At 50.1% G+C, this 203,000-nt stretch overlaps 5 protein-coding genes and 1 non-coding gene across 13 annotated transcripts; 4 read left to right on the top strand and 2 right to left on the bottom strand.

Annotated features, from left to right (window-relative positions):
* Window positions 1–533: 533 nt before the first annotated feature.
* On the top strand, window positions 534–139,462 carry DLGAP4 (DLG associated protein 4). 5 transcript variants are annotated; one of them, XM_043884382.1, is made up of 12 exons: window positions 534–659; window positions 52,069–53,140; window positions 56,426–56,667; window positions 59,123–59,237; window positions 61,720–61,770; window positions 64,601–64,841; window positions 106,344–106,705; window positions 109,152–109,240; window positions 109,789–110,201; window positions 135,738–135,829; window positions 136,603–136,758; window positions 137,614–139,462. In XM_043884382.1, exons 2-12 carry the CDS (start codon window positions 52,142–52,144, stop codon window positions 137,830–137,832), a joined length of 2,979 nt encoding a protein of 992 aa, XP_043740317.1. In that variant the 5' UTR covers window positions 534–659; window positions 52,069–52,141; the 3' UTR covers window positions 137,833–139,462. The 5 variants fall into 5 exon arrangements, with proteins under 5 accessions (XP_043740317.1, XP_043740320.1, XP_043740316.1 ...); XM_043884385.1 differs by lacking the exons at window positions 534–659; window positions 109,152–109,240 and adding an exon at window positions 108,817–108,896; XM_043884381.1 differs by lacking the exons at window positions 534–659; window positions 61,720–61,770 and having other exon boundaries at window positions 52,071–53,140.
* Window positions 134,983–135,404, bottom strand: LOC122681868 (60S ribosomal protein L31-like). Its single transcript, XM_043884425.1, has one exon. The coding sequence runs from the start codon at window positions 135,384–135,386 to the stop codon at window positions 135,009–135,011; it is 378 nt and encodes a 125-aa protein (XP_043740360.1). The 5' UTR covers window positions 135,387–135,404; the 3' UTR covers window positions 134,983–135,008.
* A 10,811-nt stretch (window positions 139,463–150,273) lies between the features above and the next one.
* LOC122681112 (basic proline-rich protein-like) lies at window positions 150,274–151,214 on the top strand. The gene is made up of 2 exons (XM_043882828.1): window positions 150,274–150,361; window positions 150,598–151,214. Exons 1-2 carry the CDS (start codon window positions 150,358–150,360, stop codon window positions 151,212–151,214), a joined length of 621 nt encoding a protein of 206 aa, XP_043738763.1. The 5' UTR covers window positions 150,274–150,357.
* Window positions 151,033–159,169, top strand: MYL9 (myosin light chain 9). The gene is made up of 4 exons (XM_043884422.1): window positions 151,033–151,171; window positions 154,222–154,431; window positions 157,221–157,382; window positions 158,369–159,169. Exons 2-4 carry the CDS (start codon window positions 154,248–154,250, stop codon window positions 158,539–158,541), a joined length of 519 nt encoding a protein of 172 aa, XP_043740357.1. The 5' UTR covers window positions 151,033–151,171; window positions 154,222–154,247; the 3' UTR covers window positions 158,542–159,169.
* Window positions 159,170–162,112: 2,943 nt separating this feature from the next.
* On the bottom strand, window positions 162,113–162,185 carry TRNAG-UCC. Its single transcript has one exon. It is a non-coding gene; the product is annotated as a tRNA-Gly (tRNA).
* Window positions 162,186–179,238: 17,053 nt separating this feature from the next.
* On the top strand, window positions 179,239–198,602 carry TGIF2 (TGFB induced factor homeobox 2). 4 transcript variants are annotated; one of them, XM_043884413.1, is made up of 3 exons: window positions 179,239–179,495; window positions 183,230–183,455; window positions 195,806–198,602. In XM_043884413.1, exons 2-3 carry the CDS (start codon window positions 183,264–183,266, stop codon window positions 196,325–196,327), a joined length of 714 nt encoding a protein of 237 aa, XP_043740348.1. In that variant the 5' UTR covers window positions 179,239–179,495; window positions 183,230–183,263; the 3' UTR covers window positions 196,328–198,602. The 4 variants fall into 4 exon arrangements, with proteins under 4 accessions (XP_043740348.1, XP_043740349.1, XP_043740350.1 ...); XM_043884414.1 differs by having other exon boundaries at window positions 179,239–179,401; XM_043884415.1 differs by lacking the exon at window positions 179,239–179,495 and adding an exon at window positions 180,000–180,397.
* The last annotated feature ends 4,398 nt before the right edge of the window (window positions 198,603–203,000 follow it).

Consider the following 203,000-nt stretch of genomic DNA (forward strand, 5'->3'; position numbering starts at 1 on the left):
CATCATAAATATGCATGACATGCAACTCTGCCTCTGATAAACAATGTGGGGGCCCACGTGAGCGTGGATAGTGTTGTACAGACACTTGGGTTTCTATCCTGATGGCTCCGTGGCCTCTCCCTCCCCAGCATCCCCAGGGCCCACCCAGGGGTCTCGGGGTCCCGGGATTACCCCCTGGCCACCTCCTCATTGACGTTCCCCTTCATTCCTGCAGGAAGGCTTTCCTGGTGACTCAGACAGTAAAGAATCTGCCTGCAATGCAGGAGACCAGGGTTTGATCCTGGGTCGGGAAGATCCCCTGGAGAAGGGCATGGCTACACGCTCCAGTATTCTTGCCTGGGAAATCCCATGGGTAGAGGAGCCTGGTGGGCTACAGTCCATGGGGTCGCAAAGAGTTGGACACGACTGAGCAATTAACACTTTCCCTTTCATTCCTGCAGGCACCCGTGCCTCCCCCTCTGCCAGGTGCCCGGTGGCCAGAACCTGGTCACTCCACGTGCTGGAGGGCCCCGTCCCACGCTGCTTCCCGCCAGCGCCTCTGATCGAGTGCCCGGAGGATGTGTGTGCCAGCCCTCGGTCCAGTGCCTGCTCCTGAGGTGACACCGCCTGCTGCTTTACGACTGGCTCCCATTTTCCCTCTGCACGTAGCTCCCGGGTGGGTAAGTAACCATGGCTGCAACCTGGGCACTTGGAGTCAGGGCTGCTCACCCACCCACCCGTGCTTGGCACAGTTGGGAAATGTCCAGTCTTCCCACCTAGCAGCACCCACGTGCTGGTGAAGGGACCTCAGTGAGAGCTTCTGTATATCTGTGCTCAATTTATAGTGTGACCCCGTCTCATCTAGTCCTCCCAGCAACCCAGAAGTTGGGTGCAGTGATTGTGCCCATTTTTTACAAAGGAAATGGCCGTAGAGTGGAGAAACCACTTGCCCAAGGAGGCAGAGAAAGCCCAATGCTATCCATCTCCAAGGCCAGCTCTTTCCAAATCTGAGGGGCTGGGGGGTTGGTGACACGGGCTCAGGAAGGGAAGGGGAATAGCCAGCTGGGCTGGAAGTCCTGGAACCTCTGGGGCCCTTGGTGGGATGGGGGGCTGAGATGAGGTCCTCAGAGTTCCTGAATCTTGGGGAGCCCCATCATTCCTGTCCCTCCAGCCCATTCCACTGGCACCCTTGCTGTGCCCACAGTGCAGACCCCAACATGGACGAGGTGCCCAGCCCTGCAGCATCTCTGACATCCATCTGAGGATGCCTCTGTGCACCCACACCTGGTCCCATCACCCTTCCTGCAACAAGGACCCCGACAGGGTGACCCCACTGGTCGCAGGCCACAGCTCCAGGCACCCCTTTCCTGCATCTCACTCTCCTGCCGCATCCTGAGGCTGTGCAGGTGTGATGAGTTCACAGATGAGGAAACTGAGGCTCAAAGGCACTCAAGGGACTCGCCCAGGGTCACCCGCTACCACTCACCATGACACAGGGGTTGTTGGTTCACAATCGACTTCCTTGTCTGGTCTCAGCATCCCAAGGGTCGGGAACAATCGCTTCCTTCCCCACCGGACAGTCAGCAGCTGGGCCTGGCACAGAGTGGGTAGACAGTAAATCTTCATGTCTTCATGGGAGGAAGGAGAGACAGAGAGGAGGGAAGACCCTCTTACCTCCCTCCACTGAGACTCCAGCGGGACCCAAGAGCCCACTGATGTTTGGGCAGCCACTGGACCCTGCCGACCCCAGAGAGCTGGCAGTCCACTCAGACCTTCAGCAAGGAAGCCAGCCCCTCTGGTCCCCATTCTCTCATCTGCCAACAACTGACCAACCTTCTTAATGGAATGGTTATGAGAAGGCAAAAGACTCATAAATATGGATAATAGGCAAATATCATAGGCTAATAAAAACCTGGGAAGTTCGCTGTAGATAACGTTTGTAGAAGTGCTTCTTCAGGAACAAGAGCTGCACACTTGTGTGATGCCCACTTAGTACTAATGACCATGTGAAGGACCCTATTAATTTGCTAACCCCCAACCCAGCTCCGCCGATCTGGCCAGGCTGTTGTAGTGACCATAGACAGCTTTTGCATTTGGTTGAGAATCTGTCACAGGAAAAAATGTCCTAAGGCTGCCTGGTCTGAGAGCTGTGTCTGTGGGATTTAATCCTCTGCAGATACTCCTGGTGGTGCCCAGGGTCCTGCATGCCCTCCCCAGGGACTAAGCATGTGACAGGTGCAGCCTAAGTGGCAGCAGTTATTATTTCATGAGCAGTTATTATGTGCCAGGCGTTGTGCTGGGCTTCCCGGGTGGCTCAGTGGTAAAGAATCTGCCTGCCAGTGCAAGGAGACACAGGAGATGCAGGTTTGATCCCTGGGTCAGGAAGATCCCCTGGAGGAGGAAATGGCAGCCCACTCCAGTACTGCCTGGAGAATTCTATGGATGGAGGAGCCTGGTGAGCTACAGTCCATGGGGATCACAGAGTCAAACATGACTGAGTGTCTGAGCGCGCACATGGTGTTGTTGTGCTAATGCCTCATTGTCTTCATCATCTCAGTTAAGCTCCTGGTGACCCTGTGGGGGTTTGATGGGGAGACTGAGGCATGGACCTGGGGAAGAGGACTCATCTGGCAACATCCTAGTCCTTCCCTCAAATTACTGCCGCTCTGTGCCAACTTGCCCCCTCCCCCACTGGCCAGACCCAGCCAGGGGGGCAGGATCTTGGCCGCCAAGAACATAGCGTAGCTGGCAGCCCCTGGCATGTGTGGCCCAGTGACGGAGAACGGGATTCCTTGGCACGAGCTGGGAGCACAGCCGTCAGCACGGCGCTGAAAGATGGAGGCCTGGGTGGCAGCGAGGGAGGTGTTACTGCTGCTATTTTGCTAACAAGCTGGTTATTTAAAGAACAGCCAAAGCTAGAGTTGGGAAATGGATGGGGAGTCTCCGTGCCCAGGGCAGAGGCGGCCAGGGGCCCAGGAGCCTGGCTGGGTATGGATGGGGTAGCCATGCATTCTTTTTTCATTTGCTTATTATTATTAATAATGGTAACAGGATCATAAAAATCTAGAAAGGGATTAGATTTATGAAGAAAAGAGGATATAAAAATTAAGAGTGGGGCAGGAGGGGTTTCTTAGGGGCAAGCATTGTTCTAGTCATTGACCCAGGTGGTTTTGTGATCGTTTATTACGGTAAACATTTCTGTTTTGTGTGCTTTTCTCTGTGAATTAGATTTCACAATATAACGGGTAAAAAGCAATTACATCAATAATAGTTAATACTTCTTGAGCACTTATGAAAGCCTGGCTCTTTGCAAAGCATTTACCTTATTTCATGAAATTCTCACAGATTCTATGTGTCTACCCATTTTACAGAGGAGGAAAGTGAGGCTTTGAGAGGTATAGTGTTATTTATTATATAATCGAAGGGCACTCAGTTGGGAGAGATGGGATGAGACCCAGGACAGGTGGACTCAGCCCCATATCACTGTCCCATGTTTGAGACCGAGGGCCAGGAAGATCCCCCCAAAGAGCAGAGCTTCCTACATTTGTCTCTCAGACTTGCATTGACACCAGTATGTTCTTAAGGCTTAGGACACCAGATGGGTGTCTGTGTTGTAGGCAACACGGGATGTATCTGAGTCTGACAAGGGGTCAAAACAGTCCCCATGGACTGTAGCTCACCTAACCAATTAATAAGTGTTGACAGAGATTTCCCTGGTGGTCCAATGGTTAAGAATCCACCTTGCAATGGAGGGAACACAGGTTTGATCCCTGGCTGGAGAACTAAGATCCTACATGCCCACAGGGTGACTAAGCCCCGCACCTCAGTTGCTGAGCCCATGAGCTCTGGAGCCTGCGTGCTGTGACAGAAGATCCCACATGCCACAACTAAGCCCCAGTGCAGCCCAAAATAAAATAAAATTTTAAAAAATTGGCATTGACGGGTAATAATGGGTCTCCCTAGGAACAGACTAAGGGAGGAGTTTAGGGCTCACCCGGGAAACATTGAAGGTAAAAATAGGTCATTCAGGTGAGACAGGGTCAGATTCCACCTCTGAACTAACTGCACATGGTGCAGAACTGGCATTTCCTGAGGACCCACTGTGTGCTAGGCACATCCATCGTCTTCTTTCATCTTTAGAACAACCCCGAGAGATTAGTGGAATCGCCCCATTTTACAGATGAGGGGACTGAGGCTTCCAGAGAGGAGATGACTGGCCCAAGTCCACACCGCCAGTGAGGGATGGAGCTGCTCCATCAGCTCGGCCATCTCCAGGGCCCAGTGTCCTGTGGGTACAGCAAGCACCACTTGGGGCAGGGGTCCCAGCAGGGCAGGCACCTGACACCAAAGCTCCAAGCAGCCCATGAGCAGAGTCAAGTTCTAAGGCAGATCTGTGGGTCCCCAAACTGGTGCTGGGGATGTGGTCCAGAGGATGGCGTGGCAAAAGGTGTCTCCAAGGCCAGAAGCAGAGTCGCCTGCTCTACAGACAGGGCGCCAGCCCCAGCGAGATTTCTTTATTCCCGGGACATTTATTGAGTGCTGTGCTGTGTTGTGCTAAGTTGTTTCAGTCGTGTCCGACTCTTTGCGACCCTATGGACCTTAGCCCACCAGGTTTCTCTGTCCATGGGATTCTCCAGGCAAGAATACTGGAGTGAACTGCCATGCTCTCCTCCAGGCGATCTTCCTGACCTAGGGATCGATCCCGCATCTCTTATGTCTTCTGAATTGGCAGGCAGGTTCTTTACCACTAGCACCGCCTGGGAAGCCCTTATTGAGGGCTAGTCCCTGCTAGTCTGTGCCCCGTGCAGAGCGCTCAGCCTTGGGGAGGGACAGATATTATACAGACACCCAAACAAATTAACTGAATAAGCAGAGACTCCATCATTGCACTGAAGGAAATGAATGGTGACATTATAAAGATGAATGGGGTAGGGCGCCTGCATAATGGCATCAGAGGGGGGTTGTGGGGCCTCGGCAAACTATAACACATAGAAGTCTGGAACAATCCCATTGTTGGATCACTGGTGGCCGCTGCTCTTCCCACTGTGACCTCCAGAGGTGATACCTACCTCCTGTGTGCTCATCTGCCCATCACATCCTACCGGGACCCTCGGTGCCGGCTGGTCCCCGCATTCGCTTTTCCCCTCAGTTACTGGGAGTCAGACCCAGGTCGGGGATGAGGCGCAGGGAGGCACGCAGCTCAACGGGGTGCACATGGCTGGCTGGACCACATACCAGCACCGCCCTGGACCCCCGCACCCCAACTACATCATCACCGACTCACTCGGGTCTGCCAATAAGCACTCTCGCCAGAGATACTGTTTTTTTTTTTAAGTTTGTTTTTCACATTTACATCTCTTTTTAATATAATTTCATTTATTTATTTTTGGCTGCTCTGGGTCTTCATTGCTGTGTGGGCTCTCTAGTTGCGGTGAGCGGAGGCTACAGAGCACCGGCTCTAGGGAGGGCTTCAGTAGTTGTGGCACATGGGCTCAGTAGTTGTGGCTCATGGGCTGAGTTGCTCCAAGGCATGTGGAATCTCCCCGGACCAGGGATCAAACCCAAGTCCCCTGCATTTGGCTAATGGATTCTTATCCACTGTGCCAGCAGGGAAGTCTCTCGCCAGAGACACTCTTAATGGAGATGCCCTGGATTTGCTTTTTTGATAACCATTTATCCTGCCTGGGAAGACACTTCCAGACACTCAGAGAATCTGAAATCTCAAGCAGAGAAACTTAACACTGGTGAAGTCAAACTCTCAAAATCACGGAATCTTAGTCATAAATAATCCAGTAAGAGCAAGCATATGTATTTTGCAAGTAAGCTCACTGCACCTTTCCTGAAGACAGTGATAAATTAGAAACCACCCAATCATCTATCAGCAAGAGATAGTTAAATAAATTATGGTCCAGTCAGACAATAGTGTTCTCAGTGGCAGTGAAGACAATGTCATAGATCTATACTTGTTGACATGGAAACATGTCCACGGTGCATTGTTGAAGGAAAAATAGGAGGTTATAAAATGGTGTATGTTGTATGATCTCATTTTTGTTAAGAAATATCAATATATGCATGCTCCTGCCCAGAAGAACAACAATTTCACTGTTGATAGTAGTTTCCTCTGAATGGTAAAATAGAGACAAATTCTATTTTTATTTTTGCTTGTATCACTCAAGTACTCTTCAGGTACAAGTGATAGAAAACCCAACCCAAACTGGGTTTAAACAAAAATGGAATTTATTGATTGGTGAATGTGAAGTCCAGAGGCAAGTCCAACTTCAGGCTCAGCTGGTCTCAAGGGTTCAAACCTTGTCACTAGGACCCGATTCTTTTTTTTTACTGCTGGTTTATTTATTTATTTTAAATTTTATTTTATTTTTTTGGCCATGCCATGCGACTTGAGGGATCTTAGTTCCCTGACCAGAAAGCGAACCTGTGCCCCCTGCAGTGGAAGCATGGAGACTTAACCACTGGACCTGATTTTTAGTCACCATGTCTCAAGTCTGCTCCCTCTGAGTTGTTCCTATGTTCTTATAGGTCTTTCTTGAATGGGTGATAAGATGCCTGTCCAGAGGAGCATGCAAGACTTCTTCCGAGATAGCTCAGACACAAGTCCCAGAAGAGTCTTAGTGTTGATCAGCCTAGTTTGTGGATGTTCCCATTCCTCAGTCAAGTCCTCTGACTGGCATCCTGGGCTTATGCACCACCATCCCCCGGCTGGAGAGGGGATTGATACTAGAACTTTATCAGTGGAGTCTTGGAGGGATGTCATGGGAGGACGGAAATGTGAGCAAGTTCAGTCTGGCTGTTGCTGGGAGCACAGCCTTGAAGGGGTCAAGTCGAGGCTCGATGTGGGGAAGGAGAGAAGAGACCCAGTGGCCCCTTAGGGGGCCTTAGACATCTCTTGGTCTGAATTCCTCCCCACCCTGGGTCAGAATTCCTGTCCCTATGTATCCAGTCACTGCTTGCATACCCCCAGAGAAGGGGAGCTCACTCTGTTTCCTCTGAAGTGTGAAGGTGTTAGTCGGTCAGTCATGTCCAACTCTTTGTGACCCTATGGACTGTAGCCCACCAGGGTTCCTGGTCCATGGGATTCTCCAGACAAAAATACTGGAGTGGGTAGTCATGCCCATCTCCAAGGAATCTTCTCGACCCAGGGATCGAAGCCGGGTCTCCTGCATTAGCAGGAGGATTCTTTACCGTGCGAGGCACCAGGGAAGCCCCTGTTCCCTCTACCTCCAGTGAAACATCTCCCATACAGGATCAAGCCCACAGTTCTGCCATTGCCTGAGGCATACCCAGAACACTGCCCACCCACATGCGCTGAGGTCTATCTCCTGAATGACCTGCCGGGAGGGCTGCCAGGGACCATATTTTCAGACTCTAGTTAGTTCAGTCACTCAGTCATGTCCGACTCTTTGCAACCCCATGGACTAACTACAGCATGCCAGGCTTCCCTGTCCATCACCATCTCCCAGACCTTGCTCAAACTCATGTCCATTGAGTTGGTGTTGTCATCCAACCATCTCATCCTCTGTCATCCCCTTCTCCTCCTGCCTTCAATCTTTTCCAGCATCAGGGTCTTTTCCAAGAAGCCAGTTCTTCACATCAGGTGACCAAAGTATTGGACCATCAGCTTCAGTATCAGTCCTTCCAATGAGTATTCAGGACTGATTTCCTTTAGGATTGACTGGTTTGATCTCCTTGCAGTCCAAGGGACTCTCAAGAGTCTTCTCCAACATCACAGTTTAATTTTTCAGCACTCAGCTTTCTTTATGGTCCACCTCTCACATCCATACATGACTATTGGAAAAACCATAGCATTTTCAGGCTAGAGGGTTCTAAAGCCAAGGAGCCCTGAGCATCTTCACACTCTGCTGGCAGCTTGAATGGAGAGGGGCAGGCAGACAGTGTCACATCAATCCAATCGCAGAGGAGTGTTTAGGCCTCTGGACAAACATCTGCCTCAGCAGCTCTCCAAACCCCTCTTTGCATTTTACATACAAGAAACCGAGGCTGAGAGAGACCAAGCCACCTGTACAACAATACAGAGCAAGTTAGAGGCAAGTCTGGGACATGGACCCCGTCTCTTTCACCCCTGCCACCTCGATGGCCGTCCTTCCATCCTTCAGTGAGGCCCAGTTGCTTCATCTACTCGAACAGCTTTCTTTTTTTTGGAATTTCCAACCATCCCAGATCGTCCCGATACCCTTCTAAATTCAGAGGCAGCCAGCAAAGTCTTCATTAATCACACTTTTTTGTGTGTCTGTTTTTTGTTCAGCAGCATTTTTTGTTTCTGATACATCAGAGCTGTGACACGCATGAACCATATTTTATGGGTCATCTCTAATACTTCATTGTGCCCCACGGTCCCCATTTAATCATTTCTTCTCACGCTCAGACATTTGTTAGCACCTGCCATGTGCCAGGCGCTGTACTAGACACCAGGCTACACCAGTGTATTAGGGCAGCCCCTGCCCAGGGGGAACTCACAGTTCAGCTGGGGACAGCAATGCCTCCTTCACGGATGGCAGGTGACACATGGCAGATCAGAGGGAGCTGCCAGTCACTCGGGGGTGTCTGGGGTGAGAGCACTGATTTTGTCCCTCTGAGCAGAGTCTTGAAGGATGCATAGGGGTTCTTCAGGAGAAACAACTGAGAAGGTTGAACCAAGTGAAGGAACTGGACTCTGTGAAGACCTTGCCTCCTTCCTGCTAAGCTCTTAGGCCACCCGGGCGTGAGGGCTGGAGATGTCGTCCCAGGAAGGAAGGCTTCAGCTGTTGGGCCGGGGGGTTGCATTTGATCCTTGGAGTAGAAGGGAGCCAAGGGCAGGGCAGTTTGAGTGTTAGAAAAACTCGCACATGGGGCTAGTGACAGTGAGGTGACTGTGGGCGGGCAGGACCATGGCAATGGCTCAGAGGGGCGGTTAGCAGGGAGACTTAACAGGACTTGGGGACTTAGCAGGTGCTGCAGAATGGAGGGGGGATTCATTTCAGTCCTGGGAGGAGGGGACTGTGGGGCTTGGGGGCACGGTGGACCAGTGTGAAAGAGAATCCTGGCAAAGACTGGCTCAGTGTCAGTGAGATGGTCCCCAGGTGGAGCCAGTAGGGACCTCTTCCACTTTTGTGAGACTTAGAGCAACAACCCAGTGAGACCTCCGGGGTCCCCATGTCCCCGCTGAATGTCGGAGACAAGTCTCTGCCTCCCATGAAGCATAGCATCATTTTGCTTCTCTGTGAAATGGGCTGATGATAGTCTCTCCCCAGGAATTGGTGGGGGGGAGGGTCAGAGGAGGATTTGGGAGTGGGTGGGCTTTGCACAGTACCCGGCACACATTAAGTGCTAGTGACTGGGGGATACTCTGGTTGTCATGGTCAGGGGTGCAGAGGTGGTCAAGAGAACTCAGGCGTGTCACCTGCAGAAGGGGATCCAGAGACCTTGGGGGGCCTTGCCCCTTGCCTTTCTGTCTCTGTGAGGAAAGGCAGGGGTAGGGTCTGGCACTCAGACCCAGGGAAAAAGCTCCAAGGAAGGAGATTTCAGCTAAGGTTAGGAAATATTTTGGATACAAAGAATTCTCTGTTGATGGGCTAACTCAAATGATAGTGAGCTCCCTGCCATTGGGAGCATTCAAGCATCAGCTGCATCACAACTTGACCAAAAAGTCTGTAGAGTATTTGTAATTCTGCTGAGAATCTGAAGGTCCTTTCTAGCTCAGACAGTCTTTGAGTTCATGTTTTTTTCTTCTCTGAGCCTCGGTTTGCTCATCTGTAATATGGAGGGAAATAGCAGCCCTGCCTTAGAGTTGATTGCAAAGTTTAAGTGAAATCGTCCAAATAAAGTGCTTAACCCAGATTTGGCATAGAGCAAGTGCTCTGGGGGTGGTTTTCACCATTGTTGATGTTACGCTAAATTCCTGAGTGTGTCACTTCCATCCAAGGACCCCCACCTGCAGTGTGTGGGTCAGGTGGTCCTGCCCAACCACCTTTCAGGATCCACTTTCTGACCTTCTCATTGCCACTGTCTCTGTCTCCAGCTCCTCCCCTCCCCCCATCCCATCAGGGTTGGTAGGAATTCCAGACCCTTGTTGGGCCCCTTTTAGCTCCTGCTTGAGTGAGAGTTGGCAGGTTGGGGTGGCGGGCACCATCCGCCTCCCATATGCTTCCTGCTATTTAGAGGAAAACTCTCCTCGCGTTCCTCCAACCACACGGGCTGACATTTCCAGACAGACGCTGGAATCAGCTCTTCGGGGGATTGGCAGATAAATTTGGCCCTGGCTGTTGTGAAAATCTTTAGCCTTTCCGAGGAAGCAAAGCCCAGGCTCACCGACTTCGTCTACCCCACGACTCCTCCGGCCTGCTCCTCTGGGGCCAGAGCCCTGTGCTACAGCCTTGCAGATTAGGGTAAGTCTTACCAGCTGGGCTGTCCCCCCAGGAGAGCCCCTGGTCAGGAAGGGTGGCTTCCAGCTTTGTGTTCAGAGGCAGCAAGAGTTTTCAAGAGGAAGCCTCCTCCCTGTATGCCAAGACCAAGCTTAACCTCACAGAGAAGCAGGTTTCAGATTAGAGAGATCTGAACTCAAGACTACTTGTGTGTCTGTGACCTTGGGCAGATGTGGCTCCACTTCTCTGAACCTCTTTTTCTTCATCTGTAAAATGGGAATAATAGCATCTATCTGAGTAGAAGCCCTTAGGATGGTGTCAGGCTCATGCTAAAGTGCTCTACAAATACTAGTAGCTGTCATCATCATTATTTGATCTAGAACAATGCCTGACACATAGTAGGGGCTTAGTAAACATTGTTTTTTTTCTCTTCTCCTTTCTTACATCTGTAGCTACCTAGGGAATATTGGAGCATCTCAAAATGAGCTCAAACAGAGATAACCAGAGACAGACATGCAAGAAAAGGAACATAGGGAAGCTGCCACATCCAGGGTAGAGTGTTGGTGGCCAGACACTCCAGCACGTGCATGTGCATGCACACACACACACACACATACCCACTCTCTGTCCCAAAGTTTCATTCACACCCTGGAGTCTGGAATGCCCATCTGTTTGAATTCTGTTGGGGCTGAGTTATAAGCAACATCCTGAGGGCATGAGACACAGAACAGCTTGGTTTTGATGGATGGAGGGAGAGGAAGGCCTGGTTGGAGGCGGAGTTGAGGGGAGGCTCTGGGCCTCGGCAGCAATAGGAAGGTTCAGGAAGCCTGAGTAGTGCTGCTCGGCTGGAGTAGAACGTGGGAGGCGGGAAGGCGTGGGAAGCTAGCCTGAGCTTCATTCAGCACCTCCTGATTGAGCTCGAGTACTGGGCCTCGTGCCAGGCATGGGGAGACGGGTGGAAAAGATGGGCCTTCTTCCTGCCCTCAAGAAGCTCTGGTTCTGGTGGGGCCAGGGGGGAGGGTATAGATGGCAAACAGCAAATTAACAAGATTATGTGTGCTGAAACTGACCAAGCAGCTGAGAGAGGAGGGTGCGCGGGCTGGTGGTGGTGGGTACCTACTCGAGGCAGGTGGGCAGAGAGGGCCTCACTGTGACCTGAAGTTGGAGCTGACCTGGAAATACAGGGTATGGGGGCAGGAGGCAGAGGGAACAGTAAGAGCAAATGTTGAGGAGGAGCCAGATCCTAGGGGCCTTGAATGCTGGGTGCAGTCAGAACTGCTCTTGAGGATGGTCCTTCTGGTGGTAGGTGTAGGATTCTGGTGGGGAAGAGATGGGAACCAGGAAATGTGTCTGCAGAGACTGACTGACAGCCTGCTGTGTGCACTGCTGGAAGCAGTCAGCAAGGTCAGGATTTGAAGGGAGGATCCAAACCTGTGTTTAGCTGGCAGGTGAAGTCAGCTCAGAGAGGAGACATCGGGGAACTTAAAGTCAGACACCAGAGCAGTCAAAGGAGAGCCAAGTGCTGGGTGTGGGGTATCAGGCCGGGACTGATAGCACACAGGTGAGGGAGTGGGCATAGGCTGAAGCACTGACTCACACTAGACCGAGAGGCCAATCCAGGCCTGTTTACTTGCTGTGTGACTTTGGGAAAATCTCTTGACTTCTCTGAGCCTCACTTGTTATAATACTGAATCAATTGGAATTGAATGTGGCTGCATTTAACAGAAGAAATAAAGAAAGGAACAGTGGTGCAAACATCCAGGAGATTATTCTCATGTAACAAGGACCCTAGAAGCAGGCCAGGGCCAGTATAGCACTTCAAACAAGTGATCAAGGGCCCAAGCCTCTGCCATCCTTAGCATGTGTCTTTTGTTCTCATGGCTGCAAAGTGGCTGCTCCACCTCCAGATATTGTATCTGAATTCCAGGCAAAACAAAGGAAATAAAGACTGTATGCTTTCTGAGTCTACCCTTCTTATCAGGAAAACAATAGATTTCCTAGAAGACCTACTCCGTGGACTTTTGCCTACATCTCATTTATCAGTGTGGTCACCTGGCTAACCTTGCCTCAGGGGCAGCTGGTGGAGTGAATAAACACTAACTGGGCACTTCTGCCAGTTAGGCAAAAGGAAAAATGGCTAGCAAGATAGCTAGCAGCATCCACTTTAAAGTGCCCACCTCATAGGGCTGTTGGGAAGATATTAATGTGTATAAAATATTTAGTACCTGGGACTTCCTGGCAGTCCACTGGTTAGGAGCTTGCCTTCCATTGCAAGGGATGCGGGTTCAATCCCTGGTCAGACAGGTAAGATCCCACATGCCTCTTAGCCAAAAAACCAAAACGTAAAACAGAAGCAATACTGTAACAAATCCAACCGACTTTGAAAATGGTCCACATCAGAAAAGCTTTTGAATAAGTTTAATATTTAGCACCAAATAGAGAACCCTCTCAGTATATGATGTCTGTCCTTATTATACTGCACTACTGAATTCATTCACTCATTCATTGATTCAGCAAGCATATATTGTATTTTGGGCACATATACAGTCCTGGAGATGTGATAGGGGCAGTCCCTACCCTTTTAGTACCCAAAATGAATAGGGAAAATTAGCAAGGAAGCAGGCAGATTTATTCCAATCAGTGTCACAGGAGAACTGGAATGTCCATTTACTTATGACTTTTTTCCCATTCAAAAACTATTTATTTATTTATTATTTTTGGCTAGGCTGGGTCTTCATTGCCGCGCACGGGCTTTCTCTAGTTGCAGCAAGCCGGGGCTAGTCTCTAGTTGCGGTGCACGGGCTTCTCATTGCAGTGGCTTCTCTTGTTGTGGAGCACAAGTTCTAGGGAGCAACGGTTTCAGTAGTTGCAGCACGCAGGCTCAGAAGTTGCAGTTCCCAGGCTCTAGAGCACAGATTCAGTAGTTGTGGTGTGCGGGCTTAGTTGCTCCTTGGCCTGTGGCATCTTCCAGGACCAGGGATTGAACTCACATCCCCTGCATTAGCAGGAAGATTTTTAACCACTGGACCACCAGGGAACTCCTATCTGTTTTTTCTTACTGCTGTGCTCCCACCACCTACAGCAGTGCTTGGCATACATAAAGCATTCAATAAAGCTTTCTGAATGAAAGAATTTCAGGAGTATTCGTTAAGGGCTTACTGTGTGCACGGCTCCTTGGGCCATACAGAGAAAATGCATGACACATCACCTGTTTCCACAGAAAATTGCTACAGGCTTGAGGTGGATGCTGGGTACCTAGGAGTGAATAAGCGCATTGGAAGCTTGCCCCCATTGACCCTGCAGTCTAGAGGCAGGAGCAGAAGTCTGGAGGTGTCTGGGGTCCTGCGATCACATCTGTTCATGTGTCCTGGAGTAAGTCCTGCCGCTCGCTGGGCCTCAGGCTTCTCATCTGTATGACAGGTGTGAGGGGCCATATGTGGAAGCTCAGGGATGCTGGGTGTGTAAGCAGTACATAGGCAGGTGGGCTAGTGCCAGCTTGCCACATCAGGAGAGGGATGGGAGGGGACTGCATCTGAGACCCTTGAAATCTCCTGGGAGGGCAAGGGGTATGGGCTCTGCCTCCATCCTCACTTGCTCCACTATCTGGGACCAATAGCTTGACAACTGCCAAGTAGCTGGGCATGGAGATTCCAGCACTCTACGTGGGCAAGTAGCGAGTAGGCTGTGCTGGGCCCCTCAGGTGAGAAGTAAGTATGATTGTAGTTATCAGAGAGCTCCTGGAGATAGGGAAGCAGCCTGGAATTTGAGGGTGAAAATCTGATTCTGTCATTTGGTCGGTTGTGTGACCTTTGGCCTATTTCTTGACCTCTTTGAGCCTTGATTTCCTTGTTGACAAAATTGGTCTAATAATCCTTGCCTTCTCTGCCCCTGAGGACCTTGACCCAGCACCTGGCATGTAGTAGACACTCAGTACCAGTAGTGATCCTCATTACCATCGTTTTATTTTCCTTCTTGGGAAGAGGAATGGAAATTTACCAAGCCCCTGTTGTATGCCAGGCTCAGTGTTGGACACACCACCTCATTTTATCACAGCTCTGAGGAGATGGACTTCTTCCTGTTTATCAGAGGAGGACACTGGTATTCTTTTGTGGCCTCATCTTCCCCTCCTGCTGTCTTAGAAGGATATTTCTGGCATTTCTGGGATCCCTGGTGAACGGAGGCCCTGCAGGTCCTTGAAGAAGGGCCTGAGGCAGCTCATGATGCTTTCTCTGAGACTATGTAGGTGGCCTATGAAGTCAGACATGGAGGTGGGCAGGGCAGGAATCTAGCCCTCATCAAATGGGCAAAGAGCCAATAAAGATGGACTCAGGGATGAGTGATGTGGGGGGAGGGGGGAGGGGACGGGCATCTATTTCACTCAAAAGTGCTTTTCCTTTTTATCCAGTATCTTGAGAACAGGGCAGTGAGCCCAGTCCTTGAGATGAGGTGGCAATGGGCCTGGCCCTTGCTGCCACTCTTGGCTTGTGACACTCTGCCCAGTGGCCATCACTAACTTGTATCTGAAATGAGGCCAGGAGTGAGAAAAAGAGAAGGCTTGGGAGGTTCTCCTGGCCTAGGGAGATGGGTTTTCCCAGTCAAATACCCTTAGAAAGCCTTCTTGAGGTACCTCAGTCATTGGGTGAAAAACAGGAAAACAGGCCAATGGCAATAAATAACTACATATAGGGACTGGAAAAAAAAAAAGAAAGTAGCCTGTTCTGGGCCTTAAAAATAGAGAAACAAGTAACTAGCTGAGAAAAAAAAAAAAAAAAAGAGGCTTTCAATGCTACTATAGCATGGGCAGAGGGGGTTTTGTCACTGACCTTGGCGCTGGGCTGTCTAGGGTGTGCACGATGTGGTTGCCCTTCCTTGAGGTGGAGAGTGGGGTGTTGTCCATGGTGCTGAAGAGGGGGTTTAGCTCGGTCCCAGCAGCTGGGGACACTATCTGTGGTTCTGTCTTCAGAGACTCTCATGAATCATTTCCAGGACTGCTTTACTGGGAACCCAGTTGGGAGATCAGAGTCTTTGGCCTTGGCATTAAAAAATCCTAACAATATCTGAGGTGGGATTTGGGTTCATGTTATTGTTTACACTTTTTATGCTGTTTATTTCCAAACATCAAGCTACAGTAAAGGTACTAACATGTATCCCCTCCCCATTCTAGATGTGAGCTAACTGAAGCCTAGAGAATTTAAATGGACTGAGGACTCTGTCTCTCTCTAGCCTCTGTTTCCTCAGTTATAATAGGAAGCTTGCTGGTAGCACTCCACAGCCCAGTGGGTGGGGCCAGGCTTTGTAAACTGATATGTGGGGGGGTGACCTTGGTCTTACACACAGAGGAAGGCGTGAAAGGGTTGTTAAATATAAGCTCTTAGAATCTGGTGGGGTTTCCTGAATGGTATGTGTTATATATGAGCCAAATCTGAAAGAAGGACTGTATGGAAAAGGAGGGCATGGCAACCCACTCCAGTATTCTTGCCTGGAGAATCCCATGGACAGAGGAGCCTGGTGGGCTACAGTCCATAGGGTCACAAAGAGTTGGATACAACTGAAGTGATTTAGCATGCTTGCATGGAATCACTGCCTTACAGGGTGGGGTTTTTTGTCTTTGTTTTTTGAGAATCAGAAGGACAGTGGGTGGAACAGGCTGACAGTTTAGTTAGTAGAAATAAGACCCAGAGAAGGGAAAGAAGCCCCCTAAGGCAGCACAGCAAGTATTAGAATGTACTTACAGAGAAGGGCCTAGCCCTGCCACCCTGAGCTACCCAGCGGGAGTGGCAGCCAGGCTGGGATGACACCTGGCAGCCCCCGCTGATAGACCTTCCTTCAGGCAGGCAGACTTGGGCCTCTGAGCCAAGTGTCCCTGTGGGGGTCGGTGGCTGGGCCAGCTCTGGCTGTTCCTCCACCAACCACCCTAACAGCTCCATTCTTAATATGCCTCACAGGATTGCTGTCATGCCCAATTAGTCTGTCCACCGCCACCCCCTCTCCAGGGCCCTGTTGTGGTTGTCTGAGGCCCTGGACATGATCATAGCTGCTGTCCTTGGCATCTGTTTGGCTTTTGTGACAAGGTGTCCACCCTCTCTTATGACCACCTATCACCTTAGGGTACTAATGCCCGAGCCCAGGTAAGGAGAGATTATCTCCTGAACCCAGAGACTTAGCTGCACTGTCCCCCCACACCCTACCCTGGACCCAGGCACTAAAGCAAACGAAGAAGGAAAGACGGGTGGGGGTGACAGAGGAGGACAGTGGGAAAGGAAGGCAAGGAACTTAACATGCCAGCCACTCTCCTTGGTGACAGTGGTATCAGCTGATGCACTTTGGAAGACACAAGTTCAGCTCATCCACACCCTCCTGGAGAGCTCTCAACAGTCTGGGAAACCAGAAGGATGTAGGATCATGTCCATGTCACAGACCGCAAGAGATGACGTGACATGAGGTCTGCAGTGAGGACTTAGTCTAGGGTGGGCTCGGGGGTCATGGTAGGATGCTTTGCATGGCAGGGATTACAACCTGGGGCCTTGGCCTCATCTCCAGCACCTGTCAGCACAGAGCAAGCATATCACAGGAAGGGAGAGAGGGAGGGTTGAAGGAAGGGAGGAAGGGAGGAAGGAAGGAAAGGAGGAAGAGAGGAGAGGAGGAATAAAGGGAAGGAGGGAGAAAGGGAGGGAGAAAGGAAGGGAGGGAGGACATGCTGAAAGTCTTTCCAGGTGTTAGAGGGAGCTTTCACAAACCCAAGCTCACAGGTGTTATTTGAACGATTTTCTTATATAAATTATGTCATAATAAGTGAATTACCTTTGCATTTTGCTTTCTTCACTTCCCCTGTTTTTGACATCTATCCAAGTACAAGTGTATCTGTAGTTCATTCATTTCTTCTGCTGAGCAGGATTCCATTAGATGTTGATACCACATTTTGCCCATCCTCCCGCTGGTGGACATTTCGACATCTCCAGTTCTTCATCTTAAGCAGTATTGCCATGAACTTCCTTGTAGACATGTTTTCATGTTTCCCTGGAAGCAGGATTTTCTGTTTTAACGAACATTGCAAATTGCCCTCCAAGGTGGTTATGCTACTGTGTGCTCTATTAGCGATGTATCTTGAGTTCCCATTTCCTCAGCACTTCCCCATCAGTTGATTTATCCCTGTTCAATTTTGCCAGTCTGCTGGGAAAAAAAATCTTATCTTCGTTAGCATCACCTATCAGAGAGGCTGAGCTTCGTTATGTGTTTAATGGTCATCTCAGAATTTCCTCGTCTGTAAAATGCCTGTTTATATACTTTGCCCAGTTTTTTCTTTTTATCTTTTCTTATTCACTTGTTAAAGAGGTTTATGTATGTGGATCTTAGTCCTTTTTATGTTTGTTGCAAATATTTTCTCCCAGTGTTTTGCTTTTCTTTTACCTTTGTGTCTCTTTCATTTAGAAGTTTAAATTTTTGGTGAAATAAAGCATAATTTTTTTTCCTTTATTTGCTTTTATTTATAGTTTCCCCAACCTGAGGTCATAAAGATATGCTATGCACGTGTGCATGCTAAGTTGCTTCAGTCTTATCTGACTCTTTGAGACTCTGTGGACTGTAGCCCACCAGGCTTCTTTGTCCATGGGGTTCTCCAGGCAAGAGTACTGGAGTGGGTTTCCATGCCCTCCTCCAAGGGATCTTCCCAACCCAAGGATTGAACCCGCATGTCTTTCACCTCCTGCATTGGCAGGTGGGTTCTTTACCACTAGTGCCACCTGGGAAGCCCCAAACTATCTGTGTGTGTATTAGTCGCTCAGTTGTATCCAACTGTTTGTGACTCCATGGACTGTAGCCCACCATGTTCCTCTGTGCATGTGTTTTCCCAGTCAGGAATACTGGAGTGGGTTGCCATTCCCTTCTCCAGGGGATCTTCCCAACCCTGGGATCAAACCCAGGTCTCCTGCATTGCAAGCAGACTACCATCTGAGCTGCCAGGGAAGCTTAAAACTATCCATATAAACTTGAAATTAGGCTCCCTACCTCCTACCACATGCAAAGATAAAATTCCAGATGGATCAAAGGCTTAATTTGAAACATAAAGGAAAAACAAACCTTTAAAATTATTAGAAGGAGATATGGCATATCTTTGGGGTTTCCCAGGTGGCACTAGTGGTAAAGAACTGCCTGCCAGTGGAGGAGACGAAAGAGGCTCGGGTTTGATCCCTGTGTTGGGAAGATCCCCTGGAGGAGGGCGTGGCGACCCACTCCAGTATTCTTGCCTAGAGAATCCCATGGACAGAGAAACCTGGCAGGCTACAGTCCTTAGGGTCTCAAAGAGTCAGACACAACTGAAGCAACTTAGTCCCAGCAGCTTTAGAAATACTCCATCCTTTTCTTGCTAATTTGAAATATCATCTCTGTTTTCTGTTAAGGTGCCTGTGTATTTATGGATCTGTTTCTGGGAGTTCTGTTCTGTCGCATTGATCTCCTTGTCTTCCCCTTTGTCTATTTTAATTCCACACTAATTACTGTATCTCATTCTTTTTTCTGCAGGGACTTGGGGTAGAATTTGGCATTTGGAGTAGAACAGTTCTTTTCGGGGCTTGACTATCCAGCTAGTTATAGGTTCTTGAGGATCCCGCATCCAGTCCTTGGTGCTCAATGCCGGTAGAACCGTTCCCTTGTCCCCAGCCATTGTTACAATTGAAAATGCCCCAATCATTTCCAAATACACCCTAAGAGCACAGTTCCACCTGCTGTTGAGAACCACTGCAAATAACTGTTGAACGTGCTTTGATATCTGATAGGAGAAGCCCCTGCCCCTTCTCGATTCTTCTTTCTCATAATCTCTTTCCACTCTGCTTTGCTGCCAGGAATGGAATCCATAACATGCCACTTTGTCAGGCACCTCTGGAGTTTCAGTTGGACATGTTGGGTTAGAATTCCTGCTCTTCTACCCATTAGCTGTGTGACTCTGGGAAAGCCAGTTAACCTCTCTGTACCCCATTCATTAAAACGTCCTCTGAGGCAAGGACAGGGTCAAGAGAGATATAAAAGATTCGGAACAGTACAAGTCCTGGGCCTAATGAAATTGCCAAAAAAAGTAATAGCTGTTGACACTGTTCCTGTGATTATTCTTAATTAATAGTCACTGATTATTCCATCAGTGACTCTCATAATGGTCACTGTCCCATGTCCATCCATCAGGAGAGGCGCCCAGAGTTGAAAGGAGCAGCTGGGTGGGCTCTGGCCAGGGCTGAGACCACCATGGCCTCTCCTGCCTGGAAAATGGGATGGCAGGATTTGCTGCTGGGCTGGTTATGAGGATGACAAAGCAGAGTCAAGGCTGAATCCAAGGTTTGGGTCTGATCAGTTAGGAGGGTGGAGCTACCAGAAACTGGGATGGGGAGACTGGGAAGAACAGATTTGTAGGGTCAGGGTTGTAGGTTTGGACATGTTGAGTTAGAGATGCCAGTTAGATGTCCAAGATGCTGAGTGGACAACTGGATACATGAGTCCAGAGTTCATGGAAAGGGATCCAGGTGGAGATGTAAAAAGATCTTCCTAGATCTTTTTCTCTGCAATTGCATAGGTGTTTTATTGTCTTCCTTTCTCATGAATGGAACCATACTTTAATTTATCTGCAGCCAGCTTTTTTCATGTATCCTATGGTTTGGAGATTTCTTCTCAGGTCAGTACTTAGAAATGAGGCTTTCGCTTTTTCATGGCTACATAATATTCCACAGTGTGGGAGAAGGAAATGGCAACCCACTCCAGTATTCTTGCCTGGAGAATTCCATGGACAGAGGAGCCTGGCAGGCTACAGTCCATGGGGTCGCAAAGAGTCAAAAACGACTGAAGCAACTTAGCATGCACACAGTCACATATTTCTTCTTCCTCTGGATGTCTGTCCTGTCTCCTTCTGCCTGGAAGATTTTCCTTCCGTTGGGTACCAGTGGCCTTAAAAAAAAAAAAAGAAAAAAAAATATTCCACAGTGTGGCTGGATGGAAGTTATATTCCCAGTCTCCTACTGTTGGAGACTGGGTGTTTCTTGCCTTCTTCTCTCACTCACTGTTTCATGAGCAGTTTCACAGAGGTCTCCTTGTGCAGGAGATGGAATTGCTCTGGCTCACCTCGGAGCTAATGGCAGCTCCAGACTCACATGTTTAATATTTGGCCTCTACCCGAGGGTTTAAAGTTTCTTTGGAAAGTTTGAAAGCAAGTATTTATTGAATCAGGTCTTGAATAGGGCCTGAGTTCAAGCTGCAGGGACACCTGAGGACCCCTCCCACCTAGAGATTCCAGTGTTCTGTGGCTGGGGAAATAAGAAAGCACAGTGGTTAAGGAGACTGGTTTAGGAGTCAGACGGTTGAAGTTGCAGTTCTTGCCCTTTCTCACCATGGGTCCTCGGGCAGGTTATTTCCTGTCTTTATGCTTCTGCTTGTCCATTTGCAACAGAGAGATAACACAAATACCACCTGCCCCTTATGGGAATGGTGGAGATTGGAGGAGATAATAAATGCCAAGTCATAGGCTTCGCAAAAGCCTGTCATGGGCAAAACGCTCTTATACTCTGAACTAATATTTATCGTTTACAGCTAAGAGTCTAAGATATTATTTCCCAACTCATCCCTGTGTTCCTTTTCTTCCTCTCTCCTTTATCTTTTTTAAAATTTCCTTATAGAAGTAAGAAAATGAAATAAGAGATCAGAAGAAGAATCAATAGAGACAGAAATGAGATAATTCCAGGTTATACTTTGCTAAAGGGAGGCTATACATTTGCCTCTGACCTTCTTAATAGACAAAGAAAGAAGAGAAATACAAGGAATAGCATGACTCACACAGCACCCTTGAAAGAGAAGGAGGCAGTTAATTGCTCAGGTATGTGCAGAATGACCATGTCTGCAATGCCATTTGTACGAGTATTGTAACCATGGCAGCCACGACAGCTCTAGTCTCTGAAGGATCTGAGGGGCTGGGGACCATGGCTGTGGGACCCTGAAGGCCAGGATACCAAGGGGTGGGTGGTGGAAGGACTCTGAACTCTTGGGCTCCCAGTCTGGTGGGGGAGACAGCCAGGACCACACCCACCCTCCTGCATGGCAGAGTGGGCTCCAGGCTGAAATGGGGGTTCAAAAGTACACAAACTGAACCAAGGGGCAGTGAATTTCAGTGGGGAATGTCTTTTTTTTTTTTCTTTAACTTTTCTTTTTGTATTGGGCTATAGCCTATTAAAAAGGTTGTGATAGTTTCAGGTGAATAGCAAAGGGACTCAGCCAAGCATAATCATGTGTCCATTCTCCCTCAAATTCCCCTCCCATCCAGGCTGCCACATAACACCAAGCAGAGTTCCATGAGATAAACAGTAGGTCCCTGTTGGTTGTCCATTTTAAGTACAGCAGTGTGTACATGTCCAGCCCAAATGCCCTAACCATCCCTGCCCATGGGGGAGGTCTTCATGGAGGAAGTGGTCTTTGCTCTGGGGCCTCTGAGGCCAGCTCAGACTTTAACCCATGGGGATGAAGGTGGTGGAGGTGAGATCCCCACCGGGTCCTGCCTGGGGAAGGAGCACCCGTTCATTGCATCTCAGAGATAAAGAGAATATAGAGACCTGAGTTCAACTGCCTGCCCCATGAAGGGAAAACTGAGGCCTAGAGAAAGCAGGAATGAGCCTGAAGTCACACACAGAGGCAGGGACATTGTGGTCCTCAAAGCCAAACCGCCTGTCTCCTTGGCCAAGGCTAGTTCTCCCCCTCCCCACACCCGCACCCGCCATGGCGCCTTCTCTGGGTTCTGACTCGCCTTCTGCAGGGTCATTAACCACCTACTGCCTGTCACGTGGCGTCCCCTTATATTTAACTCCCACGTTGTCACTTACAGAGACCCAGAATAGCAGCCCTGAGGGAGGGGGGCATGCCTCCACTGCCCTCCCCTCTAGGCTAGCTGAATTTCTCATGGTCGCAGCTCCTTCCCTAAGACAGAGTGGAGTTCTGGATCCCGGGCCTCCGTGTCTTTGCAGAACTGGCTTGTCCCTCAGTCAGACTCAGATATGAGAGGTGAAGTACCACCTCCCCAAAGAAACGGGGACTTTCCTGGCAGTGCGGTGGTGAAGACTACACACTTCCAGTGAAGAGGGTGTGGGTTTGATCCCTGGTTGGACAACCAGGGTCCTACATGAGGCACGGTGCAGCCAAATAAAAGGAGTGAAGTACCCACCGGTGGCGGGGCGGGGCGGGGGGGGTCAGGTCCTAAATACACACCGATCCCCGATTTTGATCCCAGTCAGTCTCCTCACCCTGGCCCCACTCTGGGCCCTGACCTCACTCCAGACTGAGCTCATGGAGATCTGGGGCCCTTCCCCCCATCACTGCCAGAAACTCAGCTGAGGATTCTGCACCGCCCCCCCCCAATAAAGGCAGTGGTTCCTGATTCAGATTGTGCCCCCAGGGTTCTGTCTCAAAGACCTGCTCCCCATACCCTGGCCTTGGCCTCAGTGGCCTGGGCAGTGGTATCCATGGGTAACGGACAGGCCGTTCAGTCCTGTCTGCCCTGACCATGAACTCTGCATCTCCAAATGGGCTGCCAGCACAGCTGAAGCCCTTCCTCCCCTTCCTCCTAATTTGCCTCCTAGCTAATTCCCCATGCCGTGTGATCCATGTGAGGGCTGAGATATCTATAAAATCCGTGTCCTTCATGATCAAGCCAGCCCCAGGGACCAAGGCCAGAGCCTCTCTATTCATTCTCCCAAGCCCCCAAACTTCAAACCATCCAGCACAGAGGCCCTCATCACAGTCCAGCTGAAGCCGCAGCGCCTGCACTTCAGAGCTGCCCCCCTCTTGGGCCCTACCAGGCTCCGGACACTGTTCCCAGCAGCCGCCAGCCCTGCTGGAGCGGAAGGGGCGGGGCAAGGGAGGCGGGCCGCAGCTCCCCTTGGGACCCAGTGCACCTGCCAGTGACTCAATACCCCTCTCTCAGCGCCCAGCTCTTTGTCTTGCAAATGGAACATTGGCGCCCCGAGTCCGTGGGCTTGGAGTGGGGTTCAGTGAGGGGCAGAGTGCTCAGTGCAGGCCTGGCAGAGACGATCTGCCTGGTGTTAGACGTGTTCCCACCATGACCCGTGCCATGTGAGCAAGTGGACAGGCCCTACTGTCCCTTCCCACAGCCTGTCACAGGGCCTGAAGGTGAATTGTTTGGGTTGTCTAGAAATCTCAGTTAAAACACAGATCATCCCAGGAAGGAGGCAGCTTAGGGCTCTCCTTCTGATGAGTTACGGAGGCTCCTGACTTCCCATGGTGGGCTTCAGGACTTGGGTGATAGGAGGGAATGGCCTGGGGTCGTGCCGCTGACCGGCGTAACCCCACCTTCACCAGAGGTCTCAGAGGTCTTCCAGGACACCTCTTCCCAGGGCAGAAGCCCCTCCTCAAATTTCCACCAGCCTTCCTCTGGCTTCTGCTTGCATTCAGGTTCACCATCTCCTGGGCAGCTCCTTTCACCATTGGGATTTTTCTTAGATTGTGCCCAAATCTTTCTCCCCATAACTTCTGCTCTCATACCCAGATGCATCTGCTTGAAACACCCAGTCCTGTGTGCTGGGCTCTAAAGCTCCGCAAGAAAAAGCCTAACTTGACCCAGCTGTTGAGGAATTCATAATCCACCTTTAGAGTCAGAGGAACTCATATCCTAATCCCAGCTCCACGTGTTACTTGCTATGTGATCTTGGCAGGTCACTTAATCTGTGTCCTCATCTGTAAAAATGGGCTGCCGTGCAGGTTACAGGAAGCGATACATGCGAGGCTCTGAGGACAGGGGCTGCCATGCATTTGGAAAAAATGATAGATGGTTGGGTTGGAGGATACAGGCTGAGGGCAGCATGGCCCAGGCTGCAATAGACACCTGCCCAGGGAAGGGAAAATCGGCCCACAATTGGTCAGGAGAACAGCTCTTGAGAAGGTGGGGTAAAACTGGGATGTGATGGGCCAGGCTGACAAAGGGAAAGTCTTTCCTGGTAGCAGGCACTGCTGAATAGAGGCCTGGAGGCATGACACCCATGGGCTGTCGTGGTGGCCGAAGCCTGGGTATGCAGTGGCAGTTGCGGCTGGAGAAACTGCCTGAGTCGTGTCGCAGAGGACCCTTGTTACTGGGCCATGGAGTTTGGGCTGCAGCCTGTGGTCACTGTGGAGTCAATGAGGGGTAAGGAAGCGTGATCGGGGGCATGGCTTGAAGGAGCCTGGCTGCTGTGACCTTTCTGACAGGTGATGGTGGCCAGGTCCAGGGCTGAGACAGCAGTGATGGAAATAAACAGGTAGATTTGAGAGCTGGCTCAGAGAGGGAACCACCAGATTTGGCTACAGGAGAGGGGGTTTTTGAAGCATGAGAAGGGGAGCAGGGGCACCTCAGCATCCAGCTCATCTGGATGCCACTGGGATGGGGACACAGAAGGAACAAGTCTGCCAGGGGAGATCTGGAATTCAGTTCATGCATGTTGAGTCTCAGATGCCGGGTGGACATGTAAGGGCAGGCGGCCAGGAGGTGACGCATCTTCAGGGCTCCTGGTCATTCATTCACTCATTCATTTATGTGTTCATCCACTCAACGTATACTAAATAACCACCTCCTGTGATCAAGGACTGTATCAGACTCAGGATATTGAAATGGACAGGACCCAGCCCCAGCTCTCCAGGGATTCTCTAATAGTGGAAGAAACAGACAGTAAGCAAAATAAATGAACAAGTGCTCTTGAAAATAATAAACCTGGGTGACATGAGAGTGGGGGAGGGAGGCAGGGGAGGCCTCTCTAAGGAGGTGGCACTTGGGCTGAGCCCTGAATGAAGGAAGCGAGGAGCCACGTGAGGATCTGGGTCAGAGCACTCCTGGTGGAGGGAACCAGGTGGGAGGGGCTGGGGGGCAAGGACGGGCAGGAAGGAGTTTCGTGACCTCCCTGAAAAGAGCTGGGAACTCAGGAGCAGGGACTCCTCTGGTGGTCCAGGAGTTAGGACTTAGCCCTTCCACTGTGGGGGGTACAGTTTGAAGTGGCCAAAAAAAAAAAAACACACAAAAATCCTCAGGGACAACGGTGGGGTGGAACTTGGGAGCTGGGAGTCATCAGGGCAGAATGCCTGATTAAAATTCCGAGGGGGACCAGGTGCAAGATGGGAGAGGAGGTCTGAATGGGGAACACTGGCCTGGCCAAGAGCCTGAGGAGGCCTGGAAGTGAGAAGAGCTCGACTTAGCACCCTGATCCCCTAGGTAGGTCTCCCTTCACTGAACCTCCTCCTCTGTTAGATGCAGGCACTAACCCTTGTCCCCAGATAAGGGGGCTGCTGAGCTGTGAAGGGCTGTACATTTGAGGGGGGGCCCTGGTGACCCGGATGCCCAGGCCCTGTGGCTGAGCTGGGGAGGCAGGGCTGGTCTAGATTTCTATTCTTGTTCCTGCCCCCAGGTCTCCAGAGATGGAGACCCCAGAGAGCCCTTGGGGAGAAGGCCCAGCTTGGCTTGCCTGGTGGGACCAGTCTGGGTGGGCCAGCTGCTGCGAGCACTCACCGGGCTAAGCTGGTCCCATCCCCAGCCTCAGACAAGACTCCGGCCCCTTTAAAGAGCTGGGGAGCGAAGTGAGAGGGGGAAACCAGCACAGAAGAGAGAAGGAAACAGGAGATAGGCTCCATTTTGCCAAGAGCTACCATGTGCCTGCATCCTTCGGGGCTCTTTAAACGTGCCATCTTGAGTTTCAGCATGGTTGGAGTCTCCATTGTTCAGATAAGGAACCAACACTCAGAGGGGGAGGTGACCTGCCCAAAGTTGCACAGTGAATGGGTGCATGCCAACTCTGACCTGTCTCTCTGCCAGCTCTGGGCCCCGCACACACTCAGGGAAGGATGACTTTGGTGGTACGCACCTCTGTCCCCATGCCACGCTGGTCTCTCTGTTTCCCTAAACCTGTGATTCTTTCTCTAACCCCAGGACCTTTGCGCACACTGTCCTCTGCCTGAAACACACACACACACATACATACACACACCTTATCCTGTCAATTCCTACTCATCCTTCAGACCTCAGATTGAACCTCACTTTCTCCAGAAAGCTTTGTTACACTTTCCTCTCTTTTTAAATGCCCTCTGTGATCCACCTATTCCTTCTCTGCAGGTCTGGTCAGTGTTCAACCATCTCTCTAGTTATGTTTATGATCTGTCTCCCCTGAGAGACTCTAAGGGCAGGGACCAGGTTTCTCCTGGTTCCCATGAGGCCTAATGCAGAATAGAGCTCCAGAGTTCTGATGGGGCCTGCCCAGCACCCCAGCCCTGTGGGAAAGTGAGGCTGCAGGGGTACAGAGGAGCCCTGTCCCTGCTGCTCCCACTGGACACCTACCACCCTCCTCCTGAGACAGACACCAGGCCCCCATCTCCTCCCGGGTGTGACGTCAGTCATTAAGTGGCTTCTGAGATGAGCTGGGATTGCGTGGGTTCTGAGGTACGTGTGTATGCACATGGCCCTAGGTGCACACACACGTGTGCACATGGGCCTCTGTGAATAATTCCAATGGGGCTTCCGAACACCGTCTCCATGGAGAGGCCGCCCCCGCCACCCCAGCCCTGGGTGGCTTGCCTCTGCTGCCCTAGCTGGCTCCCCTCCTGGCTTCTCCATGACCCAGATTCGACCCGCCTCCCCTCCCACATCCGCAGGGGTCTCACTCCTGAATGCTCAGGGTTCAAGGACCTCTCCCCAGACACACCTCTCATTCAGGCCCAGCCATGCTCTTGGAAACCATGTGGAGAGTGGGCGCTGGCGTGCGATTGCCTGGGCTGGACCTTCTTCCTCCACACCTGTGAGTGGCCAGAAAATGATGCCGGCGCACCTGAGGGACCCAGTCATGGGACCCTCAGGATCTGTCCTCCTCTGCACATTCTGCATCGCTCCTCCTGCCCCTTCTGACCCCCTCACAGTAAGCCGCTCACCCAACACACACTCACACACTCTGACACCCACTGTCTTACACTCTCTCATTCGCAGCACCAGCTGCACACCCACTTAGGCACCTGCCGTTCCTCTACCCAGAATATCCTTTCCCGAAGTATCCACAGGCTCTCCCCTCACTGCTGCCCAAGCACTGCTTTTCCAGAAAGCCTGTCCTGACCACGCGTCACGCCCGTTCTTCTTCACCATCTCTGATTAGTTTCCAAGAAGCTATCGTTACCTGAGTTACAATATGTACATTTCTCTGTTATCTGCCCATCCATACCCCCACCTCCACCCTAGGATATAAGGTCTATGAGGACAAGAACTTGGTCTGTACTGCTGAACCCCAAAGTCTCAGTGGCCTAGCACTTAGTAGGTGCTCAGTCAGTATCTAATGAGCCGACTCATTAGAAAAGACCCGTGTGCTGGGAAAGATTGAAGGCAAGAGGAGAAGGGGACGACAGAGGACAAGATGGTTGGATGGCATCCCCGACTCAATGGACAAGTTTGAGCAAACTCTGGGATGTGGTGAAGGACAGGGAAGCCTGGCATGCTGCAGTTCATGGGGTCACAGGAGTCGGACACAACTGAGTGACTGAACAAAAGCCAGTATCAGTTAAAGGGACAAATGAGTGAACCTACAGCCCTTAGGCCAGAGCCTGGCCCCTGGTGATCGGGACCGTATCTCTCATAGATGATGCCATTCTTCACTCTGAGTGAGTGTTGGTCAGCTCCCTGCTGGGCACTTCCACACACCTTACTGCCTGTGACCCTCACAGTCAGTCCAGGGAGGGAGGCACAGATGTCATTATCCCCACTTTCTAGGGGAGGCAGTGAGGCTTCTCGAGTTGCCAGGGGTCCGAGGCTGGCCAGGCTGTTGGAGTGGGAGCCCAGGCCTGCACAGTGCCAGCTCCAAGCCAGCCCTTCCTTCCAACCCCAAGATCACCACCTGCACATACAGTGGTCTTGGGAGCCCTGTTGATATAGCATCCTGGCAGCAGGCACCATAGCCCACAGAGGAAGGTGGTGGTTCTGTGTCAAGGAGAAAGGTGGGCCCCGGAAATGGGAGCCCCAAATTCTGGTCTTAGGTTGACCTCCTCATCGCCAGGTGACCTTGGGTCAGCATCTGCCCCTTGGCATCTCGGAAGGTCACTCAGCCCACTTGAGACCTCCCTTGTGTTTAAGAGAATGACCAGGCAGTGTGGGGCCAGGGGCCTCCCAGCTGTAACCCCCTCCTCCAGCGCGTGCGTATACACACACACACACACACACACTCATTCACACACACCCCAGGACCCCACAAGGGATAGGAACTTCAGCTTGAAAAATATTGACATGGAAAGTGGAATAGTGATAAACTGAGACTGTTTCCCCCAGCATGCATTCACCTGACTCTGACTATAGTCCTCCGGCACCGAACCCCAGGCCAGCCTATGCTGGGAACCCAGCCATGCCCCCGGTTTGTGAGGGACACAGACGTGGAAGCTAGCAGGCACTCCCCCCTGCCACCTCCTTTGGGTTTATTCTGATGTTCTTTTCTCACTTCTTGAGTTGGATGCTTATCATATTATTTTGCAGTCTTATTTTTCCTTTTCTAGTGTTAAGAGCTTAAGCCAATGCATGTCTTTCTAGGTACTGCTTTAGCTGCATCCCACAAATTTGATATATTGTATTTTCATGATCACTCCACTCTGAATACTTTCTCATTTCCCTTTTGGCTTCTTTCTCAATGCATGAGTTATTTGGAAGTATGTATTTTTAAATTTTCAAACATACAGGTGATTTTAAGTTCTTTTGTTACTGCTTTGTGGGTTGTTTTTTTTTTTTTTAATGTATGTATGATACTGTTTCTTTGGTACTTGTTAAGGCTTGCAGAACTTCCCTGGCAGTCCAATGGTTAAGACTGCTTTTCCAATACAGTGGGCATGAGTTTGATCCCAGGTCAGGAAACTAAGATCCCATATGCCTAAGGCGGCGGGGGGGGGGGCGGGGAGGGAGACTTGCTTTATGGCCTAAAACATGGCTGAGTTTTGTAAGTGTTACATGTGTGTTTGAAAAGAATATGTGTTTTCTAATTATTGGGGTCAGAATTTTCTACATCTTCAGCATCAGTTCTGGTGTTTCAGAGAACTGAGGGTTGTGGGAACCAAAAGGAGACTCCTGACACAGCCTGTGTGTCTCAGTGAAAGCCTCCTAGAGGAGATGCTACTTAAAGATGTGTTACCCTGGTAGGCAAGACAGGAAGAGCATTCCATCTAGAGGGAACAGCATGGGCAAAAAAAATAGGAGGTAGGAATAACTTGCAGAAAAAAAAAGGAAAACACCGATAGAACTTTCTAGGAATCCAGGAGAGATAAGATGAATCTGGTTGAGGTGGCAGGGTCAGGGAGTGATGTTTATTCATCACAGGAGGGCATATTGATCTTAAGATGGTGTGATGAGTCCAGTTTCAACTAACATGGCCATGTAGAAGGGCATGTCAGGTAGCAGGAGCTCGGAGAGTAATAATACTAATTCCAGCTAACATCTATTGAGCTCTCACTACTTGCCCAGCACTATGCTAAGAGTTCTATGTAGATTCACTCATTTAATCCCCTCAACAGCTCAGTGAAATAGATACCATTATCATCTCCATTTTACAGATGAGAAAACAGAGACCAGAGAGGTTAAGTAAGTTGCCCCAGGTTACACAGCTCCAAGTGGTGGAGCCAGGACTTGAAGTCAGCCAGCTACACTCTGACCGTAGCTCCCACGCAATCTTAGCCACTACACTGCTGTTTCCCAGGTATGATGGGACTATAGGGGGATGACCTGTGGCCCACTGTCGCTGGTCTTGTATTACCTGAGATAGGATGGAGCTGAGAAGCACAGGCTGGACAAGATGAGGGTTTTACACTCAAAAAAACAGGGTTCTGGGGCTTCTGTGGTGGTCCAGTGGTTAAGACTCTGTGCTTCTAATGCAGGAGGCCCAAGTTCGATCTCTGGTCGGGGACTTTCCATGTGCAGCCAAAAATAAAAAAGTAATAATAAAAATAAATTCTAAAAATTAAACTCTTGTTATTATTAAAAACAAAACAAAGCAGGGTTCTATTGCTGACTACTTCCCAGCTCTGTAACTCTGGGCAAGTCACTTCTACCCAAAGATCCTTGGTTTCCTTATCTGTAGAATGGGCGTGCCTCACAGTGATGTGTAAGGATCAAATATGACCCCGTGTGCTTTTCAATCTTTAAAGTGCTCTGTGCATGTCTGTCATTGGACCAATTCAGGGAGAACTTAGGATGTCAGGCCAAGGAAGCAGAGCTGCCTTCTGTCAGCGGTGGAATGCCTTGGGTGGGCTTTGAGCTGGGGAAGGGCAGGAAATCCTGAGCCTGAAACTGAAAAAGACCACTCAGATCCTCCATCCAGCCTGTCGATTCAGTAAATATTTGTAAGAGTTGAATGAGTGTCTATGCTGAGCCAAGTTTCAGCTCGTGAGCAGATTCCAGTGGGTTACATAGAGTGCCAATTTGAGGATTCAGCAAGGAAGTGAACTTTTGATTAGCCATGTCTGCCTCAGATGCAGGAAACAGCAGTGGCGGCAAGCTATATATCTGCCATTCAGGCTCTAGTCCAGAGGCTCTCAAGGAAATGGCTCTGCCCTCCAGGGACCTTTCTTTGTTGTTGTTACCGCAGTAACTGGGCAGGCACTGCTAGCACTTACAGGGCGGAAAACTGGGAATGGTCAGCCCCTCATAATGAAGAATTGTTCCACCTGACTTTCAAATGTCCTACTAGTCATTCCGGGCTTCCCAGGTGGCACTAGTGGTAAAGAACCCACCTACCAGTGCAGGAGACTGGAGAGACACAGGTTTGATCCCTGGGTCAGGAAGGTCTCCTGGAGGAGGGCATGGCAACTCACTCCAGTGTTCTTGCCTGAAGAATCCCATGGACAGGGGAGCCTGGCAGACTACAGTCCATGGGGTTGCAAAGAGTCGGACACAGCTGAAGTGACTGAACATGCACGCATGCACTAGTCATTCTAGCAGGCTAAAAAAATGTTTCTAATTCACTGAGCCTGTCCCCTCACTCTATTTCATATACATGCATGAAGTATTTTCTGCACAGTTTTAACATACCCCAAATTTTCTAGGAAGGTAACTATTACTATCTACAAAGGAAATGATATACTTTGCCAGCTTGTTCAGAACTTTGCCAAGAGTTGGTCACCATTTGAGAAAAATTTCCCCATCTCTAGCTTTTGGTACATGTACTATTTGAGTAACTGATTCAGTAGCGCATTGCTCTCTGTCTGCATTCATCGCTGTCACTGATTATGTATGGGTGGGTGCCGGCATCCGATTCCTTCATTATGCCTTCTAGTGGAGTTGTGGCCCAGCATTTATGCTTCATAATATACTCTATTATAAATTACTTGCCTTTCACGTCTCCATTATATTTCAGTTAAGGCTTTGTGTTTTTTTTCTTTCTGGTCGCACCATGTGGCATGCGGGATCTTAGTTCTCTCAGTTCGCTGCGAGTGTGTGTGTGCGTGATGTTGATCAGTCGTGTCTGACTCTTTGCGACCCCCTGGATTGCAGCCCACCAGGCTCCTCTGCCCTCTGGGATTTCCCAGGAAAGAACACTGGAGTGAGTTGCCATTTCTCACTCGAGGGAATTTTCCCAACCCAGAGATCAAATCTATGCTCCCAACAGTGGAAGCACAAAGTCCTAACCGCTAGACCACCAGGGAAGTCCCTGTGTTTTGTTTAAATTATGTGTGTAGGTAGGCAATGTTGTCTATGAATTTCATTTCAGAGATGGTAGAGGGGGACATTACCAAATATTTGCTATAAAAATGGAAATTGGGCCTGAAAAAAAAAAAATGGAAATTGGGGTCTGGTTGGCTTGGATGACGCTGAGAACTACTGCTGGAGCCCAGCTGCATCCTTTCATGGGGAAACTGAGGTCCAGAGAGAGAAGAGGCTTGCCTGTGTTTATATGGCCTGTGGGAGGCAGAACTTGAAGCTCAGGCTTTAGGAAGATTTATCTCCCTTTAGAGTGGGGGGAACCCACTCCAGTGTTCTTGCCTGGAGAATCCCAGGGACAGGGGAGCCTGGTGGGCTGCTGTCCGTCTATGGGGTTGCACAGACTTGGGCATGACTAAAGCGACTTAGCAGCAGCAGCGTGGGGAGAACAGGGAGGCAGGAGATCAACACAGTGCCTGATGCAGAAGAATGGAAGTGAGAGGAGGGCTGGCTGGAGCAATGGAGATGAGACACAGGGTGGAGAGATGGCTTGGAGACCAGGCAGGTGTGTGTCACAGGGCACTGGGCGGGGCCGGGGCGGGGGTTGGGGGGGCATGCGCTTTTAGTTCTTTCTTGAGGAATTCCTCCCTTGGCTGGAAAAACCTGGCCATCTCTGTCTGGGAATGCCAGAGGAAATCAGGCCGCCCCACAGAGAAGCCAGACAGATCTCCTCCTGCCAGCCGCCCCCAGAGCAACTAGAGACCCAAACCGGGCCCAGCCAATCAGGCAGCCTGAGGCCAATCCAGCTCCCGCCCAATCCCGGGTGGCAGAGGCTTCTGTTCCCTGGGAAAATGATGCGTCTGTTCCGAGAAATCAAATATCCTACAATGAATCCAATTAGATTTCACAGGCACATGAAAACGCGATCCATCTCAAATGTCCTCTGCAAACCTCCAGCCACAAATAAATATTTCGTTTCGTTCCAAGTGGTCCCAGGCAGAATATCAAGCAGCATCTAGCCATCTCCCTGGTGGGTCCAGACAGTCCTGGCCATGAAGGTGGTTTGAATGGAGAGATGGAGCCCTCAGTCTGTGCCGTGTGCTGCAGCCTTAGCCCTCCGGTGACCTCGGACCCGCCGCTTTTCCTTCCTGGGAACTGCACGGCCTCACTTGCAAAACAGACTTGCAAAAGCTCCTCTCCTGCTTGTATCCTCCCCCACAGGGTGTTGACCAAGGTGCTGGGCACACGGGAAATTTGTCTTTGTCAGCAGACAAATGGTCAGTGAGTAGCTCCTGTGCCCAGCGTCATGGGTCATGGTAGGAAACACAGCTGTGAAGAAGACAGGCTGATCCTCACCCTTGCACAGTTCGTGATCAGGGAGGAAGAGGCAGAAATCATCATGGAAACCAACACCACTTTTGCAGGAGATAATTTTGCCAAGAATACAGTCAGGATGCTGTGTTGGAGGAAAACAGGGAGTACATACTGTAGACAGAAGGGTTGGGGCGGGTCTCCCAGAGGCCAAGATCTGAATTGGGAACAGGAGTCCCAACAGCGGGCTTGGCAAGTGCAAAGGCCCTGAGGTAGGGAACCCCTTGGTGAGTCTGAGGATCAGCAACACCACTGTGGCTGGAGCCAAGTGAGCAGTCGGGAGAGAGATGTGAGAAGACGCTGGACACAGTGCCAGGGCCGAGTAGGATGTCAGAGTCATGCTGCATCTCTGTTGAACAGATGAACTGTGAGGCTGTTCACTGCTATGACTGAGCAGGGCCAGGAAGACTCGCTTTACCCCAGTGGGAAGAGCACCGAGTCAGTGCATTTCGGGTCCAGGTTCCCTGTTGGGGCTGCACTGATGAGAACAGGCTAGCAGAAAGGAACTGCCCCTTACCCAAGATCTCTCTCGACCTAGGAAGTTAATTTGGGGTTCACGTCTCAGCTCCACCACTTACCTGCTGGGCAAGTTACTTCACTTCTTTGGGTTTAGTTTTCCTCTGAAAAATGAGGCATGATCTCACCTTGTCTGCAGGACTGTTAAATGGGCTAATGTCTGTGCCCCGTGAATGAAATAGCTGGTGTTATTATTGCTGTCGTCATCATTACATGAACTCATTTACTTCTCCTAGTTAGCCATGGTTAACCCGGAGTCCCTGAGGGACACCAAGATGGATTGTAAGATGTTCCACTGAGGGCGCCATCCTTGGACACTGGGTTACATCTTATGTGCAAAGGGGGAGTCTTAGGGGCATGTATGCTTCTGGTAGCTCAGTTGTTAAAGAATCCGCCTGCAATGCAGAAGACCCTGGTTCGATTCCTGTGTTGGAAAGATCCCCTGGAGGAGGGAGAGTCTACCCACTCCAGTATTCTGGCCTGAAGAATCCCCGTGGACAGAGGAGCCTGGCAGGCTACAGTTCTTGGGGTTGCAAAGAGTCGGACACTTTCTGAGCCACTTTCACTTTCAGGCTGCAACTGGCACATTCCTCCACTCCCCCCAAAATCCTTCATTGATCGGCTCCTATATCTTCCATCTCCTCTTCCAGTGCTCTGTTTCTGAAGGCTTCTCCAGAGAGACAGTGTATGAAGGGGCAGAGTGGAGTGAAGGATGCAGAGGAGATGATGGGACATTCCCCTATGCAGAGGGCATGCATAGATGATGCTCTGTGTGTGAGATGTTGGCCTCCCCATGAGACAGCTCTGCTGGTGAGAACTGGCCTAGCTCCTAGGAGATGTTTACAAAATGTTTGTTAAGTGAATAAATGAAAGAGATACAGAAATGAGTATACTGCCACCTAGCTTGTGGGGAGCCCCTGGTCCAGAGGGACCCTGACAGCTCATTCTGGAAGATGCAAGATGTTCCAGTAGCCTCACGCAAGAGCTCCTGGAGGGAGAGACAGCTGACCAGGCTGCAGGTGAGAGGGGTGGTGGGCAAGCAGATCAGGGAGCACCTCTGGAGGACTGACATGTGAGCCAGATCTGGGGGAGGAGGGCATTCAAGGCAGAGAGAACAGTACATGCAACAGCCTGGAGGGAGTGTGTCCTAGGAAGAGCAGATGGCGTGGGCTGGAGATATAGCTGCAGAAGTGGGCAGTGGCAAGACTACAAAGGGCCTTGGATGCCAGGGGAGCAGGGCAGCCAGGGAAGGGTCTTTGGTAAAGGGAGATGTGATTGGAGTCAGGAAGACACATAGAATCATTAAAAGCAAGGACTCTGGACTTAGATGGCCCAAGTTCAAGTCCAAGCCCTACTACCAACTGGCTCTGGGACCTTAAGCAGCTTCTCATCTGTAAAATGGAGGTGCTGAAAATAGTTAAGTGCCACATGGGATAGTTGGAGGTTAAAATGAGTTAGTATATGTGCTAAAAGTGCTTGAAACAGAGTCCAACCCATGGCTGTTTAAGTGTTAGTTATTCTAGGTATTGTATACACAAGTGAGACAGACAGAGGCCATTTCTGAAAGACTATGTGAGAAATTCCATGAGAGGGTGTAAGTTGGGGGGAACTTCCTGTTTGTTTGTTTTTTAACATATCCTGGGCATGTGCTATTTTCATAATGATGGTGGATAGGCCAGGAAGGTCAGATGGGACTGGGGAATGGTTGAACCAGAGTTGATGAGGGTCCAGTCATGCAGAGGATGCGGGGAATGGGGAAAGGGCTACATCAGGGTGTTAGATGCAGCCACCCTAGAACAGCCTGATGACCTGGTAAATGTGGAAGACAGGGAGAGGGTAGAGTGAGGGTACCCCAGAGTTGATACAGCTGTATTGGGGCATCTAGATCCAAATGGACATCAGGCCAGGGGCCTCCATGGAGAGGGTACCAGGAAACATGCCAGGCTGGTCCCTGAGAGAAGGGCCCAAGGTAAGAACAGCCCATGGGGCCCAAGGATGCTTCCTCGAAGGTTTGAGAAAAACAGCTGAAGCAAACAGTTGGTGTCCACAGGGAGTCTGGGTCCACCGGCCAAGGTCATGGAGGTCACTGTTGGGAGCTGAAGCCGCAGTGAGGCACTCACCCCTTGTCCTACCTGTCCAGCCCCTCATCTTGGCAAGGGATCAGGTGGAGGTGAAAGGTTCATGGCCGAAGTCATGTTGGATGAGTTGCCTCTGCTCTGCAGGACATAGACACCCTGTTTGTCTTGGTCTCAGAGCTGGAAGGGATGATGGAGCACCTATGTGGGGAGTGTAGCTCACAGATGGTTCTTGACCCTAGAACACCATCCCATCCCTGAGGGAGGAGGGGACAGGGCCGGGTCCCCTTCACCCAGGGCAGTCAGCTGGAGGACACTGGAATCTCAGCCTATGAGTCTTAAGAGACCTCAAAGGCTTCCTATTCCAGCCAGCCCCCATGTTGTGCAGATGGGGAAAAACGGAAGTCCGGAAGACAACAGGGACCAGCCTGAGCTCACATCAGGGGTTAGGGGCTCAGCCAGGGCCAGACGCAGGCTCTGTGCTTCAGCTTGCTAGAGGGGGTTTAGCAGTTGAGGGGGACAGTGGAAAGCCTTCAGAGGTCAGTAGTGCATGAGCACATGCTAAGTTGCTTCAGTCATGTCTGACTCTTTGCGACCCTGTGGACTGTAGCCTGCCAGGCTCCTCTGTCCATAGGATTCCCCAGGCAAGAATACTGGAGTGGGTTGCCACGCCCTTCTCTAGGCCATCTTCCCAACCCAGGGATCAAACCCTGGTCTCCTGCACTGCAGGTGATTCTTTACCATCTGAGTCATCAAGGAAGCCCCATTCATTTGTTTTCCAGGCTTTTATTATGCACCTGATGTATACCAGGCTCTGGGAGGTAGATCAGACTCAGGAGTGTCTTTACCCTCAAGGAGCTCACAAGATATAGGAGAGAAGAATCCAGATTTGCTGGAGGGGTGACTAAAGGACCACGTGCTCCCAAGGGTCAGAGAAATACTCCCAAAGGAGACAGTATTCAGGCTGGGCCATTGAGAAGAGCAGGAGTTTCCTGGGCAATCAGGGAGAGGGGGGCACTCCGGGCAGAGGAAACAGCAGATGCAGAGCCATGGACATCTGAAAGTATCGTGTTTGGGGTGCCCCAAAGGGCCTTTTGTGTGTGCCTTCTGGGTGGAAGACAGGGATTGGGGTGTGGACAGCCTATGAATAAGGCCATGGGCCTTGATTTTTAACTTGGTTGATGTTTTTCTGGAGATCCAGTGATAAGGATTGTAGGGAGATCTTTTGCAGGGTGATCCTAAGAAAGCCTCGTTGGGGTGAAGAATGGAAGAAAAGGCAGTCAGTAAAGGACTGCTGTCTAGGCAGGTACTGCTGTGGACAATGGCGGACCCTGGAAGGCTGAGTAGAACACACATCTCAGAGTTACCAGCACCGGAGGATTGAGGAGTCTGGGGGTTTTATTCCACCCTTACCCCATCCATCGTGGGTTGATGCTACTTCTGGGGGCATCCGCTCCGGGATATGTCTTGCTTGCCTTGTGTGTAGGCTGAGCTTGCTCCTGTAGACAGAGTCACAGTCTTTGGTAGGTGGAGGTAAGTGCCCAGCGGATACGTGCGGGGCTCTGACAGCATCTACGGCATGTCTCATCCTTCCATTATCTTCTGGGGAAAAGGGACCAGCAAAGTGCCTGTGCCAGGAAACCCCAGCTCTTGGGTACGACTTGCACAGCCCGGGCTCACCTTCCCATAGGCATACAGTGCTGAGGCTCTGTCCACTTACCCCTGGGTCAGGTCATGCCTGCTCAGAAGCCTTTGGACCACCCCTTGGAGCTGCAGTTTGTTATTTTTAATACTGTTTTGGGATAGATAATATACTCACAAGGATCAGAATTCTAAAGACTAAATGCAATGTGATATCCTGCATGGGATCCCGAAACAGACAAAGGACATTAATGGAAATGGTGAACTCCAGATAAAGCCTGGAATTTCATTACTAGTAATGTACCTATGTTAATTTCTTAGTTTTGACAAATGTACTATTGTTATGTAAAATGCTAACATTAGGGAAAACTGGGTGAGGGTTATACAGGAACTCTCTGAACTCTCTTTGCAACCTGGATAATCTAAAATTATTCCAAAACAAAAGACTTGATTTTTTTTTTTTAATTCTCAAAAAACATAGTAGGAAAGTCCCCCTCCTACATTTTCCTCCATCCGCTCTGTTCCTAGACTTTGGGGTACCCATCCACAGATAAGCAAATATGTCCCCTTTTCAGGCAATCAATCAGTACGCGTCTGTAGCACACGCCGTGGAGGCCCTGCCCCTAGCATCTCATCTCGCTGTCTGGTTCATGTCAACGGCTTCCTCCTGGGAACACCTGCAACTCTCCAGCTGAGGGATTTCTTTCAGCTTGCACAGAAAGGGTGGAAGTACTGGGATTTTGTGCCCCCAGGCAGCCCTCTGCTGAGGCTTTAGGAAGTGGGGAGTAAGCACCCTCGTTCCCTTGGCCCTTTCCTCAGAGCAGAGATTCTGAGACGTGCATTCCCCCTGCTCTGCAGGGTCCATGGGGGGCCTGCACTCAGTTGCTCCCCGAATAAGAATGAGTCCTCGATTTTCTTTCCTTGCTTCCCACCCCTCCACTGTGCTTCCTGGGATCACCTTCCAGATAGACCTAAATCCTTGGCTAGGATGTAAGCCAAGGATTTAGGCTTCTCTCCTTCTGAGAGAACCCAAGATAGACAGGCCCTTGCTGTTTCCACTTACTGATGCCTTTTAAAGAGCTTTTCATGACAGTACTTAGAACTGCCTCGTTCTTTTTCATAGCTACATAGCATTCCTTAGTGTGCTAGATCATAATTTGCTTCTTTAGTCTCCTAGTGGACATCTGAGTTGTCTTCAGGCTTTTGCTAGTGTTTTAAGGAGAACCCTGTGGGGAATTCCCTGGTGGTCCAATAGTGAGGGCTCTGTGCTTTCACAGCAGAGGGCTTGGGTTTGATCCCTGGTCGGGGAACAAGATCCCACAAACTGCATGGAGTGGCCAAAAAAAAAAGTAAGAACGCTGTGCACCCCCATTTCCTGTGCATAAGCCTGGGTTGCTGGGTCATTCCTGGGAGTGGAATTGCTGGTGGCAGTGGCCTTTGGGGCCCTGCTCTGTTTTGATGGCGGATGGTCTGTGGTCTAAGTCTAGGGCCCCTGGGGTTCAACAAGGCCCCCATGATCTGGCCCCAGGCATCTGCCTCCCCACCCCCACCGCAAGGACAACTTGCTGTTTCCAACACTGCCTCCATCTCTCTCCTCTTGACTATGTACAGCCTATGCTTTTCCCTTCTGTGAAATGCTCTTTTCTACACTTTCCTCTATTGAAATCTTTCTTGTCCTCAGAGGTCTGGCTGAAATACCACCTCTTCCAGGGAGCCTTCTGGTGCCCCAGTGAGTATTAATGCCTCCTTTCACTCCACCGCACACTCTGGCTTTGACGCTTCTCGGAATTTATTTTTATGTGTTGTCTAATTGCCATGTGTATTTCTGCCTCCTGCACTTGGCCACATGCTCTGTAAGGGCTGGAACTGTCTGAGTCACAGAGCAGGCTCCATAAATGTTGAAGGAATTGAATTAAATGTGCTGGCAATTGCTGCATTCTGGCCATTTTGTTCTGTTGTTTGCCAACACGACCTTCCAGGATGGTCCCTCAGCGGGGCCCAAAATGAATCAGGCTGAGGCAGGTGAACTCTGGGGCCCACATGCCCAAAGTCAGGCCTCGGGAAGCTGGAGAACAGGGCAGTGTGTCCCTTGGATGACCTTCCCCTAATAGACCTCTCCCAGGAGGGTCATGGTGAACAGGTGGTTCAAGGGTGTGTCCCCTGATCCCAGCTTGGGGCTCCTCGAGGTGATGGCATAGGGGACATTGTTATCTGAAAGCTGAGCGGTAGCTTAGGGAGGGGGCTGGAGGGACAGGCTCTAGAGCCAACCTACCTGGGTTGAAATCCCAGTTCCATCATGTCCTACCTATGTGACCTTAGACAGTCACTTCTTTCTGTGCCCTTTATAAGGTGGGACTAACAATAGGATGCTCTTCCAAGGGCTTACTTGAGGCTGTAACAAGACAATTCATATAAAGGGCTTGTGCATATGTAGGAAACACCTGATAAATAAGCTTCAGAAAGGTCTTGAAAGGCTTTGGGGGTTCCCATAACAAGCATGTACCAGAAACTTTTGTGGGTACTGTCAGGCATGCTCTTGCTGAAGCTCCACACATACCCTATAAGTGAAGTATCTTAATGTGTTAAATTGTGGTAGGATACACATAAAATTTACCATTTTAACCATTTCAAAGTGTGCAATTCAGTGGCATTAAGTCCATCTACTGTACTGTACATCCTTCACCACTATTTTCTTTTGTCTATACCAGTCTTTATTGCCACACACTGGTTTTCTCTCATTGCAGGGCTTGGGGACTTCTCTAGTTGGCAGTGCAAGGGTTTCTTGTTGCAGAACATGGGCTCTAGAACATTCAGGCTCAGTAGGTGCAACGTGTGGGTTCAGTTGCCCCACAGCATGTGGGATCTAAATTCACTGATCAGGAATCAAACCTGTGTCTCCTGCATTGAAAGGCAGACTCTTAACCACTGGACCACCAGGGAAGTCCCCCTTCACCACTGTCTATTTTTAAAACTCTTTTATCACCTCTAAGAAAAATCTTTTACCTATTTAATGGTCACTCCCTGCTCCTCCTAGCCCCTGGCAACCACTAATCTACTTTTTGTCTCTAGTAATTTACCCATAATAGATATTTCACATAAATGGAATCATACAATAGCTGGGCTTTTGTGTCTGGCTCCTTTAAATTAGTGTAATGTTTTCAGGGTTCATCCATGCTGAAATATGTATCAGTACTTTGTTCTCTTTATGGAGAAATAATATTCCACTGTAGCAAGTGAAGTATCTTATCCATGCTTCCCAGGCGAAGAAACTGAAGCTTGGAGAGGCCAGGTGACCTGCATAAGGTCACACCGCTGGGAAGAGGTAGCGCCAGATTCAAACCCAAGTCAGATGTGATTCAACTCTCTTAGCACCTCCTGGTGGACAAACGCTCTCGTAGCCAAATTAGTCCCATTTGGCACCTCACAAGGGCCCCACACTGTTGGGATAATCATCTCCATTTTCCAGATGAGAAAACCAAGGTGGGGAAAGAAAGATGACATGTCTGAGGCCACATGGTGAGTCCGCCAGAACTGAGAGTCCCGGGCCCCACCAACACAAGGAATGTTTCGACATGGCAGCCACGGGGGCTGTTGAGGTCCCTCTAGGCCCTTCTGGAGTGGGATGGGGAGAAGATGAGTTCTGCCTTTGCCCCCTTCTTAGTCCTACAGTCATCCCAGTGTGACCCGGGGAGCTGTCCGTGGTGCTGACGGGCACCCGCTCTGCAGCTGTGACCAATTGTCCCCTGCTGTCCATCCCAGAGTAGTTTTTTGGCTTTTGTTCATCAGCAAAAAAAAAAAAAAAAAAAAATCATTTCTGTTTACCACACCTCACTCAGACTGCTGACTGTATCCCTAGCAGCAGGGCGCTGGGGCACAGCACACCCAGAGTCAGGCGACCTGAGCCCCTTGAAGCGTCCACCTGCCATATGACCTTGGGTGAGTCCCAGCCTCTGCCCAAACCCAGTCAGCAAAGTGTATCATGAGGAGGGGGGACAAGATACGACAGATTCAGAGCTGAGCATTCCACAATTAGTGGGCTTCAGAGAAGGGTGAATTGTGGGCATTGCAAAGGGTGAGACCCCATTCTATCCCCCTTCAGTCCCACGTAGCCATCATAATCAACAACCACATGTGGTGATCCTGTCCCAGGCAGCACTCGCTGTCCCAGCTGCCTGTACTGGTGGAAATGGTCTCTATCTGCACTGTGTGTGTGATAGCCACTAGAAAAACATGGCCATTACACAGTGGAAATATAGCTAGTGAGACTGAGAAGCTGAATTTTCATTTTTATTTAATTCTTTTTAGGTTTAATTAAATGTCTAGAGCTGGTCTAGACAGTTGGGCTCTGGGGATACGTGGAAGGGAGAGGGCCACTCGGAAAGTGACCACAGGCCAGGACATACCCAGCCGTTGTTGGTTCTTGACCTCCAGGGTGCACTGGACTAGGAGTCAGAGGCCTGGGATCAAATCACAGCTGCCACCAACACACTGTGTGATCCAGGCCAAATCTCATTCCCTTTCTGAGCTTCTAAGTAGCTAAATGTGGGTGGTGTCCAGCCCTGTCTGCTTGTGGGTGGGTCCTGTTGATAAGGACAGTGATAGTGAGTACATATAGGGCACTCATCATGCCAGGTACTGTGCCCCACCATCTGACTATATTATTAATAACTTCATTTATCTTTCCCAACAACCATTTTAGGATGCCAGGCTCAGGCAGGCTCAGTAACCAGCTCAAGGTCACACAGCACCAGGATTCAAACTTGGGGAGGCTGCCTCCAGAGCCCACGCTCTCAACCTCCATACTGCACTGCCTGCAGAGAGAGGACTATCCTCAGTACTCCCTAGGGCATCTCATGGAGTGGCTGGGGAAAGGCAACAAGGCTTGAAGTGCCAAGTGGTGGCCCCTTGGTGAAGCCTGGAGGAGGAGGGGAAGGGGAAGTCATGATAAGCACCCTTTCATCTCCCCAACTTGGGATTTTCCTAGGTGAGGGTGGGCTGACCCTGATTCCCCTAGGATTGAGGGGGTCCTGGCTTGGGGATTTGGGGCAGAAACTCAGATCTCATTTAATCCATCTCAGCCGCAGACACCTCTTCTTTCGCCTGTGTCCCCATGTTTCTTGTTGCATGGGGTAAGCATATGATTCACCATTTAAACCACGACACTGATGAGAATAAATCAGGGAGACTAGCCATCAGGAATTCAGGATAACAGCTAGAATCTGAGTAAACTGCGATGCATGTCACCCTCTTCGTGCCTGAACATATATGAGACCCAGCTCTGTGCAGGGTCCTGCTTCAGGCATAGAGGAACTCTCAGGACTGCCTACGATTCCTTAGGGTGGTGGCTCCCATCACCGGGGAACCCAGAGGAGGCCATCCTCCCCCAGCTGTAAGGTCAGAGAGGACTTCCTGGTGGAGGAGGTATCTCTACGGAGCTTCAAGGATGTTAAATAGGGAAGGTTAGGAACAGCGTTTTTCAGAAAGGTTCTAGGGAATAGAAGCAGCCCAGCCTGTGTGGGACACAGGCGAGGAGAAGAAGCAGGAAAGGCTAGTGAGTTAAGCCAATAATCAACTCCCTTCTCGCCCACTGGGCAGCTCCAGCTCTTTCCAGCTACCCTCCCTCTGGGGCTCTGTCTGTCCAACTACCTCATTTAACAACTGCATACTGTACATCTACTATGTGATGACTCTGTCCTTAGTGCCGGGGATACGGTTGAAAATGAAATAGCATGGTCCCTGCCTCCTCCCCTCTCAGAGCCCACAGAGACTGGAGAGGCAGATATTAATCAAGTACACAGGGAATCAAGCAAGATAGCTGGAAACCGTGACGAGTGCTTTGAAGGAAATCAAGAAGAAGGTCAAGGGAGAGAAGGGTGGGATGGAGGAACTATCTTGGACACAGGGGTCAGGGAAGGCCTCTGCAGAGGTGACACTTGTGCAGAGATTCAAATCAACAGAAATAGCTGGTGTGTGAAGAGTTGGAAGGAAAAATGTCCAGTCAGAGGGAACAGCATGTGTAAAGGCCCTGTGGCAGGAAAGAGTTTGGGGTGCTGGAGAAACACTGAATGAGGGGGCCAAAGTGGCTGAGTCAGGATGAGGAAGATGGGTTGTTTTGGGGGTCATTGGTCTTTTGGGAGGGCTATGTCTGGTCTTAGTTGCAACACACAGGATCTTTCATTGTAGCACATGGACTCTCTAGGTGTGGTGCACAGGCTTAGTTGCCCCGTGGCTTATAGAATCTTTCCAGGCCAGGGTCAAACCCATGTCCCCTGCATTGGAAGGTGAATTTCTAACCACTGGACCATCAGGGAAGTCTGGGGATGGGGTTTTGCCCGAGGGTGAGGGGAGACCTTAAAGGGAACTGGATGAAGCATTTCTAATCTATTTGGGATTTTTGAAAGGATGACTCTGTTGTAATTCTGCCCCTGTAGTCCCTTTGTTCTGAGGCTCTAGGTTTATTTCCTTCTACCTTTTCTGTGTCTGCCACACAAAGTTGGGTGCCAGGTGGGGAGTGTGCCAGTAACCTCTGAAGCCCCTGCTGAGAACAGGCGATTTAAATGGGTTACAGTCTCAGAGAGGCCTGGTTAGCAGTCCTGTCCCCACAGAGCGCCTCAACTCCAAATCTGTGCCCCTTCTCAGAGGAGCTCAGCACCCACATCCCAGGCCCTGAGTCCAGAGTTCACCACCAGGATGGGAGGCACAGGAATTCGGCTTTGAGCAGAGGAGGGGACCTAAGTGGGGGACAGGGTCAGCCACATATCCTGAGCAGCCCCATTCAGGGGAACTTGCTGGAGCCATTGCCGGCTATTGTTGACCAAACAACCAGTTGATTGAATGTCATGCTTTCTAAATAGTTGCTATGGACACAGACTTAGGCTGGAGATAATCCTGACCTTGAAACCATCGGATAACAGATCCTTCATAGATGGGGAGGATCCTGGAGCCTCAGCCTGGAATGTGGGCTCAGGAGTTGGACTGATTTGCACCAGACTCCCACCCCTACCAGCTGTGGGGTCTAGAGTGTGTCACTTTAGCCATCTGAGTTCTTTGCAAACATGGACGTATTAATATTAGTCACCTATTTCTGTGTAAAAAAAATGATATCAAAACCTGGCAGTGGCTTTAAAAGCAACCAACATGTAGGGACTTCCCTGGTGTTCCAGTGGCTGAGACCCTGTGCTCCCAATACAGGGGAGGCAAGTTCAATCCTTCGTCAGGGAACTAGATCCCACATGCCACAACTAAGTGTTCCCATGCCACAACTAAAGGTCCCGAATGCTGCAACTAAGACCTGGTGCAGCCAAATAAATAAATATTAGAACAAACAAACAAAATGTATTATATCCCACTCAGTATCTGAGAGTCAGGAGCAGCCTCAGGGGATGGTTCTGGCCCACGGTCTCTCATGGGGTTGCAGTCTAGGTGTTCCCCAGGGCTGCAGCCATCTGAAGTCATAACTGGGCTGGAGGATCTGCAGCCGCTCACGTGACTGGTAAATGAGAGCTGGCTGTCGGCAGGCTGCCTTAGTTCCTCCCCACACGAAACTTTCCTTAGGGCTGCTTGAGTGTCCCCACAACATGGCAGCTGACCGCCCCCGGGGTCAGTGGTCCAAGAGAGCAAGAAAGAAGCTGCAATGTCTATTCTGACCTACCTCAGAGGTTATGCTCGGTCATTTCCACAATATCTTGTTGGTTACACCGTCAGACCTGTTCGGGTTGGGGTGGGTTGTACACAAGAACGTGAATAGCAGGAGGTGGGACCACTGGAGTGTATGTTGGAGGCTCCCTACCACAGTGGGCTCATTATGCCCACCAAGAAGAGCTGCACTGAGGATTAAATGAGCTCACAAATGGGCTATCCTACTACCCAGAAAGCATTCAAGAAAGGATTGCTTTGATGAGCTGGAGCTAAAAGCTCACCACCCTGTAGCTGCCTCACTTTCTTCATCACTTCTGAGCATCCCCCAAGATCTTTTGCCGCTCTTTCAGTTAGCAAAAGCTTGATGAGTCTCTGCTGAGTCCAGGTGCTGTGCTGGGTGCAAGTGACACGAGAGTGACAAAGACAGACCCTGTCCCTGATATCTCAGGCTCCATGGAACGTAAGTCTGGGTGATACAGAAGGAAGGGCTGGCAGGTAAGGGACGGTCTTGGATGGTAGTCAGGGCCGGCCTGTCTGTGGAGGCAGCCTGTGCGCTGAAATCTGGATGAAGTGAAGGAGGAGTCACGTGGTCAGAGGGGGACAGAGCATTTCAGGCACCGGTAAGGGCAAAAGCCCCAAGATGGGGCGGTTAATGGTTTGTGTCCAAGGAACAGAATGGAGGTCCAAGGGAGGAAGGGCAGGGAATGAGGCCAGGAAAGCAAGAAAAAGTAAGAAGAGTGAAAAGTGGACTTCCCTGGTGGTCTAGTGGTTAAGAAGCCGTCTTCCAATGCAGGGAATGCAGGTTTGATCCCTGGTCAGGGAACTAAGATTCCACATGCCCCGGGGCAAGTAGGCTCACATGCCACAACTAGAGAAGCCTGCATGCTGCAATGAACAGCCCACATGCCTCAACTAAGACCTGATGCAGCCAAATAAATAAATTTTTTTTTTTTAAAGAAGAGTAAAGAGATGATCTTTGAGTTTAAGGGCAATGGGAGTTTAAATCCTCTGGGTGAGATCTGATAGGGGCCTGGATATGGGTAGGGCGGTAGAGGCAGGGAGAAGTGGTGGGATTTTGAAGGATTTGCTGTTGAATGGGATTGGGGTTGGGGGGAGGTGGTAGGAAAAAGATGAGTCAAGGATGATTCCAAGGTTTCTGACCTGAGCAAGCAGGAGGATGGAGTTGTCATGAGCTGAATTGGAGAGGACTGTCAGAGGAATGGGTCAGGGTAGGTGGGAGATCAGACATTCGATTTTGGACCTCCAGGGCAAGATGTCAAGGAGGCGGTTAGAGATGTGAGTCTGGTGTCGGAGAGAGATTGGATGGAAGATGTAAATTTAGGAGTTGTCAGATATAGGTGGTGTTTAAAGCCACAAGTCCGGATGAGATCAGCAGGAGAGGGAGTGTAGAGAGAAGCAGGGAGCAGTTCCTCTAGCATTTAGAGGTCAGAGGAGGGGAAGCCAGCCAGAGATAGAGCAAGAGATGTGGGAGGAGAACAGGAGGGGTACCCAGAGATGAAGTCACAGTGTAACACAGCCTGCCTTCCTCTGCCTCCACCCCTATCCCAGGCCACACCGAGGCACTGGAGGCCCCATGGAGCCCATCCTTCCCCTTCCACACATCAGCCCTTCAGAGGCTGAACGCAGTGGCTGCATCCTCCATGGACTTCCATGAACATCCCCAGAATATCCAGCCATCATCCACACCATTTCCAGCCTTCCATCACTCAACTCACTCTCCCATGTCCCATTCTGCCTGTCTCTCTCTTAACAACAGGACTCAGCACTGAACAGAACTACCCTCTCCCTTCATTTAGACTCTTTCTCTGTTAATGTGACCATAGACAAAACCAGCGTTTCAGGTAGCACCGAATTCAAAGATGTAGATAGGAAATAGTAAGGAATCTGGGCTGCTTAAAGGGAGGGACTGTGAAAAGGGAGATGAGAAATGTTGGAAAAGAGGTTTAGGGTTAGATCATGAAGGGTCTTTTTAATTTTTTCCCCTATGGCCACATCACGTGGCATGTGGATCCTAGTCCCCCAACCAGGGATTGAACCCATGCCCCCTGCAATGGAAGTGCAGTGTCTTAACCACTGGACTGCCAGGGAAGTCCAGCAGGGGTCTTTCTTGATTGCTACACCAAGGAGTTTGGACTGAGGAGGGAAGAGGATCCAGAGAAAGTTCTAGATTAGGGAAATGGCTCAATCAGGTGAGTTTTGCTTCAGGAAGGGCCATGCTGGGCTCTGTTCTTGGCCTTGTCCCTCATTAGCTCTCCCATGCTCACTGGCCAACTCTGACTCTAGGGTGAGCTGGGATAGAGCAGGGAGGCCCCACTCTGTGCAGATGGGGGTGGCGGCTGCAAACACAGAGGCGCCACAGAGCAGGGAGGGCTCTCGGGGAGGCAGCAGTTCTGCTGGTTCCTCCATGTTTCCAGGAGGGCAATGAGGCTTATATTAATGAGAGGTAATTATGGGCACCCGGATGGGCCTAAGTATAGCTCAGAGACAAAGGCAGCCAGCTGCTTCCCCTGCAAGGCCGAGGCCTGCCTATTTTAAGACTTCCCCAAGGTGAGGCTCCTGCCACCCCTGGGTGCTGGGTGACTGAGAGGTTGGCACCCAGTGTTCCAAGAATCCTGACCAAGAGAGCTCAGGGCAGATCCATGTGGCCAGACCACCCTCAGCAAACCCTCTATCTAATGCCTAGAGGTGGAAACTGAGAGGTACCCATCCAAGGTCACAGCAAGTACAGAGCAGAGCCAGGATTTGAATCTGGGTGCAGTTGCCTGCATTTTCCACTAAGCTATGTGGCCTCCTACACTGGATGCCTTGGCCTGCCCCCAAGAAGCACAGTGAGGTGGGGACCAGAGCACTACGGATATTTATCAAGTGCCTAGAGGCTTTCTCTCTGACATCATAATTAATCTTCATCACAGTCTTGAAAAGTGAAGATCCTCATACCCATCTTATAGAAGAGGAGACTGAGGCTTAGGAGGAATAATTAGATCACCAAATGACCCACAGTAAAAAGAGAAAGTAGAACCCAGTTACACCCTGGCTTTGGGTCAGATTCCCCAGGAAAAAGACTGAAGTTTTCCTGGGAAGTCTCTTGGGAACACCTGTGGCAGCTGAGGGGCAGCGGATGGGGCGGTGTGAGGAGTTAGGTGGAGATGCAGTTACAACAAAGGCCTCAGCTAATCCCAGGGGAAGCTCTGGAGCTGGGATGGCCCATTTGTTTTGAATGGGGCAGGAAGGCCAGACCTTGGTTCTGTACACCCATCAGTGACTAGACACAGGCTGCTCCTGGGAAGAAGCATGACCTTGACTGAGGCATCGCCCTCTGGCGGAGAGCAAGTCCTAACAGGCACCCGGCCATGAAGTATCAACAGCCAGTGCCCTTGGCCACTGGAGATGGGTGTGCCTCAGTTCTGAGGTGGGACTGAGGCTGGAAAAGCTGGTAGAAACTAGAGCATGCTGGGCCTTCTAGTCCTCCACTCTTCACTGAGGCATCTCCTCACCCTCTACTCCTTAGCTGGCGATCTAGCCCCAACACAGTCCTCTTCCTTTGCAGACCCTCTAGGGCAGGAAGACCAGTGGGGTTATGAGTGAAGAGCCTTGGGTTCCAGGCTGGAGTGACCTTGCCATGAGGCCTTATGCTGTCCCTTTCCCGGGCTGACACTCTGTCTCACAGTTGCTTTAGCTCCAGCATGCCACGTGGCTGGAGCCTAGGGTTATCGGTCTGCAGAGACTAGCTCTCCTTAATGACCTTGAACACCCGGCCAAGAGCCATGGGGATGGGACTTCCCTGGTGGTCCAGCGGTTAAGAATCCACCTTGCAATACAGGGGATGTGGGTTCAATCCTTGGTCAGGGAACTAAGATCCCACATGCCGTGAGGCTACTGGGCCCCAACTAGAAGGTCCATGTGCCACAATGTAAGATCCCCTGTGACATAGTGAAGATCCTGTGCATTGCGACTAAGACCTGACGCAGCCAAGTCAGTAAATAAATAAATTTAACAACAACAACAAAAATCTTTTTTTAAAAAGTAAAAGAGCTTCGGGGAACCACTGAAGTGGAAGGACGCTACTGCTTTGGCAGGTTAGAAGTATCATTCCAGTTGCAGTTTGCAGCCTGGATTGCAGGGGTTAAGAGTAAATGTAAAGAGACCAGGGAGGAGGCTGGTATGATTTTCCAGGTGAGCGGTGGGAGTGACATAGACAGACAATACAGAGAGGGGGTGGCATCCGAAAATATAACTGAGGTGGAGTCCCTGGGGCTATCACAGTTGGGGTTCCTCAGAAGCATGACCAAGATAAGGATTCAGGTGCAAGTACTTTATTTGGGAATAGGTGGCACAGTGTGGGAGGGGGGAGGTAAAGTGGGGAAGGGAGGTAGCCAATGAAGAGGGCATTATCAAGCAAGTGACTGCCCAACCGGAGCTCACTCTCACTGAGGACTGTAGAGCCCACACCTCTGTTGTCCCACCCAAGGGGGAAAGAGTCAGGGTATTTATACACCAACCACCTAGAGTCAGTGGCTGAGAGCTGCAGCCAGAAGGCGCGGTGGAGAGGGGGTTGTTAATTCTCCCGCAGTTCCTGCCAGCCACATGTGAGCAGAGCGCACTCCAGCTGCTAGAGAAAGCCCCCGCTCCCTCCAGCAGGGATGCAGGCGCTGACAGTTGGAAGTCAGCCTGCTGGGCATCACAGTGATGAGGCCACAGGAGATACGGGTGGGGTACCCACAGCCACTGCCATAGCGACCAATTGGACATGAATTCAGTAACAGGCTCTTTTTGAAAGACACAGAAACTCAACTCAGACGTAAGCAAAAAGGCTCTTAACTCTCATATCTAAGATGTCAGGCAAGATCTTGACAAAGGACTGCAGGCTGACACTCAGATAGCAGCCTGAGGATGCCTCTTTCCCAAGAGTTCAGCCATAATCCCAGGGCTGACTCTCACTGGCTAACAAGGATCCTGTTTCTATCTCAGAGCCAATCAGTACTCGGGGATGCAGGACTCTGATTGGCCAGGCCTGGGTCATGTGTCTACCCCTGGGGTTCTGGCATAAGGCTGATTCCACCTAGACCACAGGAAGGGAGTCTGAATCATTTTCCAGGCACAGTGGGAACTGTTGTTAGGGGAAAGATAAGAAAGGTCAGGAGAGAAGTTCTTGGGGCTGAGAGGACGAGTACAGTGTGCACTTCTGGGGCAGGACTGCAGCTGTCTTCTATTCCTGGTGACCAGCCTGCTCCACCTCTGGTATTTTGAGGGAGTCAGGCCCCTGCCGAGCCAGCGAGCAAGTGGACTGTGTTTGCAAACTCTTCTGAGTTTTCAGTATCATTAGCCTTACTTGAGTGGGCACCGAGGACAGATTGCTACACACACAGTTCTCCAGCTGGAAAGCCAAGGAGTCACTTGGGATACAAGTGAGCCCAGGGACACTGTAGCCCTGAGGGGCTGTAAGGAAGATTGGCCAGGAGCAAGAGGGATCCGGGGGTGGTTTTGCGTTTGCCTGAAACTATCTTCAAGAAGAGGTTTGCCCAGAGGGAGCTGCTGCTGGCTGGAGTGGAGGAGGATACTTGACTGTCTGGGACACTGATGGGGTGGCTGAAGTCTGAGTTACTTACTTCACTTTGGCTAGAATTGCTTCTCCCAGCCTCAGTTTCCCCATCTGTAAAATGGGGATAATGGTCCTCCACCTCATGTGGCTGCTGTAATGAAGATAAACATGCTAATCAGCAGAGTTCCTCTCCAGGCTGGGGATAAAGGCTCTGACAAGTCGCCTGGTAGAAGCAGAGATGCTCCCTGGTGGGGGGCGGTGGGGGAGGGGCTCTTCAATCACAAGGACCTTCATTAAAGTGCTCTGAACTTCAGGCGTGGGCTCCCTTAGGCTTCTAGAGGCAAGGAGAGGCTCTGGCAGAGAACAGGGAGAATTCCAGCTGGTGGACTCTGCACAAGTCTCAGGCTTAGAAAGGCTTGAGGCACCATTGGTCATGAAAATGGCCAAGTCCAAGTGTGGCAGGCCTGCTTCCAGGGCCAGCACAGATCTTCTTATGGTGATCTACACTGTCAGTGGAACCAGCCCTAAGGATGAGAGGTGGCTATTTGGGGGGCATGTGGAGTGAGCGTGCATGTATGGGGCTCCTTGCAGTGAGGAACAGTCATGCGGCCTTGGAATCTGGAGGAGACCCTGGTGGCTCAGTGCTAAAGAATCTGCTTGCAATGCAGGAGACCTGGGTTCAATCCCTGGGCCAGGAAGACCCCATGGAGAAGGGAATGGCTACCCACTCCAGTATTCTTGCCTGGAAAATTCCACGGACAGAGGAGCCTGGCAGGCTACAGCCCATGGGGTCACAAAGAGTCGGACACGACTGAGTGACTAATACACACAAGATGTCTGAGTTTGAACCTGGCTTTCCAGTTTATTGTGAAAATATATTCACTAAGGTAGGAAAGTAGAACGTATTTTAACAGTTTGCTAGCCTGAGCTATCGCTTTTATTTACATATATGGTGAATGGGTCTCCATTTTACTTTTTTTTTTTTAATGCCATCATTTGTATTTGGAATAAAAAAAATGATATAAATGAACTTTAAAAAATTCCTTGTGTTTCCATATAAATTTTAGAATAAGCTTGTCAATGAAGAATATATATAATTTTTTTTTTGACTGTGCTGGGTTTTCATTGTCCATTTTACTCTTGATCTCAATGCACAATGCTAAAGGCAGGCTAGGAGTCTTCAGAAATCCTCCCACCCTTGAGATCTGTGGGGGGTCTGGGCTAGCCTTCCCCTCTGAATCCAGCTGACGCCTGTCTATCTTCTTTCCCCAGGTCAGCTGCTGCCCGGGAGAGGCGACCCAGGCGCCCCGCTAGGGCGACGGCCCCTGCCCCGAGGGCCGGGATCATGAAAGGCCTCGGTGACAGCCGCCCCCGCCACCTCTCTGACAGCCTGGACCCACCACACGAGCCCCTGTTCACCGGGCCTGACCGCAACCCCTACCTGCTATCGCCCACGGAGGCCTTTGCCCGCGAGGCCCGCTTCCCCGGGCAGAATGCCCTGCCAGGGGATGGCCTCTTCCCGCTCAACAACCAGCTGCCGCCGCCGAGCAGCACCTTCCCCCGAATCCACTACAACTCCCACTTCGAGGTGCCAGAGGAGAGCCCCTTCCCCAGCCACGCCCAGGCCACCAAGATCAATCGGCTGCCTGCCAACCTACTGGACCAGTTTGAGAAGCAGCTGCCCATCCATCGCGATGGTTTTAGCACGCTCCAGTTCCCTCGCGGGGAGGCCAAGGCCCGGGGCGAGAGTCCTGGCCGCATTCGCCACCTGGTCCATTCCGTCCAGCGGCTCTTCTTCACCAAGGCGCCCTCCCTGGAGGGCACGGCAGGCAAGGTCGGTGGCAATGGCGGCAAGAAAGGTGGCCTGGAGGACGGCAAGGGCCGGAGGGCCAAGAGCAAGGAGCGGGCCAAGGCGGGGGAACCCAAGCGGCGCAGCCGCTCCAACATCTCAGGCTGGTGGAGCTCCGATGACAACTTGGATGGCGAAGGTGGAGCTTTCCGCAGCAGCGGCCCAGCCTCGGGACTGATGACGCTCGGCCGCCAGGCGGAACGCAGCCAGCCCCGCTATTTCATGCACGCCTACAACACCATCAGCGGGCATATGCTCAAAGCCGCCAAGAACAACACCACTGAGCTGACCGCCCCGCCACCCCCGCCCGCACCCCCGGCCACCTGCCCCAGCCTTGGGGTAGGCACCGACACCAACTATGTCAAGCGGGGCTCCTGGTCCACTCTGACCCTCAGCCACGCCCACGAGGTCTGCCAGAAGACCTCGGCCACCTTGGATAAGAGCCTGCTAAAGTCCAAATCGTGCCACCAGGGTCTCGCCTACCATTACCTGCAGGTGGGTCCCTGCCAAGGTCAGGGGTGGGGTGAGGGGTTGTGGGGAAGGCACCAATTTGAGACTCAGCTGTACCACAGGTTGACTTGGAAAGATGTTTCACTCAGGCCTCTGTTTACTCACCTAGGAATTGGGTGACGGGTGGTATCTTGCTAATAAGAAGATTCTTTCCATTGGTCATGTGCTCAAGAGCCATTGATTAAGACCATTCTGAGACCAGCCCTGAGTAGGGACTAAAGCATATCCCTGCCCCCACTTAAAAAAAAAAAAAGATTTATTTATTTTTATTTTTGGCTGTGCTGGGTTTTCATGGCTACACATGGGCTTACTCTGGTTGCAGCGAGCAGGAGCTACTCTTCATTTGGTGCATGGGCTTCTCATTGCGATGGTTTCCCTTGTTGCAGATCATGGGCTCTAGGACACAGGCTTCAGTAGTTGTGGCATCTGGGCTTTAGTTGCTCCATGGCATGTGGGATCTTTCTGGACCAGGGATGAAACCTTCGTCCCCTGCGTTGGCAGGCGGACTCCTAACCACAAAACCACCAGGGAAGCCCACATCTCCCTGCGCTTGAGAAGAAAAATCTGAAAGCTGTGCCATCTATCCCCTCCTAGAACCAATTGCATGGCATTCTGGTGCCAACCTCCTACCTGGTACTGCCACCAGACTGGGGGCTCCTTGAGGACAGGGACCATATCTGGTGCCATTCTGTGTCCCCAAGGCCCAAGACAGAGTCTGTCATAGAGGAAGTGCTCAAGAAACATGAGAGGAGAGAGGGGTAGAAGAGTAGATGAGCACTTAAGTGAAGAGATCAAAAAATAAATAAGACCTATTCCTGATTATCAGGATGCTAGGAGGAAAAAAGGGGCTTCCCAGATGGCTCAGCAGTAAAGAATTTGCCTGCCAGTGCAGGAGATGCAGGAGATGTGGGTTCGCTCTCTGGGTCAGGAAGATCCCCTGGAGGAGGAAATAGCAACCCATGGACAGAGGAGCCTGGCGGGCTACAGTCCATAGGGTCACAAGAGTCAGACATGACTGAGCAACTAAGCATGCACGCTGGAGAAAAAGACACATGAACAGACAGTCCTCTCAGTGAGAGCAGAATGTGATGAAGATGAGCAGGGAGCTGCAGGAGCCCAGAGGCCCTAAGTTCTTGTGGAGGACTAGCTTTTTTCTTTCAGACACTAGAGTTTATTGAGGCACTTATTATGCACCAAGGTCCCACTGCTGGAAAGTGGCAGAAGGCTCAGAGATGTCTCTGCTGCTACACATGCACTGGGCCTCTCAGGGCAGGGTGAGTGGTTGTGAACTGGGTGGCTCCCAGCGCCACAGGCCAAGCTGTGGGTGAGAATGACAGGAAGTAGATTTTCTGTTCACTAGATGGGAGGGGCTGCTTCAGTAGGTAGCGTGTGCCTCATCCCAGAGGGCAGGTCAGCACAGGCCTGACCAGCCCTTGGGAACACATTAGATGCATTTTGAACCAGATGAACATCAAAGTCTGCCAGATCCCTGCGTTCTTGTCATGCTATATAAATTTCCAAAGGCAGTGAGACTATGGAGGGGAAAGACTCTTTTTGTTTTTCCAAAGGAAGGAAATGAAATCTAGGTGGTATTTTATATATTTAAGGCTTTTGTGGCTCTCAATCTACCTTCCTTAGTTTAGAAATATAGGAGAGGCTGGCGTGCAACCTAGCTCCCTCTCAGATGTAGTTTAGTCTGATCATGTGAAAATGCTTCAGAAACACCATGAAAAAGTGGCCCTGCAGGCACTGGGGTGGTGCCAACTGTTTGCTCCACAGAAATTAGGTGGGTAAGAGCTGGGGAAGCAACAGGTGTTAAGCAGGGGTATACAAAGCCACCTTCCCAAGGCACGGGTGGAGGAAGAGAGGATGGACTAGCCAATGGTTTGGGGTGGAATGTGCAGAACAGTCAGCTGGGGAGAAGGCGTTAATGAGAAGTCTGCAGTGGGGACCTGGGCCCAGGCAGGGATCTTCCCTCAGCCAGGAATCAGCCACCAGCAATGCAGGGACCAAGAAGAATGTGGACTCTGCAGGCATGGTAATTTGGGGAATGTGTGCATTTGTGGGTGTGGGCAAGAATCGGTGTGCTGTGTGCACTGAGAAACACGTGTGCCTGGGTGTCCACGGTGACGTATAGACCCAGTGAGAGTGTGTGCTCTGCGTGTGTTGAGGCAGGGACACGGTGAGGCGGGGACAAGTTGAGGTGGGTCCAAGGTGCACTGGTGGCTAGTGTGCGCGTGAGAAGGCATGTAAGCTCTGTGTTCACATCATGTACTCACTGAGGGGCGGACACACTTTGAAGTGGCTGGGTGTGTCCTTGGGGAGATGGGAGTGGGGGGTTATGCTGCTCTCTGAGGTGAGTGTACATGGCACGATGTGTTCACCCGGTGCTGGGGCTGAGGTACGGGCGTACTCCATCACACGGTGACCATCCACTGTCGTGGACAGGTCGGTGCGTATCAGGTGAACGCGGGCGCAGATTATATGTGCTGCCTGGAGCAGCTGGCAGATCCTGGCCTCAGAGGGCAGGAGAGGTCCCCTCAGTTGGTTTGCCATTGTGACCACTGGGGTCAGAGCTGCCCTCACAGCTGCAACCTCACTTGCCTTTATCACAGCTCCCTTCCACTGATGGGGTCCCTGGGGTTCAGATGGGAACACTGAGCCCTTTTTCCAGCTCACCACATGGCTGCCCAACCCGGGAAAGCCCTCTGCTCTTAGTACCTCAGTTCACCCACCTATGGGGTGAGGAATGTTGGTTGGCCCCAGATTCCTCACCCCCATCCTGCGGGTGAGGTCCTCTGGCTGGGGCCCTCTGACTTGTCCTCCCCCCTGCCCCCCATCCTAAGGTCTGGGGACCTCTTTCAAGCCTGCGGCTCTCATCTGTGTAGTGAGATCATGAGCCATCCACTGAGTTTGTGGGGGAAGTGATAGGAAGGTAACGGGGTGCTCACAACTGTAGCTGGGGTGGAAGCCATTGTGAACATTCTGTCTGGGTGGTTTTGCTAGGGCACCAAGCTTGGGATCCATGGAGAAACCTTAGGTGGGGGAAGGCCACATAGTGAAACTTCCCAGGATGTCCTTCGACGGTAAGGCCGAATTCTCCAGGATGGGAGAGCGAGGGAGCTTTACGGTCTTGGGGACGGGGGTTCTATCCCACAGCTCATTCCCCCGGTGATGAGTCCGATCGTGGGTGGCCGGTGGCGCTCTGGGGGTGTGCGCTGCCCACCCGCAACCCCCGAGCCGCCTTCGCTGAAAGCGGTCCATCCCCAGGTGCCCGGCGGCGGCGGCGAGTGGACCACCTCGCTGTTGTCCCCGCGCGAGGCGGACGCCACGGCCGAGGGCCCCATCCCGTGCCGGCGAATGCGCAGCGGCAGCTACATCAAAGCCATGGGCGACGAGGACAGTGACGAGTCCGGCGGCAGCCCCAAGCCCTCCCCCAAGACGGCGGCGCGGCGCCAGAGCTACCTGAGGGCCACTCAGCAGTCTCTGGGAGAGCAGAGCAATCCTCGCAGGTGAGCGCACAGCCCCGGCCCCTAGAGTCGCGCCCACAAGCCAGCCCCGTCCCGGGAGCCCCGCGCCGGAAGCCTTGGCCACACTGAGTTCAGATCCCTAAAAGGACCACGCCCTTAAAGTGAGCCACGCCCCCAGGCTATCCCCGCCCCCGCTGGGCCCCGCCCACTTGTGAGCTAGCCTCTGGGAAAGCCTCGTTACCTGCTTGCAACCCCCGCTCCAAGCCTCGCCTTCCAGGTGAGCCCCTCGCAGGTACTCCACACCCCTGAGAACCTCGCCTTCCTCTTCTTCGGCCGCCGGCTGCTGGGAAAGCGCAGCCCCACAGATGAATCCTGCCCTCCAGCTTCAGGTCCCCTAGGTGAACCCTCCTTCAGGTTTAGACCCCCTCCTGAGATCTTCCTCCTTAGGTTGGCTCCTGCTCTTTGTTGAGTTGACTCCAAAGAGCCCCGCCATTTGGTGAACTACCCCACTACCCGCCGCCCTCCCCACCCCAGTTAAGTCCTGGCCACAGGTGAGCCTTATGCTCAAATAAAGTGTAAGGGGGGTCTCTCTAGAGAGACTGGCCCAGGAGGAGCCTGCCCAGAGGAGCCACACCCCCAGGTGGTTTCCAGTCCCACAGGGGAACTGCCCCAGGGGACCCTCTTCTTCTGCCTAGAAGAACCCTGCCCTTTGGGGGATTAGGGAGAATCCAGAAGTCAAAGGGGGAGATACACAGCCTTCACCTGTCCATTACCTCGCCTGGAATTCCTGGAATGGGGCCCAAACCTATTGTTTTAAGGCTCGGAAGAGTTAGTGAAAGTGTGAAAAACGGAATGCACTCATACAGAAAGCAATGATTAACATGTTAGATAAGTGAGCTTGCACGTGCAGAAGTCACAGTGGGGATTAGAACAGAAGAGAATGAGTAGAAAACAGGTGAAAGTTGGTGCGGGTGATTCAGAACCCACTGAGGAAGAGATACAAGTCAGAAGCAGACAAAAGACTTGGAAGAGTTAAAGGAAACAAGGTTAGTCCTAGTTCTTCAGTTCCTGGGGGCAACAGCCAAGGCTTCACGGAGAAGGTAGGCTGGGAGGACTGCAGCCGTGGGAAGAGAGCAGAGGAGGTGACAGGAGCACTGAGGCGGGAAGTCTCCTTAGCCAGGACAGAAGGCAGGGAATGGCCTGCAGGTGGGAATTCAGGACACCATGGGCTGTTAGGTCTCACCCTCTCTGAGCCTTTTTCCCTAGCTTTAAGTAAAGGGGGCTGAGCTGGATGATCTCTAAGATCCCTTCTAGTCCTGACCTCTTATAATTCTTAAATGATCTGCGGGCATGGAGGTGGGAGAGGTGGGCAGGACCAGGGTACAGGCCTTGAATGAGAGCGAATTGATAATAGTAGTACAGGCCTAATTCAAACCACGGTAATACAGAGAATATTACAATAAAGTGAGTCACATGAATTTTTTTGTTTCCCAGTGCATGCAAAAGCTATGTTTACATCCTAGTCTATTAAGTGTGCCATAGCATTATGTCTTTTAAAAGGTACATACCTTAATTTTAAAACGCTTTATTACTGAAAAATGCTAAGCATCACCTGACAACTCAGGGTTGCCACAAACCTTCAATTTGTTAAAAAACAAATTCTGCAAAGCACAGTAGGGGAATTGCAATAAAAGGAGTATGCCTGTAGTAACAGTAATGGGGGCCATCTGTTAGCACTTGCTGCTCTCTGGGCTCTATGCCTGCCCAAGTGCCCTTTAATCTGCATCTCTGAAACCTCCCCACAGCCCCAGCAGACAGGCATGGTGACACCCCCACTTAAAGGTGAGGAAACAGACTTACAGGGTGACAACTTACCCAAGGTCACCCCAGGAAGAGCCTGGGTCCCAATCAAAGTTTGTCTATATCAAGAGCTGAGCTGTTGGCAGCTTGGACCTTATTTTGAAAGCAGCAGTGCAGAGGAGGCCCGTGGTCAGGTAGTTCTGAGAAAGACTGAAACACCAAGACTGTGGGGGAAAAGTGATGAGTCTTCAGGAGCCTGGAGGAGGCTACCTGGACATTGTGTCAAAACTGATGACCTTTGGGCAGCCCTGGCTGGAGGTCAAGGCTTGTGGGCCTTGACAGTCTCCTCTGTCCAGCCCCTAGAATTGCCCCAGGCCTGCAGAGGAAGGCGCTGTAGAATTGAGCTGGTGTGGAGTGCCTCTGGTTTGAAACAGTCAAAAGCGAGCTTGTGCTGCCACCTCGTGACTGCAGCGGACATGACAGGTGAAGGCTGCCTGCACCCACGAGACTCACAATGCCTCCAAAAGCTAGGAGCTCTCCCCTTGCTCATCACCCCTCATACTACCCAGGCTGGCAAGGACTTCCATTTTCCCCTCTACCACTGGATGACCTAGGCTGGTTTTCCCACCTCTGGGCCTCAGTTTTCCAGACTGAACAAAGAGGAGACTGAGCCCCATCTGCTCCCCATCCCCTCCAGGAGTCTAGACCGCCTGGATTCCGTGGACATGTTGCTGCCCTCCAAGTGTCCGAGCTGGGAGGAGGACTACAACCCCGTCAGCGACAGCCTCAATGACTCCAGCTGCATCAGCCAGGTGAGGGCGGTGAGCAGCCAGAAGGCCGGTGGGCTGGAGAGAGCCCCGACTCCCACCCAGGAAAAGGACCAACGTCCAGGTCCAGCCTCTGCTGAGTGGTCCCTGAATGTCTGCCCTGTGATTCTGTTCAGTCTTTGTTCCTGAAGTTGCCTGTGCGTGTCTCTTCCCCACCGACCATCTAGGGCCTGGAGAGCAGCCCCAGGGCCCGACACTGATGGCCTGAGCTGTGGGCCCAGAGGGAGGGGTCGCACTACTGCTGTCCACCCAGAAGCCCCAAGGATGTGGGACTGGAGGCCTGGCTTTGAGCCCCAGTCTTGTCACTGACCGTGTAAACCCAAACACAATGTGCTCAGCACAGGGTAGCTACCTTGATGGTTGGTGCTGCCATCTTGCTGTATGACTTCCAACAAGTTGCTTCTCCACTCTGGACCTCCATGTCCCCCACCTGCTCGGTGGACAGTTGGGCTTCCAGGACCCGGCCAGTTCTGCCACTAAGAGTGGTAAGCACGCTGTGCTGTACTATTAATTCTCTCAACCATCAGCTCCTGGATCCCTCACCACCACCCCAGAGGGTCCTTATCCATATCCCCATTTCACAGATGAGGAAACTGAGGCCCAGATAGGTAGGGTCACACAGGGAGGAGCAGGCAAAACTGGGCAGAGATGGGCTATCAGACCCAGACCTGGACCTCAGTCCCTACTGTGTTGTGCACAGTACTTTACCATTTGCAAAGAGACAGCCGGGCAAGGCTCAAGGGCTCCCTCCATAGTGTGAATGGGGGGACAAGGCCCAGAGAGGGCAGACACCTGCCAATGGTAGCACAGTGAGGCAGCAGAGACAGTCAGGTGCAGACCCAGCTGCCTCTCTAGGCAGGAACGGGCCCCAGGTCCCACTGTGTGCAGCGCCACTGCCTGGGCTAATGGACTGCTTTGAACTTTTGGACCCCAGATCCCCACCACACCATTATTCCTAGCCTGGCCAAGCTCTCCCCAGCCACCCCCCTCAGGACTGTCATTCCCAGACTCCACGGAAAGCAACCTCAGAAGCGGGGAGAGGTAGAGCCCCCCTACCCCAGCCAGGGGACCCTCTGCCCCTTTCATCCTCCAGGCCCCACCAAGTCTCACCTGAGCAGTTGTGCTGGCCTCTATGCCTGTCACCTCCAACCTATTCACGGCGGCCAGAGGGAGCTAGCAAAAGGCAGAAGTCAGATCACATCACCTGCTCCGAACCCTCCCATAGCTCCAGCCTCACCCCAGGAAAGCCAGACCCACGAGGCCTGGCCTCCCTCTCAGACGTGATCTCTGACATATTCTGTCACCGGCCCTGCTCCTGCCACACCGGCCTCCTTTTGCTCCTCACATCCCTCATTCCTGCCCCAGCCTCCCTGCGCTTGTTCCTCCCAGGAGCACTCTTCTCTCAGATCTTTGCACAGCTGGTTCCTCTCTGTGATCCAGGTCTTGGCTCAAATGTCACCTCAGAGGGACCTGCACTATCACTTCCCACCTCAGGGGGTCCCCGGGGCCCTGTTCCCTTACCTCGCTTCATTTTCTCAACAGCACTTCTCACTCTCAGGAATTGTATCTGTTTGCTTATTTACTTGGTGTCTGTCTCACCCCCTGGGAGCTCCTGGCAGACAGGGACCTTGCTGTCTTGTCCCCCACAGTGTCCCCAGGCAGGTCGCACAGAGCATGAAGGTGTTTTCTGAATGGACAGTGCCCTTCCCTGTCTGTCCCATCCTGTCTGTCCTCTCATCCCTCAGCTGTCTTGTCTGTGTCCCTCTGTTTTTCTCTGTTCTCATTCACATTTTTCTCTGATTCTCTCCAGTGTGTCTCATCTCCATGTTTCTCTCTGGGTCTGTCTGTCTGTTTCACATGCACCCTCTCCACCCCCAGCCTGGCCCTGGCACTGGAATCACACTTTTGTCCTTTGGCTACACAAAAAGGTACATGGAATCAGCCAGGCTGGGAATCCCAGCCAGTCTCTCCCACTACCCCAGCCCCAGTTCTCTTTTGGCCCAGAGTCCTCTGAGCCCCAAAACCCTCACCCCGTGAAGCTTGAGTGACCTGAGCCATATATGTGGCCTCAAAATCAGAGATGTCTGATTCTGTCTGTATCTCCGAGCCTCAGTTCCTACCAGGAGAAGCTCCCCTCCCACCAGGCACTGGACTGGGTAAGCCCTGACCAGGGAAGAGAAGCATCCAGGTTCTGCCCCTAATCTATAGATCCTGGGAGGCTACCTGCCCAGCTGAGAGGCAGCAGACAGGACATCCATGGTCCCAGGAGAAACACTTAATAAACCCAGTCCCAGAAGGAGTGAGCCTCCTATCCCTGGAGGAAACCAAAACCTCCTAGTAACTCGGCCCCAGCCAGTCTGGGGAGGAGGTTAGACCAGCCCCAAGTTCTCTTGTAGCTGAGCCTGAAGACCCCACCCCAGCCCCCAGCCTCGGTCTCCCCGTAACCCTCCCCATCTCTTTCCTGCAGATTTTTGGACAGGCCTCCCTGATCCCCCAGTTGTTTGGCCACGAACAGCAGGTCAGTATGTTTGCCATTCTCTTGCCGCCCCATCCCAGAGTCCGGGGCTGGGCCTAGGCACCTCAGTGTCCTGGCCCCTAACCCGGACAAGTGCAAGCAAGCTAGCACCAGGAAAACCTCCTCCAAGGAGGATGGATTGGGGCTCCTGTTGGCACCTGGACCTTTCACTCCCTGGCCCTGTCACTTCACCTCTCTGGGCCTCAGTTTCCTCTTCTCAAAAATGGAAAAGAATGAGTTAGGTTCTATGGATGAGTCAAGAATAGCCCCAGGACATTAGGACAGCATTGTAAATCAACTCTACTTTTAAAAAAATAGTAACCCTAGGATAAGGGAAGGCATATCCTGAGATCTTCTAGCCCCTTCCTTGTCTTCTCCCCCAAAGCCTGGGAAAGGCCAGGCAAGACTGTTCTATTTGGACAGATCAGGGGCTGGGGACACTGGCCTCCACATTCCAGGCCCCAGATCCTCTGACTTATCTCTTTTCTTGGGTTCCATCAAGATCTTTAAGGATGTTAGGGTTCTGGAGTGAATGCAGAGACTTTTCAAGTTTACCAAAGTTGGTGAAGATGATGCTGGTATTGGCACTGTCTGCCTGTCCTAAGGGTGCCCCCTCCCATGCATACCCATCCTACCCCCGGAAGTGGTCCTTTCCTCCCCCCACCCCCCAGCCCCAGCCCCAAGGCCACATGGCCTACTTGGTAGAACTAGGACTGACCCTACATCTCCTGATTCCAGCTGTGGATGCCTCATGCACCTCCCACCCTCATTTCAGAGTTCCTCTTGGTCACACTGATGCAGAGGGTCTTTGGGGAGCCCACAGTGGGCCAGGTGATCTCTTCCTTCCTTCAACAGCCTTGTGATAAGGATGTGATGTTTCACAGATAAAACCTCCAGGGGAGGTTCCCTACACACAGTGTGCCCTCAGTGGTACACATACCAACAGCACTAACCAGCTGGCCTCTCCCCGAGAGCTTGGGAGCATCTTAACCAACACTCACAAATCCTTGCAATCACCCCACAGAGCTGCCTGTAATAACAGGTACAGGTTATTGGGTACTGATTTTCCCCCCACCCCGACACTCTTCAAAGCATGTGATATGAATTATCTCATTTAATCTTGACCACCATCCTGTGAAATCTGGTCCCTAATTAGCCCCCATTTTACAGATGGGGAAACTGAGGCACGGAGTGGTTCAGTGACTCGCTAACATTCATATTGTGAGCAAATGATGGACCTGGCAGTGAAACTCTGGCTGTCTAGCTCCCAAGCTGGGCCATTACCATGCAATCCTGAAGCAAGACCTCATTGCCTTTTGAAAATCACAAGGGCCTCTCAGGTTTCAACTCTGGAGGATAAACACCTGTCTCTTTAATACCCCCTCCAGGTGATTTCTGGGATATGTTACATGGCCTACATGTTAATTTATCAGTGCTGTCTGATAGAACCTGGTGATAATTAGAAATGTTCTATAATCCATGCTGTCCAATAAAGGTAGCATGAGCAAGTGCAATGTGGCTAGTGTAATTAAGGAAGTGAAATTTTTAAAAATTATATTTCACTTGAACCTAAATAGCCACACACAGTTAGTTGCTACCATATCAAACAGAGCAAATTTAGACCTTCCCAAACATATACTCTAAATTGGGTAATGATTCCTCTGGCCACTTTATCTGGTGCAGGACCTGAAAAGTTCACAGGCGTTCCACTTCATTTAGAGGAGGAAACACTGGTCTAAAGGGTAGTGCTGGCCTGAGGTTGCACAGCAGGTCCAGGGCAGAGCTGGCCCCAGGCCCAGCCTCGTCTTTTCCTCCACGTGGTGCTCAGTCAACTTTTGCCCTGCCATCTAGCCCAGGTGTCTCCCAAGACCCCCACCCAGTGTCCATCTTTGGCCGACTCACTCCTCAGCTCATACTTTGTGATCCCCAGGTACCAAGATGGCCTAGACCTGGGTCAGACAGACCCTTCCAGAACTCTTGGAGGGTATATGTATGGTGAGGCCCCTCCATGCTCACAACTCCAGCTGCAGACTTGTAGGATCTTGAATGGTTTTCGCTAGAGGGACGCCTAGAAACCATCCAGATGAGGTTGAGCTAAATGTGAGATGGCAAACAGCACATATACCACCATTCTCCACACTGCCCTTGGCAGACATCACCAATTGATCCTCGCTGCCATTACCCTCATTCCAGTATTATTTTCTCTCACCAGACTATTGCATCGCTTCGTCTCTGGCCTCTGCCTCCATTCCACACCCTCTATCCAACATCCTTTCTGTATCCCAGGGCTAGATTAATCTTCCTTAAATACACATTTGGAGTATTGATTCTGCTACTTCCTCACTGAGTGCACCTGGCAAATATCTTCCCCTCAGTTGCCTTCAGTTTCTTTGCTTATAAAAATGAAGGAATTGGACCATAAGATGGTAAATGTCTAGCACATCTAGTGCCACCTCCCCATTCCAACCATCAAGGCAAACATTACTAATTGAGTATAGCCTTCTTTTTGGTTGACTTCAGATGTAACCTCAAAATCTATTAGTTAATCAGTCTGAACACACAAGATATAACCTAGTTAACATCCCAGAAAGTATATTGAACAGTTTCTCCTCCATCTTAGAGACGGGAAAATTGAGGCCCAGAGAGGTGAGAGGGGCTGTCTATTTCTTAAGGGCTCCCTCTGCCCATCCTGTGCCCCGAGTGAGATGCGAGCAGGAAGGTGGGCTGAGTTGCAGCACCAGACTCCAGCTCTGCAGCTGAACCGACCACCAAGCCCCCCCATCCCTCCAGAATGGGCGGAGATGGCCCCTGATGCCTGCTTTTGCCCGGACAGGTCCGGGAGGCAGATCTGAGCGACCAGTACGAGGCGGCCTGCGAGTCGGCCTGCAGTGAAGCGGAGTCGACTGCGGCTGAGGCTCTAGACTTGCCGCTGCCCAGCTACTTCCGCTCCCGCAGCCACAGCTACTTGCGCGCCATCCAGGCGGGCTGCTCGCAGGAGGAGGACAGTGTTTCCCTGCAGTCCCTTTCCCCACCGCCCAGCACCGGCAGCCTCAGCAATAGTCGTACGCTTCCGAGTGAGTACCGAGGTGGGGGCGGGACTTGTTCGTTTGTTTTGCCAGGGGGCCCCTGGGACCGTGCTTGGTGGACTGCAGATGGAAAGGAATCCATAGTGGGCAAGCCAGGAGTGGAGCGGTGGTTAGGCAAAGAAGGAGCCCTTGGGGCTGAACTTCCCACCAGTTGGTAAACTGGAGCTCAAACGGGGCGTGGGGGAGGGGGTCACAGAGAGAGATGTCAACACTGGGAGTGGGGTGGAGGGGTCTAGCTTGTGAGATACTTGTTGGCCCCGGGTCTCTAAACCCTGATTCAGAGCAGCCTTCTGCTGGCAGGCAGGGCTCACTGAAGCCCTACTTACCTGTTTGGATTAGGCAAACCTGTGGGGAGGGCGGGACCCTGCAGGGAAGAGAATGGGATTGCATTGGGACGTCTCAAAGGGGTGAGTTTGCAGGTGTCTCTCATATTCACAATCAGGGACACCCTGTCCTTCCTGATACCTGTTCTGAGTTCTCTGATGATAACCCAGGGATGATCAGAGAAAAGGGGGACCCTCTCTCCCAGAGCAAGCCATGATATCAAGACCAAGGAAAATCATAGCACAGTTTCTGGCTTAGTAGACAGAACTCTGATCTCACTCAGGCCAGCAACTTTTCCTTCCCGAGCTTCAGTTTCCCCGTCTATAAATTGAAGCATAAACCAGATCCCAGAGAGCTCTCCTGCAGATGAAGTAAGTCTGTGCCTGGGGAGGCTTAGGTGGGTGGGGCCTTGCCTGCGGTAGGAGCTGACAAATGTAGTTGTTGTTACTGATTCTCAGTCTTGACTCAGAGCCTCCTGACAATCAAAGGCATTTGGGGTTGGATTATTGTAGAAGACACTTGTTTCAAGTGCTCAGTTGGTGTTTGATGTGAACAAATGAGCCTGAATTTCAAGGAATTCTATACACAAGAAAGCAGCTTGTTGACTGGAATGAACTTGGCTGGGGACAGAGCAAGAAACCACTTTGTTTCACTATTGCCTTTCAAATCATGGGTGGTATCTGGGCAGGTTCCTGAGCTTTTCCTATCACTTTTAGACCTTAAGGAACAGTCTCGTTTTCAGATTTTGAGAGTCTGGCCTCATTTCAAAACACCAGGCTCATCCACTTCAGACCTCATGCACCTGGCAGCTAGGGCTTGACTGGGCTGGAAAGCCCACAGTGGGGAGCTGGGCATGGTGGTCAATGTCTCCTGGGTTCCTTGTTCACCAGTGGCCATTGCTGGTTCCTCCAGTGGGAGGGGAAGGTCACTAATGCAGGGGTTGTCTAGCATCAGGACTTTTCTATGGGACAGACGCCACTTGCAGCTCTTTCTCTTAGGTGATGCTTTTGGAGTTTCTTCTGTCCTGAAGGCCCTCATGATGCCTCCCCTCCTGGCCTGGGCAACCCTCCTCCAGGCCACTGCTGCTTATTCCCTCTCAGCTTTTCCATCCAGTGGTCCCTCTCCTCCCCACTCAGCCTTTTTTCTTTGCCAGGGGACCTGCCCCTGCCAGGCAGGCTTCTTGGACAGACTCCTCTGAAGACAACTCCAGCCCTACTGTCTCCCCCAGCTTGACTTAACCTATATGACAATGGGTCCTGTGCCTTGCAGAACTCTGAAAGTACAGGGTGGTCTGCTACACCCGTCCTTCCAGCTAACCCTGCCAGCCTCTCCATGTTAGGAGTCTCAAGCAGGCATTGGGGTCCACATTGTTTGGCCTCCAAATCCAGGGAATCTCTCTGCCCGACTCTCCCAGACACCCTATTCCAGTCCTCTAAGAGCCTTGGGTGAAGGATCAGATTCTCCACATCACCAGGCCCAAGGGAAATTCTCCCTCTTTTTTTTTTTTTTTTTGTGGGGGTGTGAGTACACCATGCCGCTTGCAGGATCTTCTTAGTTCTCCGACCAGGGATCAGACTCATGCCCCCTGCAGTGGAAGCACAGAGTCTTACACACTGGACCACCAGGAAAGTCCTGTAAGGGAAGTTCTCTAAGCAGAAGGTGAGCCTGGGGAATCAAATAGCACCTCCAACAATTTTCTTCAAATAAACCCTCATTCACTAATCTCCCCCTACCTCATGCACTCATGAATGGGCTGAGGTTGGGTGTTGGGCCACATGTCTCAGAACTGTTTGGAACCCTGTATTGGTCAACTATTGATACAACATTGCTGCATAACACACAACCACAAATGAGGTGTAAAAAAAAGTAACATTTATTTCTTTTGTGCTCATTTGTGGTCAGCTGGAATGTACTCCACATGTTTTTCACCCTCTTCCCGGGACCAAAGTGTCCTGGGATCAGTGGCTTTGGCAGGGCATGTTCTTCTTGTCGTGATGGCAGAAGCGCAGGAGAGCAAGCCTAACTACACAGGCACATTTCAAGGTCCCTGCTTGCATAATATCTACAAAAATCCTATTGGTTGAAGGGGGTCATATGACTAAGCTCAAAGACAAGGGATGGAGAAGTACCTTCCCACCTTTGTGTAAGAAACTGATTTATATGGTAAAGTGTGAGGATTGAGGAAGGGGTGAAGAATCAGGGTCAGTAATTCAATCTACTGTGGTCCACTTTCTTGGCCACATTTATTCCTGTCCCTCTTACAGAAAATACCCTTATCTCAAAGATCCTGAAAAATCTCATTCAACCATAACATCAGGATGTCATGGTACACCTGAAATTAACACTGAAAATCAACTATCCTTCAGTAATAAATAAATATATTTTTAAGGAAGAAAAAAAGATCTCATGATCTGTGTCAAATCTGGATGCGGCTCCTCTTGATTGAGGAACCCAAAACCTAAAAAAAGAAAAAAAGGTATCTACCTCCCACCTCCCAAACAACGCGCCCCCCCCCCCCCACACACACACACAGCATGCGTTGGTGAAATAGGGACAGGATGACTTGCAGGTCACATTCTTGTTCAGAAGGAGGGGGAAGGGGTTCAGAGACTTACTGATCCATGGCCATTGTGAAGTCCCTCTTGGCAAATGTTGGGCAGATACTCTGGGAGAGGGAATATCTCTTGATGAGGCCCAAGGTCTGCTCCCTGGGGTTGATGCCCTAAGCCATGGTTTTCTATAGCTCTCCAGAAGTCCTTCCTTTTCCATTAGCCTTTTTTGGCCATGTCTAAAGAAAGCACTGGAGAATATAGGTCTTTGGGCAGTTGACGAACTGTTGTTGTCTGCCTCCTGCCTGAAGGAAGTTGTCTTTTTACACCTTGAATGGTCTCAGTCTCTTTAGCCTAAGCGATCATAGTTTTGGCCACACACCTCCCTCAAACACTTTATGGGTTTTCTATGTATTGTATTCCACTTAACTTCCATATTGCAAAAACTACACCATTAATTTTTGAGTTAGGACAGTCTCTCTCTACTCAATTATGAGTACTTTGGGTGCTTCTATGGGGCCATGGTCTTAAACTTTCTGGAAGCCCTTTTGAGCAGCTGAGAGCATCTACTAAATGGTACCTTATTATTTTCAAGTATTAATAAAAGATGTTGTAACCATGCTCTTGATTGGATCTGGCCCACATGTTATATCTTAACTGGCCATGACCTTGGTTTGATCTTTGTCCCCGGGCTGCATATTAATTTGAGACTGATTTACTGGCTGGAGAAGCGTTGACTGATTTATTTTCCAACTCAGCCAAGTTCTGAGCTCTCTGTATTCCCTCTAAACACTCAACACTCCCTATATCTTTTATTAACTCCACTCTTTCTTCTAAGTCCTTATCAAATTCAGCCCAGAGGCACCAGCTCTTGCTTTCAACATTTACCTGGAAACCATCTTGCCCAGATCCATTGGTTCTCTTCAAGTTACTATAGATGGAGCTTTAGCAAGCATTTTGTCTCTGCATAGTGTGAGGTCACATTTTTTCAAGCCTCCAGTGACAGTTCACTGTGTACCACTTGGTCCTGAAGACAGTGCTACATATTTTTATTTTTATTGCTCATACACCCCACTCTTGGTATCAATTTCTGTATATATCAACTATTATCACAATAATGCCATGGAACAAGCAAGCACATCTAATTTCAGCGGCACCCAATAATACACATTTGTTCTCATTCATGAGCTTTCGAGTCACCTGGTTTTGCTCCACATGTCCTATATCCTTCTCCTCCTGGGACGAAAGTGCGCTCCTGGAATCAGTGCCCAAGCCATGCCATGTGCTTTTCACGGAGGTGCAGAAGTATAAGAGGGCTAAGCCCACTGTACAAGCACATTTCAAGTCTCCTGTGAACATCTGGTTGGTCAAAGCAAGTCACGTGAGCCCAAAGCCAAGGTCCAGGGAAATACACTCAACCTTTTGTGGGAGAAACTGCAGTTATGTAGCAAAGGGCGTGAACATAGGGAAGGGTTGAGGATTGAGGCCAAAAATTCAATCACAGCCCCTTCTGCACCTCCCATATGAATGATCCAGCATTTCTGGCTCTAAATGTAGGAAAGGTGGGGGTGGGGGAGGTGGGAGGGCTCCAATTATTCTCAGTTTGGGGACTTAAGCCCAAATCAAGATACTCAGGAAAGTATGAGAGGACTTCCCTGTGGCCCAGTGGCTAAGACTCTGCGCTCCCTATGCAGAGGGCCTGGGTTCAATCCCTGGTCCGGGAACTAGATCCCACCTGCCAAAACTAAAGATCCGGTGTTCTGCAACTAATATCCAGCACAGTCAAATTAATTAATTAAATTAATGTATTTTTAAATTAAAAAGTATTGGTAGCAACATCTGACACCTTACCCAGACATGTGTGCACATATATACCTATTTGTGGACATATGTAAGATTCTAAACCCTTAGACTTCTAAGAAAACATATAAAAGCATATGCACATTGGTGTTCTCACATGTATGCACACATATACACCTAATTGCTACATACAGTTGCACATGCTCTCACATATGTGTGTGTCTTCTTCAAGGCTCATGCCACCTCCACACCAGTGAGGAAATTGTGCCCCTACCAGATTGGAGCCACCAAAAACATCTCCCCCCTCCCCACCACTCTGTTTCCCCATTCAGCCCTCCATCCAGGTCTCCATAGTGACCACTACATTCTTGCTTCTCTCTACTCCAACCTCTGACTCCCTCATGCTCAGCAGGTAAACTCACCTGTCTTCCAGGGAAAACCAAAGTCACCAGATTTTCAGACCTCTGCCCAGAGCTGCAATTGTTTCCTGAGATACCTTAGTGCTGGGTTAGGAAAGACACTTAACTGTCATCTGTTGCAATATTATCACGTCACACAATTTTTATTAGGCTTAGATCCTGTGCTGCCATCTGCCACAAACATGTCATAATAAATATATAATTCAATTATGTCTATGTTGTGAACAGCACCCTCTCCTATATGTGGCATCCTTAATCTGTGTACAACCTGTATCACCGTACGTGGCAGTCTTGCCTTCCATCACCTCCCTCCTTACAGACACACCCTAACATGCACAGGCACACCCTCCCTCAGCCACTGTCTCCCTGCAGGGTTCTTCTGCTCAGAAGGCTGCCCCCTGTCCTCAGCATATGTCTCTAAGAAGTGAGCCCAACAAGGGCTCTTCTAAGTCCCCAAGTTGCTAAGGGGCGTGAAAGCTCTTTGTCACTGTCACATGGGCATATATGCTCTCAGGCCATTGGCCAGCGAGTGGGAGATGTGGGGGGCAATTATTGAGACAGTGAGAGCCTGGCCGGGGCAGACCCCTCCCCAGTGGCCTTGGGCAAGGCATGGAGCTTCCCACCCACCCACCCACCCGCTAGGAGCTGGCCAGCTTCCCAGCTGCCAGCGCTGCCTCCTCAGACACCCCCTCTCTCCCTCCCCCTTTCTGACCCAGATTCCACATTCCGGAAATAGCTCTGGCAGGTGACTGGCAGGCAGGCGGGGGTCAGCCCCTACTGGGATGGTGGGGGAAGCAGCACATACACATTTAGGTACATACACATGCCCCTCCCCAGCCACAGGACCTTCCAGGAAGGCCCCTGGGTACCCCTCAGTCTGCCCCATCCTCCCTCCTCTTTCTCCACTTCTGAGAAAGAAAAGAACAGAGAATGCCCGCCCTCCCCCTCCTCCCATCTCTGACTCTGCCCACCTCCTTTCCTCTCCACCCTCCCTCCATCCCTTTCTCCCAGCTTCCCCTCCCCACCATCATCTTAGCCTTCTGTCTCCTTCAGCCCTATTTCTCCCCACCACCCTCTCTCCCGTTTTTCTCTCCATTTCTGGCCTTTCTCCCTCCCCAGCCTGTCTCTCTCCCACTCCCTCTGAATCACAAGAGAGGCTGTGACATCACTAAGGAGCTGCAATGGTGGTGGGCTGTGGGGTGATACCCACCCCTGCCCTGCGCCAGCTGCATCCTCTGCATGGGCACGTGGGTACACGTGTGTACATGCACAGAGGTCCACACACCTGGGGTCACTCTCTGGTGGTGCTTGAGGCTCTAGGGTGAGCTGGAATAGGTTGCTGGCCTGGGAAACACCCTGGATCTTTTTGGATCTAGTTTCTGCTCTGCTAAGTCACTCTGGGTGGATCCTGGCCCCTTCTTGTGCCCCAGATTCTCCGTCTATGTTGTGAGGCTTGGGTTTGGAGACCCCCAAACACCTCCTATCTGAGTCACAGAAAGCTCTGTCCTCCTTTCTTTGTTCCCTCTCCCCTCCCCCAGAACTCCCCCAGTTTCTTCTCTGATTCATTCTCTTCTGCACAGACACAGGAAGGAAGGCTGACAAAATTCCAGTAAGCAGCCAACCTTCCAGGTGGCCTCATCCCCCGAGCCCTGTCCCAGGCCTGACCCTCCACAGTCTCTGATTATCACGCTACAGGCTCCTGTCAGGTTGGACACTCCAGTTTCCAGAGCATCAGGGCTGAGAGGAACCTCAAACACCATCATGTCCAGCGATGCAAATAGGCTTCAACTCAGGTGTCATTCCTGATCCCTGGAGCTCAAGACTGACAGTGAGTTAAGCAGAGAAGTGTGGCACCATCGATTAGTGATGTCTGTTTTGGCCAAGAGAGTTTCACTTATCTGACATTCCTGATTTAGCCCAGTTAATCATGCACATGCACACGCACATACACACACATGTGCACACATACACACATACATGTTGACATATTTTATAAAGAAACTGTAGCCTAGAAGAGGTGAGTGTTAAGTCAGGGTAACCCAGTTAGTAGGTCAAGGAGCTCTTCCCCGCCTGGTCAGCCTGACTTGAGTTCCCCACTATTCTGTGGATGTTGAGGGGTGCGCATCCAAGGTTCTGGTAAAGAGCTGCAGTGTGGTCACAGGAGTTTCAAGGAGACTCATCTGACAACACAGGCAGGATGGATTGGAGGCTGTGCTCTCGCCCAGGCAAGGCCCAGGGAGCTTGGGCAGGGAACATAGAGTCAGAGAATAATGCGAGTGTCCAAGAGACCTTCCGAGAGTGAGTGATGAGGAGCCAGAATTCCTGCCCCCTGAACGAGGGCCCTCCCCACAGAGGGCGGAATGCGGGCTTCCTCCCTGGCCCCACCCAGCCTGGGACCAGGAAGTCCCTGGTTAACTGAGTCACTCTCCAAAGTCCCACTTTTGGCAGACCGGTAGAACCTTCTCAGGGAAACAGTGATTGGGCTCAAGGACTGGTGGGCAGGCTGGAAACCCCAGATTTCTGAATGAGACAAAAACATCCCTTACTCCCTCAAGGGCAGAGAGGTCAGGCCAAAGGAGGAGAGACTAAGGTGCTTACATTGAACCGTGGAGGCCCTCCACGAGGTTCCTCCCTCCATGAGGGACAGGAGCCTTGCCATGGGACATCCCTTTCATTGGTTAGAGTTTACTGATCACCTTCCACCAGCGAAGTGGTGGTGCAGGACCAGGGACACCTCAGTGAACAAAATGGAAACCCTGGCCTTCATAGAGAGTACACTCTTGTGGGGCGCAGATGGGCAGGTTGGAGGACAGACAAAGCAGTCAGTATAAATAATGCAAATAAGTATATGGGTTTTTAAAAAATATTTATTTATTTATTTAGGTTGTGTCAGGTTGTAGCCTTCGTTGTGGCACGATCTTTTTGTGGTTGTGTCGCGCTGCACATCGTGGGCTTAGTTGTCCTGCTATGTAGGATCTTAGCTCCCCAACCAGGGATTGAACCCACATCCCCTGCGTTGGAAGGCAGATTCTTAACCCCTGGACTACCAGGGATGTCCCCTAAGTATATGGCTTATTGGAAAGTAGTGTAGGGCAAGGAGTACTGGGAGTGCCAGTGGGGGTGGGGGGGGATATTGCAGCATAAATAGGGTACCAGGGTAGACCTCATTGAGAAACATGTTTGAGCAAACTCTTGAAGGAAGTGAGGGAAGAAGTAGTGGTGGGGAGGTACTCCAGGCTGGGAGAAGAGTGGTACAAATGCCCTGAGGCAGGAGGGCTCAGTAGCTGATGGAGGCAAAACAGGGCTGCGTATGGTTGGCACACAGCAAGACAGTCAGGCTGTGCTTCGGGGCTTCCTGAATTTTCCCACGTAGTCAATCTAAAGACTAAGTGAATGGTATTGGTGTAGCCCAGTGACTGTGAGAAGGGCAGAGTAAGCTAGTATTTTCAAAGTGCCTCGTGCAGTGGCTGGCATCAAAATGGTAGTGCCTGGCATCAATGTTAAAAACAAACAGTTGCTTTTAATATTTTTGTTGTTGCTGTTTAGTCACTCAGTCATGTCTGACTCTTGTGCCCCTATGGCTGTAGCCCGCAAGGTTCCTCTGTCCATGGGATTTCCCAGACAAGAATCCTGGAGTGGGCTGCCATTTCTTTCTCCAGGGGATCTTCCCAGCCCAGGGATCCAACCCGCATCTCCTGCATTGCAGGCAGATTCTTTAGCACCAAGCCACCCGGGGAAGCCCGCTGTTATCCTTATAACTTTATGCAAAAGTCACAACAGTGGTATTGGAAAGACTGTATCATCTTCAGTAAATTTTCCTCCATTTTACATTTGGAAAACAGAGGCACAGAGAAGGGCAGGGGCTTGTCTAGGTCACTTAGGAAGGCAGGTGGGGGGCAGAAACTGGATATGCAGGTGGTAGACCTACTGTAGGTGCAGCCCAGAGGGACAAGGCCCGGAGCAAGGGCCAGGACTGTGAGTAGGCGGACTCGCAGGGGCGAGGCCGGGACTCCATGAGGTGGGGAAGCTCCATGAGTCGTAAAGAGACTAACTTAGGAATTTACACAGCTCCTACTGCACTTGGCCCTCCAAGGTATCGTGGATGTAATGGTTTTATTTTACTAAAGAGGAAACTAAGGTTCAGTAGGTTGAATGAGCATCTTGTCCAAGGTCACACGGCCCTCCAGAGGCTGAGCAGGGATTAGAACCCAACCTGGAAGACCCCAGATGAGCACAGCAAAACCCAGGTGGGGACACTAGAAACCCTTAGGACGTAGAGTCCAAAGTATTGGGAGGCTAATTTGACCACACACAGGTGAGACGACCTGCTTGTGCGGAGCCTCTGTTTCCCCTGGGGAATATCCAGGTGTAGCCACGATAAACTGGTACAGACTCCCCGGGCCCCTCGCTAGTCAGGGAGCCTGCGTCTCGTTCCAGCTGGAACCGGTTTGGTGGGGACGGCTGGAGGGGCGGAGTCCCGGGTGCTCAGGCACGCGCGGGCTGACGTGGGCGCGCGCTCCCTCGCGGGGTCGGGCAGCCTGGGCGTGGGCTGGACTGAGCGCCTCGCGCGCTTGCGCACCCGCCCCGCCGGGCGCGCGCGACGGGCCACGTGCCGAGAGGGCCGCGCGCGCCCCCGCCCGCCCCGGGAGTCCCGAGAGACGCGCGCGCGCCTCTGACGCGGGGGGCGGGGCGGGGCGGGGCCGGCGCGGGGCTTTAACCCAGAGGCCCCGCCCCTCGGGCGTACAAAACCGGAGCCTCGGGCCGGGCCGCGTGAGGGAGGAGGGTGAGTGCCCGCCGCTGGCCGCAGCTGCCGCCAGCCCGTCCGTCACTTCATCGGTCTGTCCGGTCCACGTCGTCGCCGCCGCCGCCTCCTCAGCCCGGACGCCTGGGGCCCGCCCAGCGCCGCTCAGAGCAGCCGCGGCCCCGCGAGGAGACGGGCGCCGCCCCCGCCCGGCCCTGCCCCCGCCCTCCTCCCAGTCTGTCCGTCCGTCCGTCCTCCCGCCCGCTCGCGCTTCCGTCCTTCTGTCCAGCCACCGACCCTGGGGCCCATCTCCCCGCTCCGCCCGCTTTGTCTCTCCCTGGCTCGCTGTCTCTTTGTCTCTGCCCTCGCGCTGCCTCCCAGCCCCTCCCTCGCTCCCCGATCTCGGGTCCCCCTCAAAGCGCTCGTCTCATCCCTCAGAGTCTCCCTCTCGGAGCGCCCCTGTTCTTCGGGATTCCCTCTCTGAGCGCCCTCTCATCTTGTGGGGAGGGGGCTTTCTTTCAGAACACCTTCCACGCTCCCCTCACATCCCTTGGGGATCCTCCCATCTGTCCCCCACACCCCGGGGGTCTTGCCTCCTCTTAGCCCTCCTTTCTGCAGGCTTTTGCCTCTTTTGGTGCCCCCTCTATACGCTGGGACCTCTGTGATCCCTTGGGGTCTCTCCTTGGGACCCCCGAAGCTCCCCAGCTCCCTGACTTCCGTACCCCCTCCCTGCCTTTCCTTGGTTTGTCCCCCAGTCGTTGTTCTCTGTCGGGACTCCGCGCCCCCCAGCCCCCTGAGTCGGGGTCCCCTGCTTTGCTCTCCCTGCCTCTCCCTGTCCTCACATCTGTCTTGCTGGTGTCACCGCTCGATGTCTCTTGCGCTGCAGACCCCTTTTTGAGGCTTCTCCTCTGCCGGGGGCTCTTGCCCCGCACCCCCTCCCCCCCACCCCCCGCTTTCCCTGCCGCAGCCCCCTGTCCCCCCTTCTCCCCGCTCCTGCTCCCCCTCTCCCCTGTTCTGTCTTTGCCGGTCTCTGGGTCTCTGACCCCCATCCGGCCCTCATGGCTTTCTGTCTGGAGCTCTTGAAGCAATGTGAGTGGTGGGGTGTCCGGGTCGGGCCGGAGTCCGCCCGCAGGCTGGCCGCGGCCGAGGCTCCATGGGGTTGGCGCTGGGGCGAGGGCTGGCGCTGGGGACTCCCCACCAAGAGGGCAAGGGGGGAGGGGCCAGGCTGTCTGGCAGAGGTGGGAGTGGGGGGCCTTCCTGCTCTGAGGCTTCTGCTTTAGTTGCTTGTGTGTGTGTGTGTGTGTGTGTGTGTGTGTGTGGACCGTGCCACGGGCTGGGCATCCCTGCCCGCTTGGCCCTGCATGGCCTGGCATTTTGTGATCGCTTGTGGGCAGGCCTGGGCTATTTTGGAGCCAGCAGGATGTGATATCACTTGGGCGTTTATTTAGACCGGACTGGGGGTGGGGGCTGCGTTCTTGCCAACTTGAGTAATCAAATTTTGCAGGGGGGTGCGGCCTCCTAGGCAGCTGGGCTGTGAGGTTTGGGGCCAGAACTTGCAAGCCACCAGACTGGACAGGTGATCCAGGGTTTGTGCTGCCTTGGTCTTGCTGAGAAGGTTGGTCAGGGTGAGGGGAGAAAGGAGTTGTTCTTTACCTGACCAACCTTGAAGTTTGGGCATGGTGGTCTTAAGACCTCTGGGGCCATGGGTCTGCCAGCCTCAAACCTTGTGACCTTGAATGAGACCCTCAGCCTTTCCCAGTCTCAGTTTCTCCATTTGTAAAAAGGGGATAGTTGTGTCAATCGCACAGGGTTGCCCTGAAGATCAAATGAAATATCTGTAAAGACACTTTGGGAACTGCCAGCCTAGCTCTAACCCGAGCCCCACAGAGGGGAAGCAGCTAGTTCATGGGCACACAGGCTCATTCATGGCAGAGTTGGGACAGGAATCTGGGCCTGGGACGCCTCGGTCCAGAGTTCTTTACCTCAAACTCCATTGCTGCCTGTTATTCAGAAATACACCTGCCCTGCCAATAGGGCAGGGAGCCGGCTGTCCCCTTTTATGCCCCGATTCCCAGTTGTTCTTTTTCAGTTTGTAAAGGTAGGTGGGTGTGCCCAGCGGGATGTCTGTTCTGGGAGACAGTCGGGTTTTCCGTGTTCCATCCCATTGTTGTTTAAGAGTGGTCCTGCTTGTCCAGTCGCACTGGGGAATAAAGTCAGTCAGTTTGTGGTTGTGAGCCCCACCTGCTTTGCTGGCTTCCCGTAGAGCAGGGGAACAAAGGCCCCGGCTGAGAGATGCTCTGCAGACAGCTGGGGTCCGCTGTCAGGGAGCCTCAGATGTCCCGGAACTTTGGAGCAGATCATCAGATCAGCTATGATAGCTCCCTCGTCTTATAGACAAGGTCCAGAAAGCACAGAGGGTTCAGCCAGGACTCCTGTATCCTCTTCTGTAGCACTGCCAGACCAGTCACAGTCAGGCGGGTGTCACTTGCTCACTGGTGTATAATGACAATTTCCAACACCCATCGACCTGTTATTGTGGGCCCCAAGCTTGACACGTTACACAGATTTCTTGCAGTGGGGAGGAGAAAGGGCTTGGTTTCTGGTCTAGAAGTGGGAGGATCAGGGTGTGGTCCCCACATCACACCGTCTCCAGGAGGCTGCTTTTTCCTGGGTTTCAGCTTCCATATCTGCAACATGGGAATGATCTTCCTTGTCCTCAGACTGATTCTGAAATCATGGAATCCCTAAAGAAATTCTGGGAGGCAGACTGCCAAGGTTCTATTCTCGGCTCTGATGCCGTGTGACTTCAGACAAGTGTCTTCCTCTATCTGTATTTTTCCTTCAAAAAAATGAGGAAGTTGGATGTTGTGGTCTTGGAGGTGCTTTCAGCTCTGACATTTGAGGATTTTTTTTAACACCTGTGTTTTTGTTTTTTTAAAATTATGAGTGACATTTGAGGATATTGAGGTAACTGAAAGGCCACCTATTTGTACCTGCATCTCGTCTTACCTGTAAAAGTGTGTATGATCACAAAATAGCAGAACATATTGAGTGCTGCCAGGTGTGTGCTGCTGATATACTGTGAGGTTTCATCAGAGAGAGACCTTGTCTGGGCAAAGGGATCAGAGGCACTTCCAGAAGGAGGCAGTGCTTGAGCTGGGCCCCTGTACCCGACATGTTCTGCCTCTTATAGGAACTGTTCCAGACGAAAGAAAGAGTGTGGGGTTTTGAGTCGAAAATGCCTAGTTTTAATTGTTCTCCACTCACTGCAGGTGTAATCTTGGTCTAGTTACTTTCTTTCAACTTCGGCTTCTTCATCTGGACTCAAGGTAATCATATTTACACTGTAGGGTCATGGTGAGGATTAAGGGAGATTCTATGTTTAAAAATACCTAGTACACAGTAGGTGACTTCCCAGGTAGCCCAGTGGTAAAGAACCCGCCTGCCAGTGCAGGAGATATGGGTTCAATTCCTGGGTCAGGAAGATCCCCTGGAGAAGGAAAGGGAACCCACTCCAGTCTTATTGCCTGGAAAATCCCATGGACAGAGGAGCCTGGTGGGCTGCAGTCTATGGGGTCACAATGAGTCGTTCACGATTTAGCAACTGCGCATGTGTGCAATACATGGTAGGCATTTAATAAATGGGAGCCTTCACCTCCAAGTAATATCTGGATCCCTTTTTTCTTTGTGGGAACAAGACAGAGGCCCAGCCTCTCCCACTACCCCCCTGTGACTGGGGTTCAGGTAACAAGGAAAGCACCTTCTGGCTGTTCTGATGTATAATAGCAGTAATCCTCTAATCCCTCCCTTGCTGTGTGAGACCTTGTATAATCTGCCAGGCTCTTTCCTTACCCATTGTTCCCCACAACGGTCCTGGGAGGAGGTCAGAAGCCAGTGGAGTTCTCCCTGTTTCACAGGTGAATGAAGCATAGGGGGCCCCAGGAGGGCCTCGCACCCAGGCCTCTTGACTTTTCTTCCCCTGCAACCACACTGTTGCTCCACATTGACTGCTGCCTGGTAGCCTATCCCTCGGGCCACCTTCTCTCCATCTGGCATCTGTTCTGCCAGGAGGGTTTGCTTGACATTTCCCCAGCCTCTGAGCTCATCTCAGATTTAGAGACTAGCTTGAGTCTGGGTGGGGACTGAGTCACCACCTTCCTCCGCTTTCTTACCCTGAGCCGCAGCCAGACACGCCCAGTGGGCCACCACCATAGACCTGCTGGTCATAGACCCTGCACACAGCAGGCGTTCCTCCCAGAAGCTCAGGTGGCGCTCTCTGGGCTCTCCGGGGAGGGCAGGCTGCAGGGAGGCTCCGTATGTATTTCTTCACGCCTAGGGGATCTGGAAGCACAAGCCACACGGAGTTGTTGCCTGGCCTCTCCTGCTCCAAGCCCTTGTGTGTGCTCTACCCTCCCCCTGGGTGCCTTCTCTTCCCTTGGAGGCCACATAGTCAGATGTCTCCTCTTCCAAGAAGTCTGTGATTGCTACCTGTGGAGTCAGATTGTGAATTTAGTCTGCATTCGATGAAAGTGTGACCTCAGAGATCACCTCTCTCTGCCTCCGTTTCCTCATAAAATTTAAGCTCCACGTCTTGACACAGTTCAGGCTTCTGAGCCCTATCCCCAAAGGGTCTCAGTTGACAGGTCTGGGGGCAGGAATGAGCTTTTTAAACCAGTCCCCTGGAGGAGGCTGATGCTGAGGCCTTGTGGACCGCGCTCCGGGAAAAGCTGAACGAGTGATTCCTGGCCTGGTGTCACAGTTTGGCTTGTCCCTGCTGTGTGACCTTGGACTGATTGACTTTCTGCACCTCAGTTTTCTTCTGGGTCAGGAAGGGATGGAAATGCATTCCTCCCAGGTTGCTCTGAGAATGTGAACTGGTATCAGAAAGGTCCCACAAGACAGGGGAACGTGTCTGCTACACTGCCTATCACTGGGTGTCGGGGACCGTGCTAGGCCGGTTCTGGCATTATCCCACTGCATTATTGCAACAATCCTGTGATACAGGTCCCAGTATGATCCCGAACTGACAGGTGGGAAGACTGGTCCCTCACTGTGCTCTTTGTTTCAGGCAGGATCGGTTGTTTCCAGAAAGAGGTTACCAACTTCCCCTGCTCAGTCCCAGCAGTAGACGCTGTCAGCCCTGGCCAGGGTGGGGGCTGTGAAATTGAACAGCTGGGCAGGAGTGCAGTGCTGTCAGCAACAGGAACTGAATGAGGTTGTCCAGGTGTGTGCTGTGAGTGCCTCTCAGGTTTCCCAGTCCTGTGGGAGGGGAGCCACAGCTGCCTCGCGTCCCTCAGCCTGTGTTGGAATCAGCTGGTTTCTCACCCGCCCACTCCTGGGAACCAGGGAAGACAAAAATCTATATTCTGGAGTTAAAAGATTATTGTTGCTTGTTTCACTGTAAGAAGCAGGCCCAGGGAGGGAAAGGGACAGGGCATGCCTAGCACCCCAGAAGACTGTGTCAGGGCCAGGCGAGAGCCACCACCCTGCCTCCCCGCCCAGGTCTCCCACATTTCTCTGTCCCTGGCCTGGATCGCCTGGGGAGAGCTGGTGCACGGAGGCTCCATTTGGCCAGCGTAGAGGACAAGAGCCAGAAAAGTGGTCCCAAGTGGTGGAAACTGGACCCGGCTCAGCTGAATTGGGCTCGGAAAATACTCTCTGACCAGTGGTCTGCCCTCCCAGCCCTGGGCTGGGCTCCGAGAGGATGGGAAAGAGCAGACAGACGGGGCCTCTGCCCCTGGGAACTCAGGCTCTGACAAGGGAGACAAGCCCTACAATTATGAGAGACTGTGACAGTCTGTAATTAAGCATCTGCTGAAGAAAGGCATTGTCTGAGGAGGAAGGAGTGAGCGTGAGCCAGAGGAAACAAGAGCCCTTGAGAGGGGGACTGGATTCAGAGACTGGCTTTGGGGCTGGCGTTCCTGGGGATAGTTTCTCCAAAGCCAGAGGTGCCGGGGCTGGACAAGGTGAGCACATATTTTGGAAACAGTGAGTAGACGAGTTTAGCTGCCGCTCTGGGAGGGCCCAGAAGGTTGTAGGCCACATTGAACTTGAGCCGAAGAGCAGAGGCTTTGGAGAGCTTTGGAAGGTTTTAGAGCCAGAGCAGCACAACTGGAGGATTTTTTTCAAGATGAGTCAGGCTGGGTGAGTGGGACTGAATGAAAGTGGTGACAGGGGAGGAGCTTTGCAAGCATCCTGGGGAAGGGAGAGTGCGGGGGTGTAGGTGGAGCCACGGGAGGGGGAAGGGCCAGTGGGGTGGCAGAGGATGTGTGTTCCCTGAGGAGAGCCCGACTAGGGGCCTGATGGGCCAGCGGGAGAGATGCTGGGTGTTGCTGTTTGAAGCAGGAAATAACTGAGCGCATTGCTCGTCCACCTGCTCTGTGCCAGGCTCCGTGCCAGGGCCTCCATGGGTGCTCTCGTGAAATCCTTTCAACAAGCCCAAGGCAGGCGGACTTACCATCCCCCTTTTACAGATAAGGAACGTATGGCTCAGACCCAAGGCTGACTGCAAACACTGGCTCTCCCAGTTCAGCTCAGCTTCTTAGAAAGGAACCTCCTACTGTTAGGGTCCTGGGAATCTGAACCTTCTTGACCCTTGAATTGAGACCCTTGAATTAATACATCCCCTGGGCTTCCCAGGCAGCACTAGTGGTAAAGAACCTGCCTGCCAGTGTAGGAGATGTGAGAGACCTGGGTTTGATCCCTAGGTGGGGAAGATCCCCTGGAGGAGGTTATGACAGTTCACTCCAGTATTCTTGCCTGGAGAATCCCATGGACAGAGGAGCCTGGTGGGCTATAGTCCATGGGGTCGCAAAGAGTTGGACATGACTGAAGTGATTTAGCACACACGCACGCACAAATACATCCCCTAAAACCCACACACCCCCTGCTTTCTAAAGACCTGGAAGATTGGGGCTGAGTACTAGCTCAGAATTCCTTAAGGTGGAAGCATCAGAGAACTGAAGGGCCTTCACATTAGCCGTTTTACTCAGCCTCCAGAGCTGGGCCTCCTGTGTCTGGTCCAGCTGGGGGCACATCCATGACTTGGCGCACTGGAATTCTCCTCCAGCCTCCTCACCGCAGAGAGTGTTCCCTGGCCCAGCCACAAAGGCAGGAAGGGACTTGTCCAAGGTACTCTGAGTACAGGAGAGCCAGGTGATAAAACCCAGTTCTCCTTTTCCAAGCTGCGGCCAGGGATACCCACTGGGCCGAGGGAAGGCGAGGGGGAGTGGCCACTGGCGGGGCAGCAGTGGTTGGTCACAGTGCGCGGCTTGGAAGCTAGTGGCCAGTCCTCTGTGTGCCCCCTTGACCAGGGCCTTGGCCGGGGATCTTGAGGTCACAGGGCAGGCACAGCTTCCGTGCTCCGCTCCCCACTCCTCCCTTGTCTACAGTAAACACCCCTGGGATCCTTGTGCCAGTGCTAGTGATAATTCACCCGTCATGTCCGACTCTTATGACCCCATGGGCTGCAGCCCACCAGGCTCCTCTGCCCATGGGATTCTTCAGGCAAGAACACTGGAGTGGTTTGCCATTTCCTCCTCCCAGGATCTTCCCAACCCAGAGGTCGAACCCATGGCTCCTACATTACAGGCTAATTCTTTCCCACTGAGCCACCAGGGAATACATTGGCATCTACTCTCTGAGCCTAGGGGTTTACAGGGTACAATTGTAACTGCGCCCACGGTTTACTCATACCAGAAAGCAGGGCAAGAGTTTCGATGAGGGATTTTTGTGCTCCTTTGGAACAGACTTGAGCCTGAGAAGCCTGAGAAATTATGCAGACATTGGAGCAGTGAACTAGAGTGCCCTGTGCTGTCCCTTTTGATTGTAGTAATTCATTTGATCAATGCTTTACCACTTGCCAGATGCTTTGTTGTAAATGTGATCATTCTCAGGTATATTCATTCTTTTTATTTTGTTCTCAGCACATTAGTTTTCGATCCTTAATGTTTGTGTAGCCCGTTTTTGATTTGCAGAGAACTTTCTTTTTTTTTTTTTTTTTTGATTTGCAGAGAACTTTCATCCACCTTATCTCAGATTCTTATACAACCCTGAGAGGTCACTACTGTTCTTGTCATCCTCATTTTCCAGAAAATGACTTGACCAAGGTCCCTCTGGGATTCACTGACTGAGCTGTTGTTCACTTATTCAACAAATATTTATTAAGTGCCTGCTGTGTGCTAGGTGATGAGCTGGCCCTGGGGATACAGTGACCAGCAGAGCCATCTTAGAGACTTAGCTTCTGATCTTCCAGAGTCCCCTGAACCATCAGGGTCTAGCCAGGATCCACCCCAGTGGATTGTTATAACCTGTGAGCTTTTGACCTGGAGCATCATGATAAAACAAGCCAAGAGAGCAAGTCTCTGCAAACTGAACTTCAAGAGTGACAAAGGAGGTCTTTGGTAATGACTTAATTATTAACAAGAAGGTGAGGGAGGGCATTTTTACAGAAGGCCATCTGCTTCTCCCCAGGGGGATGGAAGTTGCCCAAGGGCGGCTGTACCTAAGATCCTGGCCTGAATTTTCTGCCACCTCCAAATATTTGATTACAGTCTGCACAGATGTGGAGCCCTGTGGCCATGTGCTAAGCTGGGGACCCTCCTTGCCTCCTTTAATATTAAATGAGACAGAATAAAGGCATATCATAGGATATCAGTCTGGAAGGAACTCTCCCAGCCTCCTCACTTTCCCATGAGTGGGGACCACGTATCAGAGGGGGAGGGACTTACCAGTATCCCATATGGAGAGAGATTCTTTTCCCCCTTTCTGTCTTACCAGCCCGACTTAGTTTCCCCAGTCCTTCTGGAGGAACTCCCCCCTCCCAGCTATACCTGTTGAGCATTCAAAGCCCTCTTCAAGTCCTTCTTATGCCTTAAGGCCAAGTTTTTCCCCTCCCCCGAGTCTTCCCTGCTACTTTCTCCCCTGCCCAGAGTCCTGTGGTGTCCAGGCTACCTCCATTTGCTCTTAGAGGCTGACCACCTATTCTGCAAGGTGACCAGCAGCCCTTGAGGAAGCTTCAAAATCCAGGTGTCTGGGCCTTGCCCCCAGGGAATGCAATGCCTGTCACCTAGAGGAAAGCTTCCTTGGGTACATTTTGCTAGAGTTCTTTTTTTATGTGCAAAAGTTATGCTTTTCTTGAGAAAGCAATCCACGTAGGTGGTTAAACATTTCAAACTTGTAGGGAAAAAATGTCCAGTGACAATTGCCTGTCTCTCACCTAGGCTCCTAGATAATCACTGTCAAACAGTCTTGATGTTTTCCTCCAGAAATATTCTGCATACTCGGGCAGCTGTGTCTGTCAGTACATCCCGTATTACTACCTGCTACCCCTGCTGTTCTGTTCCTTATCTTCTTCATGCAAGTCTGTGTCTGTTGTAGGTTATCCCTGCACCTGGCCGAGTAGTCCGTTGGCAGATGGGCCACCCATTGTTTATCTGGTCCTCTACTCAGGGACTTTTACATTGTTCCTGGCCTTGGTGTTATGAGCACCGTTCCCTACTCGGCTGTATGTGTGTGGGCAGGCATCACTGTGGGAGCCATTCCTACAAGTGGAATTGCTGTTTTCAAGAATCTGTGCACCTAAAATTCTGTTACCTTCTTTGCATCCTGAAAATCTGTATGTTTTGTAAAGCACCATGGTTAGGTATTGACTATGCTGATCCAGTCCACAGGGGGGGAGGCGGACCAGTGTCACTCAGCAGTGCTCAGCCAGTGAGGTGTCTCTAGAGTAAGGTGCAGATGGGAGGGAGGAAGGGAGGAATGAAGGGAAGAGATAGGCTGGGGGACACATCAGAAGTGGAGCCTGGATGGGGGGAAGGGATGCTGTTCTAAGTACCTGGGGACCTGTTCGTGACTTGGTCTCCAGGGAGAGATGCCTGCCCCTACACATACACACACACACACACTCACACACACTGTATCCTCCTTCCTCTGCTTCTCTGGTGTGTGCCACACCTGCTTGGCAGCAGCTAGGCCAGTGAGCTCATTGGTCCAGCAAATATTTACTTAGCTCCTGAATCCAGTTCTGGCTTGGCTACTATGTCTCTGTGCCTTTCCGAGCCTCAGTTTTCCTCATCTGAGAGATGGGGAGGTTCCTCCCTGCCTTCCTCATGTCACCAGGCCAGCCAGTGGGAAAACTCCAAAAAACAGATGGTAGTGGTCTTAGCCATACTGTGGCAGGCACCCCGGGGTCAGCAGAGAGTGAAGCTTGGACCCATCCTAGGTGGTATGCTGTCATTCTTGACAGATGGCCTTGTTGGCCCTTGAGTCAGGAGTTTCCAGGCAGCTGTTGATGTCTCCTCTTGTACCAAGACCAGGTCGGGCTCGTTCCCGGGGTCTTCCTGACTTTGCTTTGTCCCAGGGGCTGCTCAGATAAGAGAGTTGAGTTGACAGGAAGGGGAGAGAGAGACAGGGAGATGAGGGAGGGTCTCCACACAGTGGCCAAAGTTTTGCATCCTCCACAGGAAGACCCACAAGGATGACCCAAAAGGTCATCCTCTGGTCATTTCTGCAGCTGCTTTTCAGTTCTCAGTGGTGGCAGGGATGAGGAAGGGGCAGTTCTGTCCTTTTTCTAGTTTAAAAAGACACTTGAAATCACTAGCTGAGTTCCTCCTCCTGTTTTATCAGTGGGGAGACTGAAGCCGAGGTTGAGGCCCTCCTCCCAAGTGAGAAGTCGAGTGTTCAGCACTTAACTCTCACTATCTCTCCCACGTCGTCCCCGTCTTAAGTTTCACTTTAGGGTTAAAAACCAAAGTGAAAGAAAAAGATAAAGCAGGAAGCAGCCGCCCCGAGACCCAGTCCAGGCCGAGGTGGGCCCTGGGGGGCCTCACAAGGCCTTTGCTGGCAGGGGAGCAGGCGGGAGCAGGCCTCTTCCTGACCGGCTCCCACCCTGGTGCTGGGGGCCTGGCTGGGTGGGGGCCGGGCAGGGCCCCGCTGGGAGAGGCACCAGGCTGCAGACAGGCGGTGGCCTCCTGGCCGGGCCCACGCTGTCTGGGAGACGGCCAGTTCGACGGGTTCCCCCCGGTAAAGTCAGCCTCTCCCAGGTGTGGCCCCAGGTGGGGAGCAGCTGCCTTTGAAACTCCCGTCCTTCCGGGGCAAGGCCGGGCTGGAGCTGGGCCCGTGTTGGCCTGGGAAATCAACCCTGGCTTCCCGAATCCAGCTTGCACAGAGCAGTTCCAGTCTCCCTGAAGGTAAGAGCTAGCGCCCCGTCTCCACTGAGAAAGCTTTTAAACTTTCAGTCCCTGTGGGCACTTACCTCACTCCCTGGCAGTTTCAAGGACCCAGATGGCCTGAAAGCCTTTTGTCCTGATTGTGGTTCCAGCCCCAGGGGCTTGGAGAGGACGGGGCGTGGGGAGAGGGAGCTGTGTGCTTCTCCAGGAGTCGATAGGTGGCCTCCAGCAAGCCCCTGAATCTCAGGTTCCCCATTTGTTTCTTGGCAGGAACGAGATCCTTCTAGCTCTGTCTTTCAGCCGAATCGATCTTGGTCCCTCGGGAGCTAGTGAGAAAGTTCTAACACACTTTGGGTTTGCCCGTGTGTTTCAGAGATGAACCGTTGCCTAACCACCTGCTGTCTCAAGTTCCTGTTTCTCTGTGCTTTTTCTAAGGAAACTCTCAGCCTTGCCAAAGCAGATATGATAACAACTTGGTTGCTTCAACAAATAGGATTTTTTGTCCACCTCTCTTCCTCTCCTCTGCACAATCCCAAGGTCCTCAGGCACAGAGCTATGTTGGTTCAAGTCCACTCCGGGAGGGCACACACTGAACACAGTAGGTGATCTGGAAGTTGTGTCTGAGCGACTGCACTGACAGTCCACACTGGACCGTGCTGCTCCCCTGGGAGGCAGAACCCGGCGCTTACAAAGCCCAGCCGTGTCCCAGAGCCCGCATGCCAGGGGTCATGTAGCCCGGTAGCTAGGAGCATAGATCTGGAGTCATGCTGCCGGGATCCAGATCCTAGACTGCTGCCTGGAGCTGTGAGGCATTGGCGAGTTGCTTAATCTCTCTGAGCCTCAGTTCCTTCATCTGCAAAAGAGAGATGATAATACTGATATCATACGAGTCACAGTGTGAGGACGAGAGTGTGTGTGTGTGCGTGTGTGTGTGTGTGTGTCTGTAAAGCACTCAGCTCGCTGCCGGGCACGGTGGGAGCACTTAAGAAATGTTTGCCCTGCTCTTATTGATATCCAGAGAAGATTGGGAATATTTAAAGACCATCCCTGTCCCGTGCCTGGAAAAGTACAGATGCACCTGGTGTTTGGAGAGGAGTTGGTCATCTGATGGCTCTTTGTCAAGTGTGGGGCTCTGATAGGGAAGATGAAGCCAATTGAGGCAGGCTTTAGAGAGGACCTCAAAAGCTGGGTAAGCTCCAAGTGGATGGAGGTTTTTAGGGGAGGGTACCTGGGGTAGGAGAGGGAAGTCAGGGGCTGGTTGTCCAGGAGCCTGGGGATCTGAGTCAGGCTACAGAAGCCTGCCCAGGGCCGTCAGAGTCCACCAGGCACTCAGCCAGGGTTTATTTCGGCACGGTCATCATTCCATTGGCCAGTTTGCTTCCCCAGGCTGTGATGAGGAGTCTGCTCTTATGTGTTGTGAATACAGTAATAGATCCAGGCTCTCCTGGAACGTTCTTGCCTTCCCAGGCTTCCCAGGCTGCATGAGGTGCTGTCGGCCCAGCACAGGGAGTGGTAGCAGTCAGGAGGTGTCAGCCTGCGGGGTGGGAGGAACTGGGCTTGTCCGACAGTACCTGTGAAGGCAGGGCAGCCCGAGCTGCTGCCACCACAGCAGATTCCTCAAAGGGGGCACGCGCAGCAGTGTGTGGGAACAATCCAGGGGAAGAGGACTTGGGTTCATCCCAGCCAGCTCCTCCCCGCCCCCACCTCCACGCCCCTTTCCAAACAATCGGCCTTTCATGCCAGGTGCTGAGCCAGGGGAAGAAGAGGGAACAAGACAGACTTGGTCTCTCTCCTCAGGGAGCTTGGAGACCCCATCCGAGCAAGTACGGATACACAGGATACTGTACAATTGAGATCAGAGCCGTGAAGGAAACATAGTTGCTGAGAAGGATTTTCTCAGAGAGGATGGGGAAGGCACCTCGGGGAAAGTGGGGTGGAGAATGGGAAGGAGGCAGGCCAGGGCAGATTGGGAACTGCAAGGGGCAAGACCCTGAGGTGTAAGGCGTTTGGTGTATGGAGGGAACTGGGACAGGTTCGGGTCTGAAAGGGTCTGCAAGGTCAGGGCCGGGCCTGGCTGGGCTTGGTGAGCCTGGTTAAGTAACATCAGAGCTTCCAAATACTTACATCATCATCGCTGTCATCATCAGGTTTTCACACTGATCATTAGTCATCAAGAAAAAACTTCTTCAGCACTCCCTACTTACTGCTAACGCCCTTTCACATACTACTACAACAGTGCATGGAGCCCTGTTGCTTCCCTTGCTGAGGGAGGCGGGTTGCAGTTAGTACTACTGCTTTTAGAAATGATGGGGCAGAGAGGTAAAGTGACTTAACTGGAGTCACACAACTTAACCAAGATTTGAAATCCTGATTCACCACTATTTCTTTTCTGTCGACTGCTTTTGTTTTGTTTAAGAAGGCCAAAGCAGAAGTGTCTTGTTTCTTTTTAGCCAGATTGCCATTCCAAAATGGCTCATGCTCAGTCGTGATCGCTCTTAGCGATCCTTTGAACAGTAGCCTGCCAGGCTCCTCTGTCCATGGGATTTTTCAGGCAAAAATACTGGAGTGGGTTGTTGCCGTTTCTTCCTCCAGGGGATCTTCCTGACTCAGGGATCAAACCCACGTCTCTTGCATCTCCTGCATTGCAGGCAGATTCTTTACCCTTTGAGCCATTGGGAAGCCCAGTTTAAAAGTTTTGGTGTAGAATGATGTCATAGTGATTGTGTTTGGGCACTGGGATTAAAGTGACTTTAACTTTTCTATACTGTTATACAATATATTTATAGTTCTTTTTTGTTTTATTTTTTAAAATATTTTATTTATTTGACTGCGTTGAGCCTTAGTTGCAGCACACAGACTCTCTAGTTGTGGTTCATGGACTCTGGAATGCACAGGCTTCAGTAGTTGTGGCGCATGGGCTTAGCTGCTCTGTGGCATGTGGGATCTTGGTTCCCGGACCAGGGATCCAACCTGAATCCCCTGCATTGCCAGGTGGGTTCTTAACCATTGGACCATTAGGGATGTCCCAAGTTTTAATTTTTTTAACCTCCACATTTACCTTCCCTCTAACTCCTTTCCAAGGTTCTGATACTAACACATCCATCTCTACCCTTGTAGACCTCCAATCTTTTTAATTTTCTATTTGCATTTTCAAATTTTATTTATTATTTATTTTCATCTGCACTGGTTCTTCATTGCTTAGCTCAGGCGTTCTCTAGGTGGAGCAAGTGGGGGCTGCTTTTCATTGGGATGTGTGGGCTTCCCCATTGTGGTTGCGGAGCACACGCTCTAGGTTTGAGGGCTTTAGTAGTTGCAGCACGTGGGCTCAGGAGTTGTGGCTCCCGGGCTCTAGAGCACAGGTTCAGTCGTGGTTGGTTGGTTGCCCCACAGCAAGTGGGATCTTCCCAGACCAGGGATCAGACCTGTGTCCCCTGCACTGGCAGATGGAGTCTTAGTCCACTGCACCACCAGGGAAGCCCTGTTTGAATTCTGATGTTTTTCCGCCCCCACCCCCCCCTTCTAAAATTTCTACTTCCTGAATCTCAGGAAATAGTCTCAGATTATTAGTCAGCCCCTGCTCATAAATACATTGAAGTCAAATCAGAAAATTCATGCTTAAAGTAGCTTTAAATATTTTATTTGTGACTTCTGGATTTTGGTGAAAAATCAGTGTGATGACTGGGGCTCATTTGTAGAGAATTCCTCAGTGGACTCTAACTAGCCCATTTTTTAAAAAAATTGCGGTTAAGTATACATAAAACTTTACCGCTGAAACTGTTTTTAAGTGCACAGTTCAGTGGTATGAAGTACAGTTCACATCTTTTACAGCTATCACTGCCCTCCATCTGTTTTTATCTTTGCAGAGCTGAGACTCTGTACCCGTTCCCTCCTCCTCCAGCCCCTGCAAATCACGCTTCTACTTTCTGTTTCTGTGACCGAGTACCTCATGTGCTAGCCCATTTTAAGGAGGTATATTTGAAAGGAGGAGTAGGTGGTGTCTGAATAACAAACTCATTGGGTTAACTCTCCAAGTTAATGCACACCACAGCCCTCAAACTCTATGTGGCTGGGTTCCAGCAGAGTTTTTAAAAGGCTGCTCATCTCCCAGGAGGGCTCTCTCCCCAGAGGCAGCCTTGGTTCCCACGCCCGCGGTGGCTGTGTGGAGCCTGGGCACAGCTTCAGGATCCTTCTTAACACAGGCAGGTGCTACTAATCAGCCAGAAGCAGCACACCCGGTGGAAACTGTGCCGTCCCCGCCTAGTGCCGTGCCCAGCCTTTACAGATCAGCATCAGTCCTAGGGGGGAAAGGGACCATTTGAGGAGCTAGTGATGTCACAGGTCTCTTTGTGAGGACAGCCTGAAGCCTGGGGGAGGTGGGGTGATAGGTAATGCTTGCAAAACATCAGGGCAGAGCAGCTCCCAGAGGGGTGGAAGTTGTCAAGGTAAAGTCCACTTTCTGCAGGTGCTCCTCAGAATGCAGGCTTGGGCTTGAGGTCTGTATAAAAGTAAATGCTAGCCGGAGTCCGCCAGCAGGAAGGGGAGACCAGACTTTCTGCGGTGACTTCTAAGCTTTATAGGAATGTGTGCTGTCAGTCTCCTTGCCAGCAAACTTGTGTTTTTGGTGTGAGACCAGATGCTGTGAAGGTTGGTTTCTGGAGATTGAAACCTGGAAGGTTTTGCCCTCACTTAGTAGATAGAACCCAGCTTGCCGCGTGATGCTGAGCAAATCCCTCAGCCTCTCTGAGCCTTCATTTCCTCAGCGGCACAAGGGGCAATGGTGAAAACATTTCCTTGTGGGTATCAAGTGTAAGGACCTCAGACAGTGACAGGGCCACAGCCGCCGATGCCTGAGCAGGTGAAAAATACCGGTGACCATGACTATTAGTCGCTAATATTCACCCAGTCCTTACAGGAGGTCTTACACTGAGCCATTGTGCGGGCAGGATTCTGTGGACAGGGTTGGGAAGCTGGTGACCTTCCCTTGGGTAGGTGTTCTTTCAAAGAGATCTTCCCAAGTGCCACCATGTTGTGCTTTTAGAGGTGGTCGGGAAAAACATCGAGTAGAGAGGGGTATGGAGGCGTGAGGGGGAAGCCAATAGTCACAACTTGTCCCAGCGCCTCTGTCTTCCACTTGTCAAGTCACCTCTCACAGACTCTTCCTACTGCAGTGTCCTCAAGGTCTTCCGGGGGAAGGCCCTGCAGCCCTGCGCTGCTTTGGGGGTGAAGTCAGAGAATCCCGCCTCGTGAGTGGCAGCAGGCATTCTCCGGGGGACCCCTTCTGGGTGCCACGGGCATGGGAAGCATGTGGTCCTTGCCTTCCGGGGACTCAGGATCTAAAGGGAGAAGGAGAAAAGTAAGCAGGCCTGTGAAACATTGTGATGGCAGAGGCCTGTGACGCCTCTGAACGCCAGGGGGGTGACCCAGTGAGGGGCACCGGGCTGGGGCGGGAGGACAGTCAGGGAAGTCTCAGAGCAAGTAGTGCTCAGAGTAGACTGGAGGAGGGGGAGGCAGTAGGGTGCAGGAGGGGCGGTGCAGGCAGGGAGCAGCCATGCAAAGGCCTGGACGCTGAGAACATGGGGGGTGACATGGAGAGGGGGGCAAAAAGAAGTCGGAGGGGTGCTTGGCGAGGCAGGGACACCAGAGGTCACTACCCTAAAATATTAACACAGCAATGCAGGCGTGGCCCCGGGGGATGGGCAGGCGGCTGGGGTCCTCAGGGCCCTGAATTTTCCTGAGCCTGCCCCCTGGAGGGACAGGACACCTCGCTTCTGCCCCAGGCCAGAAACCCCCAGCTTCTGGGCCCTCGAATGCCTGGAGGGCCTGGGGTCAGATAGCTGGCCTGTGGGCCCCTGGCCCCGATATGCAGGCCCCTCAGGTAGGTGTATGGAGAAGGAAATGGCAACCCACTCCAGGACTCTTGCTTGGAGAATCCCATGGACAGAGGAGCCTAGCGGGCTACAATCCATGGGGTTGCAAAGAGTTGGACATGACTGAGCAACTAACATACACACAGGCAGTTGTAATGATGGTTCCTCACCTGCCAAGCCCTTTCCCATCTGTGGGAAGATGAGTCTTGTGGCAGTCCTCGGGCAGTGAACAGGGTGAGCCCGTATCCTTCCCATCTTACCAGCGGGAGCCTTAGTCATACCATGAGTCAGTGCAGAATGGTGCTCGCTCTCAGGGCCTCCCGACCTACAGGCTTCCTCCAACTCAGCAGCAGGTGTTGGGGGAGGTGAGAGCCAGGAGAGCCAGTGCCGGCTGCTCTCATGTTCTCAGGAGGGGGTTTCCCATCTCAGGTAGGGGCTCTGTGCTGCCAAACTGTCCAGAGCAAGTCCAGGTCCAGCCCTGACCATGCTGTCTTAGAGGTAGTCCTTCCTTATTTCCCTTGTGGCTTAGCCATCTGAACATTCTTCTCCCCCTCCTCTGATTATTAGAACCAATTCTCTGGAGGCCGAAAAAGAGTTGAACAATGAATATCATACACACAAAGATGATATCTGATGTCACATTGAGAACTGAGTGTGAAGTAGGAAGCAAAGAAAGAGCAAACATCTCAGGCCTGGGAGGAATCTTAGAGGACACACCCGTGGGAGCGTGAGTCCCTCCCTGCATCCATCGTGCCTGGGTCCAGCCTAGCTGACCACCTCCTGAGCAGCTCTGCCCCTTAGAAACTGCCTCCTTAGGATGAGGCAACATCTGCTCCCCCTGGACCCCCACCTTCCTGTCCCCCTTTGGTTGCACTGTGATGACTGGGACCACATATGTATGTGACAGTCTTCTAGGTATTTGAAGACTTTTCCAGGCTCCTGTTCCAGTCTCTTGAAGCCCCCCCACCCCTCGTGTTAGACTGGGCACAGCTCATGCCACACACGTGTCACACCCCGTCTGTGGTAGATCTGTGACACACGTCACTAGTCAGTTGCAGTAACTCTTGTTCCCTGGTGGCTCGGGCTTCCCTGGTGGCTCAGATGGTAAAGCATCTGCATGCAATGCAGGAGACACAGGTTCAATCCCTGGGTCGGGAAGATCCCCTGGAGTAGGAATATGACAACCCACTCCAGTATTCTTGCCTGGAGAGCTCCATGGACAAAGGAGTCTAGCGGGCTACAGTCCACGGGGTGGTAAAGAGTCGGACACAACTGAGCAACTAATACTTTCTCTTTCTTTCTGTTCAGTCAGTCCCAGGCTTTCTCCTGCAGTACTCCACGTGGCTGCACCCAGTCTGTGGAGCTTTACTTTATTGTGAGTTTCCTGAGGTCAAGGACTACTCATCCTGGGTCCCTGGTGCCCACCCAGGAACCAAAGTGTGGCCTCACTTGTCCTAACAGGAGGATGGATTAGAGACTTACCCCCAGTGCAGATTGTCCCCTTCTCATCAGGCTCCAGTTTGGCAACACCCCTGTCCACAGCCACCAACAGTCCCCACTGCTTTCCCCAGGAGCCCCGTGGGGCTGCCCCCTCCCTGGTCCTGCACCTTCCTCTGGTGGCATAGCCTCAGACTGTGTCTGTGATCCACTGGAGTCACGAAGGCATTTTCCCACATGTCTGCTGCTTTGTGTAATTGTCTAACTTGGGATCCTGAACTCAGGACCTTAATATAAGCTCCGAGGACCAGGGCCCTTTCCCTTCCTGTGTCCCTGTCCCCAGGCCTGGCACCACAGAAGGCAGCCAGCCTGGGCTGACCTGAGCTGAACTCACGGTTTTCCCCATTCACTGCTGCACCGTTCATCTCATCCCGTCTCTCGGCCGCCCGGGGTTCTTGGCTCCAGATTCTGTCACCAGATAGGCCACCTGTCACTCCAGGCACAGTGAATGAGCCTGTTAACACCGTGTTTCTATTCTGGGATCCGCTTGGTCATTCAGAATGATGAAAGAGGCCAGCAATCGAGGTGCACAGGGCCTGGCAGTGTCTGGCTTTGCACACTGGATGGGGGGTCCTGGGACAGATTGTCAAAAGCCAGGCTTTTTGTGACCCGTTACCAGGGTTTGACGTCAGCCCTCTGGGAGTGAGGATGGTTTTAGAGGCTCGCTCTTTTAACTGGCACTTCCCAGGCTGGGCTCCTGGGACTTTAGAGTTTTGGAAAGGCCGCAGCGAGGTTCACATGCTAGAGCCAGCATTTGACAAGTCAAATAGTATTTGAAAAGCCAAATCTTGGATCCTCCATCCTCTACTCCTCCGCCAGGCCAGGCAGGGGCTGTCCACATCAAGTTTTTCTGTTGGGCTGGAGCCATAGTGGCCCTGTAACGGGCCATCTTCTACTTGTCAGCACCTCCTCACTAGAGTTTATAGCTTTAATGTACAAGAAAAATCATGATTCAGTAACTGCTGGCATCTCTTTAAAGCTTGGACTCCCAGGGGTGATAGTAATAAGGTGTCCTGCGGGGTAGGGCAGGGGCCTCAGCAGAGCTTCTGGCAGAGCCAACTCTGCAGGCAGGTCTCTGGGGAGAAATAAAAGGATGCTTGCGGGAGATTCCAGAACAGAACGGGTGGCAAGGGGTGAATGTTGCCTGACAGGTTGCTGACTGGATACAGTCGTGGTAATGATGGAAATGTTTTTTGAGAAACAGCATGCTGGTTAGGGGCTGGAGGAGGTAGGGCTCGGCCACAGGTGGGTGACTCCCTGAATGTCTGGAGCTGGTGGTCTCCAGGCTGGGAGGTGGGGTGGGGGGCAGGGGGACATGGGGAATACACACACACTCAGAGCTCCGGGCAAGGTTGTTGCTCTGGTACCTGCTCTTTGGGGAGCAGCACATTTGCCTTTCTGACCCTCAGTCTCCTCATTTGTACTATGAAGAGGTTGAATTAGTCTGGTGGAGCTCAAAATACCACATGGGGAAATTCCACATGGAGGGGAAGAGGAAAATGGAGCCCCCCCGAGGGCCCTTGCTGGGAGTCAGCCAGGCTCCCCAGGCCCTCTTGGGGGTCCCCAGAATCTGGCTCAATAATCACTGGAATTACTGTCTCCTCAGACCCTGGAATTTGAGAGTTTCATATCCTCGTTCCAGTCACAGTACCCTGTCAACCAGCTATGTGACCTGGGACAAGTGGCCTAACCTCTCTGGTCTCTGCTTTGAGGCTGTAGTGAGATTTAGCCGAGCTGGGAAAGTCCTGAGTGACTGGGAAACCCATGTCAGGGGTTCTGGTATTTTCTGGTAAAGGGTCTGTGTGTCCAGGACTGCACATCCAGGGGAGAAGGGTGCTGGGTGGCCGTGATCACAGGCAGGCAGGGCACCTTTTTTGTCCATATGCTGGGGCTCTGGTCCAGGAGCACCAGACCTCTGTCGCCATGAGCAGCAGAGCCAGAGGCACCACCAGCTAACCCACTCAGAGGATATTGCCAGACCCTGTGTGAGGACCAAGACTAGGGTTCTGACTGGGGCGCTGGCCTGGCCAATATCTCGCAGGCCTGGCTGAGTGGCACCTGCCTTCAGTCCTGGGCAGGATGGTGAAGCAGCAGCTAGAGTGCTGGCTCTGGAATCAGAAAGCCAGAGCTCAGATTCTGGCCGCCTGACCTGGGGCTGTTAACTTCTCTCTGAGCCTCACTGTCTTCCTCTTTGAAGTGGGAACGATAGGCCTGGTGAGGAGTTGATGATCTGATACAGTTACATCTTTTCATGCTAGGCCAGTTCACGACCAGCCCTCCGTCTGGGGTGATGCCCTGGAGCTTATGAGTCATCTGACTGGCAGCTCGCTGTCCTCAGAGAACCAGATGACCTGAACTGTGGGTCCATCCGGAGGGCATTGCTTAACCCCATCCTCCAGCCCCTCTGGCCTGAACATGTCAGGACAGAACCACCTCAGACCTTGAGCCCAACTGGGATGTGAGCGGGGCTTTCTAAGGAGCAGCTGTCTCTGGAGGGTGCCAAGGCTGTTGCCCCAGCAACCGAGCAGGTCCTTCTCAGGCAGCTGCTCCAGGGCCTTGAAGAGGGGGCAGCCGTTTGTGTTCCTGATGGGCTCTACCATCCCCTGTGCCCTGGTGCCATGAGCCCGCGACCAGACATGGCCTGCCAGCAGAAGGGGTTTCTCCGCTTTCGCCCAGCAGACCTGACATAGTGCCAGAGGGGCCTCCTGCTGCCTTGATTTCAAAGTTCCAAAGGGTCTCCTGCCTTCGCAGGAGGTTCTTGGGGACCAGCTTTCTGAGGTGCAGGGGGAGAGGAGCTGGGGTTCCAGAAGGAGCAGGGAGGTCTGAGGGCAGCAGTTCCAGCAGTCACAGACCTCTGTGCCATGGGCCTTGTTAGCAGGCGGGCATGTACCAGCACAGTGGTTTTCTTTTTTTTTTTTAAACTTTGGATTAACTAACTCCATTTTTTAATCTTGAGGTTTTATTTATTTATTTTTAAGACCAGATATTTCTGGCTTCGCTCACCCATGTCTCCACCTGACAGCCAGGGGCCAGAGGCATTAGAGGCCTGGTGTCCCGTAGACGTTTAAACTTCTGATGCCCATTCAAGGCCAACCCACTTAGCTGGGAAAACTAAGGGATTAGACCCTGTGCAAAGTACACGGCCCACCATGGTCTCACAGAGCAGACTTTTCTACACAGCCACTCTTTTTTCCTTTTTAATAGTTTTTATTTATTTATGGCTGTGTTGGGTGTTTGCTGCTTTGAGGGCTTTTCTCTGGTTGCGGTGAGTGGGGCCTCCTCTTCATTGCGGTGCATGGGCTTCTCGTCGTGATGACTTCTGTTGCTACAGAGCACAGGCTCTAGGTCCTTGGGCTTTAGTAGTTGAGGCACATGGGCTTAGTAGTGGCGGTTCCCAGGCTCTAGAATTCAGGCTGAGTAGTAGTTGCAGCACACATGGGGCTCCGAGGCACATGGGGTATTCCCGGACCGGGGATCGATCCCAAGTCTCTTGCATTGGCAGGCGGATTCTTTACCACTGAGTCACCAGGGAAGCCCCACAGCCACTCTGGAAAGCTAAAAGCCTGTTCTCTCATCTATAAAACATCAGTGATGATTATCTCCCCTCCCAGGCTTGTGTCTGGAATAAAGTAGTACCTGGCCCAGTACTCACTCAGTCATGATCCTTTTAAATCTGTGCGTAAGATAGGCCTCGCCTGGAAGACATTGCTCGAAGCACGGCTTCATCACTTAACTTCAAACAGAATTGCTCCAAGCTTTACCTCCCACCAGGCTGCACTTGTATAGTGTGTGTGTGTGTGTGTGTGTTGGGGGCTGACCTAAAGGGATCTTTTCTCTTTGTTTTTTATTTATTTTTTAAAAACTTTTTATTTTGTTTTGGGATGTAGTTTTTGGGAATACAATTTATATTGGGATATTGTATTGGGAATACAATTTATATTGTATTGATTAACAGTGTTTTGATAGTTTCAGGTGAACTGTGAAGGGACTTGGCCATACATACACATGTATCCATTCTCCCCCAAACTCCCCTCCCATCCAAGCTGCCACATAACATGAGCAAAGTTCCATGTGCTATACAGTAGGTCCTTGTTGGTTATCTATTTTAAATACAGCAGTGTGTACATGTCTATCCCAAACTCCCTAACTATCCCTTCCCTCTATCCCTACCCCTTGGCAACCATAAATTCATTCTCTAAGTCTGTGAGTCTGCTTCTGTTTCGTAAATAAGTTCATTTTCTTTTTTTCCCAATTATTTTCATTAGTTGGAGGCTAATTACTTTACAAATAAGTTCATTTTTATAATTTCTTTTTAGATTCTGCCTATAAGGGATGTCATACAGTATCTCTCCTTCTTTGTCTGAGTGACTTACTTCACTCACTGTGAGAATCTCTAGGTCCATCTATGTTGCTGCAAATGACATTGTTTCATTCTTTTTAATAGCTGTGTAATATTCCATTGTATATACGTACCACATCTTCTTTATCCATTCCTCTGTCAATGGACATTTAGGTTGCTTCAATGTCTTGGCTGTTGTAAACAGTGCTCCAGTGAACTTCGAGGTGCATGTATCCTTTCAGGTCATGGTTTTCTCCAGATGTATGCCCAGGAGTGGTGTTGCAGGGCCATATGGTAGCTCTATTTTTAGTTTTTTAAGGGACCACCATATTATTATCCATAGTGTCTGTACCAATTCACAGGGAGTTTTTCAGAGTGTTTGCCCTGGGCATCAGATTATAGCTCCAAGTCAGGAGTAACTCATTCTTCCCTGAGCCTCAGTCTATCCAGCTGTCAAACAGGTTTGTTCAATCATTCAATAAATATTTACTGAGCTCAACCCTGTATTGGGCTTGGTGCTGGGAAAGCATCTCAATTCTATAAAATATTCAGGGTCCAGTCGGTAAAGAGTCTGCCTGCAATGCGGGAGACCCGGCTTCAATCCCTGGGTCAGGAAGATCCCCTGGAGAAGGAAATGGCAACCCACTCCAGGACTCTTGCCTGGAGAATCCCACCGACAGAGGAGCCTGGCAGGCTGTAGTCCGTGGGGTCACAGAGAGTCAGACACGACTGAGTGACTAACACACACACTCTCTCAGGAAGCTATGTTAGATCCCCAGGATGTGTATCTGGTCGGGGAGAGGACAGAAGACAAGCGAACCAGTAGGTTATCAGTGTCCGATGAAATTAACAAAGTCCTCAGAGCAAGAACAGCAGCTGTAGACAAGAGTGGTTAGGGAGGACCCATCAAGGATATGACCCCTGAGCCAAGACCTGAGTGGGCAGCAGTGATGAGAGCAGCTTAGGAAGGAGTAGGTGTGCAGAGATGGGGGTGGGAGCATCACAGACAGGGAGCAGCAGGTTCAAAGGCCCTGAGGTGAGCACACACTTGCAGTGTTTATAGAACAGCAGCGTGACTGGAACAGAATGAGCAAGGGGGAAGTGCAGGAACTGAGTGAGCCTGAAGGGGCAGTGCCTGTCACAGGCCAAAGTAGGCAACGTTATGGAGTGGGGAGCCTTTGAAAAACTTCAGAAAAGGGAGGCAGTAATCTAATTTGTACTTTGAAATAACTCCTTGGGTTACTGTCTGGAGCGTGGTCATGGGTGAGTTGGGCCACTGACAAAGCAGAGAGGTGGGAGGGTAGGAAGTGGAAGACTGGACCAGGCTGATGGGATAGAGAGGAGCCTGGCTCTGTGACATGTGCTTTTGTGGGGGAGGCCGGGGAGGAGCGGGTGGGACTCTCCAGGCTCCTGGAGTGTGTAGCTGAGTGCAGGGGGTCCCCTCTCCAGGAGAACAAGGCCGACGTGAGGGAGTGAGGCGCAGGTTCATCTAGACACTCTGGACTTGAGATGGCCTTGGCGCCTGACGCAGGGCTGCCTCGTGTGCCAGGCCGTGAGATAGGAGGCAATAACGCCCTTCCAGCTGCAGTCAGGTCTGTGGGCTGTGGAATCCTCCGACTATAGACCAGTTCAGAGGGACTGTGTGAGGGATTCTCTGGGCAAGAAGAAGGTTGCACTGTTCCCGTAGTCTGGGCAGCCCCAGGAAACCAAGGACCCTATCCGAGAGGAGGCCGCCCTCTCTCAGGCCCCCTGGCTTCCCTCCACCACCTGAATTACCTGAATTCCACTTCGCCAAGCCATGCCCTGCTCGAATCTGCCCACGTCTTGAGCTCTTCTGCCTTGCTCCTCTGCTCAGAGCACCCCCCAACCTGAAAACCCTGTCTTTGCTTGCCTTCGGTGACTCTGGTCCATCCTGCCAGACCCAGTCAACCTTAATGTCTTCCAGAAAGGCCCCCAGCTGTCCCCCAGAAGGTGATCAGTCTCTCCTTCATCCAGAAACCATGGTGACTGAAGTTGCAGGGGCCACCCCAGGATTACAAAGCATCTCCATACCTGCCAGCTCTTTGGATCCCACTCAGAGCACTTGGGGTGTCACACCCCACTTTCTGGTTGAAGTAGTTGACCTGCTCAAGGATGTTGCCTCCATGTGACCCTCATGGAGTTGGTGCAGTGGCTGGGGCATGGGGGAGCGGTCAGACTTCAGGTAACTTGGGTTCAAGCCCTGGCCCTAATACTGCCTGGCTGTAAGGTGAGCTCGGCTGAGTCTCCTCACTTCTCTGAACCCCACCTGCAAAACGGGACAACAACAGACCTACTTCATATACCTTTTCTGAGGGTTTGTTTGGCCAAAGTCCAATCCATTCTCATTATTCACGGTACTTACACACATACTGTCTCACAGACACTGAATTAGCGATACTGAACCATTGTTCCAATGGGAAATGCAGAGTCCCTGCACGTCTACCAGCTGCCAGCAGAAAACACCAAGGTTTCTATTAAAGACACCTATTTAGTATATTGTGGATTTGTCAATGTGGAATTTGGCCAATAACACCATAACTGACACCTGAACAAAGCTTGTCTGACACACACGTTTTCTCCTTATGGAAAAAACATCTTCTTGCACTTAACAACACTGGACACCACTTCAGCACTATACTTCAGGCCATTTCAAACTGAGAAATCACCACCAGCAACAAAAAAACACAGAAAAATGTGAAAGCACAGCATTAAGTAGACCAGGAAAAGGAGGCTTGTTTACAGTATGAGCCGAAACAGAAGGACAGTGTCGCCTTGTTCATTGTCAGCTGGGAACCTGTGTGGTGGGCGATTCGAATTGTCGGTCTCTGCCAGTGGCCACAAAAGCCCCGCAAGTGTTGATTTAAAGGTTACAGATGAGTCTTCGTGCGTAGGCAAACTCACATTACAGACTTGGGAATAATGAGGGCTGGGTGTAGATGGAGCACTCGCTCCGTGAGGTCTGCAGTTAGTATTGGAACCGTCACCAACAGGAGTGTGTCCTGAGCACGTCCCCTCTGGACAGCTGGCTTTGTCTTCCCCAGAGTGTCACCTTGGTAACCTCTTGGCTCCTGTGGACTTCAGAGTGGGAGGTCAGTGCAGGTTCTGGAGGCCCTGAGGCCACCCTCCCGGACCCCCCTCCCCCCGAAGGGTTTGTTCCAGTTCCACTGGGAGGGAGGTGGCACCACGGAAAAGCTTCAAAGCAGTGGTGTGATTGGATTCCTTAAGTGGCCCATTGACCAGCATGAAAGAGGGATGGGAAAGGTAAGACAGGAGGTCGGGGAGCCAGGGAGCAGCAGTGTGGGGCATCTGGGGGGGGGCTGGCTCTCCATCAGGAGAGAAGGGAAGGATGGGGAGGTAGTTAAGAAACCCCTGGCTGGGTGCACTCAGTCCCCAGGAGGATGTTGGGGGGAGAAGTGCTGCCAGTCCCTCTTACTGGTGTTTGAAATTAAAGTTTGATGTTGTTGTTCTAAGGAGCAGTGAGGGAGGTGGTTCCAGGCTGGCACAGGGAGGGAAGAGCAGGGGGCATGTGGGCCGTCAACAGGAAAGTGGATCTCAGAGGCCAGTCTGTTCCTGGGATTTTCTCCCAGCATCCTCTGCTTTGGGGAGGGAGACAGGGAAGGAAGGGGAATTGGAGGCCGAGTGGGTGGGGAGCCTTGACTTCTGTTTTTATCATAGCAAGTGAGCCGCCCAGTTTAGTTGCGTGTTGACCTGTTGCATGAGACAAAGAGAGATCTTACAGGTTCTCAGACAGCCCTTCCTCCAACAAGCCCTCCCCGGAGCCTGGCAGAGCCAGCCAAGGGAGTGTAGGGGTCTGGCTTTGAGGTCAGATCTGTTTGCACAGGGTCTCGGGTGGGTCCACAGGCTCTTCTGCAGAGCCTGCGGCCATGGCTTCCACACTGTTGAGGCTGCCTCCTGCTCGGCTCCTGGGCACCAGCCGACCTGAGGGCCGGGCTGGGCCTCCAAAGCACTTGCAGGGGGGTTAGCCTCCTGAGGTTGCTGGGGAACCACAGCCACTCCTCTGAGCATGTGAACTCTGATTGGCCTTCTTCTGTACCTTGACATTAAAAAAGACAAACAACGTGCAGAAGCAAATTTATTCCAAGCTGAGAGTTTGCTGGGTAAAATCTTAGTGCAGAAGGCAGAAATGAGATAAAGGGGGCCCCTTCTCAGAAGAAGCAAGGGCTTGTGCACAGTGGGGTAGGGAGGCTGGGCTGGATGTCTGGGGCCGGGGGCAGGCGGCCTCGCACAGCCAACTTCTGTCTGAGCCTGGGCGTGAGGGACCAGCCGGGCCAAGGTTAGGGCAGGGAGGCACGCAGCCCCCAGAGCTCAGCAGTGCAGTGCGCAGACAGCGCTGGGGCTCAGCAGACGTTTCTCTTAGGATCTTTAAAAATACACACAAGAACCAGCTGGAGGAGCCAGTCATCCTGGAGTGATGCTCACCCCCAAGCTTCCCAGGGCAGGTCTGAAAGCTTTCCAGGGTGAATGGACACAGAGTTGGCCCCACTCACCACGCTGGTGTCAAGTGCGGCACACAGAACGTCCCCACACAGGGCAGGGAGGGCCGCAGTCACATCCTGGCCGGCGCCAACATCTTGGGTCTCGGGGCATTTTCTTCCTCTAAAGTTCATTGGCAAATGATGGTTGTGCACCCTCTCTGGACTGGGGACTGGCTGCCGACACGCATGGGACACACACTCAGTCAGAGACTTGGCCACAGGCCTGAGTGCCCCAGAGGAGAGGGTCAGACTCTGCCTGGGCCAGAAAGGGCTGGGGGTGGAGGGATGGGCCGGAGAGCAGGAAACACGGAGGATATGCAGAGGGGTTTTGCCTGAGATGATGCATGTGCAAGAGGGCTTCAGTGCATGAAGAGTGTGGCATGTTTGGGAAAGGGTGGGAGGGCTCTCTGAAGCTCGAAGGGGCATGCTGAGGGGGTGGGAGGGCGGGAGGTGAGGCTGTCGGGATGGGAAGGTGGGACCAAACAGGAAGGGCTCCAAAGTTGGGACAGGACTAGAACCTCAGGTTCTAAAGTGCCGGAAGCCTTCACTATGGCTAAATCTTGATTTTCAGCACCCGAGGGTTTTTTTGTAGTGGTGAGGTTCTTTTTCTTTTTTTTTATTTGTTTTTTTTTTTATTTTTTATTTTTTTTTTTTTTTGAGGTTCTTTTTCTTATTCAGCGAATACTTAGAGAGCTTTCTGTGCTTGAGACATCACCGTGGGCCTGGGATACGACCTGCTGTGCCAAGACAGACAGAGTCCCCCATCCACGTCAGGCCTGTAACCACTGGCAAGATTTGCTAAGATGAGCGGATGACAAACGTGGCAGGTGCTCTGATGGAGATGCTGAGAGACGCCAGATTAGGGAGCAGTCAGGGGAGGCCTCTGGGAGGAAGTGACCCTTGAAACGTTAGGAGCTGAGAGAAGCCTTCCAGGCAGAAGGGACAGCATGTGTAAAAGCCCCAAGGTGGGAGGAAGTGCGGGAGTTCAGAACACAGACTGGCTGCATCTGGATGCTGGAAGGGGCTGCGGAGGCGTCAGCCTGTATTTCTTGGCATTTCATGCCTGTGAAAGAGAACTGTACCATAAAGTCAGGCCCCATCCTCCTGCCCTGGGTGGGGGTGGGGGTACAGTGCTCACAGGTGAGTGACTCCCCCCACCCACAGAGGCCCCAAGGCCTCGAAATCCAGTCCATTAGTCACACCACTTGTCTGTCACCTGTGCCCCCAGAGACATAGAGAATCCGAGATAAGTTCACTTGTCCTTTTATCACATCTGGCTATCTGACCTGGCCTCCCCTAGTTCACGTTCTCTTTCTCTCTCTGTCTCTCTAATGAGTGGCTGCCTCAGCAGGACTCTGGCCTACACACCCTGAGAGAGAGACTGGAGGGTCAGTCCTCTGTTCAGGCCCTTGACTGTGGACAGTCCCATTGTCTCCTGGGTGGGGCGGGTCCCTGCACAGATTGACTCCTTCAGGCCAGTGTCAGCCTACAACACAAGTGGGAGACAAGGACCCCGACTGCAATCACAGGGCCTCAGCTAAGCTTAGAGCCCAGTTCTGGGTCCTCAGGCTCACTGTCACCCCCTTTAGGGAGATGTTCTTAGGGAAGTGTCCCCCCTTAAGCATTTTGAGCGGATTGAGACTTCCTCCTGGGGAAGAAAACTCCACTGATGCCTCCTTGGGACATTCAGGCCAACCAAACAAACGAATCATGAAATCCCCGGTGAGTCCGGGCTCTGCTGGCCGTGGGCTTCAACAGGCTGCTTTACGTGTCCAGCTCTTGAGGGAGACTGGCCCGGGCCTGGTCAGAGAACCAGTCCAGTCTCCCACCAGGGGCTGGGGAGTGGTAAACTTTTGGCTCACCCCTAGGCCTATCTCCCTCAGAACGAGAAAGCAGTCAGAGCCGTGCTGGCCCTGGGCTGTCTGACCTCAGTGATGTAGCAGGTACGTCTGTCCAAGGGGCTCCCGGAGCAGGCTGGGGAATTTTGGACAGAGGAGGAGCTGAGTGCTCTGAGCTCTGAGCTCCCGGAGCACTGAGTCCCCTAGACTGGATCAGGCACGAGACGTGGCTTCTGGCTCCGGGGCTCTTCTGTGGTGGCCTCTGTTGTTATTGAAGCACTCATGTCACAGCTGTCTCTCTGCTGAGGAGGGCCCCTAACTGTCCTGGTCCCCAGTGCGGGCCTGGCCTGGTACATGTGTCTGTCAGATGAGCAGACAGGTGGATTATCTCAATTACGTTTTTTATTTTTGTTGTTTGGTCACTCAGTCGTGTCTGACTCTTTGCGGCCCCACGGACTGCAGCACGCCAGGCTTTCCTGTCCTTCACCATCTCCTGGAGTTTGCTCAAACTCATGTCCATCGAGTCGGTGATACCATCCAACCATCTCATCCTCTGCCGTCCCCTTCTCCTCCTGCCTTCAATCTTTCCCAGCATCAGGGTCTTTTCCAATGAGTCGGCTTTTTATTTTTAGGCAATGATCACTTACATACACTTGCAGGAAATAATACAGAGGGATCCTGGTACCCTTTACCCAGTTTCCTTCAGTGATAAAATCTTGCAGAACTGTAGTCTGCTGTCCTAGTCGGAATACTGACATAGATACAGCCCAGCAATCTTACTCAGATTTCGCCATCTTCACTTGTATCACCTGTGGTGTATTTTATCGAATGTGCTTTCATCACAAGTGCAGGTGCCTGTATCCACCAGCACGGTCAAGATACACAGCTCCCATCAATTCGCACATACTGGGGTCTTCCCTGTCACCCTTTTATAACCAAGTCGCTTCATCCTCCTCATCACTCTTTCCCCCTAGTCTCCGCACAAACTGCTAATCTGTTCCCATCTCTATAATTAGGTCATTTCAGTAATGTTTTATAAATAGAGTCACATGATCTGTAACTTTTGAGATAGCTTTTTCATGAAGCATAATTCACCTGACATTCATCCAAGTGGTTGCTTGTATCAGTGGTTTCTTTCTTCTGGCTGCTGAGTGGTCTTCTGTGGTCTGGGTGCACCATAGTCACTCACCCATCGAAGGACATCTGGGTTGTTTCCAGTTTGGGCCTATATCATATAAAGTTGCCATGAACATGCACACATAAGTTTTTTGTGAACATGTTATCATTTCTATGGGCTAAACGCCCAAGAGTGTGGTTATTGGATTGCATGATATTTGCATGTTTAATTTTAAAAGAAACTGCCAGATCGTTTTCCAGGGTTGCTGTATCATCTTACATTCCCACCAGCCATGTGCGAGCGATTCCATTTCTCCACATCTTCACTAGCATTTGGTGTTGTCACCATTTCTTATTTTGGTCATTCTTATGTTTGCGTGGTGACATCTCGTGGGGCAGATGAATGGGTTCTCCTGTGTCTTCTCCACGGCCCCGGTGGCTCTGCGCCATCACCATCACCTTGATTGGCAGCCGCTTGAAGGCAAGGCTTAGAGCCCCTCCTCTGGCTCCTGTGGTCCTCACCTGGGTAGAGGCTGTTTCCATCCTCACTGGGGAACGGGCATTTGGAGTTAAGATGCCAAGAAAAGCCACTGGATGTGACCTCACCCCTCAGAGGAAGTAGCTTCTGCTAGTTGACCAGCATCTCCTGTTTCAGACCGAAAGTGGAGCCAGCCCTGGGCCAGGATCGGAAAGGGACACTGAGACCCTCCCTCCCACCCAGGGCAGGTCTTAATCCCCTGAGTCTTGCTGGAAACGGGGAGTCTGCCTGGGCGTGGTGGAATCTTGGGGGAGGCGGACTGGTGTGTGTTCTCACATAAGGAGGTGGAGGTGGTGCAGCGGAACGGCACCCTGTGGGGATGACTGAGCCCTGAAGGATGTGTTGGTCTTTGACCAGACAGGGAGGGGGCTTCAGCGCAGAGAAGCAGGGTGGAGGGAAGGTAGAGTAGGAGGGAAGGACGAGAAGGGGAGTGGCAGGTCCCAGTGAGCTTGAGGACAAGTGAGGTTAACCATTCTTTAACTGTCCTGACCACGTGGGTACCCCAGCTGGATAATGCCTTTTGTAGGACTAAGAGGGGGAGGGTGTGTTGGTCCCTGTGGTTGGTCCCCCACTAGACTTGACCTTGGCTCAGCATGAGGATGGGCAGGGCTCAGGTCTGTCTGTCTTGGTCATGGCTGTATCTGATCCCCATTCTCCTCCAGAAATCCTCACCGAGGCCAGAGCTAGGGTCGGGTCAGGTGGGACCTCAGCCCTGAAAGGGGCTCCAGAAGGCTGGCGGCTTCACCCCTGTCCTGCCCTCCTCTCACCCATCTGCAGGTTCATCATGCCTAGTGGCGTATAAGAAGACCCCGCCACCGGTCCCTCCACGCACCACGTCAAAGCCGTTCATCTCCGTCACAGTCCAGAGCAGCACCGAGTCCGCCCAGGACACCTACCTGGACAGCCAGGACCACAAGAGCGAAGTGACGAGCCAGTCTGGCCTGAGCAACTCCTCGGACAGCCTAGACAGCAGTACCCGCCCGCCCAGCGTGACACGGGGCGGCGTCACCCCAGCCCCCGAGGCCCCCGAGCCACCCCCAAAACATGCAGCTCTGAAGAGCGAACAAGGGACGCTGACCAGCTCTGAATCCCACCCCGAGGCCGTCCCCAAAAGGAAACTGTCATCTATAGGAATACAAGTAGGGGCCCCTTTCACACTCTGTCCTCGGCCTGCACCGCGCACCTGCCTGCGTGTAATTACATCTGGTGGAGGCCCACTAGGTCTCCCGGGTCACGGTGGTTTGTCTGTTCTGGGGGGTTGGCCCCAAGTGGCCAAACCAAATTCCACCCATAAGCCACGCCTTCCTCGAGGTCGCCTGAACATGGTGCGGGCCGTGCAGCTGTGGGCGTGTGTCCCTGCTCCAATGATGGGTTGTCCCGGTGAATGTAGTTACACTCAGCCAGCCATCTCCTGTCCACTGTTTGCCTGTCCTCCTCTGTCTGTCTGTTCACTCCACCCTTTGCCCTGCCAGCCGACGTGTGGGAGACAGGACTGGCCCGACAGTTCTCTGATCCAAGGTCAGCTCAGGTGCGGAGGCTGCAGCCCTGCCTGGTGGTGGGAGCAGCGTGGAGCGTAGATGCCAAGGGCCAGGGGGACCAGGACCCAGGGCCCTGGAGCCTTGGGGGTTGCTCCCGGGGGACTTTGCCCAGAGCCTTCTCGGGCCTTGGGGACAGGTAGGTTGCCAAGCCCACAGCAGATTGAGAAGTGGGACATCGGTCCTGACGCCTCCCTCCGCAAGAAAGGATCCAGACAGATAAGTCCCTGGGACTGAGGGGCCAAAGCCAGGAGACGCTTCAGGAAGCTGGGCTCACTGTGCGCTAGCTTCCCCCGCACTGCCGCACGGTGCCTCCTGCATGATCTCATATCAATACTTGTGTGTGAGCTGAGCGGGGGGAACCTCAGCCCCACCTTGCAACTTTCCAAAAGCTGTTCTACACCCTTAATTAAGTAAAGCACACTCTGGGCGGGGGTGGGGAGTGAGGAGGGCAGCTACAGTGGGCTGAGAGCTTGAGGAAGGCAGATCCCTTCCTAACCCAAATGGCGATCAAGGACATCCAGGTGGCATGTGTGGTGGCTTAGAGCAGACAGGATCTCCGTTTCCCTGGCCACGCCTGGCCAAGTGCACAACAAAGCACCAGAATTATAGAAGGAACATGGGACTCTAAGGAGGGCTGAATGGACCAGAGATGGCTCACTGGCTGATTGCTTGCACCTGCTTCTTGGGGAGGCAGAGTTTAGGCAGCTCTGGGCTACAGTTTCGCCATGGATACAAGAAAGTTGGCCGGGACACTATGTTTTCTGGTCTGCTTCATAAGAAGTTCAGCCCTTGGCCTGTATGTCACTCTGGAGGGATTCTGAGGGGTACAGAAAATAGCCTAGTCTTGGTTGGGCAGCCCCACCCTCTCCTTGGCCAAGCCAGATGCTCTCATCTTTACAGAAGACCCAAGAGAGAGTTAGAGTCACTCTGATTCCTACACTCAGAGGCTCACACGGGGCTGTGAACTCTGGCTCTCGGGCCCATCTAGGCTTCTCCCCGTCGGATCACCCCCCCCCCCCAATCCAAGCTCTCCAAGCAGTTCTTGGGAGCTGGTGATGCCCCGTCCCCTGAGCTGGCTCTAGCTGAAGGAGACATGCAGTTACACCCTCCATGGCGGGGAAGTGCCTGGTGTTCAGCCCTGTCCCAGAAAGCCTCTGTGAAACCAAGAGACCAGAGCTTCCAATTTCAGTGACAGTCCCAACAACCCTCGTCCCATTCCTTGCTGCCTCGCGCCCTGGCTCAAGTGTGGGTTCTCCCTCATTCATGAGTGGTGATAGAGGGGCTGGCCTGGCCACTCTGTGGCCACGTACCTCTGTCCCAGGAATGAAAGGTAGGCTCAGGGCATCACTGGTATAGAGAAAGAGCGCCAACCTTGCACATGGCTCTGGTCCTTACTGCTCCCCCGGCCCACCTGGTGCTGACGGTAACCTCAGCCGAGTGTGATCAAGGCCCAGGGATGGCGTCCCGTAGGGCCCAGGGACTGGGCCGGCTGTGGCCTTGGTGACAGCTTTCAAATCCAGAACCGCTGCCCGGGGTTTGCCCCTCGTGCGGCGGCCCCAGCCTGCCCTTCAGCTGCAGGGTTGGGGGAGTGACCTCTGCCTCAAGACAGCCCGGCTTCAACTACACCAGATAACGGCTGTGGCTTTGTGTGTGTGTGTTTTCTTTCTCTTTCGTTGTCCTTTTTTTTTTTCTTCTCTCTGATGCGTGTAAAGGAGAGGACTAGAAGGAACGGTTCCCACCTCTCGGAGGACAACGGACCCAAAGCGATCGATGTGATGGCACCCTCCTCAGAGTAGGGAAAGGCGGTCCTCTCCACCCCATCCCACCTCCCGCCCGCCTGCCCGCCCGCCTCCGCGCGAATGAGCAGTGCCCGGCTTCACCTGGTCCGGCCTCGGGCCCACGTGCAGTGTCCGCATGCCTCGTGTGCGTCTGTCCGCTCGTCCATTTGCGTCGTCCCACTAATGTGAATTTCAGCAGCAAGTGTGGTGTTTGTTTTTTTATTTTTGTCTTTGTCCCCGTGCCGTGGCTGTCGTTGTCCTTCAATAAGGTTGACTGCATTCAGCCAGTGCCAAACGAGGAGCCCAGTCCCGCTACCAAATTCCAGTCCATCGGGGTTCAGGTAGAGGACGACTGGCGGTAAGTGGCACCGAGGTGGTGGCTGCCTCTCCCCTCTCCTCTCCCTCCCTCCGCTCTCACCTCTCCCACGCCTCCTCCTCCTGCTCTCCCTAACCCACTTCTCCTTGCTGGATTTCTAATAACCAAGCTGGGTTGGGGGTGCGGGCGGTGGTCCAGGCGTGGAAGGCCGGGTGGGCGGGCAGCTGGGTGCACTGATGAGCAAGGGTGAGCGCTTGCTCCGTGAGAGGAATCAGCCACGGGGGCTGAGGCTGGGCAGAACTACAGCCCAGCACCCCCAATGTTGGTGGGCTTCCTGGCCCCGCTGCAGTAAACAGGCAACCTTATGACCTTGTCCGTGTGTGCGTGTGCGGGCAGGGCGGGGGCTGAGCTGAGAATGAGACGGGGCTGTGGGACCCGCTTCAGGCGCATGGTGAGCAGACGATGCATCCGTTTCTCTGTCTCCCGTGTGTCCGGGTCGGGGTGGCCTCTGGTCTCCGACCCTCTTGGTGACTCACCCTTTCCTGTCCCCACCCCTCCTCCACGCCGTTCCCCGCCCACCCCCCCCACAGAAGCAGTGCCCCCTCTCACAGCATGTCCTCCCGACGGGACACCGACTCGGATACCCAGGATGCCAACGACTCAAGCTGTAAGTCGTCTGAGAAGAGCCTCCCAGACTGCACCCCACACCCCAACTCCATCAGCATCGATGCCGGCCCCCGGCAGGCCCCCAAGATTGCCCAGATCAAGCGCAACCTCTCCTATGGAGACAACAGCGACCCTGCCTTGGAGGCGTCCTCGCTGCCCCCGCCCGACCCCTGGCTGGAGACCTCCTCCAGCTCCCCGGCAGAGCCAGCACAGCCCGGGGCCTGCCGCCGGGATGGCTACTGGTTCTTGAAGCTGCTCCAGGCGGAAACTGAGCGGCTGGAGGGCTGGTGCTGCCAGATGGACAAGGAGACCAAAGAGAACAACCTCTCTGAAGAAGGTGGGTGCTGCGAGGCCGGCTCTCTGGGCTGGGTGGTGGGGGTGCCAGCCCCGAGTCTCCGGGGTTCGCCAGGGGGAGTCTCTTAAGTTCTCTTCTTGGCTCAGTTGTGAGCCCACCTCTTATTTTCATTCTTGCTTTTCTTCCTTCTATGCAACTACATAACCAGCCTTTTTCCAGAAAGAATTTATGTCAGCGGCTGCTAGTTGCACAGGCGGTGGGGTCAGCCGCTCCCGGGGTTGAATCCCAGCTCTTTGCTTCCTGGGGAAGTGACCTGGGCAGGTTTCTCTGAGCCTCAGTTTCCTTACCTGTAATGTGGAGATAGTCCTCCCCTCTATGTGGTGGTGCATGTTCAAGGTCTGAGGAAGTACCACACATGGAAACTCGGCACCATAACTACGCCTTCAGCGGTTCCTTACTGAGCACCTACTGTGTGCCAGGCATCGAGGATCTAACTGTGGGCTGGCTCAGCAGGGTGTGAGGAACTGTGAATGGGTGAGACAGAAATCATCTACTTCCCTACTTAGGTTTCTGTCTATACCATGCCTGTTTCCAAAAATTCCCGTGAGAAATTAGTTCAGGAAAGATCTAGGAATATGCAGGGAGCCTGGAGTCCCAGGTGGTTGGTACAGGGAGGGGAAGCTTTGGCCCCCAGTTCGCTCCCCTTCACAGACCAGGCGGGAGGGACGGAGCATCCCACTGACCCCTGGTGGGCAGGGCCTGAGGAAGGCACCCCTTTATGACGCAGAGTCCCTGTTTCCACTGTCTCTAGGCCAGTTCCCAGCTTTGATGTCACACCCACTGGTGTGCAGGGAACTGTTGTGAGGTATATACCTAATAACTTCTTACAGTACTAGTATTTACAAAATCAGAGCAGAGGCATGGATCCTGAACTGCTTCTAATGGAAATCATCCAGCCTTCTGCCCTTCTTCCTCAGCCTTCCCCACCTTCAGCTCTTAACCGCTCCGTCTTCTGGTATCTACCTTCAATATTTCTTTCATTCTTCTTTTTCTTTTTAATGGGAGTACCTTTCATTTTCTCTCAAGTTAATCATCATCATGTATTGAAATCTGCCATAGTAGTTCATATTTAGCTGTGTCACCTCCCCTTCCTATGTCCCGCCCACCATATATTACATCAGTTTGGCATTAAAAAAACAACCAATATTTCTGTTTACTGTGAGCATGTAAATGATGTTCACTGCAGAGCCTTGTAGTAGGATTTCATTGTCTCATACATTTTCTTTTTCCTAAAATGAATGGTCGCCTCCTCTTTTGTATACTTTGTTTTCTAAGCTCTTATTTGTAATTTTTTTCACATGCCCCAGGAGATCTGCCCGCCCCCCACCAACATTGTTTCCCAGGTGTGCAGATGGATCAGATCATCTCAGGATCTCCTGTCTTTCCCAGTGCCCTCTGTCCCCAGCTCTGGCCAGGTTGCTTTCTAGGCCTGCTACCTAGCTGCTGTCCAGAGACTTCCGTTTTCATCACCTGGAACTGCCCTTAGCTACTTTCCTGCTTTTTGGACCATGTGGTCTTCTGCTCTCCTGGGTTTAGTCCTTCACTTAACTGGAGCACACCTTCAGTTGGAGATAAATTTTTGGAAACCACCATGTCTTTTCTCAGACTTCATAGTTTGGCTGAGTGTAAAGTTGAAAATAATAAATACCAACTATTTTTATATAAATGTAGATATATATATAATATTAAATAACATTTCCTCAGAACCTTAAAGAGGCTGTATTGTACTTAGCTTCCATTACTTGTGCTTAAAAAAAAAAAGTGGACTTCACTGGTGGTTCAGACAGTAAACAATCTGACTGCAATGCAGAAGATGTGGGTCAGGAAGATCCCCTGGAGAAGGAAATGGCAACCCACTCCAGGTTTCTTGTCTGGAGAATTCCATGGAGAGAGGAGCCTGGCGGGCTACAGTCCATGGGGTCACAAAACAGCTGGACATGACTGAGTAACTAAGACTTTCACTTTCACTTGTGCCTAAAAGTTTGAGGCTGGTCCAGGTCTCAGTCCTTGGAAGCTGTTAGAGTCTTCACTTTACCTCTTTTGTGAAGGTTCTAGATGATGTGTCCTGGAATAGGTCTTTGTGCCAGTAGTTAATAGGCCACTTGTATGTGGAGACTCAGACCTTTTGTTTCTGAGAAATAGTCTTACCTTAATTTTTAAAAAATAATTCCCTCACTTCTACTTGTTCTGTTTTCTGTCTCTGAAACAGCTGTCACTCAGATGTTGGGTTTGCTGAGTTGACCCTGTCTCAGATCTTTTTTGTCTGTTATCTTTTTATTGTCTGTCTTTCTAGAAGGCTTTTTCTTTTTTTCCCCTTGCTGTAACAACTTTATTGAGATATAATTCACATGCCATAAAATTTACCCCTTTACAGTGTTACTGTTAGTAGAGTTAGTACACTCATAATGCTGTGCAACCATCACTACTATCTGAATTCAGAACATCTTCATCACTCCAAAAAGAAACCCCATGACTAGAAGCAGTCACTTCTCATCGCCTCCGCCCCACTGTCTCTTAGCAACCACTAATTCCGTCTCTGCAGATTTGCCTATTCTGGACATTTATGCAAATTGAGTCATACAGTATGATCGTATGACAGGTCTTTTGTGTCTCACTTTTGCCCTTTTTTTGTCACGGTTTGCAGGTTCATTCATGTTGTAGCATGTATCAGGTTTTCATTCCTTATCATGGAATAATATTCCATTTTATGTATATACTGCATTTTATTTAAACATTTGGCTGTTGATGGACATTTGAATTGTTTCCACTTTGAGGCTAGTATGAATAATGCTGCTATGCACATTTGTGTACAAGTTTGTGTATGTAACCAGAAGTGGAATTGCTGGGTCATATGGTTATTTTGTGGAGGAACCTGCTGAACTTCCATAGTGACTGCTCCATTTATAACATTCCCACTAGCAGCACACGAGGGTTCTAATTTCTCCACATCCTCACGAACTCTTGTAATTACTGCTCTTTTTGATTATAGCCATCACAGTGGTAAAGTAGTACCTTGTTGTGGCTTTGTGTTTCCATGGTGGCTAATAAAGTGTATAGTATTTTTGCATGTGCTACTTGTGTATCTTTTATTGGAGAAATCTATTGAGATCTGGAGGTTTTCTTGACTTCACTCTGTCCATCAAATGTTTATTACAGCCATCCGTATAATAGTACTTTCTTACTCTGTTCCTTTTTCATAACATTTTTTCCTTGTTATGTGGATAGAGTATCTTCTATCTTTCTAAGACCTACATATATATTTATTTAAGTTTTCGTGTGTCTCTGTGTTGTCTCTATTTCCTTTAGATCCTTCTTTCTATGTATCTTTTTAAGTTGGAATCTTTCTTGGAATGTCTAGTAATCTTTGGTTGTTTATTCATATTAAAAGTGAGCACCTAACCCAGGAGTAGGAAGGGATGGACTATAAGATCACTGATTTTATTGTTAGCCTAGTAGTTCCTCTTGTTTTTTAATTTTATGATTTAATTTAAAATAGAACTTCAGAATTTCCTGGCAGTCCAGTGATTAGGACTCAGCACTTTCACTGCTGTGCCACAGGTTCAGTCCCTGATTGGGGAATAAGAATCCCCCAAGCTATGTGGCGTGGCCAAAAAATAAAATAAAACAAAACTTAATTTTAGAGTTAGCAAAAGCAAATTATATAAAAATAGCAAAAGTCGTGGTAATATACTGGTGTGTTGGTAACATACAGTAGTAACATGAAAGATGAAGAAATAATTATGTAACCATCAGGATAAAAACTCTCTAATAGCAGGATAAAACTCATAATAGCAGATAAAACTATTATGAATAATACTGCTATGAATATTCATGTAGAAGATTTTGTTTGACTACCTGTGTTCAAGTCTTTTGGGTATATACGCGGGAATAGAATTGCTGGGTCGTGTGGTAATTCTTTAATTTTTTTCATTTTGTTACTGTGAAATATATATAAAACTTGCCGTTTTAATCACTTTTAAGTGTGTAATTCAGTGGCATTACCTATATTCACAATATTGTATATCACCAACATCTATTTCCAAAACTTTTTTATCACCTCAAATCGAGATTCTGTACCCATTAAACAATAATGCCCCATTCCCCTCTCCACCCAGCCCCTGGTGACCTCTGATCTACCTTCTGCCTCTGAATTTCCCCATTCTCAATCTTTCATGTAAGTGTAATGATACAGGGTTTGTCCATTTGTGTCTGGCATGTTTTCAGGGTTCATCCATGTTGCAGCATATTAGAACTTCATTCCTTTTTATAGCTGAATAGTATATTCTACTGTATTTAAATATTGATACCACATTTGTTTGGTCCATTCATCTGTTGGCAGACATTTGGGTTTTTTCACCTTATAGCTACCGTGAATAATGCTGCAATGAACACTGGATGTAAGAATCTGTTTCAGTCCAATTTTCAGTTCTTTCGAGTGTAAACCCAGGAGTGGAATTGCTGGGTCACATGGTAATTCTATGTCTAGCTTTTTGAGGAATCGCCAAACTGTTTTCCACGGCAGTTGCGCCACTTTACATTCCCACCAGCAATGCATAAGGGTTCCAGTTTCACGATATCTTTGCTAACACTTGTTATTCCATCTTTTAAAAAAAAATTACAGCCACCCTAGTAGGTATAAAGCAGCATCTTGTTGTCATTTTGACTTGCATTCCCTGATGACTGACTCTAAGCACCTTTTCGTGTTCTTATTGGTCATTTGTGTATCTTTGGAGAAATAATTATATTCAAATAGTCTCTTTAATGGGGATAGTCTCTTTAATGGGGCTGTTTGTCTTTTTGTGGTTAAATTTAGGAGTTCTTTACATATTCTGGATAATAGGCCCTTGTCAGATATATGATCTATAAACATTTTCTTCCATTCTGTAGGTTGTCTTTTCACTTTCTTCATAGTGTCCTTTGATGTGCAAAAGTTTTTAATTCCGATAAAATTCAATTTATCTATTTTTCTTTTATTGCCATGCTTCTGTTTTTTTAATTATGAATTTATATTAATTTAATAAAAATTAAAATTAGGACAGGGACTTCCCTGGTGGTCCAGTGGTTAAGAATCCACTTTTCCAATGCAGGGGACTCAAGTTTGATCCCTGGTCAGGGAACTGTGATCCCGCATGCCGCAGGGCAACTACAGACACACCCTTGCAATTAGAGAAGCCCGAAAGCTGCAGGGACAACCCAGCGCAACCAAAACAAAAAAAAAAATTTTTTTTTTTTAAATTAGGACAAAAAACAATGAGGCAGTGAGAGGTAACCAGCAGGTCTATGGACAGGGCCTTCTGAGAGGTAGGCTTGCAGACACCTCAGAATGTTGGTTTCAAATAACACAAAGTAAAAATCATGTCAAGATAACAAAGGAAACCAGGTACATTAATATATAGTTACTAAAATAGTAAATAAACCTGTAATGTGATAATATATGTACTTCTTTGTTAAGACATTAAATAATACAGTCTTGCAGTCTATCTACTAAATTTTAAAGTAATGATGACAGTAAGTATTATTTCGAGATAACTGTAACCGCTGTAATGCGACATGAAATTATCTTTGATTTCTGTTGGTGATAGCGTGGCAGGTACTGCTGACGCTGAACCAGAGTAGCTTGTTGCCTATCTGAGTTTAAGGGCGTCCTGTTCTGGGGCGACTGGGTGACAGACTGGTCCTTTCCTTAGAAGATCTTGAAATGTCAGTATCTTTTCTCTATAAGCCTTCAGAATCATCTTCAGAAAAGAATCCTCTAGTTTCTCCCGGGGGCCTGTGTCTGGTTGCTGGCATCCCAGAGGCTAGGCAGCAGGAGGGAGCTCACAGACTTATTCATTCCACGCCGTCCACCACTGATCCTGCCTGGTTGCCATAGTGTCGGAGCACCTACAGCAGCACTTTTAGTCAAAATACAATGTAAACCATGAACTTAAAATGTTCTAGGAACTGCATTTAGAAAGAAAAAAAGAGATAGATGAAATTAACTTTAATACATTTATCTTATTCAGTATGTCCAAGTAAGTAGTGTTTCAAAATGTGTTCAACACAGAAAATTATTGAGGCATTACATTACTTTCATACTAAGTATTTAAAGTCCAAGATAAAGTCCAGTGCATACTTTATCGTCCATCTCAATCCAGACAAACCACATTTCAGCTGCTCACTTGCTTCATACGACGAGGAGCTGTCGTATTGGATGGCACAGATGAGAAGAATAAGCCTGGGGTTGAGGGGACTTCCCTGGTGGTCCAGTGGCTAAGACTCCATGATCCCAATGCAGGGGCCCCCCATTCGATCCCTGGACAGGGATCTAGATCCCACACGCCACAACTAAAAGATGCCACAACTAAATATCCCACATACTGCAACTAAGACCTGGTGCAGCCAAATACATTAAAAGAAAAAAAAAGCCTAAGGTGAAGGTGCAAAGATACCTTAGTGACAAAGTGTTGGTAGAGTAGGTTAAACTTTCTGGCACTATTCTTAATTCTTTCTGGATTGAGAAAAGGCTTCCCTGCTAAGGGTTATTATGTCATGCCAAACAGTATTACCTTCCTGTAGTATTATGAGCATGTGTTCTTTCAACATGATGACCTTTCTCAATAAGCAGCCCCAGCCCCTGCTATTGAACCCGAACTCTGCATGGAGCCCTTTTCCCAGCCCTGCATCTGTGACTATAACGTAAGGACAGAAGTGGTCACGTTGCTCTGTCCCTTAGATTCAAGATAAGTATTCTGACTGCTCAGGTGAATCACTAACACCCATGCAGGTGACTGTCTTTCTCAAATAGGTTTTGTGTTATACTGCCGTTCATCTCCAGAACATTTTCATCTTCCCCAGGTGACAGTCTGTACCTGTCAAACACTAACTCCCCATTCCCCCTCCCCCATCCCTTGGCAACCACCATTCTTTCTGTCTCTGTGAATTTGACTACTCTAGGCACTTCATATAAATGGAATCATACAGTGTTTGTCCTTTCGTGACTGCCTTATTTTACTTAGCATAATGTTCTCAAGATTAATGGATGTTACAGCTTCTGTCGGAATTTCCTTCCTTTTTAAGGCTGAATAATATTGTCTTGTGGGGAAAGACCCACGTCTTGCTTACCTGTTCATCTGTCAGTGGCTACACGGGTTGCTTCTGTCTTTTGTTTGTTGGCAATAACGACACTTCTGTCTCTTAGGACCACAATTCTTCCTTAACAACCATGCTTTCTGATCAAATTATGTGTGTCCAGCCAACGCCCTTGTCTAACTTATGGCCACAGGTTTTTTGTGTTTAATATTTATTTATTTGCTGCATCTGGCCACAAGTTGTTTTTTGTTCTTTTTTTTCTTATGGCCATAAAATTTAATGTCACTGTTCTTAGATCTCTGGAAGAGCGTTACCAAGAAGGTGCCTGAAGGAGACTGTGGCACCTGCCTATCATGCAGAAACCTGGTGGAGATCCTCCAGGCATTCCAACTGGAGGGAACAACAGGGACAGAGGCAGGGAAGCAGGGAAGGGAACCACAACTGAAAGAAAGGGATGGGAAGAGGAGGATGGGGGGATCACAAGAGGAGGAAGCTGACTGAGAGGAGCCTCAAATATCAGATCAAAGTATTGAGCATTACCCTCCAGGCAGGGCGGGGAGCAGCTGAAGATCTGAAGTAACAGTGAGATGGTCAGATTTTCTTATTAGAAAGATCACACTTGATTGCTGTATCGGAAAGGCTTTGGAAACAGGGAGACCTGGGGTGGAGGAGGAAGGAATGGATAAACAAATGTTTCTGAATGTTCTGAATGAACCAGCCAGAGGGGCCCTGGGTTGGAGTCAGATGGAGAGCTCCAGCTCCCCTGGTCTGGGCCACAGGTGACTGGGGAGGTCATTAACTTGAAAGAGGGAGATGGAAGCAGGACATGCGTGGTTGGATAAGGGGGAGCCCTTGGAGAAGCAAGATTATAAAGATCAAGTTGCACACATGTCTTTCTTACTGTTGAAGGAGGTACAGATGAAAGGAACACTTAAATATAGCCTGTGGAAACTCCTGTGGCCTGGGGGGTTGATAAGACTCATTCCAGAGAATCAGCCTTGAGCGCTGGGCGGCTTACCATGAGCCAGCTCTCGACATTCACCGTCTTGTTTACTCGCTCCTACCCAGTGAGGTCAGAGCTATTAAAATCCTGTCTTGAAGAAGAAGCAAGTGCTTGAAGAAGTGCTTCATCGCTCACAGCTGTGTGACCTTCGGCACATCTGAGCCTACTTCTCCCCGTTGTTCAGTGGGGATCATGACCCCCACTCGTAGCCTATGGCGGGGGTAAGATGGGACCCTGTGTATGAGGAGTGCTTGGCCTGAGTGCCCGGCGGTGAATGGTACCAGCTGCGCCTGCTGCAGCTGCCGCCACCATCACCCTGACTTGTAGATGGATGCAGCCCAAGCCAGGAACTGAAAAGGAGGCCAAGCCTTTAGCTGTGAGACAGAGGTGAACAGGGGTAGACAGAGCCAGCAGGCTGAGGGAGGGGCCCGCCATCCCATCTCCTCAGCTCTCTCAAGAAAGGGAGCTGTGAGAGAGACCTTGGGTGAGTCACCTCACTCCTCCAGGCCTCCACTTCCTCACATGTGACTTGGGTGGACCAATATCAACCCCACCGGGCTGTGTATTAATGCACGATTAGAAACACGAAGCCCTTGGCAAGAACCCAAAAGATGGTAGCATCAACGTCTTACTTTTTTTATAGATATAGTTGTATTTATTTATTTATTTTTGGCCGTGCTGGGTCTTCTTGCTGCACAGGCTTTTCTCTGATTACAGTGAGCAGGGGCTACTCTTAGTTGCAGGGCAAGGACTTCTTATCCAGTGACTTCTCTTGTTGTAGCTCCTGGGCTCCAGAGCGCAGGCTCAGCAGCTGTGATGCACAGGCTTAGCTGCTCAGTGGGATGTGAGATCTTCCCGGACCAGGGATAGAACTCATGTCTCCTACAGTGGCAGGCAATTCTTCACCACTGGGCCACCAGAGAAGTCATGTATGAATTTTAGGATCGATTTTTCTGTAGCTGCAAAATATTACTGGAATTTTGATAGGAATTGTATTGAGTCTGAAGATTGCTTTGGGTAGTATTGACATTTGAACAATATTAAGCCTTCTAATTCATGAATAAGGGGTATATTTCCATTTATCATTAATTTCTTTCAACAGTGTTTTATAGTTTTCATTGTACTAGTTTATCACCTCCTTAGTTAATTCCTAAATATTTTGTTCTGTTTGATTGTATCATAAATGGAATCATTTTTATAATTTCCTTTTCAGGTATTTATTGTTCAGTTCAGTCACTCAGTCGTGTCCGACTCTTTGAGACCCCATGAATCGCAGCACGCCAGGCCCCCCTGTCCATCACCAACTCCCAGAGTTTACTCACACCCATGTCCATCAAGTTGGTGATGCCATCCAACCATCTCATCCTCTGTCATCCCCTTCTCCTCATGCCCCCAATCCCTCCCAGCATCAGGGTCTTTTCCAATGAGTCAGCTCTTCTCATGAGGTGGCCAAAGTACTGGAGTTTCAGCTTCAGCATCAGTCCTTCCAATGAACACCCAGGACTGATCTCCTTTAGGATGGATTGGTTGGATCTCCTTGCAGTCCAAGGGACTCTCAAGAGTCTTCTCCAACACCATAGTTCAAAAGCATCAATTTTTCGGTGCTCAGCTTTCTTTATAGTCCAACTCTCACATCCATACATGGCCACTGGAAAAACCATAGCCTTGACCAGACGGACCTTTGTTGGCAAAGTAATGTCTCTGCTTTTATTTATTTATTTTTTTTATGTCTCTGCTTTTAATATGCTATCTAGGTTGGTCATCACTTTCCTTCCAAGGAGTAAGCGTCTTTTAATTTCATGGCTGCAGTCACCATCTGCAGTGATTTTGGAGCCCCCAGATATAAAGTCTGACACTGTTTCCACCGTCTCCCCATCTATTTCCCATGAAGTGATGGGACCAGATGCCATGATCTTAGTTTTCTGAATGTTAAGCTTTAAGCCAACCTTTTCACTCTCCTCTTTCATTTTCATCAGGAGGCTTTTTAGTTCACCTTCACTTTCTGCCATTAGGGTGGTGTCATCTGCATATCTGAGGTTATTGATATTTCTCCCGGCAATCTTGATTCCAGCTTGTGCTTCTTCCAGTCCAGCATTTCTCATGATGTACTCTGCATAGAAGTTAAATAAGCAGGGTGACAATATACAGCCTTGACATACTCCTTTCCCTATTTGGAACCAGTCTGTTGTTCCATGTCCAGTTCTAACTGTTGCTTCCTGACCTGCATACAGATTTCTCAAGAGGCAGGTCAGGTGGTCTGGTATTCCTATCTCCTTCAGAATTTTCCACAGTTTATTGTGATCCCCACAGTTGAAGGCTTTGGCATAGTCAATAAAGCAGAAATAGATGTTTTTCTGGAACTCTCTTGCTTTTTTGATGATCCAGCAGATATTGGCAATTTGATCTCTGGTTCCTCTGCTTTTTCTAAAACCAGCTTGAACATCTGGAAGTTCACGGTTCACGTATTGCTTATAGAAATGTAACTGATTTATTTTTGGCCGCACAACATGGCTTGCAGGATCTTAGTTCCCTGACCAGGGATTGAACCCAGACCCTCAGCAGTGAGAGTGCAGAGTGCTAACCATTGGACCACCAGGGAATTTCTGAAATGCAACTTATCTTGTGGGTATTGACTTTGTATCCTAATCCTACTTGCTTTACTTAATTCATTTATTAGTTCTCTCAGATTTTTTTGGTGGAATCTAGGTTTTCTACGTACAAGGTCATATCATCTGCAAACATTATTTTACTTCTTCCTTTCCAACTTAGATGCCTTTTATTACTTCTTGCCTTTCTGCTCTGGCTGAAGCTTCCAATCCTATGTTGAATCGAAGTGATGAATGTGGGCATGCTTCCCTTATCCCCGATTTTAGAGAAAACACCCTGGAGTATTTCATTGTGGGTTTTTCATATATGGCGTTTATTTATTGAGGTAGTTTCATTCTATTCTTTGTTTACTGTTTCTCTCATGAAAGAGTGTTGAATTTTGTCACATGTTTCTTCTGCATGAATTGATTCGTATGGTTTTTCTCTTTCATTCTGGTGATGTGGCATATTTCATTGATCAGCTTGCACATGTTGAACCATCCTTGCACTCCAGGAATAAATCCCACATGGTCATATGTATAATCCTTTTAATATGCTGCTGAATTCTGTATTTTGTTGAGTATTTTTGCATCAGTATACATAAGGGATGATGGCCTGTAGTTTTCTTGTAGTATCTTTGTCTGGCTTTGATGATAGGGTAATGCTGGCCTCATAGAATGAGTTAGGAAGTGTTTCCTCCCCTTCAATTTTTGGAAAAGTTTAAGGAGTGCTTTTAATCATCTTTAAATGGTGGATTTCAGCAGTGAAGCCACCGAATCCAGAGTTTTTCTTTGTTGAGAAAGTGTTATTACTGATTCAGTCTCCTTACTAATTACAGGTGTATTCAGGTTTTCTATTTTTTCATGATTTAGTCTTGGTAGGTTTTTTCTATGAATTTGTACATTTCATCTAGGTTTTCAAATTTGTTGATGTACAGTTACTTTAAGTATTCTCTCATAATCCTTTTTTATTTCTGTAGAATTGGTAGTAATATGTCCATTTTCATTTTTGATTTTAGTATTTGAATCTTTTTTTCTTAGTCTACCTAACTGAAGTACTGTCAGTTTTCAAAAACGTTTTTCAAAGAAAACTTTTGGTTTTATTGATTTTCTCTGTTGTTTCTCTATTTCACTTATTTCTGCTCTAACCTTTATTATTTCCTTCCTTCTGCTAGCTATGGGTTTAGTTTGTTCTTTTTCTAGTTTCTTAGGTTGTAAGTTAGGTTGTTGATTTGAGATCTTTCATAAGTGTTTTAATGTAAATGTTTATGGCTATAAATTTCCCCCTTAGCATCACTTTTGCTGTGTCCCATCAATTTTGGTGTGTTATGTCTTTTGTTTTCATTTGTCTCAAACTGTTTTCCTATTTCTCTTGTATTTCTTCTTTGATCTATTGGTTGTTAAACTGTGTATTAATTTCCAGTTTTGTGAATTTTCCAGTTTTCTTTTTGTTACTAATTTCTAATTTTGTCCACTTGTAGTCAAATAAGATACTTTGTATGATACTATCTTTTAAAAAGTCTACTGGGGCTTAATTTGTAGCCTAACACATGGTCTGTCCTGAAAAATGTCCCATGTATACTTGAGAAGAATGTGTATTCAGTTGTTGTTGGGTGGAGTGCTCTGTATGTGTCTGTTAGATGTAGTTGTTTTATTATGGTGTTTAAATCCTTTTCCTTATTTATGACTGGTGTTCTATTATTGTGAATTAGGTATTGAAATCTCCAGCTGTTACTGTAGAACTGCATATTTCTCTCTTTAGTTCTGTCAGTTTTTGCTTCATATATTTTGTTGATCTGTCATTAGGTGTATAAATGTTTATAATTGTTACATCTTCTTGTATCAAATGCACCTGTCTTTCTTAGGAACACTTTCTGTGTTCCAGTGATTTTTTTCATAGTTAAAGTTTGGGGGGTTTCTTGTTTTTTCATAGGTAGGTGTTTATACACAGTTTACATTTGTGCATTCTAAGATCTCATCCTTCTTTTTCATATGCAGAGCCAGTTGTCACAACACATTCCTGAGTCTCTGCTTTCTTTGCTGATTAGTCATAGCAGTCATAACCTCTGCCGAGAATTCTGCACATGCAGGGGTGTGTCTCTGAGTTCTGTTCTCTTCTGCTACCCGTCTGTCTGTTTGGTGTTAATACGACTTAATTGCCATAGCTTTTTGGCAGCCTTAGGCATCTAGAGGGTGAACCCCCCTTCCCTGTTCTTTTTGTTCAGAAAGAAAAAGTCTGCTTCTATCTTCATTCTTCCAACCCTAATTTTAGAATTAGTATATCAAGTTACTCAGAAACATTTTGCTGGATCACTGACTAGAAATAGAGTTTATAGATTACTTTGGGAAAAACTGATAACCTAAAAAATACTGAGTCTTCTTAGCTATGAATGCAGTTTATCTCTTCATTTATTCAGATCTCCCTCTTATGTGCTCCTTTTCAAGTTTGAGTAACATATCTATGAAGATCTTACGTATTTGTATTAGATTTATTCCTTGCTACTTTCTAGGTTTGGTTTTTTGTTTTTTTTTTTGGTGGTAAAATGAGTTTTATATTTGCTTACTTAACATTGAGACATCTACATTGATCTTGTGTCCAGCAACCTTGTACAACTCTGAATCCTCTTGGATTCACATCATAAATGATCACGTTGTTTGCTGGAACGGCAATGTCGCGTCTGTCTTTCTAACCTCACTGTGTCTCATGCACATCTTGTATAACTGCAGGAGCGTCAGGACGTTGTGGGACAGTAGGAAGACAGTGGCATCCTTCCCTTGGTCATGACCTTCATGCCGTGAATATTCAGTGAATATTTACTGAATTCTTTCCACACACCAGCTCCTGGGGATGTAGCAGAATAACACGAAGTGCCTGCCCTCATGGAGCTTACATTCTTATGGCGAGAGACAGAAAATAACCAGCTAAACATCCAATGCGCAGGATGGTTAGACATGTAACAGAGAAAACAGGGCCCAGTAAGAGCAGGATGGAGTGCTGCGTGGCTGGGGGCAGTGTTGCTGTCCCTCATGGTGTGGTCAGGGAGGGCCTCCCAGATAAGGTGACCTTGGAGCAGAAGCTGGAAGGAAGGGAGAAGCAGTCTTAGAACTCTGAAGATCAGAGAATTCCAGTGGTGAGCAAGAGCTTGACATGTTCCAGGCTTGGGGAAGGCAGCCAGTATAACTGCAGGAGTGAGCAGGGGGGAGGTGGGGGATGAAGTCGGTGTGGTGGAGCCCCAGATCACATAGGCCCTCAGAGTAAAGGCTTGGCTTTGACTCCCCAGAAGAGAACACATTGGAGAATTATGAGCCCTGCAATGTGACATTCTTTTTTACAGGATTAATCTAGTTTCTCTGTTCAAAAGAGAGGTGGGGAGGGGCACAAGGGGAAGCTGGAAGATGAGTTAGGAGGAAGTAACAGGATCTGGGGAAGAGGAGATGGAGACTGTGGAGTGTTTAAGGGAGGGGTCAGATTCTGGGTGTATCTGCAAGGTAGAGCAGGATTTCCTGATAGGGTTGGATCTAGACTTAAGAGTGAAAGGAGTAAAAAATGATTTGGCGTTGTGAGTTACAGAAAGGATGGAGCTGCCCCTGCAATAGGAAAGACTAGTATAGATATCGGGAGAAAAGTCAGGAGTTTGGTTTTGAACACTATCAAATCACACACATTGTTAGGTATCAAAGTGGAGAGGTCAAGCAGGCAGTTGGATACATGAGTCTGGGTCTCCCCAGGTCTCTGGGTTGGAGATCATATTTGAAAGCCATCCAAGTACAGACTTAAGGTAAAAAATGAGACAAGAATTCTCAAGAGAGAATCAACTGTGTCAGATGCTTTTCTGATGGGCACAGCAGGTCAGATTTAGGAATGTGAGGTTATCACAGGCTTCAAGAGCTGGTCTGCTTTGGAGGTGGTGGGGTGCTGAGGGGAGGACAGCCTGACTGAAGAAGGATTAAGAGAAAATAGAATAACTGGGAGACCACAAGTACAGATGACTCCACTGATGAAATTTTCTGTTCAGGAAGCAGAGAAATGAAGGGAGTGAAGGGTCAAAGGGGAGGGCTAGGATTTTTCTGTTGTTCTTTTTATGTTTAAATGGGGTGATACAGGCACATTCCTGTACTGTTGAGAATGACTCTGCAGGAAAAAGGAAATTCATTATTCAGGAGAGAAAGGGGATAACTGTTGGATGACATTCTTAGGTGGGCGAGAAGGAACTGAACTAGTAGAGAATGCACAGTTCCTCCAGAGTGACAGGAGGAAACCGTGATCAGGGCGCCCTGCAGTGGGAGAGCAGAGTTATCCACACAGACTGAGGAAGTCAGAGGGGGGCATCGGGAGGTTGGGGAGCATTTGAAATGGTCATGGGGAGAGCAAAGGAACCATGTGCAAGATGAGGCTGTAGAGGGAGAACCGAGGGGGGGTGTTAATCCAAAAGATCGGCTTCTTTTTATTTTGTCGTCAGTGTAATTGTGTTGTGTTAGGGGATGTGTATCATGCACTTAAAAATTTTTTATCTTGGTTGTGCTGAGTCTTCGTGCTTTGTGAGGGCTTTTTCCTCTAGTTGCTGTGGAGGGGGCGGGGGGCTCCTCTTTCTTGCGGTTCACGGGCTTCTCACTGCAGTGGCTGCTTCTGTTGCAGAGCACAGGCCCCAGGTGCGTGGGCTTCAGTAGCTGCAACTCACGGGCTCAGCAGTTGCGGCTCCTGGGCTCTGAGCAAGGGCTCAATAGTTGTGGCCCATGGGCTTTAGTTGCCCCCGAGGCATGTGGAATCTTCCCGGACCAGGGATCGAACCCGTGTCCCCTGCATTGGCAGCTGGGTCTCCTATCCACTGTACCACGAGGGAAGTCTATTACTTTCTATAAAAGGGTGAATTGGTCCATTTCTCCTTAAAGTTCTGTCACATTTTGCTTTATGTTGTTTTGAAGATATCTTAGATCTATGAAGGTCAGGATGTAATACTATCCCTGGTGAATGTTTAGTGATTCATTCTGTTTTTCCAGATGCCTAATTGTGTTTTGCCTCAAAGTCTTTGTTGTAAAGTGTTGAGAGTATTGCTGTACCAGCTTTCCTTGGTTAGTGTTCATGTGTTACACAGCTTTCAGTCGCTTTCAACTTTTCACTTGCCTTATAATTATGCCTTTTATACCTCTTATACGCATATACCTGAGTTTGGTAATTTGTTCAATCTGTTGATTTTTATTTCCAAAGTAGAAAATGTCATCCATTTACAATAGGATTTCTCCTCTTTGGATTTATTCTTACCAGGTTATTTTGTGCTCTTTGTTCTACTTTTTAGAGGTTTCTTTTTTTCCTCTCTTTTCTTGCCTTCTTTTGCATTAACACCCTCTCTCTCTCCATTCCCTTTGCTATTTTGAGGCTGTGTTTTAATTTGGACTAGGTTTGCCTATAAATAACATTTAAAAAGAAAAGAAAAGGTGGTTTGAACAAGACTGTTGATTTCTCTCACATTCAAGAATGTCTGCAATAGTAATGCTGGAGCCCCAGGCTTCTTTCTTCTTTAGGTTTGATGTCATAATTGGCTTCCATTCATGAGATCTTCTCATCTTTCCCAATGGCTGCTAGATTCCAGAACCCCAAGTGCATTCCAGCAGCAAAAGAATCAGTAGCAAAATAGAGCAAGCTGGCCCCACCTACCACTCCCACTTCTATCCCTTTGACCAGGCTACTACTCATAGCTTGTCGCAAGGGTAGCCTGGGAAATGCCCGAGTCCGGGCAGCCATGTACTCAGTTAAAACTACAGGTCCCCCCCCCCCGCCCCAGATAACTTGTTTTCAAATGCCTGTGCTGCGCTTGGTGGACAGAGTTTGCATATTATAGAGCTAGGACATCATACTAACAGCAGAAGTCTTCTTATTCAACACTGATGCTAATGTAACTTGTTCTATGACTTTGCATACCATGTCTCATATTTTCCATTTGACAGTACTTTGTCCTAGAAAATCCAGTTTGCCTGAGAAATTTCTGTGTTTTATTTCATCTGAATAAAGTTGCTGTTTGACACAAAATAAAGAAAAGGTTCTACTTCTGAGGGAGAAGGAGAAACAAACGCTAGGACAACTAGCCATATCTGCCATAGAAGTTACACACTGTATTTCTGTTTCTTTAACACTTAAAATTGTAAGTTATTCAACATTTTTACCTTTCTCCCAAACAACACAAAAGCATTAACATATAATTTATCTGTTTTCTTATGATTTAAAACTGCACACATTATCATTATATAATTTTCAATTATCTAAATGCATGTATAAATAATAATTCCCATGTGTTTATCATTTTCTTTGTTCACCATTCCTTATCTCAGATCTTCCTTCCTGGATCATTTTCTTCTTTGCCGAGTTCATCCTTTAGAACTTTCTCTTTTTGGCTGTACTGGGTCTGGGTTGCATCCCGTGGGCTCTCTTCATTGCAGCGTACCAGTTTTCTCTAGTTGGGGTGTGCAGGCCTCTCTAGTTGCCCACAGCATGTGGGATCTTAGTTCTCCGACCAGAGGATCAAACCAGTGTCCCCTGCATTGGAAGGTTGATTCTTAACCATTGGACCACTAGGTAAGTCCCTGGAACTGTCTTTAGTGAGAACTTGAGAACTGGCATTAACCCTGTTTTGATTTATCTGAAAACCTTTATTTTTGCTCTCATTCTTATTAACCTTTATTTTTATTGTGAAATACACATGCAAACAGTAGACAGAGTAAAGAAAAATTTAGAACACTCCTTTCCTCACCACCTAGTTTACAAAATGGAATATTACCAGTATCTTTGAACCTGGTGATAAATACCTTCTTTCTGCCGTAGCAGTAAGCACTGTCCTGAATTCTGTGTTAGTTATACCCTTGCTTTTCTTTATACTTGTACCACATATATGTGTGACCCTAAGGAACATACTGTTTAGTTTTGCCAGTTTTCAAAATTTACGTTCATAGAAGCCAGGTGTCTGTATTCTTCTGAAGCTTGCCTTTTTGGTTCAGCCTTGTTTGTGAGAGTCATCCATGTTAATGTCTGTACGTGTAGTTCATTCTTCCCATTGACATGCAGCATTCCACTGTATGAACATATCATTGCTTATCCAGTCCACTGATGAGCACTTGAATTGCTTCTACTTTTTGGTTGTGAGCAGTTTTTTAATAATAGTATTAAAATGTAATTTACACCATAAAATTCACCCTTGAAAGTATACAATTTAGTGGTTTTTATTATATCCACAGAGTTGGGTGACCATCACTGCTACCTAATTTTAAAACATTTTCCTTACCCCAAAAAGAAACCTTGTACCCATTCAGCCATCACTCTCTAGGAAATGGCAACCCTCTCCAGTATTCTTCCTGGGAAATCCCAGGGACAGAGGAGCCTGGCAGGCTGCAGGCCATGGGGTCACAAAGTCAGACATGACTTAGCAACTGAGCACAAGCACTAAAACACGAATCTGCTTCATTCGCTATAGATTTGCCCGTTCTGAACACTTCGCGTGCATGGACTCATACGCCATGTGTTCTTTTGTGTCTGGATTCTTTCACTTTGCCTAATGTTTTTGAAGTTTATTCGTGTTGTAGCATATGTCAACACTTGACTCCTTTTTATTGCTGAATAACATTCCACTGTATGGCTATATTGCATTTTGCTTATCCGTTCATGAGCTGTTTCCACTTTTTGGCTAGTAGGTATCCTTTCAGTTCTGTCCCACTGCACTAATGCACGTGTGTGTACTTAGGCCAGGACTGTACTGTCGTGATTACTGTAGCTTTGAAATTGGGAAGTGTAAGTCCTCCAATTTTATTTTTCAAGTAAAAGAAGTGTATGGCCAGCTCTCCTTTTCTTACTAAAGGAAGTTCTAAAGTTCATACTTCATTTTTTTATTTCCATATGAATTTTAGGATCAGCTTGTCAATTTCCTCAAAAAACAGGCAGATAGGATTTTATTTTGATAGGGATTGTGTTAAATCTGTAATTCAATTTGACAAGTGTTGCCATCTTTTAAGTCTTCTGATCATGAACATAGGCCATCTTTATTTAAGTTTTTAAAATTTTCTTTGTTAAGTTTATTCCTAAATATTTTATTCTGTTTGATGGTATTGTAGTTGAAGTTTTTCTTCATTCCATTTTCAGCTGTTCATTGTTACTATATAGAAACACAATTGATTTTTGTACATTGATCTGATATGCTGCAACCTCACTGTTTTGGGGGAAATTCGTTAGGATTTTTTTTATATATGAATGAGTTCCATTCCAAGAGCACATTTGTAAGTCAAGTTTGTTCATAAGTTTAACAAAGTTGGCCTTGGTATCCAACTAACACAATCATTTATATAGTATTGTACTGTAGTAGGTTTATAATACTTTTCATGCAAATAATACATAAAAAACAAATACAGAAAGTAAAGAAAACATTTTTAATGTTACAGTACAGTACCTTGAAAATTAAGGTAATACAGTACAAGAGCTAGCATACAGAGGCTGGCATTAACAGGCAGGAAGCGTTTCTGACTGGAGGAGGGAGAGGCGGTAGGAGACAGCAGAGCTGAAGGATCGTCGGCAGGAGGAGACGGAGGGCAAGCTGCAGTTTCACTCCCGTCTGACACTGATGGAACGCGTGTTCTCATCTTTGAAAGGTCACAACCTGAAGGTTCATACGTAGATTTACTGTAACTGAAAAGACAAATTCCTCCAACCTGTTCTTCTTCAGGAACATCTTGGCATTGCCTCTTTGCTTTCTCCCTATAAATTTTAGACGTAGCTTTTAAACTTCTATGCTGTGGTTTTGATTGGAATTATATAAAATCTGTACATCAGGTGGTAGAAAACTGATGTTTATGAATGAGTTTTTTGTATCCAAGAACATGATTGTCTCCCCATTTATGTAGGTCTCCTGTAGTGTCCTTCATTTAAATTTTATATTTTCCATATAGAAGTTTTACATATTGTTTAAAGATTTGTTAGATTAGTATTTTAATTTTGAAAGGATGTAAGTAGTATTTTTGTCATTGTATTCTTTTTCTTTGGTTGATGAAAAATGCTCTTGGCCTTTTTATTGATCTTGTATTTAGAAATACTGCTGTATTCTTATTTGTAAATAAGGAATTGCTTTTAGCATTGTACCATTGCATATGATGTTTACTATAGGTCTGTTGTAAATATGCTTATTCTGGTTAAGAAAATTGTTGAATTTAATGGAATTTTGTGTATCTATTTAGATAATCATATGGTTTTTCTAATCTGCAATGTGGTAAATTTATTGATAGATTTTTCTCCTTTCTTGTCTTCTTTTTAGATTAATCAAATATTTATTTCCACTTTTCTCACGTTAGCTTATTGTTCTTTTAGCAGTTACTCTGCATCCTTGACTTTGTAAGACTAAATTAGTACTTTTACCACTTCACAGATAATGCAAGGACCTTGATCATGTGTACTATGGCCGTGAGATATTTCAGTTCTATAAATATAATCTAACTGCCCCAAGAGATTATTTTTGTTTTATACAATCAGTATTGCCCACATAATTGCTCTTTTCTTTCTGGTAAGACTTCACTCCTTTATTTCTGTGCTTGTGGTTATTAGGATAACTTTCCTCTGCCCTAAGAACTCCCTCTAGTATTTATATTAATGCAGTATTTGTCTTAAAATGTCTGTATTTTTCCCTCTTTTTCTGAACAGTATTTTTTGCTAAGTATAAAACTCTAGGTAGGTATTGATCTTCTTTCAGCACTTTTATTTATAAGTAAGTCTTTATGTTCTGGTTTCCAGACTTTCTATTGGAAAGTCAGTCTTCCTGCTGCTTCTTTGAAGAATAATTTTTTTTCCCCTTTGCTTTTAAGATTTTTTCTCTTGTATTTGAGTTTTATCCATTTTTACTAGGATACCTAGGTATGGTTTTCTTTGTGTTTTTCCAACTTGATGCTCACAGTTTCTTGAATCTTCAGCTTTAATAACTTTCGTGAGTTTCAGAAAAGTCTTGGCCATGATTTCCTCAGATTTCTGCTCCATTTTATTTCTTCTCTCCTTGTGGACTGCAATTACACATATTTTAGACTGCCATGTCGTTTCTTCACTCTCTCTTCTGAATTTTCCTTTTTTTTTTCCCCCTCCTCTGGACCTCAAACTGGATATTTTCTGCTGAATTATTTTATAGTTTAGCTGTAATTAATCTACAAAACCTATCTATTGCAATCAGCGGGCTTCCCTGAGAGCTCAGTTGGTAAAGAGTCCAATGCTGTGCAATCCTCCTGCAGTGCAGGAGACCTGGGTTCGATCCCTGGGTTGGGAAGATCTCCTGGAGAAGGCAATGGCTACCCACTCGAGTACTCTGGCCTGGAGAATTCCATGGACTGTACAGTCCACGTGGTTGCAAAGAGTCGGACATGACTGAGCGACTTTCACTTTCACTGCAGTCAATTTCAGTTAGTGTGTGTCTTTAGTTCTAGAATTACATTTTATTCTTTTTGATAGATTTCTGGTTCTTTGCTGAACTTCCCCATCATGTCATATATTTTCTTGGATAGATTCAGTCATTTTAAAGCCTTTGTCCAGTACTTCTAGTACCTGTAACCCCTGTAGGTCTTTTACTTTTTTCTGATTTTTCTCTTTTGCTGTGCAGTCATTTGGTCCTACCTCCTGGCATGTTTGGTAATTTTTCTAAATTTTTACTTATTCAGTTATTGGCTGTTTGGGGTCTTGGTTGCTGCGTGGGCTTTTCTCTGGTTGTGGTGCACAGGCTTCTCATTGCAGCGGCTCCTCTTGTTGCGAAGCACAGATTCTGGGGTGCTCAGGCCTCAGTGGTAGCAGCTTCTGGCTCTAGAGCACCGGCTCAGTAGTTTCGGAGCCTCACAGGCTCAGCTGTTCCACAGCATGTGGGATCCCCCTGGATCAGGGATCAAACCCAAGTCTCCTGCACTGGCAGCGGATTCTTTACCACTGAGCCACCAGGGAATCCCCACGCTTGGTAATTCTTACTCAACACCAGAAACTGTATATGAAAACTACAGAAATAACTTGAGACTCAGGGTGATTTTCTTTTTTTTTTTAAGGATGATTTTCTATTCTTCAAGAATGGATTTACTTTGGCTTCTTGCAGACAATAGCATAGGGTGACTTAATCCAATACGGGATTCAGCTGATTCAGAGCTGGGTTTTGTGACAGCCTGGGATATTTCCAAGCCGCTCCTTCTTGGCAGACACTGAGCTCCAGTTTTTGTCTCGCCCCCATCTTAAGGAAGCTTTGCTCAGTCCGAGGTGCTTTCCCCCAAGTCCTGTCTGCCTTGTAGCTCCGAATTCCAGTTTTGGTCTCGCTGTCCCCGTGGAACTACCACAAGCTCTGCTCAGCTTCCCAGACTCTCAGCCACCACTTTGCCGCCTTAGCATCTCAGCTTTTTGCTGCCTTTAGATTTGGGAGACGCCTTGGGATAACAGACTGTCAGACTCACCTGATTAAAGTTTCCCTTCTCACTGAAATCTTAGCCTCTCAAATTCTGGCTGCTTTGGTAATTTTTCAATGCCTTGAAAGAGAGATTTTGTTGTTTTGAGTATCTTACTTTTTTTGTGGGGTTTTTTTTTTTTTTTTTTTTTGAAGTTCAGTTTATCAGATGGCAACTGGTTTTTCATAGCCAGAATCAGAAGTTATTAGAATTTTCTAATATTGAATCCGTCTTGTAGTACCAGAATAAACCCAGCTGAGTTACATTATTTTAGTACATTTTTGCACTTTTGTTAATATCTGATTTAATAATTTTGCCTTTGTTCTTGATAATTTGGCTAGTAGTTTTCCTTTCTCATCCGTGTCTCATTTTAGTACCAAGGTTCTCTAAGCATAAAATGAGATGGGGTGGTTCTTTTAGTATATCCGAAGTCATGATCACTCTGAAGAAGTTTATTTTCTTCCGTTCTGTCCTTTTAGAACTCTGACGGATGTATGTTAAGCTTCCCTCTCTCCTCCATGTCTCTCAGTCAGGATCAGTTCAGTCACTCAGTCGTGTCCAACTCTTTGTGACCCCGTGGACTGCAGCACGCCAGGCTTCCCTGTCTATCACCAACTCTCGGAGCTCACTCAAACTCATGTCCATCGCATTGGTGATGCCATCCAACCATCTCATCCTCTGTCGTCCCCTCCTCCTCCCCTCTTCAACCTTTCCCAGCATCAGGGTCTTTTCCAGTGAGTCAGTTCTTTGCATCAGGTGGCCAAAGTATTGGAGTTTCAGCTTTGGCATCAGCCCTTCCAATGAATATTCAGGACTGATTTCCTTTAGGATGGACTGGTTGGACCTACTTGCAGTCCAAGGGACTCTCAAGAGTCTTCTCCAACACCACAGTTCAAAACCATCAATTCTTCAGCACTGTCTCAGTCACATTCTTTTAAATAGTCTCTTCATTGTAATATACCTACTTGCTTCTTTTCTTTAGTATTTATTTTATTTGGCTGAAGCAGGTCTGCGTTGCCACATGTGGGATCTAGTTCCCTGACCAGGGATCAAGTCCGAGCCCCTGCATTGGGAGCACAGAGTCTTGGCCACTGGACCACCAGGGAAGTCCTCTAGTTGCTTCTTCTATTTCTTAAAAAAATAAGGTACCTAAGTGCAATCTTATGATGAGGAATTCTTCAAAAGGGACTTCTTTTATTCCCATTCTACTTTAGACCAAGCCGGGTACATACACCCACTACCTGCAGTTATTCCTGGCAACTTTAAGATGTAATTTAGCAGTATAAGGGTTTTGCACCAGGAACTTTCCCACTCCTGTTCCCCTCATCCTTACTGGTTTTCATTAGGGTTTATTCTTCGTACTGTGTCCATCATGGCCCTTGTTTCTGTGATGCCTGATTTTTCTCCTGCAGTAGTTCCAGAGCTCATGTCTTACCTCCTTCCACGCTCTTAAATCTTTTCAGAGCACCTCGATCTCTGCTTTGAACTACTGTTTAAATATCTGTGGCTACATGTCACACTGCTCGTCTGTTCTCTGGCAACAACTTCCTGGTGAACACTTACCTGCCGTTTGCTGCTCCTGTACTATGTCGAGCTCCCGCATGGGCTCCTTTGTAATAACTAATTTCTAAATGAGGTGAAATTCCTCCTCAGATAAGCTGTTGTAAGTAGATCATTGCGGGGGAGGAGGCAGGAGGGTGTCCCAGGCTGGCAGGAACTCCTCAGTGCGTCCTTCAGCTTGGTCTTCTCTCCAGGACACCAGAGGGCAGTTACCGTGCAGTGTTATTGCCCTCTGCCCCCCACCCTTGGTGCTGAATCAGGTTCAGGGAAGCTCCTGCTGCATTTCACACCCCTTTTTATTTCAAACAAGAGATTATTGGTTCTCAAGTTATGCTACTTTGAAGAACTCAAAACTGACCCGTTTATCTGAGCCCTTCAACTGCAAGAACTCTCCCTATGCGGCTATCACTGCACCCTGACACTTCCTCATACACCGTGCTCTGTCAGGAGACAGTGTACATTTTGATTAATTTACTGTGTTTTGCTTTTCAGTGATTTCTAAGGGGGTTAGGAGATAGTATTGTCTTCCTGCTACTTTATTATTTTGATGACATACAACATAATTTTTTTACTTTAGAAAAAAAAATATTTATTTGGCTGCGTCAGGCCCCGGTTGTGGCATGGGGGAATCTTTCATTGCAGTACACAGGCTCTTTGTTGCAGCCTGTAGGCTTCTGTCTCGTTGCGGCATGGGATCTTAGTTCCCTGACCAAGGATCAAATCCACACCCCCTGCATTGGAAATGTGGAGTCTTAACCACTGGAGCACCAGGAAAGTCTCCCTTGCCACTTTAAAACCAGAAATGGCACTAAAAGACTTCAGTCTTGTATTCCTGGGCTGAGCACTTCATAGTTAACACTGCTCTTTGCTTTAAGACTTTCGCGTCCCTAATGAAAGTGGCCTATGCTTGTCATGTCCTATCTTTTTCTCAGGGCTCCTAAAATTAGCTGTGTCATTTTCTGTGTTTATTTACTCTCAGGAAGAATTTGAATATATATAACAGGGGTTATCTGTTCCTTGAAGGTTTTGTAAAACCTCACCTATAAAACTGTATAGGCCTGGTTCCTTTTTCTAGAGAAGATTTTTAACTCCTGCTTCAGTTTTTTTTTTTTTTTTTTTGGGCAGTTCAGTAACTTTATTGGACCATCAGCAATTAGTTCTCATCCACATTGACTGTAGATTTTTGAAGGTGGTGACAGGCACGTAGGTAACCAGAGTGTAGAGCTTGTTTGGCGAGTCTTCGTCTTCATTACGTTTTCTGGACAACCGCACACGGATCCGATATGGGACATTCCTGATTCCTTTGGCCCAGACAGCTTTGTTGAGCCTGGTGTCGATGCGCACGTCCGGAGTTCCCATCTCCTTCATGGCAAACTTCCGGATTTCTTTGAGTGCCCTAGGGGCACGCTTCTTGAAACCCACTCCATGGATGCGCTTGTGAATGTTGATGGTGTATTCTCTTGTCACCACCTCGTTGATGGCGGACCGGCCCTTCTTCTCGCCGCCCTTCTTTGCGGGAGCCATCCTGCTGGGCCGTGGTTGGAAAAGCTGCTTCAGTTTTTTTAAACAGTTATTGGTCTAATCAGATTTTCTATTTCTTCTTGAGCCTATGGTAGTAATTTGTTTTCCTGAAACGTTTTCTTCCATTTAAACTCAGTTTTCTGATTTATCACCATGACATATCCTTAGCAACTAGTGGGTGGGGTTCACTTTATAGGTATGGTCTGCATTTTTCACAAGAGTGGGTTAATTACTGTGTAAATAAAATGAAGGCCGGCTGCTGTCACCAAATAACGATCAGCACCCTAAGGTGGGGAGGGGAGGTGAAAGCAGACCTGTACTCGGCTCAGCCTTTCTCCCGCTTCTCTCTCTCAGTCTTAGGGAAGGTCCTCAGTGCTGTGGGCAGTGCCCAGCTACTGATGTCGCAGAAATTCCAGCAGTTCCGGGGCCTCTGTGAGCAGAACTTGGTAAGTGTGATTCTTCTTCCTCCACAGTGGGTCTCCCAGCCAGAGCCCCCGGCTGGATTAGCCTCTAACCCTCTGACCTCCTCCGTGACATGGAGAAGGTCTGCCTCCTCAGCCACTGGAAGGATGACGGTGGCACATGTCAGAGCCTACCACAAGAAAAGGGCCGGGAGTGGTCCTTTCAGGTCTTTAATGCCTTCTGAAATAGAAAAGTGAACTCTATGTAAAAACAGCCACTTGGAAGTTAAAAATCAGTTAGCACTGATTTATTTATTTACAACATACTCTGTATCTAAGAGGACAGTCAAGGTAAGAACTAAAGAAATAACCACCATTAGGCTTGGTGGGTCTCCCTTCTGCTTCACCCTCACCTGTCAGGCAGCAGCTTTTCCTGTGGGGAGCCTCTTTCCGTCCAGCCAAGGGTGGGGGACAATGGCCAGTGTTTGTCTCTAGGACCAGTAGGGGTTTGGGGGTTCACCGAGGAAGTCATGATGAGGAATGTGTTGGCTGAGAACAGGATGATGGGAGGGAACCCCCATGGGTCTGTAATCACACCGACCTGGGAGTGATGCTGCCTCCTCCCTATAAAATGAGACGCGTCGCCCGCCAGCCATACAGTAAGGCCACGAGGGCCATCCTCACCAGAGCCCGACAGGTGGCGAAGGCTTCAGTTAGCACATGTGTGAGAACCCATGCAGGGCTCAGAGACCATACTTGGGATGGGGTGCAGGACAAGCCCTGCCCTCTGGCCCCACTGACGCCCCTCTGTCCCGCAGAACCCTGACGCCAACCCACGTCCAACGGCCCAGGACCTGGCAGGGTTCTGGGACCTGCTCCAGCTGTCCATCGAGGACATCAGCATGAAGTTTGATGAACTCTACCACCTCAAGGCCAACAGCTGGCAGCTGGTGGAGACCCCCGAGAAGAGGAAGGTGAGCATGGAGCAGTGCGGAGGGGAAGTCCAGGGACAAATTCCTGGTCGGCAATAACGCTGCCCACATCGGTCAGTGCTGCTTGGCTCCCTTCTCCGTGTGTCGTCTCTGAGCTGGGGGCTCACGTCCATCAGTGTGCGGGGTCCATGCTCGGCGCTCGTCCAGCATGCCGCGGGCTCTGTGTAGTTGAGGCTGCCCCCAAAGCATGCCTTCCTGCCCTGCATGTTCGGAAAAGGGGACTCCTGGGAGACACATGCCCTCAGCCTGGAGTGCTAGTGTAGTCACAGCCGTTGGAACGTCAGAGGCAGACAAATGGTCCTTCTCCTAGGACCACGCTGCCAGGAGTCCAGGGGTCTGGGCCAGATTCTGCCTCCCAGGCCAGCCTCATCCCTGAGGCCCGGGTTTCCATCTGTAAAACAGTGGTGCCCAGTGACCCCTTTGGTTATTGGGTACTGGACAGTGGCCCTTGTGAATTCTGATCCCCTAGAACAGCACGTGCAATGTGATCTGGGAGTCGGAGGCCCTGAATTTAAATCCCATCTCTGGCTGTGTGACTCCTGTGTGAGTTTTGGGCTCTCAGTGGGTCCAAGCAGGGGTGGGAAGAGGTGGTCTGTCCGTCCCCTCCTACTAGAACACTCTAGGATTGTCAGCTTGCTTTCTGCTCCTATGCCTTGTGCTCTTCCCACCATCATCGCTTCTTGTGGCTTCCTGGTTCCAAGTGTGTGTTGCTTGTGCCCGATGCGGGGGAGCTGGGGTGGAGACTCCAGCTGCCAGCATATGGGGGGTGGTAGTGCCGCCACACACAAGGTGGCACCTTTATTTTATTTTTCTTCCCTCCTCACTGTCTCACTAAAGGAAGAGAAGAAAGCACCCCCTCCGGTCCCAAAGAAGCCAGCCAAATCCAAGCCAGCAGTGAGCCGCGACAAGGCCTCTGATGCTGGGGACAAGCAGCGTCAGGAGGCCCGCAAGAGACTCCTGGCGGCCAAGCGGGCGGCTTCCGTGCGGCAGAACTCAGCCACAGAGAGCGCGGACAGCATCGAGATTTACGTCCCTGAGGCCCAGACCCGGCTCTGAGACCAGGAAGCAAACAATTTTAAATCATTAAAAAAAAAAAAAAAAAAAAACCACAAACTAAATGCAAATGGAACAAAATTTTCTCAACCTTTAGTATGGTTATTCTGTCTAGAGACCCTGAGCCAACTTTCAAATTGACGCATCCAAGGGCTCACGATTTGGCTTCTTTGGGTCCCTCCAAGCTTTAGGTTATGGAGACTTCACACACACACAAAAATCAACAAAAACACGAAACTAGGAAACTTTTTTTTCTCTTCTCGCTGGCCGCGGTGGACTAGATAGATGGACTTCAGCAACTCCCCAGCCCGGCCTCCAGACTACGGTCTTTTTACTTGTTCTGTCTAATGAGAACTTAAACTAGCTTGTTTACAAGATGAAGACAACCCAGGGGCAGCCTTGGGCACCTGCCATGTCCCTCCTTCTCCTCCTGGCTACCCCAGCTCTGACCTTGGAGTTCTCATTCTTACGTTTCTCTTTGCCCTTCAGAGCCCACACAGGGGTCACCATCCTGACTATCGGCTTTCTGGTTCTCAGTCCTTTGTGTGGTTGAGCCCAGAGGACAGAGAGATGGACACGCATCCCTTCCCCCACCAAGTGCTCACACACAATCACACACACACGCGTGCACACGACTGCAGGTTCCTCTCAGCAGAAGCGGCCCTCCCACTGTGCTCCGGCAGCCTTGGGTCTCACCTTTCTGAGACCAGGAGAGGGCTGAGGTCTTGGGGGGTGGGGGGGCGGGGAAGAGGTAAAAACCACAGCTACCACACTCCAGACTCCCGCCTTTTTCTTCTCTCCAGCCCCTTCTTTCCTTCAGCAAAAACGTATGACTCAGAGTGACTTGCTGGGGCCACTCAAGAGAGGGCCCCCACATTCCAGGGGTGGTCTGTCCCTGGCCGAGCCTGTGTACAGTAGCCGAGGGGCGGGCGGCTGTGTCTGTACGTATGTGTACATATGCACATAGACCCTAGAGTGTATATTTAACAAACGCCCCTCTGCTCACCCATGCCCACCAGCGCCGCCGCTGGCTCTCGGGGCACCTGGCAGGAGGCGGGTGTGTGAATAGCATATATTTTTACATGTACTATATCTAGGTGTGTGTACAAGTGTGTGTAAAAATATATACCTTGTGTGTAAGCAGCCCTCCCTCTCCCCCTTTTCTTTTTTCGACTCTCACCTGCCCCCCACCATGGGCCCATCTGCCCAGTCTCTGAGTTTTCTATTTTTTTACCCCAATCATCCTTCTCTCTCCCCAGCGCCACTCCCAGCCCCACTCCCAGGGTGTCATGAGCCCTGAGCTGCAATGGTCCAGGCCTGCAGGGTGAGGGGAGGGTGGGCAGGGGGCAGGGAGAAGGTGAGGCCGGCCCGCAGCGAGCCCTGCGCACGAGGCTGCACACTCCAGTGGCCACGGCTACGGTATTGGGGCCGTCCTCTGTCCAGCACCCACCGCAGGGGGCCTGGGTGAACTGCGGGCCTGCTCTAGGGCCCATTCCAGCTTGGCCGCCGTCTGTGACCTTGGGCAAGTCACTTGACCTCTGTGTGCCTCAACTTCCTCCTCTGTAAAATGGGGACAGTCCCCGCCCCTCCCTACCTCACAGGCATGTTGTGAGAATAAATGAGGTAATGTGTACCAAGGGCTCATGGTGTTATTGCGGTGGGATGGGCCAGGCTGGCATGAGGTGGGTGGAGTGGATGCCCCAGGAGACAGCCAGACACCTTCCAAGTGGCAGGCATCTCTCTGGAGATGGGTGGTCTGGAGGGCAAACTGCAATTCCAGCTAAAGCACCTCTCTGTGAGCCTGGGCAAGAACACCAAGCTCTGGATTCCCTTATCTGGAAGCTGAGTGTGTAACATCTGCCTGACCAGCTTCCTTGAAGAAATAAATGCTTACTAAGTTGCTCTATGGTGGGACTTCCCTCGTAGTCCAGTGGTTAAGACTCCACGCTTCCAATGAGGGGCCATGAGTTTCATTCCCAGTTGGGGAACTAAAAGTCCCACATGCCATGTGACACAGCTAAAAAAATTTTTTTTAAAGTTGCTATACCGGAGCCAGGATGGGCCACCCTCGCTGACAGCTGGTGCCCGCTCCAGAGCCCGACCCTGCGTGCACTTCACCCAGGACGGGGCACTCGGTACCCCCGACAGTCCTCTCCACCCAGACAGTTACATGCCCTGGATGCGCTTCCTGAGCACCCACCCTGCCAGGCCCAGGGCCCAGCAGGTCACTCGCAGAGCTCAGACTCCAGTAGGGGAGACACGGAGGGTGCCCCAGGTGAGCTCCAGCCCACGGCAGGCGATCGAGGAGGCGCTGCGGCGCAGTGAGGCCGTGGGAACCCTCACGGCACCGCCCAAGCTGGCCTGGGCAGCAGCCTCTGGTCAGGGCGAGGGACAGGGGTGCTCACCGGCTTCGGGGGCGGGGGCGGGGATGGGGTGTGGGGGAGACCGCGGGAAAGTGCATTCTAGGCATAAAGAACAGAAAGTAATGATGTCTGGAGATAAGAACGTGTGTTTTAGAAAGTTCTTGGATTAACACACCATTGTAAATACAACACTGTAAATCAACTCTACTTCAATAAACATTTTTAAAAAAGAAAGTTCTTGGGCCCGGCTGAGCTGCAGACACCTGATATCCTCCCCTGGCCCAACCCAGCTGAGGTGCTGGTTGACCTCAGGCCCAAGGGAACTGCCTTCCCAGGAACTTTGTTCGGGCTGCCCTGCCCTCCCCGCTGGGGCCATCTGTGAGCCCATCTGAAGCCACTGGGCTGGGCCCCCTTCACTAGGAGCAGGGTGCCCTCAGGTCTAGATCCTGGTAGTGGTGGCTGAGCATCCAGTGACCACGGGTGGCTCAGATTAACTCCTGGGGCTGCCTGGACCTAGCTCCACCCTGAGACACAGCCGAGAGTGACTTGAGGGTAAGTGAACAAGTTTCAGATAGCCTGGGCACTCAGCTGGATGCTCAGAAGCCTGGAGGAATATAGGAGCTGCTCCCACTGGCTTTGACCAACCAGCAGCTGAGCTTTATGCCAGCCCAGCCTTGGGGCACCCGGAGGACACTCGCCCCTTCAGAGCCCGAGCGTTTCTGCTGCAGCAGGGACAAGGCATTGTGGGTCAGACCAGGGAGAGCCCTGCACACCCCGTATCCCGGCATGAGTTGGGGTGGGGGGAGGAACACACCTGACGTGCTGAATCTGGGCCCCTGCTCCCAGCCCTCCTGGTGCAGCAGAGGTGAGGCCCGCCTCCCCAGGCTGAAAGAGTTTCATGTCTTTACCCAGAATCACCAACTGGCAAGATTTTGCCGTATCTGCACTGTTCCTTTCTGGGACACAAACATCTCCCTCACCTCGAGCATTTAAACATAAGCTGCACAAACCATGCTGCTTTACCCCAAACACACCAGGCGACGCCTGAGAATAAGGACACTCCTTCCCACTCCCTACCACCGTGCGCTCAGTCACTTCAGTCATGTCTGATTCTTTGCGATTCCATGGACTGTAGCCTGCCAGACTCCTCTGTCCATGGTCATTCTCCAGGCAAGAATACTGGAGTGGGTTGCCATTTCCTTCTCCAGGGATCTTCCCAGCCCAGGGATCAAACCCACATCTCTTCCATCTCCTGCACTGCAGTGGATTCTTTACCACTAGCGCCACATGGGAAGCCCAGTACCACTGTTACTCTCTTAATTTAACCAACCAGTGGCCCTCAAGCACCTCCCTTACCCAGGAGGGCACTGAGATCTTAATACCAGCTAAAGTGGGGATCATACTCCAAACGGCCCCACAGCAGCCTCCACAGCGTTTCCTTCATATCCAGCCAGGATCCAAAGCAGGACCGTTCACTGCTCTCCTGTTATCACGTCTCTTTACTCTCACTGAATCAAAAACAAGTTTCCCCTTTTTTTTTTTCATGACCCTGACATTTTTAAAGTACCCAAGCATCTTACAGAATGTTAACATAATTTGGATTTCTGTTTTCTCATGACGAGACAGACTGAACAGTCTGCACATGAACATGGCTTAGAAGCTGTCTCCCTCTCCTGTACTCTGTTCTATCAGGGAGGCGTTTATCTCTTCACGGAAAGGCAGCTTTCCAGGGGACCTGAGAATCCTTGGCTTCTGCGTTTCCAAAGCACAACCTTTGAGGGAACAGAAAGGGCCAAGCCTGCTCTCTGAGCCAGAGACCATGAGGACCCCAGATGAACTGAGATGAGAAGCTCCCATCACCACCATCTCTTAGCGGGGCTAAGAGAAATTTAAAGTGAAGTTGGGGGACTTCCCTTGTGGTCCAGTGGTTAAGAATCTTCCACGCAATGCTGGGGACATGGGTGTGATCCCTGGTCAGGGAACGAAGATCCCACATGCCACGGAAGCCTGTGCGATGAGGATCCGTGTGCCATAACTGAGACCTGATGCAGCCAGATAAATATTTTTTAAAAATAAAATGAAGTAGGGTGTCTGCTACCCATCTGAATCTGGCTGATCTGAAAAATCAACGCAGTCCCCACTGCCCCTTCCTTATGGCAGCCAAGGGACTCCTCAGAAGTCCCCACTCTGCTTCCTCCAAAAGTCCCCCTCTGATCAGGACCCTTTGCACCCTTCCCTATACCAGCAGGAGAAAATCCAGCCTCCTTACCTTGGCCTTGGAGGCCTCTGCCCACCTTTCTAGGTGCACCGCCCATGGGAGCCCATCCCTCACCCTCTGCCTTCCTGCCAGCCTCACAGGCCTTGCACAGAGCGCCATGGCTCCCCCACCAATGCATCTCCTCTCCGCTCAGCTCTCAGGCTAGCGGGCATTTCTGCAGGGAAACCCTCCCAAAACACCTCAGCCAGGCCAGGCTGGTGCAAATCCCCTGCTCTGCACTCGGAGCACAAGAGTGATGTCCTTCGTTGCCGTCACTGGTGCTTAGATCTGTGAGCTTACAAATGAATAAAGTATCTGTCTCCACCAGGGAGACAGATGGGCTCCCCGAGGGCAGGAATAGTGTTTTTTCACTAGTTTTGGTGCCTAGCATCAGGAAATATTTCTTAAATGAACAACACTGTTGGGGAGCACAGGGGTGGGACTTCTCAAAGAAGGTAATATTTGAGCTGGGCTTTGAAGGATGAGCAGGCGTTCTCTGAGCTGCGGCAGTGAAGGGAACAGCGAGCAAAGGCAGACATGTAGGACTGTGCTGCTGCCTGGGGGAGGATGCACTGGACAAGTCTTGAATGCCAGGTTAAGTCTAAGGGCCTTTACCAGCTTTGAACAGAGCAAGGTCATTTCCTTTCATAGAACCCAGTTTTCCTTAAGACAGGAGCCCCCAGTCCCAGCCTCCATGGTACTCTGGTGACCCAGTCAGCACCCGAGTTTGTCCCCAAAACAGGTCAGGGGACCCAGGCCTGGAGAAGTCCCGTGACCAAGAGGGGATGCGGGCCCTTGGAGCCCCTCAACTGCTAATGGCTTTAACTCCTATAGACTGACAACTCCTACATCTGAATCTACAACCTGAACCTTTCCTGAACTTTACACTTCCTACTCACCATCTCCACTTAGATGTTTAACAGGTAATCTCAAAGTTAACATGTCCACCAGCTAGTAAAAGGAAACGAGAAGGGTTAGAAAAATCACCATTTGGGGACTTTCCTGGTGGTTCAGTGGCTGGGAATGTGCCTACCAACACAGGGGACCTGGGTTCAATCCCTGGTCCACGAATTAAGAACCCATATGCCTTGGGGCCGCTGAGCCCGTGGCTGCAACCACTGAGCCTGTGAGCCCGTGAGCCCGTGAGCCGCAAGAGGCGCCATTGCAAGGTGAAGCCATCGCTACAAGAAGTCCTCGCATTGCAACTAGAAGGTAGCCCCCACTTGCCACAACTAGAGAAATGCCAGGTTAACTAGAGAAAAGCCCACGTACAGCAATGAACACCCAGCACAGACAAAAATAAATAAATAAATTTTTATTTTATAAATTAATTTTTATAATATCTTTAAATATTTTAAAATAATTAAACAATTTAATTAATTTTTAAACAATATTTTTAAATATTTTCAATATTTTAACATTGTTAATATTTTATTAATATTTATTTGTTTTTATTTATTAAAAATCCACAAAATAATCATGAGGAAGTACCGAGTAACTGGCCCGGACTCTCCAAAAATGTTAGTCCGTGATACACAGAAAAGCTCAGGGACAGATGGACTTCCCTGGTGGTCCAGTGGTTAAGAATCCATCTGCCAATGCAGTAGACACAGGTTTGATCTATGGTCCAGGAAGATTCCACATGCCATGGGGCAACTAAGTCCATGTGCCACAACTACTGAAGCCTGCTCACGCCCCAGAGCCCGTGCTCTGCAACTAGAGAAGCCGCTGCAATGAGAAATCCGCGCACCACAACTAGAGAATAGCCCCGGCTCGCCACAACTAGAGAAAGCCTGCACATAGCAACAAAGACCCAGCATAGCAAAAAAAAAGCTAACGGACAGATTAAAAACATTTCAGTCGATACAGGAAAAAATATTCGATCAAACTCAACACCCTTTCATGATAAAGAATGCATGACAAATTAGAACCTCTTCAAGCTGACACTTGAGGAGGGAACATCCCTCCCTCCCCCCAAAATCCACAGCTAACATGTTTTATGGTGCAAGACTGAAAGCTTTCCCCTCAAGATCAGGAACAAAGATGAAGAGTTTCACTCTTGCCACTTCTATTCAATACTGTACGGTAGGTTCCAGCCTGGGCGTTTAGGCAAGAATGAGCTTAGAATGAATGAATAAGTGAATGAACGGATAGCATCCAAATTGGAAAGAAAGAAGTTAAACTATCTCTGTTTGCAGATAACATGATCTCTCATATAGAAAATCGTAACACGACTTCCCTGGTGGTCCAGTGGCTAAGATTCCATGCTCCCAAGGCAGGGAACCGGGGTTCCATCTCTGGTTGGGGAAGTAAGATCCCACATACCGTGTGGTGTGGCCAAAAAAGGAAAAAATTACAGAGAATGAAGCACTGATTGATACATGTTATAACACAGATGGAATTTGAAAACATTATGCTAACTGGAGGAAGCCACATATTATTTCCATTTCCATTACATTTCCAGAGTAAACAAATCAAGAGACAGAAGGTAGATTAGTGTTGGCCAGAGGATGGGGGAAGGAGAAGAGAGGAGTGACTGCCAATGAGTATGCAGTTTCTTTGGGGGTGATGCTGGTAGAGAATCCGCCTGCAATGTGGGAGACCTGGGTTCGATCCCTGGGTTGGGAAGATCCCCTGGAGAAGGGAAAGGCTACCCACTTCAGTGTTCTGGCCTGGAGAATTCCATGGACTGTATAGTCCATGGGGTCACAAAGAGTCAGACACGACTAAGTGACTTTCACTTTCACTTTGGGGGTGATGAAATGTTCTGAAATTACACGGTGGTGATGGTTGTATAATTTTGTGAGGTTTGTTTTTTTTTTTTAATTTTGTGAGTTTTAAAACTGCTGAATTGTACCCTTGAAAAGAATGAATTTTTTTTTAAAGAATGAATTTTATGGTACATAAATTATATAAGTTTTAAAAATGATCTTAAACAGAGAGGTCCATAGAATGGGAAAGCATTTTTTGCAAATCACATATCTGATACGGGATTAGTATCCAGAATATATAGAGAACTCTTAGAACTCAACAACAAAAAAAGCAAACAACCTGATTTTTTAAGCAGCTTTTTCAAGTTTTTTTTTTTGGCCGCACTGCACATCATGTGGGATCTTGGTTCCCTGACCAAGATCAAACCCAGGCCCACCCAGCAATGAAAGTGCCGAGTCCTAACCATTGGACTGCCAGGGAATTCCCTAAATGGGCAAAGAATCTGAATAGACACTTCTCCAAAGAAGATACACAAGTGGTCGATAAGCGCGTGAAAAGATGCTTAACATTAGTTACTGTGGAAATACAAGTCAAAACCACAGTGAGACATCACTTCACACTCATTAGGATGACTATTATTTAGCAAAAAGAAAAAGAAAAAATAACAGAAAATGACAAGTGTTGGCAAGGATGTAGAGAAATTAGAACCCTTGTGCACTCTTGGTGGGAATGTAAAATGGTATAGCTACTATGGGAAACAGTATGGCGGTTCCCGCACCCCCCCCCCCCCAAAAAAAAAACTAACTAAAAACAGAGTTACCAGTAATTAGCCTCCAACTAATAAAAATAAATGGAAAAAAAATAAAAAATAAAAATAAAAACAGAGTTACCATATAACCCTTCAATTTTGCTTCTGGATATATACCCTAAAAAAAAAAAATCAAAAGCAGGGACTCAAAAAGATACTTGTACTACACCCATATTAAGAGCAGTATTCTTCACAATAACCAAAAGACAGAAACAACACAAATGTCCGCTGACATGAATGGATAAGCAAAACTGTGGTCTTTCCACACAACGGAATATTATTTAACCTTAAAAAGGAAGAAAATTCTGACATATGCTGCAAGAAACTTTGCTAAGTGAAATAAACCAGTCACAAAAGGACAAACACTGTGTGATTCCATTTACATGAGTCTCCCAGAGTAGTCAAATTCATAGAGACAGGAAGTGGAAGGGTGGTTGCCCAGCAGGTGAGCGAAAAGAATAAAATAGGTAAGCTGTTTACTGGGCTACGGAATCTAAGTTGGGGAAGATGAAATGGTTCTGGGGATGGACAGTGGTGAGAATTGTAAAACAACGTGAATGTACTTAATGCCACTAAACTATACACTCAAAATGGTTAAAATGGTAAATTTTGCTGTTTTACCACACACACAAAATCACTGCAGATGGTTGACTGCAGCCATGAAATTAAAAGACGCTTGCTCCTTGGAAGAAAAGTTAATCAACCTAGACAGCATATTAAAAAGCAGAGACAAAAAAAAAAAAAAGCAGAGACATTATCAATAAAGGTCCATCTAGTCAAGGCTATGGTTTTTCCAGTGGTCATGTATGGATGTGAGAGTTAGACTATAAAGAAAGTTGAGTGCCGAAGAATTGATGCTTTTGAACTGTGGTGTTAGAGAAGACTCTTGAGAGTCCCTTGGACTGCAAGGAGATCCAACTAGTTCATCCTAAAGAAAATCAGTCCTGAATATTCATTGGAAGGACTGATGCTGAAGCTGAAACTCCAATACTTTGGCCACCTGATGCAAAGAACTGACTCATTTGAAAAGACCCTGATGCTGGGGAAAGACTGAAGGCAGGAGGAGAAGGGGATGACAGAGGATGAGATGGTTGGATGGCATCACCGACTCAATGGACATGAGTTTGAGCAAGCTCTGGGAATTGGTGATGGACAGGGAGGCCTGGCGTACTGTAGTCCATGGGGTCGCACGCCACATGTTAAAATTTTCCTGATTTTTACAAAGATATTGTTACCAAGTCCAAGCTCACTCTGCTTGCCACAGGACAGGCTGATGAATCCAAAAGAAGAGGTATTGAGGCAAGGAATATGACTTTATTTGGAAAGCCAGCAGGCTGAAAAGATGGCAGATTAATGTCTCAAAATAACCATCTTTCTCAGGGGTCTGGACTCTAGGTTCTTTCGTAGAACCAGAAAGAGAAGGGGTGAGGAAGTAAAGTGAAAAGACAGAACAGAGAGGGAGAGGTGGTGGGGAAGTAAAGTAAAAGGGCCATCAGTCTTGCAAAACATGTCAGGGAATAGCCAGCTGTGTGAAAGGGGATGTGTTAATCTCCTTTTCGCAGGTGGGCAGGGTCAGATTATCTCCTGGTGAGCTGAACAAAGGCACTTTAACAGTCAGGCAGAGGAGCAGGGTCCTCTGAGGCAGGCCGGCATGTATGATTATAACAACAGCAATGAAAAGCAAGTCAAAGAAACAGTTCTACAAGAGATATACGGTACAAAGTAGGGAATAGAGCCAATATTTTATGGTAACTATAAGTGGAATATAACCTTCAAAAATTGTGAATCATTATATTGTACACCTATAAACTATATTTCAATGTTTTACTTTTTCCTGGTTTTAATCATTGCATTATGGATATGTAATACTTTCCTTCTTAGGAGATACTCACTGAGGTATTTCAGGGTAACAGGGCTTGATCTGTGCAAGTTACTCTCAAATTGTTGGGGAGGAGGATACACACACACACACACACACACACACACACACACACACACAAACAAGAGAATGTAAGAAAGCCAAATGCTAACAAGTACAGAATCTGGATGAAGGTATTTAGGAGCTGTCTGTACAGTTTTTATAACTTTATCTTAAATTTGAAACTATTTCAAAATAAAGTTTTTAAAATGTAATAAGTTTTAAATATGTCCAAAACAGAACTTCTGATTCCTCACCAAACCTGCTCCTTCCATAGACTCAGTTTAGGAAACGTTAGCTCTTTCCTTTCCAGCTGCTCAGGCTGAAACCGGTATATGGTGTCGTTTCCAGGGCTCTGAAGAGCTCCAGTACCATAGTTCTTTATGTCTCAGTGCAGAGGAGAATTCGGCAAGAGCAGAGTGATAGATGAGAAGTGATTTATTAGAATAAGACGCTTGTAAGGCTTGCAAGTGGACAGGTGAGGAATGCCACACCCCGAGAACTTACTGGGCTACAGTTTTACAATCAAAGGATAAGTGGGGAGGGGGAGAAGCCCTTCTTGGTCTTCCTTGAGTAGACGTCATGTTTTCATCATTAGTTCATCCTCCGGGTTGTACAGGGGAGTTTTCTTGTCCCTGTGTGGTCAAACTAGTTCCACAAATTATTTTTTTATGTGTGCAGAGAGCATGTCCTAGGGATCGGTAACTTACTGTGCTCACTGGGCAAGATGTGGAGCTCATGCCACAGTTTTTTTTTATTGTTGTGGGGCATGTCTCGTGCTTCTGTTGCATGATTTTGTTGCTAAGCAAGCCTGCTTGGTTCTGTGGTTAAGCAAACCTGCTTTCTCGAGTAACCATTAACTTACAGGGGTTTCCCATATTTTTCTACTTACAATCCCCTACTGGGATTAACTACTCAATCACCTTGGAATCTTCACACACACACACATTAATCACCTTGGAATCTTCCCACACACACACACCAATCCACGTGAAAATCCTACCAGATGCAACTTCAAAATACGTCCATAATCCCATTATTTCTCCCACTGCCAGCTCACTAGTCTGGATACTTCATCCAGCTCAATAGCTCCTCACTGATCTCCCTGCTCCCTGCCACCCCCTCCCACCCACCCACCCACCCACTCCAAGAGGGATTCAGTTAAAACATAAGCCAGATCATGCCACCCTTTGCTCAGAACTCTCTGAGGTCTTACAGTGGTCTACAAGTGTAAGCGGGTAAGTGAAAGGGTCCCTGGAAAAAGAGAACCAGGAATGGCTTTCTTGACATAAGGAAAGCCATTCTGGCCTAAGCCATTTTATGATCTAAACCTGGCCACAATGCTTGCCCTTGAACAGTTCTCAGTAATGACTGATCTTAAGGGAACAAAAGCATGCAGAAAAAAGGCAGTCAAACAATATGGCGTGATAAAGAGGTGATAAAGTCCCAGTTCCTCCTCAAGGGATTATACATAACAATTCATCTTTGAGTACTGCAGGAACTAAAGTCCCCACCCAGGTAGAGGAAGGAAGGATGACTCTCTTGACTTCAATCAACTAAAGTTTGGACTCTTAAGTCAACCCTGGCCCCAATTCTATGAGGAATTCTCCTCTGCTTAACCCCTTCATGAATACGCACGTACCCTTAGCTTAAAAGTGAAAGCAAAAGTTGCTCTGTGGTGTCCAACTCTGTGACCCTACGGACTATACAGTCCATGGAATTCTCCAGGCCAGAATACTGGAGTGGGTAGCAATTCCCTTCTCCGGGGGATCTTCCCAGCCCAGGGATGGAACCCAGGTCTCCCGCATTGTAGGCGGATTCTTCACCAGCTGAGCCTCCCCCAATTTTGCTGTCCAGGGAGACACTGCTTTGGGAAAGATTCCCCATGCTCTCCTTACTGACTACAAGAAATAATATTTCCTTCCTCCTCCTGATCTTTGGCTTGGCAGTGTCTATTGGTTCGACACCCACCAAAAGGCAAACCCAAGGATCCCCGGGGCTAGGTCCCTACTGCTTCTCAGACCACCTCTCCCAGCCCCGGTCCCTCAGTGACACTCACCTCTCCCAGCTCCCTGACCATGAGCTGAACAAGCGCCCCTACAGGGCTTCTGTCTCGGGTGTTCACCAGGCTGGGCTCACTCCCTCACCTCCTTCCTGGGAGGCAGCCCCTACCTCCTGTTGTTCTCTTTCCCCTCACCTCGTTTTATTCTCCTTCTAGCATGTTTCTACTCTCCAAGCCACGTAGCTACTTGTTCATGACATTTCTCTCCACAAGAACAAAAGCTTCCAGAGTGCAATCACTATAGTTCACTGCTATTTCCCCAGCACTTGTACCAGACAGGTAGCAGGTGTCAGTTAATATTTACCAAGTAAGTAACTGGATGTTGAAAAGTTCCCTCGGGAATGGAACGTCTGAGTTGGATCAAAGGGAGGGAGAGAAAGCGGTAGGCAGGAGTCTGGGCCAGGGCTGATGGGTAAGCTGGGCCTTGGGGGGTCACAGTGATGGACAGGGCCTGATGGTGAAGGCAGAGGGGATGGGTCTGTCCTCCCAGCCTCCATCCTCTGACTCAGGCCAACAAGAAGGGGTTGGGGGTGCAGCCCCACTGGCAAGGATGCTCCAGGGGTCCCCGGATCCCAGCTCTCGCTGGCTCCCCAGGGCCTCCGTGGGTCTTTCTGGCCACTGTCTCACCACCACCCTCCCCTTTTGCAGGTGAGGACACCCAGGGCACTTGGAGAGTGACTTGGCCCAAGGCCGCCCCCACCCCACCCCCCCCCCCCACCCCGCGGGACCTGCGAGTACAGCAGATCCACTCTGACACGGCTCTTCTCTGGGAGTGGAAAAAAGCCCTACTTGGCCTGGTGGAAAGCAGCTTTCCCCCGGGAACAGGCCGGGCGCGGGCTCTGGGGAAATGGTGGGGGTGGGGTCTGAGGTCCGGAGGCCTCGCTAGAGAGGAAGGACCAGCCCAAACAGACCCCCTTCCCCGGGTTGTCCAGGCCCCCCACTCGCCCCCGTCACCTCCCCCGGCCCACCATGGGGAAGGCCTTCACAGCCTGGGGGGTTCACCCGGGAACACCCCACCTCCCTGGCCCGTGGGTCGCGGCCAAATAAGGCCGGGCTGCCGCGGCCCCGCCCCTGCCCGCCGCCGCACATTCTTCTGCCTTGTAAGGCCCGGCGCCTCGCCCCGCCCCGCGCCCCCACCCCCGGGCCCAGACCCCACCGACGGCCCGACGGCCCCGGCTCCGCAGCCGCTCCGCGCACCGCGCCAGCACCTTCTCCGCACCAGGTGGGAGCCCCGCGGCCCGGGGGGTCTGGAGTGGGCGGTGTGACGGCCGCGGCTGGGACTTGGGGACGCGAGGCGGGTGGCGGGGGTCGCAGGATCTCTGGGCTGGGACAGATCGTGGGGCTGGGGCTGCGAGGTTGCTCCGTCTTACGGGGATTCGGGAGGCGGCTGGGCAGTAGGGAGGCTGGACAGCCTCTGGGAAGCAGTGGGCCTGCAGCGAGGGAAGACTGTCCAGGCCCTGCCCCTTCGCTGTGAAGTTAGAGATGCCGACCCCGGGAGGGGCTTGGGGTCGCTGGCGTTCCCTGCTCTAGAGGACCCATCTGTGTCACAGACGGGAAACAGCCCTGCCAGGCTCCAGGGGAGCATCCCTGACCCCTCCCCTATCTCCTGGGGCAGGAAAGAGGGATGGAGACTGGGGTAACTTGTCTCCGCCATCACACAAACGCTGAGTGCCATCCCCAGGGCTTCCCTGCTGAGTCCACTGCCCCCCTAGGCCTGCTGGGTGGGGAAGCTTGGCCAAGGGCCACAGGGCTCATCCCCTGTACCCCCTGGCCTGACAAGGCCCTGGGCTGCAGGAAGTGGTCCCCGCTCCTCCCCAGCCCTGCAGCTTCTCTGGCTACTTCAGGAAAGAGTCAGATAACTCCCCCTTCAAGGGAGGCGAGTTTACCAACAAGGCAGCTGGCATTGCCAGCCACAGAGACCCTGACGTAATGGGGAACACAGGCTGTGTCTTTGCTGTTACAGTGGGGTTTCCGGGATCAGAAGTGGGGAGGTGGCACCTAGCTGTAGCAGGCCAAGGACCAGTTATATCTGATCCCTGGTGTCTAGGACCCCCAGGAGGAGGAGGCAGCGATGGCTCCAGGTCTTAAGAGCTCAGCCTGGCTCTGACCCCAGTTCCTCAATCAAGCCTACAAATTGCCTCTGGTCACAACAGCGCCCCTCAACTGCCATCGGCCCACCAGGAGAGGCCATCTGCCACCCCCAGACCTAAGCCTAGCCCAGGGCTCCCAGCTTCCAGTTGAACTCTCTCCCTCTTATGGGCACACCAGTTCTTTTAATTGCACAGTGAGGGCACCCCATTTTCCCCACCCTGCTCCCCAAGATTGCTGGGATGGGCAAACTGTGAAGTTCAGCGCTCCAAGCCCTGTCACAGCCCCTCAAGAGAAGAGGGTGGGGATGGGGCGGCCACGGAGACAGGGAAGCCAAGGCAGAATCAGAGCAGTGGGTGAGCTCTTGGCCACTCCTGCCACGTCTGCCCTAGAACTGTACAGATGGGGGCGACGTGACTGATGGGGACCATGACAATCTCTGCTGGGTGCGGTGGACTTCTCCTCAGCTGACTGCTGTGGGCATCATGAGTTAAAGTTCCCAGAGAACACCCGGCCCGGGGAAGAACTGGGTGCCTCAAAGCACTCACACAGGAGAGGGTGGCACCCCCTGCCGACGGCACTGTCCCACCCCCTACCCTCTCCCAAAAGGGAAAGGCTTTTGTCTACCCACCTTGAACCACACGAGAAGCACTGAGGGCCAGGTGTGTGGGTCCAGGGGGACAGTCTATAACTATAGGCAGTTGCGCCTGTGGGGAGAGGCTGGGGCTGGCCAGTGTCCCAGCTCAGGGTTTAAGATCTCAAAGGCCAAAGATCCAGAATGGCTTGAACAAGGTCATGGGATAAAGGCCTGGAAGATAGATGGAGGAGCACTTAAGGCTTCTTGCAGATCCTCAACCACGAGACTCAGGACAGAGGAAAGAGGGGCAGCAGCCCTGGGGCCCCAAACTGCCCCAGAAGCACAGTCCCCAGAAGCTATGAGAAGAGTTCAGGGAAAGAGCCCCTTGTCGCGCCTCAGTTTCCCCATCTGTACAGTGGGGTCAGTAGACTGGCTGCAGCTGCCTTCAAAGTCATTCATTAAACAAGCGTCTCTGAGTGTCACCATGGGCTTAGGTATAATTCAGGGTGCTTACACCAGCCCTGACTGATTGTGATGGAGAGAGACCTTTAAGTGCTTGCTGTCAAAGCCAGAGTGGGGGAACTGCTCCCCAAGGGCTGTCTGAAGAACTGGGCTCGAGAAGGAAGGGTGTTCCAGGGGGAGAACCAAGAAGGAAAGTCTGGGGGTACCTGGGAGCAGCCAGAGGTCCAGCTGGGCAGGATCACAGCTGCAAGAGGGATGACAGGGCCAGCCAGAGAGCAGCGTAGGAGAGGCTCAGAGGGCCTCCTTCCGTGCCAGGCCTCATGGGAGAGGGGTTTGGCAGGAACCCTCAAGGGCTTCACAGTGAAGTACTGGGGTCTGCGTGCAATGGGTGAGACTGGCTGGAGGTTTGGAGGCCAGGCCTAAACAAAGGTGACAGGAAGCTGGGGTGCTCAGTCTGGGGGAGCTTTATGCTTCTATAAGCACTGAAGAGGGAGAACAAAGCAGGACCCAAATCAGGTCTGCCCCCCACCCCCCGCCCCCGAAGGGGATGGTCACGTGGGGACAGGTGGGGGGAAGGGAGGCTGCCCGGAGCCCTGGCCTTCCAGAACCTCCAGAGGAGGAGGAGGAGAGGAGGAGGAATGTCAGGAATGCAGGGCTGACCCAGCTCCTTCCTGCTGCTGGGGGCAGGGAGCCTCAGAGCCTCTCCCAAGGCTGCCCACCTTGTCACTGGGAGAGAGATGGATGGTGTGAATGCTCTTGAGGATTAAGGGAGATAAAGCACGGAAATGGTTGGCACCGAACCCAATCCTAAGTGTCTACCCAAACCATGACAGCAGAAATAGCTTCCTCTGTGCCGGGCACCATGCCAGGGGCTTTTCGGGCACAAGTCAATGGATCCCTTTGGCTGGGCACTCCTATCCCATTCCAGATGAGGAAACACTTCGGAGAGGTAGAGGAAGTTGTTTCAGATCATGCCACAGGGCCAAAACTGGCTGCTTCTGTGATGAGCCGGGTGGCAGGAGCCCCCAGCCTATAGGAGCACAAAGGCCAGGCCCAGGCGCCAACAGCCGAGTGGGGTGGGGGTAGGCCAGAAACTTCTCTGGCCCAGGATCACTGGCTCTCCCATCTGCACCCTCTGCCTACAGGAAAGCCCCACACGCCTGCAGCCAAGATGTCCAGTAAACGGGCCAAGGCCAAGACCACCAAGAAGCGGCCACAGAGGGCCACGTCCAATGTGTTCGCGATGTTTGACCAGTCCCAGATCCAGGAGTTTAAGGAGGCCTTCAACATGATCGACCAGAACCGAGACGGCTTCATCGACAAGGAGGACCTGCACGACATGCTGGCCTCGATGGGTGAGCAGAGGCGGGGCCGGGGGGCTGAGCGGGCCCACGAGGGCTGCAGCTGGAGCAGGCGGTGGGGCGACCCATCCCTCAGGGAACACTTCCCGTGCACTGACCAAGGCGCCCACCCTGGAGAGGAGCTGCCACCTCTTTATTCATTTAACAGACAGGGAAACTGAGGCGTAGAGTAGTTCGGCACTGGACTTGAACCCAGACAGGCCCACTCCTGCCTCAGGCAGACCTGTGGTTTCAACTGCCTGGAACCACTTCACTGAAGGAAAAGGATCAGCAGCTACAAAACTGCACAGACTTTCCATTGTACAGATGGGGAAACTGAGGCCTAGAGCGGAGGCCAGGGCACCTCCTTGCTCCCTCAGAGGTCACCTGTGTCAGACTCTGAGAGGCGGACTCCAGTGACTTCCCCAGACTCAGAATCTCAGAGCTGAAAGGCCTCAGGAATCTAGCGCCTTGCACCATTGCCCAGATGGGGAAACTGAAGCCCAGAGGCCAGGCTTCCAGACGCCAGCCCACCAGACACCAGGGTGGTCTGCCTCCACATCCTTCCTCGTGCCCTGGCCACAGAAAACCCCCCTTAGTCCCAGTCCCTGGCGCCCCCTTCATCCAGGTGAAAGCGTCTGGGTCAGACCCTGGCCGGGGGTGGGGTGGTCTCGGGTAGCAGAGGAGGCAGCCTATGGCAGTCAGGCCGGAGTCGGTCCCTGGCACCGCCCCTCACTGGGCAGCCCCACTCTGGCCCGTGGCCCGTGTGTGCATCCCAGGGGGTCTGGTGAGAGGAGCAAACAACCTCGCGTGACCAGGAGGGCGGACCCTGGACACTGTCCCCATCCTCAGCGCCACACCTCTCCCAGCGTCAGGGCAGACTCACTGGAGGCTCCTCCCTGGGAAGGTCAGGGGCCCGAAGGAAGACTGAGGCCTGGGCAGGAGAGGAGCTGTGTGTCCTGCTGTCACGGCTCTTCAGGCATCAGCCATCCCACAGGGACACGGCCGAGTGTGGTGCTCAGAGGAGACAGGGAGACAGAGACTCCCGGGCTTCCCAGGTGGCGCAGTGGCCCAGAATCCTCCTGCCAATGCAGGAGACGCAGGTTCGGCCCCTGAGTCAGGAAGATCCCCTGGAGTAGGAAATGACAACCCGCGCCAATATTTTCTTGCCTCATGGACAGAGGAGCCTGGTGGGCTACAGTCCCTAGGATTGCAAAGAGTCAGATGCAACTAAGCAACTGAGCACACACACCTGGGCTCTCAACCCCAGAGACTACACTGTACGTCTACCCAGAAAAACCCCACTCCTGTTTGTAGCTCAAGTCAGTGGGTCCACAGGTCAGTCAGGGCCTCTGGTTAAGAACATCACCCTCTGGGAATTCCCCGGCAGTCCAGTGGTTAGGACTCCGCGCTTCCCCTGCAAGGAGCCTGAGTTTGATCCCTGATAGGGGAACTAAGATCTTGTGGGTCATGTGGCACAACCGAAAACAAGAATCAGGACCATCATCCTCAGGTTTAAAAACAAGAGCAGCAAAGAATAGCTTCCCTGGTGGCTCAGACGGTAAAAACAGCAGCAGCAAACAATAAAACAGCAATAGCAAGTGGCAGCTCCGCAGGTATTATCTTAAATCTCAAAGGTAGATGTGATTATCATTCTCACTTTATAAAAGGAAACAGAGGCTCAGAGAGGTTAAGTAATCTGCCCGAGGTCACACAGCTACAAAGTGGCAGAGCTGGGATTTGAACCCAGCAGCTGATTTGAGTCCATAGGGCCGTGCCAGTCACTGTCCTGTGCATTTTACAGCCATTGCCTTCCTCATCTTCGCAGTTCTCCTCAGGGACTGGGGAAGCAGGCACGGAGCTGGGATTCAGACCTTAGCCTGTGTGCTATCAAAGCTCACTGGTTTAACTACTTTCAAAACTGTGCCTGGGGCCTGGGGTCCGGCTGCCTGGCTTCAAATGCTGGCTCCACTCCTCGCTTGCTGTGTGACCGAGGACAAGGCACCTCACCTCAGAGCCTCAGGTCCCACATTGGTGAGGGGGTAAGAAGGCTGGGGTGGTGACGCTTAAGCCATAAGGCACACGGAGTGCCAAAGGCAGGAGGCAATCCGCAGACGGGGGCTCTTACGCCTCAGACAGCGTGACCCACAGCGGACATCCAGACCCCAGACCCGAGGAGGAAACTGGAGGAGGCCACCAGGGGAGTGGGCGGTGATTATGAGTGGGACGGAGCAGTCAGAGCCGGTGGTCCCAGAGAGAGGCTGTACAGTTTACAGTGGCTCAGAGGTTAAAGCGTCTGCCTGCAATGTGGGAGACCTGGGTTCGATCCCTGGGTCAGGAAGATACCCTGGAGAAGGAAATGGCAACCCACTCCAGTGTTCTTACCTGAAGAATCCCATGGACGCAGGAGCCTGGTAGGCTACAGTCCACGGGGTCGCAAAGAGTTGGACACGACTGAGCGACTTCACTTTCAAGTTAACTAGTCAGCTCCAGTTTACTAACACTAGGGCTTCCCTGGCGGCTCAGATGGTACTTGCAATGCAGGACACATGGGTCCGATCTCTGCGTGGGGAAGATCCCCTGGAGAAGGGCATGGCTATTCACTCCAGTATTCTTGCCTGGAAAATTCCATGGACAGAGGAGCCAGGTGGGCTACAGTCCATGGGGTCGCAGAGTTGGACATGACTGAGTGACTACCCTTTCACGCTTTTCAACCGTTTACTAAACGTACTGTCTCCTGTCTATGGGGCTACGCAGGGAGGGGGCGGGAGGTGAGCGCAGGCACGGACGGCCCTTCCCCACAGGGAAGAACCCCACGGACGAGTACCTGGAAGGCATGATGAGCGAGGCCCCAGGGCCCATCAACTTCACCATGTTCCTCACCATGTTCGGGGAGAAGCTGAACGGCACAGACCCCGAGGACGTGATCCGCAACGCCTTCGCCTGCTTCGACGAGGAGGCCTCAGGTCAGTCAGCAGCCTCGGGGCAGAGGCCTGGATGGGGCTGGGGTCACGCACCTCGCCCGGGCACCCCGCGTATGCAAGTGGCACCTGGCTGCGCCGGCACCTCAAGGCCCCCCTCTGCCCCCAAAGGGCAGGACAGAGATCACCTGTCCACCTATTTCTGCCACCAGAACGATAAAAGCTGCTTCCTTGTTTTTCCCCCCCCAAAGGCTAAACTGAAACAGCCCACATCCCCCATGCCTTCCCACTTCTTAGCTCTCCTACTGGCCCAATGCACTGGCTTCTGCTTTTGACCCTTCCAGAAACCAAACCATTTCAGGCCGGCGGGCCAAAAGGTTATAGAAACCAGCCCCACCCTCAGGTTCTCCACAGGGCTTCTCAGCCACCCTGGCTCTCTCCCAGGGACGCCGCCGGCAGTAGCTGCTTCAGTGGTTTCTCAGGGGCCAGAGGCGCACCACAGGCCTAAGCACGTTCAGAACCTTTTCCTGACTGTGTCACAGCTCCCTAACTAGGTTGGCATGTTTTCCTCCCCATTTTCCAGATCAAACAGGCAAAGAAAGGTTAAGTAACTTGCCCAAGGTCACACAGCTAGAAAGAAGAGTAGATGAGCATTCAGACGCAGGCAGTGGTGCTCTGGGGCCCAGGTTCTTCAAGCAGCACAGTCAGCACCCCCACAGCCCCAGGCAGGGCACCCCAACCCTCAGCCCCAGGCAGGGCACCCCCACCCTCACAGCCCCAGGCAGGGCACCCCCACCCTCACAGCCCCAGGGCCCCCCACCCACCCCCACAGAAACACCTCGCAGACAGCCCCACTGCAGAACTGTTCCCACTGGGCCCTGGTGACCTCGAACTGAACAGACACCAAGGCTGTGTCTTTCCCCGGCCCCCCACCCTCCAGGTCTGCGAGTCCTGGTGGGGGCCCCGGGTAGGGGGTGTGAGGTATGCCTCAAGGCCCTGGCCCTGCGCCCCCCCCCCTGCCCCCCACCCAGGTTTCATCCATGAGGACCACCTTCGGGAGCTGCTCACCACCATGGGCGACCGCTTCACAGATGAGGAGGTGGACGAGATGTACCGAGAGGCGCCCATTGATAAGAAAGGCAACTTCAACTACGTGGAGTTCACCCGCATCCTCAAACACGGCGCCAAGGACAAGGACGACTAGACATCCCAGCGCCCCCCCGCCCAGGCCCCTGTCCCAGCCACCTGCCCCCACGTACACCATCTGCACCGGCTGCGAGCCCAGAGCCCCCTCTCAGAGGACTCTCCCTCTGAGGGGCCGGGGGCCCAGCTCCGAGTGAAGGAAACAGGCTGAGCACCGTACCAGGCCAGGGGCATAGCCAACGGGAGGCCGGTGACCCTCCGAGGAAACCCCATCTTCTTGGGAGCTGGGCCAGGGGGTTGGACCGGGAGGCCCCGAGGGGAGGCTCCTAGGAGAGCCCCGGCCTCGGCTGTTGCCTGCCCGCTTCCGGCTGCTCCCCACAGGAAGGGCCCTGTGTCCTGGTCTGGGACACCATGCCACTTGCACCCCCCCCTGCAAGCCCTTCCCCAGCCACTGCCACAAACACACGAATTTCACCGAGGTCCCCTCTCAGAGGACAGGGTGCCACTCCCCTCCCTTCCACCCTGCCCGGCCATGAGAACACACCCCACCCACCGGGAGTGTGCTCCGGAAGATGCAAGAGGGCGGACATTCGTCTCGGGGAGGCAGAGCCTCTAATAGAAGGTGGAACACTGCTTTGGGTGTGTATGTCTGTGGTTGGGGTGAAATAAAGGCGCCCTGAGGCCCCAAACACCTCCCTCCCTCTCCTTCCCCGGTGGCTGCCCCTCCACCCCCGGACCCCCAGCCCAGGGAAGGCTCAGCTGAGACCAGACCAGTGAGGGGGAGCAGGTAGGTCCTGAGGGGAAAAGTTCTCCTGGGAGGGAGCGGGCAGGACCCACCACAGCAAATCCCAGTGGGGCTTCTGGGGCTCTGAGGGCAGGGGCCAAGGTCACAGCCTTCAGGACTACAGCCTGGGTCTCCAGGGTCCCCTCTGCTCCTGAGAAACCAGGTGGTCCTAGAAGAGCAGGGAGGCTTTGGGAGCCGTGAGGAGGGTTCTTCCCCTTTGCTCGGGGAAGCAGGTGAGAAAGAATGGATTCCCCGTGGGCACCTACTGGGTGTGCCCTCCGCCGCTGGAGGGTCGGTTCTGCCACGTGACCAGTGGTGCAGCAAGCCACAGCTTTTCCCATCCCAAGAGACTGGCAGGACTGGGACCCCTGTTGACAGTGGGGACTCTGATGACGCTGCCTGGAGCCTAAGGGGAAGGGAGATACTGGTTGAATGAACAGAGTCCACAGGGACAGGGGCCGCCTGAGGTCACCCAGTGGGTCTGGGGCAGAGGGAGAGCTGGTCCCTGGCCTCTGGACCTTCCAGGGGTTCAGGCCAGGACTGGACACATCCCATCTGCACCCGGCAGCGAGTAGGTGCTAGACCCAGCTTGGGTCAAAGGTGTGAGGTCAGGGCCAAAGGAGCGCCGAGCACTAAGGGGACCCTGCACTGGCCCAGGAAGCCGAACCTCCCCCAGGCCACTGCCCCAACATCGGTGCCCAGCCCTTTCCAGCAGAAAGCCACGAAAGCCCTTCTCTTGCCTCCAAACTGAGCCCCACAAATCCCTGAGGTCAACTTTAGATGGAGCCAGCCCCAAACGAGTTCTGAATGCTCCCCAGACTCCATCCCAACCACACCATACCCTTGACTCTGACTCCAGATTGTGGGCCCTGAGCAACCCTCATCCCAATCTGATACTGAGCCTGGCTACCCACTCACTGTGACCAATTCCCGGGACTCCCAGAGCACTGGCCACGCGCGCCGGACACCAGGGTCCAGGTCTCGGCGGAGCCACCATGGTACCAAAGGCCCTCCTGAAAGAAGGCGGGGACGTGGGGTCAGGAACAAACCTCCTCCCTCCCCCTCCACCCCAGAGAGAAAGATTCACACCCAGGGGTGGCAGGATGGAGCCAGTGCAGCCTCACTGGTTTCAGAGCTGGCCAGGGGCTGAGGGAACCCAGGCGATGGGAAGAGGGAAGCATTCTATGCGTGGAAGGGCAGGACCAGGAGGAAGCTGCAGAAAGCGCTAAGGAAGAGGGTACTGCAAGGAATGGAGACAATCCTAACAGAAGTCCGGAACAGGAATGCGTGTGGCACAAACGTAGGACCCAAGAGGAAGGCGATTTTCACTCGATCATTTATTACCATCTCACAGCAGTCTTTTAGAAAAGCAGCAGCAGCTAATGTTTTATTTCAAACAGGCAACATTTAGAGGTAATAGCGAAGGACCCCAAAAGTTTCAAGGTCTGGCACAAAACTCAGAAGAGACACACATGAACGCGTATGCATACAAAGACCAGTGGATTTAAATGATGAAGACTGAATGTTTCTGTAAGGCTAAAGAAACTGTAAGCAAAGTTAAAACCAAGTACAGAGGGGGAGAAGATATTTGTAGCATGATTAATTTTTTCTTAAAGTTAATGACACTATCCTATAAAAAGAACTTCAGTCATTCAATAAGAAAAAGGGAATTCCCTGGTGGTCCAATGGTTAGGACTCTGAGGTACTTACACTACCAGGACCAGGGTTCAATCCCGCATCAGGGAACTAAGATCCCTACAAGCCAAAAAAAAAAAAAAAAAGACATGTCAGTAGGAAAAAATGGGGAAATAATATGAAAAAAAAATCTCAGAAGAAATACAAACACTTAATAAACAGGTTTTATTTTATTGGCTGCATCTCAGTTTCCCAACCCATGTCATCGGCAATGAAAGCAGAGTCCTAATCACTGGAATGCCAAGGAATTCCCTAAAACTCATTTTTTAATTTAAAAAAAACTTCTGTTTTATACCAGACTACAGTTGACTTACAATGTTGTGTTAGTAAAACTCATTTTTTAGAAAGGGTGAATTTTTACTGTATTAAAATGAAACAACGAATTACTAACTAAAATATAAAAGAAAAAGCTGTACAGTCGAATAGACAAATTAGCAAAGTGTATAAACAGGAGACTCACAAAAAGGAATTTCAACCAACAAAAACAATCTATCAACCTCACTGGTGTTCAGAAAGCAGAAACAAGAGACCACTTTATACTCGTCAGATTGCCAATCAGGGACAGAAAATACCACCAAACACTGGCGAAGATGGAGAGGAGGGGAAATCCCCATATGCTGGCTGATGGGGACAGGCTGGTCCCCCATGCAGGATAGCACTTGCCAGCATTTGTGAACAAGTGAAGCCCCTCTGGCTCAGCAACTCCACAGCTGGAGACATCTCCCAGAGAAACCGGGGGCAAATCCAGAGGGGCAGGACACCATGTCCACTGCCCCAGCACGGATGGCAGCAGGCCCCATAACCTGTCACAGGGAGAAGGAATAAGAAATGTGACAGACGCATGCTGTGGAAGACCATGCAGCATTCCAATGCAATTAATCAACGTTCCTACATCAACACAGACATATTAAAAACAATGTCTGGGGGAGTTCCCTGGAGGCCTAGTGGTTAGGAGTTGGCCCTTTCACTGTCATGGCCCAGGTTCGATCCCTGGTTGTGGGGAGGAAAAACCAATGTGTGGGGTGGGGAAAGGAGAAACAGAATGAGTGCTAGCACCTAATAACTTAAATGTAATTTTTAAACGTGCATAAGATTTTTTTTTTTTTTTTTTATTTGACTTCATGAGGTCTTAGTTACAGCACATGGGATCTTGTTCCCTGACCAGGGTTTGAACCCGGGCCCCCTGCATTGGAAGCACAGAGTCCTAGCCACTGAACCACCCGGGAAGTCCCAAAACGTGCATAAGATTTTAAAACCAGCATAAGGGAACTTCCCTGGCAATTCACTGGTTAAGAGACTTGCCAATGCAAGGGACACGGGTTTGATCCCTGGTTTGGAAAGATTCCACAAGCCGAAGGCAACTAAGCCCAAGCACAACTACTGAGCCTATGTTCTAGAGCTTTCGAGCGTAGAGCCCACGCTCTGCAACAAGAGAAGCCACCACAATGAGAAGCCAGCACACCGCAATGAAGAGTAGTCCCCACTCGCCGCAAGGAGAGAAAGTCTACACACAGCGACAAAGACCCAGCAAGGCCAAAATTTTTTTTAATTAAAAAAAAATTCATCTAATTCTTCACATGCCTGCCCCCATTTTATAGATGAGGTCTAGGGGATCCAAAGTCACTGCGAAGAACCAAGGCTCAGACTAGAGGTTAAGTTGGTTAACCTATTATTACTGTATTTATTAGTTTATAAGATACAAAAGATGCACCCCAATTTTACATGGAAAGCTATGGAGAGACAATTTTGAGGTCATAGGTAATACAATGGAATAATTAAGAGGACAAAATTAGGTTGCAATCCTGGTTCTGCCATTTATTAACGGCATGAACTCGAGCATGTTAGCTATCCTCTCTAAGGCTCAGTTTCTCTACTATAAAATGGGGATAATAGGGACTTCCTTGGCAGTCTAGTGGTTAAGACTGAGCTCCCAATGCAGCAGGCGTGGGTTCTATTCCTGGTTGAGGAACTAAGATCCTGCATACCTTGCATCGCGGCCAAAAAATAAATGAGGATAATTATATGCACCTCATAGAGCTGTTATGAGGATTAAATAAACTTATACATAGAACATACTTATAGTTATACATAGAACAATGCCTGGTACATAGAAAGTGCTACTTTTAAGTTATTACATAAAATGAATCTTAAAATACTGTAAAATGAATCTTAAAAACACCATAAAATGAATCTCAAAATACATGCGTTGAATGTGATCTTAAAGTCCTTTTATAGAAAACACCTTTGTTACGTAAATATATTTTAGAGGATTCTAGTAGGAATTCATAAGCTCTGGAAAGGACGACAACCGTAAAAGCTAAGGAAAACAATGACATAAATAACAAGATTTACCAAATTTGCCAGTAAAGGAAACCCCCTTCCATACATACAATGGCATAAATGAGGACATCAGGGCTGCATCCAACTGAATAAAAAGCAAGCTACAATGCAGAATTATACTGAAGGAATTTCTACCTGGTACCTGCAGCAAAAGCATACATTATCAGCAAAATCTGTTAGCTGCAAAACGCAGACTTGCAGCCATGCTGTGTGTTGCTATACTTTCCCACTAGGGGTCGCCCAAGGTCACCCAGAGAGTTCCAATCCCAGCCCCTCTGCTTTCCTCCACTGCCTGCTGCCTCCTCAGAGCGGCTTCTGTTCCAAGATGCTCAAGGGACTGGTGGCCCGGGGCCCATGGAGCCCTCAGGATCTTTGAAATAAAGGAATTCTTCACCCAGGTACCCAAGAACCACCCTTTGCACCGTTTCTGTCCATCTACAATACAGACATATTACAAGGCGGCAGGGAAACTGTAAATGCATTTTTTTAGGAAGGGGAAGAAGCGGCGAAAGTCCTATGTGAGCAAATAGGATATTATCCTCATTTTGCAAGTGAGGAAATCAACTCAAAAAGGTTAAGCAACCTGTTCAAGGCCACACATCCAGGGAACTTCAGGACTAGAATTCACATCACACCCAGGTGGGTGAGAGCTTTGTCACTTGGTTACTAATCCCCACCCTCAGATCTGGGGGGGAACAGGTAAGGCGAGCGTATGAAAGAGGGGTCATGAAGCGATGTCTCTTTCCTCTGCCAAAGGCCCTCCCTGCCATCCCCCACTGGTCCAGGAAGGCTGTCGTCTTTCCCCACTGAACCATGACACTTGAGGATGGGGTCTAGGTCATTTCTTGACTCCCCATCCCGGCAGAATCCCAGAGCTATATAGTAAGTTTATTCACTCGGTCAGAACCCCTGAGCCCCACGCAGAAACGCTCATCCTCAGAGCTGCAGTGACTTGGCTTCCTCTCCTGGTCTCCGGTTCTCAGTGCCTCCTCTCGGCTTCCCAATCTCCCCTCAAACCTTGTCAGTTCTACAACCAGAATCCCATACAAGTCCCTAGACTTGTCCTACTAACTGTCAGACTGACCTGGAGCCCCTTCCTCTGACCGCTGGACTTCATGTGGACTACTGAGACAGTTCTTTGTTCTCATGTTTTAAAAAATGAAGCGTAACTTATACACAGGGCTTCCCAGATGGCGCTAGTGGTAAAGAACCCGCCTACCAATGCAGGAGATGTAAGAGACGCAGGTTTGATCCCTGGATCGGGAAGATCCCCTGGAGAAGGGAATGGCAGCCCTTTCCAGTATTCTTCCCTGGAGAATCCCATAGACAGAGGAGCCTGGTGAGCTGCAGTCCATAGGGTCGCACAGAGTCGGACACGACTGAAGTGACTTTGCATGCAAGCACAAAACGTATATATAGAAAAATGCATACACTGAAGCATACAGATCCATCAGCCGCACTGAGCCTCTTAACTGGCCTTTCTGATCCTCCCTGAATGTGCCTCTCCTCCATCCACAGGGCAGTTTCCAGTTGTATTAATACATGGGACCATGTCACTGCCCTGGGAAAAACCCTCCAGCACATTCTTCCTCTGGAATGTTTCAGGACAGAGACTTACAGACACAGCATATAAGCACACCTCATTTTTGAGAAAGAAATATAAGTCAGATATAAATTCTCCCTGAAGAAAGGAATTCATGGGACTTCTCTGGTGGTCCAGGGGTAAAGAATCCATCTGCCAATGAAAGGGATATTGACTCTATATCTGATCCGGCAAGATCCCACATGCTGCAGGGCAGCTAAGCCCATGCCCCACAACCACTGAAGCTCACACACCCTAGAGCTTCTGTTTTGCAACAAGAGAAGCCATCACAATGAGAAGCCCGGCACCTCAAAGAGTAGCCCCGCTCACTGCAACTAGAGAAAGCCTGTGGGCAGCAACGAAGACCCAGTGCAGCCAAAAATAAAGAAATAAAAGGAATTTACTTCCACTAAAGGGAAACTGTGAGGCATAGGTTGTTGTTTAGTCGACAAGTTGTGTCCGATTCTTTGCATTCCCATGAATTGTAGCCCGCTAGGCTCGTCTGTCCATGGGATTTTCCAGGGAAGAATACTGGAGTGGGTTGCCACTTCCTTCTCCAGGGGATCTTCTCAACCCAGGGATCAAACCTGCATCTCCTGCACTGGGAGGTGGGTTCTTTACTGCTGACTACTTGGGTCTTGAAGGATTGTTTATCCAGATGCTGAGCTGTAAAATGTCCCAACTGGGATGATAAGAAAGTGAATTTACAGCCCAGTGAAAAAAGAACATAGTTTCACTGTGTATGTAAGCTACTGATCAACTAAATTTAATGTATGATTAAATTTAACCGTTTATTGTTGTTGCACTTGTTTCTCTTTACTATTGCTTTGTCTGTGTCCCACGGTTGTTTTTTTTTAATTACTTATTTTTGGCTGCACTAGGTCATCATTGCTTCATGAGGGCTTTCTCTAGTTGGGGCAAGCAAGGACTACTCTCTAGGTGCTACGCACAGGCTTAGTTGCTCTGTGGCATGTGGAATCTTCCAGGACCAGGGATCGAACCCATGTCCCCTGCATTAACAGGCAGATTCTCAGTCACTGGACCACCAAGGAAGTCCTGTTTTTGTTTTAAATAAAACTTATCCATTTTAAGTGCAAAAATGAAATTAATTTTGGCAAATGTCTGTTCATTCCCCTTTTTGGCTGAGCCCTCTTAGTTCACGCAACCATTAATCCACTTTTTTATAGATTTCTTTCCTTTTCTAGAATTTTAAATGAATAGACCGTACAATACTGGCTCCTTTCACATGGCATATTTTTGAGATTCCTTTATGTTACTGCATGTCCCTGTAGTTCCTTTTCAATGCTGAGTGGCATCCCACTGTAAGGATTTGTAACACAATTTATTTAGCCTTTCACCAATTGATAAATATTTGGGTTGCTTACAATTTGAGGCTACTATGAATAAGGCTGTGATGAACATTCATGTACAAGTTTTTGCGTGGACATATACTTGGCTCCCTCCCAAAAATGACAGCTTTGTGATGCTTCTTGCTATCCCATGCAAAAAATAAGTACTCTCTTGCTACTGATTTACTACAGCCTTTCCCATATGAAACACAGACACACAATGATTTGTGAAATACAGGTTAGAAAATTGTAAGAAATCGGGACTTCCCTGGTGGTGCAGTGGTTAAGAATCCACCCTGCAATGCAGGAGATACAGGTTCAATCCCTGGTTGGGGATTGAACCTGCAGCCAGGCAACTAAACCCAGATGCTGCAACTAGAGAGTCTGTGCGCCACAAGGAAAGATCCCACGTGATGCAGTGAAGATCCTGGGTACCACAACTAAGGCCAGAGGCAGCCGAATAAATAAATAAGCAAATAAATAAAAAGAAAACTGTAAGAAGTCATGTAATGTAAGAAAATGAAGATTTTTGTGTGTGTTCTTTCCCTATTTGCCAAGCATTAGGCAGAGCACGGCATAAGCATTTCATTATTTTATCTCTCATAGTAGCCTTCGGAGGAGACAGTGCTGCTATTCCCATTTCCTATATGGGAAGCTGGTCCAGGCTTTCACTGCTGAAGGTGAGGGTTCCATCCCTGATTGGGGAACTAAGATCCTGCAAGCCGTACAGCATAGCCAAAAAAAAAGAATAAAGATTTCAAATAAATAACCTAACCTTCTAGAGGGAAAGAGGAGAAAATGGAACTTAAATCAAACAGGAGAAAAGAAATAAAGGTTAGAGCAGAAATTAATGAAAGAGACTAGAAAAACATTGGAGAAAATTAACAAAACCGAAAGTAGGTTCTGTGAAAAGATTGTAAAAATTGACAAACCCTCAGCTAAGCTGACCAAGACGAAAAAGGAAAAGTCACAAAATTACTAGAATCAGAAAGAGAAGGGGATTTTACTATTGACCTTACAGAAATAAAATCCTAGCTCTTCCAATGACCAGAGTGTCATCACAGGCAGGTTAGTTAAACTACCTGAGCCTCCGTTTCCTCTGCTCTTCAAAGACATCATTTTTCTGAAAGGGTTATCAAGAGTAAACGAAAGGATTTGTGTCAAGTACCTGGTCAAGCTCAATTAATCACTATCACTCCTCTAGTTGATCAGGTCACTCTTTTCCTTTCCATTAACATCAGTCCTTCAGCCTATCTGTTCGGCTGCCTCTACCTTCCAAATACATTCCAGAAGCTTCTCACCTTGTCCACCGCACCCCTGGTTAGTCCAAGTCATGACTCTCTCTCACTGACAACAGCCCAAGTGTTGCTTGCTACTCCTGCCTCCTCCCGTGGTCTGTTCTCTACACAACCACCACAGCCGTGTTTTTAACACGTAATGACGTGCACATCTCCCTTCTGATCTCAACACTCCAGTGACTTCTCATTGGGTGTGGGGGAAAAATACACACTTTTTGCCATGGTCTAGCGGGCCCTGCAAAATCTAGGCCGAAGTACCACTTTCCCCTTTGCCTGCAGGGCTCCAGCCACACTGGTCTTATTATTCTTCCAACTCACCCAGCTCATTTCTGTCTCAGGGTCTTTGCTCTGGGTATTTCCTCTGCCCACAACATCCCCCTCTCTACAGATCTAAGCGTGGCTGGGGTTTCCACTTAATTAAAGACTCCACTCACCATTACTTCTCTGTTGGTATCTACAGTAGCTCAACATCTTACTCTCTGTCTTACTATTTTTCTTCCTAGTACTTATCACTCTCTGACATTATTTATTTCCCGTCTCCCTTCACTAGAATGTAATTTCCATGAGGCAGAGGCTTTACTTTACACACTGCTTTTACCTCCAGTGCCTAGATCAGAGCCTGACATGTAGAATGTGCTAATAAAGGTCTGTTGAGGGACTTCCCTGGTGGTCCAGTGGTTAGGATTCCATGCTTCCACTGAAGGGGGCGTGGGTTCGATCCCTAGCCAGGGAACTAAGATCCCAAATGCTGCACGGTGTGGCCAAGGGAAAAAAAAAAAAAAAGAATGACACTGCTTTTGGAAAACAAAATAAATAACTCAAAGAACTCTTTTTCCATCCCACAAAAACTCTACTGCTTTCAAGTTTAAAAAATAAATAAATAAAAGATCTGTTGAAACAGAAGAAAAAGCTCCGGAATAGGACCCACAGACAAATGGGACTTTATATTTGGTGCAGGACAAAGGCAGCATCTCAACCCAGAGGCAGAAAGGTAGACTAGTCAATACAGGGCATTGGGACCACTGGGGAGACATTTGGGAAAAAATTATTTGAAGATGGTGGATTTATCCCAGGTATGCCACTAGACTCCCTCTTGAAACTCTACTTTCAAAATGAAGAAACCAGGAGTTCCCTGGTGGTCCAGTGGTTAGAACTCTGCACTTTCACTGCCGAGGGCATGGGTTCAATCCCTGGTCAAGGACAAGATCCTGCAAGCTGTGTGGCAAAAAAAAAAACCCAAAAGAACAACAACAGCATAACCCTACAAGAAAGAGGAGAATGGGAGAAGGGACCACACAACAAAATTGTTGGGGTAGAAAGTAAATGGGCAAAGTATTAGCAGATGGCAAAACCAAGTACGCAGTAAGAAAAGGTGAAAATTTAACCTGATTTATACCACAGAATCCCCAAAAAGACTCAGAAATTAGTGCCATCTCTAGAAGGGGGCATAAAGGTGAGGCTGGGAGAGAGGGCTGCTACAGGAGGGAAAATTCACAGAAGAAGGCTTAAAAAGCAGCTTGCTGTTTAGTCGCTCAGTCATGTCCGACTCTTTGCGACCCCATGGACTATAGCCCGAGAGGCTCCTCTGTCCATAGGATTCTCCAGGCAAGAATACTGGAGTGGGTTGCCAATTCCTTCTCCAAAGAGCAGCTTAAATATATAAAATAGTAGACTCTTAGATCACTTCCCTATATCACTCCCTGCCCACCGTGGCTGCAACCCAGACCCTGGTAGATCAGAAATTTATTTTTAGGCAGGTCAGAAATTTTTTTAGAATGTGGAAGAAGGCCCCTGGACAGGTAGCTTTAGACACAGGAGACTGAGAAGATACCAACAAGAGGAATTATACGAAACTTCGTTTACTAACTGTTGAAGACGTCCAGATCCTCAGCCCTCTTCCCCTCCTCAGCTCTGGGAACACTGCCAGTAAGATACAGAGCTCATAACACTAAATGGTGAGGTCCACCCACCCCCCGAGTCCACCCCCTCCCCCGTTTTCATCCCCCGCTTGACTCCCAGAACTCTCAGCACAACAGGGAAAAAGAAAAAATAGACTCATATCAGGGCATGTCATCAAGAAATTCCAGTTCGCTAAGGATGAGGGGACATTCTAGAAATTTCCAGAGAAGCAAAAGTAGGTCACACGCAAAGTATCAGTATTCAGAATGACTTGGGATTTCCCAACTGCAATACTGAAAGCTAAGAGACAACAGAGTGATGCCTTCAAAACCTGATGAAACTTCTGGGTATATACCCAAAAGGATTGAAAACAGGAACTCAACAGATTTCTGCACACCCATGTCGGTAGCAGCACTGTTCACAATGACCGAAAGGTGGAAACAACCCAAGCATCTGTGGATGGCTGAATGGATAAGCAAAAACATGGCAAATACACACAGCAAAATATCATTCAGCCTTAAAAAAGGAAGGCCATTCGGACATGCGCTCCAACATGGGTGAACCTCGAGGACATTGGGCTAAGTGAAATAAGTCAGACTCCAAAGGACAAATACTGTATGATTCCACTTTTAGGAGGTATCCGAGTAATCAAATTTATGGATACAAAAAGTAAAATGGTGGCTGCCAGGGGCTGGGGAAAACAGGCAATAGGGAGTTACTATTTAATGGGTGCAGCGTTTCAGTTTGAGAAGATGAAGAAGTCCTAGAAATGGCCGTACAACAATGTGGATGTACTTAATACCACGGATCCGTACACCTGAAAATGGTTAAAATGGTAAGTTTTAGCTTACACATATTCTTCCACAATAAAAAAAAATCCAAAGAAAAATTATTTCCAACCTAAATTTTTCTTATACACTCATGGGAGTGCAAATTCTGAAAATTTATCCTACAATTGTACTCTGTGAAATGACAGATGTATAAGGTTACTTACTGCAGTTTTGTTTGTGACAGTTAATACTAGAATCAACTCACATGACAATCCACAGCACAGAAGTAAGATAAAAATGGTGTATCCACACAGAAATAAGAGGTAATTGCTATGGGATTTCCCTGGTGGTCCAGTGGCTAAGACTCTGAGCTCCCAACACAGGAGGCCTGAGTTCAATCCCTGGTCAGGAAACTAGATCCCACATGCTACAACTAAGACCCAGTGCAACCAAATAAGTAAATATATATATGTGTGTGTGTGTATTTATTTTTTTTTAAAAAAGAGGTAATTGCTTTTTAATTTTCTCTTTTTTTTTTTTTACTTTTTTTTATAAAAGAAGAGAAAAAAATTTAAAAAGAAAAAAAAATTAAAAAAAAAAAAGAGGTAATTGCTAAAAAGAACAAGGGAGCTCTTCACATATGAAGAGAGAAAGGCTTTTAAGATATACTGTTAAGTGAAAAAGGCAATGTGATGAACAGATTGCATCAAGTAATCAATCACTTAAAAAGCAATCACTCCCTTCAAAAGTTTTATTTCCGTGTCAAAATCAGAGTAAAAGGCAAGAAATTTCATTTCCAAAGGGCTTTCCAGGTGGCACAGTGGTAAAGAATCCGCCTGCCAAGCAGGAGACATGAGTTCGATCCCTGAATCAGGAAGATACCCTGGAGAAGGAAGTGACAACCCACTCCAGTATTCTTGCCTGGAGAAACTCACAGACAGAGGAGCCTGGCGGGCTACAGTCCATGGGGTTGCAAAGAGTTGGACACGACTTAGCATCTAAACTGCAGCAGCAGAGGGGACAAACTGTATTCAGGTCTTCTTAAGGGGTAAGGCTTAATCTCTAGCAATATATTCATCCTAAGGGTGGAAATCAGGTAAGGGCTTTGCGGGAACTGAAACATATAATTTGGGGGGCCTTTATTAAGAAAAAAAATGTAATATTAAATATATAAAATTGGCACAAATATGACTGCATTCAAAATGAGAAAAAAATAGCAAACTGCAAATTTTTAAACAACTAACAAATATCACATCACAAATATCACTATCACAAAAGTAGCCTTTTTTCCTACTTCTGGGGGCACTTTTAAAAGCCCTCTCTTTTTTTTATAATTTTATTTATTTTTGTCCGCGCTGTATCCGTTGCTGCTCGGGCTTTTCTTTAGTTGCGGTGCACAGGCTTTCTCGTTGTGGCGGCGTCTCTGGCTGCAGAGCACAAGCCCAAGGCGTGTGGGCTTCAGTAGTTGTGGCTCGAGGGCTCTAGAGCACAGGCTCAATAGGAGTGGCGTGCGGGCTTAGTTGCTCCTCGGCATGTGGGATCTTTCCAGATCAGGGATCGAACCCGTGTCTCCTACACTGGCAGGCGGATTCTCTACCACTAAGCCACCGGGGAAATCCCTGGAGGCACTTTAAGAAAAAAGAAAAAACACTTATTTACTTATTTGGCTGTGCTGGGTTCTAGCTTCATCATGTGGAATCATCAGTTTTCACTGCAGCATACAGGGTCTAAGCTGTAGCATGTGGGATCTAGTTCCCTGACCAGGGATTGAACCTCGGCCCCTTGAATAGGGAGTGCAGAGTCTTAGCCACTGGACTGCCAGGGAAGTCCCTGGGGGTACTTTCTTTGGCCTTATGATAATAGCTTTGTAATACAATTTTTATAGAGAGAAAATAAAGATGACTCAGTTTTTCTTCTGACGTGTACACGTATAACTGTGTACGCTGCATTATTAAGTACATTCTTGGCAGAAGTAAAGTTCCATTTTTAATAAGTGTTGGTTAAAAACTGAGCCCTCTGCTTCCATTTTTATCATCTCCATGATTGGAAGAATTTGCTATAGGCCAGCTTCTGACTCGAGGTTTCAAACCCTGTCATATCTTCTTTTACTTAGGTACCTCTGGTGTGGATTCTGTAGGACATCTTTATACGGTGCTACTATTAACCCCTCTGTTCCTGCAGCTCTGTGTCATGAAAGCCTTCCCTCTACCAGAACAGTTGTCGGTATTTGAACTGTTGGTGGAAGTGACTGCAAATTACATAAATAGATAAACCCAACCTAAATGCATTCTGGGCTTCCACAGTGGCTCAGTGGGTAAAGGATCTGCCTGCAATGCAGGAGACACAGGAGACGAGGGTTTGATTTTTGGATGGGGAAGACCTCCTGGAGGAGGAAATGGCAACCCACGCCAGTATTCTTGCTTGGAAAATTCCATGGACAGAAGAGCCTGGTGGGCTACAAGACTGACTGACTAAGCACACAAGCACGCAAAGGCATTCTAACTGAACCTTTAGGTAGATCAGGAACAGTGGCCAGAGCCAAGAGAAGGCCACTACGAACAAGGGGAACAGTGAGGAGGGAGGTCATGGTGGAATAAGACCGTGGTCTTAGGTGATGGAATGTGTGCTGTCGTGTCCGACTTTTTGTGACCCTATAGACTGTAGCCCTCGGGGCTCCTCTGTCCGAGGGAAGAATACTGGAGTGGGTTGCCATTTCCTCCTCCTGGGGATCTTCCCCACCCAGGAATTGAACCCGCATCTCCTGAGTCTCCTGCACTGGCAGGCAGATTCTTTACCACTGAGCCACCTGGGAAACCCCTTAGGTGATTACAACAGCAATTTCTTAACTTGTACATTTTATGAAAACATATGACCTCTTCAGGGCCTTGGAAGAGACAGAGGCAAGTAAGGGTCCTTAAAGTACAAACATTTGACTTCCCTGGTGGTCCAGTAGTTAAGAATCCACCTACCAATGCACGAGATATGGGTTCAATCCCTGGCCCGGGAAGATTCCACATGCCTCAGGGCAACTGTTGTCGTGGGCCACAACTACTCAGCCCACATACCACAGCTACTGAAGCCCACGTGCCCTAGAGGAGCCCGTACTCTGCAACAAGAGAAGCCGCCACAAGAAGCCCAAGCACTGAAACTAGAGGAGCCCCTGCTCACTGCAACTACAGAAAGTCCTTGCGCAGCAGCAAAGACCCAGCACAGACAAAATAGATTATTTTAAAATGCAGATTAATAGAACCAAAGACGATTCTTCAGCCATCAAACGAGCAGAGATTAACACAAACCTGCTAACACTCGCGGCTAAGGACAAGGTAAGACAAGCACTCAAACACTAGAAATGTTGTTAAGGAGAGCACTTCGTTAACACGCCTTACAAATATGCACTCCAACTCTTCGTCCCATTAATTCCACTTCAGAGAATCTATTTAAGGAAATTTTCAGAATTGCAAAGATATTTACTTCAAAATGTTAACTGCAATTGTTGACAATCAGGAAAAAATTTAAATAAGAGGGAGGAGAGAAAAACACCTCTCAGGATGTGTGTATCTTTTTGCATGTGTCTACATGAACACGGAGAAAGGTAAGGAAGAAAACATACCTGCCATCACTGCTAATGCAGGAAGGTGGGAATGATGGGGAGGTCACTCACTTTTTCTTTCTATGCTTTGGTGTTGTTCAACTTGCCATAATTAACACAGTGTATTTGCTTTTATAATGCAAAACATACTTTAGGAGGTAAGAAAGTTCCCATATATAAAAAAGATGAAAGCATGCCAAATAGAATCTGATTCCCATCTATCCTATCACCTGAGACCCTAATTAAAAGAATGAAGAAAAATATAATCAATAAGTCTCCCGGTCCCCACAGCAGCCAGCTCTGGAGGCTCATTTCTGTAGGACCCAGAGGTTTACAGGTAGGGACTACCAGAAAAATAGAAAGGGATTTTTTTCAACCCCCGAATTAAAAGCAGAACACTCGCTAATTAACCTGGCTAGAAGCCAGAGAGCATCAAGAGAAGAGACTGTGGTATTTCTACCCGCAGGTTACTGACTCATCCCTGCCACATCAACATCCCCAAGTTAAGATGCTGTAACTTGGGGACCATCTGAAACACAAACTGCACAAGAAAATCAGATAATCAACTGTAACTAGAAAACTATTTAAGAAAGTCATGCAGACATATACCATTTTTAAGTAATATTCCTCACCACTTAATCTTGAAAAGATAACAATTTTAAAGATTTTTAAAATCTTGATCTAGCGTTCAAATCTTTAACACAGTGCTGCCTGAACTATGGGCAAATAGACATTTACATATACAATATGTTGCTTTCAAAAACATTTAAGTCTCAGATGGTAAATGCCAAAGAAGGAAGAGACCTTTAGGATTATTATGACCTACCCTCTCAATTCCCTCAGACAAAGAGAAAGAAGTGGGAACTCGGAGTGTCAAATGCCACACAGCTGTTAGAAGCAGAACTGAAGATTTCCCTGGTGGTCCAGGGGTTAAGAATCTGCTTGCCAAGGCAGAACATGGGTTCAATCCTTGGTCTGGGAAAATCCCACATGCTGAGTGGCAACGAAGCCCTTGTGCCATAACTGCTGAACCTGAGCTCCGAAACAAGAGAAGCCACTGCAGTGAGAAGCCCAAGTACCACAACAGAGAAAACCCACACGAAGCAACGAAGACCCAGAGGAGCTTTGGCCCCTCTTAAAAATAAATAAATTAATCACTAAAAAAAAAAAAAGAAGCAGCAGCAGAGCTAAGACATCTTGATAATGGTATCTGCTCTTCTACAAATTCTGGATGCTATTCACAAAAGGGTTTTTACACATCCTTTATTTTCTCTTACCCCCACCAAAGCCAGATGTTTCCACAGACGAGAAAACTGAGGTTCAGTGGCCTTGGATGACTTGCCTCTATCACCAGGCTAGTTATCTCCAAACCCCAATTCCCATACCACTTCCACCACTGGGTGCTGCAGCCCAAACCCTTCACGACAACCTAGGGGGTGGGTTCGCCAGCTTCAAGCACACCCTGTCAAAGCACTGGATGCTCAAAAATCAGATGAATGAGGCGACTTCCCTGGTGGTCCAAAGGTCAAGAATCCACCTTCCTGTGCAGGGGATGTGGGTTAGATCTGTGGTGGAGGAACTGAGATCCCACGTGCCTCAAGGCGACTAAGACCATGCCTGCACGTGTGCTAAGCCGCTTCCATCATATCCGACCCTTTGCGACCTTCCAGGCTCCTCTGTCCATGGGATTCTCCAAGCAAGAATACTGGAGTGGTTGCCGTGCTCTCCTGGGAAACTTCCCGACCCGGGGGTCGAACCCGAGTCTCTTCCGTTTCCCGCACTGACTGAATGTGCGCTGGCAGACAGGTTCTCGTACCACGGGTGCCACCTGGGAAGCCACAGTGCCCACCGAGCCGGAGATCTGGAGCCCACGTACAACAATCAGAGAAGCCGACGAGCTGCAACCAAGACCCAACGCAGCCAAAAAGTAAAAAAATACTTTTTGAAAAATGAGATGAGTAAGTGAATACCCAACAACTAGGAGAAAGCTAAGCAAATTGTATTGTAATTGCTCAACAAAATACTACAAGGCTTTTAAAGTAAGATGTTGATAAACTGAAATTCACAGGAGCTGAAAATGCAGAACCTCAGAGGAAAAAGCCACAAATCTCCTAGACCTGAGACAAGTGGCCATCTGTTTGGTCTCAATTACTCAGATCTGCCTCACCTGATCACCCTGCCTCCCATCTCTTGCCACCTCTCCTCAGCCACTGTCTCGAAACCTTCAGGAGCTCCCTACTTACCACACTGCCAAATCCAAATTCTTCACCTCGGGCTTCAAGGCCCTTCAAGCCAATCCAATACAGCTGTTCCCTGAGTTACTTACTGACCCTGGCCTTTGCTGGATGCTTCCCCTCTCGCCCCCGGAGCCCCATCTCCTTTATGCCACTGGCTGTAACTTTGGCTCATGTTGGCTTCTGGTGAATATTGGGCCCTTTCCCCATTTCCATCGGTAGCTCCGACAGTAAAGAATTTGCCTTCAACGCAGGAGACCTGGGTTCAATCCCTGGGTTGGGAAGATCCCTTGGAGAAGGAAATGGCAACTCACTCCAGTACTTTTGCCAGAATTCTACGGACAGAGGCTACAGTCCATGGGATTGCAGACAGTCGGACACGCCTGAGCAACTAAACTAACGGGTGAAAAAGGTACTGGCTGGCTTTTTTGTTGTTTCCATTTTGGGGGCCTCGGCCCACAGCAAGTTGGATCTTAGTTCCCCAACCAGGGATCAAACCGGTGCAACCTGCATTGGAAGCATGGAAGCCTTAACCACTAGATCACCAGGGAAGTTCCTTTTTTATTCCTTTTTTTTTTTTTTTAAGGGAAATACATTTGCATGACATTCATTTGAACCTATGCAACAATCAAGTTCACTAGAAACAGGAACAATCAAGAAAGACCCCCCATCGCAATGAGCCTCTGATTTGGGTTTTCAGGTGCAGAGGCAGGCCTGCCTTATGCAACCGGTCCAGTCCCTTTTCTAGCCCGAGGGCCCTTGAGTTCCTGGGACTCTTCCTAAAATGGCCTCCTGGGGGCCACCAGGTTAGCTGAGGCCCCGCCCACCTCTTTCCCTTCCAAGCTCCACCCCAGACCGGCAGGAGTCAGGACCCCAGGTTCATCACACCAGTCCTTCCCTCTCAAGGACACTGCTTTTCCACATGAAAAAAGGCAGCAGGGCAGGGCGCAAAACTGGGTGAGACAAAAATGACAAAATAACTCCCCGGCTGGAAAAAGTTTTCCCATGAAAGTTCTCAGCAAGTATACCCAAACCCCCTTCGTGCTAGGACACCACAAAGCGACATAATAAATAAACCTAGGCCATCTCCTAGGTTAGCGCTCAGACTTACCCCAGCACAACATACCGCTGTGCGGAGGTCCCAGAGTGACTGTAAGCAATCGGCTCCCAGTGAGAGGCAGGTAGTTATTTCACATTTTCCACCAAAGTAAATAGTGCTGCAAAGAACAATCTTGTGTAAGCATTCATCTTTGTTCTGCAACCATTTCTCAAGACATTCCTAGAAGTACACTTCCTGGCTTAAAGGATGCACATAAATTCTGGTACTTACCAGTTGAGAAACATTGTACGGTAATTCTCAAACTCTTAGGAGTACTTAGGCTTTACCTGGGGAATTTGTTTACAATGCACCATCTTGATACACTACCAGCCGCCCAGTACCTCCTGACTCCCCCTCCCCCTCCAGGAAGTCTGGGGAGGGGCTCCTGAAGCTGCTTTGTTATCGGCTCCCAGGTGGCTGTGCTGCAGGCTAAAAGGAGGAAGGAGCTGCTCCCTTCCCATCATCCAGATGGGTTGATACCTGCTGTAGCACAAGAGCTGGGAAACACTGGCCTAGGGGGCCGCCGCTGGCTGAAGACACAGGGTCATCCCATGCACTCGACACCAGGCCTGTCGCCATGTGCTGGGAACAGTCACAACGCCAGGCTCATCTGGCTGCAGCTGTTTCCCCTTCCAGGTCCCCCTTACCTAGGCCCCCATCACCTCTGTGATCCTAGTGACCAGGGTCTTGAGGATTTTACCTTTCTTACCTGAGACTTCATGTAAACCTCCCTTTCTCTCTCAGAAGGCTGTGGACAGAGCACCCCAATAAATTGTCTGGGGCCTCTAGTCGGGCCGTGGTTTCCCCATCTGAAATGGAAGCACTGGGCGGCAGTACTGGCACCCTGGCGATCACAGCAAGGAAAGCAGAGTGGCCGAATGGGTTCTAAGCATTTGCAGGTTGGTCTGGCTTCAATGGGGAACCCAGGTGCACCTTAATCATTTAATCAGCATTCTGATGGGCTTAGGGCCTGGGGAGCAAACTAGATCTTTCTTCTGAGTTCTCCATAGTTAAAGTGCAGTTAAAACCAAAAGCCATTTCAAAGCTGCTGATTTCCAAGCTCAAGGGTCTTAGATCATCTGGGACCAGATGAGGAACCAGAGGCCCAGCAAAGGCCTTGCCCATTTTTAGGCTGACTCTGTGCTAGGCTCTTCAGGGCACAAAGTTTCCCTGAAAGGCCAGCAGGTTGGTCAACAGATTATTTCACAGTATGTGGAACAGAGAGCAAAGAGCAGGGAAGAGTGCTGGCAGGGTTGGGGAAGACCAAGGGACAGATACTGGAGTTGGGTATCCTGGGCAGAGGAAAAAGATACCAGCCAGGAGCACTGACAGCCCTCAGGTGGTCTGCCTCCTTCAAGGGCCGGTCTCAATCAGATAAGGGGTTGGCCTGCGCTATGGACACACCTGGGCTGAATGACTCCGGTTGACCGCGTAACAAGCAATGGCTAAGAACCGCTCACGGGCAAACCAAGGACTGACATATAACAGCACCTACCGCAAGAGCCGAGGGCGACACAGGCAGTGCCTCGCTTAACGTCACTGCTTAAACATCACTGCCTTACAAACACTCCTTAAACACTGGCTGTCTTTCGCTTTGATTGCCCCTTGTGTGATGAACTCTAGGGCTACGTGCTTTGGGCTTGTGTCCGAGGGGTGACCTCTATCCGACTCTATGAGACCTTGAGGACAGAACCAGCGTCACATTCAGACCGAAGTCCTCACCAGTTAGGGGGCGGGCAGTAAATCCCCGGACCAACTGGGCCTCAGTTTCCTCTCCAAGCAATGGGAACAATCAACCCGCCGGCGGGAGATCCCGGTGGAGGGAACAGACTAACAAACGTTAGGATCTGCATGACTTCTCTTCCTCATTACGGCCCCCACCCCCCAGCGTGGGGCACACAGTAGGCGCTCCGGAAACGCTCTCCGAAAGGAGGAACGGGCCACTTCCTGCCCCCCAAGCGGACGGTCCCGACCGGGGTCCCCAGCGCTCCTCTCCGGAGGCCATGCAGCATTCCTGCGGGCGGGGGTGGGCGCAGGAAGAAGGTGCCCTCCCGGCCCCGCCCCCTCCGGGCGCGGTGGGCGGGGCCGAGCCCCCAGCCTCCGCAGGCCCGCCCCGCGGGGGGTGGGCGTAGCGCACCGCGCTCCGCACAAAGTTTGTTTTCTCCCTCCGGGCGGGTGGGGGAGGGCGAGCCGAGCGCCGAGGGGAGGAGAGGGGATCTGACGTCAGGCCGCGAGGTGCTTTCCAGCCGCGAGCTGTCAGGCCCGAGTGTCAGGCCCGGCAGGTACGCGGCGCGCTCCCCCGGCGCCCCCCGCCCCCTGCCGGGACGCCCGGGACCGAGCCCGAGGCCTCGTGGACGGAAAAGCCGCTGGGGGAAAGTCAGTGCGGGACGCCGGAGTTGGGGGGGGGGGCGGATGGGGGCGGGGGGGGCGCGCGGACAACTTGGAAAGTTTCTTTCTCTCCGCCAGGCGGGGGAGGGGGCGTCGTCCTAGCGCGTGCGATTGTGGGTGTGTGAGCCCGGGTGTGTTTGAGTCCCGACTGCGGTGTGCTGGTGGGGGCCGGTCGGGGTACGGGGGGGCGCGGCTCTCCCGCCCTCCCCCCCTCCCGGAGGAAGTTCGCTTGGGGCCCCTTGGTCGGGGAGGGTACCCAGCTCCCGAGGATCCCACCCCGGGAGAGGGCCTACCCAGCCCCGGGGCCGGGGTTGAGCGCGCGGGGGGCGGGTTTGTTTGGTTTCAAAAGTGCACGTTGCTAACCGCCGGTCGCCCCCCCACCCCCCGCCGCGGCCGGGCCGGGGAGGGGCCCCCCGAGAGTGACAGCTGCGGGTGGGGGCAGCGGGAAGGTCTCGGAGCTGGGGGGGGGCCGGGGAGCCCGCGCGAGTTCCCTTTTCCTTTGGAACAAAGGAAAGTCTGTCTCTGAGGCATCTGTCACTCCCGGGCGGGCCAAGGGAGCGGGGCGCGTGGGGCCGGCGACCCGAAGAAAGTTTGTGCGCGCCGGGTCCTTCGGGCAGGCCGAGTCGGAGCCGAGCCTCCCTCGGGGGGGGGAAGCGCGCAGTCTCCGGGGCAGGGGGCGGCCAACATGGAGTCTGGGCGCAGGGCTGGTGCGGTGGGGGGGCGGTGCGGAGGTGGGAGCCCAGCCCCCTCCCCTCCCCCTCCGGGCCGAGTTCGGAGCACAAAGCCGAGCGCGCAGGCTCGGCCGGCCCCGCGCCCCGAAGATCAGCCAGCGCCGAGCGGCGGGGGAAGGAGGGTGGGAACCAAACTTTTTCCTGCCCCGGGACAGACACGTGAGTTTTCTTTCTTCCCGAGCCCCCGCCCCACAGGGGTGGCGGGCCCGCCGGGGAGCCGAAGCGCCGAGTGTGACGCAGGGTGGCGGGGCGGGGGGGCGAGGGGTGCCGGCGCCCCGAGCGAAGGCCGATTCCCCCGCCGCCCCGGGAGCCATGTGCTCCGACTCGGGTCTGGGCCGCGGGGGAGGCTGCGCGCTTTGTGTGAACTTCTGGGAACGCCGCGCGAGGGCTCGGCCCGGGGGAGTGTCGGCCGAGCTGCAGGGAGTTGTCAGAAAGTCGGTGCGGGAGTGCTTGCAGGTCCGGCGTCGTGGAGTGGTGCCCCGGGTGTTGTGTTCAGAGGGTGCTGCCGCAGGCCAGTGAGGGTAAGACCTGATCCCTGGTGTGATGCGGTCAGGAGTTTTCCCAGTCTGAGAGTTTGTGGGTGGGTGAGTCGTTTGGAGTTCTTGAGTGGGCGTATATCCAGGGACTGGTTGCGTGGTACCAGTTGTTCGTGCTGAAGGTGGGATTTGTAAACTGTATGTCTGCTGGATTTGTCGGTGGAAATCGTGGGGGTTCCAGGGGCTGGGCGATGGGCTGGTGCCAGTTATCGGGAGTGCTGTTAAGAGTTGCCTGGTGTGAGGCTGGGTGGGAGTGTGGGGTGTGTGTGTGGTGAACCTCCCTGCTTGGGGTTTGTGACTGGTGTCTGCTGTAGTTGTCGGTGTATGGCTGGGTCGCAGACACTGCGGTGGGGAAGTCTGTGCAGGGTCATCTCCGCAGGCCACCCACTGGAACCCCGCAGACTAGGATTTGATTGGCAGCCAGGGTGGAATTTGTGCAGATCACCTCGCGTAAACTCCCAGCCTGCCAGGGCTGCATCCTTGCCTGAGCTCAGGTCCTGACTGCCCTGGCCAGCTAAACCTCAGAAACCTGACCTCAGAAAGCAGCCTGCTGGTGGTGCTCTCTGAGGAGTGGCATCTCTCACCAGTGCCTGTCTCACCTCCAGGTGGCCTGGCTGGGAGAGTAGACCCTTCCCTCGAAAGCCTGGCCTAGCCAGCCCAGATATCTGGGCTCCGGCCCAAGTCGAGGAAACAAAACCTGGGAGATGCCAGAGTCTGCTGGCCCAGACTGCGAGGGAGCTGTTAAAAGGCTGAGGAGGGAGGAGCCTTGAGATTCTGGCATCAGCTTGTCCTGGAACTTTTTTTTGGTTTTAAAAATGTAGATCTTTTACTGCGTTGGGGAAGGAGAACCTTGGGGGGGGGGGGGGATGAGGAGGATGAGCTACTGAGTTGGGAGTGTCTAGGGAAACACCTTCCTTCCACTGACAGTTGACTAGGACGCAAGCCCAGAGAGGGAAGGTTGCTTGCCCCAGGTCACACAGCCAAGCTGGAGGAACCAGAGCCCAGCCTTTGCTCATTTTTCCGGATTTTTGAGGCACTGATTTCTGGGACCAGACCAAGGTCTAAATGACGAAGAAGAATGTCAGAGAGAAAACCAGTAGGGATAATTCAACATTTCTGCAGGGTATACAATAGGTACACAGTAAATGTTGCATGGATTGCTATAGGAGTGTGGAGATTGATAGGGTTTCCAGACTCCACACTGGGTCTTGGGAGACCTGGGAAGCAGGAAGGCATGGGGGCAGGGCAAGCCATCAGGGTCCAAACTGTGCTTCCATACCACATCCTGGAGGTCAGATTTTTTTTTTTCTATAACAACTTTATTGAAGTATAATTCACATACCATACAGCTTACACTTTTGTTTTTTTGGTTGTGCTAGGTCTTCGTTGCTGCGCACAGACTTTGTCTAGTTGCTTTGGATGGTGGAGGGGGGCTCCTCTTCGTTGTGATGCGAGGGCCTCTCATTGTGGTGCCTTCTCTCGTTGTGGAGCACGGGCTTAGTAGTAGTGCATGGGCTTAGTTACTAACTCTTCGGCATGTGGGATCTTCCCTGACCAGGGATCAAACTTGTTTTCCCTCCATTGGCAAGCGGATTCTTATCCACTATACCACCAGGGAAGTCCCTAGCTTACACATTTAAAAGCAAATAGATCAATGATTTTATCACCTGGAAAAGAAACTTCATACCCTTTAGTGATTACTCTTCTATTCCCTTCCAGCCCATTCTGAACATTTCATAAAAATAGAATCATACAGTATGTGTTTTTTGTGACTGGGTTCTTTTACTTAGCATATTTGCAATTTCATGCATACTGTAGCCTGTATCGAGACTTCCTTTTTACAGCTGAATAATATTCTACTGTATTATGGGTAGACCACATTTCATTTATCCATACATCTGTTGGAGGATACTTGGGTTGCTTCCACCTTTGACTACTATGAATAATGTTGTACAAGGTTTTGTGTGGACATGGGTTTTCACTTGTCTTCATAACCAGCTACCTTAGGCATGAAATTACTGGGTCCCATGGTAACTGTTTAACAGCCATAGTATCTTGGATGACTTTCTGGATCTCTCTGGGCCTTCGTTTTTCTTATCTATAAAATGATGATCATATTACTGTCTCCCTCACAAGGGCATGTGTGAGGACTGAATGAGATAACAAATGTGAAGTGCTCAGTACAGAGCGCAGAAAACAGGCCTCAGTGGTAGCTGTAATTACTGTCTGGTTCTATTTATTAATGATCTACCATTTGTTTCAATAGTTTGCTCTGGCCTGATGAACTAGAGGCGTTTTGGGCTCTTCCTTCTACCTTGCCCAAGCTTTGGTGTGGCCTGAGACTGAGTTTCGATTACCCCATTTCTGGCGTCCCAGGCTCTAATGACGTGCTGAGAGAAGGGTCACAGGCAGCACGTGGTAATAACGTCCCCATCCCCTTTGTCACCTCTTTCAGGCTTGCCTGAGGTCTCGCCTCGCCCCTAGACACCATGTCGGACAGTGACCTGGGCGAGGAGGAAGGCCTCCTCTCCCTGGCAGGCAAGAGGAAGCGCAGAGGGAACCTGCCCAAGGAGTCGGTGAAGATCCTCCGGGACTGGCTGTACCTGCACCGCTACAACGCCTACCCCTCAGAGCAGGAGAAGCTGAGCCTCTCTGGACAGACCAACCTGTCGGTGCTGCAGGTAAGCAGGGGATCGCAGGAGACTCAGGTTCTGGTCCCATCCCAGGCCTGTCACTGACTCAGCTGTGTGGCCTTGGGCTGGTCACCTCCCCTCCCCGGGCCTCAGTTTCTTCTTGGGTCAGGTGAGAATAGCCAGCCTCTCTGCCTCACAGGAAGACAACTGTGTGAAGACTTCACAGCTAGATTTCAGATTCTGGGGCGTTCTGAAGAGGCAGGGAATTGTTATTAATGTCTGGGTGTCATCATTAATACAGGACACCAAGAGAAGGTGGAAAGGCAGTGAGTGTCTGGGCTTTGGCCTCCAGCCCCAGACAGGTGCTTGGATGGCAGTTTGGTTTCCAGGGGCAGTTGGTGATCTGCAGATTGGTTAAAAAGGAGTTGGAATCACAGTGAAGGAAAGGGCAGAAGGGAGAGATTCTGGGGTCAAAACCCCATTCTGCCATGCAGAAGCTGTGAACCACACTTTGATTTCCCATCTGTAAAGTGGGGTTGGACTGCCTGACTGAACTGCTGTGAGGAAGAGATTCAGAACTGGATGTGAAAGTGCTCTGTAAACCACAAACATGAAGACGCTCAAAGGAGCCTGTTACCCACTTCTGGTCAGAGTGAGGGGAATTAGCTACTTTGAATTGTCCCTGTTGCTGACCTGCAGGTGTGTGTGTTCTGTTTTCATGATGCTGAGGTAAGACACCCGACCCAGAGCGGGCCCCCGGCCTCGCAGGGGCGCACCTCCATGCCCGCCGCCTCCCCTCCCACTTCTCTCCTTTCCTGGCCCGTTCCTCCAGTCCATGGCCCTACCTCTCATTCCCTTACCCGACTCCGAACCGCCCACATCTTCCAGCTGTTTTCCCTCTTCTACAAAGCCTCATGGTGAGTATTCAGCCCTCTGAATTCCTGTCACCTGACTTTATACCTGCTGGGCAGTGGTTAATAGGAGTCTGTCTATGAGAAAGGCTCTAGAGTTACAGACCCTGACTCGGATCCCATCTTCTCCACAAGAGAAAGCCTGGACCTTGGCCAAGTCATTGCCTCCTCTCTGAGCTTCGTGTTTCCTCATCTGAGAAAGGGAGATGTTGGTAGCACTTTGATAGTAGGTCAGGGCGCCAGACCGAGAAGAATTCCAGGCTTACTGGGAGGTGTTCAGGAAGGGCGGGTGCTTCTGCTCTTCCTCTCATCCTCTCCTAGATCACAGGTCTTGCCTAGCAGTTCCGAGACCCTCGGTGTACCGACAAGTGCTATATGCTGGGCAGAGCTTGGGGCCCCAGAGAGGACCCAGACACAGGCCTACCCTGGGCAGTGTCTAGTCTGGGATGGGAGCTGGGGAAGACCTGGTCACTGATGTTTGGGAGAAGTGATCACTGCTGGGACAGATGGCAGCAGAGATGAGGGCAGGGCTTCTGAGCAGGCCTGGAGTCTCAGAAGGCCTCCCAGAAGAGGTGGACTTTAACTCAAAGGATATAGAACAGCACAGGCCAAAGACAGGTGCCTAAGAGCCAGGATTACCTAGGTAGCCTCTTGCCAGTCTTCTGCCCGAAGCCTTGTTCCTCCTGTCTCTCGGGCCCTTGAACTCTGCAGCCTCTGAGCCATCTCCCTTGGTTTCTTCTTGACCTCTCTTGAGCCTGGCTTACTCTGGTGAGGCATTTTCTCATGAACTCATGCTCTGACTCCCCCAGCCTAGGGTGGAGGCCACTGCTGTGTATTCCATATGCCTCTACCTGTGCTGCTAAATCACCTGTCACACTTTATTGAAATTGCTAAAGGGACAGTATTTCTCAAGCCTGAATAATGTACTGACTTCTCTTAAAGAAAATACTTTTCATGGATTTGCCTACCTCACAGTGTTGACTTGAATAATTTTTATCACATTCTTTAAGCATGTACAAACATAAAACTGGGTTTTAAAGAAAAAAAAAAAAAAACTACTTGTTTTGCTCTTATACACAACTGTAAAATAACCAGTTTTCCAAGGTAAAGAAATGTAAAAGGAATGGGATTCCACCCAACTGCATTAATATCAAGTGGTGGATGGTGTGTTGTTGGCTGCCCTAGGATGAGTAGGGAGACAGAGGCACTGCCTGGCTCCAGAATTGAGCAAACCTGGGTGGCCAGAGGCCACAGCACTGCTACTTGTGACCAAAATGGAAACAAGACCAAACCAAACGAGTTCTTGTGCAGAACTCTGTGGGCCCCTCGGATGCCACGCCCCCAGATCCCTGCATTACAGAAATGTAGGTCTGGGACATGGATTAGCTGCTGCAGACTGGAGGCTTCTGCGGAAGGGCCGGCTGGGTCTCAGCCTCCGCTGGTGGGAGGGGTTTCAGAGGTGGCCACCCTGAGAGTTAAGGAGCAGCCTGGGCCGCGTGGCATTCTTTTTTTAATATTTATTTGTTTGACCATGTCAGGTCTTGGGTGTAGCACGAGCACTCAGGAGTTGTGGCGCTTGGGCTTAGCTGCCTCGCAGCATGTGGGATCCTGGTTACCCGATCAGGATCGAACCTGCGTCCCCTGCACTGTGAGGCGGACGCCCAGCCTCTGGGCCACCAGGGAAGTCCCCCGACTGGCGTTCTTGATGAAAACTGTACTGTGAATCCCAAGCAGCGCCAGCCACACACACCCCTGCTTGAAGGTCTCACCGGCACCCCAGACTGATAACACCTAATTTCTCCAAGCTGGATCCTTCCTTCTCTAAGGAGTTCCCCCTGATAGCCCTTTCTCAGCTCGTTTGGTCTCACCAGTTCCAATATACTTGCTGCTGCTGTTTAGTTGCTCAGTCGTGTCTGACTCTTTGCGACCCCACGGACTGTAGCCCACCAGACTCCTCTGTCCATGGAATTTCCCAGGCCAGGATGCCAGAATGGATTGCCATCTCCTCCTCCTCCAGGGGCTCTTCCTGACCCAGGGATTGAACTGGCGTCTCCTGCGCTGGCAAGTGGATTCTTTACCACTGCAGCCACCAGGGAAGCCAGTATTTCAGGAATATGGCTTCTCTCCTACCCTGATTCAACCTGGGTCACCTGTCACCCCTCTGCTTAAAGCCCTTCAGTGGCTGCTGTACCAGCCTGCGGAGCAGGCCTCATCCCTGGCCTCCCATGCTCCTGTCACCCTGACAGATACCCAGACCCCTTTGCTTCCACCCCTGACCAGGGAGACCCCTGACCCCTAGAGGAGCTCTGTGCTTCCACAGCACCAGGACTGGTCAGCATTTGGAATTGACTGATGGCCTTTTTTTTAAAAAGTGACTGGTTTATTTTACTGTGACTGGTCGTGGTCGCTCCGTGTGGGATCTAGTTCCCTGACCAGGGATTGAACCCAGGCCCCTGCATTGGGAGTTCGGAAGCTTAGTCACTGGTGCTGTGCTTAGTCACTCAGTCCTGTCCGACTCTGCGCCTGCCAGGCTCCTGTGTCCATGCCAGGCTCCTGTGTCCATGGGGATTCTCCAGGCAGGAATACTGGAGTGGGTTGCCATTCCCTTCTCCAGGGGATCTTCCCAACCCAGGGGATCTTCCCAACCCAGGTCTCCACATTGCAGGTGGATTCTTTACCCTCTGAGCCACCAAGGAAGCCCTGAATGATTTTTAGAACACTAAACTCCAGAAGCCTAGTCTTATTTATCATACATCCTAAGTGTTAGCTTAATGCCAGGTATCTGGTAGATGCTCAGTAAATAATTCTTGAAGTGACAAAGAGAAGATTAAACTGTTGAAAATGTCAACAATGAGGACTTCAGAAGTACGGAAATGCAGTGGCTCCTCAACCTAGAAAAGTTGGTGTAAGCCAGTCCCTGGAAGCATCTCTTTTTCCTGTATTTAATTTTTAAAATTTCCATTATTTATTAAGAACATTTGCAAATAACTGCAAAAGTAAGAGAATATTGTAATAACACCTCTGGCATCCATCACCTGACTCCAGCCAGCATCAAGCTTTTGCCAAGCTTGTTCACTCTCTCCCCTGGGACGTCCCTTTTGATTGTCTCCTTTAACTGGCCCAGGAGCAATCTCATTAGCAAGTCAATGAGTCATTTAACTCACTGGTTTGCTGGTACTTGCCCCCGGGCTAGGCAGTTGTGAGGGTGAAAGCAAAAAGTCATTTGTGAAGGATTTTCACAGGCCCCAGTGACACCCTCTAAGCCCACTGTATTGCTGTGCTTCCTAACTGTTCTAAGGGGCTGCCTGTTGGGGAGGGAAGGTAAGCGTGGCAGGGAGGTTGGGCCCATTTCCCTCCACCGTGTGGAGTATTGATGGGGGATGCTCTGTGCCGGACCTGATGCTGTGTCCTGGAAACACCACAGTAGAACAGGCACTGTCCCCCCCCCCCCCCCCCGCCCACCCTACCCCCAGGGGGAGGGAAGGCATTATTCAAAGGACTAAGGATTCAGTGTAGTTAATTTCCAGTGTGGTGTCAGATGAACTGCCCTGGTAGGCAAGGCTTCTCTCAGGAAGCTGAATCTGGAATCCTGACGGACGTGAAGGATCGGGGAGGTGGGGTCAGCAGTCCCTCTGATACTTGTCCTGGGCCAGAGAGGGACCAAAGCTGTAGTGACCTGCTGCGTGGCCAGGGGGTAGCCTGGCCCTGCCCTGGCATGCATAGGCATGACCCTATGAACTGCAGACTGCCAGCTTCCTCTGTCTATGGGATTTCCCAGGCAAAAATACTGGAGTGGGTTGCCATGCCCTCCTCCAGGGCATCTTCCCGGCCCAGGGATCAAACCTGTGTCTCTTAGATCTCCTGCATTGGCAGGCGAATTCTTTTATCACTGCGCCTTTACCATTCGAAGCTGCTCTCTTTACTCTGAAAGGCTCCAAAGGCAGGCTCCCGGCTTCTTCCTGCAGGTAACCACTGTCTCCCCACCTTAAGGCTTTTCATCTGTGTGTTTTGTTTTGTTTTCTGAGCTTTTTGTATAAAACTTTTTTGCTTAAATACGGGGTTTGGCCCACTAGGACAAGTTAAACCAGTGGGCTAAACCATTGGTTCTTAAACTTGGGTGGCAGAATTCTGGAAAGCTTGTTTAAAAATATACATTCCTAAAAAAAAAAAAACAACACATTCCTGATTCCACCCTCCTCTATCCCCCATCTATAAAGCAGAATATATAGTTTTTAAAAATCACCCTTAAGGTGATCTAACATAGCCAGCTGCCTTTAGGAGCACCCAGATAGGAATGGTCACAACTCAGGTGGAGGGACTGGATGTTTGGGAAAGGTCTCTCTGTGCCCTCATTCTTTCCCCTCTTTTTACTTCTGTCTTTCCCAGCTGAAAAGACTTACTAAAGTTAAAGCACTCCTGGGACTTCCCTGGTGGTCCAGTGGTTAAGACTACGCTACCAATGGAGGAGACCTGGGTTTGATCCCTGGTTGGAGAACTAAGATCCCACATGGTGCGTGACACAGCCAAAAAAAAAAAACCACTCACATGCCTTCAAAAGACCTGCTCTGATCCTCATGGCCTTCATCGGCTCCCTAGTGCCCCTCCCACTCCCATTTGCCACAGTGATTCCTTCTGTATCCTTCATCTGGGCCACTGATTAAAAAAAAGCTACTGACAGGGCAGCAGCCTTTCAGACAGAGCCCTGCTTTATGGTAGGGACAGTCTTCAGGCACCCAGCCTGTGTTTTGCCGTATCAATCACAGAATTCACCTTGGCATTCTCCTACCCACTCCTCAGGGACCTTGAGCTGGAGCATGTCACGTGCTTTCCCCCCCCCCCCCCCCCCCCCCCGATTTAAGCAGCCAGAGGGAGCTGCAGAAAATCCACACAGCCTGTTATCACAGCTGGCCCTGGTGGTACACTCGGGCCTTGGGCCCTTCCCCTGCCTCCCTCAACTGTGCATTTCTATCGGATGAGAAGACAAAACAGACAGTAAGGAGGCTGCCAAGTTTTCCGCAGGCCAGGGTGAGCTTGGGGAGGGGGGTGTTCTTATGCTGTTCGCTTCTCAGAATTAGAAGCCAAAATGGGAGGTGCAGCTAGAGGCTAGGTGCCCACGCATCTGCTGGTAAAGCCAGGCTCCCCTCCACACGACTGCGCTCAAGACAGAAACACTGGTCCCTTGCTCCTCTCAACCCTGGTCATGTTTCTGCTACATCCTGGGCTAAGGGGGAGAGGGGCAGTGCTCTCCTGGGGCACAGGTAGATGGGGAGGCAGCTGGAGACAGAGAGATGGAAGCCTCTGAGCAAGGAGGAAGGGCCTCGGGCTGACTGTCTTTAGTTTTTCACATGGTTGTTGCCTGGAACCAGGCTATTTGGACCACATCCCAGCCTTTGCACTTGTTACTGAATCTCCCTGATCGGGGTTCTGTTTCTTCAACAGCTGAAATAAAATGGAGCTCATCACAGAAGCTGTCTCATAAACTTGTTGTTTAGTCACTAAGCAGGTCCTGATTCTTTTGTGACCTCATGGACTGTAGCCCCACCAGGCTTCCCTGTCCTTGGGATTTCTCAGGCAAGAATACTGGAGCGGGTTGCCGTTTCCTTCTCCAAGAGATCTTCCCAACTCAGGGATTGAACCTGTGTCTCCTGCATTGCTGGCAGGTTCTTTACCGCTGAGCCACCAGGTAGAAGAGTGAGTTAGTTCGATGGGAGATGTTCAGAACAGCAGCACAGTCGTTTGGAGGGGAGCCTGGCTTTACCAGCAGATGCGTGGGCACCTAGCCTCTAGCTGCACCTCCCATTTTGGCTTCTAATTCTGAGAAGGGAACAGCATAAGAACAGCCCCCTTCCTAAGCTCACCCTGGCCTGCGGAAAACTTGGCAGCCTCCTTACTGTCTGTTTTGTCTTGTTCAACAAGTGTCTGCTTTTAGGATTACGATGATGACTTTCAGCTCTCCATTTTGTTCCTCTATTCAGTAAGACACAGCAAATGAGAATGAGAAGAACAGGAGGGCCCCTAAAGCCAAAAGACCTGGACTTGACCCCCAGCTCTGTACTTGGAGGCGGTGTGACTTGGGGCAGATTCTTTCATCTGTGAGTTCTGGGTCGCTCTGCAGTACTTTGGGGACGCTGCTTACTACTGTCGAGGCTTGCTTGCAGATTAAACATATCACAAGTGAGATGGCTGGCATGGTACCTCATATCAAAGTCCTTCCTTCCTTTGTCCTCTTAGCCTATTCAGTCTCACTCCTCCCTCAGGGCCCTCCTGCCACCGCAGCCAGGACTGGAGTGAGCAGCTCGGCCCCGTCAGCTGATGGCTGCTGTCATGTGTGTGCTCGCTCTGAGAGGACCAGAGAGGGAAGGCGGAGTAAATGTGAACCGCAGAGGCAGGGTCTTTCTAGGCTGGAATGGAGAGGGAGAGAAGCAACAAGCAGCCTTTGGTGCTGCCTTGCCCAGGAGCGTTCCCAGCCTGACAGGACCTGGAGTCCAGTGCCGTCCTTGGCTCACCTCTAAGAGCAAGTGTGGCTGCAGGCTGCTGGGCAGGGAGCCATGTATCTCCAGGTGCCAGCTCTGGTCACAGGTGGCTGTCCCTTTGAGTAGTGGTACCCAAGGCCTTGCCAAGGTATGAGCCGAGAAAGGCGATAGGCAGAGGTGGAAACTGGTCCAGGAGCCCTGAGGAGACTGGGCCTTTGGTCCATTCACCTGTAAGAGGAACGTTAGACGTTTTTGCAGCCCACACAGTTGCCGGCATCTCAGCACAAGGCAGGTGTGTGTGTGTGAAGGGGGGGTCCTGTCTTTCCCTCTCCCTACAGCAGCTGCTACATGCTCTGTAAGTTATCTGTTGATAAACTAGGAGGAGATGGAGAAGGAAATGGCAACCCACTCCAGTATTCTTGCCTGGAAAAGTCCATGGACAGAGGAGCCTGGCGGGCTGAAGTCCATGGGGTTACATGACTAAGCATGTGTGCACAAGGGTGGAGGGAGATGGGTTGGTAGCAATAAAGTGGTAGAACTAAAAAAAAAAAAAAAACAGAGGAGGAGAGAAAAGACAGGACCATGAGAAGACTTAAGTTGAAGAAAGTGGGGAAAACCACTAAAGCCATTCAGGTATGACCTAAATTAAATCCCTTAAGATTATACAGTGTAAGTGACAAATAGATTCAAGGGATAAGATCTGATAGAGTGCCTGAAGAACTATGGATGGAGGTTCATGGCATCGTATAGGAGTCAGTGATCAAGGCCATCCCCAAGAAAAAAATGCAAAAAGGCAAAATGGTTGACTGAGGAGGCCTTATAAATAGCTGAGAAAAGAAGAGAAGTTAAAGGCAAAGGAGAAAAGGAAAGATATACTCATTTGAATGCAGAGTTTCAAAGAATAGCAAGGAGACATAAGAAAGCCTTCCTAAATGTTCAGTGCAAAGAAATAGAGGAAAACAATAGAATGGCAAAGACTAGAGATCTCTTAAAGAAAATTAGAGAAAAAAAAAAAATTAGAGGTACCAAGGGAACATTTCATGCAAAGATGGGTACAATAAAGGACAGAAATGGTATGAACCTAACAGAAGCAAAAGATATTAAGAAGAGGTAGCAAGAATACACAGAAGAACTATACAAAAAAGACCTTAATGATCCAGATAACCATGATGGTATGATCACTCACCTAGAGCCAGACATCCTGGAATGCAGTCAAGTGGGCCTTAGGAAGCATCATGACAAACAAAGCTAGTGAAGGTGATGGAATTCCAGTTGAGCTGTTTCAAATCCTAGAAGATGACTCAAAGAGTGCTGTACTCAGCATGCCAGCAAATTTGAAAAACTCAGCAGTGGCCATGACTGAAAAAGGTCAGTTTTCATTCCAATCCCAAAGAAGGATAATGCCAAAGAATGTTCAAATTACTGCACAATTGCACTCACCTCACACACTAGCAAAGTAATGCTCAAAAGTCTCCAAGCCAGGCTTCAGCAGTACGTGAACCATGAACTTCCAGATGTTCAAGCTGGATTTAGAAAAGGCAGAGGAATCAGAGACCAAATTGCCAACATCCGCTGGATCGTAGAAAAAGCAAGAGAATTCCAGAAAAACATCTACTTCTGCCTTATTGATTATGCCAAAGCCTTTGACTGTAGATCACAACAAACTGGAAAATTCTAAGAGAAATGGGAATACCAGACCACCTTACCTACCTCCTAAGAAATCAGTATACTGGTCAAGAAGCAACAGTTAGAACTGGACATGGAACAACAGGCTGGTTCCAAATCGGAGAAGGAGTACATCGAGGCTGTATGTTGTTACCCTGCTTGTTTAACTTATATGCAAAGTACATCATGAGAAATGCCGGGCTGGATGAAGCACAAACTGGGATCAGGATTGCCGGGAGAAACATCAAACTCAGATGTGCAGATGATGCCACCCTTATGGCAGAAAGTGAAGAGGAACTAAAGAGCCTCTTGAAAGTGAAAGAGGAGGGTGAAAAAGCGGACTTAAAACTCAACATTCAGAAAACAAAGATCATGGCATCCGGTCCCATCACTTCATGGCAAATAGACGGGGAAACAATGGAAACAGTGACAGACTATTTTCTTGGGCTCCAAAATCACTGCAGATGGTGACTGCAGCCATGAAATTAAAAGATGCTCGCTCCTTGGAAGAAAAGCTATGACCAACCTAGACATATTAAAAAGCCAGAGACGTTACTTTGCCAGCAAAGGTCCATCTAGTCAAAGCTATGGTTTTTCCAGTAGTCATGTATGGATGTGAGAGTTGGACTATAAAGAAAGCTGAGCACCAAAGAATTGATGCTTTTGAACTGTGGTGTTGGACTCTTGAGAGTCCCTTGAACTTTAAGGAGATCCAACCAGTCCATCCTAAGGGAAATCAGTCCTGAATATTCATTGGAAGGACTGATGCTGAAGCTGAAACTCCAATACTTCGGCCACCTGATGAGAAGAGCTGACTCATTTGAAAAGACCCTGATGCTGGGAAGGATTGAGGGCAGGAGGAGAAGGGGACAACAGAGGATGAGATGGTTGGATGGCATCACCGATTCAATGGACATGAGTTTGCGCAAACTCCGGGAGTTGGTGATGGACAGGGAGGCCTGGTGTGCTGCAGTCCATGGGTCACGGAGAGTCCGACATGACTGAGCGACTGAAGTGAACTGAGGAGAAGAACCAACAATGTGGAAACTAGGTCAGGCCACTCATGGTTTAGGCCGCTTTGGTGGTTAACCATGGTGCTCTGGCCTCGTGGGGTCAGCCCTGCCTGCTTCTGTCTGTTCCTTACACCAAACCCTTTCCTGCCTCTCAGGGCCTTGACATTTGCCGTTCCCTCTGTCTGGAACATCGTTCCCTCAGCCTCTGTATGGCTGGCTCTTTCTAATCCGTCAGGTTTCGGTCTTCCCCTACCCTTTATCTACAGAAGTCGCTCTTATCTTTATATACTACCTTTTTATTCCTGTCTGTTTGCTTCCTGGCACTTCTTGGCAGCGATGGTGATGTTTGTTCACTGCCAGTCTCCACAACCAGATGGACTTTAAGCTCCGCGGGACAGTGTGTGTCTGTTTAATTCACAGAAGCATCCCCAGCACCAAGAGCTGGCCTGATACACTAAGCACTCCGTAAATCCTGAGTGAGCGCGGAGTCCTGAAAGGGAGGAAACAGGAAGGTGAGAGGTTCTACCTTGGCCATTCCAGTGAATGAAAGAAGCTGGGCTTTGGGACTCGGATATCCTGAGAGAAAGATGCCAAAGAATAGGGCTTGTTGTTCCTCCAGGTCCAAAGGGCCAGGCTTGGGGAGCCCTGGCTGGAGGTGGATTCCTGCCTGACTTCTCCAGGCTCAGCTTTATGTATGTTCTTGAGTAGAATGGGAATTGACCAAACACATAAGGCTGATAAAACTGTTAGCAGAGAATTGCATAGATGTATGGCCCAGAGAGTCGCCAAGAGTAGGATACGGTTGAAGTGATCTAGCATGCACACACGCACACACAGTGCTTAAATGGCTACTGCTGATGAACCGTTCTCAACGAAAATGCCTAGAAACATGCCTAGATGGGTGGGTATGGTCCACACTATACCCATCCCTCATCACCAACACGCTCCCACAGTCTCTTCTTCTCTCCAGTACTTTGGTGTTAGCAGCAAAGGGATTTGGCCTCTTTCCCCGGCAGTAGCTCCTCCAGTGGAGGGCAAGAGGGAGAAGGACATGGAAAACACGATAAGGGGTTGTATTTGCCTGTTTAAGGGAAAAGTGGTTTTGTATTTATGAGCTTACACCAGCCACGCAGCTAAGAAACTGTTTCCTAGTCTAATCCATAGCTTCTAAAACAATGCCCAGGTGAGCTGTTACAGGATCGATCAGTGTTACTTTAGGCTGTTGGGAGTAAATGAGAGGAAAGGGGATATGAGAGGCTGGTGTTTTAGATGCCAGTAGTCATGCCATAATTAGGTGCCTTCCCTTGGGTGTGCAGAAGCTGTTCACACTTCCTAAACAATTATCTGCCCTCATGGTGTCATTCATTCAAGTATGAAAAAACTGTCAGGCCCCACAGCAGCTGTAGGTGAAGAGATGTGTTTTAAAACCATGTCCTCTGTCTAGCCCAATTTAGATCAGCCAAGACTTGTAAGAGTAAGCCTTCTCCAGGTAAAGAAGTGGATGTTCCAGAAAGAACGAATGTGGTGTGCAAAAAAGCACGGAGCCTTTATCTTTTTTAAGCACAGGGCCTCAACAAAGGCTGGTGAGCAGTTTCACACTAACAATTATACAAGGGCTGGAAAGATAGGCCACGAACAGGGGAGGGGTTTAATACCCAGGCCCAGGAGTTTGGACTTGATTCTATAGGTGGTAGGAGACAAATGGCAGTTTTCTAGAACAAGAATAATAGTGTTGCATTTTACTTTACTTTTTAAAAAATACTTTCTATTTTAGGTGCATCAGGTCTTAGTTGCAGTACACAGACCATCTTTGTTGTGGCAGGTGGGCTCCAGAGTGCGTGGACTCTGTAGTTTGAGGTACATGGACTCTCTAGTTGAGGCGCAGGCTTAGTAGTCGTGACACGTGGGCTTAGTTCCCCGACCAGGGACTGAACCCACGTACCCTGCATTGAAAGGCAGATTCCTAACCACTGAACCACCAGGGAAGTTCTGGGGTATTGCACTTTAGAGAGTGAGTGACAGCCAGTGGCAAGGCTGAACTGGAGAGCTGTGCGAGCCTTGTCCTCAGAGAACACCACCGTGGGTCCTCGCAAACCTGACCGGGTCTTCCCATTCCTGTCTCCATCAGCACTGCCATGCTGTCCCTTCATTGGCTGGTTGCATTTTATTTTCATTTATCTGACTGCTTCTTTAACTCTCTCTTCCCAACAAACATCTGTGTGAGGGCTGCAGTTGTACCTGAATTGTTTGCTGCTGTGTTCCTGGGGCCTGGAACAGGGGCTTTGTAGCTGGTTTCGATCGAGGAACCTGATCCCGGTCTCTCATTCTGATTCCAGATCTGTAACTGGTTCATCAACGCCCGGCGGCGGCTCCTCCCAGACATGCTTCGGAAGGATGGCAAAGACCCCAACCAGTACACCATTTCCCGCCGCGGGGGCAAGGCCTCCGATGTGGCCCTCCCCCGAGGCGGCAGCCCCTCCGTGCTGGCTGTGTCTGTACCAGCCCCCACCAGCGTGCTCTCCTTGTCCATGTGCTCCATGCCGCTCCACTCCGGCCAGGGAGATAAGCCAGGAGCCGCCTTCCCACAAGGGGAGCCGGAGCCCCCCAAGCCCCTGGTGACCCCTGGGAGCACACTCACCCTGCTGACCAGGGCCGAAGCTGGAAGTCCCACGGGCGGACTCTTCAACACACCCCCGCCCACACCCCCGGAGCAGGACAAGGAGGACTTCAGCGGCTTCCAGCTGCTGGTGGAGGTGGCGCTCCAGAGGGCGGCAGAGATGGAGCTCCAGAAGCAGCAGAACCCGTCACCCCCCTTGCTGCGCACTCCCATTGCCTTAGTCCCTGAAAACCCCAAGTAGGCATCCGCCAGCAGGGGTGCTCAAGGTTCGAGCCCGCTGTCCTGGGTTTCCATTCTGGTTCCCCTTCCCACAGAGGGTTTTCTTTGGATCACTGCCAAACATCAGGATCATCTCCTCTGTCCGGAGGTCTTCAGCAGGAAGACACCAGGCGGTGTCGCTGCGCTGTGACGGGACCTCTCTGCTGACTCTGCCGTTTCTCTAGGCCTGCTCCGGGACGAGACCAAGACCTGGGAGACAGGCGTGGTGCTGCTGCTGCTGCTGCTGCTGCTTCAGAGAATCCCCAGGACGCCTTTGTTGCAGCCTGCTTTCCTGGGCTGGGCACGGGAAACTGGCCTCGTTCAGACCCATGCTGGGTCCAAGTTGCCCCTAACAGGGCCTCTCTTTGTTAAGCCAAGTGTGGACATTCCAGGTTCATAAGTGTGAACAAAAGAAAAGAGGTACTGATCAGATGTAACAGAACCGAGTCCAGTTGGATGTTTAGGTTTTTGCCAAACTTTGTGTTTATTTTTCCCTCTTTGCTGTGGTTTGCATGAACAGGCATAGTTAGCCCCGGTGTGGGGAATGAGAGTGCATTGCCTGATGAGCTGGGACTAGTTCACCACTGCAGCTGGGGATTGTTTTACAAGGAAGGAGTGTTTTCATTTGGGGGACCATCTAAATCTCTGCAAATTTCCAAATGGTTGTTTTGTTGTTGGTTTGGTTCCCTCCCCCCCCCCCAAAAAAAAAAAAAGCAGAAACACTTTTATGGGCTTTGGCTTTTCTGCGTCATGTGCAGAAGGGGATCAAGCCACACCAGAGAGGGTCCAACAGAGAATCTGACCAAACCTTCTACGTGCAGAGCAGAGGAGGAGGATAAAAACAGGTGTGTTTTTTTTTGTTTTTTTTTTGGTTTGTTTTTGTTTGTACTGTATGGTGAGGGTGGGGGTAGGGGAGGTAAGCTAGACTGAGGCAGTGGGGTGGTTTTTTTTTTTTATTTCCCTCTTTAATCTTTTCTCCTTTATTGAAAGCTTCACCCCATAGCCTGGGTTTTGAATTCCTTCTAGGAACTTGGCTTAGTGGGGCCAGAATGTCAAAAAGTTCCCTGTAGCTCCTGCTTGGAGAGAAGTGAGCCATCTACTGGTTCGAAAGCCCTTACGTGGGCAGCTTTTCCCATGATGGTGGCCGGAGACTATTCCCACAGGAAGCGTGGGCTGGTGCCCCCCGCTGCCTGTGGACCTGCCTTGGGAGAGGCTGGGGCTAGAAGCCAGTTATGAAGCCTGTTCTCTGTGAGTGTCTCTTTCTTGCACCTTTCTTTAAATTGGAGCCGCAGAAGCCCCTGCCCTGAACTTCACAGTGAGAAAGATCAGTTAAGTCTTATTCTCCTCCCTTCCCCTCCCCACTTTTTTTTTTTTGCTGTTTCATTGCTGATAGCATTCAACAGCAATATACCCCCATCTTCTAGTATATCCTAAGAAACACTAATCCTAGGTTATTAGCTGAAATATTTTTTGTTATGAATAACATTGTTACTGGGCCAAAAGACAGGTCAGGATACTCAGCCTGTAGTTTCCTGAAGTTGCCAGGTTGGGCACAGGAGCACAGTTCCTGGGTGTTGGCTGAATGGGGTGGGCCTGGCCGGGAGAAAGGCAGCAACACGTGTTCTATCCTTCTGGGGTGATTTCCTGAAGACTTCAGGGAGGCTCCCCAACTTCTGAGTGGCTTGGCCCACCCATTGCTGTAGGAATGGGGATTGGTTATTTAAGAGAAGGAGCTCTTTCTCTGTTAGCAGGCGAGTCTTCTAGGCTCTCTCTTCCGCCTCCCCTCCTTGCATGTCCCAGGGGGATCAGGGACCCTCACCCTCCTGAGGCCCCACTGGGGAAGAATGGACATGGCAGCTTCAGGGTTAGCGGAGGCTGCTGCTTGCCCGGCCTACCTTCCCACCCCGTGTCTGTGAGCCCAGGTCTGGCGTGACTGTTGCAAGACACTGGTAGCAGGGGACTCTGGAAGTGTATTGGGCTGGGGGTGGGGGGGACTTTCCCTTCCCACAGTGCACTGAGCAGTAGAGGGCGTAAGGGGTGAGGGAGCCGTGCTGCTGAATTCTGGTTGGCATCCCCCCTTGTACATGATGGGGAGGCTGGGGGTGGGGCAGGCTCTGCTTGGTCTGGTTGTGAGAGAAGCCTGGAGGAGAAGCACAGTTATCCCGTTGAATTATCTGAGCGAAAAACTACTGTAAATACCTTGTTTTTGTCTTTTGTCAAATAAAGTTGTTTTTTTGTTTTTGTCTTTGTTTTTCAAAGCAGAAAGATGATTCACTATGACCCTGGGCCCAGCCTGGAGACGGGACAGTGGCTGAGTTCTTACTCTGCCTTAGCTCTTTCTAGTAGCTGCTTATACATGTCATGTACTCTGTGTTTGTTTCCTAGGCCCCAACTGCATTCTGTATCCTCTTTTTAATTACTTATTTATTTTGGGTTGTGCTGGGTCTTCATTGCTGCATGAGGGCTTTCTCTGGTTGCAGTGAGCAGTGGCTTCTCTTGTTGCAGTATGCAGACTTCTGGAGTTGTGTGTGACCCACAGGCTTGGGTGTCCTGCAGCATGCGGAGTCTTCTCGGACCAGGGATCATTCCCATGTCCCCTGCATTGGCAAGTGGGTTCTTAATTACTCGACCATCAGGGAAGTCCTATATCCTTTCATCACAGTGCGCAGGGAGCATCTGTATCCCAAGCTGGACCAGCCTTCCCTGGGGTCAAAAGTCACACTCTGGGGATGTTAAGCGGTAAGGAGACAGGGAGCTGGCAGCTTTGTCCTCCCCCTCTCCTAATGAGGAAGGAGTGTGACGACTGTGAAGTCAGCACAGAAAGAAGCAGATATGATATATGGACACTCTAGTCATGTCTAAAACCAGTACCATCTCTGAAATTCCCTATTATGTAAGCTGGTAAATTCCCCTTTTTGCTTAAACTAGCTGTGCATTGCATTTCTGTTATAATGAAATTACTTCATTGCAATTACAGCCCAAACATTAACTCTTGTACACATCTAACATTCACCAAAAAATGAGATGCCCTTCTTATAGGTAAAGAAATGGGATTTGTTAAGTTACTTGCCCAAACTTACACAGCTAGTGTGGAGTGAAACCAGGGTATGAATTCAAGTCTCTCTTGGCTTTAAGGTCAGCCTGAAGTCAGCCCCTCTCTTAAGTAAACTAATGATGGATGGTTCACTGCTGGTATCCAGCTATCTAACATGGTTTGAGCTAAGCACTAGAAGTTTCTCTCATTGAACCAAATTGGCTTCTTCCTGATTTCTCCCCAGCATACCTAGATGTACCTAGGTGGAGGACATCTAATCTCTACCACAGGTCAGTTGTCAGGAATTTGGAAGTGGAGCCTCCGTGCTCAAGTTCCCCAGATTACAGTGCCCCAGCTCTTTTAGCCATTTATCTGGGGTCCTGGTTTTCCCACGTCCCTCTGTCAGTATCCCTCAAACTGGACATTTAGCCCTGGGGTTTGGCAGAATAAGAATATGCTAAAAGGATTCGGGTTTCCCTGGTGGCTCAGTGGTAAAGAACCTGCTTGCAATGCAGGAGACTCGGGTTTGATCCCTGGGTTAGGAAGATTTCCCCCAGAGAAGGAAATGTCTACCCACCCCAGTATTCTTGCCTGGGAAATCCCGTGGACAGAGGAGCCTGGCAGGCTACAGTCCATGAGGTTGCAAAGAGTCGGACATGACTGAGAGACAACACCTTCAGGGTACAATGTAGGACTCTGGATTGTAAAAGGACACTTTAGTTTGGAAGCTGCAAATGTGAAAGCTCCTGCAGGAGAGGGGCCAAGTATGCCTTGGTGTTATATGTTAGCTCGGGGGAGATGGAATAGTCAAAACTACTACCAGTGTTACTGTTTTCCAAAGCATTCCTCTGTAGTCGAAGCCTGGGTACAAGTTCTGGCTCTGTCACTTAATTAGCTGTTGTGACCACAGGCAATTTGGTCTACCACTTCAAGCTTCAGTTTCCTCATCAATAAAAAAGAACAGTAATACTATTCAGAGAATGAAATCGGATAATCTGTTATTGTCCTTATCTGGCTTCTCAGCACAGGGCTGAGAGTTATACAGAACAATTAAAGTAACTTGCCCAATACCACACAGCTTCTAAGTGGCAGGACTGGGACTGATGACCCAGAGAAGTAGTCCTTACGCATCAAGAGAGCTTACAAAGGTGCAAGTCTCCAGACCTTACCCCCAGAGAATCCAGGGTCTGCACCCTTCAGTGATGCCACAGAAGATTCTCATGCTATTGCTCTAGGGACCTCATCATTTATAATCAGGATTCTGATTTACCCCAGGAAACTGCTGAGTTGGGAAGATAGCGTCTCATCTTTCAAAGTTATAAGGTGAGAAGAAGGGTACCACCAAGTAGTCCCTAAGACCATTTGACTTCTCAAAGCTATAGTGGCCTGAAGGTCAAGTGTAGCCTTCCTGAGATGGTCATTTTCGTTATATAAGTAGTCCACATTCACTACAAATTTTAAGTAAAGGTACAGTAATCTCCTACCCATAGTTTTACTTTCCACACTTTCATTTACCCATGGTCAACCTTGGTCTGAAAATACCAACTGGAAAATTCCAGAAAGAAACAGTTCATGAGTTTTAAATTGCATGCTGTTCTGAGTAACATAATGAAATCTCCCACCCTCCAGGCCCGAAATCTGAATCACCCCTTTATCCTGTTGGTTCCTCACCCCACCTGTTACTTAGGAGCCTGCTTGGTTATCAGACCCACTGTTGGCTGTACTTCTGTGCTTGTGTTCAAGTCACCCTTATGTTATTTAATAGTGGCCCCAAAGCACAAGAATAGTGACACTGGCGATTCAGATATGCTCTTACTGTACCTGATTTATAAACTAAACTATCATAGCTATGAACACATAGGAAAAACATAGTATACCTAGGATATCCCACTGAAGATCTTGGAACACATACTCTAAGGGAAGGACCACTGTTTACAGGAGAGGAGTTGAGTATAATGACTAAGATCCCAGCCAGCTTTTGGAGAAAACAAATTATGTAAAACATTAGTCAAGTTGGCACCTGGTAAGGGCTCAACAGGCTTCCCAGGTGGCACTAGTGGTAAAGAAAGAACCGGCCTGCCAATGCAGGAGACAAGAGACATGGTTTGATCCTGGGTTGGGAAGATCACCCTGAGGAGGGCATGGCAGCCTGCTCCAGTATTGCCTGGAGAATCCCATGGACAGGGGAGCTTGGCAGGCTCCAGTTCCGTAGGGTTGCAAAGAGGCAGACACAGTGAAGCAATTTAGCCCGCACACATGCAAGGGCTCAATAATGCTAGTAGAATATTTCTTAGGCAAAGAGAAGAAACTCAGGCCTCTAGTTCACAACCAGTGCTCTCTTCACAGCTCCTTGGTTTTTCCCCCACCACGGCACCGGGTTTCTGTGATTCCGTCTGTTTCTCTCTGAGGCCACAATCTTGCCCCTCAGAGCACACCTTCCTCCAAACCCTGCTACAAGCAGCTGGCAGTGGTAAAGGGGCATTCAACTGGGAGAACACCCTCGGTCCCAAGAGTGACATGTTTAACTGGTGCTAAAAAAAAACCCCAACTTAACAAAGGCAAAATTTCTCCTTCCAAATCTGACTCTTCAAGTTCTTTTCCATCTTAGACCACCCAAGACGTTTATTTTAACCAGATGGATCCACTGGGTTTCAGCCAAATTCCCCACTTCCTAAGATAAGGAAAGCATTGGGTGAAAGGAAGAAAGGGAACCAGTGTCAGTGCCATGAATGCCTTCTAGGTGAGGACCTTCCACACTGCCAGCTTGGCTTTTTCTGTTCCTAGAAGGCTATGGGGCTTCCCTGGTAGCTCAGCAGGTTAAGAATCCTATAATGCAGGAGACCCGGGTTCCATATGCCTGGGCTGGGAAGATCCTGTGGAGAATGGACAGGCTACCCACTGCAGTATCCTTGGGCTTCCACGGTGGCTCAGACAGTAAAGAATCTGCCTGCAATGCGGAAGACCTGGGTTCAATCCTTCAGTTGGGAAGATCCCCTGGAGGAGGGCATGGCAACCCACTCCAGTGTTCTTGCCTGGAGAATCTCCATGGATAGAGGAGCCTGGCGGGCTACAGTCCATGGTTCACAAAGAGTCAGACACGACTGAAAGACTAAGCACAGTACAGGAAGACAAGCGGAGGGACACAGATGAGGTTTAAGATGCCTGCTGGACCTCTAACAGCCAAGGGACCTTGGGCTGGACTGCAGGATCTAAGCAGCTTTCCAAATAAAACTTTCTGTGACACTGTCCTCCGCCCCCGTAAAGATAAATGTAGCGGATCTTGGGGTTCCAATCAGAGCTTCAAAATATGATACAATATGACCTATAAAAAATGAACTCTTCTTAGAGGGAAGAAATAGTTATCTCTGCACATGGTATGATCAATATGTAGAAAACCCTAAAGATTCTACACACAGAAAAACTGTTAAACTAATACATGGATTCAGCAATGCTTGCTATAAGATACAAAAATCAGCTATTTCTCTTCAATGAGATATCCGAAAACGAGGGGCTTTCCAGGTGGCTCAGTGGTAAAGAATCTGCCTGCCAATGCAGGAGACGCAGGTTCCATCCCTGCTCTAGGAAGGTTCTGCATGCCGCAGAGCTACTAAGCCTGTGTGCC

This window comes from Cervus elaphus, chromosome 23, assembly GCF_910594005.1.
Source record: "Cervus elaphus chromosome 23, mCerEla1.1, whole genome shotgun sequence".
NCBI classification, from domain to species: Eukaryota; Metazoa; Chordata; class Mammalia; order Artiodactyla; family Cervidae; genus Cervus; species Cervus elaphus.

Coding starts and splice junctions, on each gene's coding strand:
- DLGAP4 (XM_043884382.1), top strand. CDS start 52,142: ATGAAAGGCCTCGGTGACAGCCGCCCCCGCCACCTCTCTGACAGCCTG. Junction 64,842..106,343: donor CAATAGTCGTACGCTTCCGA/GTGAGTACCGAG, acceptor ACCCATCTGCAG/GTTCATCATGCCTAGTGGCG. Junction 106,706..109,151: donor TGTCATCTATAGGAATACAA/GTAGGGGCCCCT, acceptor TCCTTCAATAAG/GTTGACTGCATTCAGCCAGT.
- LOC122681868 (XM_043884425.1), bottom strand. CDS start 135,386: ATGGCTCCCGCAAAGAAGGGCGGCGAGAAGAAGGGCCGGTCCGCCATC.
- MYL9 (XM_043884422.1), top strand. CDS start 154,248: ATGTCCAGTAAACGGGCCAAGGCCAAGACCACCAAGAAGCGGCCACAG. Junction 154,432..157,220: donor CGACATGCTGGCCTCGATGG/GTGAGCAGAGGC, acceptor CCTTCCCCACAG/GGAAGAACCCCACGGACGAG. Junction 157,383..158,368: donor CTTCGACGAGGAGGCCTCAG/GTCAGTCAGCAG, acceptor CCCCCCACCCAG/GTTTCATCCATGAGGACCAC.
- TGIF2 (XM_043884413.1), top strand. CDS start 183,264: ATGTCGGACAGTGACCTGGGCGAGGAGGAAGGCCTCCTCTCCCTGGCA. Junction 183,456..195,805: donor CCAACCTGTCGGTGCTGCAG/GTAAGCAGGGGA, acceptor TTCTGATTCCAG/ATCTGTAACTGGTTCATCAA.